The following is a 288,358-nucleotide window of genomic DNA, read 5'->3' on the forward strand; positions in this document are numbered from 1 at the left end:
ATTTTCTTTTCATCATCAATGTGTTGTTCTTCCCAAGACAGGAAACAAACTGAGAAATGACATACTCACAGAAGGATTTTAACTCCACCCAGTCTATGTGAACATGGCATGTTTTGCAACATGTTTCTTCACTGTGATCCCTCCACCCTAACTCTTTGAGCTGCTAAACCAAATAACACTTTTAGCTTTTGGGGCTGGGTATTTTTTTTCTCTCTCTCTCTCTTTTAAACTTTATTTTGACCTTTGGAAAATACCCCACACGCAAAGAGGCACAGCCCTATTTTTTCACACTTGTGTGTGAGTGTGTGTGTGTTTGTACTTATACTTGTGACTCTTGTCTGTCCTTTCCAAAAATGAGATTTTCATGCTGGGGAGGGTAATTGTGAATTTACAGATTAATAAAAATGTATATGTTTAAAATAGTTCATAATTCAAATGTCTTATTATTTTCACCAAGTATGCAACTCTTTTAAACTGTGATCCATTCAATAACAGATTTACTCGTGACACTAGATTTACCGCACAATTTTGATGTTGACTCCTTTTAATAATTCAGTAACAGACTCTGGTGGAAAGGCATGCAAGGGCAGGGGGAACGATTTCTACCAGATGAACATAAAGACCTCTCCTTTCAGGAGAGGTCGCGAGCATGTGCTGTCATTTGAGTTATTTCCATCTTAGGTGGGTGATTCACTGCAACGTGTCCTTAACCCATTGTCTGCCAGTGATGTGTACAGGCTGGAAAACTAAGGTCTTTGGGCTTAATGGGTTTTTCTGACTCATTAACGTTGCATTTCCTTTCGAGACTTATTCTTCATCATTTTTAGTGCTTTTCCAAAATTATGGTTTAAGAGAACACATCAGTGGCAGGATTCTTATGCACATCATCTTTGGTTCCTGTAAGTTTATCCTAACACTGGCTGACAGTTTTCAGGTCAGCTATCTATTTTTCCCACTCCAGATGGAGTATTTTTATCTTATAAAAGATCTGAAATATGTTAACACTAAATACTTATTCTTAACTTTCCCTGTTAATAATAATTCATCTGAAGGATTCCTCTATTTTGCCACATTATTGTACTGCATGATACTCTAATGGAAATACATTCACATGGGCAGTTTGGGAATTTTATTGTTTATTCTGTTAATTTTTCTTATTAAAGTAATGAGTGAGAAATCTATTACAAGATTGTTAATACCATGTTGATTTTCTAGGAGACACTTTGTGAAACCATGGGTATTTTGCTTACTTAAGTACTTTCCTTCATTTTGTAGGACATTTGAAGAAGGGAAGGTATGATGCAGATACTTTGTAAGCAACTGGGAGAGGGTAAAACCACACGGGAATGAATCCTCACACTGACTCCCCTCCTCTACCAGAGGGGGGCTCACCTACAACCCTCATCCCTTCTTCTGGCTGCAATAAGCACTTTTAAACCCCAAATCCACACACAGTCACATGAACATCTCCATTGACCTCCACTGATGATGAGTTCATCCCTCCCTGACCTCTCTGACCTGCACACATAGACCTAGACCTGGGCTGCCTGCCTTACCTGTCACCTCTGTACCTGAGTGCACACCTGCCTACCTTGCTTAGGTGGTCTGACCATGAGCATTCACTGAATGACTTCCTTGGTTTCAAACCTGTCCCATGTGTATGTCACATCTGATTCTTTGAGGTGTGACTGCTACTAAGGAATGTGCTTGTTCCATGGTATCTAGATCTCTCTTGTTTTAACTAAAGTTCCCTTCCCGGCCCCTCCAGACCAACCCAGTTTTGCAACTACCAGTGTTCCTGGAAGACACATCCTCCACCGGAAGGCAGAAAAAGTGTTCTGTAAAATTACCATATCTCATAGCAATTCAAACATCCCTCTTCCAATATAAAACATCCAAAACTTAAAACCTGAAATGACTATTGAAAGTACTCAGTAACGTAGCTCAGAATAGCTTTTGTATTTCACAAGAGAGAGATTCTAGAAGGAGGGCGAAAGAAGAATTATTGTGGCGAGCAGGAAATTCAGGTGGAAAATACTCTCAATCCTGTTCAGTGAGGGTGGTAAATTTGTGTAAGGGGAAAAAATCATTTTTCTTTCTTAAAATTGGGTGAGGGGAAAATATATGATGGAAAAATTAAGCAAGAGGATTTTATTATGTCAGGTTTTCTGAGTAATAAACCCAAGATAACTATCGAGGATAATTTGGGAAAATTAAGCACCAGCTTTGCAGGGTGGATATTTGGAGGATATGCACTGATTCACCCAAAATGGTTTTACAGCCTCATCCCTTCTGACTGCTTGGTGACAATGCTACACTGGGTGCTAAATGATATTAACTCTGGATTATAGAACAGTTTTTGGAACATGGTTAGTGCTAGATAAGCAGTATTGTTATTTTCATCATGACATCACTTTACTTTAAAGAACTGGGACATTTAAAAATTATTTGAGTCATTTTTAAGGAAGAGTTAGAATGAAAAAGGTATTTTATACACATATTTCATAAAGAGAGAGAGACCCTGACTAGCTAAAACTATTAAAAATGAAAATATGTTACCACAAAAGTATTAGTTTGATGTCACATTAAAGGGTGAAGTATAGGTTTTCAAGATAATTTATTCAAAGAAAGATAGATCTGCCTCAACTTGGCCTATTTCAACCAAATTATTTTAAACAAATGCACACACACACACACATGCAAACATAATAATCATATTAAGGTTTTGAAATATCTTTATCTTTCCGAGTTACATACTAAAATATTAATGGAAAAACAGTATTTATCTCAAAATAGTCTAGGAGAGGATATAGGTAGATTTAAATTTAAAAGATCGACCATGAGTTGATAATTGTTAAAGCCAGACAATGGGTACGTAAAAATCATTATATTATTCTCTCTGTTTTTGTATATACTTAAAAGTTTCCATGTAGAAAAACTGAAACACAAACACACATATATACACGCTCAGGCAAATACTGTTTGGCTTAGATGATACATACTGATCCTCTACTCTCCCCAGACATTTTAGTTTGAGCTCTAATTGGCATTAATCTACAGTGTTTTAGAGCATTTAGGACCCTCAGAAATGATCTGCAGCAAATTCTTCATCTTACAGATGAAGCAGTGATTCCCTTTACCAAACTACACACCAATTAATGGCTGCAGGAGGACTAGTCATGTCTCCAAATTTCCTAATCCAGCCTTGCCAAAAATGTGAGGAAAGCAAACAGCTAGTCACGCCTCATGGGGCATCCACCACATATTGTTGCAACATTTTTCCTCTCTTGGACAATTTCTTCATTTGGTTTAGACCAAGAAAGGTTATCCTATAAAAAAAAAATGTTTTTTTCCCTCTCTTTTCACTTGACCACGTGGCCATTTTAGTTCTAAGTGTTTGCCATTCCTCTACTTCCAAATAAAGGTACCAAAAGCTGTTATTTCAGAGATATCTCTGTAAAGCAGGGAATCGTTTGGTAAATAGGTGTGCTCCTGACATATTTTGATGTAAGTTTTTAAGTGGAGGTGAAGTTCTACGTTGCTCTGACACAATCATCTGCGGTATAAGGCTTCCTCCATTTCTAGTAAAGTGTCCTATGAGAGGTGAATTCCTGAAGGATGTCTGCTTTGTCTATTTGGCCCCAAGGAGACTGGTTTAACCTGGAAAAGCAAAGTTCAAGTGTTGCTCTGAGGCAGTTCCCAAGGTTTGGCTCAATCTTGGGCCAAGCAAATTGGATGGAGGGAGGTTGGGCATGAAATTTCTGGCTGAAGGGAACCTTCCTCTCCATGTGATTCTCCTAGCTACTTACCTGTCCATGGATGGGACAGTTGGAGAAGAGACAGAGATGTGAAGATTACCTTAGGATCAGGCTATTACTAGACTGTTAACATTTGGATTTCTTCCTTTTGCAGATGGGTGAGTCAGGGGACGATATAGACCAAATGTTCAGCACGTTATTGGGAGAGATGGATCTTCTGACCCAGGTAAACTCCCTTTCTTAACTTCCAAATAAGAAAAAAATGGGGTTACAGAAATTGATTTTAATGTGACAAGAGGGCTGTCTTTAATAAAACAACTGGAGATTGACAATATTATATATTCCTGATGTAACTGTGACCGTGGTGGGGAAAAAAATAAAGCTTTGTTCTGATTACATCCTTCTGAGTTCAGTTAATTTCATACATTGATCACACATGCATTCTGTCATGGCAATATGCTTGTTCATGGTGTCCAAACATTTACCAATGCAAAAATATTCCCCACGCATAACCCTCTTCAACCACCGCCACTGAGCAATTTCTCCTGTGGGTACTCTATAAGAACAGCTAAGAAAATGACATCATCTTAAGATTTTTACCAGCCTTTAAGGAAATGCTACATTTTAAAGGGCTAAATAGGAGTTATTGTGGTCTATTCATTAGACTGTACGAACTTAGTCCTGTCAAAGGAGAGTGAAAGCCACTCAGCCACAGGCTGCAGGTCTGAGAAAAAAAAAAAGCCACTGGCACCAAGACCAGATTGACTCACAGGTCACCCCACTATTAGAGGTCACCCCGGTGGCTGCTGACCCAAGGACCACTAACCCAGGTTACAAGGTCAGGTAAGCTTTAGTGTGTCTTGCAATGTTCTAATAAGTGTTTCTTTGATTCAGAGGGTAGTCAGCTCGCCACTATCTGCATAAGATATTGAAATAAGAATAACCCAATATTCCTAAATAAGACAGGGATCTTAAAAAGTTTTCTACAAAATAAATGAATAGTGTATGTTTTGAAAGACTATTTATTTTAGGAAAAATAAACCGATTTTAATTAGCATCTACTTTATATTCCCAATAAAATTCAAGTAAGTTTGAATTCGATGAAAGAAGGGACAAAATATGAGACAATAGGCTTGCATGAAAGGGTGCTGGTTTAAAATGTGAGTGTTAGGATAGTAACCACATTTCTGTAGATGAGGACTTTGTTCTTTCCTCCTGGGACAGGGGAGAGTTTGAGTGAACATTCGTGGTCTCTCTCTGCCCATGTCCCTCACTTCTGCAGCCAGGGGAGAAGTAACTGCCTCAGATTGACCAGAGTCTGGGATTTTCATGGGACCACTGTTAAGTGTTATCACTGTGACTCACCAAGAGGCAGGGTCCCCCTCACCCCCACCCTGAGTCTCTTGGATTTGCCTTCACTGAAGGTCCTTTTGGTTTTTGCTCTTTCTTTGTTGTGCCCAGGTGGGTGTAGTCACAGGGTGTGCTTGGCTAATACAGCACTCCTGACAGGTAGGTCCCAAGATCTCAGGGTAAGGAAAAGACCCTGCCTTGTCCTTAAGTCTAAAATCTGTTCTTCAATTTGGCCATTACTGCTCTTTGAGATTATTGGGTATTTTCCCAGCCATTAGAAAAGCTGCTGTTTTAATATCCATTTGTGAATTTTGTGCCTTTTCTATTTTTTAAAATTGGGGTGTGGTTTAGACAGCCAGATAGGCCTTCCTAGTTTCCCAAAATAAGCAAAAATTAAAGGGACCTAGAATGTAATCATCTGATTTTAATTTTTTTCTTTTGAAATAATTTTAAGCTTATGAAAAGTTCAAAGAATAGTACAAAGAACTCCCATTTATTTTTCTCCCAAATTTCCCATAAGTTAACATGTTGTCTTATTTGCATTATTATTTTCCCTCTCTCTATATATATATATGTGTGTATATATATATGCATATATATAAAACTTACTTTATCTCCTGATAAAGGAGGCATTCTAAATAAAAAGAAAAAATAGAATTATTTAATAAATGTGTTGGAATAACACATCTGGGAAGTTAAAAGCTGCATTTCTGCCTCACACCTTATACCCAAATGAGTTCCATGAATCAAAGATTGCAATATATATAGAAAAGAACATGGGAGAAATCCTTATATAATCTTAAGATATAGGCTTTCCTAAGCAAGATATAACACCCAGAAGCTGTAAATGAAATATTTAAAACTATAAAAATTTTAAATTTCTACATGGCAAAAAAATAAGCTATGAGTTTATAATGATACCAAAAATGAACAAAAACAAAGTTTCTTTATTGGTCACCATTGGAAATTGCCAGAGCATTAACTTACTCTGAAAATTGATAAAGAGAAAGAATCAAGCATTTACTTAGTTTTTCTACAGTTCTATCTATTTTTAATACAGTCCTACTGTATTTCAGTCTAAACAAATAATTGGTGAGAGATAGTTCTTTTTTGTAGAAGAATTTCAGTTAATACATTGAAAAGGAATGAAGAATTAGAAAATCACTCCTATACGCTGTATTGTTTCATTTCTGTTGCTTATAACAGAATACCTGAAACTGGGTGATTTATAAGGAAACAATATTTATTTCTTACTGTTTTGGAGGCTGGGAAGTCCAAAGACCAGGGAATACATCCGGAGAGGGCCTTCGTCCTAGTGGGGTGACTCTATGGCGATACCGAGTATCCCATGATGAGAATGGGCTGAGCAAGACAGCTAACCTGCTCACTTGTTCTCCTTAGAAAGCCATCAGAACCACACCCATGACAACCCATTAAACCATCAATGAATTAATTTTTTCATGTGGGAACAGTCCTCAGGATCTGATCACCTCTCAAAGTCCCCACCTTTCAATTACCATAATAGGATTTCCCACCCTCTTAATACTGTTACAATGGAGGTTGAGTTTCTAATACATCAACTTTTGGGGGACACATTTAACCCATAGCATGCAACTTCTAATGAAATACATTTAAAACATGGTTTTTAAGAAGGCGAGTATAAAGCGGTGTTCCCAAATTTCAGTCATTCACCATTCATGGTTTTTGGCGTATCTGAAACCCACCTGTCTTATTTTCTTAATATTTGTCTTTAATTGATTTTTTTTTAATTAAACTTCATCTCAAGCAGTTGCTTAGATGTTCTAACTTAATTTTTTCTTTTTAAGCATCCAAATTGGTACATAATAATTTACATTTTAAATATTTGTGTTTTTGTATACCACATAAAATCATTTCACAGACCACACCAGATATAGAGAAATGCTACATACATGACTTCATCTTGGGCTTTGAATGACTTTCCTAAGATTAAACGGCCTCCTTCCTAAAATCAGTTTCCTCTCTCTTTTTTTCCTCTCTATTTTACTAGATTTCTGTTGTGTTGCAAATTTATGTATTAATATTTTGATAGAAAACTAGTTCCAATGTCATTAAATAGCAGAGTAAATTATATTCCCGAGAAAAATCCGTTGGCTACACTAATTGTGATGTAGAATTTTTAGTTATAACATTAAAAAACAAACTCAGTTAATGTCTTTGTACTTTCACTGAATTTTTTGTTCTGGTGTCTGCCTCATAATTCAGCCATCAAATACCCCTTTTCTGGTCAATTTTTTGCATGTTCATTCTATTTTTAAAAATGAATTCTGGGGTTGTAGTCACTTTTCCCTACACTTATTTTTATCCTTGATTCTAACTTGATTGAGTCATTTTTTAACATCTTCTTGATTAATGGTCTTTTTTTAAAAATTGAAAACTGGCTATATTTTATTAATTTATTTCCCATTGTACAATATTGGTTTTCTTCAAATTTTGAGAAATGAATAAGGATATTATTTACCAAATAGAATTAATATCAAAGGATGCACTCACTGTCATAAAAACATTATATATACGAACAGGTGAAATCACTTCTCAAATTATAGATAGAAAAAAAATTTTTTTGGTGGCTGGCCAGTATGCGGATCCATATAAAAATATTTTTGAAAATTTAAATTATGAATGTAATATAACTTTTAAATCGTAAGTCACTTAATTTCCAAATAAATAAATTATGTCATTTACAAAATTAGTAACTTCTGTGTCTTAGTTTCTTCTTAACAAAAGTATTATTAGGTAAGAGCAACTGTATAACATTTTACTGTGTAATGGCAGATTGCACCCTGGTACAGCTTTTCTCCTCTAAGTGACTAGATGTTTCTTTCTCTGATGTCATTACTTATAGAAATATGTATATGGTATGTGTTCGTCATTACAAGAAATTTTTTCCATTGTTCATAAAAATTTACTCAACCATCTCTTTCTCAGTCTTCTCAATTGACATGTTCTGTTTCAAGATGTTTCTTCTAGAGTAATATTTAAGTTGTAATTTTCTGTAGGGAAAAGCAATTGCATAAAACATTTTAAAGTAAGGATGTGGTTCTTAAAGGACATACTTAGAGAGAAAATGTGTAAATAAAACTAGGTTTTACTTGCTGATTTAAATGTGCTGCAGAATTGTTTGTGTCATGAATAAGTTGACATTGGGGCTGTGATCTGTTTTCACAGAGTTTAGGAGTTGACACTCTTCCTCCTCCTGAACCTAAACCACCCAGAAATGAATTCAACTACAGTGTGGGTTTTAAAGATTTAAATGGTAAGCACGGCAATGTCTTTTCTCAAGTCATTTGAAATCAGAAAAATGACTAAAATCTGTATGGAACTATAATTTGAAAACAAAATTAAAGGAACATAACTGGACATCATGATAATAAATATCATTGTTAAAGTCTTGAATTTCAGTTTGTGTTTTATTGTGTCTGGATTGACAGAGCCAAGAAGATATTTTTGCCTTTAATGAAAAGTGTCAAAATTATCTTATTTTTTGAAGTAAGGGGAGTTTCTTCTTATTACTAAGCCCATAGAGTAACATGGAGTAGCATAATAAAACATTAATAAGGGTCAAGTTAAAGGATAAAAATGAACTGTCCAGTTCATATTGATAATATATGAATGGATACTTCAAAGTATAAAATCTTTTATTTAAAATGTAATATATTTAAATTTATATATAATTTACTCTTTTCAACATGTTTTAATTCTCCCTGAGATTGTCACTTTATTTTATTAACAAAAATCTCTCCTTATGTAGTGCAGGGACAATCTATAGCTCATGCGCTATTCAAATTTACAATAAATCTCGAATAATCACTTCCAAATTAATGTGAATTCATGGCAACTCTTGCAAAAGGTTTGACAAAGACTTGCAGGTCCTACCAAAAGTATGAGCCAAAATAAGAGAGAAGTCTAGTTACAGAAATCTAGTTCCAAGATTTATTTCCATCCCTCACTGGGTTTCTTTGTTTCTATAATTTTCATTAGTTTTTTGATATACCATTAGGTGCCAATGACTGTTTTTTGGCAAATTATAATATACCTCTTCTGATTTTCTCCTTTTCTACACTCTTTTCTATTTGCCACATAAACTTATTATTCTGCCAGTCATTTCCATCGTGATGGTAACATTCACAAAGTTTCAAAAAGGCAATACACTTGTAAAATTACAACAGCAATAGATATCATGTACTTGTGTGTATTAGTCCATTTGTGTTGCTATAACAGAAATACCTGAGACTGGGTAATTTATGAAGAACAGATTTATTTGGCTTATGATTCTGGGACAGCTGCATCTGGCACGGGCCTCAGGCTGCTTCTACTCATGATGGAAAACTGGCAGCAGCCAGTGGGTACAAGCAGATCACATGGTGAGAGGAAGCAAGAGAGACAGAGGAGGTGCCAGGGTATTTTAAACAACCAGCTCTCACGAGAAACTGATAGAGCGAGACCTCACTCATTACTCCCCCACCTAGGGAAAGCACTAATCCATTCATGAAGGATCTGCCCCGTGACTCAAACTGCCACACTGGGAATCAGATTTCCATGAGTTCTGGGAGGACAGCACATCCAAACTCCACCACTGTGCATGTGAATGTTGCAGATTCAGCCTCGCCACACTTGTTACAGCTGAGGGCTTTAAAATCAGTTTGATTAAAATTAATATTTAATTAATATTTCAGTTTAGTTGCAGTCAACTCAACAAATGCTTTCTAAGCACTAACTCAGTGCCTGCTATCAAAAAAGTACTGAAAATGATAGGAAAAAAGAAACCCAGCAATATATAAACATAGTAATATTGCAGTACAGTAATAAGAAACTCATCTCATTAAGGAAGTACCATGTAAACATGTGACCTGATTTGAGTATTAGACAAGACAAAAAGTACCAGTGTGTATGAAAAATTAAATTTCTTGGGAATTAAATTAGGAATAGATTTTTATAATGTCTTCCCTTTCAAACATTGCTAAAATGACTTAAAAATATTTTGCCCCAAGTCATTCAGAGAGTTGGTGATAAACTTCAGAATCAAATCCATTTCTGTCTCATTCCCCAATTCCATATTACCTGATTCTATATTAATAAATTTAATCTATATTAATAAATGTAGGGGTCTTTATTAATATATTAATAAATAATATAATAATTTAATATATTAAATTTACTTTGGAAATTGTTAATATAAGTAGCGTTGTGGGGATTTTGTCCCTAAAACGTTTATAATGAGTTAAAAGGCTTATATGTCAGTAATCACAATGTGATTGATTACATTACCTTAGGAAATTATGAATAGGCTTCATTAATTCTATATATATTTTCTCTGAAAACATTTTTAATTAATTAACTTAATTTTATAAAGAAGAGTTTATTACAATATAATAAACTCATTTGACACATTTAGGACATCCAAACTTTTTAGTCTGACTGCTGTGCACTAGAACTAGTAGTATTAATGTAATATGCTACATGCTACATGGTGTTTATGATGATGATGTTTGGCAATAAATTATTCATTTCCACTGCTCCCATTTCCTCATTCCCGTTCATCCTACGCAGCTAGAATTCTCTTCCTCACGGATCACTGTCATCCTGCCCGTCCTTCATTCATTACACTCAGCACGTAATGTGTGCCTGCCCATCACAGTGCCCTGCTAACACCAGTCATCAACCCCACTCCCACTACACCATGCAATCTAATCAGCTTTCAGGATCACGCATCTAAAGTCTGATCTACTACGGTGATCTCACACTTGGAAGAAATTGTGAGGTGAACGCGGCTCACTCCCCCTTGCTCTGAAAATCCATGTCTGCCCTTTCTTTTAGGTTAACTCCCAGCCTACTGTCTTCATAAAGTCTTTACCGTTTAATTCCCTGAAAAAACTTTTGTACTTCTTAACACCTTTAGTGCTTTAATTCCTGCTGTTTATCACTCATTGCTCTTTCTTTGAATGTGAGATTGGGAGGTGAGCCTACAGAAGCTCCATCTTCACCTCAAACTCTCAAGGCATATTAGACCCCAGCTGGTTAAAACACACTTTCTTCCAAATATTTTTATCAGCCATACTCTGTCCGCCCTGTAAACACTTGGGGAGAACTCCCCTTCCATCTCTTTCCAATATCCTCCCTGCCCTACTTTTCTAAAACTCTAAGATCTTGCACTAGAATTTACGTGAATTCCCTACTTATGCATCTAGTCCTGTGTTTCGACTTTATAACTGGTATGTGAGGTGCCCCAGTGTAGAGAACACATTTTCTCCTTTTCTTTTCTTGGAGTTAGAACTCATTCACATTAAGTGCTCAGTAAATGCAGCAACAATCATTTTAGGAATTCCTATACTTGTATGTGTGCTAATGAATAAAAATATTCTCAACCTTTCTCCTTATAACAAATCAAAATAATGATTCCCCCTACACAAATATTATTCTCAAAAGTTTTTTGGTTTGTTTTTTTTTTTTTTTTTTCAGTTTTTCCAGGTGCAAATAGTTGTTTTTATCATTAATGTGATTTTCCCTATCAGAGTCCTTAAATGCCCTGGAAGACCAAGATTTAGATGCTCTCATGGCAGATCTGGTAGCAGACATAAGCGAAGCTGAGCAGAGGACAATCCAGGCACAGAAAGAGTCCTCTCAGAACCAACGTCATTCGGCATCTCTGGAGGCATCAAACGTATGTGGGGCAGCCTCTCTTGGTTACGGAGGAAATGTTGCTGCAATGAGTGTCAGCCAGTATGAGGACAATTTGCCACCTCCACCAGCTGATCCTATGTTAGACCTTCCACTGCCACCACCCCCTCCTGAACCTCTCTCTCAGGTAAATTCGTGGGGCCACAGATGACAGGACCGGTCACTGTCTTTGACTTTCTTTGAAGTGATCATTACATTCATAGGTCTGTATGCCCAAAGCTCTGAGATACCAAATACAGGGACAGCTAGAGTGCGTTCATTGCAAAGCCGGAGCCCTCCATAAACAAGACCCATAGGTGTGTGTAAAGAACATATTAGGACCATATTCAGGATTTATTATAGCTTGATGAAAAACTATATTTGTATGCAGAAAATCCCTGATAATACCCAGCCTTTGGGGGAACTGTTTTATTAACGTTGTATGAACTGTGGAACTGATTTATGTATTTCCATGTTTTTGAATTTGGCAGCTCTGATACATCTAAGTACCACTTGTAATGTCATGGTTGGGGAGGGGGTGTTATAAAGCAGACGGGTGATGAGTGCTCGATATTAATAAGCTTCTGAATATTGAAAAACAAACAATTGGAAAGTCCATATTGTCATTATTTGGGATATTAACTCGTAATATGTCTCTCATGAAAGCAAAAAGAGCACTTTTAAGAATTTTTCTTAGAGTAAGCTGTTTAAAAATATTTTAGAGTAAGAACCCAGTTCCATTTCCTGTGGCTTCCACCTTTGTTGTACTGTGTGATAATGATCAGTGTTTATAAATGTGACCCTAGTGACCCTGACAATTGCTACAATGTCTTTTGAATGAACAAATATTAAATATAAATCAAATATTAAGTTATACTCTATCACACTCATTGCTCTATTGTGTATTTGTTATAGAAAATTACTTGAAAATTGTAATAAATACAGAGCCGAGGCTCTTCATGTAGGGTCATGAAGATTTCAAGGGGGGTATGAATCCCCTGAACGTAAGTGCAAAGTTGAATGCATATGGGAAGTTTTACAGGCGTCCTCACTTTCAACGCTTTCTTAAAAGGGCTTGTGGCTCAAAGAAAAATTTAAGAAGCACTGTTATAAAAAGATATATATCTACTTTCAAGTAATTAGAATGTAATTAGAACAGCTCGTTTCCTCATCATTATAAATAGGTAGGAGAGGCTTAATTATCCTATTCTCGGAATATTAACTTGCAAAAATCAAAGGGCTTTGGGCTCATAAAATACTCACTTTTCTGCCGGCTCCATGTGTGTTTGTCAGTGCTTTTTTGCTGAATTATAAGTGTAATTTTGAGTTTAAGTCTTAACTTTTGGGGAATTAAGGACCCCTGTAAGGATCTAATCCAAACCAAGAATCCCAAAAAAGACATCCTGATCCAAAAGTGTGTATATTATTTCAGGGAGTGCTTAAATCCCTTGAGATGGAAACATCTATAGACTCCTTAGGTTAGATGCCAGTTTGCGAGCCAAACAGAGATTTCTGTGATCTCAATATGTGAAGCACTCTTAAGGTCATCTTTTTATCTTTTAGGTTACTGTTCCCAAGCTATAAAGGGTGACTGCCTTCTATATCTTTGGGTTGAAGATTTTTTTAAATTCTGAAACTTGAGCATGGGAAATTTGGTACCTTTTGTTTACATAAAGTAACGAAGACAGGAGTAATTCCTTACTGGTATTATTCAATGGACTGTGTTGATTATCTTGCTATTTCACAGGAAGATGAAGAAGCCCAAGCCAAGGCTGATAAAATTAAGATGGCTTTGGAAAAACTGAAGGAGGCCAAGGTTAAGAAGGTAAACTATGAACCCCTTTTGCATGGGGGAAATTAAATGAATGACAACTTATTGTATTTAATGATAAAAATAAAATAAAAAACTTTAGTGGTACTTTCCAAATAGTTGTTGGTACTCTCCAAATAGTTGTAACTTTAAAAAAATTTTTCAAAAGAAAGATAAATTATACAGTTCTTCTTTCTATAATCTGTTAGCTCATTTGTGATTGATAAATAGAGGACCTTTGTTAGTATATATGTGCAAGTTTCCTTGGCCTGTACATCATTTTTTGTTGGCTTATGCATAGTTTTTCCTGGGAGCTGGAATAATGGGAGTAGAATCACACCTTCAACAAGAAAGGAAACGCCCCTTGGCTTGGCTGCTGCACAGGCAGGGGGGGCCGTTCAGTCCTATCTTAGAAACTTCGAAAACAAGCTTGTACATTCAGGGCTCCCTCGCCTGAAGGGCGCTCCCTGGAGCTTTGCACAGCTCTCGGCTTCCAGTAGGTGGAGCCACCTTCTGTGCCCGCCTTAACTGGGTCAGAGCTCAGCTTCTACTAGCCGCCTGTCCTCATTTTCACAGTTCCTTCTGTGCATTTTCCATATCTCCTGGGGCAGACGCTAGCCCCACTGCCTGCCCTGGATGTCAGGTTATCTCTCGGGGTATCAAATGTTTTTGCTGGTGCTCTGTTTTCAAAGTTGCATAGGTTTTGAGTGATCTGCTCCTGACCCTGCTTTCCCAATATGCCTACAATTTGTGCATCTTTTGCAGAGCATGGGTTTTTCAGGAATGGATGTATTGTGTTATAACAGAAACACCTGTATTTAACCTGATAATAAAGTATACACCCAATAATAAAGTGTTAATAATAGTTAATTTGGCAAATTAAGGGAAAGAAGAAATGGTCTTCATCTTATTTAAACTGCGGAAGCATGTAACAGCTCTGAGACTCATTACAAACTTTTTACTTAACAGTTGGGTGAATTGTCCTTTTTGTATAGGGCTTTGCACTTTATATTCCCATGGCCCTTTTACAGTTCTTTGAATGAACTTGTTGATTGATAGTCAATAAACATGCCTTGACAATCCCTGATTCAGACTTTCAAAGTTCTTCTAGAAGCTTCCTTTCAGATCAGTCTGGCTCCATTCATTCCAAACATGCCTAAACATCTTTACCGTTTTTCTCCCCTGCTCTCTACATGTAATTAGACTCCCTGGTCAATCACTGGAATTATACGTCCTCCCTGCCTGTCCCTTCTCTCAAACCCTGGTTAAATCCACCCCTCCTCCTCAGTCCTGAGCCCTCAGGGCTGCCTGAGCTTCTCTGGTCCAATGCTCTTCCACTAACTTACAAAATCATTTGTACCTTGTCCTTGATTTTAAAACTTCCAAAACCTCTTTTCTCATCCACCTTCTCAGTCAATGATTTTGCTGCCCATTTCCCTGAGAAAACAGAAGCAATCAAAAGGAAAGTTCAACAAGTTGCTCTCACCATCAGGTTTACCTGCTTACCTTCCTACATCTGTGCGCACATATCCCATATTCTTTCCTGAAACTATGGATGAATCGTCAACTGCTGCCTAAGACCAGCCTCTCCTCTGTGCTCCAGTTTCCATTCTCCTTGTCCTCCTTTGCTCAGAAGTCTCCAATGGCTGCCCATCTGGCACGGTGAAGCCAAATCCTCATGGTGGTCTACAGCCCCTGGGTGATCTGACTGCCCGCCATCTGCCTGCCTCCTCTCCCAGCCCTCTCTCCCTTGTTCACCCCATTCTAGCTACCTGGTCTCATGGCTGCTCCTCAAACCTTCCTCCATGCACTTAGCCTGGGGACCTTTGCACTTGGTGGTCTCCCTGCCTCTTCCCCAGATTCTCAGCAAGTTCACTCTGTCCCTCTTTTCAGTCTTTGGTCACCTTCTCAGTGAGGCTCTCCCTATGTAGCAATGCACACACGTCCCCAATACTCCTTATCGTACTACTTTGTTGTTCTCCTCAATGCTGATCTCCATCCTACATACTATCTACTTATTTATCATATTTATTGCCTATATCCCCTCCCCAAGCCCACAGAAGCGCCTCCAGGGGGTTTGTCCCTTTTCTCCACCGATGCCTCCCCATGTCTCAGAACAGGTGCCAGGGATACACAGAGGTGGGCACAGCAAAGGTAGAGTTCAATTCTAGTGGGGAGGTGAGTGCTACAAAGAAAGTAAAACAGGAGGAAGTGATGGAGTGTCCAGGCGACTCTCTTAGATGGGTTTGGTGATGAGCAGGAGGACGTAACCCTGGAGCAGAGACCTCCAGCCAGAAGCAGCTGCTCCATGTGGCTGTGCAGGGGCAGCCCCAGCAGAAGGAATGTGAAAGACACTCAGGAAAGAATGAGTTTGGCAAGATGGAAAAAACAAACTGCTGTGTGGCCCTTGCTCATTGAGCTGTTGGTTGAAAGCAAAGGAAGGAATCAAGGTCAGAGCAGCTGATGGGAGCCACAGAGATTCACAGGCCAGAGAAGGAGTTTGGATTGTATTATAAGTGCAGTGGGAAGACATCTGAGGATTTAAACAGGGGAGAATGAGACGAATAAATGTTTTTCAAAGATCATGTTGGCTGCTAAGTGGAAAATGGATTGTAGGGGTAAAGGATGAGGGTAGGTAGTCTGTTCTGTAGCCCTCTCTAGCACAAAAGCTGACACATAGATAAACGTGTTGAATGGAGCTACAGACGGACAGTAGGTGAGGCTGGGCTGTAGCAAGTCACTGACTCTGCCTTTGGAGATAAAAAGACAAAAGAAAATGAGTAAAAATAAAATCCATAATTAGACTATTTCAAAGCACTAGATTATTTATAAAATGAGGGCCACCTCGTATATGTTTTCAGAGGGAAATGAAAAGAGAAGTTGTTTCTTAGATAAAAAGATAGAACTGGGAGATTCAGTCTGTGCATTCAGCTGGGGATTAAGAAAATGGGAGGAGGTGGCAGCTGTGTCCTGCCATGTAGCAGAAAGTGAGAGAACTTTGCCATAATTTAGTTTAGATGAATTATAACAGTGAACACAAAGCACGCCTTGCCTTGATTCCACCAAGACGATGTAAAACAGAAGCCACGCTGATGGGTGGGAAAGGAAAGAAAATTATGAAGATGAGTTGTATATTCGTTCTGATTTCAGACACTCCAAATGTATTTCTTAAAACAGAAGGCTGTCTGTGGCACAGAGTTTTACAAAAATAACTGAGACATACTCGTACATCAAGAAAGCAATTGAGATGAACTCACACATAATCTGCAACATGTTTTTAAAGGATAGAAATCAAGTCTATCTGAAGTACTTTGCCCTCAAGTATTCTGTGAGGTGTTGACATCATTTTGAATTATGAATAATGTACACAGCTTGTGGTACAAAGCTTTTGGAACTAGAAAGAGAATCAGACTCATTCATTACTTTTATTTATTTGTTTGTTTTAAAGCTCTGTGACACAGGAGAACAGTTCCATTTGTAAATCTTATTGTACAAGAAAAAAAATATGCTGTTAATGATTTAGGGCTAGGATATTTTTGTGTTACAGCTTGTGAAAGAAAAAATAAGAAACTCTAAAAACTGCAAAATATTTAATGGATTAGAAAGGTGAAATTTTTTCATTCTTGAATATTTTGCCCCATATCATATAGTGTAAATATGAAAAGGACTTAGCTTGTTAAATCACATTACTGTAATTTAGTTGCTAAGTCACATAACATGACTATGATTTGGTGTTGTTATGTGTTGGTATAGAGCTACTCTTCAGCTTTCAAATGTGGTGGAAGCTGTGCAGAAGAGTAAATATAATTTCTTCTTTTTAAAAGTCACCAGCTTTCTCTTGGTTTTTTGTTTGTTTTCTAAATTCTATAATTGTGGACATTCGCAAGTACATCTGGATTAAATCTAGTTGGCAATCTCTGCAAAAAAAAAAAAAAAACTTGCATCATTGTCAAATTATGTGGTTTAGTATTTTTTTCCTATATATATAAAAAAAGAAAATACTAACATATGTTTTATTTTCCCAAGAATTCCTAAGCAGAACTGAAATATGGTCCAACATCATTCATGTTTTTATCAGGAAGTTTAAGTTTTCTAAGCCCTAACATTGGTAGTGTTTCTTAGTACAAGTAGCTGTTTTACAGTAATAATTCTCAGCAGACAGCAGGAAGTATGCCTTCCACAGAAAATAAATCATAGTGAGGACTGCTGTTTGAGGAATTTCTGTCGTTCCATGCAACCCTCCCCAACTCATTTCTAAGGTCAGATGAATACATCTTTGACACTGTGGTACTTGGGCCTGTCGTTCTAAATACATCAAAAAACAAACAAAAAAAGCGACTATCCAACTACAGGTTTCTAGGCTACAGGTTTTCAAGGGAAAAGAGTATTCTTCAGGCAAGCCTTGGAGAAGGGTCTGATTTGAATGGTCTCCAGAGGAAAAAGTGCACTCTTAACAAGTCTACATTTTTGATTCTTAGGGGTGGTGGGTGTTGGGAGGAGGAGGCGTAGTGTGGGTGTTTCAACTTGTGGTCTGGCCTTCTCCTCACCCAGATGTTTATCACCATGCACAACCTTCCGTTGCTAGCAGTAACTGCATAACAATCTACAGGAACTGTACTCTTCACTCTGTTAACTACACAGTGTTTTCAAGGTCAGGTTTGGTAGGAAGGGGACAGAAAGGACATGTTCCCAGCTGCTCAGAACCTAACCCAAACTTTTGGAGAGGAAGAAATGCTACCAATTTTATGGCCTCTCTTTCCTTTCCGGGTCATCTAATCACTTTTTAAATAATTATAAGTCTCATTGGTAAATAACCAGGTCCAGTCCTAGGCAAATGCACTACAAATATACAGGTATCAAAGAAATCCAGACCCTAGCTGCATTACTTCATGAATTAATTCTGTTATATTACAACAAAAGCGTGGTCTTTCTGGGGGATCAGGAGTTTTAGTAACTGACAAGTTGCCTAGAAAGAGCCAGTGATACCCTGCGTCCTTATAAGAAGTAAATTCTGTTCCCACCAAACCTCCAGATTTGGAATGAAATCCCAATCAAACTACCAATTTGACTGTGAATTCAATTCAAAAGATTTTTTTTTAATGGAATTAAAAGGAAACAAAATCAATCATTTGCCCACACGCCTCCAGAGCCGCTCGTTTCTCTGTCTACATTCATTTCACTCAATCCACCTCTGATCTCAAACGTGCTCTGCTGTAACACAATCCACCTCTCAGTAAGGTCTCTCAGTGACACTGCATCACAGTGTGTTCTGTGGACCTTCAAAGACTTGTAGATTAACTAACTGGGTCTTACCTGGTGTCTTCAGACTCTTGGGTTGCATGAAATGGGACCCAGCTCCAGCTGAGCAAAAGGGAAGAATTTATTATAAAGATTCAGGCATGACTTTCAATCGAGAAATGCTGTTGGGCCCCAGGATGAAACCAGAACAAATAACAGAAAAATGTTGGGAAAGCAAGAAGTCAGAACTTCTTTGGTTCTGTTTATTTTCTGTCTCTCCGACCAGAATGCAAAGTCTCCAAAGGCTGGGCAAGGACTGTGTCTCTTGTTTGCTTTCTGTTTTTGTGAAGTGGTTCTCACCACTTCTCCACCTCTGTATTCCTAGCACCTAAAACCAGTGTCACACAAGTCAGGTTATATTGAGTGAGTTCTCAGAATACATTCTTACTTAAATTTGCAGAAACAATAGCAACTTTGAAACCTTAATCTTAGTGGCCTGCTCCAGTTTCTTAAGCTTACTGGCTGCTCCGTGGCTTTATCCTCAGCTCATCATCAAGGTGCACATGAATGACAACAGCACAAAGTCACTGATGGTGGATGAGCGGCAGTTGGCCCGAGATGTTCTGGATAACCTTTTTGAGAAAACTCACTGCGACTGCAATGTAGACTGGTGTCTTTATGAAATATACCCAGAGCTACAAATTGGTAAGTCCCAGCCCCAGCAATGAACTGCAAAAACCTTGTGGGTTTGCTTTATGATGGGCTTTGGTCTATTCTTAAGAAGAGCTTAGTTCAGGGCTCTCAAGATATCCCATTTGTCACTTCCTTTGTGGCAGATTTAGTGCTTGTCTCATTTCTTTGTGCTGAAGAGACTCGGATTGCAGCAGGTGGCCCGACCTTGGGGGATGTAAGCATTATTTATTATTGTCACCTCTCCAGTGGTTCCATAAGGGAAAGAAAGTGGCAGGATGGTGCTTCTTACTGCGTGCTTAGGAAGCTGAGCAGATTGTGGGAGAGCCCGGGTATCTGTCAGCTAATGTCTCTTTAGAGGTCGCTCCTCAAACTACGGTGTGACTCTGCCTCAGGCCCCACGTTCGTGCTCATCTCCCCTTCCTCCTTCCACACTTGCCTAATCTCTGACACTGTCTAGAGGAAGAGGCTCAGCCCCGGAGAGCAAGGGACAGTTGGTAGAAACTGATGGAGTAAAAAAAACACAAGGCAATTAAAGAAATACTCTGTTAATGCTCATACACAATAGCACTCACAGGACAGTTGTCTCCCAGAAGAGCTGAGTGGAACACACAATCACCTGTTTTAGAAGCTTTGGGTGAAAGTTTTTTTCTGGAAGAAATGGTCCCCCATTATCCCCAGGGCATGTGTTCCAAGACCCCCAGTGGATCCCTGAAACCACACATAGTGCAAACCTGGTTGCCATCAATCAAAACACATTTCTGTTCGTGTCCTCCACCCACAAATTTAGTGCCTTTTCCATCTTAACTAAGCACTTATCACGCACCGTGGCTGTAGCGTTTGCAGTTCGTGGTGCATCAGCAAAACTAGCACGAATTTCTTTCTCCTTCACAGTATCATGGATAGAAAATTCATTCTTGCTGTAGGTCTTAGGCAGCCTCAGCATTTTTTTTTTCTATCTTTTTAGTTGAGAACTTTCACCTTTTCACTTAAAGGAAGCACATTACAGCTTCTCTTTGGCACATCCCAATTGCCACTACTCTTGCACTTTGGGGCCATGATGAAGTAACATAAGAGTGACTTGAACACAAGCTCTGTGATCTTGTGGCAGTCTGTCTGATCACCAAGACAGCTACTAAATGACTACAGGGCAGGTGGCGTAGACAGAGTGGATCTGCTGGACCAAAGAATGATTCACATCCCGGTGGGACAGAGCGGGACAGCACAAATTTTCCTCATGCTTCTCAGAATGGTGCACAATTTAAAATGTATGAGTTGTTTGTTTCTGGAATTTTCTATTTAAGATTTTCAGACCAAGGTTGGCCAAGGGTCACTGAAACTGCAGATAGCAGAGCCACAGATAAGGGGGAACTACTTTTGACTAAGACAGTCCCTTGAAGTTTTCTTCAAGTCTATGAGGCAAGGAGAAAAATGAAAGCCTGCCTTCAGGTTTCAGTTTGGTTCAGGTATTTGTGCATTGTTTTTAGAGTCTTAGGGAGTAATGTTTTTAGGGTACACATTGGAGATCTTGCAATTTCCTGCCTTATTGTCCTCTTCACAGATGGGATGTTTGCCTCCACTTGGGACAATTTAGAGCAAAAAAATGCTGACATGAAAAAAAGTGTGATTGCTGAGCGTTGTCACTGTGTGTTACGGGTTTTTTTATGCAAGATAAATTGAAGATCTGACACTGAAAGATACACGTAATAGGGATATGACAATGTGACATTATGTAAGAATTAAGAATTTTAGAAGCCTTTGTGAAAATTATGAAGCATTGTGTTTAATTCAATAATAGCTTGTATCGCAGCTGGAAACCATGATGTCTTGGATCTGAAAGAATAGCTTTTCTTATTTTATCAGAGAGGTTTTTTGAAGACCATGAAAATGTTGTTGAAGTCTTATCAGACTGGACAAGAGACACAGAAAATAAAGTGCTATTTGTGGAGAAGGAAGAAAAATATGCTGTATTTAAAAACCCCCAGGTAAGATGACCTGTATTCTCATATTGTTAAACTCTATAAGGTATGGAAGATCTTTTTTTAATGTCACCTGTGTACTAACCACACCATTTATTATCTCAGAACTATGGCAAATGTATTCCTTTGAAATAAACACAAACTCTTAGGCCATATGTAAACTAAGAGCCCTATGCAGGGTACAGAAAGAAAAGAATCCACTTTGTTTCTTTTCATTTAAAATCCCAAACGTATCTATCTGTCGTTTAATCTTCCTCTTCTGTCCCTGTTTCTGTTTGGCTCCATTACTCCAATATACCTTAATGCACTATTAGTCATTAATGCTTCCCGTTTCAAAGATGCTCTTCTCTTTGTTATTCATATTTGGTGCTTATTGATGCTGGAATAACTAAAGGGAGCTATGGATGAGGAAAAATATTGCTTTTTCTCCCCTACAGGGTCTTCATGCCCAGCTGGTACTACCTCTTTTGGAGAAAGTGGGGTGGAGCAGTAGAATGTTACTATCCTAATAAAAGCAACTTTATTTAAAAAGCCCACTGTGCAAAAATCAGTGATGTTGCCTGTGAAGGAGAGAAAAGATTTCTTTTCTCACCCGTCACTAGGTTCATGGCTGAGGCCCCTATAACAAAAGACAGATTAACATGAGAAAAGCATGCAAATCTATTTAATGTAAGTTTTACATGACTCGGGAGCCTTCAGAAATGAAGGCCCATAAAAATGTGGAAAACTGTGTATTTGTGTGGACAGTCATGCAGAAGTATGATTGGAGGACAAAAGGGTATGATCTAATAGGAATAAACTGGGGAAGACAGCAAGGCCTGTTTGTTCAGATTCTTCTTTGTGTGCCTGTGTCTTCGGAGTTAAGGACATTCCTTTCCTTTGGGTATAGGGCGCATCTCTCATGAAGGTCTTATGACCTGCTTTAGAGGAAGGTCAGAGAATTCTTTTATGGCCTGCTGTAGGGGAGAAGAGTGGGAGAAAGCCAGAGACACCCTCTTGCTTCTGCTGTTTGCTCAAATGCCAAGGTGCCATATATTGGGGTACCGTGTCCTGAACCCCATCACCTGAATCAAAAAGAGAGATCTGAGGACTGAGGACTGGGTCTGGAGATGGCAAATTCTTCCTGTATTAACATTAGCCATTCTTACTGCTAGGAGCCTTAAGAGTCTGTTTCTCAGAGAAGGTGTTGGTCAAGTCAATTCATGTAAGATTGCGAGCTTACTGTCCTGCTTTTTATTTCTTTTAATAACTTCTCTTTTCTGACTTCAAAAATACTATCAATTTTTTTTAAGTTGGAAAATTCAGGAACATGTAAGAAAGAAACTTTACATCACCCATAATCCCACTCTCTAACAATGTAATCACTATGGATATTTTATGCAATTTTTATTCCATAGATTGTTCTGTTTCTTAACTGAAATTTGGTGGTAGGTCTGGTTTACTGTTGGCTGCGTGAATAAGGAGCAGAAAGGAATGCTGCTTCTTCTTCCTCCCAGGTGCAGAAGGGTCCCAGCCACAGCCTGCCAGCCACTGCAGGAGAAAATTACCTCTTGGCATCTATATCAGTCCATTTCTGTTACTTAAAACAGAAATACCAAAAACTGAGTAATTTACAAAGAAACCATACTTATTGCTTACAGTTTCAGAGACTGGGAAGTCCAAAGTCCAGAGAACACATCTGGTGAGAGCCTTGTTGGTGGGAACTGACTCTTCACGGCAAAGCAGCATGTCACATGGCTGATGGAGAAACAGAGGGAGCTTCTCATGTGTTCTCCTCTTAAAGCCATCAGAACCGTGCCCATGACCACCACTGAACCATCAATGGATTAATCCATTGACTAGGGCATGGTTCTCACAATCCAATCACCTCTTCAAGGCCCTGCCTTTCATTATCATAATAGGATTTCCCACACTCTTAACACTGTTGCAGTGGGGATTAGGTTTTTAGTACATGGACTTTGGGGAACACAATTCAATCTATAGCAGCATCTTTCCTCCATTTACTTCCAACCTCCCTCTACCCACCAAGGACAATCTTTAACCACCCAGGAAAGTCATGCAGTAACCACCTTTATGGTCCCCAGTATGAGCTACTCTGTTAAAGGAAGGTCTGCCCATGGCTTTGGTGCCCTGGTCCTCTCACTAGCCAGTGTGGGCATGTGTGTGAGTATCAGTCAGTGTTTGATGCATAAAAAACAACCTCAGAATCCCAGTGGCTTATAGCAACCAACTCTCCTGAGTCTGCAAGTCATCTGTCCTTGGATCCAGAATGCGAGTCGTATTCAGATAGTTCCACATGTCTTTTATTGTCCTTGGACAACATATACCTGTGACATGTTCTCCTCATGGTGAATGGCAAGAATGTGGACAAATGAGGGGAAACACATATGCCTCTCGAGTCCTGTGCTCAGAATTGGTGTATTGTCCTTCCACGCACATGCTATTGGCCCAAGCAAGTCCCATGGCCAAACCCACCACAAGCAAAGCGAGGATATAACTCTATCCGTTCTAGGGGAAGCTACTGCACAGTCACCTGGCGACAGGCATGGTCACGTACCGATGCAGGAAAGCAGAGAATTGGGAGAAACGGTCTCATCTTCATTCAAGTGGACTGCATTAGTCCCATAGCTCTAGCCAGACTGTTCGCTCACTGGTGCTCCAAAGACACCTAATATTTAACAATCCCTGTGCCTCTCTGCATGCTTTTCTCTTGCCTGCAATGCTATCCTTATTCTTTTTTCTCAATCTGAATATTGAACATCTTTCAAGGCCTAGCTCAAACTTTGACCTCCTCTGTAAAGTTTTCTTTGACCATCTTGGCCCATAGTAACTTCTTCCTCTCTGAAATTCACAGAACTCGGCTCATTTTGAATTTATGTAGTGTCACATATCTATGGATACATAGTCATCTGTCTATCGTATCTACCGTCTATCTATACTTACCTCCTCAATGTGATAGCAAGCTTCCTAAGAAAAGGGATATTTTATACTTGTAAAGGGTCTTCACAAATATTTATGCATGGACTGATAACTGTTTGCTTGATTAATATTCCAAGAAGGTGATATTTAAAAAGTAATGTATTTTGCTGTTTCTTTCTAATCCAGCTGTCCCCAAATCTTGCACTCTCAGAAACTGTGAGAAAAGGGAGCAAGCTGTGACCAAAAAGTCTCATTTCCCATTTTAAAGTTCCTTCATTATTCATGTCGGGTTTGTCCAGTTTCCATTTGCAGCAAATCATGATTAAATTTTGAGTTCTGCTGCTGGCTACAGAGAAGCCCAAACTGAGCGAGCTGACCCCACCACCGGTGACATCTCTGATCCAAGAACAATCAGCCCTAGTCTAAGGATAGTCCTCCGCCAGCACAGATTGTGTTTTTGCTTTTTCATTAAAACCAAAACCAAAACACAGGGTAGCATTGTCACTTAGAAGGCCGAACGTTATGCAGAAGCTGAAAAAGAAGAGAAGCATGTCAGCGAGAAAGACGCAGCTGCAGATCCCGGCTCATTAGGGTGCAGTTTAGACAAATACGCTCTTGCCTTAACTGTCCCCGAGGAAGGTGACACATGCCCTCCTTGGCCCAGATGATGAGGAAAAAGACACGCTATGGAGTCTTCATCATGTTCTCTGTTCATTCTTTCAGTTAATCGTACATGACTCCAGTATTGAGGACTCTAAATCAAGGACTGCTTTCTAGCAGCTCTCCCCATATCCTTCTTATGAACAGGCCATCTCTTGTTGGGTCACAGTGTGTTTTTATTGGGGGAATTCATACATAACATAGAATTTATCATTTTAACTCTTTTCAAGTGTGCCTTTCACTGGTATTAATTACATTCACATTGTTGTGCTGGGTTCTCTCCTTCAGTATTTAGAACATTTTAATACTTAGAAAAAATTATGACAAACTCGAAGCTCTGCCACTAATTGGCCTTTGGCAAATCGCCTAGTCCTCTGTTTCCTTACCTGTAAGGCAGCAATAGCAACAGCAGTTACGGTAGGGGATTCTTGTAAGGATGGAATGAAAGGCATACCAGTAAGGCCTTAGTATTGAGTTCTGTCAGGTAGTATATGTTATCTGTCAAGCCAAACCAGTAAAATTAAAATAGTTTTCTGAATTCTATACAATAATCACGCCAATTCACAATATACTGTTTGTTCAAATAACAAGTAAAAGTAAAAACGTCTGAAAAAACCCTATTAAAAGTAAACTTCTTTTCTGTAAGAATTAGCAAAGGAATTGTACTTGAATTATTTCCCCTATTTAAGTTAGCAAATCACCATTTTATGCATTCTAAGAGATGTCCTCATGCTGTACTTTTTTTTTTTTTTTTTTTGGCCTGTAGTTTGCTTCCTAACTCTCTGTCCAGTACACTTGGTTCTCAAACTTCAGTCTGCATAAAAATCATCTGTGAAGCAATTGGAATACAGATTTCCAGGCCTCACCCCCGAGATACAAGTTCAGTAGGTTGGGAGCCCAGGAATATGCATTTTATTGAAGATCAAGGTAGTCTGGGGATCACACTTGGAGAAATACTTCTGTGGTGTAAACAAACATTTGTGTCTACATTTAGGAGGGTCACTTAACTTAGTCACCGTACTCCTGAAGTATATTTTCTACTTTTAATACATTTTTTCACATATTATTTTATAAAAGTCTACATTTGGAAGCTGGCAGGTTAGCTCATTGGTTAGAGCATGGTGCTGATAACACCAAGGTCATGGGTTCAGATCCCCGGTAATAGCCAGCTGACAAAACAAAACAAAACAAAACAGAACAACTCTACATTTTCACATAAAAATCCTCAACACTCTCATAATATCCACTGTGTGCATGCACACATCTGCTGCACTGATCACATAAAAATGAGTCCCTGAGTGCTAATGATTTTTTGGAAACTCACACTGCTTATTTTTAGCCATCCCACTGATATTCAGTATTAACAAGGTATGATACAGGGATTAGTATGAACCATGCTCAGAGGCTCCACACCCATTTTTGAGTGCCTTTAACCCATGGACATCCCACTTTTGTTTAGTAGCAAACCCTGTGATATAGTTGACCCATGCAGTCTTTAAAAAATAAAAGTAATTGCCAACATTTACAAAAATCCAGATTTCAAGCTTTTCTTGATAAGCCAGAATGTCTAGTCTACAAGGCCTTGGGCCCCTGCATGATGTCTGCCAGCCAGAGCGGTTCCCCTCTTGGACATGAGACATGGGCTTGACCTCACTCCAGTCCCAGGCTCTTCCGGGTACATCAGGGTCCCCCAGCTTGCAGCATGTGACATGTATGTTGTAGACCATGGAATTTAACAATTAAATGATGTCATATCCTTTGCTGGTGTTTTCTATCTTATGTGTCCTCATTAATAGTGCACGGTGGGAGAGAGGGAAGGTTTCCTTTCTCGATGATGTGGTGGTAGTCAACACTTGGTAAAGCCCTGTTGCTTGACTGGTACCGTGTGCCGTGGTTACCTGTTTATTTCACACAGTTACAGCTCTCTCCAGCAAGACGGGGCAGTGTCTAGCATGGTAATGAACACTTACTAACCTGATCTTTTAACATTGTATTTAGAATTTCTACTTCAATAACAAAGGAAAAAAAGAAGGCAAGGAAACCAATGAGAAAATGAATGCCAAGAACAAGGAATCCTTACTTGAGGTAACCTTAATTTTGCAGAGTGGAAGAAAAGAGAAGGACAGTCTCTGTATCTATTTGTAAATTATTTGCTTCCTAAAACAATGGGAAATTCTGAAACACGCACTGAAATTTTAACTTGGGGTTTTAAAATCAAATCACTAGTAAATTCTAGCTATTTAGATCATCAGCTATCTCTGAGTCAGTTGTCAAAGAGTATGGCTTTAGACAATGTATTTTGCTTTTCATGAAGTTGGATTAGCAATTCTTGATTCCAGAATCCTCATAAAACTCATCTTCTAACATCCCATGTGGTTCATTACTTAAGTGCTCCATGGAAGTCAGACTTAAGGACTTGAAATCTTCTTTAAAGTGAATTCTAAGATGCTCTTCCAGCAACCAGGTGTGGTGGGAAGTGTGAGATTTGCAGTTAGAGACCTGATAGAGGACGTGGCTCTGTCAGGAGCTGTTCACGTGCTCCTGGGCAAGTCCCGGCTCCTCTGTGAACCTCAGTTTCTGAATGATATGGGATCATTACAGAGATTCAGGGAAACAGTGAAAGCACAGTGTTCAGATGTCTGTGATGATCACTGTCGCACGTTCCAGACATCCATTGGCAATTGGTTTTTGGGGAACTCCTAAAAGTATCTGTGTGAAAATGAAGCTCTGTTCCTAGCAGTAGAGGTGGATGAATGAGTGCCCGATCACAGGGCACAAGTGGGCCTGCCAGAGCCAGCCACGTTGTACTTGTCCTAGACGGTGTGTTGCCCTTTTCTTGAGTTAGTAGATTTTGGTCTTCTCTTGAAAAATCAGAAGACCTGGTCATGCCTGGACTCATGTTGCCACCTGGACCCAGGACCATGAGCACAATGGGCACTTCCCAGGGGGGCCCAGCAGTGGCCACAGAGACATCCTCTCCACATTTACCGAGCAAGACTCTAGGTTGGGTTGGGGAAGGAAAGGCACCAGGTGTCCCCAGCACTGAGGAGATCCAGGATTCTGAGTCTACTTTGCAGAGATGGAGACTGGCAGACATGGAAGGGGAATGAATATTTTCCCAATAGTCATTTGTTTTTAATCAGTGCTTAGAAATCAGCTGTCTGTAAATCGAGGACTGGTTATGTGTTGATTTATGCAATTGCCTGAATAGTCCTTGTTATAGGACTACGGCTATGTTTTATAGCTGGTTGTGAAAGAAAGTGCAAAGCATGTTATCCTGTGAAAACTCAGCATTATCCTGCCATCTAATTTGGGCCAAAATCTGATTAAATTTAAGAGATTATTGTCAGGGCAACTCATCCAAGCTAAATTTGGGAAAAATGTAAACAGAAATGTATTTCAGCTCTACTACATATAAATTTACCTGGAGGGTACAGAATTTAAAGTTATTTTACATTTATGAAACTAAATGAAAGTAGATTGAGAGTTAAAAAAAGAAAGCCAGACATAAGTTTGAGTATTTGAACTGAAAGATACATAAACTAATATGCATTTTATCCTACCCCATTTTTGAAGAAGTGTATTAAGAATTATATAATTCTATGCAAATTTTGAGATTTGAAAATCTATACCTGAAAAATGTGCTTTATTATTTTTTCTGATATATAATATCAGATATTATATAATATCAGATATCAATAATAACTGCGGTCTTCATTCTTTGAAAAGACAACTATCCCAAGAACAAAATATTAATTTATTTAAGTGTAGAATTATGTTATAATTTTTCTATTTACCAGCAGTGAAATACTAGCTTTTGACTTGCCAAGAACTAATTTTTCTATTTTCCAATTTATAACAGTAATAGCCTTTATTAAGTGCTTACTTTTACGATATATCAAGATCGCACTCTCGACCTACTTTATGAAGTTGGACTATTATTATTCCATTTTTGCAAGTAAGAGAACAGAGCTTTAATGTCCCAACGTCACAGAGCTATGTGGTCAGGAAGCCTTAAGGTCTAACTCAGGAGCCAAGACTCTTGACCGCTGTATTAGTCTTCCTTTCTTTTGGCAAATAGCATATAATGTAAACATATGCATTGAACCAGAGTTGTAAACAAAATTGACTTAGCTTAAAGGCCATTTTGCCCGTGTGTTTAAATGTGAATAAGAATGTGTATTTTATCTTACGTGTGTTTTATGTCATTGAAATCTCACTTTCAGGAAAGTTTCTGTGGGACATCTGTCATTGTACCAGAACTAGAAGGAGCTCTTTATTTGAAAGAAGATGGAAAGAAATCCTGGAAAAGGCGCTATTTTCTTTTACGGGCTTCTGGAATTTATTATGTACCCAAAGGAAAGACTAAGGTCAGAAAGAAAACAAAACAAAACAAAAGTGCATTAGCAATAAAGCATTTCATGAAAGTGAAAACTAAAGAAATCCTAGGTGATGATTTAAATACATTCTGTTGTGTTGTGGAATCCATGTCTACAACATTTATGTAAGTATGTTCTCTATTAGGACGGAATTCCTGAAAGCCTTTTGAGTTTTTCCATAGCTCTTCCTTGAAGGTAAAAGAATTTTATCTATTTCAGTCAGGTTTCAAAAATTCTGGCAGCAGTGCTTTGCTAGAGTTTTTTTGTTCTTGCTTTACATGTCTATTTCTGATGGCTTTTTTTCCCTCCTGTATTTACTCTCTTGTTCTGTAGTCACTGTAGTAAAACTTCTTTTATCTGGACTCAGAGAGAGATTAGAAGCCTTGAGAAGATTTTCATTGAGATTTTAGCCCTTATTCTTTAAATATTTAAATTGTTTTCTGAAGTATACTATATTCATTTCCCTGCCTAATTTAGCACAGCCTTTTAGACATCATTTAACTTCTACAGCGATTTGGGATTATTACTTCAAATCTATAAGCATATAGTAAGCTCTGTGAAATGCAGTTTTAACTTACATTCTGACCATTAGCTTTTTCTAAGACCTTTCTTTCAGGTTTAGGATACTTCAGTCTTTTGTTCACCTTTAAAGAGCTTTAGGATCTCTCTCTTATCTGTATCTGGCCTTCACTTTCAAATCCAAGGTGCCAACAAATGGCATATTTATGGATTGCAAGCTTCCTCAGATAAGCCTTAACCCACATTTCCAAGCAGGTGAAGTGATGGTGAATGCCCAGTCCTGCTCCCTCTAGGAAGGAGACTGGATTCTCACGGTGGCGATGCAGGAGGGGCGTTACGGGAAACTGCTGGTCCAGGGCAGCCACTGCTCTGCTGAGCCTCTTTTACTCTGGTCTCCAACTTAGAACTGAAACTTCCCCACCTGTGCCATCTCCATTCCAGTCCCATATTGGGGAACTGTATTAGTCCATTTCCATTGCTTATAACAAAATACTTGAAACTGGGTGATTTATAAAGAAAATGAAATTTATTGCTTACAGTTTCTGAGGCTGGGAAGTCCAAAGTCCATCTGGTGGTGGCGACCGTGGCCCAGGGGTCTCACATTGCAAGATGGTGGAAGCAGAGAGAGCAAGAGAGAGCAAGAGAAAGACTCTCTTCTTTTCAAGCCCTCAGAACCACGCCCCTGGTCACCATTTTTAATCCATTTACTACTGCATGGTCCTAAAATCCAATCACCTCTTCAAGGCTCCACCTTTCAATCACCATAATAGGATTTCCCACCCTCTTAACAGTCACAGTGGGGGCTAAGTTTCTCATACGTAAAACTTGGGGGACACAATTCAAGCTTCAATGAGTTTTAGGGGGACATAATTCAGTCCACTACAGGACTTCACAGTTGACCCACATAATTTGTTTTATTTTAGAAATGTTATGTCTTGGGCATTTAAATATAAGTGAGACATATACATAAACTTATAACAAACAATACATTAAATGATGAAAATTAAAAGTATTCACGTTCAAGTTAGACAAAGATGCCTTCTCTCACTGCTACCATTAACGTTGGGATGGAGGAATTAGCCAGCAAGGGAATGGAAAGAATAAGAAGTATAATTATTGGAAAAGAAGAAGCACAGACTCTCATTATTCATAGTTCCCAGGATTGTCTACCCAGCAGTATAAGACATTCAACTGAAAGACTGTTAGGACCCAAGAAATGTACCAAATAAGAAACAGTTTTCCTTTATGCAAACAATATGCAAATTAAAATATAATGCCATAGATTCCATACATAGTAGGAACAAAAAACACAAAATACCTAACAATAAATTTAACAAGATGTTTAAGACCTATATGGCATAAAATATAAAATTTAACAAAAGAAATGAACAAAACAAATAGAAATGTGCTATGTTGCTAGATGAAAAGATATTAGTTCCTCCCAAATTTTTCTATAAATTGAATGCAATCTCAATAAAAATTTTAATAGGATTTTTTTTTTTACTTGACGTTCACAGACTGATTCTAAAATCTATCCGAAAGAGACTCTGTTCCAAAATAGATCCCCCTAAAATTGTAAAGAACATTGAGGTAGAATTCTTCCTCCCAGTTGTCAAAACGTTAGATAAAAACAGTACAGAGGGCTGGCCTGTTACTCAGTCGGTTAAAGTGGGCAGTACTAAAACACCAAGGTCAAGGGTTCAGATCTCTGCACTGGCCAGATGCCAAAAAAAGAGAAAAAAAGAAAGAAAAAAATATAGTACAGGTAAGGACAGACCAGCAGAGAGCCATCGAATATAAGTAAAATTAAAGTTAGCATTTTATAGCAGGGGGAAAGAATGTGGTATTGGATAAATAGCATTAAAATAATTGTATAGGCATTTGGAAAAAATAGTTTATTGCCTCATTCTATGTACCAAATAAAACTCTAGATTGATTAAAATATCTTTAGGAAAAAAAAGTATAAAATCATAGTAGAAAATGTAGGTTAATATTTTCATAATTTGGGGGGTGGGAAAAACCTCCTTAAGCAAGAATTAAAACTCAAAATTATAAAGGAGAAAATTGACAGATTTGACTGGTTAAAGTTGTTTTTATTGCCTTATGGCCAAAGATACCAAACAGGATATTAAAGGCTAGCTACAGAGTCAGAGAGTACACTTAAAACATGTATAATTAAGTATGAGTATCCTTGGGCTGGCCGGTTAGCTTAGTTGGTTAGAGTACAGCCTTATAGCACCAAGGTCACAGGTTTGGATCCCTACCAAGCAGCTGCCAATAAATAAATAAATAAATAAGTACGAGTATTCACAGAATATAAACACTCCAACAAATCAATAAGAAAAAAATAAACATGCTCATAGAAATAGAATTCACAGAAAAAAACAAAAAGCCAGTGGCCACTGAATAAAAGTTGTTCTGTCTTACTAGTAATCAGGGAAATGTGAATTAAACAGTGAAATATTTTCTCTGTGAAACTGATGAAATACACAACTTTGACAATATCCACATTCTGGCAGAAGTGGATAAGAAGAACGGGCACTCTCCTGCATGGAAGTTTGGAATGTAAACTGGCATAGCCAAATTGGAGGACAGTTGAGTGAGATCTATGCAAATATAAAAAGGAATGCCCTTTCAGATGGCAGCTCCACATTTGGCAATTTGTCCCACAGAAATATTCGCTCATGCACACAGTAGTTTTTGTCACTGCAAAATATGGAAATAACCTCTAATCATCTATAGTAAAGTAGTTAAATAAATTGTTCCACCTGTACAGTGGTTTGCTGTGCAGCCGTAAAGTGAATATCATGTATTCATTCATGTGTCCTGACATACAAAGATCCCAAGATATAATGTTAAGAAAAAGAACAAGTCATGGAACAATATTTATAGTAAAATCTCATTCATGTTTTAAAAATTGTGTATGTCTTAAGTATACGTATGTGTGTAAGTAGGTATGTCTACTCATACATATGTAATAAATGTTTACCTAAAAACATTTGGAAGAATGCCACCAAACTATTAACTATGGCACCTCTGGAGAGAAGAGTGGAATTGTTTAAAAAGGGGGTGATAAGGGAAGATGTGCATTTTATTTTGTATATATTTTTAATTATGCCAAATATGCATTATTTTTTGCAATTAAAAAATAAAACTTTAAAAATCCAAAAGAAAATGTCTTATAAGAAAAAAATGTACAACCATATATAAAAGGGAAGAATGGCGCATTAGAAGTTCTGCCTTTTATTCTTTACTCCTTAATGCAAAAGAAAAAGAATAATGGAACAAATTTGTAATGAAGTGTAAGCACATATGTAGATTAGAGGCTGCAGTCTTCAGGAGGCATGTCATCCATGGAGGAGCGGTCTCTGTTTCCAAGGCAACACCGCCAGCAGTAAAGAGAAAACATGAAAGACATCCTTTTTCTCAGGAAGAAGTGCATGAAATGTGTGCTAATTTACCGAGCCTCAAATTGACCTCTCGTTGTGCATCCTTGAAGGGGGCTTTGTTTTTCATGCTCCATCACAAAATCCATCACTGACTTAGAATGACAAAAGGCAGAATGAAATTTGCGACTAGGTGGTCACCTTGTCTTGACTGCCTCGATCACGACGTCTCAAGGTCGGTCCACTCTTAACTCTGGGAGTCCACGGGCAGGCCCGAGATCAACAGCGTCGTCTTTAATCTTTTGCCCCGTTTCTGGGCCTGCGATGTGCTGTTGTGCCTCGACTGCACTCTTTCCTTCACCCCTTGACATGCAGGCATGGCTTTGAGAAAACTACATATGGTCGATGTTTACATAAATTACCTAAAATCCAATATTTTCTCGACTAATGTAATCCTTAGATGTACCATCAAGAACTACCTTGGAAAATTACTGTCACCTCAGTTGTTACTTTTTTCCCTCTCTTTCAGACATCTCGAGACCTGGCGTGTTTTATACAGTTTGAGAATGTCAACATTTACTACGGGACTCAGTGCAGAATGAAATATAAGGCACCCACAGACCACTGCTTTGTTTTAAAGGTACGTTGTCAGGAGTCCTTGATTTAGATTTGTAAGGAGTGTGAGTTAATATTTTCTTTTAAGGGGAGAAAAAAATGTTAAAATGTTATATATTTAACCAGAGTGTGACATAATGAAATTTTTATTTTTAAACCAAAATAGGAAAAGGGAAACATTTCTACCAGTTTGGGTCATTTCCTGAAATGCCTCCTATCTGAGCATAAAACTTGAACGTAAATCTGTCTGGAGTTCATCACCACTTCTGAAAAATAAAAGTTCCACACTTTGAACAAAGTAGTTTACAGTGTTATTGATACAACTGAGAAAAATTTTCATTTCTTAACTGGACTCATTCCATTGTAAGAAGTTTTGAGAAATGAGGCACTTACCAAGATTTTCTGGAAAAGAGATAGAAAGTAGCAAAAAAACCTTTTAAAAAATTACTAGGTCATGAAACTTTTTAAGGTGTGTATTGTAAAAAGGCACTATATAGTATCAGGTGCTTGATATGGTTTACATTTTTTTAAATTAAAATTTCTGATCAGTCAGATCAATTGATGAGTTAGTCTTATAACCATCCATGTGATGTGTTGACGATCTTTCTACTTGTCTGCAGAGCTCTGGGTTCAGGACTATGACTTCCGTTTGTTCTTAGTCAAATGCAATACTTAAGCCAAATCATATTTAATAATTTGGAATCCCTGCACAGTTACTATTACATGTTGCAATCATCAAGTAATAATTGGTTAAAATTATTGGCTTCATTGAGGACTCAGGATATTGCATGGTTTTTATTTATATATCCTAGTACTCTTTTTGATTACAGAGTATCCACTTTTAGTTATTTACAAATATTAATAATAATAACCACTATATTAGCTCAGTCAGCCTGACACTCTTTCAGTGGTTCTCAACCAGGGATATTTTGCCCCCCAAGGGACATTTGGCAATGGCTAGAGACATTTTTGTGTTTGTTTGTTTTAAGTTTATTTATTAATATATATTTTTTCATTCTATGATGTTGTTGCAGAGCAGTTGGGGGGAGGGGGAGCGAGAAGGGGAAGGAAATGGGATTGAAGAAGGAGGAAGGAAGAGGGGCAGGGTTGAAACCTGTAGCACCCCCCTCATTCCTGCAGGGGAGACCAGGGGACTTCCAGCAGTGGCTTGGTCATTGCTGGGCTGGGCACAGATGTCAGGGGTGTGTGGCTGAAGCCCTTGCCCCCACACCATCCCAGCTCAGGAGCCTGGAGCGCTTCTTGCTGCAGCTTGATGGTCGTTGCTGGGCTAGTTGCAAGTATTGGGGGGGCATGGCCAAGGCCCGAGGCCCTCCACCACTGCAGCTTCTAGAGACATTTTTGATTGTCTTAACTTGGGGCAGGGAGCAAGGACTACTGGCATCTAGTAGGTAGAGGCCGGATCTGCTGCTAAATATCCTGCAATGCACAAGACATCTCCCACAACAGGGAGTCATCTGGCTCCAGATGTCAACAGTGCTGCTGTCAAGAAACCCGGCCCTAGACAAAAAAAACCCAGAATAATGGCTGGGAAGGGACTGAAGGAAGGAGAGGACTGGATTTAGTCACTCATTCATTCACTCATGCATTTCATATTTGTGGAATGACACCTATCTGCTAGGCATTGTGCCAAGTGCTGGCAATACAGAAGTGAACGAAACATAGAATAATCCCTGTCCTCATGTGATGTCAGGTAATAATAAGACTGTGGATCAGTGTGAGGCAGGGTAGGGGCGGAGCATGCCAGGGCTGGGACCAGGCCTTCTTTGGATGAGGCAGTCAGAGAGAGGCTCTGCAAGGGAGTGACATTTGTCAAAAGACGTGAATGAAGTGAGGGAGTGAGAATTACCTAGAGGAAGAGCATTCCAGAAATAAGAGCAGGAAGTGCAAAGGTCCTGAGATGGGGGTCTGTTTGGGTCAGAAGGAAGAGAGAGACAAGAAGAATGGCCTGCCTGCTTCTGGTTCCTGTACCCCTTTTCTGTTCCTGGTATTGGAAGGATGATAAAAATAATGGCAAACCTGCACACAGAGACTCCCCAGCCAGGAAATGGCCAAGGCAGGGTGACAACCCAGGCAGAGTGGCTCAGAGGCCATCCCCCTCAGACACTGGTTGCAAGGCCACCATAGATGTGGACACAAAGCCTCTTCTACCACCCTGTCCCTCCCCCACTGCCACCCGCCCTTGAACCGTGTCTTCCCTGTGGCCCTTGTTTGGAATCCTAAGACCCTGAGAAATGACCAGAATGGAGGTCCTGATTTCCACACGGTCCTTCCAACACACTTCATCACTGAAGTTTTGTCCACATTTCTTAAATAAGGAGAAGATTTTGGAGAACATTTCTGAAATGCTGCCCAGTAAACTGGCTGAATCACAATCACTGGGGGCTGGTTAAAAATCCAGGTTCCCAGATCCTGAACCCACTGAATCAAAACGTTTATGGATGGAGCCAAGGAATCTTTATTTTTCCCAAGCACAGTCATGGTTTGCACTGAGTATTAGAATGTATCCGAACTCTAAACATCAATAGTCAGAGCTTAGCTGGTGATGAAATACCTTTCAGAGTGAGCAGATAGAATGAAAATCTATGAGAAGGGAGCGAGGGCCAGACCCCAAGGCAAGGGTCCAGAGGCCGGAGCAGGGATGTCTGGGAGGAGAGAGAGAGGGTCTCAGACTAGAGGTTCCCAGGATAGGGATGTAAACACAGTGAACAGGGCAGGGACTCCCTTTCTCAGGCTGAGGTCCTTGAATCATGGCAGGAATTGAATTCTCTGACCTGGGACACGAGGTTATCCTGGGCTGCACCAAGAACGGCAATGCTGAGTTCCAGGGTCTTGAACTAGAACTTTAAAATCCACCCTATCCAAAGCCCAAGTATGCAGGAGAAAGGCGGGGACCCCTCCGGAGAGGGGGCTAGAGGTGGGGAGCCGGCAGAGCCCGTGGATCAGAGAACAAGAGTCACGAGCAACACTAGCAGAAACTGCATTTCCTTTACTCACAGGACGACACTCAGTTCTGTTCTCAAACCAATGTTTTTAATGCAGTCGCTCTACTCATTTCTTTACCTTTTTTTATTGACAAATTATAGATGCATATATTTATGGGGTACGAAGTGGTATTATGATTTTTGAACACTATGTGGAATGGTTAAATCAAGCTAATTAACCTATCCATTACCTCAAATATTTAACAATGTTGTGATAAAAACATTTGAAATTTACTCTCTTTGAAAAATTTATTTTTTTTAGCTTTTTAAGAAATCACCAGTTTATGGAGTAAAACAAAAAATCCAACATCAACCCAGTTCCTCCCACCGCATCTTGCCCCTGCAGCTGACCACAGAGCGGCAGCATCCTAGCAAAATTTAAATGTACGGTGCTCAATTATTAGCTATCTCCACCATGCTGTGTAACTGATCTCAAAGGAAAAAAAGGAAAAAAAATCAAACTTATTCCTCCTAATTGAGATTTTTTTACCCTTTAACTATCACCTCCCCATTTCTCCACTCCCTGCCTCTGTAACTACCTGTCTACTCTGCTTCCATGAGTTCAATTGTTATATATTCCAATTATAAGTGAGAACATGTGGTATTTGTCTTTATGTGTTTGGCTTATTTCACTTAGCATCATGTTCTCCAATTCTATCCAAGCCACGTTGTCGCAAATGACAGCATTTCTTCCTTTTTCTAAGGCTGAATAGCGTGCCTTTGTGTGTACATGCCACATTTTCTTTATCCATTCATCTCTTGATGGACACTCAGGTTGAGTCCATAACTTCGCTATTGTGAATAGTGCTGCAATGAACATGGGGGTGCAGATATCTTTTCCACATACTGATTTCAAATCTTTTGGGTAAATACTCAGAAGTGAGATTGCTGGGGCTTATGGTAATTCTATTTTAGGTTTGTTTTAGGAACCTCCATACTGTTTTCCCGCAATGGTTGTACTAATTTGCATTTTCACTACATTCTTGTAGTTCCCTTTTCTCTACATTCTTGTCAGCACTAGTTATCTTTTGTCTTTTTGGTAATAGCTATTCTCACAGGCATGAGATGATATCTCATTGTGGTTTTGATTTGCATTTCCCTAATGATTAATAATGTTTTTTCATTATCTGTTAGCCATTGTATGTCTTCTTTTGACAAATGTCTGTTCAGGTCCCTTAATCAGATTATTTGTTTGCTTTTTATAGAGTTGTTTGTGTTCCTTATATATTTTGAATATTAATCCCTATCAGAAGTATGGTTTGAAAATATTTTTTCCTAATCCATAGGTTTTTTCTTCACTCCGTTAATCATTTCCTTGATGTTCAGAAGCTTTTTATTTTGATGTAATCCCATGTTTATCTTTGCCTTTGTTACCTGTGCTTCTGGGGTCAAAGCTAAAAAAAATCATTGCTCAGACCAATGTCACATAGATTTTCCCCCATGTTTGCTTCTAGTAGTTTTACAGTTCATTTTGCACTTTAGCGTCTTCTCAGTTCCTTCCCATGTAGTTAGTGTAAGGGAATTGGTGAGACTGGCCCCAGGAATGCTGGAGGGAATGAAGCAAGGTCTAACATCTACCTCATTGACTTAGGAGGAGGAGCCACTGTTAGAACTCAAGTTCAAGAGTTCTTTCCTCTGTTTTATGTTCAAAAGCCATTTTATGTAAGGGAATGACCACATTTTGCTATTTTTGAATGAAATTGTTCATTGTGCTGCTTAAATGGATACCTCTATACAAACAGTTGCTTTGCGCATTTTGTTGCAAGCACAGTGAGATTTATAGTCTGCTCCAGGAAACTTGGCTGTCATGTGACATGCACCACAAAACAAAAGCAAACAAACAAAAAATTTAACATATGAAGCCCAAGTAATGATGTCAACTTTTTTGATGTCTCAGAAAAAAAAAAAAAAAATGCTGCTTTCTAAGAACAATTATAAACATTAAATCGCTGAAGAGACCAATGCATGCCCTGCTTCTGGTACTGAAAGACAAGGGCTTTGGTTTGGCGTTGCAAATTTGATTGCTGAAGGGACTGCTGCAGGCACATGTGGAATTCACATTCCATCCAATAAGTGCTTGGCTTAGTGTATTTTTCATCAATATGATCTTCAGGTTAATTAATGCAACAAATCCTTTTTGCTATTGGGGTCACATTACTTGAATTGATAGAGATTTACAATTTTAAGGGCCTCCAAAGAGGCCCTTAAAATCTAACAAAAATTTTAAAATCTTGCAAAAATAAAATCTAACATTCAGAATTAATGCATAAGCATCAGACTGCAGTAACAATGAAATGTGCAGCAGCCATTCAAAAGTGTTTGCTGTCACCTGCCGGCCATTCAGGAAAACTACAGCAACATGCAGGAGCCCGATGTGGCAAATAAGAACTGAACTGACCCTTCCTCAAGCAATGCAGATGCAAGTTCTGAGTGCTGAAGGACGTAAATAAAGGAAGCAGTCTATTTAAAGATAACAGTATAAGAGTAGACTTTCCTCAATTGGCTCAAAAGCCCCCAAAGAGGAATTCTTTGTAATTTCTGATTTTTTTCTCTGGTTATCTTTAAAATCTGGGATTTGGGCTCAACAGCTTAATATAAATACGGAAATTCTAGGTGGTAAGTGAAGAGACCCTAAGATTCTATCTATTAGGTTATAGAGTAGAATATATAGTAACCTCTCTGAGCCTCACTTTTCTGATTTGCAAAACCAAAAACTTACACTAAACTTTCACCAGGCTCTTAGAGTGTATAAGTGTCTTGTTATCCTTTCCGGGCAAAGACAATGATACCATTGACTCTTGCTGGCTGGGTCATTAGAAAGACCAGCAGGGTGACTAGTCCAGACACTACCTCTCGGATTCCACCTGAAGTTTAAAGACACGACACTCTTTGCTTAGATCAGCTTTAGAAAGAGCCATTCCCTTGAAGGTCAGTGAGTCAACTGAAAGCAACAGTGGAGTAGAGAGATCCATGCAGTACCCTAAGAGAGGAACTGGACAGCTTCACCCCTGTCCTGCCCACTGAAGAGTAGATGGCTCCTTTCAGCTCTCTTCACCTTCCATTTCATTTCAGTACCACCACCAAGTTATGCTTATCCCAGCAGGATTAATGAACTCCTCTGGGGAATGGAGGAAGAAGAAAAAGGGGGTACACACACACACACGATGGTTGTGGTTATTTTCCTATAAAGTTTATTAAAAGTTGTAATGATCCATGAAAATTCACATGCACATATCTTAGAACCTGGGTTTGGTTGCCTGCCCCTCACCTCATGGCTGCAAGACTAAAAACTAAACAGGAAATGTTGCGCTTGTTTATTTCCTTCAACAATGATTTTGACACCTGGACTGGAACACTTACCATGCTCTTGGCCAGGCACTAAGCACTGGGAGTCTTCAATAGGGAATAAGACAGACATAGTTCCCAGCCTCATGGAAGACACAATCTATCAGAGACAGAAACATAAAACAAATTACAAGAGCAACGAGGATTAAGAAAGAGGAGTACAGAGTGTCTCCGTTTGTCCTTTGCACCTGTGCATATCCTTTTTCTCTCCGTGAGCTCTCCAAAGGCCCTTTTCAGCACCCCAAGCCACTGAGAATAGACAAAAATATTTTTTCTCCAGGCCATTCACCCCAAGGCCATTGGCCCATTTAGATAAGAGCAGTTAAGAAAGAGAGATCATCGTGAAACTCTGAATTCCTCGTAGCAGAAATAACCCTAAGTGTAGGTTTTGGGGTTACAAAATCACAATTCTTGTAGGCATTAATTCTGTGACATAAGAATTATAATAGGTAAATTCCCTTATCTGACAAATGGAGGCACAACTAAGATTTCTTTGGGGGTAGAGACATGACAGAGGTGAAGGTTTTCAAAATTAAAAATGCAGAAATGAAAATTATTATTGATAATATGCTAAGAAGTACTTATGATAAATTATATTACAGATTTCCTTAAATCCTTTCAAAATTTAGCCATTTTAAAAAGTATCCTTCTTGCTAATCCTAAATTTTTTTTATTGAAACAATTGATTATACATATTCGTGGGGTACAGAGTTGACTGTCAATACTTGTACACAATATGTGATGATCAAATCAGGATAATTAGTATATTCATCATTACAAAACGTAATCATTCTTTGTGTCCACTGACCAATGTCTTACTATCCCCCATCCCACTTTCGCACCTGTAGTAATGACAGTTCCGTTCTCTCCTGAAAGTTCAACGTATTATTGTGATTGTTGTTTCTTTCTCTTTATTTACTTTTTAGCTTCCACTTACAAGTGAGGATATGCAGTATTTCTCTTTCTGTACCTGGCTTATTTGACTTAACATGATTTTCTCCAAGCTCATCCGTGTTGCTGCAAATGGCAGAATTTCATTCTTTTTTATGACTGAGTAGTATTCCATTGTATGTGTACATCACATTTTCCTTATCCAGTCATCCATCAATGCTAATCCTAAAATTGCTACCAGTAATTTTTGCCACCACATTGGTAAATCACATATATGGTTAGAGTTTGGGGTTTTTTTATTATTATTATTTTGAAAGGTGCTTTGAGCTCCTAATAAATGAAGAGTTCATAAATTGTCTTCACAACTGCTTCTTCGTAGCATCCCCAAATTCAGAAGGAGTCCCAGTACATCAAGTATCTCTGCTGTGATGACGCAAGAACTCTCAACCAGTGGGTCATGGGTATAAGGATCGCCAAGGTAGGAGAGAATTTGCACTTCGCCCCACCTTGAACTTGCCAACCAGCTTCCAGACCTGGGTCCAGCTTTTGTGCTACCGTGAAAAGCTGACCCACTGTTGGGTACAGCCACAGGCATTATTTTGTTTATTTGCCCTTTGGGAGTTTTAAAATAGATGGGAGTGATAGAAACATGTACCTCTCTAGTGACCTGAGAATCAAGGGTGGACTTTCACATAGACTTCTCATGTATTTACTCCTGCAGAGTTTTGCAAGCTTAGCATGTGCATTTAAGAAACACAATATATCCCCTGTGCTCAGATGCTGAAAGCAAAAAAGAAAAAAAGAAAGAAATACAAGATGGCATCTACAGTAGAAAACGTAAAGGCACATGGAATCAGAATTGGGTGGCTAACATGCTCTCCTCTAAGATGTAGGCGAAAGTATTAACTGCGTCTGCTAATCTGGAAAATTATTTAACTAGTGAAAAAACAGCTTATGACATTATTATTGAAATACTACACAAAAAAACACCTTGGGCAAACAGTGAAAAGAGTAGTCACAGGGTTACTTTTTTTCCTCATGGTATATATTGCAACTGAGTTCAGAATTTGGGATAAATGGATTCCTTTCTTTCTTCCTTTGTACTCTCTAGTATGGAAAGACTCTCTATGAGAACTACCAGCGGGCCATGGCAAGGGCTGGGCTTGCCTCTCGGTGGACAAACTTGGGGACGGCCGGCGCAGCCACTCCAGTTCAGCCTTCTGCAGGTACTAAGCACAGGAGAAATGCAGACACGTGTTCAAAGCTTGGAGCTCATGTTCCAAACTTATCCAACACATTCTACAGAAACAGAACTTTTAGATTTAGGATTGGGTGCGCACGTCATCCATCCAGTTGAGAGCTTACTTGGCCCAGAGTAAAAGGATATTCATTGTCACATAGACACAGTTTCATGTCCAGCGGGGGAAAAACTCAGAATCATATTTAAGTTTGATTCATGTTTTGTTACCTTGACAACCTACTTTTCAGGGACATCTATGTCAACTGATTGCCACTGACAGACACTGTCTCACCCAGTCAAGAACTGTAAGGTTCTAAGTTCTTTGATTTGGGGGGGAGCTCCAAATCATAAGTTTAGTGCTTTCATGAGTTCGGTAGGTCATTCTAGCAAATTATTGAACCTGAGGGGTCATAGGAACCCCTGAATTTGTAGAGGGCTGGTCAGAAGTGTGGGAGGCCTGGGGACCCTGTTTGTGGCTGGCGTCTGAAGGGGAGTCTGTCTCATATAGATTGAGCCCTTAAACCTGTGAAGTCTGACGCTAACTCTGAGAGGTTAGTGTCAGAATTGAATTGTGGGCCACCCACTTGGGGTGGAAACGGAGCACCTTTCTTGCCAGGGCCTCAGCTCCGTTAGAGGTCATCTCAGATTTGGGAATGCTGTGAGATACTGCTATGATAGGGCACACATGGATCCCATATCCCGCCACATGTGAATTTCCCAAGAGAAACATTCATATGCAAGGAACCCTTCTTGTGAATCTCCCAAGAGAAAGAGGTATATCCACAAGGAACCATGGCCAATGGAGTTCTAGATTATGATCAGCTGAGTTAGTGTCCCTAACTCCCATGTCAAGGCTCTCTGGTAGAGTGAGCTAGAGCATGCAGCTTAACTTAAAGACTGAAATGAACATCTCTCTCCCCTAAGTCTTAACACCAGCCCCAGCCAGATGCAACTATAGCTCTTAGTGATTTAAAGAAAAAGAGGAAGAAAACAAGGAAGGGGGGGTGGGGAGATGGAAGAAAGGAGAGGAAGAGAAGCAAATGGCTGGGCCTGCCTTTGGCCCACAGTGACTCTGCTCACTGCTGATCTAGGAAGTCTGGAGGGTGGGAGAAGGAGAAGGTGGAAGGAGCAAGGCTTCTTTAGGGTGGGGAGAGGGTTTGAGAAATCCTTTCCTCTTGGAAGGTTCTACGTACAGTAGACACATTGATTCTACCACAAATTTGTGCGCATCGACCCTAAGTGGGACCTTAATGCTGCCCATCAGTCTTACTACGTTTCTCTCTAGTCCAGTGGTTCTCAAGCACGGGTGACTTTGATCCCCAGGAGACATCTGGCAATGTCTGAAGACATATTTGGTTGTCACACCCCTCAGGGGGTCCTAGTGTCATCTAATGGGCTAGGGATCCTGGCTACCTACAACGAAGAATTTTCCAGGCCCAAATATCAATAATGGTAAGAAAGCCTGTTCCAATCAATATAATCTCCCAGTTTCCCTAATAATGGTTTCAGAGATACTTCACCCTCCTCAGACTTCCAACCCCCACCCCTTTTACTCTCAGCAGAGAAAATGGAATTCCTTGAACTTCCCATCACTAAACCGAACAACTTACCTGCACCTGCACCTCTCCTAGCCTGCATCACTTACGTTACTTCCTCACAAGGCCTATTCTTGCACGCATGCTCTGGTCCCCTGTCCTGACACCCGCCGGTGCACTGCAGTACAGCTCTGATGCTGATCATCTGGAGTTAGCATCAGACTCCACAAGTTAAAGGCACAACAAGGCTGCCATTACTCTGATGCCAGCACACTTTGGAGGTCCCCAGGCCATTCACACTCTGAGCTACCGACTACAAATTTGGGAGTTCCCACCACCCCCCTCAGCTTCAGCAATTCACTAGAATGACTCACAGGACTCAGGAAAGTGCCATAGGTATGATTAGTTTTATTATAAAGGATACAACTCAGGACCAGCCAAATGAAGAGACTCACAGGGTGAAATCTAGGAGGCTCCCAGAAGCAGAGCTTCCGCATCCTCTCCCTTGGAATTAGGAGTTTTACCCTCCTGGCACATCACTGTGTTCACCAACCAGGAAGCTCCAAGCTTCAGTGTCTAGAGTTTTTATCGGGATTTCATTTCATAGGTGTGATTGATTGAATCATTGGCCATGTGATTGAATTCAATCTCCAGCCCCCCATCTTTCCCCAGAGGTAGGGTTGGCTCAAAGCCCTAGCCCTTGGGTCTTTCTGGTAACCAACCCCCATCTCAAGCCATCTTATGACCATAAACTCAGGTGTGATCCAAGGAGTTCATGAATAACAAAGATGTTCATATAACATGGAAAATGCCAAAGGTTTTGGAAGTTCTGTGCCAGGAGCCCAGGACAAAATCCAGACAGATTTGCTCTACTAGACACTTCCAATCAACATTGCTCCCTTCTATGAATAAATAAATTTCAAAAACCCTCCTAGGACCCCACATCTCCCTCCATCTATTGCCCCATCTCAAAACCAAACTATTCTAAATGGTAAAAAAAATTTGCTGTCCTGTGCCTCTGTTACCCCATGGTGAATGCTCTTGCTGATCTCACCGATGGCCTCTATGTTGCTAAGTCCAGCTATTATAAACCCCACTTCCTATATGACCTTTTAGCAACATTAACACAATCAACAACTCCCTCCTTGAAACAATTTCCAGTACTGGCTTTCAAGACAGCACACATTCCAGGTCCCCCATCTCACCATCAACGTCTCAGGCCACTCTTTCTGAGCCTCCACTACTAACCCTTCTTCTACGCCACTTTACACTACCCAGGGCCCAGTCAACCCTAACCCTTTTCTCATTTTATACTGTCTGCCTAAGTGGTGGAATCCACTCCCAGCACCATCTGTGTGCTGACCGCCTAGAAACATATCCATTGGATCCAGGCTTCTTTGCCCACCTCCACACCCGTGTATCCAGCTGTCCACTCTGCAGCTTCACTTGGGTGTACACTCACACCGCACACTCAGTGTCTGTAAAACTCATCTTCTTACCCTCCAGACTTGCTCCACCATGTTGATCTTTGTCTCCACAATAATATCACCATCTGCCCAACTGCTCATGCAGAAAACACGCAAGAGAAGCTCACTCACCCCTCAAATCCAGTCACTCCCAATTTGTGTTGATTCTGCCTCTAAATACCGGTCAGATCTGTCATGCTCGTCTCCATTGCCCTAGAGTCCAAGCCTCCACGCCTCTTCACTTGGCCTGATGTGCTATTGTTCCCATTCAGCTCCCTGCATTTGCAGGCATCTCGCCCTCCACGAGTCACCTTTTTTTTAAAAAAAAAAAAAAAAAGATGTCTGGTAAGGGGATCTTAACCCTTAACTTGGTGTTGTCAGCACCACGCTCTCCCAAGTGAACCAAGGCCTGCCCTCATGAGTCACCTTTTTAAATGTAAATCTGACTTCTCTCTCCTACCTAAAGGCTTCCCAACACCCTCAGATAAAGTCCCAAATCTCAGCAAGGCCTACAAAGCCTGCATAGTATGAGCTTTGCTCATTTCTCCTGCCTCTTTCCCCACCCCAGCCCTCCTGCTCCTGCCATATGGGCCTGTAGTTTTGCCCTAGTTCTCAAAGCTCCAGGCATCGTCCTTCCTCAGGGACTCCACAGATGCCCTTCTTTCTTTTCATGATGTCCCCTCTTTCATGTGGCTAATTTCTACCTATCTTCAGGTCTCAAATTAATTGTCCTCAGTAGGCCAGTTGTCATTAATAACCTGTGTGACCATAAGTTTAGTGTCTGTTTCCTCCTCAAGACTTACATGATACATCATGAGGTCAGGGACAGTGTCTTGTGAATCATGTTCTCCCCAGCACTGAGAACAATGTCTGGCAGATAACAGTGCTCGGTTAGAATTCAGAGACAGTAAGTCTCTGGGACAATAAGTAAAAAAATGAATTACCATCTTGCAGAACAGCTCTGAGGATGAACTAAAATAATATATGCGAATGCCCTGACTACTAAGTGCTAAGTGAATGTTAGTTCATTCCTCCTAAGTGAATTGCTTAAAATCAATTTTTGGAGAGCACCATTTATTTATTTTATTTTGGAAAAACCATTGCAGCAGACTGATGAGATTCCCATCAATGAAAAAGGGGGATCTTGAACATGATGGAATATCTTTTAGTAGATAGTAAACCAACATGTTGATGCTAATGTAGAGTCTTATTTATCAAAAATTCTTGGGTCCTGTCACAACTGTCAGCGCTATGGAGAACAAATGTGCAATTTTAAAATAAACATACTGGGAGCTTTCCCAGCTTATTAATAAAATGCTTCAGTGAACATCTAAAGGGGAAAAATCCTCAATTTAAGCTTTTTTTCCATTTACGCCTTAGAATTTATTGCCACAAGCACCTGCTGTGTGGGATTTTTAAACTTTAAAGAGCTACCTCAGTGACTAGCTTGGAAAGAACTGAAGGTGAGCTTAGAAGGAACTGAAGCTTATTCTTTTCAGTCATACACGCATATACACACACAATGATGTGACTGCATCTTAGCGACAAAGACCTGCTTCACATGACACCATCTTTTAAAACTCAATTTTTGCCAAATGTCATTATTGAAGTTCCTCTCTCCTCCCAAACTCATCACACAAAATCAGTAGGGGTCTTGGAAAGTGTTTAAGAGGACTCTGTCCATCCAAGGGGCCCAGGTAATTCATTCTATATAAATGGTAATTTTTTTCTCTGACAATCTAGAGAATCCCTTTCTGCCCATCCATCCCCTTCCTCGTCTCCTACCTTTTCCTTCTTTACACAGTTGTGCCATAGTCATGGAGAAACACGCAGAAGCTGTGCAAGGTCACTGGCTGGGACCAGTGTGTTTCTGCTATGATGACAAATGGAAAACACCTGGATGCATTGCTCAATATCCAAAGTGTTTAACAACAAGTAATTCATTCTAAATAAATAGTAATTTTTTCTTTCATATTAGGGAACAGCCATGGAGGCTTTTTTATTACTTATAAAATAATTGTTTGACTTTAGCAAATGTTTCTAGTCAGGACTCTTTCAAAGTTATAAATGGAGACTAAGATCTTTTTTCTTATTATTCTGAAATAATTTCAAACTTACAGAAAAGTTGCAAAAGTAGTACAAAGAGCTTTCATGTACCCTTTACTCCGATCACCAAAACTGAATATTTTCTTACACTCACCATGTCATTCTCTCTCTCACCACAACCCCTTCAACATGTTATTCCTGTACACATTTTGGGAATAAATGTTATATATCATGCCCCTTTGTCTCTTAAGTCTTCAGTTTGTATTTCCTAAAACAAGGCGATTCTCTTACCAGAGTACAGTTCTCAAATTCCAGAAATTTAATATTTAATATTGATAGAATACTTTTAACCAATCTACAGTCCATATTCTAGTTTTGCCAAGTGTCCCCAATAATGTCCTCTATGGCAATGCATTTTTCCTGGCCTACCTTCAGTCTGGGAACATGCACTGCATTTAGTCATCTTGTGTCTGTAGTCCCCTTTAATTTACAGCTCACTTTGGATGTGTCTGGTGTTTCCTCATAATTCATTTCAGGTTACGCATTTTGGGCAGGAATGTGACATGAATGCTGCTGTTTCCTTCTCGGGACATCACAGTCAGTGGCAAGCCATGTCTATCTGCCCCTTACTGCAAACATCAGGGGGTTTTGTGTGTGTGTGTGTGTGTGTGTGTGTGTGTGTGTGTGTGTGTGTGTGTGTGTGTGTGTGTGTGTGACCGGTAAGGGAATCGCAACCCTTGGCTTGGTGTCGCCCACACTGCGCTCAGCCAGTGAGCGCCCCGGCCATCCCTATATAGGATCCGAACCCGCGGTGGGAGCGCCACTGTGCTGCCAGCACCGCACTCTCCCGAGTGAGCCACGGGGTCGGCCCCAAACATCAGTTTTGACCACTGGGTTAAGATATTGTCCAATTTCTCTCCTGTAAAAATTTTTCATTATGGACTTACTAGTTTGTAGAAAGATACTTTGAGACTATGTCTAACCGTCCTATTCCTCAACAGACTTTCCCTTCTTTCCAATTTCCTGAAGTTCTTAACGGTCTTCTTTGAGTTGTTATGTAGATGAATGGGTTTCTCAAATGATAGAAAAACTATTTGAAGGTGTGGAGAGCTGGCCACACTCTCCAAAATGCTTTCTAAGGAGCCAGAGAAATCAACATACAGCTTCTTCTATCTGATTCTCTCAAAAGTGTAAACCCTGAATAAGTCATACTTTTGTGGCAAAAGGACAAATAAAGAGGCAGAAAAATAAAATAAATGCATATCAATACTTTTGGGGGAAAAAATCTAATTCCAGGGTATATCAAGGATCAACCCATTTTACCCAATCCCCCATTTACTGTTTCTGTGTCCAAAGTACTTTTTGTTAAGGATAATGTTCAAAAGTTGTTTCTGTATCCAGCATAGTATGAAACTGGACAAATACATTTGAGAAAAATCTTCAACAATGGGATTTTTTTATAAAAAAAAAAAATAGGTTTTCAAGGTTTATTCTCCAATTACCAAAAAGTTTTTGAAAGCATTTAAATAATTGCAGGGCTGGCCAGTTGGCTCAGTTGGTTAGAGCACAGTGTCATAATACCAAGGTCAAGGGTTCAGATCCCCATACCAGCCAGTTTCCATAACAACAAGATAAAATAATTGCAGGGGCTTTATGTTCACCTTTCGTTTGTATCTTAGCTTGATGTCAAAAGTAATGACTCAAGAACCAGTAAGTAGGTATTGCCTTATAATAAATGTACGAAGAGGGTTTTTTGGTTTTTTTTTTTAAAAAAAAACGGTTTTTAAAAGCAGAACATACTATTCTCTGGGGTTCCTGTTAATCCAGATTTTTCTTTGCAGGCTTTATCAAATATTCACTTTCCCAAAACTCTTGGTGAATCTCATATAAAGCATCGCCATAGAACCTCAGATTTTTCATAAGTCCTTATGTACCGTACCATGACTGTGAATCCCTTTCTTTGGCTGTAGAGATATAAAGTGCATTGTATTTCCAGATTAACTTTCAAGAATGTTGAAAATGCCTTATTTTCTCTCTTCTTCCCTCTCCGGACTTAAAGCAGGCACCGCCCAGCCCAATGGTCAGATTCCCCAGGCTGTGCATTCTGTCGGCTCCGTTCTGGAAGAGGCCCAGAGACATGTTGAAACAACTAAGGTAAGGCCAGAGAGTGACACAAATGCTATCGTACTGTCACCTGTAAACCCATGGGCTAAACCAGTAGCGGTGTTCTAATAACTGCCTCTTTTAAAAAGAGAAAATACAGTTCCAACAACTGAGAGGTCATTATAATTTCATTTAGGTAATTGCTTTACATTTTTTATCTGAAAGTTACAAAGGCTAGAATTGAAAGTTAAAACCTACTTATCAAACTTAGGGAAATTGTAAGAATTTGTTTTAAATGCTGGAGGTATTTAGTTACATTTATTTTAACCGAACTGATTTTCTTGATTTAGTCAAGTGATTTTAGCACTCTCCAAAAGTGGCTCACAAGAGTTTAAGCCCTTGGGATTTATACTTATTTTTGATGTATGCATATGTCCTATATGAAGTAACTGGGCCCTAAAACCAGATTAGAAAACTACTAAAAGGGTTACACTATAAAACGTGCATTCCTTATTAAAGTCCCACATACATCCTCAGGGTGATGGAGAAGAAAATAAATTATAAAATAACAGCCAGAAAAAAAAAAAAAAAGCACAAAAGAAAAATAAGAACAAAGCAAAAAACAAAAACCAAAAAAAAAAAAAGAAAGAAAAAAGAAAAGAAAAAGTAAAATAACAGCCAGATTGGTATAAGTCTCCATAACTTTTTTCAATAGAATAGATTAATGGAGATTAATTTAAATCTAGTTTTAAAATATTGCTAATAATTATAATTTAGTTACTAATCCAATCCATAACAACTCCATATACTATATAAGTTCTGTTGAATATTTCCCATGTGCGATTCAAAACAAACTTAAATAATTGTGACAATGGCATACCACCCAGCTTTTTTTTTCTTTTTTTTTGGTGGCTGGTGGGTGTGGGGAACTGAACCCTTGACCTTGGTGTTACAAGGTTGTGCTCTAACCAGCTGAGCTCACCAGCCGCCACCCACCTAGCTTTTACAGTGGGTTTACTTATGGGCTTCTATAATTTTTCACTTCATTCACTCCATTCACTCTTCCATTTTGTCCCTCAGCCAGTGGTGGAAACAATTAGATCTTGGTATTCATTGAACTTCTTATAATTTTTGAAAACCACTTTAGGCTTTTAAAAGCTGTGTTTCTCTCACATTCTTAACTTTTCGAGCCTGATAATCTCATCATGCAATGCACTTTCAGCTCTTACTATTTTCATTATTTCTATAATGACAACTTGAAGGGAAGCATTTAAAAATGCTGAAAGAAATCAAAGAAACCCAGAATAGAAATCACTTAACTATGTGTGAACACCCATTCCCAAGCTGCCTGTTCAGAAATTTTTTTTAAACACACAAAAATTTCACCAGTTAATTAGCTTATCATGCTAAGTAAATAAACTAAGTAGAATAGAAACTCAATCACAAGGCACTTTGTTAGGAAAAATACTTCTAAATTTAATCTTCAGTGGTAAGACGTTATTAAGCAGAGAAAGCAATAAAATGGAATTCTGATAAAATGTAAATTTGAATGATAATTATCACCAAAACAGAGGGATTCAATTCAACTGCCTGAAATTCCTGGGGAAGTTGCATTATGTAAGTGTAAATTATCATCATCTATTCCACTGTTGACAGATGAAGTGCCATGCCCCTGTTAGATTTTAACCAAATTTGGTGTTCTGGATTCTGCCAATAGCACATGCATCATGATTTTACTTTTCAGAACTCACTCATATATTTATTTCATTTGATCTCACTTGAGATTTAGATAATAATAAGGATTATTGTGTTCCTTTTATATCTGATTAACCAGCCAACTTTTGCACAGTTAAGAATAGGTAAACTAAGGCCATACACCAGATGTCCTGATTCTCTGCTCACACTGCCTCCCCTGAAGCTGTTATGCCAGAGCGAGCAAAGCTTATAACCAGCTCCTCCCTAGAAGTCCACAGTCCTGACAAAAGGCACCTCTGTTCTCACTAATGCAAGGAAAAATTGACCCAAGAACAGATGGAACCGTTTTTTACCAGGAAAGGTGTGCTTTGTGCCTAGGTTTGCACAAAGCTTACCTGTACCCCAGCAAGAACTTCCGTTCACTTCTTCCCTTGAGTGGTCTTCATCCTCACCAAAGTAGGGCCTTAAAGCTGGGAGATGTTGTGAAGCTTTGGGGAAGCCCCTTAACCACTTCTCTGCCACCAAGGGTACCATACAGGAAAAAATAATTTTACAGACACCTGTTCCTGACAACCGAGCTTCACAACCAGCTCAACTCAGACCAACAAAAAATGTATCCCTGCATATGCCTAGGACCTTGGTGGCTGTCTTGGGAACCAAGGAGTTAGTGGGAAGCTCAGGAGAGCCCTTTGGCTCCTATTTTGAGTTGCCTTGGGCTGAAGGTAGCTGGTAGATAAAGACTGAGGCACCCCCACAAGGAGCTAAGATCTCTACCACTAAAGCCCTTAAGAGACACAGGGTAACTCCTTACAAGACGGGTCCTATGGGGATACACATGTAATCTAAATACAATAAACGCCTCATTGAGGATGGCCGAGTCTTCCATTTGCAGAAGACATGGTAGATGAGCACCCATTAAACAGTAAAGGCCATTTGGAGTCATTCCTCTATCCCAGAGCAAAGACGAGCTCATGAACAACCCTGTAGTCTCACTGACTGAGGGACTGAGGCTCCCCGGGGGCAGACAGAGACCTCACAGAGTAATGACACTGTCACCTCCATGGTGGCTGCTTTGCAAAGAATGATGAATGCTGTTGTCGTTTTGTTGAAGGCCAAGAAGCCAGCCCTTGGTAACCACGACCCAGGAGCGCCCAGGGCCCTTCACCCGCCCAGGTCCAGCCTCCCCCCGCCCCCTCCCGTGCGACGGTCGTCAGACACCTGCGGCAGCCCTGCCACGCCCTGCACGGCCAAGGGCTGGGGCGGCGGCTTCCCCGCCCCGCCCGACGACTTTCTGCCGCCGCCCCCGCCGCCGCCACCCGTGGGGGACGACGAGCTGCCGCCGCCGCCCCCGGATTTTCAAGAAGCGCCCCCGGACTTCGTGCCGCCGCCCCCGCCGTCTTTGGCGGGGGACTCGGGCTCTGATTTGCCGCCGCCGCCGCCGCCGCCGCCTCCTGCCGCGCTGACCCCCAAGTCCGCCAGGCCGCCCCCCACGGTCGCCAAAAGGCCTCCCGTCCCCCCAAAGAGGCAAGAGAACCCGGGACCCCCGAGCGGGGCGGGCGGCGGGGAGCAAGATTTCATGTCAGACCTGATGAAAGCTTTGCAGAAGAAGAGGGGCAACGTGGCCTAGGGGGCCCGGGAAGTGGCTGTGTGTGACGGGGACGTCATTTCTAACCTCACGTGCGTGTTTTGCTACTTCGCTGTCGTGACATCATGTTCATTTTAGATAAAGTGTTGAAATGTTCCGACTAGAAATGATGTAAAACTTTTCACTGTCGTTCAAGTGCATTCATAACCATTAACCTAAGACAGGAGTTAGAATATCTGCCTAAGTGTACATAGCGCGCCTATGTATTTTCACCTAAATAGAATTTATCTTATCTTCCAAGCCTACTAAAATGTTGTTTTCGGTTCATTTATTTTATTATGTTCAGAAGCATCAAATTAATAAAAGTTTCTCTTGAAGATGGTATTTCTAGAAATATTGTATAAATCTAGTGCACTATCAACACTATAGTATACTGAACTTTTTAAAAATCCCTTTAAAAACTACTATGTCTTCTTAAGTCTTGTTGATTTTAGACATCTTCTCCATCTCTACCTCTGTGACCTTCAGGATTTTCAGAAAAATCAAAAGGGGGGCGGGGAAGTGACAGGCAGAGTATATTCACTTTGTGACTCATCACTTGACTGATGGGGGTTCTAGACACACACTGTTTCGTTTGGCCTTTTTAATGATCGAATAACACAGTAACTGAAAAAATAGTTATTTAGATAGTTTTCGGATTCTATTAATACAATGCCATAAATATCCTATAAATGAAAATGTAGAAACAGGAAAAGGCAGTCTTAAATATATTCTTCAAACTGGAATGTTTTCCCGCAAAGATAAATTTAATGCCTTATTTTATTTTTTTGGTAGCTGGACAGTATGGGGATCAGAACCCTTGACCTTGGTGCTATCAACATGGCATTCTAACCAACTGAGCTAACCGGCCATCCTCAAATGCCCAGTTTTAATAACCAATTTATGCTAGGTTCCTGTTACCCCCATCTCTCCTCTTTCTAATTGGCTTCTGATAGGCCTTTTAAGATTTTTCTTAGTTTCACTTTCCTGACTGTTTTTTTTTGGGGGGGGGGGGGGTTGGTTTGTTTTTGTTTTTTATTGTAAAACTCCTCAAAAATCTCCTTGGGTAGAAAATAATAAATAATGCATTATTTGTTTAATTAAATAGATTAATTTTATGTTTTAATCTTTGGGAAAAATAAGGTCTAAATTGACACTCAAAACAAAACATTCAGGTTTTGGTTTCTTTTTTTCTTTTTGGCAGCTGGCCAGTATGGGGAAACGGAACCCATGACTAATCAGCCAGCCCCAGTTTTGCTTTGTTTTGTTTTGTTTTTTATTGCAGCCCCAATTTTAAGACCAAACTATTTAAGTCGTTAAAACTGAGAAGGTGCTCTTTAATTTTTCTTGAGCATGTGCTTGAAATAGGATAGAAGATAAATGCCTTACATTAAATTTCATCTCATGTATAATAACTCATTTGTTTTCGTTTTATGATGTTCTTTTGGTGTCAGATGCAGTAAAAAGACAGCTTTTCTGATACATGACTAAAGCCTGGTAATCATGCAGATCTCTGGGAAAATACAGAAGTATTAATGGCATAATTTTGTTAGAGACTGATTTGGAGAGTTAGAGGTAAGCATAAATAGGTAAAATAGATGTCTGTAACCACACAAAGTTGCCCAGGTTCCTTTAACCTGATGTAGATTAATGAACCAATCACGTGAGGCTCAGGACAAAAGATCCTTCATAAGGACTGTTACTGATCTGTATCAAAATTACGGCCTGGTTTGCAGATCAGGAAAAGATCCAGCCCACTTTATTAGTTAGGATTGTGACTTTATGTAACAAAACCAACTGGAGCAATGTCAAGGAAAAAGTAGGAGTTTATTACACAGTTCAGAGGCAGAGTCCCAGGAACCCGAGGTTCAGTGTGTGCCTAGACTCCCAGGCAGGCCTAGAACTGGTTCCTAGAAATTCATGTTCTCTTTGTAAACATTGTTACTCTCTTTGCACTATGATACTTTTCAGTTGCTATGATGGAAGACAGTCACTTCACAACTCTCAAATTTCTATCACATCTGTCTAGATGCTGGGACAGACCACCTGTCTGTCTTTCACTCCTCCTGGGAAAACTCTCTGAAAGAGCCTCTCATGGGCCAGGGGTCCATTACCCTCCTTTACTGTGCATCAAGAGGGTTCAGAGAGCAGGACACAGGGAACTGGGGAGGGGGGAGTGATGGTCTTCACAGAAGACTCAGAAATGTCACTTCAAATATATTCCTTACTTCACAAAGAAGAAATCAGGCCTGAAGGGTTGCTTAACACTTCAGGTCCTACAGACCTAGATCACATCCCAGGTCTCCTAACTTCTATCTATATCATACCTCTCCTTTATAAGGGAAAAACTGTAAAAATTCAAACTGATTACAGTGTTTGTAATTTGACAATATATAGTTTAAGAAAGCTACTGAAAATAATTGATTCTGTGGTCAAAATATTGATACTGTCTTAACTAGAGCAATTAGACAAGAGGAAGGAATAAAGGGCATACGAATTGCAAAGGAGGAAGTCAAACTGTCCCTGTTCGCAGATGACATGATCTTACATACAGAAAACCCTAAAAGCTCCACACACACACAAAAAAACTCTTAGAAATGATAAATTCAGTAAAGTTGCAGAATATAAAATCAACATACAAAAATCAGTAGCATTTTTGTACACTAATAACAAGCAAGCTGAAAAAGATATCAAGAAAGCAATCCAATTTACAATAGCTACAAAAAATTACATATTTAGGAATAAATTTAACTGGAGGTGAAAGATCTATACAAGGAAAACTATAAAACACTAATAGATATTGAAGAGAACAGAAAGAATTGGAAGGACATCCTATGTTCATGAGTTGGAAGATTAATATTCTGAAAATGACTATACTGCCAAAAACAATCTACAGATTCAATGCAATCAGTAGGAGAATATCAATCACATTCTTCACAGAAGTATAAAAAAAAAAAATCCTAAAATTTGCATGAAACCACAAAAGACCCCTAATAGCCAAAGCAATCCTGACCAAAAAGAACAAAGCTAGAGGCATCATACTACTTGACTTCAAAATATACCACAAAGCTATAGTAACCAAAAGAGCATGGTACTGGCATAAAAACAGACACCTAGACCAATGGAACAGAATAGAGAACCCAGAAATAAAGCCACAAATTTACAGCCAACTGATTTTCAACAAAGGTGCCAAGAATGTTCATTGAGGAAAGGACAGTCTCTTCAATAAATGGTCCTGGGAAACTGGATATCCACATGCAGGAGAATGAAACTAGATCCCTACCTCTCACCATATATAAAAATAAACTCAAAATGGATTAAAGACTTAAATACAAGACCCAAAACTATGAAACTACTAGAAGAAAACATGGGGAAATGTTTCAGGACAGTAGTTTGGGCAAAGATTTTACAGAGAAGAGCCCCAAAGCACAGGCAACAAAAGCAAAAATAGACAAATGAGATTATATCAAACTAAAAAGCTTCTGCAAAGCAAAGGAAACAATAAAGACACAACTTGCAGAATGGAAGAAAGTATTTGTAAACTATGCATCTGACAAGGGATTAATATCCAGAATATACAAGGAATGCAAACAACTCCATAGCAAAAATAATAATGATAATAATTTTAAAATGGGCAAATGAGCTGAATAGACATTTCACAAAAGAAGACATACAAATGAATAATACAAATGGAAAAAATGCTCAGCATCACTAATCATCAGGGACATGCAAATCAAAACCACAATGAGATGTCATCTCCCAGTTATACTGGCTATTATCAAAAAGACAGAAAATAAATGCTGGCGAGGATTTGGAGAAAGGGGAACTCATACACTGTTGGTGGGAATGAAATTAGTATGGCCACTATGGAAAACAGTGTGAAGTTTCCTCAAAGAACTATAATTAGAACTATCCTAAGATCCAGTAATCCCACTTCTGGGCATATATCCAAAGGAAAAGAAATCAGTGTATCTAAAAGATATCTGCACTCCCATGTTTACTGCAGCACTATTCACAACAGCCAAGATGCAGAATCAACCTAAGTGTCCATTGACAGATGAATCAATAAAGAAAATGTGCAATACATATGCAACACAATACTATTCAGCCCTAAAAAAAAAAATGAAATAAAATCCTGTCATTCACGACAGCATGGATGAGCTTGGAGGACTTATGTTAAGTGAAACAATCCAGGAATAGAAAGAGAAATACCTGGCTAGCTCAGTTGGTTAGAGCACAACCTTACAACACCGAGGCCATGAGTTTGGATCCCTGCACTGGCCAGCTATCAGACAAAAAAAAGAAATACCACATGTTCTCACTCATATGTGGAAGCTAAGAAAGTTAATCTACATAGAAGTAGAGAATAGACTGGTGGTTACCAGAAACTAGGAAGGGTAGCAGGGAGAGTGGACAGTGAGAGATTGGTTAATGGATACAAAATTACAGCTAGATAGGAGAAATAAGGTCTAGTATTCTATAAGCACTAGATGTATAATTAAAAATTTATTGTGTACTTTTCACCTATCTCAAAGAAAGGATTTTGAATGTTCCCAACACAAAGAAATGAAATATTTGGGGTGATGGAAAAAAATTTATCTAAAAACTGAAAATATATAAATTGATACAATTTTAGTGGACCAAAGAGTTGATACACTGTGTCTCTCCATTCCTCCGTTGCCCCTATAGTGGGTCATTTTGATCTCTCTTATATGAGTACAAATCCGATATCAAGGTCTTTATGATCAGAAATCTTAGAAATCTGTGCTGCTTTTGGCTAATCTTGGGGCAGAAGTTTGCTTTTGATAGACCTAGGCAACAGATCATGAACTCTGCATGACTATCACTCAAGGGGAACAGAATCTTTGGTGTCTTGCTGAAAGGTCTTCACAAATATTAATTATACCTGACCGGGATTATTTAGATCAGTCCTGAACGTGCAGCAAAATTTGTAGTTTTTATAAAGCATGATATAGGATTACTGTCTTAATCCCCGCCCTCCTCCCCCCACCCCAACCTCCACCCTGCCTTTTGCACTCCCCACACCTCCAAATAGCTCACTAAACTTTTCACAAAAGGAGAACAAAACTGCAACAAAAAAAATGAAAAGTGATAATGCTGAAAGTGAAATTCAAATAGAACATAAACGAAGTTATAGAAGAAATAGTAGCAGATCATCAAGGCATAGAAAAGATGTTTACTCTGTATTACAAGTTATATGACAAGAAAAAAGGCAAACACTGTTCAAAGTACTCTTGATAAGTTTTTTTTACAAAGAAATATAACACTTTAAACTTCAATATTTCTAATGTTTTAAATTACAGTTTTTAAATAATTAAAAACTAAATAAAATATTAGTTTTACTATTTTTTTCATTTCCCTATCCATTTGTAGCAAACAGTAAGAGTTTTTTAAGCTTGTGACCAAAATTTTTCCCATTGAGTATCAATATCACTTTGCCTGGTGTAGAGCTAGGGCTAGGGTCTGGAGCTCACAGACCCCTCATGCCTGTTCACAAACCCTTCACACGCAGGTCTATGAGCTAGGTAACTGGCAAAAAGGTCCTTGGAGCCTTGGTTAAAGAAGGAATAGTCTTTATTCAGCACACACAGCACTAAGAGCTAAGCAGTCCACAGAGAAATTCAGAAACTCAACTGCTACCGGCAAAGTCCGAAGAAAAACTGAGCAGTTGCCAACAGAGTAAACATGCTCTATTTTTAGACTCGAGCTCTGCCAGCCAGCTCCTGCTTCACAAACTCAAGAACACACAATAACAATTAACTAAAAAGATACATGGGTGCACACGGCACTAACTCCACCCACACACAACTTGTTTACAAAGAATTAAGAATGTGCTGCTGGACCCTCCACCCAGACCTGAGCCAGGGAGCCTGACTAAATTATCCTATTTTCCCCACACCTGGTTTCACCTTGATCCTTTTTATCATCCCACAATACCATGTAAGACAAGAAGTTCCTTTACTATGTTCCTGGATGGGAAGACTCAGTGTGGTAAAGATGTCAATCCTTTCCAAGTCAGTCCATAAATTTAATAAAAACCTAATCAGAATCTCAGCAAAAATTCTTCTGAAACTTAACAAGCAGATAAGAACCTTCATCTAAAATAATTAAATAGCAAAGAAAATATTTTAAAAGAGCAATGATAGCAGAACAACTGTTGAAATACACTTCAGTATAAAGTCAAAATAATAAAAAGAATGCCATTGCTAGAAGAGTAGAAAAGAAAAAAAATAGAATAAAGTCTAATAATGCACTCAAAATATGAAAACTTAGTACATTATAAAAGTTGCAATTCAAATGTGTGAAAAAGAGAAACTAATAAATAGTTATCTATTTTTCCAAATTATCTATCAACTTGGAAGAAATTGTCAACAAATCTCAGAGATTAAAAGTAAACATTCTAAAAATACTAGAAAAAATATCAGAAAAAATTTTTTAGAAATTTTAAGGAATACTAAAAAAGAACATAAAGCCTCAAAATGCCTTTTTTTTTCCCAAAATGCCTATTTTTTAAGTTGCCAGATTTGAATGTATGACAATTAAAAATCTCTGGCAAGACACCATTGAAGAATAGTAGCAGTAGAAAAAAATAGTATTTGCTACATGAATAACAAAAACTATCTGCTACATGAATGACAAAAATTGATATTAAACCAATTTTTATGTATCAGATTGGAAAAATATAAAAAATAATATCTAGTTCTGGTGAAGATGTGGGGAAACTGATACTGTGATACATTGTTGGGAGTATTAACTGTTAAAGCCTTGTTGGAGTTCAATTTGGCAGTATATATAAACATTTTAGATGCATCCACCTTTTAACCCAATTAATTCTTTTTGTAAGACTCCATATACAAAGATATACAGACAAGGATGTTACATTTATAATGGAAAAACCCCACAAATCCTTCACTTTCATCTGGGATGAAACCTAGATGTTCATTAATACATAAATGATTTCAAAAATATAACTACCATATGAAATATTTTTAAACCATTAAAGCAAATTAGGGAGATCTACACATATTGATATTGAACATTAATAAACAAAATTAAATAAAAAGCAGCTTATAAAACAATATGTAGAGTATGTCCCTGGTCATATAAATACATGCATTTACATATGTATGCTTGTATGTAAATATGTAAATACAGAGCAAAAGTCTGACAAAACGCAAGACTTATAAAGGGTATTTACCTCTGAGATACAGAATGGGCATAGGGAAGACGGGAAAGTAAGGGTATGAAGGAAGAGTCCCACATTTATTCAATATGCTTCTTAAAATTTTTTACATGAGCACGCATTCAAGTATTACTTAATAACTGAAAAATTAAAAGGTCACCTCAAAAACCTCAAAACTTTGTAAGGTTAAAATTTTTTTTTAGAGCAAATGTAGTTTTATTAATATTATTTTTTTACATTCTATGATGTTGTTGCAGAACAGTTGGGAGGGAGGGGGAGAGGGGAAAGGGGAAGGAAATGGGATGGAAGGAGGAGGGGTGGGATTGAGGCCTATGGCACCCCCCTCGTTCCCACAGGGGAGACCAGGGGGCTTCCAGTGGTGGCTTGGTCATTGCAAGGCTGGGTGCAGATGGCGGGGGGGGTGGCAAAAGCCCTTGGTCCCCCACCACCCTGACTTGGGAGAGCCCAGGGCACTTCCTTCAGTGGCTCAGTGGTCATCACTGGGCTCACTGTACATCAAGGGGTATGGCCAAGGCCCAAGGCCCCCACCCCCAGGACTGGTTGTGGGTGTTGGGGGTGTGGCCAAGGCCCCTGGCCCTTCCCTCTTTCTGGCTTGGTAGCACAGGGGACTTCCAGTCCTTCTAGGTGTTATAGGTGTTCTTTGGTGAAATGAGACCTTTACTAGTTAATATGAAACTTTGTCTCTGGTTGTGGGTACTTGTTTTTCTGTTTTTTTTAAAAGATGACTGGTAAGGGGATCTTAACCCTTGACTTGGTGTTGTCAGCACCACGCTCTCCCAAGTGAGCCACAGGCCAGCCCCCTTGGGTACTTTGTTTTTTCTTTCAGTTCTCTGTTGGCCTATTTGCTGTGCCCACCACTTAAACTCTGCCCTGGAACTAATTTGTTGTCCTTTGCTTACTTCTAAAATGGGGGACCTTCCTGTGGGGACCAGTACTTGAGCTCTGTGGTTGGGCTAAATTGCTGCTTTACTGCTGATTCCCTAGGGAAGGCTTTTTTGTGAAGCTCAGGTTTTAACGGTTGACTTTATAGGTACTTCCAGGTCTACTGAGATCTGGTGCACCTGGGTTGTGCAGAAACTCTGGTCTAGGCCTGAGTCTTTTCATCAAACTGCACCCCATGCAATTCTATATTCCTGACCAGTCTCCTGTGAGTGGTCCTACACTGATTGTGGGGCAGATCAGCTGTCCTTGCTGTGCCCTAATGTTCCCAGGGTCGGCCTGTCTCCCCCACCACCCATGCTCCAAACACTTCCCATGGGATGGGCTGTGCTCCAGTTCCTTGCAATGACTCACCAGCCTCTGAGTGGCTCCTTTTTTTCAGTTGTTGTGGCTCCTCAGTCCTATGTGGGTCCACGGGAACCTTATTAGTGGTCTTGCTGGCCTGGGGGCCACCAAGGCCCTCTTCTGCCCTGCTGCTTCCAAGCAACTTCATCTGAAGGACACAGTTGTGGCTTTTGCCAGCTCCTGCTCTGTGTGCTCAGCAGCTCCAGCCTGGAAGCAGCTGGGGCTTGAAACAGAATGGTTTTTTCTTTCTTTCATTGTGGCTTCTCCCACCTTCATGCACTCTGTAGGTCTCTCCTCCTCTTCCCCTGAGCTCTTGCGGCCCCAGCTTGGCTGATGTTACATTTTTATAGTTGTAAGTTGGTTGATTTGTGGGAGAGAGTGACACTGGGGACTGTCCATTCCCCCATCTTGACCAGAAGTCTCAAAACTCTTTAAATTATAATTTAACAAGTTTAGTGAAGAGTTTCAAATATGCACAAAGCTTGAGGATTCCAGACTGTGATCTCTAAATACCATTTCCCTAAAAGGTGCATCCTTGGGAAAATGACTGGTTCCAGGACTGAGGCAACAAATATACGTGATAAACCTGAAACATCTTATCACACCAGAAAATAACAAAGTTATTAAAAACTTCTAGAATCATGTCAAAAAGGGGCCAATTTGAATAAAACTTTAATCGCCAAATAAGGAGCAATTTGTACATCATCAAAGATAATAACTGCTATAGTATAAGGCACATAAAATATATTTGAATTTGGCTGGCTGGTTAGCTCAGTCTGTTAGAGCAGTGCTATAACACCAAGGTCAAGGGTTCAGATCCCCATACCATCCAGTCACCAAAATACACACACAGACAAACACACACACACACACACGTTTAAATTCAAGAGTTCATAATTACACTAGCACAAATAAACAAACAGCCCACTGGTCATCTTAGGAAGATGCTTGGAAACCAACTCATTATTTTGCCTTTCTGTATCTCAGAATAACCAAATAATTAATAATAGGAAGTTTTTGTAATAAAGGGATTCGAGTCAATAAATGAATGATAAGATTAGATTATTATCATTCTGTAACCCTTAATGAATCAACGGGTCAAGGCAATGATTGTCAATGGCTGTAGTATGACAAAAAGAGACAAACAAATATTATTTATCTCCTGCTGGAAGTACACAATATTTGCCTTCTGATGGCAAGTATTTTTGCCAAATAAAGCAATCCTAAATCTGATTGAAGCTCTAGATTTACAGAAATACAGGGGACAGAGAAGCACGTTAAATGATACCACAGGATGCAATCAGCAAAATACAGACTGTGTAAAACACTACAGGATAAACTACTTGGTTTCTTCAAACAAAATGAAGTAAACCAAAAAACTGCAGGGAAAAAAAGAGATACAGGTGGTACATATAGGTGATATACCCAAAGATATCAAAAAAAGACTTAAGAAATGTTATCTAATTTTAATGTATAGTCCCTATTTAGATCCCAATTAAAATAAATAAAAAATAATAATAATGATCATAATAATTTATAAAACAATAGGAAAAACATGAAATCTGACTGGATATTTAATTTGATGCATTAGGGAAATATTGCTAATTTGTCTTAAGGTGATAATGGTATCATGGGTCTCTGTGTTTTAATATCTAATCATTAATCATTAATGTTTGGAGATGCATACAGAAATACTTGTAGAGGAAATGAAGCAATGTCTGGATTTTCCTAGAAATAATTGTGAATATGTAAACTATACCTCAATTAAAACAATAACGATGGGATTGTGATATGGGAGAAGAGTGTGGAGGGGAGATGAAGCAAGGCTGATGATGCACTGATAATTAACAAGCTGGTCAAATGGTAAATTGGGTTCACTAAACTATTCTACTTCTGTAAATGTCTGAAAATTCCATAATAGAAAAAAAACTCTAGGAGTACAATTAGACTGTATACTTACTGATGTAACCCAAAATGCTGGAAATACTAGATGAATAATTATAAATCCATTTTGATTAAAAAACTGCCATAAGAATTCTTAGTCATTAAGAATAACTCACATAGTTTACCAAAAACACTTTATTATTCCATTTAAGTTATTAGAACAAAAATGATCACAAAGATGTTTCAAAGAATAAGGCCCAATTTATTTGGCTAAAAAACATTTTTGTATATAATCATTATTACCCAATGTGGGATTTTCATCAAAATGTGGATGATCATTAAGAATTTATTAAACAAATTATTCTATGTTGAGTTCAATGACAGAGGTATTCCTTAATTTGCTTTTCCCAAATTAAGATGAGCAACTAACTCTGAGATCTTCAGCCCAAGAAGGAGTAGGTGCGGAGTAGCCCGCCTTCTCGGCTGCAGAATGCTTCTGGAAGGGATGCTGAAGAACTTCCTGGAGAAGACGGACCTAGTGAACGATTTAAGTAAATATTAATTTTCTTACTCAGGATCCTTACTAATTTTCTAAATTTCTAAAATGACAAGGTAAATTTTAAACTTGCTTGAAAATGCTTATACATTTTATGTTGTATGAACACCTCAACTACATTTGTTACTTAGAATTTCTATTATGCCACAGAAAGTTCCTTAAATACTACTTTCATACTAGAAGAAGAGAGTAAAAATGTACAATGTGATGAAGACTACAAATATATCGTGGTAATTTTAAGATTCCTTCACAGCATTAAGAAAAGAACTGTAATTTTCTAAAATATTTACAAAAATAAGAGGGTATCAATGATTTGTAATCTTTCCAAATAAAGGGCATGAATTCCAACTCATGTTTCTTCCTCATTTGGAATTTTGGCCCATGGCAATAAACCGAGGCATCAAAGGACACACCTCTTCTAATATCTAAGATCAAAATGTATATTTTCAGTGGTTTTGTCACTTCCTCAGGTATTACAAAGGAAATGCCCGGTTCTGACAGAAAAAGGTGGATAATTATCTATACTAGGAAAGTGAAGTCAAGAGATCAAATGGAACATATTACTGTAACACTATTATAAATATGAAGACTACGTCATCATCAATATAGTGCTCTTAGAGCCCCTCTTGGAACTTCTCCCCAGGTACTCTCCATACGTATCCTTTTATTGAAGTTAGTTGTGTAACTATCAATCTCACCTACCAGTTTAAAAGCTCCCTGAACAGATTTTTACACTTCTCCACAGCACCTAGCATAGACTGGATTCTCAAGAAAGGTTTGAGGAAAGAAGGCAAACACCACACCAGCTGTGTGTGTAAAGGGCTGCACGTGCAAATGTTGCACCAAATCCTTTTCCTCTCCTGCATGAGAATTTGACCTTTAGTTAACTTTCTAGATCTGTTCTGTAGGTGGTATGTCACCAATATCACCACACAACATTGCCTATGACTGACAAATAGTTCCTAGACTGGACTGTAAATACCTGATAGGATGCTTTGGGCTTTCCTAAGTCTGGTGCCTCTTGGTATAAGGCAGGTCTCTTGTGGGGACGTTAGAAACTACTCCTTTGGAGCCTGTTACAAGAGGGACTGGTTTCTGTGGAGCATGGAGCTTCTAAGCAGGGCTGCCCCTGGATCCTCCTAGCAAGGCTCCCAGCTCCTTGCACCTGAGCTGTGCTGCTGAGCCTCACTGCGGCGGCGGACTGCTGCAAGGACTCCTGCAGACGAGGAACCTCATGTGGCCCTGTGGGTAAGCTATGTTCCTGTCCTACGTCTCCCTCAGTTGACTGGGGCCAAGTGTGGCCTGTGATAGTCATATGAATCTGAATGTTCACTTGAACCTAAGAAAACACCTCCTCCTACCCCACCCAGTGAGCACTGCATCATTACTCAAATACAATTTTGAGGAAGGGAAGAAATCAGGGATGGAACAAAAGATAAGGAAGGAAGGAGAAATAGGCCAACAAAACAACTTATTAAACGCTGGTTAGTTTCCCCAGCTTGGACAAATTTATCAATGATAAATGCTATTATTTCCCTTCCCTTTGTTTTTCCTTAATACCATAAAAAGATTACCTTTAAAAATAGTCTGTTTTCTAAAATAAAAACCTAGAATTTTCGGAGTAATTAAACTACTGAAATAAAAAGTAAATCCAAGTTCCAAATTAGAAATAGCAAATACAGCTTCCTCTCGTGTCAACTCTGACCGGTTAGCAGTGACTACGCTGTATGCTGTGTGAGAATGATGCTGAGACAGTGACCGGTTTTAGAGAAGAGGCCATGATCGTCAAGGACGTCTGCTCCAGGTGTAGCACAGGAGAGTGGAAGCACAAGTGCCAGAGCCATGCCTGTTCTGAAAAATACTTTATGTGCAATGCATTTTTAAACAATCATGAAATATTTGAGGCAGACAAGGTATGCAGAATAATAAACACCTGTGTATCCTCCATCCAACTTCAGAAAGAAAATACTTCCAATACGATTAAGACCATATTTCATGATATTGATATAATTTTCCATGTTTTTATTTATTTATTTTGGCAGCTGGCTGCTATAGGGATCTGAACCCTTGACCTTGGTGTTGTTAGCACCATGTTCTACTAAGTGAACTAACCAGCCAGCCCCTCGTGGTTTTAAACTATATTTAAGTGGTAATACACTTGTATAAATTCCTTTGCTGCTTGCTTGTTTGGCTTAACATTAAATGTGAGATTTAAAAAAAAAAAAAAGTGAGATGCATCCATGCTGATGCAGGCAGCCCCAGGTTAGTCATTTTCATTGCTGTCTAGATTCAAGTGGACCCAGGTTGCTAGAGGCATGGACACCTTGTAGAAGCAAATGCTAATTCCCTCTGGAGAGATATACCCTCAAATCACTCTTCACGGGATTTCAAACAGAGACTGAAGTCCAAAATGCCAAAACATAAACAATAAACAGCAGACTCAGAGCCTCGGAAATGCAAATAATATGTGTGTATGTGTATACATGTGTGTACTTTCACATATATACACACGCACAAGGGTACTTCAAGAAGTTCACGGAAAGATTTTTATTATCTTTTGATTCCATTTTTCCATGAACTTTTAAAAGTAACCTCATATGCATACATATGTTATAAAATGAACATTTAAAATTTAAATAAATTAAAGAATAAATAGAAAATATGAGAAAATTATTCTCTGATAAACAAGAGACACCAGGCAGAGAGAAATCTGGGAAGTTGGTGTTGGCAATGCTATATATAGTTTAGCACATACATAAACAAAATAAGTGTATTTAAAATATGACACATTTTAAATTAATAAAAATAAACCCAGAAAAGTCAACCATCTTACCTCTGAAAAATCATTCCTTTCTGCTTTCTGCACTGCAGATTCTGCCATCCAGTTCTTCAGCACATATCTAGGGTTGACAGCTTAAACAAGAGGGAAAAGCACATCTTGGGAACAATAAATTACTAAATTGACACAGGCCATATGAAATCACCACTGAAATTAGATAATCTTTAAGAACTTTGCTGGAAGGCTCAAAAGAGAAGATATTATTGATATCAGTCCATTTTAATTGCATATAAACAATGTACAGTATTTATTATCTTATGGTACAGAAAAAAACTTTTTTGAGCTTTATGACCAACACTATATTTTGCTTTTCTTTTCAGTTTCACCATTCATTTGGCTCTTTCACCATTTTGGGTATACTTAGCATTTATAAAGCATGGAGAAAGTAGATAATTCCTCTGAATTAGGCCCTGTGGCCAAAGTGAAGGGGGATAAAAACCAGTTGCTGCTTTTAACATCTTCAAGCACAAACTTACAGTTTAATGCGGATGCTGCTCAAGAGCAAACAGGAAAGGCCATGTGCAGGCAAAACCCTTATAAATTTGTATTTCTGATAGTAATCATGCTTTTATTTCATATTGAAAAGTAGTATAATAATGGCACATTTACAAAAATTCCAGAAACTATGTCTTTATTTGAGATGAGTCTTTTCTAAAATAATTTATCAACTGGGTAGGGTATGCTCTGCCTGTTGGCACAAGAGAAATTCCGAAAGGACTGCAGAAATCACAGTTATGTGATTTTCAACAGCAGTTTCCACGTTACCTGAATGGAGAGAACATAATATTCCATTTCAACTTGGTTTTAAAGATCTACCAATATAATAGATAATCTAAAAAGGTAAGTGCCCTGTGATCCAATAATTCTACTTCTCTAGGAATATTTTAAGAAAAAAAAAATTAAACATAAAAAGCATTATTTATATTAAGGAAAAACTAGAAACAACATCAATATTTAATACTAGGGAAATGGTTGAGTAAAATATTACATATGCTTTCAAAGAAATATTATGCAGCCATTAAGAAGGTTACATTATGGAGAATGAAGTAGCAAAAAAACCACTTAATTTATTTTTAGTGAAAAAAAAGTATCTAAAATTATACCACAGTATGATTACTACTGCCTTTTCTACTAAACAGTACATACAGAAAAAGAGGGAGAGAGGTAAACGCATCAAAAAGTGAACAGTAATTGTGTTTGGGTGATGGGACGATGAGGGTTCTTTTTCTAATCTTTCTACAAGTTTGCACTTTTCAAATTTTAAAAAATATCATACAGAACTCCTTTAAAATAAAAACATACACACAAAAAAACATGTATGCAATCTTCACACAAAAGAGTAACTAACATGCAAAGGAAAATGTGGAAGCACTCAGCTTAGGCAGAGAGGGAGAGTAGAGTCATTCAGTTAAAAGTTTGCCAAATTTGGGCCAGCCCATGGCTCACGTGGGAGAGTGTGGTGCTGACAACACCAAGGCCACGGGTTCGGATCCCTTTATAGGGATGGCCAGTTAGCTCACTTGGGAGAGCGTGGTGCTGACAACACCAAGTCAAGGGTTAAGATCCCCTTAATGGTCATCTTTTAAAAAAAAAAGTTTGACAAATTTGACACTTTATGGAAATCTGGCAATGAAATACTGTTAAAATACATTAGAAATTGCAGCTGCAAGCAGAAATACTTTGCATCAAATTATAAATATACACACTACTTGTAACTCAGCACATTATAGATCTGTATATAAGATACTTTGAGGAGTTACCTAATTCTGTACACTTTTATCTGGTTTGGAACTTTCTTTTTCATAATTATTTCTTTTGGCAATAAAATTTTAAGGAGTGGTTAATGAGGATTATGTCCAAACAAAAGTCCAACCAGTGTTTCACATAATTTGACAATCACTGATTCACTAGACAACAGGCTATTTAAGGATAGGAATCTAATCCATCTTCATGGTTTCAGCTTTAAACAATGTGACTATGCAAAAAAGGCACATAACAAGGGCTTAGTATATGTTTACTGAATAAATCACTTTAGCACTAGGAAAAGAAATACAACCAACCTAATTTAATTGCAGATGCAGGTATTTCAGGGCTTTTCAAAAAAAATCACCCTAGCAATATAAATCCAATCATATCACGCTGCTAGAGCTAACATGCTTTATACAAATGGAAATAACTAAATTTGGGGACATCAGCTGTTTTCTCTTAGAAGCCTGATGATCTTATTCTTTCCATTAGAAACTATAGAAGTGGACCTGGCTGGTTAGCTCACTTGGTTAGAGCATAATGTTGCTAACACCAGGGTCGAGGGTTTGGATCCCCATACTGGCTAGCCAAAAAAAAAAAAAAGAAACTACAGAAATGATTTTTTCCCTGTCCATCTTTATAGTCATACAGTAAACACCATCAAAAACATAGTCATTTTTTAATATAAAAACAATGGCTGACCTGAGTGTCACAGGAATCACAGGAATCAAACACACTGATTAAACACAGTTTTAATAGAAGCCTGGGTTGAATGGGCACTGTGTAGTATGAAAGAGAAACGACCAATGGCCACTGATGGCTTATGATCTTAGTGTTATTTGGAGGCCAAAAAATAATTAATATTGAGTGTCTCTTCAAAATATTTTTCTAAGACCTTTTTAAACACTCATCTATGATCTTCCCATTGCTTACAAATTGGAGCATTTCTAAAAAAATTTTAATAGCAAATCTTCCCCAATCTACAGTTGATTTTTTTAAATGTTTTGAAATTATATAAAATGGCAATATATTTTTAGTCTTCTGGTTTCAAAAAAAATTACATCCACCCAGTGTTCCCACATTCCTGTGACAAGGATATTTAATGCACTCTATAATAATACAATGGCGACATTTATTGAGCACTTATTAGGTGCCAACTGCTACCTTATTGGATTTGTGCAACAACCTGTGATGTAAATGCATTGCATAGACAAGGAAACAAAAGTTAAGACAGGTTAAGTGGCTAGAAATGTTTCAAAACTGAATTGTCATGATGATTGTACAACTTTTTAAATTCAGTAAAAAAAAAAATCATTGTACACTTAAAATGAGTGAATTTTATGGTATGTAAATTATACCTTAATAAAGCTTTTAGAAAATTACACACCAAAGAGAGAGAAGGAAGCAGGGTGTCAAGTGACAGGCTTAATGTCATCTAGGAAGTAAGTGCCTGAACCAGAACTCCAGCTGGCCTAACTCCAGAGCCCATGCTATACTACCCCTCCAAGGAAAAGGGCATACAAAGAAATATCAAGAATCTGGTTAGCTCAGCTGGTTAGAGTGCAGCCTTCTAACACCAAGGCCAAGGGTTCAGATCCCTATACCAGCCAGCTGCCAAAAAAAGAAAAAAATACCAGAAGGAAACTGAAGATTCAGAGTTTACTGAACTGTACACTCTTTGATGTTTATTTCTTCATGCCTGTATAATTCTCTAATTCCACATCCCTGGTACACATTGTTACACAAGTTTGTGCAACCAATTTTTTATACATTTCCATCTGCAGATCAATTAAACACATAATATATAGAAGTTTACCTTTAAAAAAAATAAATGAACTGTCATTATGAACTCTTACTATACTATAGTTCTCTGTGGTATTTTGTTCCCTTCCTTGAGAGCACATTGTTTAGCATTTATTACTTTTCTATAATAACAAAACAAAATAGCAAAGCTGTAGCCTTGAGCTCACTGAATTTCTTTCATTTTTCTATTTCATCCATCTGTCATAACCAAACAAATCCAAATACTAAAGACTGCCACCCCATTTTCTTCTTTCTCTCAACTGCTGAGTCGTCCATATTCTGCACTGGCCTACAATTCTGTATAATTGCCCAAATGGACATGGTGGCTGGCAACTACATCTATGCTGAAACCCAAACAGATTACTCACTTCACTATAAAAATTAAACTTGCTTTTATTTCTACAGTAATATCCTGAATTCAAGAAGCAATCTCATTCCCTAACATAGTGTGGAATGTAGTGTCATCCCTATTTCATAAACATGAACCAGCCACCCTGATGATACATACTAGCTCCCTATACAAGCCCTAACGTGGGAGTACTCAGAGACTTGGGGCCTTCTGTCTTAACTTCTTTGATCATACTAGAACCCCCACTCCAAAAAGAACTTCCACTTTTTTCATTCTCCTAGCCAAGTGTGAAGTCACACAGTAAACTGAAAATCAACACATAAAAGTAATTTATTTTTATGGCTATCATTTATCGGTTATGTATTATGGCCCAGACACTCTAACAAGATTATTAACAAGACATTCTAACATATTATTGCTTATCATTATTACATCCCTGCAAAATATCCCCATTTTACTACACTAAGGGCCCTGAGACTTGGAGAGTTAAATATCTCTCAGACCACACAGCTAAAAAGTGGCAGAGATTCACCTGCCAGATTCCAAAGCCCATGCTCTTTCCACCACATTCTGAACCATCTTCCTTGTCTCTCCACCGTCCTTTAGACAATATTATTTTAAAATTAGTATGAAACTTATCAAAAGCAGAGGTATCATACTTCATACTCTAAGTTAAAAGCCATCTGCTAAAATATGACACTTCAATTCAACTAAAATATAATCACCTTGATTTATTCCAGTTAAAAACAAAACAACTCAGTCCCCTTAAGTAATTGCTTTTGGTTTGCAAAAATCTTGCTTCTGTGTGATAATCCTTAAAAGGTGAGAAAATCAGAAGGATTACTTACATGTCATTCTTCTTCTTCTTTCAGAATCTGAGTCATTCATGTTACTAAAAATGAATAAAACAAAGGACAAAATTAACCACTATCTCCCCAAATTACATTTCTTTTTCCAAACAGGAGAGAATCATTTCACAAGACAAATAGTGTGAAAAAACATTCAAAAATTACATTGAATCAGTGTTTGAAAGGAAGATAGAAAATACAAAGTTTGATTATACAATATATAAAATACCACCTTGTTTAGTTATTTTAGGCAATAGCAAACCTTCTTTAATTTTAACCAATTAAAAAGTCTTTTTGTCTAAAAAAAATCTAAACTGTCATACCGTTTCTTGTCTTAAACATAGTTTTCTGAAAATAATTTTTTCTTGATTACTCGGGGTCCCCTTTATAAACAGCCCCCAGAGGCCACTGAGCTGTGAATGGCTGGGCTACTTGCTCCTGTGCCTCCTGTGGTTTTCTGATTTCTTCCTTCTTCCTTCAGCTGCCACTACCTACAACTTCTTTACGCTTTCCTCTTGGTTGCTCTAATTCAGTGAGTTATGTAACAAAGAAACTTCTTAAAATTGTGTACGATGTGACAATAGACAGTGGACAAAAGCCTAATGAGCTGTCCTCCAGAGCTCCAGGGCTTGGGCTCTGGAAACCTGGGGAGCTCTGTCATCATATAGTCGAGGTGAACAGATGGGTGCTTTCTGCACGGGTGAGGTGTTACCATAGATGCCTCACCAGGGCATAGTACCCAGGACTAAAAATGGAAAGGAAGAGAGGGACCTGATAGGTTGGCAATGATAAAATAATACATCACATGCTTTTTTGGAAGTGATGAGATGACTTTACCTCTTCAATCTCAAAAGGTACTGGGACACCCAGGCAGGAAAGAGTTTGTGCTTTGAAACTGTCTTCAGTGCCCAGAATTGCTAAATAAAAATACAATAATATATTGCTTATTATGTTAATAATTTTTCAAGTTAACTTCATATTCCTTTAAATTGTTTATATTCTTTAATAATAACTTATCCAGATTTTTATAAAGAATGTTATTTCAAGGAGAAGTAGCACAAAAAGGAATATTTTCCTTTTCGTTATATATCATTAAACTCTAAAATTCTAATTTATAGAAATCCGTATTTAATAACTTAAGAGAAAAATATACAAAGTTCTTATAAACAGATTACCTGATGAATACTTATATTATCAAAAAGCTTCTTTTATATAGGGAACTCCTTCAATGTGTAATTTATTTTAAAATAACTTAATTTGCAACTGCATTTTATTTGGTTATCCGTTAATTCATTTAACAAATAGTTATAAAATGAGGACAATGTGCTGGGAACTATGTTTAGGTGGGAAGAACACGAAAATTAAGAAGACATAGTACCTGACTTTAACAAGGGAACTGTGTAAACAAATAATTCAGTGCCGTGTTAGAAGTATTGTAGAAATGCACATAAAGGCTAAGGGAACAAAGGAATAAACAATCAGCTCTACCAAGGAAGTTAGGAAGTTGCAAAGTACTATGAAATTAACTACAGAAATGATTAAAAGTATAATGATCTCTTCTCACTTAATTTTCCCAATTCTTGGTAATTTAAATGTTTATACCTGTCACAAACTTGAACAAGTCAATTTAATATTACTTTGTCTCAGTTTTGCACGCATTAAATGACAATTAGTGGTTACCACTAATTAAATGATAATTAGCAATGACAGAAGAATCACTACATTTCAAAAATTACATCAAAGATACTTATTGGTTAACATTTTTCTGTATTTCTGTATTTCCTACTCAATAGGCAGACATTCTTTTTTTCAAATCACTCCTAAAAATGTAACTTATGGCTATTTTATACCTGCAAGAACAATAATTTTCCTTATAATTAGCATGATCCACACCTCCCTTAGAAATAACAATTGTTATGCTTCTTTTTCATTTATTTGGCAGCTGGCCAGTAAGATGTGAACCCTTGCACCATGCTCTAACCAAGTGAGCTAACCAGCCAGCCCTATGCTTCTTTTTCAAACACTAATTTAACTCCCATTTCCTACACTTGCAATAACCATTTCTGTTTGAAAGTGGTTGTAAAGTAGGTGACAAGAGGCTGACCCCTCTCGCTAATACAGTTTCCATCATGGCACTCCTTCCTTCAAATCCTACATGGACTCTATGCTTGAGAGGACCGAAATTAAGAGAACTACCACTGCTTATCTTGCGTAGGTATTGTTACTGCTGATAGCTAACAACTACTAAGTACCCACGAGGTTGATGTTATTATAAATGCCCCTATTGTACAGATGAGGCAAGAGAGGACTAGAGAAACTGAGTGGCTTACTTGTGGAAGCTCACATAGCCTACTAAAGGGAACCTCAAATCTGAAGCTACCTCACTTTTTCTTGAAATGACTGAAAAAACCACCTTTTCTTGCCTCATCTTCACTATGCATGAAAACAAGGACTGACTTTTCGTACAATAATGGGGCTTTAAATATCAAAGAACCAAGACAGAATTAACAAAGTAAAAATGGGCAGAACTGGCATAATGAAAAGGGTACCGGACAGCAAAAAATTTTGGTTCTGGTTCTGACTTTATAATAACCTCCTATGTGAATTTGATAAGTCATTTAACCTCTCTCGGCCTCGGTCTCCATATTGCAAAATGAATTGCTCTTTAAGGTCCATTCCCAATGTAAAATTTTGTGATTCTATGCCTGAGACTACTTTCTAACAAATGGATCAACAGTGTCAGAGAACTAAACCTGCAAAAATATCACAATATTTTCCTCTCAAGCATTTGTTTTTACCTTTTTCTTTAATAAATTTTTCCCTCTTAAAAAGAAATACATTGCTGATAAAAATACAAAACATCAAAGGCTATGGAAGTTTGGCAAGATCTAGCGAAACTGGAAATGCACAGCATACCCTTTAACCCAGAAATCCATTCTGGGGAATTCTCTATATCTGTACCAAATGGAATAACCTATGTATATTATAATAGCAAAAGCTTGGAAACAAACCAAGTCCCATTGTAGGGCACTGATTAAATAAATATGGTACTCTACAAATGGGATGTTTTAAAGCTGTAAAAATAATGAGGATTCTTTCTAGGTACTAATATGGAAAGATCTTCAGGACATACTATTAAGCAAGGTGCAGTCATTATATAAAATAAACTCTCTTTTATGTAAAAAATTATGCATATATATACATATATCAATCAATATCTGCTTGATCATCAACAACATGGATGAACCTAAAAAATGTGCTAAGTGAAGAAGCCAGATGCAAAAGACCATGTATGTATAATTCCATTTATATCAAATACCTAAAAAAGGAAAACCTTTAGAGACAGAAAGTAGATTAGCAATTGCTTGGGGCTAGAAGTCGAAACAGGGGTTGACTGCAGTGGGCACAAGGGATCTTTTTAGAGAGATGAAATTGTTCTAAAATTGAATTATGATAACTGCACAAATATGTTAATCATTAATAATCATTGAATTGTATACTTAGAATGAGTGAAATATCATGGTACATAAATTATCCACTGATAAACCTGTTAAAGAAAACTGAACTAAGAAAAAAGTCAAATGTCACAAATTAATACCTGAGGAATGTTGAGCTCCAGTAGCTGGCTTTGAGTAATCTCACTGAGCTGCCGAAACGTCATTGTAAAATCAGCTTCTGTCATTTCCATGAGCTAATGAAAGTAATTTTATTTATCAATCTCAATTCTTCAAAAATATGCTGAAAAGTTAGTAATTCAAATGTTGATCAGAAAAAAAAGTAGAATGATAAACTCACATGTAAGAGAAATGCAATTAAATCATCATCCTCCTCCCTTTCTCCAAGTAATCCCAATTTGGCTTTGAACAATTTGCTAAATCTAAAAGGAAAAACATCAATTCAATTTGTTTTTAAAATTCTCACCATTATAAGAATTGCCCTCAAACCAACCAGGATGCTTTAATATCTGTATTCAAAATTGGCAAACCTTGTATAATAAAGAACAGGGTACCCCTCAAGAATCTGAACAGCACTGTGGGAAGGAAAGGAATGACAGTTAAACAATGATATAAAATTAACATTCTTGAATTACATTTTACACGAACTAAGTGAACCTTCTCATATATTAAGTAACATGGAAAGTACATGCTAATGATTCTGGTTTCGTGGTTTAATTATATATAATATCTTACAGAAAATCCTCAATATAAATTTGTCTCAAAGATTTGGATACAGTACAGGTCAAATCATGTCACCTCTGCAGCATGACTATAAACAATTAGCTTACAAGTTAAATATTGATATGTCTCTATAATACCAAGAGAGTTATATGAATGGGTTTTTTGGTGCATTTCAAAAATCATCTTAGATCCAAAATAATGCATTACAAATATCTCACCTATATGATAACATTTGATTTTTCGAAAGTATGAAAATATAATGAAACATTTCAGAAAAATTAAAGAGTTCTAATAACCTTAATCCCATCTCTAAACAAATTCAGTGTCTATCTCTTAACATTCTTAAATGTATTTTAAGTTATACAAAACTTAACACCATCTGACGCCTCACTCCCTTTTCCTTTCTGACCTCAGCTCCTCTGAGACTGCCCTTTGCTTATTCTGCTGCAGCTGCACTGGCTATTCCTTAAACACACCACACACACTCCCACCTCAGGGCCTTTGCACAAGCCATTCCCCTCTCAGTGGTGCTCCTCCCCCAGTTATCTGCATGGCTTGCTCCTGCAACTCTTTAAAGACTTTGCTCTGAGGCCAGCCCATGGCTCACTCGGGAGAGTGTGGTGCTGATAACACCAAGGCCAGGGTTCAGGTCCCTATATAGGGATGGCTGGTTGGCTCACTTGGGAGAGCATGGTGCTGACAACACCAAATGACTGGTTAAGATCCCCTTACCAGTCATCTTTAAAAAAAAAAAGACTTTGCCCAAGTGAGGTCTTTGCTTACTATTCTCTTAAAACTCCAAACCCCTCCCTCCCCACCCTCTGCCTTATTTTCCTCCACAGTACTGATCTCTTAATACACTGTATAACTTATTTGTTTTGTTTATTGACTGTCTCTCCCACCAGACTTAAGCACCATGAGGGCATCATGTTTGTTTGTTTTTCTGTTTCAATCACTGCTGTCCCCTTAGGAATTAGAATGGTGTCTAGCACATGTTGAGCACTGAAGTATTCAATAAATATTTGTTGAAGGAATAAACTCTGCATGGCAAAACAGGTATAAAATTGATGGAGACAAGGATGGGAACAAGATAGCTTAATGAAAATCATTTTATATGCTTTGATTTTGAACTATGTGACTGTATTACTAATATAGTTTAAATTAGATTAATTAAGGAAATCATAGATGGCATGTAAAACTTTTTTTTACTTTTTTTTTTTTTTTTTACCGAGCCTGGATGACCTGAACATGTAAAACTTTTATCGTTATTGTAATAATACTTTTGCTACCTGCAGTTAATAAAATCACTATATGCCTTGATTTCTTTCTCAGATCTTGTTGTAGTGGAAACAGGGTAAATTTTAGACTTTTTTGGGCACGGGAGGGTGAATGGGATGAAAAATATATTTTATCTCCAACAAATACACTGGAGACACAGAAATTATTAAATTTGGTCACTGCCCTCAGGGAGCTCAATGTTCAGTGGTTGGATCAATAAATATCGTGACATTCTCTACAATTATTAACGTGATCACATTACCATCCATGCATATTCATATACATACATTTCAATTTGAGTAATTATAAACATTGCAAATGTGTCTATTTATTATTTGCTCTGTTGTTTAAAACCATGTTTCCTTTTCTCTTCAGCCTAAATTCAGAATGAAAGACCACACAGTTGATAGACAGAAATTAAAATTTCAGCTTTATTACTGAAAAAGCCTGTCTGGAGAATATGGCTTAGGTCTGCAGATAAACAGGCATGACAATATCCTGTTACACACAACTGAATCCACACACTAACTAACACCCTGATATCAATCATCTGTCAGAGTAAAATTAAAATACTAATGTTTATGCAAGAATTCAGAAATGTATCACCTACATAACTCCATATGAGTGAAATACCTAGAGATTTTAAGATGGAACCATGAAAAAAGAATGGTAGGAAGAAGGAAATGATTAGAAGTGTGGAGATGGGGGGAGGGCTGCAGGCACAGACTCTTAAAGAGATATACTTCCAGTGAAAACCTAATAATCTCAAATTCAAAACATTAAACTATCTTAGCAAAACCTAGCAGGTTGGTAACTAGAGGTAAAACATAAAAGCATTCTTAAGGTCTCATCTTATTAGGATGGAGAGAAAGGCAATGGGCAAATAGAATCTTATTGAGGAAAAGTATTTGGAAACCCATTTTCATATAACAGTAGAGAAAGTGGCAGAAAAAAGAAGGTGACCACCAGCAGAATAAAAAAAAATAACAATGATTTTTTTCAGCAGAGTTTACAAATCAACAGAGGGAGAAAAGGAATGAATAGCTCAAATCTTAAAAAGATAAGGAAAGGGGCTGGGGGTTATGGGGGGACCAACAGTAAAATAAAGAAGCACAATGTAAGGCAGAAGAAATAAAATAAAACATCAATTGTTATGATAAATGTGAACAGGCTACATACTTCTATCAGGACAGAAACCATTACATTCAATTAAAATCTGGCTATATGTTTTGTTAGTTTTCACAAGAAACACCATTTAAAACAATGTGATAAAGTGAAAAACAAAACAAAAAGAAAGCATGAGTGGCAATATTAACATCAGATAAGTTGAAATCGATAGTTAAAAGTACTAATCACACCAGCCAGCTGCCAGAAAAAAAAGTACTAATCAGAATAAAGAGGGTCACTGTTAGGATAAAAGGTACATCTTCTTAAAGAAAATATAAGTAAACGACCTGTATGTACCAATAATATGATATTAAAATATGTAAATTTCAAACAATTGGAAAATATAATTTGATAAAAATATAATTAAAGTAGTAGCTTTTACTAAGCATCTCTTCAGAATCAAATTTACCTAATAGATAAAAACAGGGTCATAAAGGACTTGAATAATATACTTAATATACTCAATTTTATATACTGTATTAAAACTTTTGATCATAGAATATACATTTTTATGTACGATCATCAAACATGTCCAAAAATATTTTACTCTCAGCCACAAAGAAACCTGAACACATTTTGAATAGCAGAGATTTTACTAAACACATTCTTTGATCCTAAAAATATGAACAAAATAATTCCAACTACTTAGAAATTAAGAAACACAGTGATAAATAACCTTTGGATCAAACAGGAAATAAAACAGATTTCACAACACCTAAAAAGCGTTTAAGAAAAACTTCATCCTAATAACTATGGAAAAAAGCCCAAACTGTACTAGAGAAATACATAGTTTGAAATGCCTTCATTAGTAAAGATTAAATAATAAGATGGCTTTTAAAATGTACGTCTCTTGCTAACAACAATGTTATACAAATATATTTCACACAGATTAATTAGTAGATTTCAGATTTACTCACAGCTGCTTTTGCCTAGAATCCAGTAATGGGTTTAGAGCTTGTAACAACTTGTTTAAATTAAACATCCCAATATTGGCCTGATTTCCTATTTTATATCTTCTTTCATCATCAGATATATTTGGTACAAAATCTGTTTAAAACAAAATACTATAGCTTTACAGTGGGGATAATTATAATAAATAGCTTTATTATTAAGTATATATTTAAATTTAATAAACTTACATGTATTAGATAAAAATCCTTCTGACATTAAATATTTAACTCAAAAGTAATATAAACACTTAATACCCATATACACTAAAAGCTTTTAAAATATGAACATTTGCCTAATAGAGGAATACATTTCTAATCTACAAGAGTTTCTAATTTATCACACATACTTCAGACTCCAACTCAGGCAGCGTGTCCTCCACAAACCTTCTCTGATCCCTTCAGTGGTAAGTATTGTATTATTATTACTTCCATTTTATAAATTAGTGGAGTGAGAGGTTAAGTGACTTTTCCAAAGGCACGGAGCCATTAAGGGTCAGATGCCAGAACTCAAACACACGTCTGTCTGACAACACATTCCCCGATATACTTCCTGCCATCCTCTCTCACGTGTAATTTCTGAGAGCAAACACCATGCAGGATTCGTTGTTGTATCACTTATGGCACCAGCAAGATCTAGTAACCACATAAAAATGACCATTTCATAAATGAACCCAATTGTTTCTACTGCCCCATTACTATATTATCTATAAGAGTTTATCTAAAATAAACCTGTGGTAATTTTTTAGTGAAACAGGGTGTGTGTGTATATAAATCACACGTATATAAATCATACATACCTGGATTATAGGCCTCCATAAAACCAAATGGACCATAGTCAATTGTAATGGATAACAAACTGAAGTTATCAGTATTACAAACACCTAAAGTAACAACAAAAAATTCCAAAAACATGATAATAATCAAATATTTGAATTTTAACTCTATTAAATTATCCAGAATACAAAAGGTCATGGAAATGCCTAATTAGTGATATCAAATAGCTTAATATATGTTAAAATTATATTTAAAAATATATTTTAAAATTAAATTTAGCCTTTTGTTTTATAATCTCCCACCAAAGATTTCAAATATTACAGGAACAAAATCCCCAAAAACTGAACTTCCTCTTTTATTTATCCTCAATTTCTAGCATTTATTAAAAAACATACATTATTTGCAATGGAGTTGAGGCTAGTAAAGGAATAAGATTCATTAATTTTCAAAGATTGTGAATAGGGGAAAATATAAAAATATGGACATGCACCCCTTGACAGTCATTAGCTGCAGAACACTAACAGCATTAGGGAGCCCTGCTGGTTTTTTTTTTTGGCTGGAGACATCTGTATATCATAGAAGAAAAGTCTAGAAGAACTGATATGAAATGGTTAACAGGGATTACCTTGGAGAATGGAACTCCCACTCACTTCTGTATATTGTAAATTATTTGCTGTAAGTACTTTTATTTTTTTTTCATGACTTGTGGCTTTATTTATAACATTCCCATACTCATTATTCATAATTATTACCGTGCTTATTAGCAGAGCAATTTTTCCCCTGACTTGCTCATAAATTCAAACAGTTTTGTTCAGCATAAAGGTAAGCTGAACACAGTTAAACTGCATTATGTAATCTTCTCATTAGCAATGTAGTACTTCTATAATTAAAATTTTTGAAACAGCTTTAGAGAGATCTAAACACAATACGAGGGGTCCTCAAAAAGTTCATGGAAGGATTTGTATTACCTTTTAATGCAATTTTTCTACAAACTCTTTGAATTACTCTCATATATACTCATGCAAGTAATCCTAAGGTTAAAAAGCTTTACAGGTTATCATCCTATTTTCGATTACTATTCCATTCAAAGCCACTTTCTTTTTCTTTATTTCTTTTCTTTTCTTTTCCTTTTCTTTTTTTGGCAGCTGGCTGGTACAGGGATCTCAAAGCCATTTTAAATATATTTTAAAAATTTCTCTGTTGCTAAAAACAAATTTGTATATTAAAATGTTAAGAAGCTCATTAGTAGGAATATTTTTAAACACTGAAAAAAAAAGTCTTCTGCTTCAACAAATTAATTCTACTTTCTCATCAGAAGAATGAAATACCAGTAGATAACTTACCATGAGCAAAACCAACAGACATCCACAAGGCAATCAGTTGTGCTGTCTCAGATACCACAATAGAAAAAAAATCCTAAAATAAAATTCAGAAAATTTTCAGGTTTTCAGTAATGTATACTCTTCCAGGATCCTCTGATAAGTCACAAGGAGACTACTGGAAGAATTCAAAGGTGCATCAAAAGATGACTTAAAGAAAAAGAAATAAGTACATGTAAGAAAAATAGAAGAAAATAAATTATTCATCCAGAAATAATATATAAAGGCTCAGACAAAGTATGATCAAGCTTCTCCATGTCCAATGAGAAAAGTAAAAGCAACAGAATTCAGCACAAGGGAGTTAAATTTAAGCAATGTGAGTTATTAAACTTTGAAATGTGTCACCAAAAAAAATGGAATTCCCTTCTCTATGACTGTTTAAAGAATGAAAAAGGGTTATGAAGATGACAAGATTTCCACAAGAACAGAAAATCACATTTTCCTATTATGTATCATGGTTATTTCAGAACTGCTACTATAGAAATATCCATATACCTAATGTGTGAGCAAAGAATATACGTGACCAAGTTATAAATGTTGCTTGAAAAACAGCACATAACAGTTAGGATGTGAAACACCTGTTCTTTTTTTTTTTTAGGCATCTTTCAAATAAAACAACTGTCTTGTCTATGTCTTGTTTATAGCGTGGTTCATCTTATCTTCGCCTAACAAAATGTTCAAAGCGCTCCACACTTCGTTTCCTGACTCTCATTTTTTAAGGTTGCAGCTGTAATCTCTAATGTTGGCAGGCCAGTGAGAGAAAACAGAGTATTGCCTATTCTTTTTAAAAACTTACCATGTATCTATTAGGTTCTTTGACATCTACAGAGGGAAAATGCTCCTGTATGATGAAGTCTAATAATGTCCTGGAGATAAAAAGGAGATAGCATCAGTGTTCTCCAGTACATAGTCCCGAATATCCAAGCACCTACATCCACCATTGACATTTACGAATTCCTTAGATCAGGCTTAACACTTAAAACTTTAAGATTTTACTTCTGAAACAGCCAAAGAAAAATATTTCCTCAATACCAATCGAAAAAAGAAATATGGGGCCGAGCCCGTGGCGCACTCGGGAGAGTGCGGCGCTGGGAGCGCAGCAACGCTCCCGCCGCGGGTTCAGATCCTATAAAGGAATGGCCAGTGTGCTCACTGGCTGAGTGCCAGTCACGAAAAAGACAAAAAAAAAAAAAAAAGAAGAAGAAAAAAGAAATATGTTTCTAAGATCATATTAGATTCCACCTAATTATGTTATAAATTCAGATTAATTCAATAAACATCCATTCAGTGACTACTGCACCTACTGTATGCCAAGCTCTGAGCAAGTGCTAGGAAAAAGAATGACAAGACCCAGACCTAGACCTCAAAGAGTACATAGTCTACTAGGGAAGAAGAACATATAAAGAAATCACGGCATCACAGTATCATATGTCCAATAACAGAAATATAGAAAGTGTATAGCGGTAACACAGCAGGGAATGATTATTTATGTGTGGAGGGTCATTTACAAATGAGGTCACTGGGCCAGCCCATGGCTCACTTGGGAGAGTGTGGTACTGACAACACCAAGTCAAGGGTTAAGATCCCCTTACCAGTCATCTTTAAATCAATCAATCAATCAATCAATAAAAATGAGGTCACAAAAAATTGGCAAATGTCTGAAGTTAAAATATTTAAAGTGCATATGTATTATATTTTTTATTACTATTTTAACCACGTATTCTACTTAACTAACTAACTACTAGTGTTGATTGCATTAGATAAGAAGAAATCTGGAAGAAGATTTGGGCTGTAGATATGATTTGGAAACTACTAAAACCCAGTCAAAACAATAGGAGTAAATTAGAGCTTGTCTAATATCTATTTATGTCTCATATGTACATATGAGAGTAATGTCATGTGAGCCAGTGGAGGCATTTCAAGGATGAAGTAATGGACGATATGTCAGAAGGATAAGTGAAATGCAGCCGAAATATGAGCACTAGATGGAACGGTTTCAGCGGTATGGTGAATCCAAGCAGAAGTGACCCAAAAAGCAAATGGGTAGTTAGAAATAATGTCCAGGGAGAGCAGACAACCAGGACGACCATGACCCCAGCCAGGATGACCATGAGCTCAGCAAACATTTGCTCAAGTAAGAGACTCAGAGAACAGTAGTGACAAATGTGAGTACTTCTCTGCTTATTCATCTCCTTCCTTCTTTTCTTCTCCCCTTATTCTTCGTGGACCAAATCTGGATTTACTATGCCGATAACTACAACATAGAATCCATACTCCATATGTTTCTAGTTTGTCCAGGAGAATTTTTCTTAAATATTTCTAATGACTTTTAAAGACTGTATTATCTTAACAAATGGAAACAGAATTCCTCTTAGAAAAGGAGATGTTTTTATTAGAACAAACTTCTTGCTAAGTCTGCTTGGGGAAGGCAGAATTCCAGGAGCACAGATGCCAGCAGGCACCAGGACATCAGAGAACGATGGAAACAGTACTGCAAGACCCGAGGGGAAGACTTCACTGCTTTTGCTCTTTTGAAGCAACCCTCCTCCGTCTTCCCCATAGGAATCTTCAGTAAGACGCACTGTGGTTAAAGGCTTTGTGTAAATTTGCTCTGTTTGTTTGTTTTTGTCCTGTGGAAGGGGCTAAGTTTCACCTCTGGGTCAGCCCAGTGTGAAACAGGCATCGTCGCACATGTCAAAGCTGAAGTCCTAGGAAAGAAGAGACAGGAGACAGAGGACACACTTGGGGAATCCTTGAAATTGGGAGGAAAGCTTCAGGAACCTTGAGGCTGCAGAACTGGGGCGTCTGAATCCCTTGCCCCTGAATCTCTGAGTGGCAATGAAGGCCCTCAGCTGTAACCAGGTTGCATACTACGTAATAAATTCCTTGAGAACAGGGACTACTGGGTCTTACACCCCTTTTTTTAATGGTATTAGGCACATGGCAAGTCTTAAAAATACTTATTAATTTAAATTCTTAGTTTTACTTATAAGAACACAAAATATTTAACACCATAGCACACAGGATTTTTCCAATGGTTTTGTACCATTTTTTTAATGTAATTTTTTGTACAGCTTTAAAAAGAAGGAAATCCTGTCATTTGCAAGAACATGAATGGACCTGGAGGACATTATGCTCAGTGAAATAAACCAGGCACAGAAGGACAAATGCAGCATGATCTCACTTATTTGCAGAATCTAAAAAAAGTCAAACTCAAAGAAATAGAGAGTAGAATGGTGGTTACCAGGGGTCTGAGGGTTATGGAAATGGGGAGATATAGGTCACACAGTACAAAGTTTCAGTCACAAGATGAATAAGCTCTAGAGACCTAATGCACAGACTATAGTTAATAATAATGTATTGTACACTTGAAATTTGCTAAGAGAGTAGATCTTAAGTATTCTCACTAAAAAAAAAGGTAACTGTGAGGATATGGATATGCTAATTACCTTGATTGTGATGAACATTTCACAATGTATACATATATCAAAATATCACATTGTATACCTTAAATATATACAATTTTTATGTCAATTATATCCCAATAAAGCTCAGATAGATACTCACTTTCATAGCTAAAAAAAAAAAAAAAGTAATTTTCTAACCTCAGTAAATCCAGTTCACCATAATGAGCCAAAATTTCCAGTGATCCAATTCTAAACCATGATTTTGCAGCACGCAGCACTACTGCACCTTAAAAAGAAATTTTATTTTAGCATAAAACTATTTTAGCTATGTGAATATAGCAAAATGTATTTCTTTAAAATAAAATGACTTTCATAAAAAAGAAAGTAGCCACTGATTATGAGAAAAACAACTAATTTACACCCTATAAAGATCAAAGGTTTTTCTCTATTGCCTTCAAGCCTGAATCAGTATGTTAGGAACCACAAGACTTTTAGAAACAGCAAGACTCCAATCCAGCTAAATGGTGAGGGGTATGTTCGGCTCCAAATTTCAGATGCTCCACTGTCTCATCAATTGTGAACCTTCCCTGTAGCTCACCCTAAAATAGGGAATTAATGAATTATTTATTTTGCATAGGCCCTTATAACTGCCTTCCATTCCTGTAACCCATCGAAAATTAACTCCAATAAATAAATGTTTGCATATGTTATAAACTATGAATATATACTGAAGAAATCAAATGAATCCATGCATTTTGTATTTGTAACCTTCTATTGCCTTCCGCTTTGATTATAGACATCAGTAATACAATTAATAAGTAGATTTCATGGTTCTTATAAGGAATGCTGCACTTACATGTGTTGAGAAGGCAAGATGAAAGTCTACAGCAGGGTGACAAGAGTTCCTGCTCTGCTGGTGCTGTCCCTCAACAGACAACCACTCTCATCATGACTGCTACCTCTGGACCTTTGTTTGCGCTGTTCTTCCCTCTTCCACATATCCTCCTCTTCTCCCCTCACTGAAATTCAACCTAACCTTATGCTCAAGATCAACTGCCACTTCCTCCATAAAGCCAAACTGATCTCCCTTTTACTTACCTCTGATTTTTAATTGTTCTTTTGTTCCATGTGTTTAAATCTTTTTACTACAAAGACTGTGAGTTTCTTAAGACCAGGGACTATGACATACTTATTACTCCTTGGCCCCCAAGAGTTTAGTGCAATGGTAGGCACAGAAATGGGCCAATTAATAATTTCTGGTTTGACTGAATTACCCATACAGTCAGGACTTATTCACCATACTCATCTAGATATTTATTTTCATCTGTGTGGGGGTTTTTTGTTTTGTTTAGTTTTGTTTGAGCAATAAAAATGTAGTCACTCAGAAAAAAAAAAAAATAGACGCTCAATAAATCATTCTAAATATTTACTTAAATGTTAGCACTGGAAGACATAGAATTATCATCTAGTCTAACTTCCTTATTTTATTTTATTTTATTATTTTTTACCTCCTAACTTGGAGACAGATAGGATACAGTTTTGTTTTGTTTTGTTTTGTTTTGTTGGCAGCTGGCCTGTATGGACCTCCTCATTTCAGATGAAAAAACTGAGGGCCAGAATGTTTAAGTGATGTGCCCAAGTCACAAAGCTAGTTCCTGCAGAGTCAGTTCTAGGTTTCACATGTTCTTTTTTCCTGCCTGGCTCTATTCTCACTGTATGGTAATGGCTCCTATGCAAATATGTCACCAACCAGTACCCCAAGAGGAGACGGTAAGAAATGAAGAGACACGCTTTATGGGATCAGGAGGACCTTTCAGGCTGCTGACCTGTAAGGCATCCTAGTTTATTTGAGATTCCTTTTTATAAGCCAGTGAAAATAAGAAATCATACTGATTAAATCAGTTATGTCTGGTACCAAGCTATTTATAGAACATTTTCAGCTGCCACAGCACTTAAAGATTCATAGCTAACTATTTATCAACAAAATAAGAACATAAGTTTCTCATTTACAAAGCTCTCAGGGTCCTGGGTTCAATCAAAGGTCAGACCTCAAGAGGAGGGAGAAGGGGGAAGTAGGCAAAAGGGATGCCAGTCTTCCTGGCTCCCCTAGAATAGCAAGGACTTTGTCAGCTTGTTATTTAGTACCTCACACAAATATTAGGTTAAAAGTACAAATGAAATATCTGCATTTACGTGAAAACTTAGGTACGGACATTCTCTGAATGGCCTAACAGAAGTAATACTCTGGACCATTTGAAACCATGAAGACTGTAACTCAGAATTCAGATAAACAGTATATACTCATATATATAAGTCATAGCCACAAAAGTTAGTAGTGTTGTACCAGTCATACTAACAGTCTGTGACTGGAATCTCAAATCCAATTGCCATAAACAAAAAGACCTAAATGTTGTTATAGGCCCATGTGCAACAGTATCATTTTACCCAGATAAAATTAAAGGGGAGAGAGATGCCATAAAGAAAAATAACCCTTAATTCCTTAAGTATACTTTTGGGGGACTGTTTTTTATGAAAATCTTATAAAAATGTACTGCTATTATCTGAAAGTTTGCATCCTCCCAAAATCCATATGTTGTAACCTAATCACCAAGGTGACGGTGTTAGAAGGTGGAGGTCTTTGGGAGGTGATTAAGGATTAGTACCTTATGAAAGAGGCCCCAGAGAGCAGCCTTCCCCTCCCACCATGTGAGGACACAGCAAAAAGGCACTATCCATGAAGCAGAGGGCCCTCACCAGAAACCTAATCTGCTGTTGTTTTGATCTTGGACTTCCCAGCCTCCAGAACTTTGAGAAATAAACTTCCATTGTTTATAGATTACCCAGTCTAAGGTATTTTGTTGTAACAGTCCAGATGGACTAAGACATCTATTATGCACTAAGTATAAGGAACATAGAATGTGCTCTCAGTGAATCACTGTGAACATCATCAGTAAGAATGCTATCCCATGACATAGAGATGTCCATAGGACCCAATAAGCATGTAGGGCTGTCAGCAGTTCTCAACATCTCCACTTTTTAGGCTCCTAAATATGTTTATTATTGATATTCCGGTCTCTTCCCTTTCCCGAAGATTCAGAGTCAAGTCTCTCTTTTGCCGCTGGAAGTGTGCCTGTACAGCACACTTTCTCATCCCCTTCCTAGTTTTTTATTTCTAAACTACTAAAGGCCAAGGAAAAAGTTGACTGAGCTTATTGGAAGTCAACATAAAGTAAGAGCAGTCAGGCTCTGAGGAAAGGTCTGAGGGTCACTATTGGGAGGAAAGTGCGTGAAATTTCCTGTACTAGCTTTGTAACATTTTTGCCAGCTGTTCATAAACATTTTTGTTCTCGTCCCATATATTTGCTGTTTGAAATGAATGGATTAGTTATGTAAGGATGTGGGAATGGATATTCAATAATAATACAGAAATGCTGAAATGACATCTTGAAGAACCATGGATTACTTTTTAAGAAGACTGCAAAAATGTCCAGTATCTGTTGCTCTTTAAGAACTCAGTCCAATTTTATGCAAGTATTCTAAAAATTGTTGTTACCTCGTTCTTTCATAATATTTCCATTGTAAAACTGGTCTCGCCATACTTCATCATCACTTACAACCAGACTGAAACAAAGGAGAATCAAAGTTACAATTTAACTACTATAAAGCTATCCAGAAGTACCTGAAACAACAAGAAACTGTAAGAAATCGTACTATCAGAGATTCATCTGCTCAATTTACTGACACGTTTTTGGAGAGAACATGACGCAGTCCTGAAAGTTAGTTTCAAGGAAAGACGGATTACCTTGCAGCTCTGCTAGTTGGAATTCCAAGATAATACATAGCCTCACTACACAAGAATTCTCTCACTGAGGATCGAAGTACAGCTCTACCATCACCATGTCTACAGGAAATAAAATTTAAAAGATTTTCATTTGTAATTAAGACAACATCTACTTTATTTAGATGACTTTAAAGATTGCTGAAATGTACCGGGAGTATGGAGTCTTCCCTGAGCCTTTTAATTGGAGCTCCCACTTTTCACCCTGCCTTCAAAAAAAAAATTCTACGTATTACAAGACTCTAATATGTAGAGTAATAACTAATATTAATATTAATATGTTAATATTTAGCAGAAAAGCTGTCATACAAGGAAACATGTGATACCTGTTCATATAAATTCCAATAAGGTGGGCTCTTCCATCCCCAAGCTGATCTGCCCATATTCCAAACTAAAGGGAAAAAAGAAAAATTATTAATGTTTATTAATCTTTATAGCTTTCCTAATAATTTTTATAGGCAAGATCATTTTGTCAAAATTGAGAATGAGGTATTGCAATTTTAGGATTATAATAATCAACAACTGGAATAAAGGTGAAAATACAATTGAATCAATAAAACATAAGGGAAATTCGCTTAAAAATATATAAATTTAAAACATAATTCATTGCTTCACCATCTTATAGGTGAGCTCAAATTTATTAGCTGTGGAACACCTAGAACTGATCTATTTAATTAAAGAATATGAACTAGGGACAATTTATTAATAGAAAATTTGCCTATATTATGCATAGCCAATATAAAATCATAAACATACTTATACCTGAAAACATTGCTTTTGAACTTGCGTGATTGTTTCCAAACTTTTCTGTTAAAATTTACTTATGGTTGTTCAATGCCACTTACTAGCTGTAGAAATTTGTATGAGTTACTTAACATAAGACTGACCTTTCATCTCTGTAAAATGGGATAACCCTTCCAGGTTGTTGTAAGAATTAATGCTAATAGATGCAGAGTGCCTTGTATTATGTCCAACATATGCAAGTGTCCAAACGATGGTAATTATTATTATTGCCAATAATCATTTGCTAACTTAGACATCACTCCATTCTCAACATAGATGTTACTTCTACCACGAAGTCTTCTCTGACCTTCCAGGACTAGAAGGGTGGCCCTGTAAGTTCTCATAACTCCTCTTATACTTATCCTTATCCAATCTTGATGTTTTTGGAATTCATTTATTCACCTATCACTTCCCGTAGGGTAATACTACTTTGAGGGAAGGGAGCTGGTCTGATTCACCACTCATTATAGCTCCTGGCACATAAAAGGAGTTCTATAAACAGCTGTGGAATATTTATATGATGCTCAATTTCTCGAAAAAAAACCATGAAATTGAGAAAAATCTATCCAATATTTTAATTTTTCACCTTAACCAGGAATTAAAAGCCACTAATTAATTTTAGCAATGAAACACCTGTAAGAGCACAAATCTGAGACAAGCTCTCAGCACACTCTAGAAAAGTTCTATAGTCCACAATACACTAAGCATACCCCACACCATGAAAGGAAAGTAGAAAGAATGATAAATCCAGAGCTAGGAGTGAAATCAGAGGAATCAGGAAGCTAGTTTTCCATCAGTAAAAGAAAATTCATTTACAGCACTGTAAGTACAAAATGGCAAAGTCATACTTATAAATAAATATTTACAATTTCAGATCAAGGAGAAGCAAGAGATGAATGTGAAATTGACAAAAGCTTTAGTCTCATTTACTATACTACCAAAAAAAAAACCTACAGAAAAGAATGGTTTAATGAAACTCTGCGGGTTTAAGGTTTGTATTTGTACTTTAACAGTATGTGTGACACTGACATAAAATGCTTTCAAATAAATTTAACCCATATGCGAGCTGGCTTTTTGAACCATGGAATTCCTGCGTTTGGGTGCTAGAAGAAACCATAAGGATAATTTAGTCCAGAAGTTTCAAAACTGAGCAACAGAATTCAGCAAAATGTTAACAGTTATTCCTTATAAACAAAACTCTGCAAATATTTTTGGAAAATAGTATGTTAAATAAAATTAACCAGATTTCTTTGCTGTAGCACTTTTCAGAACTGCTGGAATAATCTGCATCAACTCTCACATTACAGATCAAGAAATTAAGGATTAACTTTGTCACAGATGATCCTTAAAGTCCTTCTAATGGTCTATATTATTTTGCTTCTCAGCCTACTAGACTTTGAAGAAAGGAATTAACAAGCCCAACAAACCAGACCCTGAGGTAATAATAATCATTCTAATAGCTGACACGTAAGCACTTTTCATATATTTCCTAATTTAAGCCTTACACCAACCCTATTACACTTTATTACTTGTCTTAAAAATTATTCCTTAGTAAACTAGCAACACCAAAACAGCCCCCAAACCACAGAGTGTCAAATTAATTGTATCTAGCTTAAAGGAAAGTCACAGAAATTTTGACAATTGGTCCTATGTTCTGATTTCCTTTTTTTTTTTTTGGTGGCTGGCCAGTACAGAGATCGAACTCTGGACTTTGGTGTTATTGGCACCACTTTCTAAGCACCTGAGCAAACCGGCCAGCCCTCCTTTACTTTTTATAAATCAGATATCACACCCCGAACTTGTTTCAACATCTTGCTTTATTTCTACAATATGCCCAATTGTTTCTGATTGCTACAGCATATAGTGTATCACCCTCTATAAATCTCGATTTATTGGCTTTCTAACAGTTCTATAACTTTGCTTTACAGCTATCCTGGCTAAATTACAATCTACCTAACCTTTTGAGATTTTTATACTTACACATTGTCCTACTTGATTTTGCCTAAATCTCTCACCAAAACTGCACTGAATGAGTTGCCTAGCAATAATTCACAGAAATTTTATATTTGTGCTGCCCCAGTTTTCTCAACTCCATTAAAAAAAAACTTAGGAGAGCCAGTCAAGATGTCAGAATAGATGGTCCCCAGCGTCACTCTCTCCCATAAATCAACCAAATTTACAACTATAAAAATGTAACATCAGCCAAGTCGGGGCCCCTGGAGCTCAGGGGAAGAGGAGGAGAGACCTACGGAGTTCACGAAGGGGGGAGAAACTATGATGAGAGAAAGAAAAAGCTGCTCTGAGCATTTCGGGCCGCAGCTGCTTTAAGGCTCGAGCTGCTGAGCGCGTGGAGCAGGAGCCCGCAGAAGCTGCAGCTGCGCCCTTCAGATGGAGTTACTTGGAGGCAGCAGGGGAGAAAGGGCCTTGGTGGCCCCCATGACAGCAAGACCACTAATAGGGTTCCCGTGGACCCACGCAGGAGCAAGGAGCCAGAACAACTGAAAAAAGGGAGCCGTTAAGAGGCCAGTGAGTCATCGCAAGGGACCGGCGCAGGGCCCGTCCCATGGGAAGTGTTTGGAGCACGGACGGCAGGGGAGACAGGCCCACCAGGGGAACACTGGGCACAGCAAGGACAGCTGATCTGCCCCCCAATGAGCACAGGACCACTCAGAGGAGACTGGTAGGGAATGCAGAATTGCATGGGGCGCAGTCTGATGAAAAAACTCAGGCCCAGATCAGAGATTCTACAGAACACAGATCCACCAGGTCTCTGCAGAGCCGGAAGTACCTACAAGGTCAACCATTAAACCCTGAGCTGCACAAAAAGCCTTCCCTAGGGAAACAGCAGCAAAGTAGCAATTTAAACAACCACACACTCAAGTACTGGTTCCCACAGGAAGTTCCCCCATGTTAGAAGCAAAGGACAATTAATTAATTCCGGCCCAGGCACACCACCAGCACCTTGGGGCCTGCCTGGGAACTGGAGGCTTGGATCTGGGGACCAGACCTCACTCCCACAACCAGGCACACTGAGCCAGCGCCTTGGGGCTCACCCAGGGACCTGGGCTATGGAGTTGGGGACCAGACCACCCTCCCACAACCAGGCACAACATGCCAGCACCTCGAAGTCCACCCAGGGACACAGGGCATGGAGAAGGGGACTGGACCTCGCTCCCACAACCAGGCACAACATGCCAGCACCTCAGAGCCCACCCAGAGACCTGGGGCAAGGAGAAGGGGAACAGTACTCTCTCCCACAACCAGGCACACTGAGCCAGCACTTCAGGGCCAACCCAAGGACCTGAGGCATGGAAAAGGGGACTGGACCTCTCTCCCACAACCAGACACACCGCACCAGCACCTTGGGCCCCACCCAGGGACCCAGGGCATGGATAAGGGGACCAGACCACCCTCCCACAACCAGGCACACCGAGCCAGCACCTTGGGGCCCATCCAGGGACCCGGGGTATGGAGAAGAGGAACGGTCCTCTCTCCCACAACCAGGCACACCGTGCCAGAGCTTCAGGGCCCACCCAGGGACCCAAGGCAGGGAGAAGGGGTACAGACCTCTCCCCCACAACCAGGCACATTAAGCCAGCACCTTGGGCCCCACCCAGTGACCCAGGGCATGGAGAAGGGGACAGGACCAACCTCCCACAACCAGGCACACTGAGCCCGCGCCTTGGGGCCCACCCAGGGACCCGGGATATTGAGAAGGGGAACAGTCCTCTCTCCCACACCAGGCACACCGTGCTAGAGCATCAGGACCCACCCAGGGACCCGAGTCATGGAGAAGAGGACTGGACACCCTCCCACAACCAGGCACACACCAGCACCTTGGGGCCTGCCCAGGGAGCCAAGGCAAGGAGAAGGTGAATGGACCTCTCTCCCACAACCAGGCACACTGAGCCAGCACTTTAGGGCCAACCGGAGGACCTGAGGCATGGAGAAGGGGACTGGACCTCTCTCCCACAACTAGGCACACCACACCAGCACCTTGGGGCCAGCCCAGGGACCCAGGGCATGGAGAAGGGGACTGGACTTCTCTCCCACAACCAGGCACACTGAGCCAGTGCCTCGGGGCCCACCCGGTGACCTGAGGCATGGAGCCAGGAACCACACCCTTCTCCCACAACAAGGCACACCACGACAGTACCTCGGGGCCCACCCAGGGACCTGAGGTAAGGAGAAGGGGACTAGACCTCTCTCCCACAACCATGGAGGTACCAGCACTTCGGGGCCCGCCCGGCCCAGAGGCTTGCAGAAGGGGACTGGCCCTCTCTCCCACAACCAGGTTCACCAAGCCAGTGCCTCAGGTCCCACCCAGTGACCTGAGATATGGAGCCAGGGACTGGACCCTTCTCTCACAGCAGGCACAAAACACTAGCACCTCGGGGCTCACCTGGGTACCCAAGGCATGGAGAAGGGGACCGGACCCTCCTCCCACAACCAGGCACATGGCGCCAGCACCTTGGGGCCTGCCCAGGGACCAGAGGCATGGAGAAGGGGACCAAACACACCCCACAACCAGGCATACCACCAGTGCCAAGGAGCATACCAAAAACAGCACCTCCACATGGGTGGCCCACCACAGCCACCACAATAAGCAAGGCTGCTGCAAAAGCGGCTAGACACCACAACCACCACACAGATGGTCCGCCAACCACTGGAGTGCATTCACACAAGAAAAGTCACCAGCAGAGACAAAGAAAAGAACAGGATGTCTCTCTCTACAAAACCCATTTCAGAGTGACAGAAGAAGCATCTGCTTTATGATAATATTGGGGACCTGATCACTTCTCTCAGCATTGGACATATCATCTAGGCAACAAATTAACAGAGTAACCATTATTCTTTCAGAAGGAGAGAAGAAAACTAGGGCAATTAGAGGGAGGAGGTGAAGGGAATGGGGGAAGGGAAGAGGTTGGACAAGGGGCATAAAGAGTAATTACAATTTGTAACAATATATATGCTAGTAATATTGATTTAATCAACATATCTCCATGTTCAACCCCAAAAATATGTATAATTGATTTTGATTCAATAAATAAATTTTAAAAATAAAGAAATAAATAAATAAAAATAAAAATTTAATAAGTTTGATGGCACTTAAAAAAAAAAAACACTCAGGCTCCAGCTTTATCACAGCAAGAAATCACATCAGCTAACCTATAAACATCTTATGATTAACACATTCTTCTAGAAATACCTTGTTGAAGTCTCAATATGCTAGTATTAGAGTAATTAATGCCAAATAATTTCTTTAATAGGATAGCATTTCCACCAAATGTTTATATTTGTATAGGGGAAGTGAAGTGTTGCTGTTGCCACTCTTACCTGATGCCCACCATATCGGTGAGCCAACGGAACGGATCCAGACACTATCTTTTCACCACTTACAAGCTGGATAAAATCATCTGTTTCTGAGACAGATAAATCAAGGTCCAAAATATCTTCTAGAACTTCCTGGGGCAGGAAAAAAAAAAAATCTTACACATCTAAATAATCATTTAATAATTTTTCAGGAAAAGAAACTTGAAAGAAAATTTTTTTAAAAATCTCTTCCAAAAATACATTATTAATATTTTTTTATAAGAGATGTGTCATACTTTCTATGATTATTTATGCTATTTGGGAAAAATTAGTTCTATCAGATGGTTCTAAAAGTTTTATGAGTTTCTTGTGATGCATGGCAAAATAATATTTTTCTGAGTACATATTCTTTTAAGGAAATAGAAAAAAGGAAATGTCTTATTTTTTATCCCAAACTCATTCATGATATGACGGAACAATTTAGAATTTGTTAGTAGAGGCCAATTCTAAAGGTTATCTAAGATAAGAATTCAACTCGTTTCCCTCTTTTTTCACAAAAGTGTATTTTCCTTGTAAGATAACTTTAAGATGAAGCTAAGTACTAAACTCCAGGAATAAGTATCAAAGTGATTTCTAAGAATGACAGTCAACAAGTATCTGAATTTTAAACACAAAGACAGTCATTTACCAATAGACTATAACATTAACACTGAAAAAAAAGTTATATCGTTTTAGACAAATGTTTTAGTAAGTTAAGAATTTGTGTTGTGAAAAAATAAAGCCTAACCTTTGAAACTGCTACAAGACGTACTCTTGATTTGAAAGCAGTTGGGAAGGCAACTGAAAAAATACAGTTTTTCACTTTACGAACATAATTTTCTTTAACAGGATCAACTGGCAACACAGCTGATAAAAAAAAAAAAATACTCTTCTTAATGTTCTCATTTGTTGCATATACAGCGTTAATATTCCTTAGAAAAGATATAAGCCACTATTTTCTTCATACTTTGTTATTTAAAGGCTATTTTAACATTTTCAACATTTTCTATCCAGCACTCATGTAATATAGGATACGAGACTGTCCAAGAGGATGGAAGATGGAAAAACTTTAAAACAGCAAAACATATACCCTGTCTTCAAATATTTTCACTCATGGGAGACAAATAGGACCTGCAACATATTTATAAATAAGAAGACATAAATAAAATGGAGGTGAGCTGCATTACAGTATTAGTATTTTAGTACTAGTCAATTCAATGGAACCAAAATATATCATGAACTTAATCACACACACTTTGCCCTTTAGAAACTCACAATTAACTGAAGAAAACAGATATATACATAAATAACTCAAAGACCAGGAACATATGGTTTACCAGATGTACAAAACTGCTCTGGCTCCCATGAGAAACTTCAAAATATTTGATATGTGCCTGTTCACAAGACTAGAAGTTTAAAATTTCCTCTAAGAAACTAACAGGGTTTCATAAAGCCCATGCACTAAAGCACATGTACTGTGTTAAAAAGCTATAAAGGAAAAGAGCATCTAAACATGCTTTAGAACCTCAGAACATATTTACTCTTATTTTACATACAATTCTTAAACTCTTAATCTGCTTTCCTAATCCAGAACAATTAAGCAAACAAAACAAATAGAACAATTAAAAAAACAAATAGAACACAGTAAGTGTATTAATTAAACTACAAGTGTAAGAGACACAAAAACCTATGTTTATGGACAGAGATGATTTGTTAAAATGTGTCAATGAATTATTTAACAAACATAATGGGAATCCAATCAAAATCCTAGTAGGAGTTTTTAAAGAATCAATCTTAAAGTGCAAATCTGGACAAACAAACAAATTAATTTTTTTTACATAAGAGAAATGAGAGAGTTTGCTTATATTAAAAATTATAAGAAACAATAGCTAACAATATTTTTATCCTCCAAATAGATGTAAAGATCTATGTAACAATAAAAAGCACAAGAGTGCTGGCTGGTTAGCTCAGCTGGTTAGAGCCCGGTGTTATATAACACCAAGGTCAAGGGTTTGGATCTCTGAAAATGATATTTCAAATCAGTGGAGAAAGGTAGCATAAGGACAATTTGCACAACTGGCTATAAGACCTGGTCCTATCATAGATAATGCATTTTGTATAGTATTATCAATATAGCAAGAAAATGTCTTGAAGTGTAGCCAACATGTCAACATTGAAATGACAACTTTGAAAATACTTTCAGTTACTGACCTAGTGCATTTTTATCCATCAGCACTGGTTGTTTCATTTGTATAGGTGCAGTAAAAAAGACCGAAGTTGTTTTTAGACTGCACACAAGAGAAGTCTGTTCTTTAGCTGTTACCTGCACAGCTCAGATGACGTTTTTAACTTCCTAGATGCATGATTGGCATACTTGGGTCAAAAGAACTACTTTTGAATTTTGCATCCTATTGACAAGTTATTGTTGTTCCTCAAAAGTTTAGCTGCACAATAATGTTGGAAGCCTTAATGAACTTCATCTGCTTTCCCCCCTTACCTTGCCATACTATCACTAAGAGCCAGGTTCTTTGTTTAAATCTGGCTAGGCAATCTCTTAAATGAAAATGGTCTGACAGAATTGCATAGTGCTATACTTAACAACTGTGTGAGCTTGGGAAAGATACTTAAAATACTTACTGTTGGGAAAACAAAATAATTTAATCAGGCCCCCTCACCTTAGGCGCGGTGGCGGGTGGTGCCGCACATTCTTTGTAAGCAACTTTTGTGGGGGTGGAGTTAGTGGGAATGCTCCGTGCTGCCATTTGGCTGACGTTTTACTGCCTCGGGCAACCACCTCGTGCAGCCCATTGCTCTCGAACCTACGGCTCCAAGGACCTTTTCGCTGGTTACCTAGCTCGGAGACCTGCGTGTGAAGGGTTTGTGACCCAGTGTGGACAATGGGCTTGAAGGGTCTGTGAGCTCCAGACTCATCCCTAGCCCGCCACTTACCTTAAGGTCTTAAGATAATTTAATCATAAGATTGCCAAGTACAATACCAGTGTTAATTGCTGAACTCTTCTTTGGCACATTCGGTTGGACGTTTCTTAATGTGTAAACCTAATCTAAATCAAGATTATCCACAGAAGCATATTATCAACCTTTACTTGTAAAGCACGTTTTATGTTTTTAAATACTATTCTTCAAGATGGAAAAAAGCCATAAACTGGCTTATTTTAATAGACTTCTTCATATATCCTATGATGCTTTTGTTCAATAAAAAACTACACGTTGAAAATCAATGAGAGTAATGTCAGCTATAGGGATAATTTGTATCCTTTACTGCGAGAAGCGTGGTTCACAAGAACCCGAAAAACTATGTATCACAGAATTGCAGTTACCTATTTGCTGGTCTATTTCGTCATAGGAGTGAATTTTTTTGAGGACTAAGTGTCTTTTATTTCTGCATCCCTAATGCGTACACACTCTCATTGGCTCTGTGTCTGTGTGTGTGTGTTAAATGCTTAATTATATCGCAGGTTTGTTATAAATAGGTTGTCTCTCAGAATCGGAAGAGTAGACCTGGCAAGACTGCCAAACTATACCTATAAGGTCTGCAGAGGAGAGAGTCCAAAAGTCGAGAGATGAGGCTAATTTAGCTTCTGTTTCGCAATAGTCCTGATCGTGGTTTGACCCGTTACTGGCAAGATGCGGAAGGTTGGCACTTCCTTCAAGAACAGATTGTAAAAAGCCGCAGACGACAGAGTGGCAGGCCACACCCAAGAGAAGCAGCCGCGGCAAGTGCAGTCTCCGGATTAGGCCGCAGCACGGGAACCCGATCCTTCGCGTCATAGTTCTGCCTAAATCCGCAGAGCAAAAGAATTAGTGGCTGCAAGTCGGGCACACTGTGCTACTTCCTGCTAACAGCCGGCCCCTCAAAGGTGCATTTCTGCTATGACTGTCGCAGTGACCGCTCCCCCCAGCAGTTCCAGGGAAGGACTGGGGACAGAGGGCTCGCCCGTGGAAGGTCACGCTCGGTGTCCCGCGGGCCTGGCCGCTTCCGCGCGCTTTCTCCTCCGCCTCCCCGCAGCGGCCGGCCGTCCCCACGGGCTCCCGGGCCGGGAGTCGACCAGTCAGGCTCCGAGTAGGTGTCCACGAGCGCGCCAGCCGCGTGGCCGCAGGGCGAAGCGCTTCCTGTGCCAGGTTTCCGGCTCCGGGTCCAGGGAGGAGGGCCTCCGGGCCAGAGGCGGAGCTGCCGCGCCGCCGCGACTTTCGGACTCGGACCATGGCCTCGCGCTGGTGGCGGTGGCGGCGCGGCTGCTCCTGGAGGCCGACCGCGCCAAGTCCCGGGCCCGGATCCCGCGGCCAAGCGGAACCCCCCGGATCGCGCGCCGCCGCCGCCGCCGCCGCCAACGCCAGCGCGCAGGTGAGGCTGGGACGCGCGCCCACGCCGGGCGCAGAGGTCACGGCGCCAATGACAGCGGCGCGGCGGAATGAATGGAAGCGAGGAGCACGTGCGCAGGGGCCCGGGGAGCTCTGCGAGGGAGAGGGGCGCCCGCGGTGGGACGGAGCCGCGCGCTCACCTGAAGTAAGGGACCCGCGCACGGGAGGGGAGGGCGCGGGCGGCGGCCTGGGGACCAAGGGGGCTTCTGGGTCTGGGGGAGAAAGCGATGAGGAGCCCGGTCCCTGGGGAAACGCAGGAGGGATCACCTTGCGCCCTGGGGTATGTGTGGGCGAAGGGGAAGCCTGGAGACTCTCTGCCCTGCTTCCTTGGAGTTGGAGCTCCTACATGGAGTTTCTGACCTCTCCGAGATACGGAGGAGCTAGGTGGCCCCGGAAAGGTGTTGTGGAGAAGGCAGGGCCGATGCTTGGAGGGACCGGAGTTGGGTCGCACCGCAGTTGCTTCGGAGGGAGAGCACATCTGAATGGAGCTGGAAGGGCACTAGAAGGAGAAACGGCTGAGGACGTTGGGAGCAGAGACCCCTTGACCTGCGACTTCAGGAAGTCAAGTCAGCATCTCAGCATGATTCCTTGAGGCTCTCCCCTGCTGCCTGTAGACTCAATTTCATTTTTCTCCCTTTCCGTTCAGTTTAACTGCTGCAAAGGCCACGTTTTTGTGGCGCTGAGTCCTTCTGCACTTGGTAATGGTTAATTCTCAGTGTGCCATAGGGAGGCCCATACTGTTAGCATAACTGAGCGAAATCTGTGGACTCACGGTGGTTTTTTAGAAACTTTTCCGGCCTCATAGTATTGTGTTAGTGTTCGCCTCCCATCTGCGAAGCCCTGAATTTTAGAGTTTATTTAAATTGGAATCTCTTCAGTTTCAATCAGATTTGGTACTGTTCGTAGGTCCATGTACTCGTCAACACCACTTACCAGTATGAAGTATGTAGCATTTATAAATGTCTACTTTCTACCAAAGTGGATGCATATCCCTAACTGTCATCCAAAAAAAGGCTTTTGGAGAGAGAATGGTAGCTGGGTTAGTAGAGAGACTAGGCAGTAAAGAGCGAATAGAGAAAAGAAGGGAAGAGAGTCTTAGAAGACGGTAGGCTTTGCTGGGATCCACTTCAGTGCCGCCCTCATCAGACCTCAGATATTTCTAGGTCCACAGAGGGAGACGTTATTTGAAGAGATGGATGCAGCCACCATCAGATGCCACTAGTTGCTTCTTGCCTTTGACGCTCCTGTTTTTGATTTCATACCCACGAAACAACCTTAGCCAAGCACAGGGTGCTTTTCTGGAGAGAATGTGCCACATCTGCCCTAATGACCTCAAGGAGGGACTGTGCAGATGATGGCAATGCTATATTTCTGATGAGGGTGTCAGTGATATTTTCCCCTGTAAATTCATGCATTAGCATTCTGGTGTCTGCTTCAGGTATGTGTTTTGGTTACTTCAAGTCTCTCAGGGCCTAATGGTCCTTGGGGACAAAGATCAACAATAAGTAGGCAGCGTCTGGCGCGCCAGCAGGGCTCTGCCGCTCCCCGATGTTTATACACCCTCCCGACTTCTCCATTAGTGTTAACAGTTCTTGTAACAGGATAGAAACCAGTGTGCATTTGATTGTTCCAAATCACTGGGCAGTATGTCTTTGATTCTAACCCAGCATTTTCTCTTATTTTATTTTTTATTCTGGTAAAACATATGTAACAAAAAAATTTCCCTCTCAAGCATTTTTAAGCATATAATTGCATGGAATTAATTACGTTCACAATGCTGTGTAACCACTACCTCTATCTATTTCCGAAACTTTTTGGTCATCCTAAACATAAACTCTGTACCCATTAAGCAATAATTTCTCATTATTCCTACCCCCACCCCTTTTCTGGTAACCTCTAGTCTGCTCTCTCTGAAATTTTTTTTTCTTTTTTAATTTATTTTTTCTTAATTGACCCATGCTAATTGTATATATTTATGGAGTACCATGTGATATTTGGGTACACTTACACTGTGCGTAATGATCACATCAGGATAATTAGCATATCCATCTTCTCACACATTTGTCACCTCTTTCTGTTGGAAACATGCAACATCCTCTGGACTAGCTGCTTGAAGTTATACAGTAATTTGCTGTTGGCTTTAGTCTCCCTATAGTGCTGTAGAACACTAGCTCTTATGCTTCCTATTTCTCTACAATTTTGTATCCACCGATCACCATCTCCCCATCTCCCATCTCCCATCTCCCTCCCCTTACCAGTCTCTAGCAACCACTATTCTTTGTGCTTCTGGGAGATCAACTTTTTTAGCTTCTACATATGAGTGAGAACGTGTGGTATTTCTCTTTCTGTGCCTGGTTTCTTTCACTTAATTTTCTCCAAGCTCATTTATGTTGCTGCAAATGGCAGGATTTCATTCTTTTTTATGGCTGAGTAGTATTCCATTTCCAGTCATCTGTCGATGGGTGTTTAGGTTGGTTCCAACTCTTGGCTATTGTGAATAAAGCTGCAATAAACATGGAGGTGCAGCTATTCCTTCGACATGATGATTTCCATTTCTTTGGATATATACCCAGTGTTGGGATTTCTGGATCAAATGGTAGTTCTATCTGTAGTTCTTTGAGAAATCTCCATATTGTTTTCCACAATGGCTGCATTAATTTACATTCCCACCAACAATGTATAAGAGTTCCCCTTTCTCTGCATCCTTGCCAGCATTTATTTTCTGTCTTTTTGATAACTGCCATTCTAACTGGGGTCAAATTTTATTTCATGATTTTGATTTGCATTTCTCTGATGATTAGTGATGTTGAGCATTTTTTCATATACCCAATGGCCATTTGTATGTCTTCTTTTGAGAAATGACTAGTCAGCTCATTTGCCCATTTTTTAATTGGATTGTTTTTTTACTGTTGAGTTTTTTGAGTTCTTTGTATATTCTGGATATTAATCCCTTGTTTGATGCATAGTTTGCAGATATTTTCTCCCATTCTGCAGGTTGTCTTTTCACTCTGTTAATTGTTTCCTTTGCTGTGCAGAAGCTTTTTAGTTCAATATAATCCTGTTTATTTTTTCTTTTGTTGCCCTGTGCTTCAGAAGTATTATTCATAAAATTATTTGCCCCATCCTGTGTCCTAAAGTGTTTCCCCTGTGTTTTCCACTGGAAGTTTTATAGTCTTACATTTAAGTTTTTAATCCATTTTGAGTTGATTTTGGTATATGTTGAGAGATAGAAGTCTAGTTTCATTCTTCTGCATATAGATCTCCAATTTCCCCAGCACCATTTATTGAAGAGACTGTCCTTTCCCCAGCATATGTTCTTGGCTCCTTTGTCGAAAATCAGTTGGCTGTAGGTATGTGGATTTATTTCTGAATTCTGTGTTCTTTTCCATTGGTCTATGGGTCTGCTTTTGTGCCTGTACCATGCTATTTTGATTACAATATCTTTGTAGTATATTTTGAAATCAGGTAGTGTGATGCCTCTAGCTTTGTTCTTTTTGCTCAGAATTGCTTTGGCTATTCAGGGTCTCTTGTTCCATATATATTTTTGAATTATTTTTTCTATTTCTGTGAAGTATGTCATTGGTAGTTTGATGGGGATTGCATTGAATCTGTGGATTGCTTTGGGTAGTAGGGTCTTTTTGATGATATTGATTCTTCAATCCATGATCATGGGATGCTTTCCATTTTGTGTGTGTCTTTAATTTCTTTGATTAGTATTTTATAGTTTTCCTTGTAGAGATCTTTCACTTCCCTAGTTAAATTTAGTCCTAGGCATTTTTGTTGTTGTTGTTGCTATTGTAAATGGGATAGCTTTATTGATTTCTTTTTCTGCAAGTTCACTGTTGGTGTATAGAAATGCTTATTTTTGTATGTTGATTTTGTGTCCTGCAACTTTACTGAATTTGTTTATCAGGTCTATGAGTTTTTGGTAAAAGTTTTTAGGTTTCTCTCCATATAAAATGTCATCTGCAAACAGGGACAGTTTGACTTCCTTCTTTCCAATTTGGTTGCCCTTTATTTCTTTCTCTTGACTAATCGTTCTGGCTAGGATTTCCAGTTCTATGTTGAATAAAAGTGGTGAAAGTAGGCATCCTTGTCCTATTCCAGTTCTTTATTGTGTTAAGATATTTTCCATCTATACCTAATTTGTTGAGAATTTTTAATGATGAATGGTGTTGAACTTTATCAAATGCATTTTCTGTATCAATCTAGATAATCATATGGTTTTTTCTTTCATTCTGTTGATATGATGTATTATGTTTATTTGTTTGCATATGTCGAACTATCCTTGCGTCCCTGGGATAAATCCTACTTGATTGTGGTATATAATCTTTTTAGTGTACTGTTGGAATCTCTTTGCTAGTATTTTACTGAAGATTGTTTGCCTGTTTTCAGTAGGGATATCAGCCTGTGGTTTTCTTTTTTTTTTTTTTTTTTTGTCATGTTTCTTGACTGTTTTTGCTATCAGTGTAATGCTGGCCTCATAGTACGAGTTTGGAAGAATTCTGTCCACTTCAATTTTTTTAAATAGTTTAAGAAGTGTTGGTATTAATTCTTCTTTAAATGTTTGGTAGAATTCAGTAATAAAGCCTACTGGTCCTGTGCTTTCCTTTGTTGGGAAACTTTTTTATTACTGATGCAATCTAGTTTCTTATTATTGGTCTATTTAGGTTTTCTATTTCTTTTTTATTCAGTCTTGGTAGGTCATGTGTGTCTAGGACTTTATTCATTTCCTCTAGGTTTTCATATTTATTGGTTTATAGTTATTCATAATAGTCTCTGATGATCTTTTGTATTTCAGTAGTATAAGTTGTAATGTCTCCTTTTTTCTTAGTTAGTCTGGCTACTGGTTTGTCAATTTTGTTTATCTTTTCAAAAAACCAACTTTTCATTTGATCTTTTGAATTTTTAGTCTCAATTTCATTTACTTCTGCTCTGATATATATATATATATGTATTTTTTAAAGATGACCAGTAAGGGGATCTTAACCCTTGACTTGGTGTTGTCAGCACCACACTCTCCCAAGTGAGCCATGGGCTGGCCCTCTTCTGCTCTGATTTTTATTTTTATTTTAGTCTTCTCTTCTACTTATTTTGGGTTTGGTTTGTTCTTGCTTTGCCAATTCCTTCAGGTGCATTGTTAGGTTGTTTATTTGAAATCATTCTCTTTTTTTTTTTTTTGATGCAGGCATTTATTGCTATAAACTTCCCTGGTAATACTGCCTTGACTGTATCCTATAGGTTTTGGTATTTTTTGTTCTCACTTCTTTCAAGAAATGTTTTGATTTTCTTCTTAATCTCTTCTTTGACCATTGGTCGTTCAGTAGCATGTTGTTAATTTCCATGTACTTGTGTAGTTTCTAAAATTCTTGTTACTAATTTCTAGTTTTATTCCATTATGGTCAGAAAAGATACTTGATATGATTTCGATTTTTTTTTAAAACTTGTTGAGAATAGTTTTGTGGCCCAGAATATGGTCAATCCTGGAGAATGTTCCATGTGCTGATGAGAAGAATGTGTATTCTGCAGCTGTTGGATGAAATGTTCTGTAAATGTCTGTCTTTGGAGCCATCTAAATCCAGTATTTCTTTGTTGAGACTCTGTCTCAATCATCTGTCCAGTGCTGACAGTGGGATATTAAAGTCCCCAACAGTCCAATACTATAATTGTACTGGCATCATATTATTGTATTAGCATCTCATAATATACTGTATTAAATGTATGCCGTCTGCTAGGCTCTGAGCTAAGAGCTTTACGTATAGTCTCTAAGTTAATCTCAGCATATCTCTATGAGTAGGTATCATCAGAGAGATGTCCCAAGGTAACACAGCCAGACAATGTTGAGATTTGAACCGTGGTCTTCTAAAGACCATGCTACTAAAACTGTTAGGCTGCCTAGTGGTAAAGAGCACCCTGTATTAATTAGCTCTGCGTCTGTGGATTCAACCAACTAAAGACTGAAAATATTCAAAAGATAAAATTATCTGGCTGTGTTACCTTGGGATATCTATCTGATGATTCCTATTCATAGAAAGATTAATTTAGAGGGTATATGTAAAGGTGTACGAGTACTGAACACGTGCAAACTTTTTTTTTTTTGTCGCCATTCCCTTAACAATACAGTAACAACTATTTACATAGTATTTACATTGTATTAGGTATTAGAAGTTATCTAGAGATGATTTAAAGTATATAGGAAGATGTGCATAGGTTACATGTAAATATTGTGCCATTTTTTATCAGGGACTTGAATATACCAAAATCCCTGGAGGTCCTGGTACCAATCCCCCATGGATACCAAGAGATGACTACAACTTTAACTGTTGACTCCAGGTTAGAGGACTATCATAAGGTCTCAAACTGAATAACTGTTACTCTTCCACTAAGATGTCCTAATTTATAAATATTATAATAAAACACTCAATTCATATGGATTAATTACCCACAAAGACTGAAAGAAGTGGGTTGTCATAATGGTAAAATCAAAGGCAGGATTATCACTTTGTTTTCTTGGGACATTGTAATTGCCTGAGATGTCCTAGATGTTCTTGTTGGTTTATGTGATGCTGTGGTAGAAAGAATGGAATTCTGACCAATTTCCTTGGCCACTGCCTAGCAAAGTCAACCTTTATTGTCATTTAAATATATCTAATGTAATATGTGTTCATTAGAGAAAAATAAGAAATTTTTATACCCCCAAAAAGAAATAAAACAAAACCCCCCCACAATCCTATTTATTCTAGAATAACTACTTTTAACACCGTGGTTTATGTGCTTCCAAACCCTAGTGTGTGTGTGTGTGTGTGTGTGTGTGTGTTATTTTTGTGTGTGTATATACAAGGGTACTTCAAAGAGTTCATGGAAAGATTAGTACTATCTTTCAGTCCTATTTTTCTATGAGCTTTTTGTAGTACCCTCATTTAAATTTTTAGTAGAATCATAATGCACACAGTTCTGTAAGTACTTTTTTCCTTTGATGCATTGTAAATATATCTGCATAGCAGTTTTTCAAACTTAACTTTTCTGGACTTCAGTTTCCCCAGCTGTATAAAAGCAAGTAGTTGTGAGGATCAAATGAAATAATGGTGTAAAGACATGTAATGGTTGTAAGACTTTATTACTAATAGAGCTGATTAGTTGTATTTTTATTGTGCGAAATTTGCCCTCTTCATCAAAATCCTTCAAATAAGAAAGGGTTCTATATAAGAACGCTTACCACGTTAGATTGGTAAATTAGTAATTTTTGAAACGCTTGTTATCTCTAAATTCTTTAAGATTGGCAGTCTGTGTCTTTGGGTCCCCTGTGCTGTCACAATTCTTGGCCCACAACAGTGCTCAGTAATTATTGGAATTTATATTTGTTACCGTGTCTGAATCTTTTAGAAGTGGTCTACTGTGGTTCTTTGACCTCTGATTAAGTTAATACTATCAAAATATGCTGCTGAGGTTGGTTGTTTTTTTAATACTACTTATTAAGCAATATCATTTCCAAAGTATGTTTAGGAATAGTGACTTAAAATAGGCAGTGTTTGTATAAATGTAAATTCCTTCCCCAATATTGAAATTTTTTTTTCTTTTCACCATCTGGTAGAGTGCTTTTGGGATTTTTATTATTTGTTTTAAACTGATTTAAGAATTTTAAAGCATGTAAATAATACTAATCTTTACTATTCTTTGGCCAATCTTAGTTAAATGGAAATAAATTGTTTTAAAACTACTCAGGTCTGGAAGGAAAGATATCTGTATGGAAACTGGCTTTGGGGAAAGGAATGGATTATAGATGTTTTCTATTTTCTGCTTTTTTCATATTTATATTTTCTGTAATGACAAGTAATGCTTTTATAATAAGGAAAGGAAGCTTTAAATTATCCTATTTCTAAAGTTTGTGATCTACGTATAAATAGGTGATTAAAAGATAAAGATTATATTTGGTATGAATTCTGTGAGCTTTTATTATCCAATGTTATGAATAAGTCTTTAAGGAATATTCTTAAAGTTTCTTGATATTTTTATTTTATAGATGCCGTATTTTAATCTTGTGAAGAGTTTAACATCCGCTTTTCCAAATGTATATAGTATATCACGGTAAGTTTATAACCCATAGTTCAGTTACTAAATTATTAATCATATTGCCAGTAAATTTCTTCTAAATTGTGGTGAACTCGGCCAACAAATTTAATATGTTGTTTAACTAAGTGTCAAAGTATTTGCTGTATGTGATCTCTGCCTTTTCAAACAACAGGAATATAATAAAATTTGAACTCAATACAGAACACAATGAATATAGTTTAGTCTTTCTTTGATTTTGTGAGTTCTCCAGGTCCTGTTTATAAAAATGATCTATTAATGTATCATTACACAAAAACAAAATTCTGTATGTTTTACTAAACTATAATGACCTTTTTGGATTTATGCTTAATTTCTAGTATTTAGGCTTAATTTTCCATCATCTGACTCCACTACACATTTATGTATATGTGTATAATATTTACTTAAAAATGAAGTCATGTACATTTCTGCTTATCCCAGGTTTCATCACACAACCCCGGCAGTGTGCTGTTGTAGCAAAACACAGAGCGGTGAGAAATACACCGATCCTTTTAAACTCGGGAGGAGAGATTTGAAAGGTCTGTATGAGGACATTAGAAAGGTATGTTTTTTTAATTCTGCTGTGAAGTAATGATTTAGTTTACTAAAACCTAGTAAAGTGTTAGAATTATGAAAAAACTGTGCAGGTCTTCAGATACGTACAATGCCATTGCAAACTTGACTTGTGTTGGTCCGTTTCCAAATGTGTCTCGAGCAGCAATCACGTGCAGCCTGGTGCTGGACAGTAATGGAGAGCGCCACACAGGTTACTGTCCAGAAGGAGGTCATGGCAGAGTTGGGAAATGGGGGACATATGTTTGTCCAGTGAGTTATCTAGCCTTTCCTGTTCATATCCATCCCATCTCATTCTGAATGGCATTGCCACACTGCCCCAAATGTGGGTTCCTTTATTCAACTCTTTTCCCAAAACTTGCAGTGGCTCCCAGCCTCATGTGGATTCTGAAATGCTGCCCGGAAATGTTCACATGCCCCTGGTCTGCCTCTTCCTCCATCAATTTCGCTGATTCATGTCCTCACGGCAACACCACTCCTGTGTAATAGGCACCGTAGAGACTTTGGTGGGAGAAGTCGCTCGGCCCCTGCACTGTCGCCATTGACAGGCCTGTCTGCACCTTCTGCCATGCCTACCTCCTTTCCGCCCACCTCAGTGACATAATGTCCCCTTCCTTTCTAGGGGTAGCCCCTTTACCTCTGTTTAAGTCCCTTCCCTTTGCCACCTCCCCAGTTCCTCAGGAACTGCTCAGCAGTTGGCCACTCCCTGTCCCTTATCTGCAAGCCCTCCCCCATCCTTGTATCCCTCGTGTCCATTCCAGGGCTCCAGCTCTTCATCTCCAGTTCCTTGACTTTCTGAACAGTGGACACTGTTGACCATTCCCCCTCCTTGAAACTCAGTTCCCATGGCTTCCACACTTTTCCTTCTCCTTCTCCTTCTTTGGCTCTTCAGCTTATCACCTCCACCCCACCCCGTTTAATTTTGATTTTGCTATTCCCTGCAGTTTTGTCGATCCCCCCTCTCTGTGTCCTCTCTACACCCAGTTCCAAAGACTCCAAATAATATCTCTGCCCCAGATTGAATTGTCTCTCCTAAGCCCATCTAGCTAACTGCTTACCCAGCAACTCTATGGAGTGTCCGTGTCTATTTCAAACCTAGCATATCTAAAACTCTGCTTTTCCCCCATGAATTGTTTTTGCTCCTGCTTTCCCTGTTGATTAAAGGTACCACTCAGGAAACTGGAATGATCCTTGACTTGCCTCTTTCCTTCGCCATCCGTGTTCTTCTAGTCGGTCCCCACAGACCTAAGTTAGGCCACTCCCCTGTCCCTTGTCCTTTCATTCTTGCTTTTCTCCACCCATCTCAGCCTGAGCCACAGCATCCCCCTTTGGGCTCCCAGGGCACTCTGGTCACCTCGGGGACAGCAACCATCACACTGTGTTGTGTTAACTGCAATTCTTGCTTTCCTTCTCCCCATCTAGTCGCTGCGCTCCTTGCAGGCAAGGGGTTGTGTTGTTCTCTGTGTTTCTTACAGTGCTTGGCACCAACTCAGTAAGGTAGTGAATTAATGAAGGCCCACTGTGCGTGTTCATTTGAGCCCAGCTGAGGGTCCGTTCCTGGCTCCTACTCCTTCTAGGGGAGAAGCTTGGCTTGGGTCAAGCACGTCCCCAAGTGCACATGGACAAACACACACCCATCACCTAGAAGGCTCCCCTTCCTCTTCATGAATCAAAATCCTACTCATCCTTCTGAGCCCAGCTCAGAGCATTTCTTTCACAAAATAGTCAGTTTTTCTAGCTTGCACTGATCTCTTCCTCCTCTGAACTTTCGATGTATTTCACACACATCATTGTTCAGGCCACCAGTGTATTATTCATCAGCTGTTTCACGCTTTTTAAAAAATGTTTGCCTCCCCAGCTCGGTTGTAAGCTCCTTGCAGTCAGGCCAGCCATGACTTACACTTCCTCTGTCAACCTTTGCAGTGTCTTTCTCTATATAAAGGCCAAACCAGACTTACCGGCCCCTGCGTCTTCTCACCAGCTGCCATCTTGTCTGTCTTTCTGCCCCTAATACACAGCTTTCTTCCCTACCCAGGACAGCCACTGGCTTGGCCACACTCCCCATCCTTCTCCTCTGCCCTCCACAGTCCAAGCTGGTAACCAGCCCTTTCCTTTCTCTCTCCAGCCGTCACTAGCACAGGGACACCTAGTGCGTCCTTCCCCTCCTGCTATCTCTTGGAGCCATCTGCCATCTGATGCTGCCAGGGGGAGGGGCAGGTGGTAGTACCTGCCCTACGACTTAGGCCACTCAGGGAGTCGAGTCAGGCACTGTTTGTGTTCTAGCCTGTGGGGCAGCCAGCATTGTAGCCCTGCAGTGTTTGGAGGCTTGAGTGTTGAATTTCTCAGTTGAAATGAATACACTGAAATCAAACCAAAGTTTTGTAAAAGAAATACTGTTGACTTACAGGATGATGCCATTTTGACACAGAGAAACTTTGTTTCAGGAACTGCTCATATCTACAACAGAACTTAAGGAAATGTCTGAGTACTACTTTGATGGAAAAGGAAAAGCCTTTCGACCAGTTATTGTGGTACTAATGGCCCGAGCATGTAATATTCATCATAATAATTCCCGGTGAGTTATTTCTTTCATTCCTCTGTCGTTTTTGTATTTGGGATATTTTTCTTCCCAGGGTTATCATTTTGTTTCCCATTTAAGATGTAGCATATATCTAAGAATTTGCTTTATGATGTGTAGATTCTGACTGAGTCACTAAAGTCACTCTGGAATCTAGGTTGGCATCTTCCTTTTCCAGACTTTTTAATGTCCATTCAAGAACAACTTCAGTTGCAAATTAACATTTTAGAAAAATTTTAAAAGCTCAATTTAGTTTTCTTGTTAGGAAGTAAAGAGTGCCAGGATTTGTAAATACATTTAGTCATCATGCACAGGGGGTGGCTGGTCCAAAGGTTGGTTGTTCTCAAACGGTGAGCTGCTCCATCCTTCGGGGCAGCACACGCACACGCCCTTGCGCACCTGCCTTCCCGTGACCTTCTGAATCGTGCACAAGACATTGTCACTGTTGGTCCTCAACTGGTATGTTTGGAATATATTTAAAATTTAGAAGTATTAAAACAACTGCAGCATTTTACTATTAACAGAAATCTTTTTTTTTTTTTTTTTTTTTTTTTTTTTTAATTTTATTTTGTCGATATACATTGTAGCTGATTAATGCTCCCCATCACCAAAACCTCCCTCCCTTCTCCCTCCCCCCCTCCCCCCAACAATGTCCTTTCTGTTTGTTTGTTGTATCAACTTCAAATAATTGTGGTTGTTTAACAGAAATCTTAAAAGGAGGAAGAGTTCCCCCGTTACTGCATGCCGCCGTCTTCCTCATTCCCACTTGGCCTCCATCCTGGGACTCGGTCGTTCAGTGTATATAATTTTGTCTTCTGCTTTGTTTACTTGCCATTGTTTTATAAACTCTTTACCAGGTTGCTGAAATATCTTCCTAATTACATCATCTAATCTCATGATGAGGATTCCAATAGACTATAATGTACTAATACATTTCCCTAGTGTTGAATGTTTATATTTCCTTTTCCCAGTAGATACTACTTAAAAGAGTGCCTAACATTTGTCAGCACTGAATTGCACGATGCTGTAAAAACAAGCATCAGATATTGCTTCTCAGAAGATATCCTCAGCCTGCTGTGCCCCTCCGTGTCCAGCATGTTAAACGTGCTCGGGGTTGCCTTTCACTTAACCTGGGGCTTTCAATGTATTGAAAGCTCACAGTGTATTTCGAGCAAGCAGTAAAATCTCTGGCAGTGGCTTTTTAACCATCATCAAGACGATTTTCACTTTACTGGAAGGCAGAGCAGCAGGAATGCTTCTTCTGTACCAGGCTTGAAGTACATCCCATGTGGTCTAGAGTAATTTCTCAGCCTCAGCACTACTGACATTTGGGTCCAGATCATTCTTGGTTGCGGGGCAAGTAGGGTGCTGTCCTGTGCACTGTAGGATGTTTAGCAGCATCCCCCTCCTGTACCCACTAGATGTCCCCAGTTGGTAACAACCAAAAATGTCCCCAGACATTGCCAAATGTCTCCTAGGGCGCAAAATCAGTACACCAACAATAGTACCTTCCAATCCCCAGCTTCTAGAGAAGACTTGCTTCCTAAGGACCGCCCCCCCTTTTTTGTGTGTGTGTGGCTGGCGACTGGCCTGTACGGGATCCAAACCTTTGACGTTGGTGTTATCAACAACGTGCTTTAAGCAACTGAGCTAACTGACCCCTAAGGACCCTTTTGGATCTGGCTCTACGTGGGCTAAATATCCAGCTGTTAGAGCAAGAAGGGGTGGGAGGCTTCTGGCAAGCTGGGCCATTTGTGATCTTGCTTGCTGAGAAAGGCTTAGAGCGATATGAGAAAATGGTAGCTAAGGGTTCAGGAGCAGGACCACATAGCCCCTGCTTTTCAGCCATTGCCACAAGAAGTGTCCTCCAGCCCCAGTGGCACCAGAACCTGTTCCTGTACTTGACATGTTGCTGGGTGGTGACAGCATAATTGAGAGAGGCCACTTTATCATGTGATAATCAAAGCTGAACGGCTGATGTGGGGCTTATTAGACATCATCATCTTGCTTCCGGGCTTCGTGTTAAATAGGCTAATTGCTATCTTGGAGGGGATTTTAGACAACAGAATAGAACAAATATCTTAAGAAGTAGAGGAGGGAGAAACTACTTTTTGTTGATTTTTCTTTTTTTCCCTTATCAAGCTTTTCAGGTGTTCATTAAATGGTCCCTGCTAGATTACTTTACTGGGAGTTCTTAACCTGAGGTCCATGGGAGTTGTGGGAGTCTGTGAACCCCTTGAAACCATATGTAAAATTTTTTGTGTATTTGCATTTTTCTGGGGAAGGGCTTACAATATATTCTCAATGGGTAATATGGCCCTGAGAAGCTTGAGATCCAGTCTTTATGCTTCCTCTCTGTATCCTGATAGCCACAGCCCCTGGGTGAGTAGAGTAAGAATGCTTGCTCAAAATGACTTAGACTTGAAGTGGCCAGAAAACAGAGTTGGGGTAGGTTCTGAGATGTGCCGGTGCCCCCAGATCCCCCTCCAATGAAGGACTTTGCCCCGGCTGCGGTACCAGGTACCGATGGTACCTGTTAGCCTTCAGTTCTCAGCCCCTTCAAGGATTGCCTCAACTGCAAAGAATCCTCTCACCTTAGGCTGTGCCCCTTCTCGAGCCAGCCACATCCAGAGCACCCTGGAGGGTGTCTGAGGCTTTCCATGGGTCTGCGTTGCAGACCAACTTCTCTACCCAGTCCTGTTTGCTCCTTCCCTCCCTCTCTCAGGTTTTGGTCCCAAGGCCACTCCTGAGCCAACATCCTGTATGTTAAACTTTATCTCAGAGTCTGCTTCCCGGAGAACCTAACTTGCAACAGTGTAGCCAAACCCAAACTAACTATCCACAAGGACTTATTTTGTTAAAGAATCCAGATCAAAAAAGAGCTTTCAAATAAATAGATTTCTATAAATTTGCTCTCCTCATGAATACAGCACAGCAATGGTGTCTACATCTTTCTCAGACAAGCCACACCTATCCTGCTCAACAACCTCATTGAAGGGACCTACTGTCATTGACCTTGGCACCATCCATTCCTGTGTGAAACCCTTCCAGCACCGGAAGGTGAATGTCATTGCCACCCATCAGGATAATGGGACTGCCCCAGTGATGTTGTGCACAGATCTATTGATCTTGATTGTGCAGATAGCCAAGTGACATTGAATCCCACTAATCTGGTTTTCAAAGCTGGACTAGATGATTAGATGGTCAGATCAGAAGACACAGTTGTCATATTAGTTAGGTCCACGTGTGATAAAAATCTTATATTCAGAGGAGATGACTTTTAGTGTTCCTGGAGACAAAGGAGATTACAAAAGCCTATTCTGGGAAGGCTGTAACAAAACAGTCATTACAGCACCCACTCACTTGAATGATTCCCAGAGTCAGGCTGCTGGCGATTCTGGAAACATTCCTGCCTTCTGGGTGTTCGAGTCATTGAGCCAGCTACTACCGCTGTTTCATTGGTGAATTCAAGTTCAAGCTTAAGAACATCAGTGAGAGCCAGAGGGCTGGGGGGCCTGTGAACATGGCATGTTCTTCCATCATCCACAACACCAGGATGAGGCTGATTCTGTTTGAGAAGGGATCAATAATGCTTTCATAACCCATGACCATGATTTCATTACCCATGCCCCTAATGAAAGCATGCTGTAACTATGCTTTCATTACCCATGACCTGGATCCCATGGAGAAAGCCCTGCACAGAGCCACCCTGAATAAGTTGCAGATCCAGGATATGTCATGGGGGCTCACTGTCCACATATCCCATGATTTAGAAGCTTCTGTAGTGCTTCTTTGGTGGCAAGAAAATAAATAATAATGTGAACCCTGCATCATTTATGATGCAGGTTTGTAGGCATCCGTTTTATCTGGAGAATAATCTGAAAATATACAGGAGTTACTGCTTTTGGACGTCAGTTCCTTTCTCTTGATATTAAACTGCTAATGAATCTATGACTGTTACGATCAAGCTTAAAAAAAAAAATGCCGTTCTCACCAAAGAGAGAAAGACTTCACTGAGCCTGGGGTGCTCGTTTAGGTTGATGAAGGTGAGTGGGTAGGGACCAGGGATCATGGCCTGAAAGTTTGAGCCCACGGGGGTCTCTCCTGCACTCTGCTACTCCTTAGATTGAGGAACCTTTGATGTTGATGCCGATAGCATCTTCCCAAACTGAGGTTTTACTTGTAATTTGTTTAAGACTTCACACTACACATTAATATGAATGGAGAAAAAATATTTTTTTAAAATCACATAGGCTAGGTGAAGCGTATGTGGGGGAAGTCATTATATTATTCCATCTATTTTTATGTATGTTTGGAATTCTTCATTATAAAACATAAATTTTTTTAATCTAATAAGGGGGAGGGATGTCCTGAGGGGCTTGCTGAATAATAGCACACTCTTGCAGATGTGAAGTACAGAGGACCTAGCCACCTTTCAAGATTAAGGGCTTCTCTTTCTCATGCCACCTTGCCTGTCACCTCTCCCAGTAACTGGGAACGTGTGGCAGCTATTTCACAGTAGGAAGTAGAAATGTGCCCAGCTTTTTGAAAGCATGACTCAGCTTGGCACTTTGAAGATTTTTATCTTAAAAATAGTGTGGGATTTTTCTGTCATCTGTAAATTTTGGTCATCTCTCCCACCATTGTGCTGTTATGGAGAAGCAGTGGCTGAATTTTCTAGATAGAATGACGCACATAATGCCTAAATGTGTAGGAAAAAAATACATAGGTAAAATTATAAAGTATCTAAACAGTGATGTTTATTCTATGTATCCCAGTGCCAAATAACATTCTTAGCAAGAATACTGATTTTCATCAGTCAATAATTTAGCCATGCAAAATGACACTTTTATATGCGTATGTAGTAGTCTATGAAATTTCAAAATATTTGAAGAAATCTTTGTTTTAATATCTTCAAATTACAAAAAAACTCTAGTGTCTCAGTGAGCACTGCCATTTTACTGCAGCTCCAGCAGGAGCCCCTGTCTGCTGACATAATTTGTGATAATGGAAGTGGTGCCCAGCTTCTGAATGCTTGTGAAAGGCTAGGGGCCTTAACAGTTGTTTTAAGGTAAGTTCTGCTACTAACTAGTTGACAGTGTGTATTTTATTAGACTGAAATTCAGTTGAAAATATTCTAAAATGGCCTTTACATTAAAAAACCAACTGTAAAAGTCTACATCTTTTCCTGTGCATTCAACTCAAAGAAGACAGGGCCTAGTCAAGTTCCCTGGAAAAATATTTAAGCTTCCTACTATAAGGTCCAAGTGTCTCACTGAGGGATTCAGAGCAAGTTCTTAAAAGCCATCTGAAGCTCTATTTTCTTTATTGAAGTGGTTTTATGTGGTGGTTTCTCCCTACCCTTTATTGCTTTTGCTTTACTTCTTACCCCTTGGAAGAATCTGTTGTGATCTGGAAGTCAAGAACTGTTATAATTGTAAAATATTAATAAATAATGAGCAGCACTTTACAATTGATTTCTGGGCTGAAAGCTGTTGGAAGGTTCTGAGATTTAGTTAGGCAAGAGGAGCCGGCAAGGCATCATATCTTAAAATGGTATTTAAAGCAACATGGGAAGATATTCTCATGCTGATTTAGTGTCTGTAGTTAACTTTCGGCATCTTTTATGGTTATACTTCAATTTTCGTTACATTCTACTGGGTCTGAGGAATTAGAATGAGACTACTTTGTGCAGGGGTGCAGATTAGATTTTTAAAGAAAAAGTCATATTTTAATATACCTCTCCTTTTTCTCCCCTCTGAAGATATAACTCAATGATATTTGAAAAGTGAGCTATTGGTATAAGTGAAGCATTTGGTTAGTGTGTGTTTAAGTCAGGCATATGTTTTAGGTTCCAAAAATTCAGTTGGTTATCTCCCCAATTTGATTTTCTTGAAATTTAGTTTTTAAAAATTCCAGTTGATGATGGTGATAATGATGATGATTAAAAAGGAATTGGGGCCATTCCCTTTTAACTGTAAAATTAACATCTGTATATCTTCTTAAGAGTGCTTATCCTGTAGTTTGTTAAACTTGGGAATTAGTTAAAATTTCTAATGCAAAGGTTAAATATGAATTGGAAGAAAGTTTTTACAAACATTCTATCTGGTTATGATTTTGTCATACTAAATATTTAATTTAAGACAGTATTAAAAACTTTGAACAGAGTGACAGTTGGTTCTTTAATATGCTCTTTAAAATGCTGCTCACCTCTCTTCCCTATCCACACCTGAAGTTTAATTGTAACCTGATTATAAACTTGAACAACTGACCAAGACCACCACTATAAGACATAACAATGATTCTGCGGCCCAATAGCCAGACTTCTGAAATGTTTACCGTTTTTTGCTTATTATACAAATTCTACGTCTTAATGTGGAATCCTTAAAATACAATCTTGGCAGGGTCTTGTGCATTTTTAAAATGTTCTCTAAATGATAGAAATGGCTCTGTAGGGAAGCCAAAGTTTTTATACAGTTTCTCTTAGAGAAATAAAATTCTTTATCCTAGATCCGATGTCCAGTTTTCACAAGGTGATTGCTGAGAAGGTTCTAGGCGGCGTCTCTGTTAAAAAGCATTGCTTTCTGTTAATTAGAGATGTGCAAGCCAACCAGCGCTCCATAGCCTTAATTGCAGAAATGATCCACACTGCTAGTCTGGTTCACGATGACGTTATTGATGATGCAAGTTCTCGAAGAGGAAAACACACAGTTAATAAGATCTGGGGTGAAAAGAAGGTATGGTTTTTTTGGTTTTTTAAAATCTTTCTTACCAAATCACATGCTTTTTGGATCGCTTTTGTTTTTCAGATTGGTCTCATTAAAAAGTAAATAATGCTTGCTCAATTGTGATCTTCTAAATTTCAAAAAAAGTACTCATGTCTATATACAGATATTTGATAGATAACAGAAAATACCATAGAAAAATAAACTCAGTATTTCTGGTTGTTCACAATTTCATATAGAATTCCTTTTGGTTATAAGGAGAGGAACTTCATGGGTATCCAAAAAGTGTATTTCATAAGAAATACACATTTTAATTTTGGGCTCAGATTACCAAGATTCAGTTTAATTCCTTAAACATTTATTGATTGACTACCATGTGTAAGAGTATAAAGGGCAAATAAATAAAAAACAAGAAAAAGAAAAAAAAACACAGATATACTACTGGTCTGCCATGAAAATTTTACCTTTTTAAATAGAGGATCTATAATTGGGTTTGGTTCATATATGGATATGAGGGTATTTCAACAAGTTCATGGAAAAATAGAATAAAAGATAATACAAATCTTTCCATGAACTTGTTGAAGTACCCTCCTATTTAAAACCATATTTCCATACTATTTTATTAGCATTCCTTGAACAGAGTGTGCAAGATAGGGACTTTGGTTTGAGGATGTATAAATGACGGGTGGAAGACTGAGAATAAACTGGAACAAAGGAAAATGCACATGTACAGGCGTTTTGAGAGCAGGCATCCACCACCACACACGTGCTCCAGTGACCGACGACGTGGCCAGTCGAAGAGCAGACAGAAAGTTTATACAGACATAACTCACCCCCTCGCACCTTCCCCTCCTCACATAGTTATAGGGCCTGGTTCCCTCCGGTTTAATTGTCCTATGGAAATACATGTCCATTGGTATTCTCGCATGCTGATTTTACTTTCACATAAACGACTTTGTTGTGAAGTCGAATTCTGCAATTTCATTTATATGTCTTTTATTTCAAATTTTAGACTAAAAGGTTTTATGTCCTACTGATAGAATTCTGTACATCAGAATGTTGGCAAAAGAGGATGGTGTTTTTTGGGGGAGAGGACATGGGTAACTTTAAGACACGTCCCTGCAATCAACTGTTTTCAGGCAGGGCTAGACCTAAAGCCTCACTTGTAGCCCTTGGGCAGGGGAGGAGGATCAAGAGAACCAATTATGGTTTTCTCCTTGCCTAGTCCCCTTGGGTGTCTGCCCCTGCTGTTGGGGGCCACTTTCTGAGTGCAGGTAAAAGGCCACATTTGCCGCGGTCACCTGCCGCTTTCAGCTAGGAGAGTGGTCTCAGTTCAAGTCCACCTGCCAGTCTGCTCCCTTTTTCTGCCTCTGAACCACAACTGCTACGTTACAAATTCAAAAATCCCTTCACACAGTGCTCTCTCCATGACCCCTTGTTCCCACTGGCCTGGGTTTCCCTGGCCATCCAGTCTTGTGGCTTCAGATTCATATGCTGGAACCTTTTGGCCTGAGATTAAAGAGGTGAAGGCCTAGGGGTTCTGAGCCCTGAGCTGCCGATGATGTGGGGGGTGGATGAGTGGGTATAAGTGTGTACATATGTATCACAATGTGTGTAATGACTTCATAAGTGCACACCTATATCAGGATATCTTATATAATAGGTATATTACATAAAATGATTAATTGGTAAACATAAACTGAACATCATTATTTTAGATACTAGAGAACTAACAGACAATAAATACCTAAAATGGTTGTTGAAAATTCGGTGAAATAAAATTTCCATCAACTCTATCTAGCATTTGTGACTAATTACTGTAGAACATAATGACACGTGCATATCTTTAAATATGCAAATTAACATGGATGTATAGTGTATTTGATTATAACATATAATTCAACCATGTGTAATTTATAATTAGTTGCTAATACAGTATGTACATCTGCTCACAATCTAAAGACTAGGAAAATATTGATTACCTAGTGTTCAGTGAAAAAAAATGTTTTGTCTGGAAATGAGGGGCAATGTGCAAAGAGCATTGAACTTGGAGCCAAGATTCCTTGGTTTAGTTCTTATGGAGAAAAATATGTGTCGTGCTGTGCGCTTAAGTACCAGTCAGTCCGTGTCTTGCAGGAGTATGGTGAATAGGACGTCACTGATTGGGACACAAAAAGTGCCATGTCAGCAGTGTGCACAGCGTCTGGCGCTCACACAGGAGGGAGGCATCTGATCAAACCAAGGGATCAGGGGAGACTTCCTGGAGGTGGCATCTGAGCTAATTATGCAAATGAGTCCACTAAGTGAAAAAGGGGAAGGACCTTTTGAGCAGAAGGAACAGTAATCGGAAAGGCACAACAGCATGGTTTGAGGGAAAAGCTAACGGGCCAGTGTAGCTAAACCGAATGAAGGCTGCTACATTTTGTGGGGTCTGGGGGTGAAGCCAGAGGGTAGGCTGCTCTCCTCCAGGCATGTGTTTCTTCCGCTGTGAACTGGGGAGATGGACAAGGTAGTATCTGAGAGCCAGTTTGGCCCTACAGCGTCGCACTTCTGTAACTGATGATTACCTAATCCTGCTGAGGAAGAGGACAGGAAGAAACTTACAGCAACGGTGACCCCTCTGTCGCCTTCTGTATTTACCGTCTGACAAGTCAGCTTCGTCCTTGGCTCCATTGCTCTGATTCTTTTCTCTGGACATTTGTTTTCTTTCTTTTTCTAGGCTGTTCTTGCTGGAGATTTAATTCTTTCTGCAGCATCTATAGCTCTGGCACGAATCGGAAATACAACTGTTATATCTATTTTAACCCAAGTTATTGAAGATTTGGTGCGTGGTAGGTTGATTCTGACTTTTCTTCTTTTTTATTCAATTCTGGTATTTAGCCAGGTAATAAAACTATCTCAAATGACCCTTTTCCTTTACAGGTGAATTTCTTCAGCTAGGGTCAAAAGAAAATGAGAACGAAAGATTTGCACACTACCTTGAAAAGACCTTTAAGAAGACTGCAAGTCTGATAGCCAACAGTTGTAAAGCAGTATGTACGTTCTGTCTTTTTTCAAGTTAAAAAAAAAAAGCCTTATAGCTCTTTGTTGGGAGCTAATTCTCCTAGAAAATATTTCACTGGAGAACCTTAAAGTAGTATCTAAAATCCCAAGAGGTCAATGAGGAAAGAATTACATCCCCAAACAACAGAGAACTTCTGTGGTTTTCCTTTTTGCTGTCTCCTTTTGGTATGCAGACATTAACTTTTCATCTTTTCCTCCTAAGAATTAAATCAGAATAAGGTTTATAATGTATTCCCCAGTCTATTTTCCAAACTGTAACACTTTTAACAATTTATCATAAATTTCCCTTGTGATTGTTGTCACACTATTTCTGACATTTTACATTTTAAAACTTATGAAGTTCTGTGTTCTTAAATATATTTACCTGGGGAAAATAGCTACTTATTAGAATGTACTAGTATTCTATATACTTTTCTAGGAGTGGTAGATCTTCCCAATACTTTTACATGAAATATAAACAACCCATATTTCTTCAGAGTATAAATTGGAGTGTGAACTATAACTTTTTTCTCTTGCTTTCTCCCTGGCCTTCCCTGTGTTCTCTACATATATATATTTTTTAAATCAGTTGGTGTTACTTTTAATCTGTAGACTAAAATGTGTGGTATTCATTGTTAGCCTGCAAATGAGAAATAATCTCTCCATAGATTTGTTCATCTGACCATCTCTCAGCCCAACAGATACACAGAGACGAAACCTGGGCGAGTAATAGGCCCATCTAATTAAAGCAACAACAGGGGAAGACCACTAAAGTCAAATGTAAATTGCTGCCGTGGTACACTCGTAACATAATTACAGTTAAAGAGAACTTTTTCTCAGAACTCTCAGGTGAAAAAGTCCCTTACTGCTGGTGTCTCTGTCTTGAAAAGTGTCAAAAAATGTATAATTGTGAGCCGGAAAAAGAATGAGGACATTTTCTCCCTAAAAAGACCTAATTGAAGCCCTAAGGAATGTGAATTATGTAGAACGTGCTGGCCACAATCTCAGCTATTTTTGTCTTTTTTATTTCCAAGAAATTACAAGTGTAAAGAGACAGATGAAAACATGCTAGACACTGAATGCTAAATAAGAGAATGACCTATTTAAAATGGGTGCCATAAAGCTGTTACATTAATCCTTCATTGATTATCATACCTTGATGCCAAAATCTCCATGAAGGTCAAGATCCATCCTTTAAGGCACAGTAGTGTGTTCAGTGAAGCTTACTGATAATTTCACAAGTTTGAGACTACAGTTTAGAAGCACTAGCAGGTAGTGGGACTGTTGGAATTAGAAACTCTGAGAGTCACTGTCTATGCAAAGTGGACATCCCTCAGGGACAGGGTGCAGCACCACATTGGAGCCAGAACAGAAATTCACTCAGTGATGGAATTCATCCAGGTCCGGTGAGATGGACCTGAGTCATCAAAGAAAGGTTTGTGGTCACTATCCTCTGCTTAAGAAGCCAAAGATAATGCACCTTATCTTTTATAAAGAGCACCTGAATCTTCAAAGATTAGCAAGTAAACAGTGGACATGTATATTAACATGGCTAAACCCTTACTAAAAATGGAATGTTTCCTGCCATCCACTAGGAGGCATGCTGGTGTCATCCCAGAACTACCTACTTTTTATGTGATTTATTCTTAAACTCTAGAGCTGTTAGAATAATAAAGCAAAATCATAGTGTGAGCTCCCTGAATAAAAACTTCTATATTTAAGTACCTATGGGTGGAAATATTCCAGAGGTGTTATGTATTCAAAATTGCTATTTTTATATACTCTTGGTATTTAAAATGCAAAGACATGTGAGCTCCAAAGGAATGCATGCAAAGCAAACTAGACATGCCAAAAAGAGGAGATGAGAATTTAAAGATCAGAGTGATTACAGAAGAATTAATGGGATTCCAAACTGATTTGGGAATTTGAAGGAAATTTACCAGCTTATAATTCATATTACTAAAGATACCATTTCCCCTCCCCTCCCCTTTTTTTGACCTTCCATTTGTATTTATAGTGGAAATAATATTAAAATCTAAGAGATGGATGTCCAGAGGAATTTCTTTGTGATTCTGATTGGTATTAAAATAGAATAAGTTTTATTATCAAAAGATGATTGGCTATTTATTTATATACAAAGTCATTTAAAATACATTCTGTAGCTTACCAATGAAGGATATGACTTGTTCCCAGAAAATCTGATGGGAATGAGACCTAGAAGTCAGGTGACCTGTCCAGTGTTATTCAGCTAGACAGTGGCTGAGCTGGGACTTGAACCCAGAACTGGGTATGGTAATCCCACCTTGTTTTTCTCATGTCTTTTTTTCTGAGTTTTTATTCTCTCTAGGTGAATCAACGGGCTCTCTTCCAGAAGAGAGCGCAGAATTTTGTTTTGTGGGTCATATTAGCAGAACACTATTTTTTTGTTACGATATCCTTATCAATCTACAGGCCTTATTCAAATTTTGCCAGTTGTCCTAAAACTGTTATATCAAAATGGAAAAAACTTTTCTGGTCCAGGATCCAATCGGATCTTGTGTTGCATCTAGTCGTCATGAGCCTTTAGTTCCCCAGTCTTTGTTTTATGTTACCTTGATATCTCGAAGAGTGCAAGCTGGTTATGTTGCTGAGCCTCCCAAGCTGGGTTTGTCTGATATTTCTCAAGATTAGGTTCAGGTTATTTTTGGCAGGAATACAACAAAAGAGATGCTGTCTTCTCAGTTTATCACATCAGGGGGCGTAATTTTTCCCTGTTTGGGCAGAGGTATTTTCAGTTATGTAAACTATTCTGTTTCTCATCAAACTCTTACCCTCTGGTTTTATTATCTATTTATGATTCTTTCCCACATCAGTTATTACTATGATGATTACAAATGGCAACTTTTCTAATTCCATCATTTCCTCTACTTCACTGTTCCACCGTAGGGTTGGTATTCTAGTGGAAGGAAGCTCTTATCTGTGTGGACTCTTGGATTGTTATTTTATTCTATAGATTATACCCCTTTGTCATTATTATCATTATTTTAATAATTTTAACAATTATCATTATTTTAATGCTCACTTGTCCCATATTTGGCCAGTGGAGGAGGCCCTTAAAGCTGGCTCCTGCATCCTTTCAGCATGTCCCCATTATTCTTTTAGCACTTCTTTAATTTCTGGCAGGAGATATTCCAGGTTCATCTTGTGCTTCCCAGTCCTGAGATTCACCATTTCTTCAAGGAGCCCGAGTTCCTTTGGGTGGAGAATGGTATTTAGCAACTAAAATTTGGGCACTGGGTGTCATTGTTTCCAGGCCCTCTCAATGGACAGAGCTAGGAAATACATGTATGTATTAGATATATGTGTGGATATGTGTATGTCTGTATCTTTCTGTGTATGCATCCCTATTTATTTAAAACCATGAGGTATATACTGCTAGCTCCAAATCCATTTACACTACAGTGTTCATGATTTATTCTAGCATTCCATCTTTCCATATTTGTAACTCCCTTCCCCAACAGTGAGAGACCTGGCTCCCATTCTCCACAATATATTTATTTGCTAAATCCTGGAGTATACCATAGGAGTTTCAAAATTGTTACCCATATTTCTGTGAAAAACTAAGCCAGAGCTATAGCTAGAGTTCAATATCTGTTTACAGTTCCTTTTGTCTTTAGCCTGTAGGTAATATAATCAAGACAGTGTTGAAAAGTTACCTTTCTCTATGTTTCAGTGTGGTTAGGTTGTTATTTGAAATATAGTCTGGTTAATTTTTCTTCCATTTTAGGGGTTCCCTCCCATTCTGATTTTGTTTTTTTGGTTTTAGGGGAGGGTCTAGTTGTTGTTGTTTTAAGTGTATGAAACATTAATATTTCAAAAGCCAGAACTATACAACAAGGTAACTACCCTTCATCCCCCTTTTACCCTGTTCTCACGCCCGCTTCCTTTCTACCCACACTGTAGGTAACCAGTCTCATTAGTTTCTGGTTCCTCCTGTGCTCCTTTTTTTGGTGGCTGGCAGGTACAGGGATCAAACCCTGGACCTTGGTGTTACCAGCTCCATGCTCTCACCAACTGAGCTAACTGGCCAGCCCCTTTGTGTGTTTCTTCTTGCATAAATGAGCAGACACGTGTGTTATTTCCCCCTTCTTTCTTTCTTTCTTTTTGTTTCAGTTGCTTTTGCACATTGCTTTCTTCAATTAACAATACGTTATGAAAATGATTCCATGTTGGTTTGCAGAATCTTCATCACTTTTGAAACATCTGTACTATATCTCATTGTGTGGATGTAGCATGGTTTATTCAGCCACTTCTCTATGGGAATTTAGGTTTCCAATATTTTACAATTACAAATACTAGTACAGCGACTAACCTTGTGTAAATGTATTTTTGTATTGTGAGAGAGATGCCTTCAGGGGTAAATTTAGGGGTGATTTCATATGTGGTTTTGTTGGACATTATTTCCCTCTGTAAGGGCTGTACCACTATGCATTTCCACTAGCAGTTTATGACAGTGTCTTGCCTCTTTCCCCACAGCCTAATTAAATGGATGTAGCATTAGGCTTTTTACATTTTACTTATTTTTGGCAGCTGTCAAGTACAGGGATCCAAACCCATGACCTTGGTTATAAGGCCGTGCTCTGACCAGCTGAGCTAATTAATCAGTGTTTAGGCTTTTTAATTTTTGCCAATCTTCTAGAGGAGAAATGGTATTGCAGCGGAATTTTAATTTACATCTCTACTTTTTCAGTGAGGTTGAACGTTTTTTCATAAGCTTCAGGGCCACGTTTATATCTTTAATTTTTGTGAATTATTTGTTCAGATCTTCAGCCCATTTTTCTAGTGGGTGTTTGGTCTTTTTCCCTTCAGTTTTCTGTGGGGTTTTGGGGGGCTGGCCAGTATTGGGATCAGAACGCTTGACCTTGGTGTTGTAACACCAGCTCTATCCAACTGAGCTAACCGGCCAGCCCTTTCCCTTCAATTTTTAAGAGCTCCTTATATATTAAGAATATGAGCTCTTTATCTGTGATATTATGTTGCATATATTTTCTCCCAATGTTTTCCATTGGTTTTCTGTTGGTTTGTTTGGTGGCTGGCTGGTACAGGTATCCTGAACCCTTGACTTTGGTGTCTTAACACCATGCTTTAATCAGCTGAGCTAACTGGCCAGCTTACATTGGTTTTGACAACACCCTGTTTTGATATGATTTTCTATAATGGTGGAGCTCCAATACTCTCCATTATTTGTAATAACTGAGACCAGAATACATATATGTACCTATCAGAATATATCATATCTCTTGATTTATGGTGGCACAAACATACACTTCAGAGCTAGATATGCTTGACAAATATCAAGTGCTTTGCCTCCACAATGCAAACAATTCTTGCCAATCTCTTTGAGACAAGGCTTGTGAGAATCTGATGTGAGGTATGGATGCTCCCCAGAAAGCAGCACAGATGCACAACACGGCCTGGCTGTGGCATCTGCTTCAACAGAACGATTAGCTGAGCTCCAGTTTTTTTGACTTAATCATTCTTCATACTCCACCCACTTCCAGAAAGATGTGAGGCGTCTCTCTGATGCTTAGCACAAGCTGCGTTCCTTTCACATCAGTGCACCTCCTTGCCATTTTGCATGTGGTGCTGTGTTGTGTCTGATTTTCCTAGTTGTGGTGGTGGTTTTCTGTTTCCTTGCCACAAATCCGGACAGTCCATTACCTTGGTTCCAAGAGCAGGATTCTCTGGGGTGGTCTTTAGGCTGAGGTAGTTGAATTCTGAGCAGAAATGTTGCTTTCACTGTGTGTGAGGCAGAAGCTGCCCACTAAGGAGCTCCTTTCTCTGCTGGCGTCTGTGAGCAGGGAGTGGACAGTACAGACAACTCACGGCTTTGTGCTTCCTCGGGCACATTCCTTGACCTCTTTGAGCTTCCATTTAGTGGCTTATTAGAAGCAGCACAGCAGAGTGATCCAGAGAACCGCCTCCAGAGCCATACCATTTGGATTCAAGTTCTGAGGCCAGCATGTCTTAGCTGTGTAACACCTGGTACCTTTCATGCCTCATTTCCTCAAAACTCATAAGTGACTTAATATGTGAGAAATTTTTGCATAGTGCCTGGCACATAGTGCGTGCTCAGGAATTGTTAGCTTTTATCACCATCAACCACATAATAAGGATTTATGGGATATTGTGAGGTTTAACTAAATGCAGAGTGCTAATCATGTGCTCCATAAACTTTAATTTATTAAGTTTAGAAATACAACAGATTGTTTAAAAATCCTTTACAGGAAGAAAGTTTGTATTTCTGTGTGGCTTTGTGTTGAGAAATCAGTATTAATCTTGCTACAGGAGATTGTATCACTATCAGTTATTTCTGTCTAGGAAAAGGAGTATCATTCTGTTCTGAGCTCAGCATATCCCAGGCTGCCCAAATCTTGCCACACTCTCATTCTTTGAGCCAAGTTGATGGGAATCTTGGCTTCTTTCAAAGTTTCTAAATTGTCCCCCATGTGGTCTCACAGACCTGTTAGTTGAAAAGAGGAGCCCCTCCCTACAGCCCATGGGTCAGTGCCTACTAGTGGTAAGGTCACTGCTGTTGAAAGCAGTTATGAGCTTATTATTCACTCAAGTAAGTGGCCACCTGACCTTTTACATGTGTGCAGTTGGAACTTGCACTTATGGTCAAGCATTACTGTCACAGACTTCATTAAATTGTCAAAAACATCCTCAGGGCTGAGGAAGTTATGTGATCTGGCTTTAATTAGCAGAGGCTCATGGACACTGCCAGGCTCCTGTTTCTAGATCCAATGGATGAGGAAGAGGAAGATTATTACTAATAATAGCAAACATATATTGAGTTCTAGCCAGATGCCAGACTCTATACTGAGGGTTTAGATGTAGCATCACGTTTTATTTCTCATAGCAACCCTATGAGGTAGTGCTTTTGATTGCTACATTTTACAGATGAGGAAACGGAAGCACGTAAGGATTCAGAAACATGCCAAGGTCATGTGGCAATTGTAAGGGGCATAAATCCAACACTGGCAGGTTAACTGCAGAGCCTGCATCACTGTCCCAGACTGATGTCCAAGCACAGTACGGTCCCTGACCATAGAACCACGGAGGTAGGGATTGAAGGTCGGGGCCAGGGTACTTTACCATCAGTGAGCCATTACAGAAAGAAGACTGTGAAGAGCTCCATCTGCTTTTCTCATCAACAGCCAACATAGACATTTCCTCCCCAGTAAAGCTGAATGGCTACCCCCCCACACCCCCTGCCACCGCTTTTGGTTTTACCCAGTCTTTGTTTTCTGAAAATGTGGCTGAGGCTGCTTAGCATGCTTAGCAGTGGGAAATGCACTCAAGTGGCTGGTGCCAGCTAGATTTTTTGAGTTTTAAAAAAGACTTTTAGAAGTTCTATTTCTTCCACACTGAAAAGGAAAAAAAAAGTTTTTAAGCAGTTACATAACTTCTTGTGAGAGAAATATGGAAACATAAGGACCAATGAAGATCCTTCTGTATCAGAAAGAACACATTCCCTGTGTCAGAAACATGAGGCTTGAGGCTATTACAGACATTTCAAGAACTGCATTCAGAAATAAGTGAAATCACCAAAAATTATTAAAAAAAGAACTGCATATGCAGAAATATATGGCAATATCATGTGTATGATTAGATTAGATATCTAGCCCTAAAATGGGATAAATCAATAGAAGTTATTAAAACCAACAACAGGGCTAACCAGTTAGGTCACTCGGCATGGTGCCAATAACACCAAGGTTCAAGGGTTTGGATGCCCAGACTGGCCAGCCACCAAACACAAAACAAAAAATAAAACCAGCAACAATTGCCAGTTTGCCAAGTGCTGGAAACCAGTATTTCACATATTAGGGCCTGTTTCTTTTGCATGTCAGAAAGCCATACCTGACGTATTACCAGCAGAACTAGTCTAGAAGGAAGGAAGGAAAGGAAAAGGACTCAAGTTTACAGATGTAAAGAACCTACCAAGTGCCCAGGACAGTGGGTGAGATACCATAAAATTTTAGAACATTGATTACAGTATTCTAAAAAAAAAAATCCTACAAGCTTACAAACATCAGAAAGGCTTTGGACTTTGTTTAATAGCACTGCTGGAAGGATGTGTGCCCCCAGAGCCAGGAGATAATCCAATAATAAGGAAGGCATGGGAAGCAGGAGATCCAACATGAAAGAGATTTGCTGATGAAGGAAGGGCCCAGACACAGGTGTGCACCGGCCATGGAAGCTTCCAGTCAACACTGGAGCACATCAGAAATCTCCAGGAGAGATTTCTCACAAGATGAGGGGGGATACCTTATGATTGTGAAGGGAAGAATGAGAAAATTGGTGAAGGCTTTGGGATTGAATTAGATATGTGTAAACAGAAAACCAAGCAAACAAAAACACAAGATAATTATCTCCTGGAGATACAAAAACTTGAGTGGAAAAGAAAAGTTATCATGGTTCACTACGTGGTTTGGCTGTAAACAGGGCTTTTACATAGTCATGTTAATACTAAACCCAAATATTGATCTAACAAAAATTATGACACGGCCAGATTGGGAGGATGGGGGTAGGAAAGGGTGCATATGGGAGAAAGGGGCAGAGAAATCCTCAGAAGACTAATGTTTAAAACTTAATGAGTAAAATTGAGAAATCAAGAGGTAGCAATGCAAATTTAGTCATATTCAGAGAGATAAAAATAAATACCAAAACAGAGTTGAAAATGGTTGCCCCGGGAAGGGAGAGGTGGAGGGGAAGGGACAGGACTGCTATTTTCCATAACAAAGCTTGTAAAATGACCTGACTTTTTAAACTATGCACACGTATAACTTTGATTAAAATATAAACTTTTAACATAAAATTGAAAAATAATTTAGTGGCAATAAAAAAAATCTAGTTGTAGCTCAGTGTTTCTCCTGATAACTGGGAAAGACTGCTTATCCTTTCTGAATGGGTGGGGAGTTTTCTTAGAATAAAAGAAAATAATCTGAAACTGAAGTTCTCTCATTGAAAACACTGTTTTGTACATGTTTGGTCTCCTGGTATCAGTATCCTGATTATGCATAATCTAGCCTCACTGCCTCCTTTATTTAAGGGAATAGATGTATAAATCCTTCCTCCTGGCGTTGGCTGCTGCGTTTCTGCCTGCCAGCAGCTTATCTCAGGATACTCTTTCTGTTTCAGGTCTCTGTCCTAGGATGCCCTGACCCAGTGGTGCATGAAATTGCCTATCAATATGGAAAAAATGTGGGAATAGCTTTTCAGGTTGGTGTGCTCCTTATTTATAAGAATGGTCATATATTGGTACAGCCAACATTCTCTCCATGTAAAATCCTCAAAATAGAACGGGTGCAGTGAAGTTGGCATGGTGGTGGTTTTTTAAATTCCTTTTTTACCTTTTTCTAGCTAATAGATGATGTATTGGACTTCACTTCATGTTCTGACCAGATGGGCAAACCAACAGCAGCTGACCTGAAGCTCGGTTTAGCCACTGGCCCTGTCTTATTTGCTTGTCAGCAGGTAGGTTTTACAAACTCCCTTTGACACCCCTGGGTAGCCCTACAGAATGTCTCCAGGCATAGCTGATGGCAAGGCATTTAGATAATTGATCACAGATCTAGATTTGATCCTGGCTCTGTTACTGAGGTGTGGGAGCCAATCATTTCACCTCTTTAAGCCTGTTTCCTTATCTGTAAAACAGAAGATTACGACCTTCCTCCCAGGGTTGTTGGGAGGATTAACTGAGAAAATATTAATTATCTTTGTAAACTGTGAAGTTTTGTATGCATTTGGGGTAGTAGTATGATTAATTCCACATAGTTTAGGCACTGGCAAGGTGAATGATTTCCACACCTTGATTATACAACTAGACACTGGGTGTGCCTCAAAGCCCCTTAAAAAGGCACAGAAAGCATCAAGGGCCTCCAAGCATAAGAAATTCTGAGAAATTTCCCAGTTCTAAAAGTTTAACAGGACTGTTTGCTGCTCTGACAGAGGCCTTAGAGCCTCAGCCTTTACCTCAAAATGTCAAGTCAGTGGAATGCACTAGAACTATACACTTCCCTCTTTATACAGATTGGGGACTGTCAAGTATGGAAATAAGTAAAACTGCCTTCATATTTTCTTTAAAATGGATGAAAGGGTTAAGGAAGCTTCAAAGATGCTGCAGTGACTTACAAAGCAGATATTTTCACAGCCTGTTCTGGACCCTGGCCACATTGTTTTCGGCTATGCCAAATGTTATTTGAAATAAGTGAGGCATTAGCCGGTGCTTGGACATCTTTTTATTAGATTTTCATCTTAGGAGTATTTAATTTTTTAGAAAAGTCATTTTTACTCTTTCAGAGATTTTGCCTCTATTCCTTCTTAAAATTTACAATGATAGGGCCGAGCCTGTGGCGCACTCGGGAGGGTGCTGCGCTGGGAGCGCGGCGACGCTCCCAGCGGCCGCAGGTTCGGATCCTATATAGGAATGGCCGGTACACTCACTGGCTGAGTGCCGGTCACGAAAAAGAAAAAAAAAAAAAAAAAAAAAAAATACAAAATTTACAATGATAAATCATGTCTTCCATAGAACTCAGTGATTCCATTTTGATATTTCCATATTTCCATACCAGTGACCTTGCTTTTGATCAGTTTCTGATCAAGAAAGGAGAAATCATCTTTCATCCACTATATGACAGAGCCACTGTGAGGCTGGCTTCCCAGGGGAGGCTGATGTCTTAGGTGGCCACCAGATCGCCTTGGGCAACATGCTAGCGACAGCAGTCAGTTGAAGAATAAGGGCTGTGAAGAGGAGATCAAGGCACTCTGTAGAAACATCTGTCCTCATTATTAACAGGCTCCATTCTCTTGAGGATGAGGCCTGGTAATAATAAAAATTTTGAGGCCAAGGTGAGAAGTGAAAGGTGTGCCCTTAATGTGTATTAAGGCATGAGTGAAAAACATTTTGTTTTATCATAAACCCACACACACAAAAAGGTATTCATTAGTCAAGTAAATGTAAAGGTATGCCTAAGCATGAGTAGAAAACTTAGTCACTGGCTACCACCCGTACAACCACAGACATTAATCTACTCCTCAGACACTGGTTAGTAAACGTGAGTAATGAACAGTGAGATGGACCTGCTAGCTCGATAAAGATACATTTAGCTAGGCCCTGAGATTATCAAGATAACTAAGGACCAAGCCTTTTCCTGAAGAAGTTTACAGTCTACTAAAAAGTTTCAGTTGCTGTACTTTTAGAAATCTTAGCAATTATAAATACTTGTCATGAGCCTCACAATACTAAGTTAACAGTTGAGTCCAATTTAAACTTTAACATAACTGGTTGAGAATGCAATGGTCTCTTTTGTATTTCACTGTGAACATATTTCAAAAGGAAACTAATTTACTTTCCTCTACACAAAGGAGTAATGGCTAATTCTGCCTTCACATATAATATGGCAAAGCTGTGGGGGAGGGGAGGGAGAGGGAACGGACTCCTCCTAGATCTGTTAATCATCTACAAGAAATTAAAAAATGCTGTTTTTTTAAAAAAGGCAAGGAAAAGGAACCAAAAAAAGGTTACAGTGTCCCCAAATTATGGTGTATGTGTACTTCACTGGGAAATCCCAGTCACAAGGCACCCACTCATGCTCATCAGACAGCACTTTTCTCATCTGCCCATAAGGCAGTGGGGAAATGAGTTAAAAAGGCACATTGCAGCCTCAGAAAAGGGAACAGGATGACGCCAAGCAGGAAGTGGTTCTGGACAGGAATTATCTTACAAGTAGGCTGGTTTTTCTGCCTTGTGGCGCCTGGGCCAGAAGTTAGTCAAATATGTGTTTGTAAGTTGTTTTTAAGTAAAACGGCAAGTTTAGGCTCTCCTACGGATTACACTGTCAAAATTAGGATTTTTAGCAAGAAATTTGTTAAAAGATTTATGGGACTAAAATTAACTTTGGGTAAAACAAGTTACAAAAGTAAGACAGGAATGTGCAGTATCTTCATTGAATGAAAAATGCATTATTAGTTTACAAAGGATTTTTTCATACATTATCTCTAATCTCACAACTCCTCTTTATGGTAGATATAGTGATGTCTATTCTCCAAATAAGGAGCTGATGCTCAAATCTGGCCAAAATTAAACATCTGGTAAATGGCACAGCAGTATTCATTTTACTTCACTATGTATTATTTTTGCCACTGGTAATATTGGTAAAAGTTAGTACCTGATAAGCTTGTAAGATACAAAGTAGGTCTTCCCACAGAACAGATAACCAAGCGATACCCTGGCACTGAAAGTATGCTGATGACACTCAAATAAGAATCTCTGTGTCTGCTCTTCATTGTTTGTGACTAACATACCTATTTAGTGGAGTAGTTCTAACATGTTTGTAATCCTTTCCCATAGATAGGTGAGTTTTGTTTGCAAATTAGATAGTCTATGAACTTTTCCATTTGTGAGCATTGACAAACAATCTTGGGAAACTGCCTTTTTCTTTTTAACCTGGCATGGTGGATTGTGTTGAAACTGGAATTTGCTGGTCTCAGCGCTTGACAGAAACTCCCTCTTTGGAATTCCACTATTTTTAACATCTCTCTGAAGGGCGTTCCTGTTAACAGTGGGTACAGCTGAAACTTTTTAAGAAAAGTTTCAGGGTTTCTGGAGAGGTCCCAGTGATGACAGCATCCTTCCATGTATATGTGTATATACATTTTCTTTAAGAACAAAAACTTCAATGTTAAATCTTTAAAGAGTATATTGATTCTGAAGTCTTCAGAAACAGAAGTGTTTTCCTTTCTTTTTTGAGCCTACATTCGTTTTCAAGTATCTTTTTAAAAAATCTTTCCTTCCACTTCTTTTCCTTATTTGATAAGTCACTAGACCTAAATGTCAGCCTGTAGCCATATTTCCAATTGCCATCATCAGCCCCTTCACCAGCTGCACAGGCTTATGCTACTGTGGTGACTAGTTGGCACCTTGGAATTACCCAAGTTTTGTTTGGGTAAACTGACTCTAATTTACTGATCACCTTTGTAGTTTAATTTATGGACAGATTTCACAGAGTTAGAATCTGATTCATCCACAGGTGGTTTTCCTATTCTTAAAAACAGCCTGAGCAAAAATTTTATTTCTCACTAAATTTGCAGACAGGCAACTGTTCTTCCTGTTAAGTTTCTCATTTCTTCTCCACATACACATTAAGGGGATGGGAGAGTGAGGAAGGGAGAAGTTTGATATTTGCATATTAAAACTGCATGTTTCAAAAGAAGGATGTAGTCACACTCGATGTAAACATTTTTTTCAAATAACTGCTTTCTCAAGGCTTTTTATATTAAAAACCATCAGAGAAACCACCCCATCAGCACATTTTACTACACTTGATGGTACTGCAGAAGAAGCTTATCCACTATAAATAAGGTAATTTTACCAGACACCCAGGACAGGATCCATCAACTTTAAGGATATAGCTTTCTAGATACCCAATTTTGGAATGTGGTATTAAAAAACTAAAGCAAATGCTTACTTGACTTGGCTTTTTACCACTAAAATTGATTGATCTGGGCTTTCCTGATTTATTTCCTGTAAAGCTTAAATTATTTTATTCTTAATAGACCAGTAACTAGAGTAAATTACTGATTTTCATTTAAGAACTAACCAGTTGCTGGCTCTTTAAATTCTTTACACGTTAGCAGCCTCTACATTATTTAAGACTTTGTTCTGACAAATACTTTGCTGTGAAAGGAATATTCTTACTTCCTCATCTGCCTTCATTTGGTTGGGGTTTTTCTGTGTGCCCTATTTTTTCTTCTAGGATTACTAATACCATGATGATGGTTACAGGACAAAATAACTTATTTCATCCGATGGGCTCACTGCCAGGGAAAAACTGGCAACTGCTGTAAGCACTGATGTGTCCAAGACCAAACACATTTTCCCTCTTATTCTATGGAACCACAGACTGTTAGAACTTAAGGATTTCAGATCATGGGACAGATGAGGAGGTCAAGACCCAAGAGATTAAGGAACTCACTCAGCTGTGGCAGCTGGTGGCAGAACCAGGACTAGAGCTCGGATCTAGAAGTGAAGTGATTTAGTGTCCTGGCTCCCTTATTCTGTTAATGGTAGCAATTCTCCTAAATAGTTTCTAAGTATTGTAGAATAAGATTTTATTTTCAATGCCTTTTGTACCTGTTTTTTTCCTTTTATTGCTATCAGCTTAATTCAGGTCTTTTTTGTAACTTTCTACAGTAACCCAATTGGTATCTCTCTCCCTATTTCCTCTAATTAAATGGTTCTCAGCCTTGTCTGCACATTAAAAATACCAGGGGAGTTTTGAAAATCCTGGTGCCCAGGCTAAACCTCAAGCCAATGTAATCAAAATCTTTGGGAGCAGGATCCAGGTAACTGTACTTAAATGTCCCCAGATGATTTCAGTATGCAGTCAGTGTCAAGCACCGCTGCTCAGATCCACTTTATGCACCTCTTCAGGCAAAGCTCTGCTCCTAATACCCTCTGCTTAGAAACTGCACAGCTTTAAAATGCCACTCAATTTCGTAAAGTAGAATGCCTAATTTCCACTCGCATCCTAGCCCAGTGGCTCTCAAAATGTTGGCAGAGACCAGCAGTATCAGCATCACCTGGGAATGTTAGAAATAGAGTACCCAATCCCTACTGAATTAGAAACTGGGGGAGAGGCCCAACAGGCAGTATAGTAAATATTTTCAGATTTTCTGATGTAATCTAAAATTTATGAGCCATAAGAGAAGCCAATACGGAGATTTTAGAGATGTACTTTGTTCCTCCTGCCTCTCTTACTCAATATTGGACTAAAGATAGAACAGAACATCAGAATCAACAAGAACCAATGGCTGCTTTTTCTGTGTACCACTGAAATCCTTGGGCATAGACAACAATGTCTCCTAACTCAGCTTCTTTAATTGCTGCAGTTTACTGCTTCCCCCACGTCATCTAGACATTTAATCACCTTTTTGTTTTTTCTTATTGTTCTTTCCTATTATTACAAAGTAGTTTGAGAACACTTGATTCTTCCTAGAGCAATAAACAGATGTTCTTTCTTTATGGTTAGTTCCCAGAAATGAATGCTATGATAATGAGACGGTTCAGTTTGCCAGGAGATGTGGACAGAGCTCGACAGTATGTACTACAGGTAAGACTATTTTTAAAAGAAAAACGGCAGCAGCAGGTACAATGTGGCAAAGTCCTCTAACCAAACAAATAATATAACTAAAAGTTAAATGTTAGGTTTATATATAAGACTAAGTTTGACCAACTCTTCTTGATTTGACAAAAGCTGAGAAGGAAAAACTCATTTTTCTTATTTTTAATTAATTTCATTTTTCATCTACAATACTCCCCAAAGATTTTAGTTTAATTGGTCTTGGGTAAGACTTGGACATTAAAGTTTGTTAAAGGTTACCCATGTGATTCTAACATGCAGTCAGGGTTGAGACTCGTTGGTTGAACAGTCTTCCCTGTGTCCATCACTAGCATAACTGTACTACCAGTCACCCAGGCTTGCCTCCAACCTAGTCCAAGACCTCACCCTTGCTACAGCCAATTACAATAGTTTACTCATAATTGGTCTTTCTTAGCCCATCCTATGCAACTATTATAAAGGTGTGACTAAATAATTGGTCAAAAAAAATTTAAACCAAGATAGGCAAACTGTACATTTATATGAATGTTTTTCTATTAAAGAGAGAACTGTTTAACCCTGTCCTGTTCAGTAGCTAGAGGCTTGTTTCAAATATTGCCACATATCTTGAGAACTTTTCATAGAAGCCAGATCTTTTTCAGTTTGGTGATTATCTTTTGAGAATGAGCTATTTCCAAATTCAAAGTCGTTTGGAGCCAAAAATCTAGTGAATGAGATGGAGTGAGCAAACAATTGTTAGTAATCAAATGTGGTCTAATATCTATACTTATTGCAATACTTGAAAGAACTCCAAATAATTACCTTTCAGATTTTTAGAATTTCCAAAGAGCAAAACCCCTCCGAAGGATGTATTTCTCTTTTAACTGACCATACCGTTAAGCATCATAATTTGCTGTGGGTTACCACCTTTTTGGTGGGTGATTTGGCAATTCTATAAAAACTCAACATAAGTGGTGGCTGTAGCTGATGAAGAAGTCAATATCCCTGGGAGAGGTTCTGGCTTCAGAAATAATAGTATTATTTAAAGCTGGAGTGAGAAGTGGGACTGAAAAGAGGGAAATTAATTGTAACTCTTTTGTAAAATAGTGAGGTTCCAGCAAGCATAGCCAGAAATACACTTAGAAAAAAAAATTAGAGGAATGTTGTCTAAACATTCTCTAAAGGACTCTGAATTTTAGCTCCCTGTTGACCCTCAGAGCTTCTAGACCCTATTCCCTCATTAAATATGAATGGACAACTCAGGATTACTGAACAGTTCATTAAACTTTCTGAACAAAAGAGTGACACCAAGATAAACAGAAATAAAGATTCAGGAAAAATATAAATAGGAGGATCCAAAAAAATACTGCACTTACAAAACAAGAACAGAAAAATATTTTAAAAATCAGTAAGAGTAAGCTCTAAGAAATTTTAAATGATTGTGAAAAGCTAACTCCAAAGAAAGGTTGCAGTGTACAATTGAGAAAATCTTCCAAAATAAACAGAAAGGGACAAAAATGAAAAATGAGAAAGCTAAGAGGATCAGTACAATCATGTAACACATATTTCAGGAAGAGAATCAAAAAACAAAGAAAGTGGTCACCTAAAAATAGAAAAGGTATCACAACTGGCATGTTGTATAAGCAAAAACACTGGATGCTGGAAAGCAGTGGAACAAATGCCTTCCAAATGATGAGGAAACACTTTTAAACCTGGAGTTCTATACTCAAACCAACCATTAAATCTGAAGGCAAAAAAAAGTCATCACACATAAGGACTAAAAAGCTGACTTCCCATATCACTTTCTGGATAGGTTATTCGCTGATGTACTTCAGCAAAATGTGTGCAAACACCAAGAAAGAGAGGGCAGGCTTCTGTACAGAAAGGCACAGCAAACTAAACTGTCATGTTTTGCGGGCAACTGTTAGAGTATAGAAAATCAGAGAGGGGCCTTTCAACCATGATGTTAGGAATATTCTACTCCAAATGATAAGAGGGACCATGAACCACAGAGAAGCAAACAAATATGACTTGATTCCACAGTAAACATCTTTACATCATAGAAGTAATGAATACTTTATTAATGTTCAGCTTTAGAAAAAAACATTAAAAACATGGTTACAGAATAGAATATAAATATCTATAATGTAACAGTATAGTTAGAGGAAAGGACAGGAGCACTGGCATCCTTATCTTAAACAAGATAAAATCAGAAGTTGATGCTACGTGATCAACAGAAGAACTAAAGACAGCAATATATAATGTTCAAATTAGGAGGCACAGTATGGGTGGGCTAAATCCTCATCTTGCTGCCTTTGGGAGAAAGGAACTTCATTTTCATTATAAGCCCTTCTGTACTTTCATTTTATTATGTATATGTTCTTTTTTATTTTTTCATTTCTACTTTAGGTTTTTTTATTTAAAAATTTGTATATACATACTTTATGTAGAATTTTTTAAAAACTCTAATACTTAAGTAAAAAAATAGGGGGATATAGGTGGATACTTGATATTTAATGAGTTAGTTGCTAATAGAATAAAAATTTACTTTGATCTGAGAAAAGAGCCTAAAAGAAGTAGGGAAAGGATGCTAGAATTATGAGTTGGAAAGAGAACATTAGAATTGTAGTGTAGCTGTTAACTGTGCAACTCACCCTCACCTCATCTGATCTCAAAAATATGTTTTAATCCATAATAGCAGGAATTCAAGAACTGATCCAGTCAGTGACAATCTGTTCTGTTTTGTTCTATATCCCATAGAGTGACGGTGTGCAACAGACAACCTACCTCGCCCAGCAGTACTGCCATGAAGCAGTAAGAGAGATCAGTAAACTTCGACCATCCCCAGAAAGAGATGCCCTCATTCAACTTTCTGAAATTGTACTCACAAGAGATAAATGACAACTCTTTCTGTTCTTTCTGGCAGCTATTTTACCAGACTGTGCCTACAGAATTTTGTGGAATACACTTGGTTTGCTTCATGTGCGGATAACCAAAAATCATTTTAAAAAAGAATTTCAATCTTATTGATGGGCAGTTTTTTTTATTGGCAAAGTTTTTCAGAAAACTTTTAAAATGTAATTAAATCATCTGAATCTGTCATTCTGGTCCTATAAATTCTAATCAAGGTATCTTGATGGTTATATGTGGTATTGTTTACACTGTTAATATATCCACATGTAAAGCCATTACACAAATAAATAATCAATGTTAAAATTCAAATGGTTTGTCTTGTTTCACAAAAGTAAAGGTCAGAAAATTATTAAGTCTGCATTTAAGACTACATTAGTTATATGTTAACAGTATTCAAAATTTCAGATAGGAGAATGGTTTATTATAAAAGACTGTACATAAAATATAGACAACAGGTTATATACAAATTAAGAGAACATTCCACTTGAAAAACGAAAAGTAGAAGGTAGCTAGCTGATCACTAATGATACTTTGTTTAAAATTAACAAAGGCAAAATGCATATGAAACAGTCACATTGATTTGGTAGCAATAATGGTCTTTAATTTTCAGAAATAAATGTTTTGCACTAGTCTTACCATTCACTATGCTGTTATGTCTGTAACGCCCAGTACATAACTATAATTTGAAATCCAAACAAATCCTCAATACACAGAAACTCACACTTGAGTGCTCTATTTTAACATCCTAAGCAATATAGAATTTACACAAGATAAGAAGAGAAAACATCCCTCTAACCCTCCCTTAAATTAAGAGGAGACACACAAAGTGCATGTATTGCATTTCAATTATGTCAAAAGACAGTACAAATCTGTTGGTTAGGTATATCTCTGTTCACTGATTAATACATAACCCACCTTCTTTCCCAATTATTTTATTTTAAAATCTTAGGCTGCTAGTGCCAGATAATGGATTAGATAGTGCCTACTCACAAATTAACTGCATCCACTTTTATGATATGTAAAAGATACTTATAATGTCCTTTCATTGAACCAGTGTGCAGCAGTCCACTGTAAAACTGAAGGACTGATTATCAATCCTTAAGAATTTTACCTACAGAATGAATGTGCACACTTTTTGACACATTTTCTTAGCTTCAAAAGTCACTTTAAAAAGGAGTTCAGTAGACTGACTTGTAAATAACTATCTCAGATTTTAAATCTGCAAAAATCTGTCACATTGATTGCTGTTGGGACAGAGTGAGATAAGGCTAAAATTTTTTCCAAGTTAATATATTGAGAAAATAGAACCATAATTCTACAATAAATCAGTATCTTTTATTTCTTTTTTTTTAAAGCAAACCAATGAAGGACAAAAACCTTTGGTTCACTTATGTATTTATGAATGGAAAAAATTTATAATGCAAATTTCACTCATTAAAAAACTTAGGTACAAATTACAACATTACAGATAACCCTCTTTTTGTTTGTTTTCTTTCACATGGAGACCTTAGAGACTCAATTCAAGAGACCTAAGTATGAGTACTCTAGGTAAATATACAAATTGGAAGTATCTTGGAATTTTTAAGTATATTTCAATACATAAAATTTTATGCATGCTTTAAACAAACAATATTTTTTTAAAATGAGAAGAATCTAAACACGAAGTATGACCAGCACCAGCATTTAAGTTTTTTGATTTTAATATTAGTCTGACATAGCGTTAGTAACCATGCTGCACTGAAACATGTAATGGTACAATCTGAATCATGATTCATTAAATATTATACCCCACTTCCCCAGAATATTTAGGCTGGTCATAACATTAATAATGTGTAAGTAAGTACGTAAGCATAATCAGTTATAGACAGCCTCTTGTATAAATTGCTGAACAGCAATACATAAACTGCCTCAAAGATTTATGCTTACAGGTAGACATTCAATTTACCAATAAAACAGCATGTCCTGAAAATATGGGCACATTTTAAAACATATTAAGACAATTCTGTTAACCATAATAGTCCCACAGTATGACTGAGTAATAATAAGAACCTACTTTAAAAGCAAAAAAAATTTAATCAGTATAGTGCATGATTGATTCAACATAGTTCCCAGGGAACAGACCAGTCACTCGATTGCAGACTCCTTCATACCAGCCATCATCATTCTTCTTTATAACATAAATGATTGCACCCTCCATAAATGACAGCTCATCATCCTTGTCTTTTGTATAATCATATATTGCAACAACTATGGAGAAAACAGTTGAAATATCACATGAGTACACTATATACAACATTTACTTGCACTTTAAAATTTAATACCAATTAAATCTACAATGTGGTAAAAGCAACTTCTTATGAAGATAATCTTAATTCTTATCTATTAGAATAGGTAAGGTGAGTAGCCAACCATGTGCCAAATCACTGGACTTACTATTACAAATAAATTGACAATGAGGTAAGACTAAAGAAGTCAACAAGTTCTATCAATCTCTTTAAGAAAGAGCTCTGAATTTTAGAATTTATTGTATGTTTCAATTCATTTGTTCAAATATCTACTAAGTGCCTACCATATGCAAAGCACTATTTCCAAAATAACGATTGGGCAAAGCTGCATAGGCATTTGGTACACCAGGTAAACAACCCAAGCTATCAAATTTGAAAAAATACATTTATTGGGAGGTAAATCTCATCTTACTCATCTGAGGATACATGCTAATTTATTGAGCTATACCCAGACTTTTTAAAAAGAATACTTAGAAGGCAAAAAGGATTTTTTTAAAAAACTGGAAATAAGTGAGTACAGACCCATTAATTAAGACTTAGAAAACTCAGCAATTCTTTTATCTATGATTCTTTTGAGTTTGAAATATTCACTACCTTTGCAAACAATGTTGTGAAAAAGGAAAGCAATCTAAAACATACTAGTTTTCCATACTATTAGTTCATGAATTTATTCATTTCCGTCACTCCACTTTTACAGCATAACAATTCTGAAATTATATGTAATTTTCCAGTATATGTGAAATGGTATGATACACATGTTTTTTCATTGACATACCTCATTCATTCTTGGCAGTCTTTTTTTCTCCTCAAAATAGGGAGTCTTTAAGATAGTTAAGATATTTAAATTCATTTTTCCCCTAAGAAAGACGGCCATTCCCCATAATTATTCTGAATCAGTGACTTACAATAAGGGAGAGATTTGCAGTACTAATCCATAGCCATCATTGCTAAATTAGAATAGGCAGTCTTTCCCCCCTTTACAAAACACTATATTAAGTAGACTCAACAAGTCCATTCTCTATTTTAATTCTGCAATGGAATCACGGTATTGTGAAATGAGCTCAATGCACATCAACTTTTAAAAATAGGCAGAATAAGTAATATGAAGTCATCTTAGTGTTATTTTTTGCTAAATAACCACCTTAAAGGATCAGGTGATTCCTAGAGATAAACCATTAATAAAGTTGTGCAGTAATAAGTCAATTAACCATTATTAATATTACCAATTATTAATATAACTATTGTTTAACTTTGGTCACATTAATTTCTTGGTACTAAGAGTCACAGTGGGTTAGATTTTGAGTGGTGTAGATCACTTCTGTTCTAAATGTAACAAATGCCTCACACTCTCAAGTCTCTCAGCGAACAAAATTTTATTTCCTCATGTTTTCTTTCCACTTATGCAGAGATGGTGAAAGTACTGAACAAAATTAATTATGTTTCTATCTTCCAGGTCTCCCCTTGTAAATGAAACTTAGTCCTACCCAACTCCTCTCACCAATGCAATATTTCCTCATATAATTCCTCTTACTCCTAAATATTTAACCATTAACAATGTGATGCCCATTCAACTCTCCAGGACCCTGATCTATACAAAGAGACAAGTTCTCCCTTCCTTATGTCCTGTAGAATTCGTTGGAACTCGAAGTCTAATTCTGTAATCCTACTTTTACATGATAAATACTTGCAGATTGCTACCTAGTCCCTCTGAAATCTTTTTTACCCAACTTTAAGAGCTTGAAAAAACTTTTAAAATCTTTACTAATTATACATGACTTCAGTAAATCATCTAATTCCTTTTTATGCCTTAGTTGTCTCATCTATAAAATGCAGAAAGGCAAGTTAATCTCCAGCTGGTAGCACAGGCAGTTTGAAAATGCACATCAAACATTATAACTTTAATTTCAGAAATAAAGGATTCTCCTTTTATATTGGAGAATAATACAAAGTATAGGAAGTAAGGTTTAAGTAAATCATTTTGGTTGGTAGGACAGTTCAAAAGGATGAGAAACACTGGACTAGATTGTTCTCCATAGTTCTAAAATTCTACAAGCACGTTATTTTCCTTCTTATCAGTTCAACAGTGTCTATACCTTACCTTTCTCAATATAATTCTTGGGGGCCCAGGCAGGATCCCCATCTGCATATGGATCATTATACTGAACTACTGCAGCCTCTTCGTCTTCATAATCCACTGGAGGAGGTGGAGGTGGAGGTGGAGAGTCATCAAACATGGGAATGTCATCTGGTGGAGGTGGTGGTGGTGGAGTTGGACTATCAGCAACTAAAAAGATTCATATAATTCATGTGAATCAGAAATTAGTCTAAACGGAAATTTATAAGTTAGTAAAATTTAAGAAAGCTCTAACTCATATACAGCATGCACTATAATAAAACATGCAATGATTAGAAATAAAAGCTTGATATGTTAAAGTTTATGTTACTCTTAAGATTAATTTTGCAATAATAAAATGAAATAAAAATACAGGTGTCAGGAAATACTACAAATTAATGAATGCAGGAGATTAGGAGACAATGTCTTTTTATAAAGATTACAGAAGTAAAGCAGTTTCCTTATTCAAAGGCTCAAGTTGGAACAAATTTCACTCTTTGTTAACCTAGCTGCCACAGACACTTTATGTCATATTTGTCATCTGGACTGCAGTAAATTTTATAAATAACATTACATTAATGGTTTGATAAGTTTTCATTGTGCTCATTCATTCCCCAAATTTTGGCTTTCAATAAATAGCTTTAGTGCCTACAAATTAAGTCTCCAGTGGGCAGATTTTTATTTGTTGATTATTATTTGTTTAATGGAAAGAAAAGTAAAGTTGGTGGTATTAGGTCTGCTTCTGTGTGTAGGTTTTCTATTCTTTTATTTAAATTTTAACAAGATAAAAATTTTTTTTTAATTTCCAAATAGAAAATCTCACTGAATATTTGCAAAAATGTTTTATTCATAAACAATTTTTTAATGTAGAAAGGAAGCTAAGAAAGCATGGGATGAGGGAAAGACTAGATCCTAATTTTCTAAGAATATGTGACAATTAAGGTTTAAACATAATGTGCTGAGGGAAGATATAATAAAAAAACAAACAAAAAGGAACTTGTATCAAACAAAACGATAAAAATGACTCATACCTCACATTCAGCTGGTCATGATTATGTATATGTGCGTGTGCTTTAAATAACCAAAGGTGTAAACAAACTGGGAAAAATGTCAGTCTAGAACTGTGTTCACTGATTATGATGATGATACCAGGTAACAGATGCTTCCAATATCAAGGAATACGAAGCTGGAACACAACTAATGCTTAACTTAAATTTCTGATCCACAAATTTCTTTAAAAGTTCAAAAGATATATGAAAAAGTTTTCATACAAATTGATACAAGAATTATATAATACCTGCGGTGGAGAACTTTATAATACAAACATCGTAACTCAAATGCCAATTTCTGGGGCTTTTTGTAATCAAAGAAAAGAGCCATAATCTATTTGTCTTACAGGTTTTCAAGTGTTTTACTCCACCCTACTTGGAATAATGTGCTAAAAACATAACCAAGGGGTCCAGATTTAAAACACTTGCAGATAATAGCCTTACTTTCATAACCACATCAATTCTGTGATCTCTATTTTATCCTCTTGGGGGAATGAAAAAGGCTATTAAAAAACAAATCCTGTGTGGTGATGCTCACTCTAGTAACTATCAAACAAGTTAACAATTTATTTTTCCACTGCACGCCTGGATCCATTTTATCTCTGCCCATAACCCCCCTTCAGTAAAGCTTTATACAATTTAGTGTTATTCAGAGAAGAGGAAAACAGCTATGAACTCATCCTGACATCAAATATCCTTAGCTCATATTCTTAATTTGACTTAATGTGTAAATTAGATAAGTTTGCCTAAAGCCCTAAACTGCATTCACTCTTGATTTTTATACACAACTTACTACTTTAATGTTTTCACTCAATTGTCTTTATGCCCAACTGCTGTAAATCTACACTGGCTTATCTTCAAATTATGGCAGGAGTCTGGTCAATCTAATTCTATGCATAATACTTTGTCTAGCACCATGCATAATTAGTTCAAAAATGCTTTCTGATGTTAATCATAAACATATGTCAATAGACTGCTGACTTTTTTAGAAGCTCATATCTTAAACCGAAACACATTAATAGGTTAACTGCTACACACATTCATTATCACCCACTTTGAGTGACGTAAGAAACCAGATATTTAAGAGAAAAACAGAAAATTTGTACTTCATAAAACATTTACAGTACTGATACACAGTTTATCACCAATCTTCCTAACAAGCTTTTTAAAAAAAAATAGATGCTAAATAAAGTTGGGGAATCTATAGCACAAGGAGAACAACTAACTCAAGTTCATATATTTGGTAAAAAGAACTAAAATAGTATCAAGTGTCTCTTTAGTAAAGATCATGATGCCTATAATAATATACATTAAAACTGGATTTCTCTTTTTTTTTTTTTTTTAAAGTTGTCAAAAAGCTGGTCAATAACCTTTGGACCCACAAAAGTGGTGTTCATTATGGCTATTTTAAATTATTTTCTAATAAATCCTAGTGATATGGCAGTTCAAAAGGTTGAACTGGTTTAGTTTTTAAACTCTTGAAACATTAGGACCAGCCACTTACTCTTATTCACTTATTTTTAAAAAAAGATTCACTTAACTTTAAATGTTTGAGCACATTAGAATTTTCAAACAGACGTTAACAGTAAAAATTGTTTACACTCAGAAATCTCAAAATTTTGAAACTACAATGTTTTATGATAAGCCCATTAGGGCATACGTTTCTTGAAAGAAAGGGCTTTGTCTTTATATGTATTCTTTCCAGAGCCTAGTATATAACATTGAATAAACAAATATTTGACTGGCAAAAGTGAGGTGATGAGGAAAATAACACATCAGGATCAGCAAAAGCTGAGGAATAGAATTTGCCACAGTATATTATGCTGGAAGAAGGGCTGATTAAATGAGTTACTCATTTGTTCAAACCACTCTGAGATTTACTTTCATGGTGATGGCCTCAAATGAAGGAAATTAGAACTAGACCACCATACCATGTTAATTTCAACATCTTTTTGGCGTAATATAATTCAGTATTACTTGTATTACGTATTTGCCATACAACAATCACTATGATCATGTGTTGTAGTGATTATACATGTTCTGGAACCTCAAAAGTAATCAGTAATATAAACTAGTCTTTCTTTTTTGGCAGCTGGCAGGTACAGGGATCTGAACCCTTGACCTTGGTGTTATAACACCGCACTCTAAACAACTGAGCTAACCTGCAAGCCCGAAACTAGTCCATCTTGATTAAAGCCATATGTTCAAAACATTTTCCCAAAATCATTAAACCTGATCTTCATTCAAAGAAGACGAAAAAAGTCAACAGATTTATGCATTCAGAAATAATCGTCATGGACTTACATGTAGCCAAAATGTGAAGAGGGCTGGATACATGGCTTATCACTCACCCTTAAATGGATAGATAGCATAGACGTAATTTATCCATTCTTGGAAATTCATCCTTATCCTAACAATGAACCTTTATAGAAGTTCAAAAGCATTTATCTGAAGCTACAAAAATTTCTCTAAATTTTTTTTTAAATTAAAGATGGGGGGGACCCTGTCCCAATTTCATAATGAATTTAATCTTAGGGTATAACTCACTATATCTTGATAATTTGAATTTTTATGTTTGATTATTCTTTCCTTAAGAATATGCAAAGATCAGATCTCATGTTTTAGATCACATAAACACATAAGAAAGTTGTAGTTTTGAAATTCATATGGGTCAGTAATCATGCACACAAGAGGAAAAACTGAAGACCGTGCTCTTCAGTTTCAATAACATATCTGTACCTATTTTTAAGATAAGATTAGCTTCTCAATAAAAGTAAGGAAAATGATGACTCATCAGCCATGCATGCTATAAGGAGACAGCCTCTACTCTTTCATAGCTCAGTTTTTCCAAACTTACTGTTTTCCTGCACCCTGGCCACGAAGCCTGTGAGAGGTATCTGTGGAGTCAACTGAGGCATAGGGGGAGGGGGTGGAGCAATAGAAACTGGTAGCAACAACACAGTATGGGGGAAGTAAAACAGATAAAGGAAAGAAAAGGAAACAAACAAAAAGCAGAAGTCAGTTACAAGGACCACAAACATAAGTATGCAAAGAACAGTTTGCAAATGAAACAAAACAAAACAAAAATAAAACAAAAACCTGCAGAACCTTCTTCAAATTCATTTCCCACAAGCAAACAAACCTAAAGCCAAGTTGTGCTTAGCCAATTAGTTAATTTTAAAAAGAACTTACAAACTTAATTTAATCCTAATGTTATATTGTTTGGGGAATATTTAAATTTATCATCACATTCACTTTAGTCCAATGAAATTTTCAAATTCTACAGAAAGACTTCTAAAATAGATAACATGAAATACTTAGAGGTTTCCAGAATATTGTGTCTTTGCCATAACTCTTTATCTAACAGCTTTGTCTAGCTTTAAGGTAATATTGTAAAATAGAAACCAAATAAGTAAAACAAATATATTACATAATAGCTATTTATTTCGTGTGTGTGTGTGTGTGTGTGTGTGTGTGTGTGTGTGTGTGTATACATATACACACACACACATATACACATTAACCACAGGTTTCCTTTAAAGACAGTTCTTATTATATATCTAAATTTACACACAGCTCTCCAGGAAAAAACCTTGTTACTGTAAAACAAGGTTGTTATTTTTTAAGCTGGCATTTTATTTTTAAAGACATCACTCCTAGAGGCCGGCCCGTGGCTCACTTGGGAGAGCGTGGTGCTGACAACACCAAGTCAACAGTTGAGATCCCCTTACCAGTCATCTTAAAAAAAAAAAAAAAAAAAAAAAAAATCACACCCAAATTTACTAGGGAATAATAGTGCTCCATATAGCATGTCAATTATTCAGTTTCAAGGGATAAGATATCTCAAAAGTGAACTTCCTTTTATCCCTGTTCTGAAAAAGGAAACCTGATCTCCAATAAGTTAAGATATGCAATTATCTGCATTAAAGTAATTTCTAAGAAATCATTGGATAGCTTGAAACATATTCGAACTTCTTTCTGGAGAGGACATAATTTATAGGAATTTGATTTCAAATGCTCATGTGGGCAGCAAATATATTAAGAATTGTACTATAAACTAGAAGTAAGCATTCATACGTTTACTACTTTGTCTCATTTAACAAGACAGTAACTGCCAAAGACTGCTCAGAAAAAGTCAATAGGTCTGAATAGTAAAATTCAGTTTACTGGTAGTCACCAAGAAGTGACACTAAATTGATACAGAAAAACAATTCACTGGTTCCCAAGGATCATATAATCAAAAGGTCGTTTTAATTAATCCAATGTACAAATTTTGTTGGTAAACATAAAAATTTGAAAGAGGTTTTAGTGTTCAAAGCAGCAGCAACTTAAAGCAAATGTGTGCATTAATATTCAATTTATGTTTAAAAATAACATTCAGTTCACTATGAAATTGGTCCTCTTTCATTCTGATACTTTGTATATAGAAGGATCTTAAATAAATAAAAGGTTAGATAGAGGTTTCCATTTTAAAATAAACAAACAAAAACTCCCACAAACCTAAAAAAAGTTTTGAGACAACCCTTGGTAACTAGACATGCTGGTTAGTATGGAAAGAAAAAAAAAGCTGTGCTGTGCAGACACTAATCATTACCACCACATTTAGACAGAAGGGAAAATATGCACATCAAAACACTAAAAACATTTACATACTTCTACAACACAACAGTAAATCAGATTGAAGGATAATTAATATGACAAAACATAATTATATATTTAAAACTTGAGGCCAGAATTGCTGTCAAATATTCGAAAGAATGTAGACGCTCAGTAATGAAAATGTCTTGTTTGAAAATAATGCACCCAAGTATTGCTAAAATAAAACTACACAAATATATATTAGGTGAAGAATCACTCAAAATCCTACTTGCAGAGTAAATTAAATGTCTAAGTGGGGGGGAAAATAATGAACATAAGGATAGGATCTAAACTAAGCAGAATATGAAAAAAAGTTAAAAGTTCATAAAACTAGTGAGGTGAATTATCAGATAATCTGTAGACTATTCAGATGCTGGCTACCTTTCAATACCAAAAGGAGACCAGGGAAAATGTGAGATAAAAATCCTAATTAATACTATGAATTCTAAATCAATACTTCTTAGTAGCTTGAATGAAAATTTTAGTCTGGAAAAAGGTTGTATTTTGGGATTAACTTTGAATTTTGACGTGTCTGCTAAAATGGTTTTCAATTCTTAGGAGGTTTTGCTACAACATAATTAATTTTTAAAATTTAAACAAAAAACAAATAAGGGAACTTCCCCCGAGTTCTGCTTTAAAATATATACTCAGGACATGCATTACAAATAAAAATAACCCATTCTCTTCATGAAAGTTCTCTCTCAAACACACCAATAAAAAAAAACTTAACTGGTAACCACAACTTCAAGCCAATAACAAATCCTGGACAACAGGTTCATTTTGGATTTTGTTTTCTTTTTTTCCTTTTTGTGTTAAGCATCTTAATAAAGAAAGTGAAATTAATGACTACCCTAAGCTACTCAAACTTCCTAACATTCTATGCTAAAACAATTTTTTAATATTATCAGCTTTTAAACATTGAATGAAATTAGTGTTGAGATGTGCAATTTGAGGTGAACAGAAAGAAATAAAAAGAATGTCCTTCCCACTGTTAATAACTAGCCATGCTTGTTAGTACAGAAAGAAAAAGAAAAGCTATGCTGTGAAGACACTAACCATTACCACCATCTGATTATTCAGAGAAAGAGTAATTAAGCAGGCATCAAAAATATTTTTAATTGGTTTTGAATTCATTTCGGTATAGTTAATGACCTTAAAAGTGATAGCCAGCAATTTTGTTACACTATTTTAAAGGAAAACTTTCACAATGTTTGTGTCTTTAATTTTGCCATTACTCTCTCAAACATGCCAATAAAAATAATTTTAATTTATTAAAACAGTTTAATTTATTTCAGAGATGTTTTTGTTCTCTAGCTCTACTTACAGTAATAAAAATGGCATATTAAAGCATTACTTAAATTTTAGTATACTAAGTATACTTAATAAGTCTGAATTTAGAAGAGAATGATAATCAATTACTCTTCAAATGCTATGATTCAAGTACTAACATCCTAAAGCAAAAATAAACACGAAATAGCATGGTTTCAATTGCTGTCTATCACTGGTAAAAAAAAGTTTCAAATAATTTCTTTCCAAAGGAGCTCCACTGTTGCTTTATGCCTTCAAAGCACAAGCTTACTTGAATTTTGAGAATAAAGTGGACCTCCATTAACATGAGGCTGAGCGGAAAACTGAGCAGTCACAGAGGGAGTTCGTCTGTATCCACCAGAAGATGTTGAAGAAGTAGTAGAGTTGTGCCGAGAAATCTGCCTGGTCATTGTGCCATACTGGGAACCAGGAGCTGAGCCCGGGGCTGCTGAAAAGCATTAGTCAAAGGCAACCAACAAAGAGATTTAAGCATTGTAATCACCTCAGATGGCAGAATAAAGAGGGAGGACTCTCAGTAAGAGATATTTGTTACTTTTCAAGTCTGTGGCACAAAATAAAGAGAAAAGTAAAAATAAAAATGAAATAACTCTATCCCTGAAGTTAAAAACAGAAGGAAAAACAGCTATGATGCAGAAAGCTGCAAAAGTAAATAAGTAACATTCTTAAGCCTTTTAAATAAGCATAATCCCAAATGGTATTTTGCTAATATTTAAATTTTTTCTGCACCTCATAATATATGGCTTTTATATGTAAACTGTCTCTCTAACACAATAAGTTCCAAAAGACAGTGTGAGGTGGAAAACATCAGTCATTAGATATGAATACATCCATATATGGTTTACAAACTTCTTCCTCTTCATTGCCACGTTTTCAGATTTTGATTCACAGTATAAGAATCTATCTAGCCAAATCCATGTTAAATGATGAAATTTAAACTGTTAAGTATATTTTCCACATCTACTACTATTTTTAATATGAATTTTTATTGCATTAGCAGTTATTAGTATCAATACATATTAGAGTAGAATCATTTTTAAAAGAAATACGATTTCTAATTTCAAAGCACTTACATATAATGTCAGATTTATTACATATCTCCAAATTTTTAAGATTAACATACTCTTCCATATTACTTAAATTTTTATACCTGACAAAACTGGAAAAATTTTTAGACTCTATAAAATATAGCATATTAAGGCAGCTTTGTTTAGAAAATCTATTATTTTTCTCCATACTTGGAGGGCTTTTTTTCCATACTACACCCAAAGCAATCTCCTTTTCTTTTTTAAATCATGCTTATATGTCTAATAACTCAATACCTAAACTAAGCAAAGTATTAATACTTAAAATTTTATTCGATGTCATCTTTACCAACATTTCAAAAGTTTAATACGTGAAAAGTTAATAGAGCTCCAAGACTCTAAAGTTATCTATACTTTCCAAAGTTAACCAGAAATAATATTATCCTCCTTGGCCCACCCAAACACCAAATCATGACAGAGAAAGTAAAAAGACGGCATTCTAGTTTATCTTCATTCTATGGTCTAACTTAATCTCTCTTAGGTGTCATACACAGTATTAAATAAAACCATACAGCAGAGGTTGTTCATTAAAAGAAGTGCTCGTATTTAACATCTTGGAACTCCCAAGCCATAGGCAATCACTAATTACTTAAATCATCCACATGCTCATTTTCTAAATAGAAACATTTTTAAAATAATAGTCTATTCAAAAGCCTTTGGGAATGATTAATTTTGGAAAGCTAATTTCTCCAAGAGCTAAGAAGTAAGCCTTTAACCATTTTTAATAGAAATTTCCATTAAATGATTTTTACATTTCTCTCTGACTTGTATAAAAAGTGTACAGAATCCAAGTTATTTTTCTTGCTGATTCAAAACCAAAAACCACTTGTTTAGCACTACTAACCTATGCCTATTTTAGAATTTATTTTTATATATTATTAAATAAATCATAATGCCAAAGGTATATATAACTGATATAAATGCAATTATATGTTATGTGTGTGTGTGTGTATATATAAATTATGTGTGTATATAAAATTTAAAGAAAAATAAAATACCCAGCTCAAGATATATAATATTAACATCTCACTGAATGAAGCTTCCTATATGCCCTTTCCTGGATTCCTAATCCTACAAAGTATGTGTTACATTCTCTTTCCTTTCTATATGGTTTTTAACACAGATACATATAACCTTAAACAATACACATAGAATTTTTACAAATTTATAAACTTTTATAATCGAGTCAATCCATATGTGTTCTATTGAACTGCTTGCTCTTTTCCCCCTTGATATTATTTTTCAAAATTCACCCATGTGGATAAGTATATATCAATATGTATTTCATTTTTGCTGGGTTTTTGTGGTTTTGCTTTTGGGTTTTTTTGGTGGCTGGCTGGAATGGGGATCCGAACTCTTGACCTTGGGGTTATAACACCATGCTCTAACCAACTGAAATAACTGGCCAGTCCCACTGCTTATTTGTATGTGAATATACCACAATTTATTTATCCAACCTACTGTCATTAGACATTTGGGCTGCATCAAGATTTGTGCTATTATTAATACTACTACTATGAACATTCCTAAATATGGTTCCTGAATTTCTCCAGAATAGCGGTTCAAACCAGATTATGATTATTTCTACACCACATGGGTTTTATACTGAGTACATATCTGGAATTCCTCACATGTTCAATCTAGTCACCCCAAATTGGGATCAATTTAAATGTGTTTTACTGAGAAAACCATTTCATGCATCCTCAGATAATCCTCATAAGCCTGGGGAATATCAGTTTTTCAAACTGCGATACACAAATAAGCCTCAGAACGAGCACCCCATACCACACATTACTTTCCTTTCCTTTTTTCTCCTCCTGACCTCAACTTCACCCTAATCTTCTGACTGTTGTATATACCAGGGAGTTTCAAATGAAGTTTCACCTGGCAGGGGGGATTATTACACTGCTAATTTTTTTTTTTTTTTTTTTTTAGGGCCAGCCCATGGCTCACTTGGGAGAGTGTGGTGCTGATAACACCAAGGCCATGGGTTTGGATCCCTATATAGGGATGGCCAGTTAGCTCACTTGGGAGAGCGTGGTGCTGACAACAAGCCAAGAGTTACGATCCCCTTACCTGTCATCTTAAAAAAAAAAATTTTTTTTTTTTGAACAATCACTGCTATAACTCTCCTAGAAAAACCTAAACAAATAACAAATAAAAATCACATTAAATTGGTTGTAAACCAAGCAGAGAAACATTCCATATTGCAAGAAGAGTTATTTTATATTTGTTTACTGTGTAAGTTCAGAAGCCTTTCATCAGAAATTAGTGTATATTAGATTTAATACTTTAACCTTTGTATTATCACCTACAACCTAATAACTATAAAAGTTAGCAGTCCATTAGCTACAGAGAAGTTTATTATGAATTATGCAAAGTAAGCTCAATGGCTCCAATGGTCATGTGATCTCACCTATCACAGTGATCACTGGGAGAAGTGATGGCAGAGGTGGTGCTGGTGGAGCTCCAGAAGGAGAAGGGACAGAAATATTTTCTAATAAAATAGTTTATAATTCAGGTCAGAGTGCAAGAAAAGAGAACTAAACATTCTAAAACAGCAAGGAAGTACAATGTATTGGCAAGAAGGAAAAAAAAAAGAGAGACACCCATTATATAAAGCATGTTCAAGAATTTTACTAGGTAAAAAGGTCATTGAGTTTATACCTGCATTAACTATGAAAATGCCCTTTTTTTGTTGTTGTTGTTGTTTTCGTGACCGGCACTTAGCCAGTGAGTGCACCGGCCACTCCTATATAGAATCCGAACCCGCGGCGGACCGTCGCCGCGCTCCCAGCGCCGCATTCTACTGAGTGCGCCACGGGCTTGGCCCAGAAAATGCCCGTTTTTATAAGCAGTTTTTTCTCCTTTTTCAACAATATGCTTGAGAAGAAAGGAATTTTTCCCCTAACATTTTTCATTATCATACTTACTTTTTAAATGTGCAGTTTTAACACTATAAAAAGTATCCATTTCATTCACTAAAAATTATGGGGCTAATTTAATGCTCTTCAAGGATTTCTCACATTTTTATACTTTCTAAAAAGTAAAAGAATTTTCCTATTTTAATCTCATTTTATATTCATTACACATCACTGAAATATGTATTGAATATAAAGATTGTAAAGTCACAAAACAAACACCAAGTGGAGATATAGCCTACAAGACAACAGCAAAACTCTTTGAAACATAATTCATCCTTACAGACACTGATGCTTTGGTTGGAGTACCACACAATATCGGTTTGCTCTTGAAATAATAAAGGTCACACTTGACTAGTACCCCAAGGCAAGTAAAGCAAAATGGCAAAAAAGTTATTTAACAAAGCCATTTAATATGTGCTATATGTAAGTAGAAACAGCTGGTAAAATCCTAAAGACTTTGTGAAAACCAATCTAAATATATTGTTAAATTTGTTATTAGCCTTTATACTAGCAACAATCACCAATTTAATAAATAATTTTATACAGTATGAATACATTATTTAGCCTTCCATAATAAAGCTCATGAATATCAGCAAATATTGATCACAGATTAATAAATAACATACCTGGTCCAATAGTGGGTGGTGAAGGTGTAGGCACAGCAATGGGAATGCCAATACTACTGCTTCCACTGTTTTCTCGACTTCCACTTCCTCCACTACTTCCACTGCAAAGAAAAGAAAAATAAATGTGAAAAAAACAATTCTAGAGATTGGAAAAAAAAATTGTAATAATAAACACAAGGCTACTAACTACTCCCTTTATGATGTACACATATATATATAAAAAAAGACATTTTAAACTGTTTATTACAAATCTTAACCCTAATACTTGAAGTGGTTCTTGTCTTTCACTCTACTTCTCAACCCATCTGAAACTGATAGAATGATAACATAGTACAGTTGGCCCTCTGTTTCTGTGGGTTCTGCATCAGTGAATTCAACCAATCTCAGATTTAAAACATTCAGGAAAAAAAACAGTACATGTCCTGAACATGTATAAACTTTTTTTTCTTGTCATTATTCCCTAAACAATACAGTATAACAACTATTTGCATAGCATTTACATTGTATTACACATTATAAGTGATCTAGAGATGATTTAAAGTACAAGGAGGATGTGCACAGGTTATACACAAATACTACACCATTTTATATCAGAGACTTGAACATCCATGGATTTTGGTATTCAAGGGAGGTCCTGGAACCAATTCCCCACAATGCCAAGGGACAACTCTATTCAGAACCATCTCTACTGAGAAATTTATGACCAATAAAATCTTACGGTACAATGAGTCAACAAGTGTTTAATTAAAATCTGCTAAGAAGAGAAGTGAACAATGCAGACATGAACCACATTATCAGGGAACTGATAGTTAAGCATGGAAAAACAGACATTAAAAAACAGTGTGAAGGATACTACAAAAGAAAATGTAAAAGTGGCTATGGAAGTAAATATGAAGGGTAACCAATTCTAGTCTGAAATTAATATAAAAACTTCTACTCATCTCAAAGAAAGGTGATAAAACAGGGAGACTTTCTGGAAAATAGGCATAACAAAAAAAAAGACAATACTGAAGTTTTAGTGTTGGCATTCCAGAATAGCTGATACTGATAAACTCTAACCAATTCCTCTAGTATTGGTCTTCCTATGGATCTACTGTCCTTTTAACCATAAGACCTGGCACTATCTAGTTGTTCTGAGTGAGGTATAAGATCAGCTACCATCCAATTATTTTCAGTAATTTGTGCACGCCCATGTACATGTGTGAAATCATACACATCTGTATGTGTAGCCTTAAGCTCCATATTATATTTCAAAATGAACATCATTTATTCAATAATCCAAGAAATTCAACAGGGCAGAGATCTGCAATGCCTGGATAGGATTTTAATTTTCTTTTCCAATATGATCATTCTATAATTAGATTATCACATTAATGGGAAAAAAAGAAAAAAGCCAACTATATGACAAAAACAGCTTAGACGTGAAGGCCTCCTTAACTATCTCAAGCCAGGTGATCAATACTCAGCTTTGTGCCACAAATGTATCACAGACATATGAATATTTTTGCACTTATTACGCACTTCTACAATTACTGGCTTACACGCCTTTTTTCTAACATAGAGATCGGCAATTTATGACTTGTGGGCTGAAACTGGCCCACTGCCTGATTTTTACGACCTGTGAAGTATTTTTGTATTTTTAAATAGTTGGGGGAAAAAATCAAAAAAGGAATAATATTTTGTAACACATTAAAATTACATGAAATTCAAATTTCAGTGCCATAAATAAAGTTTTTCTGGAACACAGACATGCTCATTCATTTCTATACTGTCTCTGACTGCTTTTGTGCTACAATGACAGAATTGAGTAATTTTAACAGAGACCATATGGCCCACAAATCCTAAAATATTGACAGTCTGGCCCTTTAATGAGCTCCTGAAAAAAAGAACTATATTTTATTGGTATATACCCACTATGTAATAAAGCACCTCTTAATAATTGGTTGATGTATATGATTAAACTATTACTAATTCCACTATAGCAGAAAACCATACTTTGATCTAATAACTCAAAACATAAAAAGTGAATAATTTGGGTCCTCACTGGACTAGACTTGATATAGTATCTACAGATGCCAACATAATCTATTTACTAACAGTAGCAATAGCAACACCAATTTCCTAGCATCTAACAGCTACATCCTATTTAGTTGAATCCTCAAAAATAATTTTGCTAAGTTATCTCTAATTTACCAACCAAAAAGGCAAGGCAAAGAGAGGTTTCTTGACCAAGTTTTAAAATGAGAGATAAAACTGAAGAATATAGCAAGTTAAGTTACAAAATAAATTTGTCTGGCTTTTACAAAAAGTACTCAAAAATTGAAACGGCTACTGTTAAGGTTTGGAAGAAGGTAGAAGCAACAATTGGGAAAGAGCACTGAAGGGGACTTCAGAGTTGCTGTTAATGTCCCAGTCGGGATTGATGGTTACATGCATGTGTTCAATTTGTATTAATCCATCAAGGTGTATACTTAATAAAGTGTATACTTACATGAACGTATGTTATGCTCCATGGGTTTTTAAACCCCACTGGGTAGTTTGATTTCTAAAACATTTAAAAATAATATATACAATAACACATTCTAGTATACTGACTCTCTTAAGAAATTCTTCCTCAGGACCGACCCCGTGGCGCACTCGGGAGAGTGCGGCGCTGGGAGCGCAGCAGTGCTCCCGCCGCAGGTTCGGATCCTATGTGGGGATGGCCGGTGCGCTCACTGGCTGAGCGAGGTACCCCGGTCACAAAAAGACAAAAAACAAAACAAAACAAAAGAAATTCTTCCTCAGATCTAAGATAAATCTCCTTTCCTCTACGTTGTATAATTTCTATGGTATTTAACCTTTTCTCTAAAAAGTAATTGAGTGGTTGTCTCGTGATTTTTTAAAAGACTATTTAAAAAACATTCTTTAGCTTTGATCCAGATATACATCTGTACCTCTGTCAAAAGGAGGAAATACTAACAATCTGTTAATAGTATAAATAGATATAAAAAAATCTAAAAGCAGAAGTTATGATGCAAATTTACAGGAACATATACAATGCTAATACTCCTAACTTTTATATTCAATATTAGCATTACAGTAATGCTTCACCCTCACTCAGCACCTTTATAGGAGTTTGTAACCAACCAATAACATGCATTCTCAGATGTTCAGCTGCTCAACCTGAGGGCTTACCTGTGTGTCCTTGGTCTCTGATTTAAAGAAGCTGTTCTGCCTGGACTATGCTGACTTCCAAGCCGAGCAGGACTCGTCATGTAGTCATTAGGAACTGTTGGGGGTTTAACAGGTTCCAGGGTTTTATAAGGTGTATTCCGTCTAAAGAAGCACAACAGAGAAAGGAATAATGAATAAAAAAGATAAAATGGTATACTCCCCACAAATTTGTGATTGTCCCTTTGTGACCAAGTTTAAAAGACTTTTTTTTTTTTCCCCCTGACTGGTAAGGGGATTGTAACCCCTGGCTTGGTGTCAGCCGCACCATGTTCAGCCAGTGAGCACACCGGCCATCCCTATATAGGATCCGAACCCGTGGCCTCGGCGCTCCCAGCGCCACTGCACTCCCAGCACCACATTCTCCCGAGTAAGCCACAGGGTCAGCCCTAAAAGACTTTTTTAAAAATGTTTAATAAATAAAGTTTGTAATTTTAAAATATATTCTTAAACTGGAGTATACGAATTTTGGTACTTTAACACAAATGCTAAAATTTCTTGCCTTTTCTTAGAAAAAACAGATAAAAGGGTAAAGTTCTAACCTTATTTCTAAAAATAATGGTTATAATTTTTTTAAATGCTCAAAAATGTCAAACTTTGAAATGTACATTATTCCCAGCTCAGTCACCCATAAGCCACTGGTTCTTCACATAGGAAGCTAATTATCTCCTCTGTAATTTATTCCTACTTCAATATAGTAATATATGGAGAACTACAATCTGATGCTAGATGTAATGCCATTACTTTCTCAATAAATAATTTTTACTTTTTTTTTTTGTAGCTGGCCAGTACAGGGATCAAAACCTAGACATTGGTACTACCAGCAAAATAGTTTTTACTTTTCTGTTTAATAACTTCATTTTTTTTTCAGGGGCAGAGTGTTTAAAGAATGAAAACGGGAACTAAGATTCTCTTAAAAAGTTGATTGTTGATCAATCTCTCCACCAAAACCAAGAAATCTCATATAACATTTCCTGTGTTAAGGTGAACAGTCTTTCAAAAATGTCTCGGCAGGTATTCAATATATTTAATACAGTGAGAAATGGGAAGGAAAAAGCCACCAAAGGTTATCTTTTATACTTCTCCAACTGGCCTTCTCATAAAACTACTCTAGTATGAAGATGCCTAAGATTACCAGCCGAAGCACAGTTACAAGTACTTCAGTAATGAATCCCTAAGTCTCAGGTACCACATAATAGAGGAAACAGAAGAATTGCAGACTACTAAGCCAAAATATACAAAGTAGATCACTTATTCAAAGTTCTGCAGAAAAAGAAATCAAGAAAGCAAGCCCACTTACAAAAAATTAAATAAAACACCTAGGAATAAATTTGACAAAGGGGAAAAAGATCTACAACAAGAACAAATCACTGCTAAAAGAAATTAAAGACACAAAAAGATGGAAAGACATTCCATGCTCTTGGATTGGAAGAATTAACATTATAAAAATGTCCATACTACCCAAAGCTGTCTACAGATTCAATGCAATCCCCAACAAAATACCAATGACATTCTTCACAGAAACAGAAAAACCTATCCTAACATTCACATGGAACAAAAGACCCCAAATAGCCAAAGCAATCCTGAGCAAAAAAACTAAAGCCAGAGGTATTACCCTACCTGACTTCTAATTATACTACAAAGCTATAGTAACCAAAACAGCATGGTACTAGCATAAAAACAAACACTGAGACCTGAGAGAGAACCCAGACATCAACCCACATACTTACAACTGATCTTTGACAAAGGTACCCATAACATACATTGGGGAAAAGACTGACCCTTCAATAAATGAAGCTGGGAAAACTGGACATCCATATACAGAAGAATGAAACTAGACCTGTACCTCTCACCATATACCAAAAGCAACTCAAAATGGATTAAAGTCTTAAAAATGAGACCTGAAACTATAAAACTCCTAAAAGAAAACATAGCGGAAACACTTCAGGATGTAGGACTGGGCAAAGACTTTAAGACCCCAAAAGCACAGGCAACAAAAAATAAACAAATGGGATTATATCAAACTAAAAAGCTTCTGCACAGCAAAAGAAACAAGAGAGTGAAAAGACAACCTACAAAACAGGAGAAAATATTTGTAAACTTTGCATCTGACAAGGGATTAATATCCAGAATACATAAGGAACTCAAACAACTTAACAGAAAAAAAACAAGTAACCCAATTAAAAAATGGGCAAAGGAGCTGAATAGGCACTTCTCAAAGGAAGATATGCAAACGGCTGAGAGACACATGAAAAAATGCTCAACATCACTAAGCATTAGGTAAATGCAAATCAAAAAATAAAGCCAGATTGAGATAGCATCTCACCCCAGCTGGACTGGCTATTACCAAAAAGAACAACAAAATGCTGGGGAGAACATGGATAAAAGGGAACCCACCTACACTGTTGGGACTGCAAATTAGTGTAGCCATTATGGAAAACAGTATGGACATTTCTCAGACAACTACAGATACAACTGCCATAAAATCCAGCAATCCCACTGCTGGGTATACACCCAAAGGAATGGAAATCATCATGTCAAAGGGATACCTGCACTCCCACGTTTACAGCAGCTCTATTTACAATAGCCAAGAGTTGGAACCAACCTAAATATTCACTAATGGACAACTGGATAAGGAAGATGTGGTATATATACACAATGGAATATTACTCTGCCCCCCAAAAAAGAATGAAATACTGCCATTTGCAGCAACATGGATGAACTTAGAGAAAATTATGTTAAGTGAAATAAGCTGGGCACAGAAGGAGAAATATCTTGTGTTGTCACTCATAAGTGGGAGTTAAAAAAATAAACAAATAAATTTTTTTAAAAAGACACAACAATCACAATAATTCATTGAACTTTCAAAAGAAATCAGAACTGAGTCCACCAAAGTTCGGAAAGGAAGACGGGGAGGAGGAGTTAGCAAGAAATTGGTAAAGGGCCACAAAAAATTATATTGTTTAATGTTGAACATACTAACTATCCTGATTTGAGCATCACATATTGCACACAGGTATTGATATTCAACCCTGTACCCCACAGATATGTACAATCAATTATGTTGCAATTTTTTTAAAAAAAATTTTTAATAAATTAAGAAAAAAAAAGTTCTGCAATATACACGTGAATACATGTGAATGCACCATATAGAATCCTCTGGTCATTTCAACTGAAATAAAGTTAGATTTGTGTTTTTAAAAAATAATTAGAAGATAAAAAATAAGTAATGCTCATTTACACATATACAATAGAATTTTTCTAGTACAGACCTATAAAAATTATTATAAAGTAGGCATATTCATTGTGGAGTCTGTTCAGGGAAATCCCAAGTAAAATGAATTTGTAAAATGTAGTGTGACATTGCAAAATATACATTTGGTTTTTGTCTCTGTATCCCGGCATACAACTCCTGAAACCGTGAAATCTCCAAGGTTATAAATTCTTTTTGTATGCTAATGAGTTAACCAATGGCTGGCAGCCCCTAAGTAGCTTCAGGATGGAAATTGATCACTGGAAAGACCAAGGCAGGATTAGAGGCTTGGGATTCTCAGCCCCAGCCTCCAATCTCCAGGGAGGGAAGAGAGGATTGAAGGTTAAGCTGATCACCAGTGGACAATGATTTAACCAATTAGGCCTGTGTAATGAAGCCTCCATAAAAGCTCAAAAGATCAAAGTTTGGAGAGCTTCTGGACAGCTGAACACATGGAGGTTTGTAGAAGATGGTGTGCCCAAGGAGGCATGCAAGCTCTGCACTCCTTTCCCCATTATTTCAGCCCTATGCATCTCTTCATCTGTATCCTTTGTAATATCCTTTATAATAAACCAGTAACTGTGTTTCCATTAGTTCAGTGTGCCACTCTAGCAAATTAATCAAACCCAAGGAGGGGTCGTGGGAACCAAGATGCACACACAGCTTCTCGGTCAGAAGCACAGGCAAAACCTGGGGCTTGCAACTGGCATTAGAAGGGAGGCTCGGGCTTATGGGACTGAGTCCTCCACCTGTGTGATCTAACCCTATCTCCAGGTAGACAGTGTCAGAACTGTATTGAATTAGAGGACATTTAGCTGGTATCACAGCAGAATTGCTTCCTTGCTTGATATGTGGTCAACTGCCCCCACCTCCACCCCCACGCCCCCACACATACACATTTGGTCATAGAAGTCTTCTGTGTTGATCGTTATGGGGTTAGAGAAAAGGAAAAACAGTCTGTTTTTTCCTCACAGGTAGTATCACATAGAGAATGTCCATGTCAAGGATCCATACATTTACTTAAGTCACAGGAACACCTTTTCCTTTAGCATATGAATTCTTTTGTAAAATATAATTGAATTCTTACCCCAATGTTCCCCGGCCTGACATGGGAGGACTTGGTGGTTTCTGAGTAGGAGGATTTGTTCTCGACAGTGTGCCAGTTCTTGCAGGCTGGTTATTTCCATGCTAAAATGTGGAAAGAAAAGCTTTTATTTTTATATCAAACTGTTCTCTTGGTGTTTTAACACCATGTATTATTTTTTTTTTTAATATCAGAATGTGAAGTAAGGATTCCCAGACAGTTTTAATAACGACTTTGGTACTACACTTTAAAATGTCAAGGAACCACTTGCACTCCACTTTTCCTACTATTTTGTGCCATTCTTACCAATTTATGGCAAAACACAGGTGAGATTATTGACTTTTATATAACATTTTATTGCTAAACATGTTCACTGAGATTAAACTTACTTGCATTCAAATACTGAGTTTCCTAAAATTTTTGAAAGTGTGCATAAACATAAACTGCAGATCTCAATGTCAATTTGTTAACATACCCATCCAAAAAAACATTTTTATCTTGACAATTCAGTAACAAAGTCACATATGATGTCTGGGAAACCTCCTAATTGTAAGTCAATGAAAGCAAGGCAACTATCAAAAAATGAGCAAAGCAATAAATGTTAGCAAAATTAATGTTCCTATATAAATGCAGATGTCAATATATCTTTGATATATTAACACAGCCAAGTTAAATGTTGCTGATTGGAACTGAGTTTGAGTAATTTTATCTATATAAATCCTACAGGAAAGCAGACAGACATAAGAATTTTCAAATTTTAGTGGCTCTGCAGCCTCTATCAATATAGAGGGAATACTGTGGATCAAATGATAAGTAACATCTCTTACCTTGGCTTTTAGCCACTTTACGTTGGCAAAAAAAGAGGGGGAAAAAGTAGAAATTAATTCTGATAAGTTATATCTGATAGGACAGGTTTACATTTACAGTTATTCAATTCATGTTAATAAGCTTTTATACAGCCACATTTCAAATACTTTGTAAAAAAAAAAAAATATCCATAAGTAATGGGGAAATATAGTACTTCACGTATTTTTCAAAAGAAATATATATTCATAAGGAAACCACCACTTAATTATGCCAATCTCATGCAGTCCCAATAATATCTTAGGTCAGTATTTTATCTTATGAAACTAATCCAACTGAATCACAGATAATTTAAAAAGTTACTCTGACTTAAACATAAACACCATAACACTTTAGATGTAAAGCTATTTTAACACATCAGCATACAAGACCTAATACTTTACTAGATAATGAATGCCCAAATATAAGTATTCGTTGTTTGAATGGTAATACAATATTTTAATAATTGATAAACTGCAAATGTTTAAATTCAAAATCACAGGTTGCTTACACATTCAGAAAAGGACCTAGCGCTTCAATGTTTAAAAATGAAATCATGACGCACAAGAATAGAAATAAACACACAGGGTCTTGAAAACCCTCTCATTGCTACCTTATGAACCCAAATCCCAAGCAGGCCCACACTAGTAGGTAGTTATAGGCTGTTTTAGTTCTAAATTTTCTTTTGAATCAGTTTAGTCAAAATTCAAAACTGAAAAGCTGTTTTGATCCTAAAGCTTCCTTCTGTGAAAGATGACTAGCCTACCTACATGAAACACTGCATACAATCCTAAAGCATCATTACTTGTACTATGACATTACAAAGAAAAAAAAACTTCACGTTCCAGAGTCTAAATTTTTATAGATTTTTTTGGTTTCAAGTTCCTTCCACAACATCCACTGTTCTCAGTAGGTATCTACAATTTTTCTGGTGACCATAGAGGTAATATTATAGAAAATCATCCAAAGAAGGAATTTAGCTTCTCTTGAACACATTCTCATTTAGAAACTATGTCAGAAATTTGGTATTCTTTAATGTTTGTTTAAAATTATATTGCTGACTTTTATCTAGAAACAATGTCTGGAATCCTACCTAACCACTACATTTCACATCTGAATTAAGAAAACTAAATTTTAATAATATTATTAGAGTCCTTGAAGATAAGATATACTTATGCACATCTTATTATATGTATTATAGTACACATTTATGCTTATTACAGCATATATATACTACAATGTATATCTTGTAATGTATATACATTACAATAAACAATATCCTAAAATAACTGAGAAAATATTCTGAATATGCCCACACATCTTTCCTCATTTGCTGTTTCAAGTGAAAAAGAAAGAAAACAAATTAGCATTCAAGTACAAGCTGGTTCCCAATGAAAGAATAAAAGGAGCACTAGATTGAGAATGAAAATTCTAGTTGAACTCTGCTACTATCATATGGTATAACCTTTAACCTCTTACCGAGCTCAGCCTCATCTATTAAGTGCATTTAAGTATGCAGATGTGTTGGGGTTGGGGAGTGTTTGTAGAAAATAATTTCTATATCTTACAGCTCAAAATATAACCGTTAGCAACCTACAAAACTTTTCCACTTAAATGTGTCCAAAATACATCCAAAACAAGGCTGCTTTTTATTTCCTTAAGATCTCACTTCACGTCCTTACCATTTACATTTATGGATGAGTAATTTTACCATTTTCCTGGAATTTAGGTTGAAAACAATGATTCCTCCTTATCTTCTATCCCTAAGTAGATCATACCTTTTCATACTATACATACTATAAATGTCTGTAAGGCTAATTCTTTGAAATGATTCAATAGCTCATTCCTCTGCTTAATAAAATTGAAACTTTAAAAAAAAAATCATTCCTGTGTAAATATTAAAGGTTTAAAAAAATTAATTGGCAGGCCATTAAGCTGAGATAGCCCTGGCTCCAGCGTTGTGGGTTCCTACCTAAGCAAACCAAATCCCAACTCAGAGTAAATTAACCAATCAGAAACTGCCAACTAAGGGGCCAGCCTGTGGCTCACTTGGGAGGGTATGGTACTGATAACGCCAAAGCCACAGGTTTGGATCCCTATATAGGTATGGCCGGTTAGCTCACTTGGAAGAGCATGGTGCTGACAACACCAAGGGCTAAGATCCCCTTACCAGACATCTTTAAAAAAAAAAAGAAAGAAAGAAAGAAACTGCCAACTAATCTACAACCAATCAATTTTCTTTGTTTGCTACTTTGAACTTCCCCCTCATCCCACCTGTGGCCTGGAGCTGTTGGATTCATGAATCACTGTCTGCTCAAATAAACTCCTTAAAATTTTAAAGTGCCTAAGTTTATCTTTAATACCACTAATAAAATGTAATAACTCCTAGATCACCTGGCCTTTCTGAAGCTTAAAAACAAGCAAACAAAAATTTATAAATTTTTGTTTTATATATATATATATATATATATATATATATATATATATATATATATATATATATGTAAAGTCCTTTGTAAATTACAAACCAGGCTATAAAGCTGTTAATTATTATTACTATTTATCAAAAATAATTTAAACTTCCCAGCTAGGTATTCAAGCCTTTCCTACTCTAGCTTACTCTGAAACCTTGTGCTCACTTACAAAGATCATCATCACCTCCTTTTCATCCTCCTTTATGCTATGTTCTAGTAGTTTCTCTACACTGGGATTTTCTTACTCATACCTTACACTGTTTCCAAACATCACACCAGACTTACTGTAGGATATTTTTTCCACATTTTTAACTCCTACTAAGCTTATATGTACCATTTATTTCATAGCACAAAATACATTAGCACAGTAAATACTATTTAAATGAAACCCACTTATACCAAATACAAATACCAAAACACTAAAATTTACATCACAAAATAAGAAAATATGATGGAATATTAATGTTGGAGTGTGAAAACCTTAAGCATAAAACCTGGTAGCTATAAGAAGAATACTAACTTATTTAGATATAATTTTTCTTAACTCTATATGTTTTTAAACACCAAAACATCAAAATCAAAAGCCAAACAGCAATCAGAGGAAATATATGAGCTAATTTCCTTAACAGAAAAAAGGATTCTTAAAAGTCAGTAAGAAAACAAACCTCTAAATAGAAAAGTAGACAAAGATTAAAAAAAAAATTCTAGAGCTATAAGTAGTATCTCCCTACACTAAAACAATAATTTTAGAATTAAACTTTTCCTTCTCATAATTTTGCCCCTGGCATTTGTTCATTAACTACTACCCAAATCTCTAACCTTCATGCACCTCTAATAATCCTCTAAAAATATTTAAGCCAACAATGAACTTTTAGAGAAATCATAAAACTAGGGAGGTAAAACAGCAATAAGACTACTGGAAAACAAAAATACTTGTGTGTCTGTGTGTGTGTTTGTACAAGGGTACTTCAAAAAGTTCATGGAAAGATTCATATTATCTTTTAATTCCATTTTTTCACAAGCTTTTTGAAGTACCTTCATATATCACAGAAACAAAATAATGGACAAATATGCCACATACCAGATTCGAAGATATATTGTTCTGACAGACCATCCACCCTACTTCTCACCAAAAATATATTAATAGTTCACACAACAACGTGAATGTACTTAATGCCATAGAACTTTACATTTAAAAAGTTAAATGGTAAATTTTATGTTATGTATATCTCGCCACAATAAAAAATTTTTAAACTAAAAAAAAAAAGAAAAAAACCATGTCTAATGCACCCATAATATGCTTGGAAAGCAGAGTGCCAAAAATCACATCCATCTACTTTCAGCATATATTATACTATGTTTACACTTTCCACTTATACATATAGAATGAAATGGTTCAATTTTCTCACCCAAAACTTCCTTGTAAAATTTGGATGCATCTTATACTCTGCTAAGTACTACGTCTTAAACTGTTAAACACAATTATTTGTGGAGGGATGAGACAATGGAGGATATTCACTTCTAAGACAATGACAGCTTTTCTAACGAATATGTATTGCTTTGGTAGGAAAAAAATGAAGATGAGGCAAAAGAGGGAAAAGCTACTGAGTGTGTCTTATATACAAGTAAATGTATATGAGGGTACATCAAAAAGTTCACAGAAAAATAGAATTAAAAGATAACACATATCTTTCCATGAACTTTTTGAAGACCCATTGTGTGTACGTGTGTGCGCGTGTGTATATATATATATATGTACACACACATTAAATCTCAAGGCAGGTAATAATACAAAAGAAGTTTTTCCCAGACTCTCAAAATTGAAACCCCATAGATTTAGTCTAAAATATCTTAAATTAAAATTAAATTTACACCCTAGCCACACCCCTTGACAAAAATACAGGAACAAACAAGTAGTCTCCTCTACATGTGCAAAGTGTTCTAACTTTACATATAACCTCCAAGCAAGAACGTGAAGGGGAGATTCAAATGGTCTCAGAAAAGAGGAGAATAAAGATAAACATTGTCAGCTATACTCCTCTCTCGTCTAGGCACCCCAGAAAATTCATACTACAACAGATCCAGAAGCAGCACTAGTCAGGTCAACCAGCTACGAAAGCCTCAGGGCTCTAGCTCACTCCTTTAAAATTACCATAAAATATTCTGAAGACCAAAAACAAAATCAAATAATGTCCTCTAAGAAAGGGACCATAGTACCACATCTCAGAGGAATAGTTTAGTCCGAGCAGAGAGGGGTAAAGAATTTAGGGCATTCCAGATGCTTGCAAAATGACCCACGAATACCAAAAAAACTGACAGACTACAGGTATCCTTAAAGATCAGTTACTTCAGCTATGCTTAGAAATGGACATGGACAACAAATAATCTCTCTCCTAAAAGCATGCGTACACGTGTGCAATGTTGGGGGGGGGGCAGAGGGTGGGGTGGGTGGTTACACAGAACAAAATTACATACCATTTTAATTTTTTTATAAGTTGCTGGAATTACATCCACATACACACAGGTGCACAAATATATATACATATTCAGGAATAAAAGGATAAAAATATTTTTAAATTACTTTCTAAACCAATTTTGGGAAGCATATAAATTCTTTATTTTAAAATATTTATTTAGTAGAAAAAGCAAGACATGACTTTCACAACACAAACTTATAATACCAGTCTAAGATTAAAATGGTTTATTTAATAAACAGCCAGTTCAAGTTTTAACATCTTTTGAATATAGCCTATTTGACAGGTAAAATTCTGTCCCAAGCTTAGTAAAATACATAATTAATGTTAAATATTCTATGAAAAGAATAATGCTAGTTACTAGCTAAAGAGACTATTAATTAAGAAAATTATCTTTACCACCATATTTCCTTTCCAAAATATTTGCTGGATATGCAAATTAGTTTGTTAATGTAATATTAAATGCTTACCTTGACACCATGGCCCACATCATCCAGAACTGTGTAGTCGATAGGTTTCCGAATATACCTTACAGGGCGTTCCATGTTTGCAGGTGCTATTATTTTGTGAGTTCTTGATGTATTCTTATTTGTTGTCAAAATACCAATCTCTCTTCGAGCCACTTTCTCTTTATGAATATCCACGGTCTGTATTATTAATTTGAACAAAGCAAGAAAATATTATTTGGCATTGTAAATAATATATATGATGTCCATAAATATTGGACTATAATAAGTTGAACTATAGGGACTGCACGTCATGTCTATTTTCCAATGAATACCATATCTTTCCCTTCAAAATTAAGCTAATTAATATCCTGAAGACTCAAAGCAGGGAATATCTAAAGGCGATTAAAAGCACCAACTAATTTAATGAATTTGATTCTAAAACAATTCTAAGGAAAGCAATTTTCTTTCCTAAAGACTTAGTGCATGTGGAAGGGCACAGGAGTTTTGTTCTGAGTAACTTAAACTTTCTGTGGTGGTAAGAGAGACCAAAAAGAAAATGAGTAATTACAACACAATGAGTGCCACAGTGACACATGCAGTTTATCTGAAATTACTATAAAGGTGTTCAAAGCAAGGAATCTAACTAAGTTGAAAAGGGTTCACTTAAAGGCTTTACTGAGTAGGTAAGTTTTAAAGGACAAATATGAGTATAAGAGGCAGATATGGAAATTATTAAAGGCAGAAAGAACTGCACACTACAGACAAAGCATGAAAGAAAAAATAAGAGCAGAGGTTACAAACTGGCAACAAGCAGCCTATACACCTATTTGGTGAGCCTACCTAATAGTGGTCTACAAGGCTTTTTTAAAAAAATTTTTTTTAATTTAATTGCCAACATCTAAAAGTTGCATAGTAGTCAGTACATGAGAAATAATTACACACAACTGCTCAACAATTTAAACTTTGTCCTAATAGTAATGGGGAACCAATGACAAATTTAAATTGAGTGACATGATCATATCTGCATTTTAAGAAGATCTCTCTGTCAGAAGTATTGAAGATAGAAGGAATAAGACTACAGACAGTGAGACCTGTTAGGAGACAATTATGGTAGTCTATGTGAGAAAAGGCCAGGATCTGAACAAAACTGAAGCAAGAAAAAGGGGGAAACAGGTATTGTCAGAGAAAATAACAGCTTAACATTTGCTTCAAACAGACGTATTAAGATTCTATCATTTCACCAGAAGTTTTAAATTGATTGGGAAAGAATATGTAATCAAAAATGCTATCCCAACTCCAAAACAAGGTGGAAGGAAGCACCTCTCCATGGGAGACTAGAATTTCTGTACATCTTGCAGGAAGATGCACTAACTCCTTTGTTCTGGATTTTTATATAGTAGACAGCTTTAGAAAATATAGTGTGTCACTGGAAAATAAAAAGGCAGGTTTGTTTATTGTCCAGTATAAAGATAATATAGTCCTCCAAGGCAAAAGTCAAAAAGGCCCATTATAAAAGATCTGGTCCCCTAAGCTAGGAGTCCCTTTCCTGTAATACACCCAACTGTGTATGCAGGCATCACCTGGCTCTCTTTGCAGTACCCTGTGGAAACTGGGGCTCAGTTATCTACCACAAATGTTGACACTCTGGCTACTGCTATTGCCATGAGTAATGATGTCCTTTGTCTCTGACCAAGGAGTCTGATGTCTTCCATCAGAATTTATGAAATTATGGTAGGCTAACTTGTTAGCGCGCGAGGATAAAAATCTCAGACCCTTCACAATTTTTGACAGTTTTGGCAAGGGAATGCCGGAAGAGACAAAGCTTTCTAGAAATGGAAGAAAAGATCGGATACCAGGAATTCAGAAAAGTCCATGAGAATCCTTAGTGAACATGTTAACCAAATTGCATGGTCAACCAGGCAATGAATGGTTCTCTACTTCATTATCTGTTAATAAGGCTGAAATGAAAAGGTAGTTTCAGGCTAAGAACTAGTAACTAGGTAGATTCAAAGGCAACAGCCTGAATGATGTCCTGGTTATTGCCAACTATGCTCCATATGGGAGGACTTACTCCCTATGCTGTCATCATCAGCAGGTTTGCCCCATGAACAACTAGTACTAAGATTTGCCTGGAAGAGGGACAGGAAAGCACATAAGATTCTGACCCCTTCTGAATAACAGTTACAGAGACATGCATCTACACTGAGTGTTAAAGCAGAAAAGTTTGCAACCACTGTGGGCAGAACAAGACAAATATTTAGAAATTTGGATGGTTTGCTTGGAAAATGAAGGGGCAGTGTGGCATGTAATGCTTTTTAAATAAGAAGAATGGCAACAGCTGGCTATCTTGGTGCTCAGCTTCTCCTGCAGCCAATCTTGTCAACAGTAAATCCTTTTGAGATGACAGTAAAGGGCCTCAGCACTTTTTGGGAATGGGTCATGTCTGCTATAAGAGAGCTTTGGCCCTCTTGGGGAAATTTCCCTGAGACAAACTACCTTGGGCACTAACCAGTCTATAGGCTCCTACTACACAGGACTGGGTTTAAAAAGCTGATGAAGGTGATTCACAGGAGAATGAGAAATGAACTCAAAGACTCTAGATAATTGTTGCTGTCACCCCTGGAGCCTTAGAAAACTTCCTAGCCCTAGCACTGAAATTAAGAATTTAAGAGACATTTTCTTGACAATGGAGCAGCAAATAGCCCACATTAAGGTGGACCCCTAGCTGGCTAGTTAACTCAATTGGTTTGAACACAGGCTTATAACACCAAGGTCAAGGGTTGGGATCTCCGTACCATCTCCGTACCAGCCAGCCGCCAAAAGAAGGTAGACTCTTTAAAAAAAAAATAACACCACTGTGCAGATAAAGCCCAAGCTAGCTAAAGAGTACAAAACCTAATGCCCCCACTAGAAAGCAATGTGGCTACAGCTGTTGAACCAAGGTGTTCCCAAAGGGAAATGGATGCTGTCAGTAATGATGACCTTGGCACAAAATATAGGGATGGCTTTGGGTGGACCAGCAACATTGTAGGTTTATTAGGCTGATCAGCATTCAGCTACAGCACCCCTCAAAACTGAAAGTAAATGTCCCTTCTTGACCGGTGCAGAACTGCTCTTTTCCAACCTCCCCCATACCTCGACATCAGCTGTTTTAAAGAGAAAGATGATAAGGGATGGGACCAAGTTCTCCAAGTTCCCAAAGGAGAATGAAGACCACTAACATATCTGGGTATGTGAGATAACTTTGGGGAGGAGGTGGACTCAAAACTTTATGGCTCTGTTGGATACAGGAGCCCAAGTCACCTTCATACCCATCTTATGGAAAGATAAGTCATCTGCTTTCAAATGCTGAGGTATGCGTAGTGTTCACAGTGGGGAAGGGAAGCTAATATGATCTTGTGGGTGGGGCTTTTTGGACCCACTCAATGTACTACTGTTGTGGCTTCCATAGCTGATTATACAGTTATGCATCACATAACACAGGGATGCCGTCTGAAAAATGAGTCATGAGGCAATTTCATCATTGGGTGAACATCACACAGTACACTTACACAAACCTAGATGGTATGCCTACTATACACCTAGGCTATATGGTATAGCCATTATAATTTTATGGAACCACCACTGTGTATGTGGGTTCATTGTTAACAGAACCATTGTTATGCCTCACATGACTGTAATTGGTGTAGATATTTCACATCTGTACTATGAGTGCTCATAAGCTCCAGAGAATATGTCCACTGGGAAAAGACTACGTAGAAAAGCACTGGTAGCTTTAGGGTCCCACTATTCTTATGACCTCTTTGAATTAAACAGAAATCCATAACTCCATAGAAGGGAAAATATTAAGATTTCATTTGAAGGTGAAAAAGATAGACCAACACTCACCCTGGTTTGCTTCTACCTTCCCTGAACATTCATTCTGTCCCCTCTGCAAGGTTATCTTACAGATACAGTACCTCCAGGTTTAGTTTTAGGTGCTTTCCTCTTTATAACCTCTCGTTGGCAAACTCGCCCACATTCAGGCTTAAATTACTATTTATACACACATAAACTTTTCTATATCTATTCAAGACTTCTCCTCCAAGCTGCAGATTCATATATACAACTGACATTCCTCTAGGATATTTCAATGATACCTGAAATTGAATGTGACCAAAATCAAATACATAGTCTACTCAACCCTATTTTAATGTGTCTACTTCAGTTCCCTATTAAGTCAGATATCTAGCATTTACTTTCTATCCAATATCATTAAATTTTGTCACATTTACCTTTAAATAAAGAAATCTGTTTCCTTCTATTTCCAACGCTTTAATCCTAGTCACTCTACTATGATCTCTCACCCTGGCTATTGCAATAGCCTTCCAACACTTGCATCCAATATGTTCTCTACGGTATAAGTCATGGTGATCTTTACAAAAAAAAAAAAAAAGTAAACTTGAGAAAACAAAAGCCAAAAATCCAGAATACAAAATAAGAATTTAACAAAAAAGAGTTGTATGTCTCACCTGCTTAAACTCTATTAAAGAGCATCCCACATGGGTTCCCAGTCTTGAAGAGAAACAAATTCAAAACGGCTTAAGTTCTTTCCCTATTTTTCTCAAACATCATGGAGTCCACAACTCTCCTTCTTAAAATCATCTTTTTTCCACCTTTCTTACTGCCCACACACACTGTAGAACTACTCAGGACACTACTTCAAATTACTTGAAAAATTCTCGTCTGGGTCTACTACCTCCCCATTTCCCCAATTCTGAATCATGAAAGTCCAAATCACAACCCGTCCAGCAATGCACAACCCTCCATATGGCAGGGTGAGCAAATAAAGTGGGTAGGAGAAGGGGGACGGTTTGGAACATTTGTGTAACAGCATGCATATGTTCACCAAGCAAGAGTTAGCTTTTTCAGGGAGGCTAATTCTTTCTCATACTTCAATTTCCTTACTTCCACACATTTTTCTTCATCTTTAGATACCAAAAGTAGCAGTTTCATATAAAGAAAATTAGTTTTTAATCTTAATAGAGACAAAATCAGAATTTCCCTAACTGGGAGGGACTAGAAGGCCCAGGTGGCTCCCCTACAGCAATCCTTAGGCCCACTGGATTTAAAGAAAAAAAAAAAAAAAAAAAAAGCAGCGGGCTAGCCAGTTAGCTCAGTTGGTTAGAGAACAGTGTTATAACAACAAAGTCAAGGATTCAGATCCCTGTACTGACCAGCTGCCCCCCCAAAACAAACAGCATGCAAACTTGAAATCAGAAACCCTAGGATTGAATACTGGCTCTTTCACTTAATACCTGTGAAATTTTATACAAGCTTTAACTCACTACGATTCAATTTTGCTTATATAAAATGGAGACGGGATAATATGAGAACCTATAACACTGCTTGATACAAAAAGGTACTAAAAAAATTTTAACCAAATCTGAATCTTGTTTATCAAACTATCCAATCTACAACCCTGCAATTAAGATAAAGTATTTCTATGAAAACATGGACATATATGTATTCAAAATATAAGTGTGAATTATTTTTTATTTTCTGTCAATCAAGTTCAAATCTCCAGTTTTGCCACTAGCAATAGGATTTTGTAGGACTCCTACAGAGACAATTGAATAAGTACTAAGGTCCTGGCAAGTTGAAAATTCAATGATTCCAAGGTAAACAAGTCCTAAAGATCAAAATTCATTTTTAAAAAAGTGGATCTTACAGCTGTAGATATCAGAAGTACCAACTAAAGAGAAGACAGAAACCAAAATTTCTCATAAATGAAGACCATGCTTGATGAGTCAGCTCCTGAGGGAGAAGTGATAAAATCAAAACAGAACACACTTGACCCTTGAACAACACAGATTTGAATTGGGTATATCTGCTTATATACAAATTTTTTTCAATAAATATACTGGAAAATTTTTTGGAGATTTTATGATTTTCTTGGTAACATTTTCTTTTCTCTAGCTTACTTTATTGTAATAATACAGTATATAATACATATAACATACAAAATATGTGTTAATCAACTGTTTATGTTATTGGTAAGGCTTCTGGTCAACAGTAGTCTATTAGTTAAGTTTTGGAGGAGTTATAAGTTATTCACAGATTTTCTAACGCAGGAGGCAGGTGGTTGGTGCCCCTAGCACCCGTATTGTTCAAGGGTCAACTGTACATATGATACAAATTTTGAAATAATAGATAAAATGAACATGTACAGGGGGATCATTCTTTAAGGCATGAGTACATTCCTGAAGACATTATATAATTCAAAGCTCACAAAATTCAAGAACTAAGTTTAACAAAGAACAATGTTTTTGTTTACTGGCTAAACATCAAATAACAATAAAATAAACGGTTTAACAACTCCCTTGTCCAGTTCTGAAATGATGTAATGGCTCGCAAAATTTTTTAAGTTAAAGGAAGTCTTCACATTTTAAAGATAATTTTCTGAATTTTATTATTTTATACTGTATTTTCAGCACATAAAATGAACTTGCACTGCAATGGGCTGGTAACAGACATAGCTGCAGTAGTCTAATACAAAGGCAACAAAAATCTCTGAATTTAGGTAACATAAGAGGCATAATCTTGAGCCAATATAATACAACTAGAAAACTCTTCTGACAGACTCAACATAACAAGTAAAAATAATATCAAGAGTTGTGAGAGAGAATAATGGCAACAGGAAACATAAAATAATCAACAGAAATAATTTTATCTGTAAAAATTACTGGAACAGCCTGAATAAAACTCAAAAAAACTCTCTCCTCTATCCAATTATATATTTTACTTCTAGTTATAAAAAACAAAAAATAAAATAGAAGTTTAAATGAGAAATCTGGAAAAAAAAATTATATGGCCTTCAAAGCCAGGTAGAACACACTCTCATCTATTCACAACCACATATACCCAACTGTCCCACTTCCTTCTAGTGTGGTATTGATGCCAAGTCTTCCCAAATAGATATAGAGCTTCAATGCATCCCAATAAAAATCCCAATGAGAGTTTTTCATGGTTTAAAAACACGTATGAGAGGTCCAGGGTTCAATCCCTGTGCCAGCCAACTGCCAAAAAAACACCCCAAAACAAAAAAATGTATATGAGGGGCTGGCCAGTTAGCTCACATGATTAGAGCATGGTGCTGCTCTACACCAAGGCACCACGGGCAATGGTTCAGATCCCCACACCAGCAAACTGCCAAAAAAATGTATATTGTATATGGAAGTGCAAAGATGAAAAAATGCTAAAACATGGTTTTAAAAAAAAAATGGAATGGAGGTAGGTAACTTGCCTATTGAGATTTATTATAAAGCAATAGCAAATAAGACAGTAGAGTTCTTACACAGAGTTAAGTAAATGGACCAATATAACAGAAAAAGAACTCAGAAACAAATTCACACTTTTAAGAAACTTGGTATCTTACAGTGATGGCACAGTGGTAAAGACCATATTACTTGACTAGAGCTACTGATTTGCCATACAGAAACACAGAAACACTGAAAATGTTTCCTACCTCACACCACAGGGAAGAAAACAACTTCAGATCCATTAAATGTAAATGGCATATTTATACTTGAAATATTATATATTAATGAGAATGAACAAACTACTATGAATTATCTATATGCAATATAGATAAATCTTTAAATTATAATGCTGAATAAAAAACGCAAGCCATGCTAGAGTACATACAGCATGAATCCATTTTTATAAAACTCAAATACAAGCAAGAGCAAGCAATAACTGTTTAAGAATACACATATGTGACAAAAATTTTTAAAGGGCAAGAGAATAATAAACATTCTCATCAGGGCATGAAGAGAAGAACACAGGTAAAAAAAAAATCAGAATTGATCATTTTCTAGATCTCAGTTTTGGTGGTGGATTCAGAGGTATTTGATTTATTATTACATATGCTATAATATATATTACATTTATTTATTCTTTTGAATGTATTAGATAAATTTTTTAGAAGTCTTTATTTGTATGCAAAGTACAAACAGAGCACAGAGAAAAGAATGATTAATATTCCTGGAACTGAATCAAAAGACTTCACAAAAGGAAATCTCATTTTAGCCAGCCATATATGGCAGGTCAAAGAGAAGAAAAAAGAATGGTGAGAAGAGAAAAATTCAAGCACAGGGAACAGCATAAGCAAACGCAAAGAGGTATGAAAATATAACATCTGCTCAGAGATTAGCGAAAAGCTAAAATAGCATGAATAAAAATAAGTTAACTCTGCTCATTAAGCATTAAAGAAAAGACTATGAAATTAGAAAACCAAACGACAATTTCTTTTTAAAGGGTCATGCAGGGCATTTATAATATGAGCGGATTGGGAGCTGAATAATTCAAATAAATTTCATAGTAAGCAAAAATTCTAAAGTAATAATTAAAATACTACAAAAGCAATCCTCTAAACTTCCTCTTAAATATATAAGAAAGCATTATTTTCTAAAACAAATGTGGACATAAAATAATAAATTTCATAAGTAGACAATATTTTTAAATTATCTTTTAAGATATGCTTATTTAAAACCCCTGTATAGAAATGTTGTTTTAATTGTGTTCTCCTTCCTCTCCCTTGTCACTTTGGGGAAACCCTTCCTAATGATCAAAAGACAGAAAGGCAGACAGGAAAGAAGTATGACATAGCAACGTCACTTAATGTTTCACATATTTTCTACACTATCATATATGAAGACCTATTCTCCTTACTTCCACTACATTAAGATTAAGGGTTTCAAGCAAAGAACCTTGTATATAAGTAAAAACACAAAAAAAGTTTGCTAAAAAAAAAGCCCCAAAAAACTATCGAATGAAAATAGAAATACTTTTGACCTGAATAGAAAAACGAAAGGGGCAGAAAAAGCATAAAAGAGTCCTGAGACAAGCTACACAGAGAAAGCCTTCAGCCAAAAGAGACAATCTTCGTCTGTTACTGCTTATTTGGACCAGACTCTGGAAATGGCCCTATGCCCAAAATTCTGTGTTACAGAGCTTTGTTAAACAAGCTTGAAACAAAGTCCCAATCAACTTCGAAGTTAATTTGATTCAGAATGACCTATATATACACACTATAAAATAGATCTATTTAGAAAAGACGAGCTGCAAAATCAGATTCTAGTGGGAAAGCATAATATAAAATACTTGGGTCAGAATTATTCTGAAATATTTTATCCTGGGAAAAATTGGATCTGTCACTAACACTTTGGCCCATACCTAATGTTTTAGTACCATCCAATGATGTTTTTCTGTCTCCTCCCGGCCTGCTTAAAAATATATGACAAACTATCACACACTCCACATAGTAATTATACTTACACCTCAAGAAGACAGATTTTGTGCTAATTTAGTGATAATCATTTTTGAACCAAACTAAGATCTAAGCTAAAAATGAATTTTTAAGAGAACAGTAGATCACAGTTTATCTTTTAAACATCAAGTAGTAAATTTGTACTTATTCTTCAACCTACTACTCCTTACCTAAGAATTAACATTTGTTTTAATATTTCATGAGTGCATCTCCCTTCTTAAAAACATAATATATTTAATTTCTCTAGAAATATAAGGCAGTATAGTCTAATTACTAAGAATACAGGCTCAGGAACCAAACTGTAAGAATTTAAAAGTTGACTCTCAGGGGCTGGCCATTTAGTTCAGTTGGTTTGAGCATGGTGTTATAACACTAAGGTCAAGGGTTTGCTGCCAGAAATAAAAATAAAAATAAACAAAAGTTGACTCTACCATTTACTAACTGTGTGAACCTGAGTAAGTTATTTAACCACCCTAACGCCTCAGTTTCGTTACCATACAGATGAGATTTAAAAGCTTACAATCAATAGTAAGTATAATTCTTATTAGCAATCTTATAAATAGAAATTCTTAGTTCATTTAAGATGCCCCACCTATATTACAATACATAACAAAAAGTGCAAATCAGTATCATCAAAAAAGAAGATTCAAATCCAATACTTTGAAAGGGTTTGGATTAAACTCAATAGAAGCTCTTTCTGAGCTTATTTTCTTCATCTAGAAGTATTTTTAGTCCTATAAGTCTTCTCACAAGTAATGGCCACATTTGGGGATATTCATACTGAGAGGATATTTAAAAGTACAAGTTGGTACTCTGGATTAAATTTTGAGGATTGATTACACACTGATGTCTCTCCCCCTCGAGACTTCACCAAAATGACTGCCAAAGAATTTATATATACGTGTGTGGGTATATATGTGTACATATATAATTACCACATGAAGTGTTCTGTAGTTTGTCTTATATTCTTGCACAGGCCAGGAGGAGAGAAAAAAATGTCACTGGGGGTACTAAAACATTAGCCAAAGTGTTAGTGACAGGTCCAGTACATACATACACACACATACATATACAGTTTTTTTTCCCCTCAGATAAGGAAAAGAATCAGTGGACAAGAACTTTCAATAAATCTTTGGATATCAGAAAGCAAATGAAGGCAAGGTAGCTAAATGATCAGAATAGAAGATGCTAGAACCTAAAACAGGGCTTGGCCAGTTTGCTCAGTTTGTTAGAGCACAGGTTTACAATCAAGGTCAAGGATTCAGTTTCCTGTACCAGCCACCCTGGGAAAAAAACAAACAACAAAAAAGAAAAAACCACATATGGGCTGGCAAGTTAGCTCACTCATTTAGAGCAAGGTGCTGATAACACCAAAGTCAAGGGTTTGGATCCCTCCCTGGCTAGCTGCCAAAAAAAAAAAAATTAGAACTTAAAACACCTGCACAAAGCAAGACAATTTATCCTAAAAGGAAAGGGCTCAGAGGAGAGGCTCAGAATTTGAAATCACCAGGTTCTATAGACTACAAAAGTGAGGAACCACGATGAGGTATCACTTTACACTCGATAGGATGGCTATTATTTAAAAAAAAGATATAAAAAGTGTTTGTAAGAATGTAGAGAAACAGCAACCCACATACACTGCTGGTGGAAAGTAAAATGGTACAGCCACTTTGAAAAACAGTCAGCAGTTCCTTAAATGGTTAAACACAGAATTACCATATGATTCAACAATTCTACTCCTAGGTGTATAACCATCACAACTGAAAACACATGTCCACATAAAACTTGTACACAAATGTTCATATCAAAACTAGTCATAATAGCCAAAAAGCGGAAAAAAACCAAATTTCTATCAACTGATGAATGGATAAAAAAACATGTTCTATCTATATAATAGAATATTATTTGGCATTAAAAAGGATTGAAGTTCTAATACATGCTACACCATGGATGAATCTTGAAAACATCACGCAAAGTAAAAGAAGCCATCACAAAGGACCACATATTTTATGATTCCATTAACATAAAACGTCCAGAACAGGCTAATCTATAGAGACAAAAAACAGATTACCAGTTGCTTAAGGCTGGGTGGAAAGTGGATGTAGACATTCAGGAGTGATAGCCAAGGCGTTAAGTTTCTTTTGGAGGTAATGAAAAGGTTCTAAAAATGATTGTGGTGATGGATACATAACTTTGTAAATATACCAAAAGCCAATGAGTTGTACACTTTAAATGGATGAATTATACGACAGTTTAATTATATCTCAATATAACTGTATTTAAAAAGTAAGGAAAATAGCTAAAAGCTAGAGAATTGAATGTCTATACACGAAACTGGAGTTCCCAGTTCTTCCACTCACTATGTTCTCAGAATGCCAGCTCCCCTCATGAATGCAACTGTCATAAAGAAAATTAAAAGATTCACCACTGCAGATACAGAATGGCACCAGAGAAAAGACTTCCATATATTGAAAACTGGAGGCACCCCTGGCTCACAGCTGTATCACCCCACCAACTGATAGTCTCTATCACATACTTGAAGAGTTTCTACTTAAGCATTTAAGTCTCTCATTCTTAAATACAAACAGACAGCCAAGGATTACCTCACTATTTCAGGTAAGAGGTGGAAAAAAAACCTCATAAGAGGTGGAGAAAAAAAAACCTTAAAACATTTAAGTCCAGAAAAAAAAACTTGGAAAAAAAACATTTTGCAGGGAATAGAGGAATACTCAAAAAAATAAAAATAAGAAAACATATTTATATGCAAAAAAAACCCCACAACAAATCCATTAATAAAATAAGAATTTTTATTAAAAAGGAACTAAGGACAAGAACACTCTTGAAAATTAAAAAGAAAAGTAAAAATTAAAATAAACATGGAGGCATCACGCTACCTGACTTCAAATTATACTACAAACCTATGGTAACCAAAACTGCATTATATGGCATAAAAACAGACACACAGACCAATGGAATAGAATATTAAGCCCAGAAATAAATTCACATGCCTCCAACCAACTAATCTTAGACAAAGATGCCAAGAATACATATTGGGGAAAAGACAGTCCTCTTCAATAAATGGTGGTGGGAAAACTGCATATCCACATGCAGAAGAATGGGACTAGACCCCTACCTTTCATCATATGCGAAAATCAACTCGAAATGAATTACAGACTTCAATGTAAAACCTGAAATTACGGAAATACTAGAAGAAAACAAAGAGGAAACACTCCACAACATGGGGCTGAGCAAGGATTTTTAAAATAAGACCTCAAAAGCACAAGCAACCAAAGCAAAAGTAGACAAGAGGGATTATATCAAACTAAAAAGTTTTTGTATATCATAGGAAACTGTTAACAGAGTGAACAGACAACCTACAGAATGGGAGAAAATATTTGCAAATTATACATCTGACAAGGGGTCAATATGAAGAATATATAAGGAACTTAAAAAATTCAACAGCAAAAAAAACCCCCAAAACCCAATTAAGAAACAGGCAAAGGATCTTAATACACATTTCTCAAAAGAAGACATACAGGTATATGAAAAATGTTCAACATCACTAATCATCAGGCAAATACAAATCAAAACAACAATGACATACCATCTCACCCTAGTTAGAATGGCTATTATCAAAAAGACAGAAAACAAGCATTGGTGAGAATACAGAAAAAAAGGAACACCTGCACACTGTTGGTGGGAGTGTAAAGTAGTACAGCCATTATGGAAAACTGTATGGATGATCCTCAAAAAATTAAAAATAGAAGAACCACATGATCCAGCAATCCCACTACTAGTTATATATACAAAAGAAAGGAAATAAGTATGTCAAAATCAGGTGTTCCCATGTTTATTGCAGCACAATTTATAATAGCCAAGATATGGAATCAACCTACAACAAAGGGATTAAAAAGAAAATGTGGTATATGTACATAATGGAATACTATTCATCCATAAAAAGAATGAAATCCTGTCATTTGCAGCAACATGAATGAACCCGGATGACATTAAGTAAAATAAGCCAGGCACAGAAAGACAAATACCACTGGATCTCATTCATCTGCGGAACTTTAAAAAAAAAAAAAAAAAGTTGGTATTACAGGGGCAGAGAGTAGAACGGGGCAGGGGAAGGAAAAATAGGGAAAGATTAGCTAAGAGGTACAAAATTCAGTTAGACAGAAGGAATAAGTTCTGGTGTTCTACTGCACAGTAGGGTGACTATCATTAACAGTTAAGTTTTGTAAATTACATAATAGCTAGAAGAAAGGCTTTTGAATGTTCTTACTACAAAGAAATGATAAATGCATGAGTTGATGAATACAATAACTACCCTGACTCGACTATTATACAACATATATATATCAAAACATTGAATATGTACAATTCAATGTGTCAATTACAATATGTACAATTAGAATGTGTCAGTTAAAATAATTAATTTTAAAAATAAACACAAACAATAGACACACTGAAATTTAAAATTGCAGAAGTCTCCCAGAGATGAAAACTAGGGAGGAAAAGAGTACTAAAATATTATTTAAAAAGTCTAATATCTAAATGAAATATCTAGAAAAAGAGAACAGAGAATATATAGTAGCATACCTCCAATTAAAAGGGCCCACCAAGTGCCTGCACAATGTAATTTTAAAAGACCAATACCAAGTTATATCCATGTAAAACTTCAAAACATGACAGCTAAAAAGAATAAGTATTCTAAAAGTTTCCAGAGAGAAAGACAAATTACATACAACTGATCTGTTATCAGAGACACATCAAGACATCTCAATGACAATACTACAAGTTAAAAGAAATAGACTACTGCCTTTAAAAGTCTAAGGGAAAATAATTTTCAGTCTGAAAGTAAGGGTACTACAGCATAGTGATAACAAGCAGATTCTAAAACCAGACTGGCTCAAATAATGCCATTTAATAGCTGTATAATCCTAAACAAGTCACATAACCTCTTTGTGTATCAGTTTCATCTGTAAAATGAGACTGTTGTTGAGGATGAATTAATTCATAGGTGTTTACACGTGTAAAAAGCCTGGTACACAATAAGCAAGACTAGGGATATAAAGGGGTGGGATAGAATTTGGCTTTTCATTATAATCTCTTGGGTAGTATCTGACTGGTTTTTAACCACATTCACATATTTTCAAAAGGAGGGACGGTAGGAGTTGTAAAATGAAGCCCAATGATAAAAGCTGAGTACAGAATAATATCTACATGCCTTTAGTTCAAATGAGACAGGCAGAAAAACAGAAAATTAAAAAACGAGAGAGAACAACCTCAGCAGACAGTCAAGAAGGGAGGCAAGGCTTGAAGAGAGATTCTTGGTCTGGTTGAGTAGTAAGGTCAGAGAGTAAAGCAGGACAGTCCGGGTCAGATTAAAGAAAAAAGGCACAGTTTGTTGATATCATAGTAAAACAGTGTTCCAATAGAGAAACTGAGTTTTAATCACAGTTAACCAGCAAGTCTTTTTTTTTTTTTTAATTTTATTTTGTCACTATACAATGTGGTTGATTATTGTGGCCCATTACCGAAACCTCCCTCCCTCCTCCCTCTCCCCCCTCCCACCCAACAATGTCCTTTCTGTATGCTTGTCATGTCAACTTCAAGGAATTGTAATTGTTATGTCTTCTTCTCCCCCCCAGTTTTTTTTTTCTTTTGTGTCTGTGTGAGTTTATTTATTTATTTTTTATCTCCCACCAATAAGTGAGAACATGTGGTATTTCTCTTTCTCTGCCTGACTTGTTTCACTTAATATAATTCTCTCTAGGTCCATCCATGTTGTTGCAAATGGCAGTATTTCATTCTTTTTTACAGCTGAGTAGTATTCCATTGTGTAGATATACTACATTTTCCGTATCCACTCATCCGATGATGGACATTTGGGCTGGTTCCAACTCTTGGCTATTGTAAAGAGTGCTGCGATGAACATTGGGGAACAGGTATACCTTCGACTTGATGATTTCCATTCCTCTGGATATATTCCCAGCAGTGGGATAGCTGGGTCATATGGTAGATCTATCTGCAATTGTTTGAGGAACCTCCATACCATTTTCCATAGAGGCTGCACCATTTTGCAGTCCCACCAACAATGTATGAGAGTTCCTTTTTCTCTGCAACCTCGCCAGCATTTATCGTTCAGGGTCTTTTGGATTTTAGCCATCCTAACTGGGGTGAGATGGTATCTCAGTGTAGTTTTGATTTGCATTTCCCGGATGCTGAGTGATGTTGAGCATTTTTTCATATGACTGTTGGCCATTTGTATATCTTCCTTAGAGAAATGCCTACTTAGCTCTTTTGCCCATTTTTTAATTGGGCTGCTTGTTTTTTTCTTGTAAAGTTGTTTGAGTTCCTTGTATATTCTGGATATTAATCCTTTGTCAGATGTATATTTTGCAAATATTTTCTCCCACTCTGTTGGTTGTCTTTTAACTCTGTTAATTGTTTCTTTTAACCAGCAAGTCTTTTCAAAGATGAAATTCACTGAGGTATTTTGATTAAGTTTTCAAATTAAAAGAAATTTAAATTAAAAGATAATAGGAAAACAAAGATAACAGACTTTATCTTATTAAATGCATCACCACCTTGCTAACATAAGGAATGCCAACTGGGACAATATGGCACACTAGATAACCTGAAAACTCTTCCACTATATACTACCTAAAAATGCTTAATAAAAAATGTTGTGACAACAACTTTTTAAAATTCATAGTCTAATGCTAAAGAGAATAAAGAAAATCCAGAAAGAAGGGAGTACAACTCAGAGCAGAAAACATGAACGAGGCTGCAGCTACTCTCTAGGCTGTTGGCCACTAATAAATAGGACTTGAACCTTCATGCCACGTGAAGACAAAATAAACATACCTTTGGGCTTGCTGAAGGTGGGAAGTTAGAACTGATATGTCAAATGGGACTTTGCAGATGTGATTAAATTAAGGATCTTGAGATGGAAAGATTACCTGGGATTACTGGGGTGGGCCAAATAAAATTATAAGAGTCCTTATAAATCAAAGAGGGAGGCAAGAGGGTCAGTACTGATATCAGAGTGGTTCAATGAGAGAAAGACTCAACTGGCCATTGCTGACTCAAATATGGAGGAAGGGGCCATAAGCTAAAAAATGCAGGACGCTTCTACAAGCTGAAAAAAGGCAAGAGAAGAGATTCTCCCCCAAAACCTCCAGAAGGAACACAGCCCTACCTACATATTAATTTTGACCCAGTAAATCCCATTTCAGACTTCTGTCCTCCAGACCTGTAAGACAATAATGTTGTGGTGTTTTTGAAGCCAGTAAATTTGTGGTAATTTGTTACAGCAGCTACAGGAAACTAATGCACACACATTGGGGAAAGGGGACAATTATCTTAGAAACTGTAACATATTTCCATGAAGTTTGCAGGTTCAAAAACTATAAATAGTCCTGGAATGACAGTATCCCTAGAACACTTGGCAAAACTGGAATATATTCATACCTTCAATCTAGCTTATCAATGGCATATCCCTTAGGCTGCACAGAGATCTCAAAGATGAGATCTTAAAAAGAGTTCACAACTAAAATTTATAAAATACATAAGGAAACAATTCATCACAAGCAAGAGTCAGCATACATACACATGCACGTATATGACACATATGCATGCACACACATAATAAAGACGCTAAAGAATGTTAATCCAAAAGAAAGTACAAAAGAGAAAAGAAACAGAATAGATGACATGAAGAGAAAACACAAAATAATAGTGGTTCATCTGAATTCAAATATATCAATAACTACATTAAATGTAAATGCAATAAATGTCCCATTAAAATAAATATCACACTGTATTGTCTTGAAGTTATATGCTTAGAAGAGACAAATCTTTTTTTAAAAGTTGCAAGTAGAAGAATGGAAAAAATATATTCTATACACTAATATAGAATATATTAATATAATAATATTGAGATAATCAAAAAAATTCCTAGAGGCAGGGGATCCTTTATTCTGTAATAATGCTGTGTTTTATCAAAAATACTTTTTAATGCATTTAAATATAAAGCCTCCAATGAAGGTTTTATAATTTACACTTTGCTCTTCAAAAAGAATGAACCAAAAGTATCTGAGAAGTTGCTTACATGCCAAGCTTAGGAAACAGGGGGAACATTAGAAAAATGAACACATGCAATTGTACATAAAACTGCAGGTGGTTAGAAAGGAAACCAGCTAAAGAGAAAAAAACAGAAATCTAAGAATAGGCTTAGAACAGTGAGCCTGACTGCCTTCATTTGGCTTTCTAAATTATTCCAGATCTAAAACTGAGAGAAGAAATGTGTACCATTTGTTTTTAACCAAGAGGGCTACCTTAGAGATAAGTTCTGCTATAATTAAATATACTTATTTTTGCCTTAATTCTCAAGTACCACTTACAATTCAGGAGCAAAAGAATTTTTCAATCGAAAATGATCTAAAAGACAAATTCTAGCAAAATAAATTATTCCTTATTAGCTGAAAAAATTCCTATGACAATAAGCTCTGGTAGACTCTTCTAAAGTATATTTGGGGATGTTATTACCTTGATGTGTGTGCCAGTTCTTTAATAGGTTTTCTCTAGCTTTAAAGATTATAGATTCACAAGCCCCAAACTAAAATCACTTAGAAAAAGATTTAGAATATAAACAGTGAAAAAAAATTTTTTTTAAAATTAGGAATGAACCAAGGTCCAGGATTTGAGCCCTGTACTGGCAACTGTCAAAAACAAAAAATTAGAATGGGAGTCATTTTTAAATAGGAAGGGCCGGCCCGTGGCTCACTCAGGAGAGTGTGGTACTGATAACACCAAGGCCACGGGTTCGGATCCCTATATAGGGATGGCCAGTTAGCTCACTTGGGAGAGTGTGGTGCTGACAACAAGTTGAGAGTTATGATCCCCTTACCTGTCATCTTTAAAAAAATAAATAAAAATAATAAATAAATAAATAAATAAATAATAAATAGGAAGCTATTGCCTTCAAAAAGTCATCTTTTTAAAAAAAGTCATCTTTAGTGTATTACCTGAATCTAATCATGAGGAAACATTAAACATACCCATCTTGAGAGAAATTCTTCAAAATAACTTTATTATCTTAAAAAGTAACAAGGCCAAGTAAAGTCATGGGAAGACTGAGGAACTGCTCCAGACTGAAGAAGGCTAAGGAGACATGATATCTAAATGTTTCTGAACTGGTTCCTTTTCCTAAAAAGCTATTGGAATAACTGGCAAACTTGAATTTGAGGAATAGATGCTAGCAACATATCAATGCTAACTTTGATGATTATGTTGTTACACAGCAGAATGTACTTGTTTCTAGAAAATATAAATCACAGTATTTAGGGGCAACCGAGCACCATACTAACAAGCTATTCTCGAACCACTCAAAACAAAAAGCTCTTTGTCCTGTACTTGTAACTTTTCTGTGAGTTTAAAATTGTTCCCCAAAAAATGTTTTAAGTAATCTTTATTATGCAGTCACAAAAATGAGTATAGCACTTTTTATTTTTTTTGAGTACACTAATTCAAGGGTATTTAACAATCAATGTTCCATTAAATTTGAGGAGGAGCATAACCAAATAAGATTTCTCTAAAAAGAGGATACATTGGTTTTTCATCAACTGAAATTAAAAGGGGCTGGCCCCACTCAAAACTGTAAAGAATTCTAATAGCCCTAAAATCTGTATCACGCTCCTCCAAACAGATTTTCCAATCCTTCTCCCTTCCCTTTTATTTGTTGAATAAATGTACGCATGCATGCTAGATACTGAGAATATAGCAATGACAGTTACCCCTTACAGATGGCAGATATTGAATAATTGGACAAATAACTACACAATTTAAGTCATAAATGCTATGAACAGAAAGTAAAGGATGCTATAAAAACCGTTAAGAGGGAATTTCAATAATATGTGTACAGGTAGGAGGCAGGTCAGAAAGGGGAATAAAGAAAAAACTACCTTTAAATAAAAATTAGGTTAAGGCCTAAAGGATGAGTGGAGTTAGTTAGGTGAAATATGTCTGTTAAAATACATGCTAAGACACTGACATGGGAGAGAGCATTTATGATCCCAGAAAGTTAAAAGCCCAAGAAGGCTTAGGATGAGGGCTGAAAATAAAGGCAGTTGCCAGACCTTTAAAAAGCCTTAAACACTATTAAAAAGAGTTCAAGACTTTCTAATTTTTTTTAAATTTTTTTCCTTGCAGTTACTGATTTTCACTTTTTTTATTGTTCAACCCTAATTTCAAATCAACTCTTATACAGAATCTCAGCACACAAAAACAAAAAAAGGGGACTGCCCTGTCAAAGGTGGAAAGAGAGTGCTTTAGAATTTCACATTGAGCCTCCTGATTTACTTAGGTAAATCAGGAGGTTCAATGTTTACCTCAAACTGAGCCTCCTGTTTACCTAAGTGAGGGCAAAGGCAAAAACAGGCAACTGTGTAAGAGAGAGAAGGCATTAACAAAAATAATATACAGTGGGATATATTAGCCAGACTTCCAATCAGAAACTGTTTAAATATTCCAATTAGGATCATTCATAAAGCATTTATGTACAAAGGAACTAATAAACACACAGAAGTGGTAAGTGGTAGGCTATCAAACCTAGCCTTCTAGGACCAAGGAAAAAGTTTTCATGATGCACAGACAATTAAGATGAAGCATAAGAATGAGCAGGAATTAGGCAAAGGAAAGAGGGGAGATAAACATTTCAAGCAAAGGGACTCACCACTACAAAGGTACACTGCTGGAATGGTAAATCAATTAGGACGTTTGAAGTATAAAGTACAAGGAGAGAGGAATGAAGCTAGAGAGGCAAGGGGAAATAAGATGCTTGCATCAATACCACGTTTACAACACAGCCTTTACCCTGAAGGCAACGTTTAAGGACTGACATGACATCATCTGATAGGAGTGTGAGTTCTTAATAAAATTAATAGGCACAGAGTTTTGTTTTGTCTTTAAACAGAAATCAATTCACTCTCCTATTCTTGGGTGAATAGCTCTTGCCTAGTCATTTCACAAGAATTACAAGGAAGAGTAGTAGTGTGGAAAACAATGCAAATGTTGGTAATATTTAGTGACAGATTGTAATCTATTGCATCTGTTTTTTTAATTCCCCACATTTTTACTTTTTCAGAAAACAGGCAGGCAAAAATATCTGTAGTGACCACATTAAGTAATCTATTTAAGATTCTGAACCAAATAATTGACAATTTAAATTTTACATTATGAGGGGCCGGCCCGTGGCTCACTTGGGAGAGTGTGGTGCTGATAACACCAAGGCCAAAGGTTTGGATCCCTTTATAGGGATGACCGGTTATCTCACTTCGGTGAGCGTGGTACTGACGACACCAAGTCAGGGGCTAAGATCCCCTTACCGGTCATCTTTGAAAAAAAAAAATTTTTTTTTACACCATGGTGCATCCATTTTGCTTTGTAATGGAGAATGTTCTAAAACAAAATTGGTGCCTATGCCCTATTTTCAAAGAACCACAGATTTTCTAAAATGCCATATTGATAACTCAAAGGCTGAGGATCTACTCCTTGCCAGGCCCTATGGAAGACACTATGGATAGAGTGACTCACAAAACAGATGAGGTTCCTGTCATCATTAAACTTATCTCTAAAGAAAAAACAGGAATTAAATGAGCAAGCATACAAATAAATATATTTACACTTTTGTTATGTGCTACAAATAAGAGCATCAAGTATGAGGTTAAAAAATAAATGCTAATGGATTTAAAGCAAAGATATCTTTGATGATCTCTGCACTCTCCTTCCAGGCAGTGGAAGGAAACAAAGTCAAATCACAATGGCTGAGGCATACATATGTCTGAGGAAGAAGATGCCATGAGATAACAGATTCAATAACTTGGGCTGTGAACTATCAAGAAAGTAAAGGTAATATCTCAAAAGGCACAGTTAGGAAAGCCTATTTTAAGACGGGAAACATAAACATGCTTAAATGTTGTTTGGAAGCAAAAGCACAAGAGACCGTGAATATAAGGAAAGTAAAAGATGACATACACGACGACTAATAATGCCATCACTTTATATCCAAGTGACAGGCTAAATGCTTTATGTGCAATTCCTTATTTAATCTCTAAGATCAGCACTATTATCCCAATTTTGCATATGAGAAAACTAAACTCAGAAATTAGGTAATCTGAACAAATCACATGGTGGCAGAACTAAGATTCAAACATAGGTCTTTATGACTCCAAAACTCACTATACCATACTGCCTTATTCATTCAACAAACACTTACCAAACTACTTCTTAAGTGCCAGTTACTGTGTACTGAGGATGCAGAGATGAATAAAATACACTCCTTAACTTTAAAGAGTTAGGTAGGGAAGACAGATAAACACCCAAAATCAAAAATAGAAATAGGAACAAGTTAGATGGTATAGCACAACGAGAGAGCCAGTAACTCTACCCTGAGCTGATCAGTGAAGACTTCACATAGCACTTGTGTTAAGCAGAACAGGGATAGTATAAAGTGAACTCCAGATAAGACAAATAGGTTATGGAAAAGCAAAGATGCACATTTTCATGCTACGTTTATAACACTTCAAGAAGTTGACCACAGCAGCAGTACGATGAGAGTTGGAAGGGACCAGATCAAAGAGCCTTTTATGCCATGCCAAGGAACCTGAACTTCAAACTACAGGGACTGAAAAACCATTTCCAGACTTTAAAACAAGATTAGACTACTGTTAAAGACTCGGAAACCAATAAGGAGATTTGAGCTGTAGCCTAGTGAATGGCTTACAGACAACCAAAAGAATAGGAGATTCAGGAGACTCCCAAACTAGCTGTTTATAATCAGGCTGTAAGAATGATGGTTCCAAAGTCCTTTTTTGAAAAAAGGTAGTTTTTACTCTAAGTGAGAGGAGAACGTCCCTTGTTACACTATTAACTAGTATACAACAAAGAAATGGTTTCACCCAAACTCTGTAATCAACATGAAGGGGATTGAGGCTTGCTTCCTCAATGCCACAAACAGATTACTAGAGGCAGAATGGAGGCTCGGGTGATTCATTTCCCCAAAAAGCATATTGAACAGAAGCAGAATAGCCCGCTGTTTATCTTGGAAGCAAAGAACAGAGTCTCCAATTTCTAAAAGATACTGTCTTTCCTTTGCTTCAGAGCTTAATCAATCAGTCTGCCATCTGATGGTTCAAGAAGACTGCTATTTGCTTTATTTCTGCTAAGCATGTTGCTCTGACTCAGGAGCTATACAGTTCCAGCATTAAGCAGATATGAAAAGCAGAGAAGTAAAAGGGTACATACCATCTGTTCCTCAAACATAAGCCATCATTCAGCCTCATCAATGAAACCAAATCAAAAGGAAATGAATTGTAATTTAGAACTTTGGATTTTTTCCCCCCAAACTAATTCCCAGGTATATTTTCTCATTTCAGACATTATACCCTATATACTAGTCACCCTGAAAAAACCACGCATGTCTTTGTCTAATGCCATTACCTCACACTGGAATGCATTTATACTCCGGGTCAACACAAGGATGCACAGGCTTCCTACAAGACCCAATTTAAATGTCACTCCTTCAGTGCTACCCAAACTGTATGCTCACAACATTTTTTCTCTATCACAATGTTTACTAAATAATTATCTGTGTTGTATTTAATAGTATACCTACCAGCACCTCCCAAATGAAATTTTTTTTAACACTACTGAACACTTAAGCTATGCCAGGTATAGTACTAGGTTCTAGAGTTTTAAAAATTGAAATATACAATCTGCTGCCTTTCAAAAGCTCCCCAATTACAAGAAAAAAAAAAAAAGAATGCCACATAATAAATGCATTTGGTATGTGTTTAAAGTGCTAGGGAAGCATAGATAACTTCAATGCATGTTGTAAAACCAGCTCCATCTTAATTCCACTCTCCCCTCTCCTATCCTAAGAGTACCTTCCTGCTCTGCAGAAGTTAAAAAGCTAAAATCAACATTGTCCACTTGTTCTCACCACTAGACTTCTGGATACAATTTCTGATCTGACTTTCATGGGATATGGAAATTGAAAGTGAGATGGAGATCTCTTACTACCCCCCTTCACATCATTTTCTATTGGCAAGCAAATCGAGAAATAAGTTTTTTCAAAGTGATGCTCTTGAGTCCACTCTCCAATTCTTTGCGTGTTGGGAAGCAAATTGCACAGGAGGCAACAGCTGGACTCCAAGCTCCAATGCCCAGTCATGAGCTTTGTGGGTGTCAAGAAGCAATTCAGGTAGCAACAGTGGTAGAAGCTTTCTAAGCCTTGGCTTGAAATCCCTGAATCAGGTTCTTAAATTCAGTAATTCCAGTGGCACCATTAGTGGTTACAGCTTCTCCAGTGGGTCAGTTATTAAGAGTTCTGGGACTCACTCATGGAGACCTAATTTATATTTAAAACAGCTAGAATGGTTTCTGTTTCCTGGTCCTTGACTCATACATTAACTGAACAAATAACACTTTACAGGGGAAGCACACTGAGAAGGAGAGCAAATTTGTGATACCAGGGTAAGAGACCAGCAAACTGTTAAGCGTAAGTTAGACCTTAGATACATTAAGAAAAATACTGAACAATGAGACTAGAACCAGAACCTTGAAATTCCCTTTGACCATAAACAGTTTTATGTCTCTGAATCCAGGATTGGTCAAACAAATAGTTATTTGTCCAACATGGATATCATCTCAAGTTTGATCTCCATTGATTACCTATCCTCTGGAGTATTGGTCATATTTTCCTGTTTCTTCATAGGTCTAGTAATTTTAGATTACATCCTGTATGTGGTAAATAATACCTTATAGAAATACTAGTCACTATATGACATTGGGAATACATATCTATAGGGAGCAAAGTGTAATAACCACATATAACAATGGTTCTCCAACTGTAGTCTAAAGACCCCTGGAGTTCCCAAGATTCTGCCTTTTCTAATTACATACCTGTGTGAAGCCAGACTTTCTTCACATACTTCAACCAAAACAACAAATCATAACAGACTGATACAGAAGCAGACATGAGACTCCAATCATCTTCCATTAAACATACAGAGATTTACAAAATATAAAACAATGCCACTCTTCTCACAAATTTTTTTTGTTTTGGATAAGTTTTTTTCATTAAGATATTATTTGTAGTAACTTAAAATAGGTTTATTTTATTGTTAAATGAGTTATTTTTTTAATTTCTATTTTAATTTCTGATATGATAAATATTGGAAGCCCCTCAATAATTCAAAGCCCTTTTGGATCCTTAATAATTTAAGATATAAAAGGATCCTAGAACAAAACATTTGAGAAACCAGTGAACTGATTCAGTTAGAGCGTTCATTCCAGGAATCCACCCTAACTCCCCAGTGCCTCTTACTAATTAGGTTTGCCTATATAAAACTAAAAGGTACCCTAAGTTGCAGTTACTTTGAGGGTTTGTTACATAAGGTTTCACTAGCCCAATGCAAAAACAGACAGGGGATGGGGCAATTTATTCAATTCCTAAATTCTGGAGACCTCAATTATAAATAAGAGTATTGTGGTAGAGAAAAGATAAACCAATGGATCATCTATGAGTCAAGATGCCCAGTTATGGTTTCTAATGGTATCCTAGCTATCTACATCTTCAGGCAGATCATTATTTCCCTGGGTATCAGTATCATGAACTATAAAATCAGAGGCTAAACAAAATGACCTAATGTCCCTTCTAGTTCTAATTCCATGATTTGGGGAAAGCTCAAAATTGCCACTGGAAAAGAAAATCATAATGGACATTGCTAAGCACTCCACAAAGCAAGGACTTTAACAGATAAAAAGTTCAGAAAGTGGGTGATTTGTAAGATTTTAACAGTTGCAGTCTTTCTCCTATTACTACTTTCTATATTTTCAAAAAAAAGTGATTGGAATCTTTAGATGACTACTGTGTCACAAGAAACATCAGTATAAAAATTTTTTAAAAACTACGAAATAAGAAGTGAATACTTGTTGCAGAAATGACTTATCAGTAAGTACTTTACCAAAGAAAGCTATTAATATTTGGTAACTATTAATCCAAAACAGGAAAAAAAGAGGTTACGGTTGTTAAGGTAGAAAATTTTATAAATTTTATAAAATATGCCAACACACAAACAAAAGTTAAAAAGCTCCACACTGAAAGGAAACTGAATCTTTCCCGCAATAATTAAAGATTTATTTTATACAACTACTGACAGAATTGGAGATGATTTTTTTAAGTTTAAAAATTTTTGAAACAGAAAACTCAAAACAAACTCTAAATTCCAAATTATGAGATTATATCCTCACTGGCACACTTTAAGTGAGATTTTAAAGCAGAATTTTAACTAAAAACATACCACCCAGCAGGCAAGGTAAGACAGAAGTGAATCCATCCTATTTCAATAGAAATTTCTTTTACTACATTGAGTTTACTCAAGTAATGGCTGAAAAATAACAATTTGGAATAGCAAGGAAATATTATTCTTACTTCCCCAATTACGAACATATGCCCCTCCCCATACCCACCAGCTGCAAGAAAAAAAGAATATATGCCCCAAAAAAGCCTATTTCTAAGTGAATTTAGGCAATTAGATTTGTTTAAATTATGTTTCAGAGTTCTAAGCAATTAAATGTAATTTACAAATGAAAAGCTTCATTTTATTTAGTCACTTTAAACTTTTTTTCCATGATTCTCAGTAAATCAATTGATAGGAGCTTTATTTTTAAATCTATTGAAATAACTACATCTGTATGAATTAAAATACCTTTCAAAGAACGAGAACTAAATTTGGTAAGCTTTAATAGACACAGCAGAACACAAGGAACATTCATAATTAAATAAAAGGGGGAAATAATGTTTAGATATTTTAGTATTGGAGAAGCCTAAATGCAGGCAGTCCATGCTTTGCACAGTTGATATGTACAAATTTCAGTTACTATATTTTAGTTACACCAGTCCCTCAACAACATTGTTCAAATTTCAGTTACCACAAGAACTGCAAGTGACTACATAAAAAACAAACTTTGTTGCTAGCTCTTCAGTCCACAAAGCACTACATAATAACAGATAAGCATCACGACTGGTGACCAATCATGTCACTGTTTCAAAGTTTATTAGTGAATGGTCACCACATATCTGTTTTCGGTTCATCCACAGACTGCAAAGAATATAGCCATGTTGTGCCTCCCTGCCTGCCAGTAATAAGCCATTGTGACATTTTACAAAAATTAATTACTGAAAAGGAGAACTGGCCAACAAAGTGAAAGTCCAGCAAAGACATGAAAAGTGATAACAATAGAAGTGAAATTCAAATTGAATGTAAACAGGCTGAACAGAAGAAATGGCTGAATGTTGACGCTGCTGCCATTTCAGAGACTCCAACTACGCAGCCAGAGGAACACTGTGAAGGCAAACTTATTAACATAAGTGAACAAAGTGGTTGAGATGACAAGGAAGATGTTGTAGTTAAAGTGATGCCCACAAAAACTTACGTTAAAGAAACTCTCGGAGCTATTTTACAACACTGAACGCCCAAAGGATAAAATGTGGAGAACTAATCCACACCTAGAAAGGAGTGGGGCAATTCACCAAGACATAGAAAAGATGTTTGCTTTATAACACAACTTAAACAATGAGAAGATGACAAACGCTATTCAAACTATATTTTTAACAAAGAAATAAAAACCTTTTATTCTCAATGTCTCTAATGTGCTACATTATGATGTACTAAATATTAGCTTTATTATTTTATTTCTCTATTCATTTATAACAAAGTTTTTAATGTTTTGACAAAAAATTTCAAAGATCACGGAACAATCATAATTTTACCCATTGATTAGTAAGATTGCTTTGTATATCTTCAGCCTGCACAGTCATTTTTTATAGTCTCCAAAAACCACAAAAAGTAATGACTGCCTATACACTAAATATACAGTGATCCTCTGGTGATATAATCCAGGTATAATCATCAACTAAAAACTAAGTTCTTGTACTTTTCCTAAATATAAATTCTTATCTTTTGTAGAAGAGATTTATTTTAAGTCAGTAAATCTTTATAGGAAACCAATCATTTGCCAGGCATTGTGTAAGTCCTACTGATCCAGGATGGATCACTCTATACTAGATTCTGTTCTATAGGGAATATTGTTTTAGCAAAGTTCCAGTCTTTATCAATTTGGTTCTAAAATCCAAAAAGGCAATAAGATACCACAAAACATGAAAACAGTACGGTGGCTCCTCAAAAAATTAAACAGAATTACCATATGGATCCAGCAATTCCATTTCTGGGTATATACCCCAAAGAATTAAAAACAGGGTCTCCAGGAGATATTTGTGTACCCAGGTTTGTAACAGCATTATTCACAATAGCCAAAAGGTGGAAGCAACTGAAGTGTCTGTCCTTCGACACATGAATGGATAAACAAATGTTTATATATATATATATATATATACACACACACACACAATGGGATATTATTTATACTTAAAAAGAAATTCTGATACATACTACAACATGGATAAACCTTCAGGACATTCTGCTGAATAAAATAAGCCAGTCACGAAAGGAAAAATACTGTATGATTCCACTTATATGATGTACCTAGAGTAGTCTAATTCATAGAATTGTGGTTGGGGCAGGCAGCGGATGCAGAGTTAGTGTTTAACAGGTACAGAGTTTTAGTTTGGAAAGATGAAAAAAGTTCTAAAGATGGATGGTGGTGATGGTTATACAACAATGTAATGCCACTGAACTGTACACTTAAAAATGGCTAAAATGGGGGCCGAGCCTGTGGCGCACTCGGTAGAGTGCGGCGCTGGGAGCGCCGCGACGCTCCCGCCGCGGGTTCGGATCCTATATAGGAATGACCGGTGCACTCACTGGCTGAGTGCCTGTCACGAAAAACCAACAACAACAACAACAACAACAACAACAACAACAACAACAACAAAAAAAAAAAAAAATGGCTAAAATGGTAAATTTTATGTTATGTCTACTTTATCACAATAATAAGAGGGAAAAAATGGCAAAAGTCTTTTTCAAACATACAAAAGCTGAAAGAATTCACCACCAGTAGACTAGCACAACACTTTATGTTAAAGGATATCAGAGGAATAAAGACCACCAGAACTTTGGGCTATAAAATGGTTCCAAATAAATTTGAAAGGACTCAAATCATAAAAAGTATATTTTCTGATCAGAAATGGTAACCATGAATGAATAGAAAGGAATTATTTTCCTAATATTTAATCTCTTTTAAAGCTTGTTGCTTTTAAAAATAAAAATGAGGGGGGCCGGCCCGTGGCTCACTCGGGAGAGTGCGGTGCTGATAACACCAAGGCCCCGGGTTCGGATCCCATATAGGGATGGCCGGTTCACTCACTGGCTGAGCGTGGTGCTGACAACACCAAGGCAAGGGTTAAGATCCCCTTACTGGTCATCTTTTTAAAGAAAATAAATAAATAAATAAATAAAAATAAAAATAAAAATGAGGGCTGGCCTGTGGCTCACTTGGGAGACTGTGGTGTTGATAACACAGAGGCCGCGGGTTCAGATCCCTATACAGGGATGGCTGGTTAGCTCACTTGGGAGAGTGTGGTACTGACAACACCAAATCAAGGGTTAAGATCCCCTTACCAGGGCCGAGCCCATGGTGCACTGGGGAGAGTGCGGCGCTGGGAGCGTGGCGACGTTCCCACAGCGGGTTCGGATCCTATATTGGAATGGCCGGTGCACTCACTGGCTGAGTGCCGGTCACGAAAAAGACAAAAAAAAAAAAGATCCCCTTACCAGTCATCTTTATTAAATAGATAAATAAATAAATAATAAAAATAAGAACAAGGCACTGTGGGGTTTAAAACATAGTAGAAAGAAAATGCATGACACCAACAATACAAAGGCAGAAGAGAGAAGGTCCTAACACACATGTGAAGTAATATCATAGTCTACCTTCAAGGGATAAGTTAAAGATGTTTACCAGAAGCCCCAAGGCAAACACGAATGAACGAACAAGAGAATGACAGACAGACAGAGAGGGAAGGAGGGAGGCAGGCAGGCAGAACAAAGAGTTATAGCTAATGAGCCCAAAATAGGAGATAGAAAGAAATCATAAGAAAACCACTCAACTAATCCACAAGGAGGCAGAAAAAGAGAATGAAGGGAAAGCTAGTATGGCTACTTTCATATTAGACAAAGTAGATTTCAGAAAAAAGAATATTACCCAAGATAAAGAGTCTATTAATAATGATAAAGGGGTCAATTCATCAAGAGGGCATAACAGGCCTAAGCACTTATGTACATAACAACATCACTTCAACATACCTAAAACAAAAAAATGATAAAAATGCAAAGAGAAACAGACTAATCCAAAATTATAGTTGGAGATTTCAATATAACTTCCTCAGTAATTGACAAAATAAGTAGACAGAATCAGTAAAGATACAGAAGAACTGAAAAATATCAGCTTTACCTAATGAGATATTCCACCCAACCACAGCATGTACACATTCTTCTCAAACACACACAAAACATATACCAAGATAGATCATATCCTGGGCTATACAACAATTCTTAATAAACTTGAAAGGACTCAACTCATACAAAGTATTCTTCACAACAGCCAGAATACAGAATCAACGTAAGTGTCCCTCAATGGATGAATGGAAAAAGAAAATCTATTTTCACACACACATCCATATACATACAGGTTGAGCATCCCCAATATAAAAATCCGAAATGCTCCAAAATCCAAAACTTTTTGAGAACTGCCATGACACTCAAAGGAAATGCTCATTGCAGCGTTTCAGATTTGGGGTTTTCAGATTTGGAACGTTCAACCAATCAACAGAATGGAAATATTTCAAAATCCAAAACATTTCTGGTCCCAAGCATTTTGGATAAGGGATACTCAACCTGTATACATATATATGTGCTGTGCATACACATATATAAATACATATATGAGTAAATATATATATGAACTATTATTCAAACTTAAAAAGGAAGGAAATCCTGTTATCTGCAATCCTGTTATCATCACAATGGATGAGCCTAGAGGACACTATCTTAAGTGAAATAAGCCAGGCAGAGAAAGACAAATACTGAATGATCTCACTTTTTTAGATGTGGAATCTAAGAAAGTCAAGCTGACAGAAGCAGAGAGTAAAATGGTGACTGTCAGGACTGGAGGTTAGGGGAAATGGGGAGCTGTTGGTCAAAAGGTACACAGTTTCAGTTATGCAGGATAAGTAAATTCTGAAGATCTCACATACTGCACAATGACTATAGTTAATAAAATAGTACTGCATACTTAAAATTTGCTAAGAGAGTAGATCTTAAATGTTCTCACTACAAAAAAAAAGTAACTATATGAGGTGATGGATATGTTAGTTAGTTTGGTAGAGGTGATAACCATTTCACAATGTATATGTGTATCAAAACATCATACCACATATCTTAAATATATACAATTTTTATTTGTCAACTGTATCCCAACAAGGCAAGATATTCAACATTAAAAAAAAATCACATGAAGTATATTTTTCTGGCCACTACAGAATTAAATTAGAATTCAATAGCAAAAATATCCTTGCAAAACCCCAATATATTTGGAAACTAACATATTTCCAAATAACTGCTGGGTCAGAGAGAAATTAAAAAGGAGAATGAGAGGGTCAGCCCATGGCTCACTTGGGCGAGTGTGGTGCTGATAACACCAAGGCCACGGGTTTGGAACCCTATATAGGGATGGCCGGTTAGCTCATGTGGGAGAGCATGGTGCTGACAACACCAAGTCAATGGTTAAGATCCCTTTACCTGTCATCTTTAAAAAAAAAAAAAGGAGAATTAGAAATTATTTTGAGTTGAATGAAAATTAAAACACAACATATTTAAATTTATGAAAGACAGCTAATGCACTATTTAAAAGGAAATTTATAGACCTAAACACTTATGTTAGAAAAGACAAAGGGGTCAAGAAAAAGAGAGAGAGAAAAGACAAAGGTCTCAAGTCAATGACCTTGTCTTTCGCCTTAACTATAAATAAGAGCAAATTAATCCCAAGGTAACAACAGAAAAAGAAATAATGAAGATCAGAATGAAAACCAAAGCAAGAGAAAACAGAAAAACAATATAGAAAATTGATAAAACCAAAAGCTGGGGGTTTTTTTAGATCAATAAAACTGACAAACAGCTATATTGGTTATTTAAAAAAGGTAGAAGACACCAATTACCAATACCAAGAATGAGTAATATGAAATCATTGCAGATTCCACAGATATTAAAAGGATAAGGGATTGTTAAGAACAGCTTTATGCAAATAAATCTGACAACTTGGGTGAGATGGTTAAATTCCTGAGAAGACAAAAAGTTCACTCAAGAAGAAATAGATAAATGGAATAGGCCTATATCTACTATAGTAATTCAATATGTAATTAAAAATCTCATCATCAAGAAAACTCTAGGTCTACATGGAATACTGCCAAACATATTACATAAAACCAGCATTAGACTGACACCAAAACCAGACATTAAAAGAAAATTACAAAAGATAACCTTCAAGAGCAGAAGAGCAAAAATAATTAATAAAATTCTAGCAAATCAAGTATAACAATCTATGAATTTGATAATACATCACAGTCAAATGAGGTTTATCCCAGGAAAGCAAGGTCAGTTTATCATTTAAAAAAACCAATAAATCAAAAAAAAAAAAAAAAACCAACAATACAATTTACCATATTAACAGACTTTTTTTAAAGTGTAATCATTTCAACAGATGCAGAAAAGGCATCTAACAAAATCCATCATCCATTCCTAACAAGAACTCTTAGCTAACTAAGAGCTAACTCAAACTGAGACTAGATAATATAACCACTTTGGAAAAAAACTTGGCAGTTTCTTATAAAGTTAAACAGCCACCTACCATGTGACCTATCTATTCTACTCAGGTATTTACACAAAAGAAATAAAAGCATTTGAACATACAAAATTTATACACAAATATTCAATAGAAGTTTTATTTGTAATGGCCAAAACCTGAAAACAATCCAGATTTCCATTAACATGTGAACATATAAACAAATGTGTAACAATGGCAACTACTCAGCAATAAAAAGGAGTAAACTATTTTTACATGCCACATGTATAAATCTCAAAAGAACTGCACTGTGTGAAAGAAGACAAACCCCCAAAAAAGTATGTTCTGTATAATCTCATTTATATAAAATTCTAGAAAATGTGAACTAAATTTTATAGTGACAAAGTCTGAGGAAAGGGGATGGGAGAAGCATGAGAAAATTTGGGGAGCATTCATTATTTTGAATGTGTTGATGGTCTCATGGTTATATATATGGGTCAGAGTTTATAAAAATTGTATGCTTTAATTACGTGCAATTTATTTTGCCTCAAAAAAGCTCTTAAGGGCCGAGCCCGTGGCGCACTTGGGAGAGTGCGGCGCTGAGAGCGCAGCGACGCTCCGGCAGCGGGTTCGGATCCTATATAGGAATGGCCGGTGCACTCACTGGCTGAGTGCCGGTCACGAAAAAGACAAAAAAAAAAAAAAAAAGGCTCTTAAAAGTAGGATAGTGGTGACAGTTGCACAACATGAATATACTTAATGCCACTGACTATACACTTAAAAATGGCTAAAATGGTCAATTTTATGTTATGTTTATTTCACCACAATAAAAAAAGGGACTTAAAAAAACAGTAGGTTTACTAAACCCAAAACTGAAGCTAAAAGTGACAATGACTACAAATAAGTAAGAACACGAGAAAGGAATCCATACTCATATTCCCAGGCTATCTACTTCTTTGACATATGCTACCATCTGATTAACGTGCACTTAAAGCTTTCTACAAGCTGTTACCTGTGAGATATGATTGATGGAAGACTCCATTCTCCGAAGCTGAGAGGCCTGGATGTCCAGCAACTGGAGTACATTGTTGGCCAATGCATTTATTTGATAAGCAACACTAGCTAGAGATTGAGTTGTGTAGGCTTTGGTCTCTTCTAAAGCTTTTCTCTTGTCTGTAGCCTGAAATAAGAACAAAAACAACCAAAACTTAGGTTAACATTCATTAATTATATATTCTATAGAAAGGCAAAGTTATCATTGTATTTTTTAATAGAAAATCCCAATTCAATCACAAAACCTTATTGCACCAATCTGACGATATTCTCAAAACACTGGTTTAAGCCATGGCAGAAATCTCTATCTGCCAGCTAGGAACCACTCCCTCTTGAGTACCGCACATACAAAGATCAACTAATGGAGCCATCAGGTAGAGGCACACTGTAACAGTTCGTTCTCCTTGCCTAAACTCTCTCCACAACTAATTCATTGCATTACATCTTTAGGACCTATGGTCACTATCAGTAACATGAACTAAATAAATCCATTCTATCTCATATTCCTATTTCCATTTATCACCATGAGAAATCCAACCTCCTTATTATCTGTTATGATCAAGCCTCTCATCCTCACAAAAACTACTGTGAATCTTATGCCGCAATCCTTTACCTACCCGTTCCTTCCCCAACTTCTATACATAATTGAGTTATGTGGTAAGAATTCCTCAAAGAGAAGCAAAGTTAAAAGACATGTGATAAACTGTATGTGGGGAAGAGGAGGAATCAGCAATTTATATCACAGATGGTAAATATCAGTAATATATAATCTGAAAATGAAGAAAAAGGCCAAGACTACACAGAAAAAATGGAAGAGATCTAACAGCTCACAAAAAAAGCAATGCAATCACTCTTAACCAACTGAAAAGATGTTCAAACCTCGCTCTTACAGAAAAGTACAAATGCAAACCAATATGAGATAACATTTCTCACCTACGCAAGTAGCAAATACACAAAAGTCTAATAGGGTACTCAGCAAAGCTGCGGGGAAAGACTCTCTGACACACTGCTAGTGATATCCAGCAAAATTACATATGGATTTACTTTCTGACCCAGTAAGCTCACCTTCAGGAGTCTATCTCAAAGAATCATTGACAAAAATACAAAAAAAGATTATACACAGTTGTACACTGCAGCACTACTTGTAACAGCAGAACACTGGAAACAACCCATACAACCATTAATAGTGAACTTGTTGAATTAATTATGGTATCTCCACACAATGAGATACTATACTGTTGTAATAAGTAATATTCAAGGAATATCTCTATTACCACTATGCCATAATGTCCAGAATACTGCTAAAGTGATGCTACAGATCATCTCATTTTTTCTTGGATGGGGAAGTCAGCATTATTAAAGTATGTAATATATACAATAAAATTCAAAAAATATCAGTATACAATTCAATGTGTTTTGAAAAATGGTTACAGTAATGTAACCACCAACACAATCACAAAAAAGAACATTCCCTCATGCCCTTTACAGTCAACTCCCTTCCCATTCTCTGGACCCTGGAAACTACTGACTTACTTTGTCACTACAGTTTTGCATTTTCTAGAGTTTCATAAAAATGGAATCCAAAGTATACAGTCTTTTATATCTGGCTTCTTTCACTTAGCATAATGCCTTTGAGATGCATCCTTGTTATTGCTAAATAGTATTCCATTGTATGGCTATACCACAATCTGTTTATCCATTCATCAGCCAATGAACACTTAGGTTGTTTCTAGTTCTCAGCTACTATGAATATTTGAGTACAAGTCTTTGTGTGGACATATGTTTTCACTTCTCTTAGGTAATACCTAGGTAAATACCTAAGAGTATAAATGCTAAGTCATATGGTAAATGTATGTTTATCATTATAAGAAACTGACAAACTATTTTCCAAAGTGATGGACAGAATTATCTGACATTTCCATTAGTAATGTATGAGAGTTCTAGATGCTCCACCTACTTGCTAACACTTGGTATGGTCAGTCTTTAATTTTAACCATTCGAGTAGGTATATAGCAATATCTCATTATGGTTTTAATTTCATTTTGCTATCAAATCATGACATTTTCAAGTGCTTATGTGCCATCCACTTCTTCCTTGATAAAGCATCTGTTCAAATCTTTTGCTCATATTTTAACTGGGTTGTTTGCCTTCTTGAGTTGTTTTTTATATATTCTGAATACAACTCTTTTGTCAGAAATGTTTTGCAAATACTTGTACTAGTCTGTAGCTTGCCTTTTCACCATTTTAAGTGTCTTCTGAGGAGATGTTTTTATTTTGATGAAGTACAATTTACCAATTTTTCTTTTATATTTGGTGTTTTTTGGTGTCCTGTTTTAAAAATCTTTGCTAAACACAAGGTTAAGATTTTGTCCCACGTTTTCTTCTAGAAGCTTTATAATCTTTGCTCTTATATTTACACGTATGATCTATCTCATATTAATATTTTGCATATGGTTTAAGGTAGGATAATGGTCAAAATTGTATTCTTACGTATAGATATCCAATTGTTTCAGCATCATTTGTTGGAAAAATGACCCTTTATTCATTGAACTGTCTTGGCATTTTGGTTCCATTAATCTATCTGTTGATCCTTGTGCCAGTACACTACACTGTATTGATTACTATAGTTTTTACAAGTTTTGAAGTCAGGTACTGTAAGCCCCCAGATTCATTTTTCTTTTTCGAGGGGGTTTGGATATTCTAAATCATTTATACTTTCATATAAATTTTCAAATCACTTGTCAATTTCTACAAAGGAGCCTGATGAAATTTTGACTGGGATTGTGTTGAATCTATAGATCAATTGGGGGAAACTGCCATCTTAACAATATTAAGTCTTCTTTAAATTCCCTCAGCTAAGTTTCTTCATTTTTATAGATCAGTGCAGACGTTTTGTTGAATTTATCCCTAAGTATTTCATACTTTTGGATGCTATTACAAAGGGTATTGTTTTTATAATTTTAATTCCCAATTATTCACTGCAAGCTTATAGACATGCAACTGCTTTTTAAATAATGACCTTGTGATCCTGTAATAGTGCTAAATTCACTTATTAGCTTTAGTCACTTTTTTATAGGTTCCTTAGGATATTCTACATAGACAATCATGCTGTCTGTAAAATAAAGATGATTTTACTTTTTCCTTTCCAAGCTGTATCATCTGCCTGTTTTTCTTTCTCTATTGCACTGGCTAGGAATTCTAATACAAGGTTGAACAGAAGCAGTTGTTCCCAACAGTAAACTAGGAAAAGCATTCAATGTTTTATCATTAAAACACTGTTTCTTCCACGATGCCTGTGGAAGTACCCTTCTACTCTTAATTTTGAGTGAGACTTGGTTATTTTCAGTTACCCACTGTATTCTAGAATTTCATCTGGCCTATTTTTTTGTTTTCAGTGTACAGGTTACACATTTGTTTTTTCACAATAGTAGGAGTGAATGCTAGCTTTCTACTAAAATTTATTTCTCCTTTCCTCTGAGGCTTAAAGTTACATTTTGTTTCCCAGCTTCCCTTATTGTATGATCATTGTATTAGTCCATTTTGTGCTGCTATAACAGAATTACCTGAGACTAGGTAATTTATAAGGAAAAGAGGTTAATTTGGCTTACAATTCTGGGACAGCTGCATCTGGCATGGGCCTCAGGCTGCTTCTACTCATGGCAGAAAGTGGCAGGCAGCTGGTGGGTGTAGAGTATGCATAAAGCAAATGTACTTCAGGCCTTGCAAAGGGCCTGGCTTTCCAAAGCCTTGCAGTTTCAAATATTGACCTTGCAAAGGACAGAAAATTTTCCCCAGGCTATATAGTCTCTGTTGGAAGATAAATTGTAACACAGCAAGGTTGCTGGCTCAAAGACAGACAGGTTATTGATTGATATGTAAAGATACTGGGAAACTGCTGTAAGAAGAGAATGTTTGCTAAGATCAAGCTTTTGTTAGGGGATCACTTAATTGCATGTTACCAGCATCTATTGTAAACTTGTTAAAGGATACTTAGCAAAAACCCCACCTGTGTTCTCTTCCTGTAACTTCCTGGTCTGAAGAATAAATGCGGGAAGAGAACCCCAATTTGTGGTTAATTTCTCAAATGGAAGGAATGCCTCTATCTTGAGGGTTCTGGGAGATTAACCCCTTTTGGGGGCTTCTCACTGCTCAGAAGAGATGAGCTTTGAGTAATCTTTGGCAGCTCCATTACCCAGGGGAAAAGGGGTGACAAATCCGTGGGAGGCAAAGCAACAGGTGGGTACAAGCAGATCACATAGCGAGAGGAAGCAAAAGAGAGGAAGCAAGAGGGGGGGGCCGGAGTCTATTAAACAACCAGCTCTCACAGAACTAATAGAGTGAGAACTCACTCATTAATTCTCCCTCCCCCAGGGAGAGCATGAATCCATTCATGAGCAATCCACCCTCGCAACTCAATCAAATTTCCACATGAGTTTTGGAGGGGACAACACATCCAAACTCCATCAATCATGTAATTAAGTATTGTCAGTGGAATGTTAGAAAACATGGGTGCCACTTCCAGGCCTAGACACCAAAAACATCCCATCCATGTTCCAATGCAATAAATTATAGTCCTACCAAAACAACATGCTTGTGTTTAACAGAAAACAGTATTTTACACTGATTCCATTTTTAAATTTTAAATAATTAAATAAAAAAATTAAATTCATTTTCTCAGTCATATTAGCCATATTTCATATTCTCAATAGCAACACGTGACTTGTTGCTACCTTACTGGAATGCCTAGTTCTAAGCATAGCTAATTTTCTCTAAGAACTATGAATTTAAAAGTTAAATCTGCATCAATATTACTGTTGCCACTTATTTCAGGTTTGTAAGTTTCGTATCCAAGGGTTGGCCTCCCTCCCTTAGACACATTTTTTTAAAAAAAGATGACCAGTAAGGGGATCTTAACCTTGACTTGGTGTTGTCAGCACCACGCTCTCCCAAGTGAGCTAACTGGCCATCCCCATATATGGATCTGAACCCATGGCTTTGGCACTATCAGCACCACACTCTCCCAAGTGAGCCATGGGCCAGCCCTGACACTATTACTATATAACCAACAAGCAGACTTAGAAATGTTCCATGTGTCACATAAAATGGGTTATAAAGTAGAAGACAAACAGCCACTATTTCTCCAACGGACTAAAATGACATCATTAATCAATTACAGCATTCTTCCCTGCAAAGTCTAAATATGCTTAACTAATCACCCTAGGAGTTGACATGTGGTATGAAACCTATTTGCCATTCCTGTCTTATGGCATTGATGAGCTTAGCTTAAAATGGAAACTAGCACATTCAGCCTTAAAAGAAAAGTTAATTATTTAAAGTAGCTACACTTAAACAATGTAGCCAATAATTAAACAGGAAATTCCTTAGATAACTGAACTTTATGAACATCCCATACATAAAAACAGCTGTCTTCTACCTCCCTATTCACCTGCATAAACCAAGCTTTACTAAGTCAGGTTCTACTAGCTGGAGTAGAGAATCTTTTCACATAATATCTACTTCTGTAAGTCCTTTTCTTGCCTCTCAAGGTTACTACATGCTGGCAAAGTAATCTCTTTTTCACTGCCTGAAGTGGGAATTACTGCCATAAGCAACACCTCTCTCATATCTATACATTTATCTTTAAGTACCTTTCCTCTCCCTGACTCTCTCAACCTTCATCTATTACCAGAGGAGAAATCTTTCTCCCTCTCTATATAACATGTAAATACTTGAATCCCAAAAGAAAAAGGACATCCCTGTTATGATTATGCTTAACATTCTAAACAAAAACAAATGCTATATTTCTTTGAATTTTTTTCCTGTTTCTGACTTTGAATGTACTAATTGTAGAAAAACTGGAAATAGAAAAAAATATAAAGGCAAACAAGAATATGTATCATTGTCCTATCATTCAAATAGACCATGTTAACATTTTAATGTATTTTCTTCAGATCATTCCAGTACTTATATGTATACATGAAAGTAAAAAATATCATACAATATAATTACATATTCTGCTTTTTTCCCTTAATAATGTACCATAATAATTTTTTAATGTATTATTCTTCCCTAGCATCTTTTTTAAAAAATTATTTCATAGCTTGATTATAGCAGTATCTATTAGTTGTGTACTCTCCTCATTTTAATTCCTCCTTAATATCAAGACCTCGATTTTAATCAAGGCATCAATTAAAAACAACTTGTTCCCTGTTAACAACAAGTTCAAATACAATACCCTCTAAATTACTAAACAGGAGATGGCAATATCTCAAGTTGTAGAAATTCAGAATGAAACATGTAGAATTAACCCTAAGTATCTTCTACTGTTCTCTGGATTGTTGTAGAGTGTAATACATATATAAATATAAAGAATAGGGCTGGCCAATTAGCTCAGTTGGTTAGAGTACAGTGTTATAACACCAAGGTCAAAAGTACAGATCCCCGTACCAGCCAGCCACCCCCCCCCAAAAAAAAAATAAATCAAAAAAATAAATCAATCTGGATGTGTTGTCTTTTTATAGATCTGGAATGCCAATGGTTTGTTCCAAAACCTTAGAATGTTTTTGAATTTAGGACATGAAAAACAGAGAATATATATGCTTCTGTGAAGAATAAGATCTCTATTTTATAGATGTCTAGAGGAGCCCTAACTTGCCAGTAATGTGGCCCTAGAATTTAGCAGAACCTGAAAACGTGAGTGTGATAGAAAGTGGCTTACATATATCATATTAAAATTTACAAAATAAATTAACACAGTGTTAACTTTCCAATAAGCAGTATGCTTTGAAAGTATCCTGTTTACAGACTAAACATAATAAAGTTTCAAAGATGAGCAAATTAACTTTTCAGCAAAAGCTTTACTTGAGTTTATTTGGCTTCCTTTTAGACAGTTGTAAACAATATTAAAGTAATGTTTTCTCTTTTCGGAAATCAGATAATCTTGTATTTGGAAAAGTTTTTTGGTGAACATTTTATTTGAACATTTATTTAATGGCAACTTGTATTTTGTTATATGCAAGTGTTCAAAAAATTTATAAGAACTATCACCATCCACATATAATGGAAAATTCTTCCCTTCCTGTACAATTTTATATGTGAGCCAAAGTGGATGGTAGACTCTAGCACTTATAATGATGTAGGGTTTTGAAACAACATTTCTAAATAAAAATAATATCAAATAGAAAAAATTTCACATTTTACTTGGTTTTATACTGCCTGCAAAGGTTTATATCTAAAACTCATTAAAAATTTAGTTTCACTGATCTTTTTAATGAACTCAGAAAGCTTTTCTTAAAAATCTTAAAAATATCAAAAAAAAAAAAAATCCAGGTTCAGATCCCCATCCCAGCCGGCGCCAAAAAAAATCAATTTTTAACATAGATATTTTGATATTATAGGAAATAAATACCAAAAAACCAATAATGCCATTTTGCTATAGTCTACTTTAAATCTAATTTCTTCAAACACTAGCACTGATTTACTAAAAGTACTTACTTATTCATTTTACAAGTTAAATAAAACTAACCATTTTCTTCCAATTCTTCAGTGTAATATTTTAGCTGCATAATTAAGTTCCAAACACTAATCTATAAGATAACTTTAAGAGTACAGTTATTCCTGTGAGAACAAAGTTCTTGCCTTTCCATTAAGTGGTCCAATGCATGCAATCTGCCACCAGGTGTCTGGCTGGTCCCTCCAGAGGAATAATATATCTCAGGGGGTCACTTTTGGCTCTCTGCTATTGGCTAGTTGGTCATTCAACCTCAGCAGTAGTTAGGTCAGTCTTACTGAGTGGAAATACATGTTGCTAAGCACATGCATAACCTCCATGATTGCTGTCATCTTGTCTTCTTCACAAACCCACTGGGCAAGGATAAGGGTGAACTACAGAAGTGTATAAATATTAGGTAATAAAAGCAGGTTATAAAATTATTATGTACCTTTTTAAAAAAACAAATCTGTATACATACACACAGACAGAAAAGGTCTAAAAGTAAATATATCAATATATATTAATGGTTATGATATGGTGGTGAGATATGGGTGATTTTTAATATTCTTTATATTATTCTGTATCCAATTTTTTCAATGGCCATTGCTTCAATATCAGAAAAAATTTATTTTTATTAAGAATTTTTTTTTTTTTAAGATGACCAGTAAAGATGATCTTAACCCTTGACTTGGTGTTTTCAGCACCACACTCACCAAACTGAGCCAACCAGCCATCCCTATATAGGGATCCAAACTCGTAGCCTTGGTGTTATCAGCACCACACTCTCCCAAGTGAGCCACAGGCTGGCACAGCTTTTACTAAGAATTTTTAATGACATGGAAAATTCTCTTGATACACCTTAATGGGGAAAAAAACAGAATATATTTGTGTGTATATAGTGTGACCTAATTTTTGGGGGGTATAATTAATACCTACACAAACTAATACACCAAATAATGAGAGGAGCTACATTAGTATTTTAATAGTTGGACTATGAGTGACATTTTTCATCCTTTTCCTTTTGTGACATTTCCAAATGTTCTACAACCACATATTTTTACTGCAACCATCTTGCAAACACCAGGAGACTAAGAATAAGGCTAATATTACCTCACTACCACCCCACCAAGGATGAGGGGGGAAATGTAAAGAACTCAAATCCTTGATGACACTGAGCTAAAGAATTAACCAATCCATGGAAAATCCTACTTTGGAATTTCTTATATAAAATAATAAATGTTCCTTACTGTTCAAGCCTTTTATTACTTACAGCCAAATACATCCTAAATGCTTTAACTTTTATACGGTGTGGGGTACAGCAGATTGAATTATGTCCCCCCAAAACTCACTGAAGTTTGAATTGTGTCCCCCAAGTTTTATGTATTAGAAACTTAGCCCCCACTGTGACTGTAAAGAGGGTGGGAAATCCTCTTATCGTAACTGTAATGCGGGGCCTTGAAGAGGTGATTAGATTACAGGGCCATGCAACAGTGAATGGATTAAAAATGGTGGTCAGGGCATGATTCTGAGGACTTTAAAAGAAGAGGGAGGAGAAGCGCTCTGTCTCTCTGCTCCTTCTGCTTCTACCATCTTGCAGTTTGAGTCCCCTGGGTCACTGCTGCGACCACCAGATGGACTTTGGACTTCCCAGCCTCAAAAAATGTAAGCAATAAATTTCATCTTCTTTATAAATCACCCAGTTCAGTGTATTATGTTATAAGCAACCAAAATGGATTAATACAGGGGGGTTGGAGGTAGGTTTCAAAAAAAAGGTCTTGTCACACAGACAAAAAGAATCTATGAAGGTAATTCAAATTACTGAGGCTGTTTTCTAAAATAGTCCACTAAGTTACAGATGATTATGTTATTCATTAAAATGTTATCTGATAGATCACTCTAGTTTGCCATCCTACAGGGTGGTTATACTTTAATCTATGTTCATCTGCTTGGGCTGCCATTAACAAAATACCATAGACTAGGTAGCTTAAACATCAGATTTATTTTCTCACAGTTCTGGAGGCTGGGAAGGCCAAAATCAAGGATCCAGCAGGGTTCTGCTTCTGGTAAGGGATCTCTTCACTTGCAGACAAGCCACCTTCTCACTCTGTTCTCACATGTCAAGGAAAGACCAGTCTCTGATGTCTCTTCCTCTTTCATAAGGACACCAGTTCTACTGGATCGCGGCTTCATTCTAATGACCTCACTTAACCTTAATCACCCCCTTAAAGGCATTATCTCCAATACAGTCGCATGGGGGGTTAGGGCTTCAATGTATGAATCTGGGTGATGGGACAAAATTCAATCTACAGCATAATCTTTCTCTTCAAACATTAGGAAATGCTGCCTTCTTATAAATACCCAAGAAAACAATTGGCTCAGTTGGTTAGAGCACAGGATCCTTGTATCGGCCAGCCACCAAAAAAAAAAAAAAAAAAAAAACCCACCAAAAAACAATACCCAAAATATACACTTGATAGTAATGTTTTTAACAGTTATGTATAATTATTTAGTTTTCTAAGCATTTCCACAAAATAAACTACACAGATATCCTGGTTTGACAGGTGAAGGTATTAAATAAAGCTCAGAGATACTATTTGTCCAAGGATTCCCTAATTAGTAAATGGAGGAGCTAGGACTAGAACCCAGATCTGAATCACAGCCCAGTGGTCTTTACATAGCTCTTAATCTTATCATACACACATGAAGGATGGGAATTCTCTCTCTCTCTCCTAATATTCTGAACAGCAAAAGGAGCTTGGGGGCAGGGAAGGGGAATGTAAGGAGAAGATAGGGTTTCAAGCAAAATGAAATGAACAAGAACATTAGTTTGGAGGTCTGTGAGCCTAAGGAGTCAGCAGGCCCAATGGAGGAATAAACCACAAGGCTGCAGAAATCCTGTAGGCCCTCAAGAGCATGCTCAGGCTAATGGGGAAACAATGAAGGATTTTAAGGAAGAAAAGACATGACTACTTTTAGGCTTTAGAAAGATCACCTCAGCTGCAGTTTTGTAAACTGGATTGGGAAAATGCAGGGAGACACAAGAATGAAGACAGGGATTCTGTTACAAAATGCACTCTGTGCCACACATAAGAAAGACATCTTTATGTTAACTATCCCACTTAGCCTAACTAACAAGAGGAAAAAGAAATTTGGAGAGGGTAAGTAATTTGCCCAAGGTAGCACTGCTAGGAAGGAATAGAGCCACTATATCTCCAAAGGCCATGGTCTTCCACTATGCAACACTGCCTCCCATTCTATAATTCTAAGAGTGAGCAAAGTATAGTTTTTTTGGTTCGGGGGGTTGGGGGGAGGTTTAGCAGCTGAATGGTACAGGAATCAAACCCTGGACCCTGGTGTTATCCACACCACTGTCTAACCAACTAACTAACTGGCCAGCCCTTGAAAAAGTGGCAGGGTGAAACTACTAAAGTATTGCCTCTAAGATGAACTACTCCAAGTCATAATTAATTTGTGTGCCACATCAATTTTAATTCACTAGAAGGGTAAAGAGAGGACAGTGAGAAAGTTGACTTTCTCAGGATAACTGAGAATGTTTTTGATCTAGAAACAACTGATGTTCTACTATAGGGGTTCTATAAATGGAAGAAACAAAAATCAAACAACACTTTTCTGAGTTATTTCTCACTGAAGTGAAAAATTCACATCTTTAATTCATACCAAATAAATGTAACTTTGCCGAGAAATTAACTAATATAATGCATCTTTTTACAAACTATTAGGTAGGGTGGTAGTTAACAATGTCACAATGAACATCACTCTTAATTAACTGACTTAAGAAAAACAAAGTACTTCTGCTTCAAAGCAAACAAACAAAAAATTCAAGGTTCTATAAATACCAGCAAAGTATCTTGTCCTACCATTGATTCTGCCTATTTCCTCACTTAAACCAGCTTACAATACAGTTCCACAGACTCCAACCTAGTGATTCGTTAATCACTTTCCAAACCTAAATAAGGACAAGTATAACACTATCTGACAAACTATTTTTATCCTAATTTCTTAACCTGTTTACAAAAATATAAGAATTATAAAACTATAAGAATCTTAAATCTTTAATGCGATCAACTGAATTTTCTAAGTTACAGCTATTCCAAAAAATCTGAGACATGAGCTGGCCCGTGACTCACTTGGGAGAGTGTGATGCTGATAACACCAAGGCCACGGATTCAGATCCCTATAGGGATGGCCAGTTACCTCACTTGGGAGAGTGTGGTGCTGACAACACCAAGTCAAGGGTTAAGATCACCTTACTGGTCATCTTTAATTAAAAAAAAAAAAAAAAATCTGAGACGTGACCAGAGGGATATTCTGTTCACACAAGTACATTATAAAATAGAAAGAGGAAGATACCAAAGAGAGAAAAATATTTAATTAATAAATTATCACATATTGAATTGCAAGCAAATAGATAACTTAATAAATTAGAAATCTAAATACAATTAAGGGGACAAAATAGCATTAAAAACAAAGTCATTCATCTCAGTAAGTTAGCTCAAACACAGTTTTGGTTCATCACCAACCACTACCATTACATTATAGCACAGTTAATTAAAAGTTCAGGCTGTATAACAAAGGCATCAAACTATGATCCTCAGGCCAAATACTTTCCCCTCATTTTTGCAAATAAAGTTTTATTGAAACACAGCCACACCCATTTATTTACATATTGTCTAAGGCTTTCTTACTACAGTGGAAGAGTTGACTAGTTGTGAGTAGTTGTGACAGACCATATGGCACTCAAAGCCTAAGATATTTACTATCTAGTCCTTTACAGAAAACATCTGCCCACTCCTGCTCTAAAACAGTGATTCTCAATTCTAGGTGGAGCTTTTACTTATTTTACATCAACTATATATTTATTTTTTAAATATATTTTATTGTGTATATTTAAGGTATATAACATATTATGGGATGCATATAAACAATAAAATGGTTACTATGGTGAAGCAAATTAATATATCCATCACCTGACAGAGTTACCCATTTTTTTTTTGTTTGGTTTTCTGTGGCAAGAACAGTTAAAATCTACTCATTTAGCAGGAATCCCAAATACAGTACAATTTTAACTCATGTTGTACATTATACACCTCTAGACTTTTTCATCTTACATAACTGCCACTTTGTAATCTCTGACCTATATCTCCCCATTTCCTACTCCCAACGCACCTGTCTCTGGTAACCACTGTTTTATTCTCTTATCTCTGTATGTCTGACTCTTTCTTTTTTTTAGATTCCACATATAAGTAAGATCATGCAATAGTTTTCTTTCAGTGTCTGCCTTATTACACTTAGTATAACATCCTCCTGGTTCATCCATGTTGTGGCAAATGGCATGATCTCCTTTTTTAGGGCTGAATAACATTCCATTGTATACATTTACCACAGTTTATCTGTTGGCCCATCAATAAGGAAAAACCAAGCTGTTTTTGGACAACCAACACATGGTTGTTTCCATATCTTGCCTATTGTGAATAATGTTGCAACAAATATGAGTGCAGATATCTTTAAGACGTGGTGATTTCATTTCCTTTGAGTATATGCCCAGAAGAGTGATTGCTGGATGATACAGCAGTTCTACTTTTAATTTCTTTAGAAACCTCCATCAGAACCCTGAGGCGTGGAGCTGGGGGAAGCTGAACCCGCTGCAACCAGGTAAAGAGCCTACCAAAAACACCACTTTCACACGGGTAGCCCTCCATAGCCACCGCGATTGCCTTGGCTGCCACAAAAGCGGTTGTTAGTCTCCATAGCGGCAGTCACAGACACCATGCAGATGGCACGCCAGACTCTCAACTTCATTGACACAAGGAGAGACACCAAGCAGAGGCCAAAAAAAAGGAAAAAAAAAAAAAGAGGTCCTCTCTTTCCACAAAGTACACTCCACAGTAATATGATAGGGAAGGACTTCATCAGAACTTGTCTCAGTACTAGACAGATCATCTAGGCAACAAACCAACAGAGGAGCAGCTAATCAGTCAGATGGAGAGAACAAATCTATGGTTATGGTGCTGGGTGGGGAGGAAGAGGAGAAGGAGAGAGATTGGATAAAGGACATAAAGAAGAAGTACGATTTGTAACAATGAATATGCTAATAAAAAGGGAAAAAAAAGAAAAGAAACCTCCGAACTGTTTTCCATAATGGGTGCTTCAATCTATATTCCCAACAGCATAAACCCTCGCCAACATTTATCTCTTGAGTTTTTGTTTTTGTTTTTTTTTTATTTTAGGAATTAAAAGAAAAATTATTTATTAAATTATAACATATACACAGAAAAGGGCAAAAATTATAAACTTAAAGCTTAATTAAGCTTCACAAAATGAATACCCCCATGTAGCCAGCGTCCAGATCAGGAAATAAAACATGACCAATCTCTTTTAGAATCTCCTCTCATGGCCCTTCCCAGTCACTATCCCCCTGCAAAGGAAAGCATTATCCTGCCTGACTTTTAAAATAATGTATTAGTTTTGCCTGTTTTTAAGTTTTATAGAAATATAATTTTAATGTATATAGTTTTTTGTGTCTACCTTATTTCACTCAACATTCTGCTTGTGAGATGCAGCTTCATCTACACTGTTGTAGATTGTCATAGTTTGTTTATTGTATAAATGTACTGCAATCTATTTATCCATTCCTCTGTTGATGAACATTTGAGTTGTTATCTCTTGAGTTTTTGATAACAGCCATCCTAATGGGTGTGAGGTAATATCTCACAGTGGGTTTTTCTTATCCTTTTTTTTTTGGCAGCTGGCTGGTACGGATCCAAACCCTTGACCTTGGTGTTATAACAAAGAGCTCTAACCAACTGAGCTAACAGGCTGCCCTACATAGTGGTTTTGATTTGCATTTTCCTGATGATTAATAATTTTGAGCACCTTTTCATATTCCTGTTGGCCATTCTTTTTTTTTTTTTTTTTTTTTTTTTTTTTTTACAAGATGACTGGTAAGGGAATCTTAACCCCTGACTTGATGGTGTCAGCACCACGCTCTCCCAAGTGAGCTAATCAGCCATCCCTATACAGGGATGCGAACCCGTGGCCTTGGTGTTATCAGCACCACACTCTCCCAAGTGAGCCACGGGCCGGCCCTCCTGTTGGCCATTCTTATGTCTCCTCTGGAGAAATGTCTATTCAGGTCCTTTGCCCATTTTTTATTAGGGTTATTTATTTTTCCACTATTGAGTTGTAAAAGTTCTTTATAAATTTTGGATATTACCCCCTTATCATGTATATGGCTTGCAAATATTTTTCCCAGTCCATAGGCTGCCATTTCATTTTGTTGATTGTTTCCTTTGCTGTTGCTCTGCAGAGCTTTTTAGTTTGATGTAGTTACATTTAATTATTTTTGCTTTTGTAGTGGTACCTCTCCCCCACCCCCTCATCCCACAAAAAACCCACAAAACTCTAGGTGGACATCAGCACCACCTGGTGAGCTTTTAAAAAAGTTACAGATCCTAGGACCCAAACCCTCTCCTCCTATAAAGATGCCAACTTCACTGGTGTGGAACAGGGCCATCAGCTATTAGTATACAAAAATATGTACAAAAAAACAGGAAAATACACAAGATAAAAACCAGGATATCCAATACCATAAAAGATAAAGGCAGGAAGTTAATACCCAAACCACAGAGACCACAGAGTACTACATAATAAATTACAGCCATAAGTTTGGCTTTAAACTCTATGACTTAACAAAGATAAAGCAAAAATATTATATGATTTATAGTATCCAAGAGGTCAAAATATCTTGGTAAAAGTAAACCTTTTCCTAAGACTTCCATCTGACAGAAATGGAATGTTGGACTGCAGTTCTTCTCAGTTGTATAAATACATCATATATTCTTCCCACCTTACAACATTGTACTTCTTCATCAAAAAACAAAAACAAAGGCCAGCCCATGGCTCACTCGGGAGAGTGCAGTGCTAATAATACCAAGGCCATGGGTTCGGATCCTACATAAGGATGGCCGGTTGGCTCACTGGCTGAGAGTGGTGCTCACAACACCAAGCCAAGGGTTGAGATCCCCTTATCGGTCATCTTTTTAAAAAAACAAAACTAAACCAAAACCCAAGAGTGGCAGGATTTTCATAGAGATAGTACCATGCTACCTTTCTTCTTCTTTTTCTTTGGGCGGGGGTGGGGGGGAGCAATAGGGGGTGTTAGGAGAGTAAGGATGGGTAGAAGAAATACACAGTTGAATTGGAGATAAGAGGTTCTATATAACATAAGATATTAATAAACACTAATAAACACTAACAATAAGTCCCCAAGTTATATTACTGCTTGTAACAATACAAGCAGTCCCCAAGTTATGACAATTAGCTCATACAAAAGCGATTTATTCGGACCTAATACTCATTTCTCTTGCATATACCCACTTATCCAATAGTTTCTGTTGATTATGCCAAATATGTCTAGACAAAGGAAAAGAATAGTCAGGACATAGCAAAAGCACAATTTCATCTTACCAGTGTTAAATTTAAAACATTTTCTATTTTTAAATGTGGGAAACATGAAACTGGATTTCTACAGTTTAGTGACAGCAGTTCAGGTACAATTTTGACTGAGATCCCATCTCCTCCACTACCCTCCCTTGCATCTGATACTACTCTTACATAGCTCTCTCAAAGATGCCTTGCTATCATGCAGTTCCTACTACCTATATCCCTTGCCTCCAAACCTCTCCTTCCTCTGAACCCTTTAAATTCATGACTCAGCTAAACTCACTCTTTACAAGAAGCTTTCCCTGAGACCTCCCCCCAACATTGCACTGTTTCTTAGAATTCTCTCTAAAAGTTCCTTTCAAAGAGGGATAGTTTTCAATCCACGTATAAGTCATATATATTTTGAAATTATTTATAAAAAGTCTATGTTTATAAAAACACCAACAATCTATATAACACAGGTTATGACAGAACATCAAAATTAATTAGAAGGAGAAATTTGCAACTCAACCTCATGTCCCAATAGCATATAGCCAGAGACCCTGGAGTCCCTTTCCTTTCCTTTCTTCCTACCCTCTTCTGCCCACACAGCCAGCTAATAGTCAAGCCTTATTCCTATTCTCCAACCCACTGCTCTGCCAATCAATTCAATTGTGGAGGAGTAAAAGCTGGAAAGTGTCAGGAACCAACTGTGTACTAATGGCTGAAAAAGAGAGGGTCTATAGACTCACTTCTATGACTGCAAATTACCTTCTGTAGGCATATTAGCTTTATGCTGGAGAATGGATACACGTAAAATAAGCCATCTTTGAGTTCTCCCTTTCCCTGACTACCTCTATCTACTTCACCAAGGCTTCCTTATTCTTATTTTCCTTTTCAATCCTACTATAGCTATCTCAATTCAAGAAATACTCTTTACATCTGGACAAATGCAGCAGTCCTCTAACTGATCACTCTGCATCCTGTCTTTCCCTTCTTGAATCCATCCTGCACCAATACAAGATGACTCTTCCTAAATCACCTCATCCATTGTACAAAATCTGGAAGGATATAAAACAAACTTGATAACAGTTTGCGGGGAGAGGATGAATAGGATATGGAGAGAAGACAAAAGGAGTATTTTAGGTTTGGCTTTTAATACAACTGTACTATTTGAATCTTTTACAGGAACATATTAATTACCTAGACACTCTTTTAAAAAAGTGCTGCTTGACATTTTCCCTTTCTATAAGCAAAATTCTAACTGCCAAAACTAAAATTAAAAACCTTTCAAAAATAACAATTATTTTTTTCTATACAAAATATTTCCTCATTTAACTATAAATACTATAGACCAATTTTCTTTTTCTTATATTTAAAGCTTTATAATCTATCATTCGATGATTTCTACATAGCTATATTATATATAATACAGACATCACAACCACATCACAATACCTAGCATAGTCTCCCACAGAGTAGGCAATTAATTTGTTGAATGAATCTCCTTCTAACTACTTCAGTTTAACATATCCCGATAGCCCCAAACACTCCTCTTTTTAGAAAAGAAAAATGAGAGGGCCGAGCCCGCGGCGCACTTGTCGCTGGCAGCGCGGCGACGCTCCCGCCGCGGGTTCGGATCCTATATAGGACTGACCGGTGCACCCACTGGCTGAGTGCCGGTCACGAAAAAACGACAAAAAAAAGAAAAGAAAAATGAGAGTCACAGCCTACCTACCAAAATGATTCCAGGCAACGGACATTTTAGATAATCCACCATCACTTGCTACCATCACCTCTAGACTAGCCTCCCATCAATCTCTTCTTGAGCTCCTTCCAATCCATACTCAAGCCACCTTCCAATCTGTTCTACATTCTAAACAATAGTAACATTTTTAAAAAATAAAAATGATGTCATCCCATTGCTTAAAACTGTCAATGCCTTCTCATGAGCCTCAGAAAAAAAGACCAAAATCCTTAACACAGCCGATAAGCCTTGCTTGATCTGGTCCCTACCTAACTCCACACAGAGCACTCGCTCCTCTTTGTTCACTCTAAAGTACACAGGTCTGTAACTTGTCCAAAATCACTGCGCTTTCACTCACATGCTGTTCCCCCTAGTAGAAACACTGCTTTCCCTTCTCCCAAATTTTCTGGGTTAACATAATATTCACCCTTCAGATTTCAAATCCAACATTACGTTTTTGACGCAACAGGTTAGGGGAGAGCACCGGATATATATTCTCACGTCAACATGTACCTCCCTTAGGTAAAGTTTATTCTAGTTTGTGATTTATGTGATTAGTGGAGGATGCAGGCTATAAATCCTGTAAGGATAGAGATTATACCTGATTGACAAAACAAACTCTGGCACATAACAGGCAGTAAAAGTTGTCACCTGAATAAGTGACAAACTAATACATTCTGTTATACTGTGAAGCACATTACATACAATTTTACATATATTTCATTTTACTGAGCATTTCTTTTGGAACTCCTGTGGTTCCAACTTGGGATCCTCTAAAATTGTGCCAGTTTTCTTTGGGATCTTTCTGGCATTCTCTGATTATTCTAAAAGAATAAGAGAATCACCAGTTTGTCTTCCTACCATTCAAAACAAAATTTGAATATTATTAATTTTAATAAAACATGGAGGTAAAACAGATTTTTCAAACCTTTTGGAAGATGTATGGTTTGAAAGAGAAATGAATTAATCTGAAGCCTTTTTTCATGGAAAGCATTAAATATATGAAACAGAAGGGAAAAAAATGCCAGAGAAACCATTAAAACAAAGGTGTACCCTTCAGTTTTTTATCCTTTTCTCTTAGTTAGGTTACTTTAATTTTTTTAAGATGTAAATATATAAATAGGAATAATTCTGGTGTTCTATTGCGCTTATCAGTCAAGCTTTGTACATTACATAATAGCTAGAGAAGAGACTTTCGAATCTTTTCAACACAAAGAAATGATAAATGTATGAGGTGATGGTTACATTAGCAACACTGACCCAATTATTATACAACATATATATGTAACAAAACATCAGCTTGTATACCCCAAGAGGATGTACAATTACAATGTGTCAATTAAAATAAATAAAAGATGTAAATATATTAATACAGAAAAGGAAGGTATGTACCATGGATAATAGCAACAACAGATTTCTTCAAATCGAATTTGGAACATACTCAAATTAGAAATAAATGATTACTACATCATTTTAAAATTAAAATTAGTTTTTCTTACTGCTTCCTACAGATCATATAATTGGAATAACAGCCTATGAATCAAATAAATTTATACCAAACTTATTACTAAATTTTTGGTATAGGGGAAATTCGGAGAAAACAAATATATGAAACATTTTTTTTTAAACACATCAGTTTCAAAATTAGTGCTACTACAGGGTGAAATATCCAGAGCAATAATTAGACCAAGAATATAAAAAACTATCCAAAATAAGTAGCATAGTATATATTATGCTAAGAAAATTCCTACACAAGGAACTTTAAATTTTTTATGAGGTATTACTCAACCTACTGTAGTCCGAGATGTTCAATATACACAGAGGTCGACAATGATATTTTAAATTCAGACTCCCATTACCACAAAAGGAAGGCATTAAGTCTTTTTTTTTTTTTTTTTGTCGTTTTTTCGTGACCGGCACTCAGCCAGTGAGTGCACTGGTCAGTCCTATATAGGATCCGAACCCGCGGCGGGAGCGTTGCCGCGCTCCCAGCGCAGCACTCTACCAAGTGCGCCACGGGCTCGGCCCGGAAGGCATTAAGTCTGTGAACAAATCATCTATCCTAAAGGTTCCCTAGCATGATCTGCAGACCCCAGGGAACCCCTAAGATCCTTTCAGGGGGTTCACAAGATCAAAACCGTTTTCGTAGTAATACTAATGTTTTGCCTTCTCTCCTATGTTGACATTTGCACTTGTGGTGCAAAAAGAAAAGGTGAGTATGGGCCAAGTCCGTGGCGCACTTGGGAGAGTGCGGCGCTCGGAGCGCAGCGACACTCCTGCCGCGGGTTCGGATCCTATATAGGAATAGCCGGTGCACTCACTAGTCCATTAGCATGAATCAAGGCAGTGTCACCAACTGTACTACTCATAGTGTTCTTCACTGCTAACCACCCATGGTGGTGGAGGGTGGGGGTGGGGGAGAGAGCTAGTCTCACTTAAAAATGTTCTTGATGAAGCAGGAAAAACTATTAATTTTATTAAATCTTGACCTTTAAGAAAATGTCTTTTAATATTCTGTGTGACAAAATGGGATGTACACATGAAGCACTTTTGCCACATACTAAGTATGATGGATACCTTTAGGAAAAAGCACTTATGCAAATTACTTACAAACTAAATAAGCCAATTTTTCATGAAACACCATTATTACTTCAAAAACAACTGACAGACAAACTATGGTTATTCAGACTTAGGTCCTGAAAATGAATGAAGTGCGCCTATCATTTCAAGGAAAATAACCAGCAACATTAGTTGCCAATAATAAAATTCCAGCTTTCAAGCAAAAACTAGAATTTTAGAAAACTTGTACTTATCAACATGAGCTTGAAAGCTTTTCAACACTTAAAGATTCTTCTGATGAGATCTGTAGTAATATTAGTGAATGTGATTTTTTCATATCGTATAATGCAATGTGTCATCATTCAGAAGATCTGCATAACTCAGTGAACAAATATTTTCCAAATGACCCATGCAATGAATTTTAATGTAACGGAGTATAAAATGTTCACTGATAGGACTTCAGAGTCCACACAGCAACTAGCCTTCAAGAAACTACCACCTGCCAAGTTTTGATGTAGTATCAAAGAAAATTATCCACAATGATATGAAGAGGCTATTAAAATACTCTTCCCTTTTCCAACTACATAACTCTGTGAGGCCGGATTTTCCTCATATACTTCAACCAAAATAAAATACTTCAACAGGTAAAATGCAGAAGCAGATACGAGAATTTTGCTGTCTTCTATCAGCCAGTCACAGAGATTTGGAATAATATAAGACAATGCTACTCTTCTCACTGAACTTTTTTTGTTTTGGAAAACTATGGTTATTTTTCATAAAAATATTTATGATAATAATAAACCCATTAGATGTTATTTTAAAGAATTAATAAATGCTTTAAACTTTGCAGTTTTTGATTTTAATGCAGTAAATATTGAGATATAACCCACCTAAAAAAAACATTTCCCTGGCATCCTCAGTAATTTTTAAAAGTATAAAGAGGTATTGAGACCATAAGTTTAAGTACTACTGATCTATACTGAAGAAAACTACAAGAGATAAAGACAAAGATATTCTAATTTAAATACATGCTCACCTATATTTTCCTTCTTCAGTAAGACTTAGAAAAACTGACTTTAACAAAAGGATTTAAGATCATTTAAGAGGAATCACAGTTCATAAACAATTTGAATTAAATCATTCCTGAACTTCTACTTATTCAGTGTCTTGATATCCTAATTACAACACAGTAAACATTTAAACATAACATTTGCTAACAAAACAGAGGGAATAGGTATAACTAAATCAGACTTATTTTTAGAGGAAATTGAAGAACTAACTCAGGAACAAACTCTAATGAAAAACATCATAATTGTAGACCTAGAAGTCATGAAAACAAACTCTACTAAAAACCATCAGAATTGTCACTTTGGGCATAATCTGGTTCAAAATCATTCTTTACAGAAGATAGAAGAAAGTTAAAGTCTGATTAAGATACAATTAATTTGTGATAGAATGAGGACTATAATCAAACTGCCAGACTCCTTGCACAGTTCATGTAAACTTTTTTTTTTTATTGGAATGTATTGATTATACATATTTGTGGGGTACAGAGCTATACTTCAATACATGTATACAATGTGTGACGATCAAGGCATAATTAGGATATTCATCATTACAAAACTTAATCTTCTCTTTGTGATGAGGACGTTTGATCTCTTCTAGCCATTGGATAACATGCAGTAAATTATTGTTAATTAGAGATGCCTAGCTTGACTGTACACCAATAGAACTTATTTTTCCTATTGAGCTGTTTTGTGTCTATTAACCAACCTCACACTATCCCCCCCCACAATCCCCCCCCCCCACGTTCCCCTTTCCTGCCTCTAGTAACCACTCTATGAACTTTTAAGAGCTTATGTGCCAGGCACTGGGCAGGCATTGGCAATATGAGAATAAACAAGACAAACTTGGTCCTGCTTTCTTGACTAACATCAAGTAAGTGTCAAACAACTGTAATGAGTGCTACAGAGGAAATATATAGGATTCTACGGAAGCATTTAACAGAGTACAAACTGACCAGGTAAGACAGGGAAGAGGTCTTTAAGGAAGTAAACTCCTTTTTACCATTATTTTCCTTCCATTTTTACTTCAGCACAGTCAAAAACTCCCATAGTCATTACACCATTTCCAAAAATGTAGATTTCAAAAATCCCGCATTCTAAAAACCCAACTTCTATCTATGCAGTTTACTTACTCTAGTACCTTAATTCCAACTATCCTTTGATACCACAGGACTTTCCACCCATTAATACTACCAGTTTTTCACTATCTATGTCCCAATTAAGACGTGCTGTTAAGACACACATCAGATTCCAAAGAGTACAAAAAAATGTAAAATATCCCATCAATAAACTATTCATATTGATTGCTTAATGAAATAATTATATTTTAGACACACTGGGTTAAATAAAATATATTAAAATTAATTTCAACCTGTTTCTTTTTACTTTTTTTTAAATGTTGTCATTAGAGAAACTTTTAATTACAATATGTGGCTCACATTATATTTCTATTGGACAGTACTGATCTATTCTATGATGACTCCCAAATGTTGATCTCCAACTCTGACTCTTCCCTTAGCTCCAAAATGGCTACCTGGCCTATCCACCTGGTTGTCTGACAGGTATAAACAGAACTCTTGATATCCTCCCTCAAACCCACCCCTGTCAGACCATCTGCCACCAACCATCCACTCACATGCTTAGGAAAAAAATTTAAACTAGGAGTCATCCTTAGGTTCCTCTTTCCCTCAATCCCCACATCCAATCCACCAACATGTCCTATTCAGTTCTACCTTAAAAACATCCAACTGATTTCAGATTAGAGATGATCAAAAGAAAATAATATTATTTTTTAAAAAATACCCGGCTGATCTAATTCCTCATTACAATTCCCACTATTACTACACTCCCTGCTTGTTGATTCTGCTCTTCTGTCTGTCCTTTAAAAAAGTAAATCACGTCTTCCAATAATACCCACATTTGGAATAAAATTCAACCTACTTCCATGGCCTACAAGGCCCCACATAACCTGGCCCCTGATAATCTCTCCAATCTTTATCTTACCAGTTTCCCTCTCATTAACTACTCTCCAGCCACATTAACCTTAGAGAGATTTTTCACATCTCAGAGCCTTTGTGCTTCCTTTTCCTTAGATCTTCAAATGGAAGACACCCTCTTTACCCTCCAGATATCAGCTCAAAAGTCACCTCCCACTGAGTACCACCTCCCAACCCCTCTTGCTAAAGAAGTCCTCCTTTCCAATCCCAATTCTCTGCATCCCATCTCATCCATTTAATTTTCTAAACAGAAATTCTCCCTATATGAAATAGTTTTATTCTCTGGTGTTTACTGTCTGTGCCAGTCTCTCTATATTCAAAACTTCCTAATGGTAGAGATTTGATTTGTTCACTACTGTATCTCTGGGACCTACAATAGTACCTAACATATAAGAAGAATGAATGTATAAATAAATATCATAACCTTTTATCTGAACTATAAAGAGAGACCTTACCAATGAGTAATATTCATACTGATAAGAGCGAGTTTTCTATTCAGAGAGAACAATATTTGCAAAGTAGAAAAGAATGAGATTTCAAAAACTGAAAGAAGGCCAATATGGCTGGCAAGATGAGGTGAATGGGATGAATGCAGCAAGACTAGAAAGACAGAAGCTACACTATATAGGCCCTCTTATGCCTCAGTGAGAGACTACAGGTATGTGTTAGTCCATTTGTGCTACTATAACAGATACCACAAACTTGGTAATTTATAAACAACAGAAATTTATTTCTCACAATTTTGGAAAGTCCAAGATCACGGCACCAGCATTTGATATGTAGTGAGGGCTTTCTTGATGAGTCCTCGCATGGCAGAAGACAGAAGGGCAAGAGGGCCAAAGTCACTCCCTCAAGCCCTTTAATAAGGGTACCTAATCCCATTCATGACTAATCACATCCCAAAAGGTCCCACCTCTCAATATCACCACCATAAGGATCAAGTCTGACATGACTTTTGGAGAGAAAACCATCATTCAAACCACAGCAGCATATTTATGGGGAATCACTAAGGAATTTTTAAATTTTTAAGCAGGAGAGTGACATGATCAGTTGTCAATTTTAAAAGTAACATAGTCCTACACAGGAGCTACAGTGTGGCTAATGGATCAGAGGGGGATATGTGGTGATGTGCAAAGGACAGTTAGGAAGCTATAGCAGTTGCCTAAGCAACAGATAATGCTTGGCAATGGGGTGGTACAGTGGAGGTGAAATAGACAAATTTAAGAGTCATTTAAGAAGAATGAATGAGACCTTTTACAGATGAATTAGTGGGGGCGGCCAGAAGCTGGGAAGAATAATGAAGGAGTCAAGAATGATCCCAAGTTTGTAGTAAATGAGTGGCTAGTAGTAAAAGATTTGAGGGAAGATGAGTTCAGTTTCTAACATCTTACGTCTGGCATACCTGCGATTAAAACAAGCAGAGGTGTCAAGTAGGTAGATATATGGATCTAAACCTCAGTGGAAGAGAGATCTAATCTGGAGATTCAGATGGGAACAAATAAAACAGACTGAAGTGACATGTGTAGAAAGGAGCCCATACAAAGCCACTTTATTACTTACCGGTAAGGGAAAATAAGGGGCCGGATAGTATAGGAAAAGCAGGAAAGAAAGGTATCACAGAAGCCAAAAGATAACTTCGCAAAAAAAAGAGGGAATGGTCGACTGTGTGAAATGATGCTGAGAAGACAAGCAAGATGAGAACTAAAAAGCATTCAATGAATTTTGCAACACGGAGGTTACTGAGCATAATTTTGTAGAGCAGTGGAGATGACAAGCTAGATAGAACAGATCAAAGAGTGAATGCTAAGTAAGGGATGGAGGAAGATGTCAAGAATGGTTTTAACAAAAATAGTTAAGCCATAAAGGAAAGATAAGTAGTTACTAGATGGGTATGTGAAGTCAAAGGAAAGTTTTCTAATATGGGAGAGATTTGAAATGTTTCAGTTCTGACTGAACAAATTCAGTAAAGACAGAAGGAATAAAGATATAAGACACATAAGGTTTCTGAAAAAGCAAGAGAGGATGGGACACGGCAAAGAAGAAAGGACTAACCTTAGTGAGGAAGAAGGGCACCTCTCCTCCATAATAACAAGGAAGTAGAATAGTATGAGTGAGGATGTCAGCACTTTTTTAGATGTAGTGGTAAGAAATTATAGGTCTTATATAATGAAGTCTATTTTCTCTATGAAATAAAATACAAGAAAGGAAAGAATCAGATTTCAAGAGTGAAGAGAAAATTTAAAATAGTTTATGGTGAGTGAAAGAATAAATTGATGAGAACACAGACGGATTGCTGGGCTATGTTAAAGGTTCACTTTTGAGTGGTAATCATGATTCTAAAATGGCACCCATGTACACTTTCCACTACACTGCCTTCTTAAAATAAGCATTTATAAGTCTTAGGTTGCTAATATTTGAACTAAGAAGCACCTTTTTCTATATGATGCTATGTATATATTTCTGGTGTTTAAGTGGAGGGCATTAATCCCCCCCCCCATGGTCTAACAGAATAGATTATAAAAAAGTTTCACACTTGCTTTTCTACAGAAAGGAAAAATAAAATTTACAAAATGAAATATGATCATGCGTGTAGAAATTATTAATAGGAATTAATTATAAAGCATTCAAGGAGTGAATTAAAAGGTAAATTGAAGTTTTCCAATAACATACTTTTTCATTAACATAGCATTTTGTTCCCTTTAAGATTCAAGTAGATAAATAATAAAAATTTACTCCAATTAAAAGCCAGTGAGACTGTCCAACTATAAATCTTGCATGCTGTTTTATTTAAGCTCTAAATAATATAATTCGCTTTTGATTTAATAATGAGATAATCTCTTAAAACTACTAGAATTTTTTGTAGTTTTTAAAATATACTATGGCTGAAATGCTTTCTGCCTTAGTCTAAACAGTATCAGTATATCAGTCGCGATATGGTGAAATACATACAGTCGGCCCTCCATATCTACAAGTTCTTCATCCATGGGTTCAACCGAGGATCAAAATTCTTTTTTTAAAAAAACCCACAATTTTTTTATTACAGTGTAATAGTTGTTACACCATATTGTTTAGAGAATAATGACAAGAAAATCTATACTGTTCAGATTTTTTCTCCTTGTCATCATTCCCTAAACAATACAGTGTAACAACTATTTACATTGCATTTGCACTATGATTAGGTATTGTAAGTAACCTAGAGATGATTTAAAGTATACCGGAGAAGTAGGTTAAATGCAAATACTACACCATTCTATAAAAGGGACTTCATTCAGTACCTGTGGATTTTCATATGGGGGAGGAGGCAGTTCTAGAACCAATTGCCCAGGAACAGAATCCAAACAGAGACTATATTCCGTCTTCTTCAGCCTGGTCTCCTGGCATACAAAGTGTCTTTTTGTATGCTAATGAGTTTACTGATGGCTGATAGACCCTAGCTAACTTCAGGAGGGGACTGGTCACCAGAATTACCACAAGCATGATTGAGGGTTGGAACTTTCAGCCACATCCCCCAACCTCCTTGGAGGGGAGAGGGGCTGAAAGTTAAGTTGATCATCAATGACCAGTGATTTAATCAATCAAGCCTATGTAAAAGCCTCCATAAAAACCGAAAAGGACAAGGTTCCAAGAGCTTCAAGATAGCTGAACACATGGAGTCTCCTGGAGGGTGGCGGGCCCTGTGAGGACATGGAAGCAGCGTGCCCCTTTTCACGTGCCTTGCCTATGCATCTCTTCCATCTGGCTGTTTATCTGTATCCTTTGTAACATCCTATATAATAAATGGATAAACGTTAAGTAAAGTGTTTCCCTGACTTCCATGAGCCCCTCCAGCAAATTAATCAAACCCAAGGAGGGTATTGTGGGAATCCCAATTTACAGCCAGTTGGTCAGAAGCACAGGTAAAATAACCTGGGGCTTGCAATCAGCATCAGAAGTAGAGCTGAGTTTTATGGGACTGAGTCCTCAATCTGTGTGATCTGACACACTACGTCCACTGCAGAAATGGAAAGAAACCCCCACACACATTTGGGGGCCAAAGAAGCAATCTGTGGTATTAAAGTAGAGGAAAAACAGCTTTTTCTCTACACCAATGTACAGCATAAAGAATAGACACATTCTTTAAAGGCTGTTCATAAAAGTGATATTACAAGGGACTGTACCATCTAAGGCACATATTTCTAAAAGTTTTAAATGTGTGCAATTACCATATTTAATATTACTTAGGTAATGGGGGGGAATTATACTTATAAATAAAGAGAAAAATTAGGCTGTAAGGTTTAATTTCTATCAATTCACACTGATTTCCTAAATCCATGTCTGGGATTTCCTCATTACACTGCAGTACAGTGGTAGAAATTCAAAATTATCTAAATACAAACTTAGACATTAATATTTCACCACAAAATAACATTATGAACCACTCCTAGGTATATACTCAAAAGAACTGAAAACAGGTATTCAAACAAATAGTTGTACATGAATGTTCACAACAGTCTTATTCAGACTGGCCAAAAGGTAGAAACAACCCAAAGGTCCATTAACAGATGAAAAGACAAACAAAATGTAGTATACACATACATACAACGTAATATTTTTCAGCCCGAAAAAGGAAAGAAGTACTGCTACATGTTACAAGGTAAATGAACCTCAAAAACATTATGCTTGATGTAAGTGAAAGAAGCCAGACACAAAAAGCCACGTATAGTATGATTTATTTATATGAAGTACATAGAATAGGTAAATCCATAGAGACAGAAAACAAATTAGTAGATACCAGGTGCTAAAGAACAAGAAAAGGATGGAATGGGAACTACTTAATGGGTTCTTTGGGGGTCATGAAAATGTTTTCCAACTAGATCAAGGTGGTAGTTGCACAACACTGTAAATGTACTAAATACCACTGAATTGTACACTTTAAAATGATTAACTTTTTATTGTATTAATTACACCTCAATTTTTTTAAAAATTCCATTATGAAGCAAATAATATAGCTATATTCTAATCAATATGTGGCAAGATTCACTACCAAACTTAACTGCAAATTTAGAATACAGTAACTATTGTAAAGCTCTCTACTCCTTTTTGTCACAAATAAATTGTAATAACATTCACTAACTTTTTTCCCCACATATAAAAGATATGCAACAGATTTAAGAAGTCTTTATCTTTTAGAGATATATACTAAAATATTTATGGATGAAATGACATGTCAAAGATATGTTTTACACTAATGGTGAGAAGGTATGAGAGGAATACGATGAAAGGAAACTGGCCATGGGTTGATAATTGTTAAAGCTGGTAATGAACACATGCGGTTCATTTTTATTACTCTCTCCACTCCTGAAAATGCTTGAAATTTTCCTTAATGAGCTTTTAATTACTCACTATGCTAATAACGAGTAAAACAAGACTTAAAATTAGTTTCCTTATACTTTAACCTATACTTGTGATGTTTCCACTGATATTCTTTAATCAACACAAAACTCAATTCCATAAACATTTGCTGAACATCTACGTGTAATGAACTTAAGTACAGATGCATACCAAAATTAGATACATTTGACAACAAATACACATTATCTTCCTTAGGATGTTTTCTTTGTTTTTCTTTCAGATTTTCTTCACAAACATTGGTTCACTACCAACTACTATATTTCTAAAGGTTTTATTTTGTAAATGGAGAAAATTATTAGATCCAAAGTTAAGAGCACTAATTGGTTGACAGAATGGTAGTACTAAAAAACAAACTCCAAGTCTCCTTTCTAAGGAATGGATGTTTACTGTTAAAATGATCAAGTCAGCTATTTCCTTTTTTTTTTTAAAGATGACCAGTAAGGGGATCTTAACCCTTGACTTGGTGTTGTCAGCACCACACTCAGCCAGTGAGCCAACCGGCCATCCTTACATAGGATCCAAACCCAGGGTCGGCCCTGTCAGCTATTTCCTTTAAAACCAAAATTCAACAATTACTATTTTCCTAGTGTCTTATCTTCTCAATTATGCACTTTTAAAAACCGCTTATTTTCTAGCATGTTGTCTTGTTATATACTAAAATCTAAAAAGTTGGCAGTTCTGGGGTCTGATTATTACTTTTTCTAAAATCAAACCATAACTTCAATAAAAGTTACAATCAACACAAGAAGACATTAGAAGAAATATACAGCCCCCCCAATCAAAACTTTTTAAATGCCCCAAAATTAGCATTTAACTATTATTTTTACCTTACTCTTCATACAACACTAATTTCATGGATTTTATAGAATTACATCTGCATAATCTTCTCATATCTGATTCAACCTTTTGTCCCAATATTAGCACTCTTCCTTTCTGGCTAATATACTCTTGTCTGTTAATTCACAAATGTCTAATTCTTAGGACATAATTTCATTGAAGATAAATAGGGTTACTGCAAGCAGCCACATACCAGATCCCCAAATGCGCAAATAACTCTTTTCCACACAAGAAGTATTACCATTCCTCAACAATCAGAATCAACTGGAGAAAGCAGAAACAAGTAAGAGAAATTAGAAAAGTGTCCTAAGGGATTATTTCAAGAATTTTCTAAAAACTCTCCAAAAGACAGAAACATGCTAAAACTGAGGATCTAAACAGACCAAGACTAGACTGAAGTAACCACACGTAAAGCTCTTGTTAGTATTTAAGTAACAAAAGAAAAAAAAAGAGGACGTTAGTTTTAATACAAACTTTCAAATAATATATAGCCCCAACAAAAGTGGATGATATTCCATGATATCAACATTCATAAGAACTAATATGCTAGGTCTGACCTGAGCCCCAGTACAGTGCTTAACAGCAGCATTAATAAACAAATTGTGACACGGTATGGGGCTATTTAACAATTAACTGAGTATTTTCCATAAAATTATCTAACCCATGTTTAATTCACTTATATTTCTAACCTGTATCTCTAATTTTGCTAGCCACTGTTTTACTCAAACTTCAAAGTGCAATTCTAAGAATTGTAACCTTTCCAGTCTGTCCTAATCTCATTTTGACTGTCCCCAAATCTGGTTTGTATGGAATCAGATCTACCCAAAATATTTAAAGACATTTTTGTTAACCTCCACTAATTTTTCTACAAATTTTCTTATCACAATTGCAGTGCTGAATCAGAACAGAAAAAAAGCAAGGATGCACTGAAAGGAAAACGGTCTATTAAGTTCAGGGAAAAAATAGCCCATGATTCCTATAGTTCAACACTTCAAGTGTCAAAGCTATCATCTTTTGATCTTATAGGAAAGTCCCCAAATTACAAACACACCTGTTCTTATATTTGCAACTAAGAACTCGAAACGCATTTTTTTTTTTGGCAGCTGGCCAGTACAGGGATCGAACCCTGGACCACGTTCTAAACAACTGAGCAACCAGCTAGCCCTCAGAATGCATTTTCAAATGAAACAATGGTAAACAGCTGGTAAGTTCCCAGACTTGTCCAACAAGAGCCCATTTATCCCATGACATTCCTGAACTAGTCTGAGTTCTAGATTCATTAGAGTGGAAACAGTGTGACATAGAAAGAGCATAGACTGTGGAGTTTGCCAGAGTAAAACAGAAATCCTGACTTCCAATTACTAAATGTATGACCAAACAAAATGTATTTAATTTTTCTGAGTCCTAATTTCCACATATATAAGAGAGCACTGCCTATCACGGAGAGTTTGTAAGGTTTAAAGATAATACAAATCAGCCAGCAGAAACTGAGAAAGAGTAGGTACGCAATAAATAGAAGCAATTATATTACCCTGTACCCTTCTCTGTCATCCTCTTCACAGATTCTCTATGTTGCAGTAAACATACCACTCAGGATTTATTAAAAGGAATTTAGGATCTGGAATCAGAAAATCTGGGTTTGATGTCAGGCATTACCTCATACAAGTTACTGAACTTTTAGGCTAGATATTTAATGTGTTTGAATCTGATTGTTCATCTGTTACAAAAAAAGGTGGGGAAATCATATAACTATTATAATAATTGTGAGTTTATAACATGGCATAAACTGTATAGTACCAGAAATGTTGGCTTTTATCTCCTCCAAAGTGCTGCTCACAAATTACCTGCCTTCCAAGATCAAATGTGCATAACTGAGCAAATGTCCTGGGAGGTGTAAAGCAAGCTAAACTAAGCTCACAGTAACATACAACCAATGACATCCACTTTGTCCTCCCAGAGCTTGGAACAAACTTCTTAACCAAAACGACTCTCAGTGGAATTCCAAACAGAAAAATAAAAGTAAGTTAAAAAGTTAAGCTGTATAGAAGACTTTTTGTCCTTACCCAGTTTAGCAATTTGCATCCTGAGAAATCTTTCGTTAAGCCCTTTCTACTCCTTTTCACTTAGCTTTCCTTCCTATTCCCCAAAATAGTTCTTATAATAAAGGCAGTATAGACCTTAGGTTAGAGCAAAGAGAATTGGCTAGATGAGTAAGTGTGCACAAGTTAAGAAATATCCTTGACATAATTCACCAGAAAAATTGAATCTGGTCATATCAAACAAAAGTAGAGAAAGCAAAGACTTTTCTTTTTTCTTTTTGGGTTTTTTTTTTTTGGTGGTTGGCCAGTATGGAGATCAGCAAAGACTTTTTTCTACATGCCTAAAATGTCTCTATAAAAACGCTTTCTAATTTTAATATTAGTTCCCCCATAACAACTTTTAAAACCTTGTCCTTTTTAAGATAATGGAATCTTTTGAGAATCTTGTGCTTAATAATACAATTTAACAGTTAAAGTCAACAGGACCCAATGAACTAATAAACTGCTACAAGGACTCAACTGCACTACGGCCAAAAGAACTTCTCAGCTAAACATCTTAGCTCAACTGGACTGCACTTTGAAACTGTTGGAAAACAACAAAGTGAAAACGAATAATCAGGATAAAAATCACCCAAAGCAATAACTTAACCCACCTTGGGTATAAAAAAAGAATTTCTCCAAACACAAATGAACTGCATTCTTTCCGTAAAAGGAGCATATTTATGTACGGTATTAGTTATAACCCAATCAGAGTCACAGAATGGATATAGAAAGATCTCAATAGACAGCCAAATGGATATTTCTAGTAACATTTGTTCACATTCATAGCACCAAAGTCAGCAGCACCACATACCACAACAACTTTCACATCATTTTCTGAGTTTGTCTGAGCACCCTAGGAAGGCAAACTACTGGCCTGGATTGTGCAGACCAAAGTTTAAAGGCTATTGAGGTATTGAGATAATCATTGCTATGTGTGAACTTCATGTGTGTGGGGGCCGGGGGGGGGGGTTGCTGCTGCTGTTTTTTCCAATAAGACTTAGGACCACCAAAAAAACCCTGACATTGGCTCTTGGCGCCATGGTACTAAAACTGGTCAAAATGAGAGACTGTGAGAAATAACATGACTTATCTTAATTAGGGATATCACCAACGAAGTTTTAAAGCGCTTCAAAGTTATTACATGATGGTTGCAGGAGGAGGAAAGGAAAGGGATCAGGGAGGGGGAAAAAGCATTAGAGCATACAACTACCTGAAAAAGAAATAGTCAACAGACTGGTTAAAACACGTTTACAGTTGCCAACAGTTGCCAACACGTAGCAGTTACCACACCACATACGTGTCAGATTTCCCAACATGCAAAACAAACAGGAACCACTCCTTTATGAAGCACTTATCTGCTAACTTCTACAGAGAAGAAATGACTTTTCTAGAATGGGGGCAACTTAACTTCTTGTGCACTCCCTTTGATTTTCAAAATCTTTAAAACTTTTCAGCAAATTAAACTCCCTTTGATTTTCAAAATCTTTAAAACTTTTCACCTCAATTTTCAGGCTTTTCACATTAAGTTGAATAAAAGTTGCATATTTCTTTTTTTTTTTTTTAAAGTTGCATATTTCTAATATCGATAAACTACAAGGTCATTTTCTATTTGCAAACTATATCCACATTTCTACTAGATTTTTAAATGTTATTTAAAATACTAAATATAAAGTTTGCAAAAACAAGCAATACAGTAAACATGGCAAACATTCAACAAGTTAACTTATCAGAATTCTTAAAGTAAAAGCTTGGAAAAATTATGAAGATAAATTCCTAATAGTGCTACTGAAGACACAATGTTACTAATATGGAAATGGAGAAATATTCCAAATATTCTGAAAACAGTATCTCCCTCTAAAAATAAAGAGGAAGAGCATTTGCCAAAACAGAAATAATTGGTTCTTAAAAATGATAATCACATGGGACTCACTTTTATAAACACTTTAGTTCTGAATTGCAATAACCCTAGCCCTTCAAAGCACGCTTTGGTTTGCCATACCAATAACAAGAGAATTTCTGGTGCCATTAGATTCTGCTACTTCATTTACTTCTACTGTAAACTGTTGGTTTATGCAGTTAAAGATCCAGAAACCAAACTGCCACACACCTAATTCACTTCCAACATTAAAATAAAAACAAGCAAGCATCTGTCATAAATAAGGTCCCAAGAATTTCCTAAGAAATTTACAGTAACAGATATTTTACGTTGTGGTTCAAAGACTAAATATATTCGATAATCAATTTTGATTCGTATTCTATAGAGTTACTTATATTGGAAAGAAAGAAACTTCAGAATATAAGCAACAGGCGATGACACCATTCTATTTTAAGTTACTCATGAAGCCAACAGTTCAAGAGCTTTTGGGGGAAGAGTGAGTATTTAAGATATTTTTCCAAGTAGTTAAGAATAATTCGTGTAATAACGATAGCCCTAGAATACATTATGGTGGGACGGAAGTGAAAATGAGAAGAGGAAAAACGAAAAACAAACCAAAAAAAACAACCCGACTTGAAAACGGATAAGCAGGCAGATTTACAAACCTTCAATTAAAAGAATTTTTTAACATTAACTTCTCTCAAACGCCCTCCCTCACTCCCCACACCCGCTTCCTCCTCTCCTCGGGGAGGTCTGTGTAATGTGACTCATGACAAATTTTTTAAAAAATAAATAAATAAAAGACACACCCTCTGGGCTGAAACTGACAGAATCGCCCCCACCCCACCCTCCGCCGACACACACCCCGCTTTTCCTCTCCCCTCTGCTGCTCCTCCCTGCCCTTTCCTCTGCCTTGTCCCCTCTCCCTGTCCCAGACTCCTCTCCGGGCGGAGAGACAGCGGGGCGGCAGCTGGGGTGTCCGGGACAGAAGCCCGGCGAATGGGGAGGCTGCCGGGGGGCAGCGCGAGTCCGGGGGCCGAGCCCGCGGGGAAGCGGACGCCAGGGGGGCTCCGGGCGGCGGCGGTGGCGGCGGCGGCGGGCTCCCGGCTCCCTCGCCCATTTTCTCTCTCCCCTTCTATCGGTTTCAACTGCCACAGCCACTTCCTGTATCGCACCCGACTCCCTCAGCCCGGCCACTTGCTCTCTCCCCGGCTGGGGCTGGGCTTGGGGTTTGGGGTTGGGGTTGGGGTTGAGGCAGAGGTTAGGGCAGTTTCCCACCCCGCCCAAGGGGCCGGTCACTTGGGCGGCCGGCGGCGGCTCCTTGGCCCGGCCAGCGCCCGCCGGCCGCCCGCGCGCCTCACCTGTATGTAGTTGTTTTCACAGTAGTCCGCCACCCGGGTCAGGTTCTGGTAACTCTCTATCAGCGCCCTCTTGCCAGACGGGATCTCCTCCTCTAGTAACATCTGCAGCTCTGCCATTTTCCACCCCTCCGCATCGCTTCCTTTCGCGTTAAAGAGACAGAGGCAGCAAGGTCCGCTGAGGCTCCCAACACCTCACAGCCCGGATACAAACCGCCTACCCGCCCTCCCGCCTGGTATTGTGGGACGGCACCTCCTCCTCTTCCTCCTCACTCTCCCCACCCCCCTCCACCCACTTCGCGCTGCTGCCTGAACCTCGTTCTCTCGCGAGCCTTCATTTCTAACCTCGGGGTTGTTTTTTTTTTTCCTATGGCACGGACTTCTGGGAATTGTAGTCTCTCATAAGCTAGGCTGCCCATCAAAAGCGCATGCGTCCAGGGAACCTTCGACAAACGACGGGGAGGAGCGTAAAGAACGTCGACTGAGGGTGGTGGTTTTAAGTCCCGAGTATCCTCACAGCGCCGGAAGATGGCGCCATACGGTGATTCTGGAGAATGTTATTCTTTACCCGAGAAGGTTGTGAAACTTGGCAGGACTGGGTCAATTAGGAAACGTCCGTGAATCGGATATCCATTCAGATAAGCATTAAAAAGGGATAGAACATGGAAACCTCCAAATCTTTACTTCCTCTCTCTTCTTAGAGGAAAATAACGTGACTCAGTCTTTACTTTCTAAATTTCCACCCCCATCAATTCATTTAAAATTTAGCAAACATGTATTGATTGCCGCTGTGTACCATGCAGTGTACTACACATTCGGGGTACCAGTTGAGTAAGGATACTCTGTAGCCTCAAAGACTCACAATTTAAAAATAAACACAATTTTTAGTGCTTTCCTGACCTGATCTTTTTTCTCTGACTCTCCTTTGCATATATCTTCCTACACTTTTTAAGTCACGTGCACGTTATTTCTCTAGGTTGTGCATACCTGTTTTTGGTTTTGTCTTTTGTCATCAACTGCTTTGGAAGAGTCTCGGAAGGCCACATACACATATTTATGTAAAACTGTAACCTGCCAGCCCCAAGACCTTTTATGTCAAGCATTTCACTTAAATGCTTTGGATATAATGGCCTGTGGAGAGTGTTGCCTAAAGGCCAAAAAGGAAACCGACTTAAGGTTTCATTTAAAAATTCATATTTTCTGGTTGGCAAGTTAGCTCAGTTGGTTAGAGTGGGGTTCTGAGGTCCTCGGAGGATGGCTAAAGTCTAAAAGATTCATAATACTGTTGTTGTGGAGCAACAGCAACTCTCACACTGCTAGTGAGAACTCAAAACGTTAAGGCCGCTTTGGAAAGGTAGTTATGCAGTTTTCTATAAAGGTAAATACACTTATGTTATGATCCTGCTATTCCACTCCTAGGTACTTACCCCCCCAAAAATGAAAACATATGTCCATACAAAACTTATAAGCGAATGTTCATAGCAGCATTATTCAAAATAACCAAAACCTGAAAAAAAAATATGTCCATTTGGATAAACTAATTGTAATACATTCATTCAGTGAATTATCACTGAGCATTAAAAAGAAATAAACTGATAACACACAACAATATGGATGCATCTCAAAAGCATTATGCTAAGTGAAAGAAGCCAGGCACACAAAAGACCACATACTGTATGATTCCATTTATATGAAATTTTAGAAAAGGCAAAATTACAGTGATAAAAATCAGATCAGACTTTGTCAGAGGCCAGAAGTGGCAGTGGGGGATAACCCCAAAGGGACACAAGTGAACTTTTAAAGATGATGGAGGGCCGGCCCGTGGCTCACTTGGGAGAGTGTGGTGCTGATAACACCAAGGCCGTGGGTTCGGATCCCATATAGGGATGGCCGGTGAGCTCACTCGGGAGACCGTGGTGCGGACAACACCAAGTCAAGGGTTAAGATCCCCTTACCGCTCATCTTTTAAAAAAAAAAAAAAGAGATGATGGAAATGTTCTAGATCATGACTGTAGTAGGGGTTACATAATTATGTATATATCTGTCAATCTACACTGAATTGCACACTTAAAATCTGTAAGTTTTATTGTTACTAAATCATATCTTAGTGAAGCTGACCAAAGAAAGTGCAGGCAAGGGAAAAATCTCTTGCTTCAAATATTAAATAATAGGAAAAATTATATACTTTTGTTGCCAATGAAATATGATGAAAAATCACATAATCCAAAAGGACAGGTGACAATTTGCTTTTCCAAGTAATAAAGGTGAATACTCAGTCAAGAGCTAACATTAAGAATCGCAGGCAACTGGCCAGCTTCGCCCGCCAAAAAAAGGAATTGCAGGTAGACATTGTGATACTAAATTAAAAGCATCACGCTAACTTTTTAAAAACCCAACTTCTTTTCCATAATGTATACTTTTATACTTTTTATTGAATTAGTGTTTTTCTTTGGATTTTCTTCAAATAAGTTATAATGAAGTGCCTTTCTAAGAAATCCCAACAGAATAAAGAATAACAGTGTTTGTATTATACTTAATGATATATTCCTAAGGCTCAAACTGTAAATTGGACCTTGTACATCTCATTTTATGGATGTCTAGTCAGGCCAATCAATTTGGTCATGAAAAGTAGTTTGTCACTGCAACGTCTGCACATATACATGGGGAGAAATTGAAATTTCATGTATTTCTCTCTGAAATAGCAGATTGCTGACAATCATAAAGACCTTACTTCAGAGGGATTAAGAGACAGGCCAAGGAAAATCATAATTTGGACTATCTTGATACGTAATTGCTGATCCTATCATATGGTACACAAGGTGTGAGACGGCATACTTAGAGAACCTTATACTTCTGCAAAGTTAATTCACAATATTGCATTCCAGGACACTAAATTGGAGGTGAGTGGTCAACAAACCAAAATGTAGAGTAGCAATGTGATGTAGTGGAAGAAAATCAGGAGTCAAGTAACCAGAATTTTCCCCCCAACCCCTGCTCTTCCACGACCACCACCACCATCACTACATGACATGATCAACTTCTCCCCTACAAAAAAATGAGAGGGAGGGTAGTATATTAGTCTGCTAGGGCTGCCATAACAAAATGCCACAGACTAGGTGGCTTAAATAACAGAAATTTATTTTTCACAGTTCTGGAGGCTGGAAGTCCAAGATCAAGTTGTTGGCAGGTTTGGTTTTAATGTCAGAGACACAGGTTCTTGGATTTCCCCAGGGAGGAATCCCATCAGGAACCCACAATAACTCCAAGTCCATACAGCACTGTCACATTTACACTCAAAATTTATTGGAAAGCGAAAGTACATGCAGAAATGTGTGTGGGCATCCTGGCGATTGAGGAACACTGTAGTTTTTCAGGGAGAGGTTATATATCTTGATTTCTATGAGAGAGAGGATCTCCAACTTAATTAGGGGTGTAATATTCAAGGAAAGTGGGGAAGAAAGAGGTGTTTGGTGCTTTTTGCAGATGCAAGCTCTTTCTGCTTCCTTGCATGTGCAGAGAGGGGCTCTGAAGGAAAAGCTCATGCACAGTAGGGTCAATTTTCCCTTAAGTTTTCCCTTTTTGGTCTAGCACCACATGTGGAAGATCTATTCTTGGTCATTTGCACCTAGGTTCCTTTTTAGTGCACGTGTGTTGTGGTCTTTGTGGTTCTAATGTATTGGGGGTTAGGACTTCTAACTGATACAACATATGAATTTGGGGAACACAATTCAGTCCCTAACAGAGAGTCAAATGACATTCTCGGATTCTATAACCTTCAGTTATTTCCTCTCCATGCTTCTTTTCAAATTAACATTACCATCCAGGAATCCCCAGAAAGGGAAGGAAGATTAATGGAGCAAAGCCCACACAAGACAGGAGGATTTCAGGAAACAGATGAATTTTGAAGCCTCTGCCAAATTGTATTATAACTGATGGTAGAAATCCTTTTATGCAGAGTCATTATATTTGTAGCAGAAAAGACCCACAGGCCAGTTTTCAGGCAGATCGAATAATTACTTTAACTTAGACGAAAAGATCTTCTTAGATACCTTGAGCTAAACCATTGCAAGATGCCAGTATAATTTTGGTATGGAGCAAGCTGTTATAAAATAATTCAAATTAGCAATGGGCTAAAAGGGCAATGTGCCTAGGGTTCTTTTTTTTTATTTGACCAGTAAGGGGATCACAACACTCGGCAAGGTGTGGTCAGCACCACGCTAAGCCAATATGTGCACCAGCCATCTCCATGTAGGATCCGAACCCAAGGCCTCGGCGCTCCCAGCGCCTCACTCTCCTGAGTGAGCCATGGGGCTGGCCCATGCCTAGGGTTCTAAGAGATAAAATATATAGCCTTTAAGTGAAATTTCACGTTTTTTTCTTCTTTTTCAGTAGCTACAATATTTGCAGTATGCTTTGAATGAATTAATCTCTTGTTAATTTTGGAAGCTGCTGAATCAAAATATCATCCTCCACCTTTCTTTTTCAACTTCACTAAGATACTGCAAGCATGTGTAACAATCAAAGCAGTTTCTGGAGTAGCTGACCTGGCCAGAAGTAACAAGTACTTCATTCTCTGAACCTAGTGGTCAACTGGGAGCTGGCAATGGCCTTCCCTGAACTTTGTCCCTCCAGTCCTTCCAACAGTTTTATTATAAATCCCTTTCTGTTTAAAATATCTGGAATAATTTCCCTTTTCCTCACTGAACTCTGACTAATACAACTGAATAAAACACATTTAAAGGTTCTAAAGACAAATGACAATCCATGTAAAGTTATTCTTTGGTTGGAAGTTATAGAAAACAACTCAAGCTAGCATAAGGGGGGAAAAGGAAAAAGAAAAAAAAGGATTTTATTATTCAGGCTTACTCACAGAACCCCAAAATAGAAATGCAATTAGTCCTAAGAAAGTACTAGAACAAATCACTTGGAAAGCCAGTGAGAACTCAGACAGTATTCTCAATTAATGTTTTGTTTTGCTGCCAAAAGATTTCCTTTGCTACTCTTTCTAAATGGTGGAGAACATGGCAAATTTGGTTCCTGAGTTTTTCGTCTACGCCTTTCAAGAAGCCCAACCCTAAACTGAAATCCCTCTGTTCCAAACCCATATTCCTCAAAAAGAAAATCTGATTAGTCCAACTTTAATTTTATCTTCTTTCAAACTCATCGCCTTTGGCAGTAGAGTCATGTTTAAACAGCAGTAGCAGAGCTATTTGAACCACCCTGAGGTTGGCGTGGGAAGTTCTCAGAAAGTAGATAATCAAAGAAAACAAGTGTCAGGTGTCCACCGCAACTAGGGAAAATTTTGCAACACATGTGCATGTTACCTGGGTACGATCCAAGACTACTATGTACAATTGCGCAGGTTACTCACACACAGGGTACCTGGCTGAGGGTTAAGTACGATCTGAGCTTGTTGCTCCAATCTGAAAGCCCTGGTGTGGTCTTCATTCACTCAGAGGAAAAGATGCCTTTTTAAAATTAGCACAAAAGTGCTTTATGGGCTTTAGCAATCTTTTTAAAATATATTAATGTTATTAAAAAGCAGGCAAAAGACCTGAAAAGACACTTCACAAAAGAAGACATACAAATGGCCAAGAGGTATAAGAAAAAATGCTAAACATCACTAATCATCAGGGAAATGCAAATCAAAACCACAATGAGATATCACCTCACTCCAGTTACAATGGCTATTATCAAAAAGACAAAAGATAAGTGTTGACAAGTATGTGGAGAAAAGAGAACACTTGAACATTATTTGTGGGAATATAAATTAAATATAGCCATTATGGAAAACAGTATGGAGGATCCTCAAAACATAAAAAAAAAGAACTATGATTATGATCCAATAATCCCACTACTGGGTATATACCCAAAGGACCTGAAATCAGTATGTTGAAAAGACATCTGCACACCTGTGTTTATCACAGCACTGTTCACAATAGCCAAGACATGGAATCAACCTAAGTGTCCATCAATGGATGAATGAATAAAGAAAATATGGTGTATATAAACAGAATGGAATACTAGTTAACCGTTAAAAAGAAGGACATTCTGGCACTTGCAACAACATGGATGAACTTAGAGAACATTACGTTAAGTGAAATAAGCTAGGCACAGAAAGACAAATACCACAGGATCTCACTCACGTGTGGAGTCTAAACAAGCTGATCTTATAGTAGGAGAGAGAATGGTAGTTGCCAAAGGCTTGGATAGTTAGAGGGGAGGAGGTGGGGAGATGTTGGTCATAGAATATACGATCGCAGTTAAATAGGAGTTTTTTTTAATTGTCCAGAATAGGCAAATACACAGAAACAGAAACTAGGCAAGTGATTGCCTGGGGCCGGGGGTGGGATGGGAGGAGAAAATAAAAGGAAATGGGAAAAAGAAATGGGGAATGACTACTAATGGTCAAAGAGTTTCTTTACTAGATGATTAAAATGTTATAAAATTATTTGTGGTGATAGCTGCACAGCTCTGTATAGAAAAAAACCATTGGACTGTATATTTTAAATGGGTAGATTGTATAATATGTGAATTATAGCTCAATAAAGTTGTTAAAATATATATATCTATATTAATATGCTTTCTTTTTTCCTACTGCAAGGGATGAGATTTAATTTTTTTTTTTTTTTTAATTCTGAGGCACCAATTTAATCTGGAGAGAATGTAGACTGTTATGTCAAGAAAGAAAAGAGGAAAAAAGAGTCAATTTTCAAATTTTACATAGCAAAATAGGATTTTAAAGCCTGTGGTGAGACAATAGTCTGGAAAACCAGACTTTATTGTAAGAAAAGAATGCAGAATTTTATTTATTTATTATTATTATTTTATTTTATTATTTTATTTTATTTATTTATTTTTTTTTTTGGTGGCTGGCCAGTACAGGGACCCAAACTCCTCACAGATGTTAGAATTTTAAAAAGCATTCTTTCATGTACCAAAAGCAGAGTTTAGATATTAAATTTTACTAAAAGCCACGAATAGAGAAGACCCAAGTCATGAAGAGGAACTAGGGAGCAATTCTGAAACTCAGGGAAAGAAGAGAAAGAAAAGCAAGAGAAGAAAAAGGGCAGACTTTGAGGGTTTAGGTTCATGTTCTGAGAAGAAACATCCAAATAAGTTTTTGGAATTTTCAGTCTAGGGGTGCTTTCTCCTGACTTCTCAGTGCAAAATCTAAGAAATTAAAGCTCCTTAAAAGACACTCTGCATTCAGCAAAAGCCAGAGTAACTTGATTGCACCATGTGCTAGTTTAGAAATGGTTGAGGAGGTTTCTAGGCAAATGGACCCCAAATAGAGCCTGACTCCCTAAAGGATGCAGAGCTTTGTAAAAAAAATCAAAAGTTCACACAAGCCTCAGTTGGGTATGTGGAAATGCTAAGAGAACTGAAGGTCCAAAGGACTTGTGGTCAGAATAGAAAAACTGCATGTTACGGGGACCTTACAACTAGAGACCAAGGCAGAAACCGTAGAATTTAGCAGCAAACGTTGACATAGTGCCTAAAACAATCATGCCAGCCAAGCCACACATTCATGGCCTCCAGCACTGTTGTGAAGGCCCAGAATAGCCAAACCACATTTTGCTGTGTCTTTTCCTTGACACAGCAGACAGCACAAGAATGAGAGCTTCTCTCCCACCCTGATTTGAAGATGCACGAACTTCCACTCAACCAATGCCCTTTGGGAAAGAGGATTGGGAAAGGGGAAATTTTCAAAGTAGAAAGGCAGCATGGTAGAAGTTTGGACTCTAAATAGGTTCACTGTCTACCAAAAAGAAACCTATATGGACTGAAAGAGACTGTGTTTAAATTGGAGCAGACTGATTTACTTTCCCAGGCAATGTAAAGTTTTTTCTTGCACTCTCACCCGATTGGGTCTTGAGAAAAGATGAGTAATAAATAATACAATTTTTTGCATCTGAAATAAGTTTTGACCTCACTACATATGACAGCAAAAGGATTACTATTCCTTTGGGGAAGCTGTATATTATAATGGTCAAAATACTGCACTATTATGGTAGTCACTAGTCACATGCAGCTATTTAAATTTAAATTAATTAAAGTCAAATAAAATTAAAATTCCTATTCTCACCAGCATTTAATATAGTCAGATGCATTTGGTTAGAGCGTGATGTTAACAACACCAAGGTCAAGGGTTTGGATCCCTTTATTGGCCAGCTGCCTATATATATACATAGTCAGACATAAAACTACTTGTAGGACTAGTGAATAAAAAATGGTATTTCATTATTATTTTAATTTGCATTTCCTTGATTACTACTATAACAGAGAATTTTCTCATTTGTTTGTTGGTTACTTGTTTTTCCTGTTCTGTTACATGCCAGTCCTTTAAACTTACTCATTTTTCTATTGAGTTTTTTTCTTTTGTTTTTAATTAATTGTAATAATTCTTTATTTCTTCTATGTGAAAATCTTTTGCCTGTTATATTCTTTATTTCTTCTATGTGAAAATCTTTTGTCTGTTATACATTGTTTTGGTTAGAAATTCAGATTTGCTTCAAGCAACAGAAAACCTTACAAAAAGACAGGTGTTTATATTTTTCTTGGATCAGGAGATTTGGACTAGAGCATGCAGGGTTGGTGCATCTGTTCAAGGATGTCATCAAGGACCCAGGCTCCTCTTCTCTTTCAGTTTTGGTCTCCCTGGTGCATGACTTTTGCCATTATAGGGGCAAGATAGCTGCTATATCTCTATCCACTTGAACAATTTTTCAGAAATAAGGATGACAGGAAAAGTCAAAGGGACAGAAAAGGGCAAAGGGGTGTGTGCCAACCAAACCTTTACCTGTAAAAAAACCTTTGCAGAAGGAATATCTAGCAACTTCCATTACATTCATAAACAAGAACAGTACTGTGTATGTGTGAGAGATAAACTTTATTTGTTAAGCCTCTGAGATAATGCAGTTGCTGATTATAGCAGTTAGCCCACCCTGACTAATACATCATTCTGTTGTGTTTTTTTTAGAAACATCTTGCCTATTCTGGGAGTTTCTGTAGGATTTTTAGAGTCCTACGGGGATTTTAATTGGATTTATACTGTATTTAGGATTAATTTGGGAAGAATTTACATCTTTTATAACACTGGATACAACTATCATAATATAGCTTCATTTATTCAGGTCTTTCATGTCTATTGATAATGATTTATAATTTTTCTCCACAAAAGTCTTACACATCTTTTGTTTCTAGTATTTTGGAATTTATTGCTACTGTGAATATGATTTTTTTCTATTATATTTTCTAATCTATTACTGTTGGCTTAAAGAATCACTATTAGTTGATTTTATGTTCAGCAACTTTGCTAAATTCTACCTTTAATGATAATAATTATAGCTTCCCTTGAATTCTCCATGTGGACAACATACCATTTGGAAATAATGAAGTGTTTGCCTATTTTTTTTCCTGCTTCTTATATTTCATTCATACTTTTTTGTCTTGGTTCATTGGCTAAGACTATTATCCTCTAAAAATTTGTAGTTTTACTTTTTATCTCTCTGGAGTTAATTCTTATATTTCAGTATTCTAATGGGAAACCATAGATTCTGTATATTTATCTTAACTTTTTTATCTTCTTGAAGTCTTACATTAATTTCACTAGCATTTTAGTTCATTCAATGTTATTTTTCTACATAGGCCATCTATTATCTAAAAATAATAATTTTGTCTCTTCTTTTCTTATATTTATGCATTTTTTTTCTTGTTTTATTGCATTGGCTATAGAAGTGTTGACGGTATCTTAGACCACTAAGTCTTAAATTTGTTTTGCCATAACAAAATATCATAGACTGGGTTACTTAAACAACAGGAGTTTATTTCTCACAGTGCTGGAAGTTTGGAAGTCCAAGATCAAGGTGTTGGTCAATTCAATTTCTGTTGAGGGCTCTATTCCTGGCTTGTAGACTGCTGCCTTCTGCCTGTGTCTTCATATGATAGATAGAGAGAGCGCTGGTGTCTCTTCTTTTTCTTAAATGGGCACCAGCTCTATTAGATTAGGGCCCCACCCTTTTGGCCTCATGTGTGAGGAGGGAGTTAAAGTATAATGCCCTCCAAACTGAGAAGGAACTTAGAGACCTAAAAAAGAAGCAGGCAAATCCATATGGTATACAAAGATTGATATGGGTTGAGTATGTCTCCCGAAGTTTTATGTATTAGAAACTTAATTCCCACTGGACAGTATTATGAGGGTGGGAAATCCTATTATGGTAACTGAAAAGTGAGGCCATTAAGAGGTGATTAGATTATGAGGACTGTACCCTTGAGAATGGATTGATCCATTCATAGAGTAATGAGTGTGCTTCTGATGGCTTCATAAGGAGAGCAAGTGAGAAGCTTATCTTTTTCTCTTGCTCAGCCATTTCACCATGTGATACCCTCTATCAGTACAGAGCCACCACAAAGATCAAGGCCCTCACCAGATGTGTTCTCTGGACTTTGGATTTCCCAGCCTCTGAAACAGTAAGAAATAAATTCTATTTCTTTATAAATTGCTGAGTTTTAGGTATTCTGTTATAAGCAACAGAAACGGACTTATACAAAGATATTTATTAAAGGGGTAACTTACATACAGGAATGTCACACACAGTGAAGAACTGGATGTCTACAGCAGATGAGAGCTCTAGCCCTCTGGGTTTAGGCGAAGTTTATAAAGCAAAAGCTGTGTTACTAAAAATAACTTCAAGGAAACAGTATCATTCATCAGGTGTCTTGTGAATGGTGAGACAAGGGGTCTTGTGATATTACTGTGCAAACTGCTGATACCATAAGTCATTTACTCCCTGAAACCTATGTTCCCTTTACACTTGCCCTAAGGTTAATCTATAATAGGTCAGTGAAACAAAGGAATGAAGTTAAACAGGAGTCAACATGGTGAGTGGGGCATAGATGGCATTAGTTTTTTTTACCCTCTGATATTGCATTTAACCATCATCACCTCCTCACAGACTCCATCTTCACATACAGTAACACTGGGGATCAGGGCTTCAACATCTGAATTTTAGGGGGACACATTCTGTCCAATTAACTGCCAAGGGTGGTTGTTGAGGTTTTTTTGTTTTTTTCTCTTTTTATCTACATTATTAGATTTTCTAATGGTTACCTTTCTATATATTTCTGAAATAAACTTTATTTGACCACTATAAAAACAACAATGTCAATAACTATGGCAAATTTTAACTGGGTCAGCATTCTTAGCTAAGTTAGAATTACATCTCCCCAGATTCCTCTCTCTCTATTGTTCTAACATCGGGTTGGCCATAAGAATTTGTGTGAGATTTGGCAGACAGAAAAAAAAGCAACTCTGAAGGGTACCAGGCATGGAGCAACAGCTTGGCCCATAGCTCCTCTGAGTCCTAGGTCAGGCATAGGTTCAGCTCCATAGCAATGAGCACCATTTTATTCCGAAGGTCATCCACGTCTGTATTAGTCTATTTCTGTTGCTTATAACAAAATACCTGAAACTGGGTAATTTATTTTTTAAAAAATTATTGCTTATAGCTCCAGAGGCTGTCCGGAGTCCAGGGAACATATCTGGTTAGAGCTTTCTTTGGTGATGACTTCAGTGACATAGGTATCATATTGCAAAATGGTAGAGCAGAGGGAGACTAACCTTTCATGTGCTATGTGCTCTTCTTTCTCTTCTCTATTTTTTTTTTTTTTTTTTTGCTTCTCATTCTCCGTGTCTTTTTCTTTTAAAACCTTCAGAACCACACCCCTGACCACCGTTTTTAATCCATTCGCTAGGCATGGTCCTACAATCTAGTCACCTCTTCAAGGCCCCACCTTTCAGTTACTGTAGTAGGATTTCCCACTTTCTTAACAATAACAGTGAGGAGTCAAGCTTCTAATACATAAAACTCGGGGGACACAATTCAATCTGTATCAATGTCATTGGGTTTAGAGGTGGTGAGAGAGAATGCAGGATTCAATTTGTCCTCACTGGTTCCGATTTTTCCTTAGGGGTGTCCGTTTGTCCTCACTCTTCCCTGCTTCACCCCAGTTCCTGAGGACTAGACATGCTGACCTATAGCAACTTTAGGCCCACCCACAGACACAGAAACAATAGCCTTCTGCAGACCTCTTCATCAGCTCCTACAATTATATAAAGTCTAATTCATATAATAAATCTCTTATACCATGTCAATCATAGTGGTTCTGCTTTCCTGATCAAACCCTACCTGATATAAAAATGTATAGTCTCAGTGTATGCTAACACAGACCATATCACTGCTATCAAAGAAGGAGCTTAAGGGCCAGCCTGTGGCTCACTCGGGAGAGTGTGGTGCTGATAACACCAAGGCCACGGGTTCGGATCCTATATAGGGATGGCTGGTTAGCTCACTGGCTGAGCATGGTGCTGACAACACCAAGTCAAGGGTTAAGATCCCCTTACCGGTCATCTTTTAAAGAAAAAAAAAAAAAAAAAGAAGGAGCTTAATAAATGTTAATCTTCCTTCCCTTCTATTGGTCTAGAATCTCTTGTTTGTTACAACATTTTTATATACATCATGTCATTTGATTCACAAAAGTCTTGACTCACTGGCAATCGTATGGTTTCTGTGATATTGAATTACATGATAATTTAATAAGATATGATGATGATATAATGGGCATTAAATAAACAAAAGCATACAAATACAGTCTTTATGGGTTTATAAATAATATCACATGACTGAGCTTTCTGCTTATCACACGTGGTGTATACTTTTAGCTTTTATACCTCTCCCTAGAATGGCTCTCTTCCCATCTTCTCTCTTGTAAACATTGTCTCATTCCAGAAGAAACTGTTCAAATGTTGCTGCATCTGTGATATCTTCCTCACCTGTGTCAAGTATATTTACTCATTCTCTATTGTTCCCATTGCACTTTTTTGAAAAAACAAAATCAATGTCAATTTTAATTGAAGTATAACATACACAAAGAAAAGTGAACAAATATTAAACAGTTCAATAGAATTTCACAAAGTGAACATTCATGTAACAGACACCTAATTTAAAAAATACAGCATTATCAGAAGCCCAGAAGTTCTCTTACCCCTTTTCCAAATACTACACTTCCAGCCTGAATTCTAACCTAATATGTTGCTTTTGCTTGTTTTTGAGTTTTCTATCAGTGTTGACATACTCAACATTATGTCTGTGAGATTCATAGCAGATGTTGAATAGTTGTAGTTCATTTGTTCTCATGGCTCTTCAGTAGTCCATATTTAACTATTCTACTGCTGATAGTCACTGAGCTGTTTCCAGGTTTGGGCTGTTATCAAATAGTGCTGTTATGAATATTTTTCTATGTGTCTGTTGGTGCACATAATATAGCACTTTTTTTTCTTTTTTTTTTTTTTTTTGGCATCTGGCTGGTATAGGGATCAGACCTGGAACCCTGGTGTTATCAGCACCATGCTCTCACAGGTGAGCTACTGGCCAGCCCAATATAGCACTTTTTATATTCCTCAATTTTAACACTTTTACACTGTGTTTTATTTATTATTTTACATGTCCATTTACCACAGTAAACTGAGTTCCTTGAGGAGGTTTGTAACCTGTGTCAAGTACATCACTTGGGATATAGTAGGAGTTTAAGGAATGTTTGTAAAGGAAGGAGCATCTAAAAGAATTCTTTTTCAGTTATTTCCATGTTTATTCTTTTATGTTTCTTAATCTATAAATCTATTGTTTCACCTCCTTATGGTCATGTTTAAGTGGAGGGTCCATTTTAAGTTGAAACATCTGTAGAAATACATGATCAAGAAGGCTTTGTATTAGGCATTGTACTGAAAATACTGAAAGATTTAAGTCCTGCAGCATCTGCCAGGGCTGAGAAGAGGGTCCTGTGCACACCAGATGCCCAAAACTGTATTTTTATACAGTATGTGAGCAAACCACCAAACACTTCCAGAGTCAGGAGACAAGGACATCGGGTGACTCTGGCGTTGGTTGGGGTCAAGCTGCTCTCATCTTCGGCCTTTGCCACAGAACCCCTCTTCCCTTCTCTCCTCAGGCAACTTGTGAACCCCCACCCATGCCAGATGAAGACTTGAAAACTCCATCTCATCCAGCACCAGAGAGTGGAGAGGGGAAGGGAGGAACATGGGGGCTCAATGCCCCACCCACCACACACTTGCATGCACACACGCACATGCACACACACACACACATACTCACCCTAATGTATTTCCACATGCACACACTCACATGCACGCACACTCACCCCCCCACATGCATCCACACACTCTCACAGTAATACATTCACATATGCACACATGCACACACACACACACACTAACATGCATGCATTGACTACTTACTTGGGTGATGGTTTGAACGAGAGGTAGGGCAGGCCAGTCAGCTGGAGACAAATAGACACGGCAACAAGGTGCTGTCTGGCCATCCCCAGGGTGAGATCAGGAGGTCCATGAGGAGGAAGGGCCCAGGGCTGTGAGCAGCTTCAATGCCAGGATGTTCCCCCAAACTCACATGGCAAAGGTGTCTCCATTATTGCCCTGGGCCAAAGTGGAAAGAGTTTATGATGGGCCTTGGAGGTTTGTGTCATGCCTGCTGAATCACACCTTTGGGTCTCACTCTTCTCATCTGCCATATGGCTGTTTGTCAGGTCCCTGAGCCTTGCCAGCACCTCTGTGTGCAAGCGTCGGCCTAGCCCTCATTAAGGAGACTCAGGTCATATCCAGCCTCCAGACAGAAGCACCGGCTCTGGTGTGTAGACCCGGGCCACACTCGCTTCTAACGATAGACACTAATTACAGGTTCCTAGGAAGCCAAAGAGTTAGCAGGTGTTTGTTCTTTCTTACACATATCAGACCTCCAGAGCAGGAGCATTTGTGTCTCTGACACTATGTCAGGGCCTTTTTGTGTGTCCACTCCCAAGGTGAGGACTCCACGATGTGAACTCATGGAAAGGTCCTTGCCTGTGCCCCACCAGCACAAACAGAATATCAGGTTTTCTGTGAAATATGGTCACTTTAATGATATTGTGTCAGGAGTGTGTGAGGCCTCCATCCCTCGAAGTCATGCAGGAATAGTCCTTGCTAAATGCTCTCTAAGGGCTTGATTCTTCCCATTTCTTGCTCATTCATAATGGGAACTAGCATTATTTTTTCCTGCAGTTCACCAAATTATGTGGATCAGAACTCTGATTAAACAGTTACTATTTCAAGATTTCTTTTTGGGAAGGAAGTGATATAGGGCTTAGCAAACCACCTCTGCCTCTGTGAGTGCTGTAGGATGAATGAGTGAGATAATTTTTCCAAGTACTAAAATCTATGTGTACGCATGGCCAGAGGAACTCAGCACAGGAAACGTGCACTTAGCACCATGGCTGTCCTGTTCATGCTAGATCTTTTTTGACAGCTGCAGAGTCCCTATAGTATTTAATGAATTTGCAGCTCCCACCATTTCTATTTAACTTTATTTCCCATCCTCCCTCTGTCTCCTCATTTCCCTTTCCATGGATCTCAATGTCTCTTTATATGTTCATTCCTCTGGCTGGCTATTCTTTATGTTTAATCAAGAATTAGCTACATTACAGAAAGAATTGTATGTTCAGACATTTCTGTATATTCAAGATTTCAAAGGGGCAGCAGGATTTGGGAGAGAATTAGTGGGGATCTCTGTCCTCATGGGAAACAGGACATGGAAGGATTATCTTGTGTGTTACACAAGGCAGCAGCAGGAGAAGGACAAAATCACCATCAGCTAGTGGCACAATCTCAAAGCCTAAAGACGTTGCACTTTCCCTTTAAACCCAGTTGTTTTAATTGGTTGTTCTAGCTTGAGGAACATTATTCTTTTTATTTATTTTATAAGAGGCCAAGTCTTGGCTCATTTATATTTCTCTTTAGTTATTCATATAACTTTTCACTTCAAACACATTAACTTAAGTAAATTTCCATTTCAGTTACATACAAACTCTTTACCTTGTTAATCCTTCTAGATATTATACATTGACAGGCCATAATTTATCTGCAATTTCTCTAGTGCTAGACATTTAAATCCACATGTTCATATTATGATCAACAGCCTCTGATTAGGATGATTTCTGGGAATGCAATTGTTGGACAAAGGCTTTGCACATCCCTAGGCTTTGGTAACTATTCATAACAGCCTTCCAGAAAAGCTGAAGCAATTTAAATTTGTACAAAACATGCATATGTTTTGCAAAGTGAGAAATATCTTTGCATATTTTGGAGAAGTGAAAAATAACTTTGCATGGTTAAATGTTGATTTCCTTGGATATCCGTTAGATTGATTTTATTTTTTATCCATCTAGTACTTAGAAGTTTGTGAAAGACTCTATTTCCTATTTGTCCTTTATTAGAGTGCTAGATAGACAGTATTTTTCCAAAATATTAACATGTTTAATGTTTTGAACAGGGGTTAAAAATATACCTCTGGGCTTTGTCTTATTTAATGTAAGTGGATTTTAACTTTAAATGTGTACAACATCTCCCTGAATGTCTGTGGGCAAGACCTGATGGCCATGGGGAACCAGAACTCACTATTAACGCTGATCTGGCTCTGTCTTTTCTTTATATGAGTAAAGCATTATTCCACCCAGTGCCTGTGGGAGTTGTGTCTTCCTTGGCAACCCTGACACCTGCAAACCATGAAGTGGGTTCACATCCAAAGCTCTTTGAGGTCTTCCCCTCAGTGGGACTTCCCCCACCCCAGATGATAAAGATGTCACTTGTTGGACACTGGTTTAAACAAAACAAAACATAAAAGTTATCATTTTAACCATTTTTAAGACTGCAGGCCAGCAATGTTAATTATATTCACATTGTTGTGAATAGTTATTGAATAACAACTCTTCATTTTCCCCTCCTTCTAGCCTCTAACAACCACCATTCTACTTTCTATGAATTTGATTACCTTAAATACCTCATATAAGTGGAACCGTGCAGAATTTGTCCTTTTGTGACTGGCTTATTTCACTTTGAAAGTTGTCCTCAAGGTTCATCCCTGATATTGCATCTGGCAGAATTTCTTTCTTTTTTAAAGGCTGAATAATATTGTAGTGTATGTATATACCACATTTTCCTTATCCATTCATCTGTCAATGAACATTTGGGTTGCTTCTATCTCTTGGCTACTGCGAATAATGCTGCAATGACCACAGGTCTCTTTAAGATACTGCTTTCATTTTTTCTTGGATATCCACTCAGAAGTGGGATAGTTGGATCATATGATAGTTCTCTTCTTAATTTTGTGATGAATCTCCATAATGTTTTCCATAGCAGCTGCATCATTTTACATTTCCACCAAGAGTGAGCAAGGGTTCCAATTTCTCCCCATCCTTGCCAACACTTGCTATATTCTGTTTGGGTTTTTTTTTTTTTATAGTGGCCATCCTAATGGGTATAAGGTGGTATCTCACTGTGGTTTGAATTGGCATTTCTCTAATGATTAGTGATGTTGAGCATCTTTTCATATGCCTGTTGGCCATTTATGTATCTTCTTTGGAGAAATGTCTACTCAAGTCCTTTACTCATTTTTAAAGGTGACCAGTAAGGGGAACTTAACCCTTGATTTGGTGTCATCAGCACCAAGCTCTCCTAAGTGAGCTAACCAGCCATTCCTATATAGGGATCTGAATCTGTGGCCTTGGTGTTATCAGCACCACACTCTCCCAAGTGAGCCATGCGCCAGCCCTCTTTAAGCATTTTATAAGTAAGTTGTTTTTTGTGTGCTGTTGAGTTGTAGGAGTTCTTTATGAATTCTAAATATTAACTCTTTATCAGACATATGATTTGCAAATATTTTGTTCTATTCCCTAGGTCACCTTTTCACTCTGTTAACTTTTTCCTTTGCTGCACAGAAGTTTTTAAGTTTGAGGTAGTGCCATTTGTCTATTTTTACTTTTGTTGCTTATGCTTTTGGTGTCATATCCAAGAAATCATAGCCAAATCCAGTGTCATGAAGCTTTCCCCCTGTTTTCTTCTTGGAGTTTCAAGCCTTTAGTCTATTTTGATTTACATAGTATAACTTTTATACAGTATCATTTTTGTATTTAGTATTTTTGTATATAGTGTAAGATAAAGGTCAATATCCACTCTTTTACATATGGATATTTAGTTTTCCCAACCCCATTTCCTGAAAAGATTATCTTTTCCCCCATTGTGTTGTCTTGGCACTCTCATCAAAGACCATTAGACCATATATGCAAGGGTTTATTCCTGATCTCTCTATTTTGTTCCATTGGTATATATGTCTGTCTTTATTCCAGTACCACACTGTTTTGATTACTGTAGTTTCATAATATGTTTTGAAATCAGGACCTGTGAGGACTCCATTTTTTCTGTTCTTTTTCAAGGTTGTTTTGGCTATTCTGGGTCTTGAGATTACAAATGAATTTTTGGACTTTTTTCTATTTCTGCAAAAAGTGGCATTGGCATTTTGATGGAAATTGCTTTAAATACATAGGTCAATATGGGCATTATGAACATTTTAACAATATTAAGTCTTACAATCCATAAACATGGGATGTGTTTTCAATAATTTGTTTCTTCAATTTATTTCAGCAATGTTTTGTAGTTTTCAGTGTTAAAGTCTTTTGCCTCCTTGGTTAAGTTTATTCCAAAATATTTATTCTTTTCAATGCTATTATAGCTGGAATTATTTTCTTAATTTTCTTTTTAGATTGTTCATGGTTAGCATACAGAAACACAACTGATTTTTGAGTGTTGATTATACATCCTGCAGAAATTTTGCTGAATTCATTTATTAGTTCTAACAGTTTTTTAACTTAAAAAATCTTACGGGTTTCCACATATACAATCATGTCATCTGCAGACAGAGATAACTTTACTTCTTCCTATCCAACTTAGATTCCTTTTATTTCTTTTTCTTGCCTAACTGGTATGACTGAGACTTTCAGAACTATATTGAATAGAAGAGGGATTGGGGAGAGGTGGGCATCCTTATCTTAGAGGAAAAGCTTTCAGTTTTTCACCACTTCGTATGATGTTAGCTGTGGGCTTTTCTTATATGACTTTTATTATGTATAAATAATTTCCTTCTGTTGTTAAGTGGGTTTTTTTAATCAAAAAATGATACTGAAATTGTCAAATACTTTTTCTACATCAATTGAGGTGTTCATGTTGTTTTTCTCCTTTATTCTGTTAATGTGGTGTATTATATTAATTGAAATTCACATGTTGAATCACCCTTGCATAAATCTTTTTTTTTTTTTTTTTTTCCGGCCAGTACAGAGACCAAACCTGGACTTTGGTATTATTGATACCATGCTCTAACAAACTGAGCAAATGGCCAGCCCTGTAGTTTTATTTTCTTGTAGTATCTTTGCTATCAGGGTAATTCTGGCCTCAAAATGAGTTTGGAAGTGTTCCCCTATCTTCAATATTTTTGGATAAGTTTGAAGATTAGTGTTGATTCTTCCTGAAATGTGTGGATTCTTCTGAGAAGCCATCTGGTCCTGGGCAAATCTTTATTAAGAAATTGGATGAGGGCACACCCTAACTGCCTCATTTAAAAGGCCCTATCTCCAAACACAGTCACATTTTGAGGCATTTGGAGTCAAAGCTTCAACATATAAATTTTGGAGTACACAATTCAATCTATAACACTCTGCCTTCTGGACCCCACAAATTCGTGTCCTTCTCACTTTGTGAACTGACAAATTTATAACATTTGAGTCTTTCTATCTGAGAACACATTATGCCTTTCCATTTTCCTTATTTCTTTCTCTCTTTAATCTTTTAATTTTTTCTTATTTGTTTCTAAGTCTTTTATCTTGGTTTTGGGAAGTTTTTTGTCAGTTTCACTTGTTCTGGTTTTGCTACTTTATTTTATTTTTTATTTTTTTATTTTTTTTAAAAGCTGACCAGTAAGGGAATCTTAACCCTTGACTTGGTATTGTCAGCACCACACTCTCCCAAGTGAGCCATGGGCCAGCCCTGGTTTGCTATTTTAAATAGATTATTTTATTCTGTTGTATCTTATTCCATTTTTTCAACCCTTAATCTTGGGTTGAAACCCTTTTTAAAAGCTATGCCTCTTAAAAATTATTCTCTTAGTGGTTATTCTCTTAGTGGTTATCTAGCGATTACAACGTGCAGCCTTGATTTATCAAAACTTAATGTTACCTGATATTTTCCTTCATTGTGGACAATGGAGTTAGAGCACAACTTTGTTTATACTCCTCACAATTTACTTGCTACTGTTTTTATCATAATTCCAAATGTATTTTAAGACAAATTATTATTTTATGGAATCAATATTTATTTATATTTATAATTTGATATTTAAAAATTTGTCTAGCATGTAGTTTCTACCTGGGATAATTTTCTCTCTGCCTGAAAAATACCCTCCAGTGTGAGTCTACTATTGACACATTTTCACAGTCTTTTTTTTTTTTGGTCTGAAAAATATCTTTATTTCACCTTCACTCTTGAGTGACATATTGCTGTGTATAGAATCCTAGATTGGAAATTATTTTCTTTCATTGTTTTCTGGCCTTCTGTGGTTTTTAAAAAAAATTTTTTAAGTCATTGTTAAGTCTAATGGTTGCCCCCTTTGAAGGTAATCTGTTTGTTACTGCTCTTAAGATTTTCTCTTTGCCCTAGGTGTTTAGCAGTTTTACTATGCTCCGTCTTGGATATCTCACTTAGAACTGCTAGGCCGTCTTACATTTAGATTTCTCTTTGTGTGTGTGTGTGTGTGTGTGTGGCTGGCTGGCTGGTTCAGGGATCTGAACCCTTGACCTTAGTGTTATCCACACCAGGCTCTAACCAACTGAGCTAACTGGCTAGCCTAGCTTTCTAATATTTAGAGTAGCAGGAACAATCCAGACAGCAGGGTTCCTGGTACTACCACAGGCCAGCTCTCCCTGAGCACCAGGATGAAAGAAAGCAAGTCAAAACACTGGGTACTGTTCAGGCTTTATTAAAGGAGGAAAGACCTGCTGGGCTGTGCTCAAAATAGCAGGGGGCAGGTGGCTAGGAGGAGTACATATGCTTATGTGGGTTGGTGGGCATGAAAAACACAGGTGGGGAGGGGGAGGGAGTGTTGGTGTGTGGGATCAGGTCAACTATTGGTGCAGGTGTAGTGGGTAGGGGTGGCATTATCAAGATGGGAGGTATTTCTAGGCAGGAGGGGAAGGGTCCTTTGTCTGGGAAACCACAAGGTAGAGGTTTTTCTTTGTTTTGAAGAAACCAGGAGGTAGGTAAAAGACTGTTGGCCATTTTGTACCAAATATGGCACCAGTCACGTCCATGATGATGTCAGTCATATCCAAGGTGATGTGACTGCATCCAAGATGGCACCAGCCATGTCCAAGATCTATCACAGGAGAAGAAGCTTTTGCCTTTTTTAAATTTCATGTTTCTTTGAGTAGTGACATTAACAAGTCAGCAGAACAGGGACCAGGTGGATAGTTCTCTGCAAGATCTACCAGCTACTCTGGGTTGACCAGAAACAAGTCTGCAACACCCACGATGTTCACAAGTACACAGATTGTTTCACATTTTCTACAAATTCCCTCCTCTTTTGTTCTCCAGACTCCTGCCCAGCACATTTCTCTCGTGGATCTGAGGGATATTAACCTGTGCACCAGGTAAGTCAGTTCTACCTGTTTCTTTGTGATGGCATGGGGAAGAGTTCACTTGGCTAGGCAATCTTGCCTGGTTTCTTGTGGTCCTTCTTTGGTAATAATTCTAATTAGTTGTTTTATGTCCAGTACATGGAAATCGTGTTATGGTTCTGTGGCCCTTACCTAGTATATCTTGTGAAAGCCAGTAGGTCTTAAACTGACCTACCTCTCTCAACAACCATCCTTATATGTCTTATTTTTATGCAAAATGTTCAGTTTGGTTTCACATATGTCTTCCTATCTCTGAAGCCACTTCAGACCTACATGACTTAAACATGCCTATTACTCATAAATTCCACTTCTACTTTGAGACTAAAAAGTCTCCCTGTGGTTTTTCCATATACTTATTATTCTGTTTGTTGTGTTTGATTCTTTAAACAATATGGAATTAATTTTGTGATTACAAATTATCTTATCAGAATTTACTGAATTACATAGCTTTCCCCTAAATGTAATGCAATATGCACCATATACGAAATGGTCTAAGTTTATTTCTAGACTTTATATATATTTCCACTTACCTAACCTACTAATCCTGCACAAGTCCAAAGTTTTCCATTAATGTTAGCTTTAAAAGTTATTGTTATCAATCAGGGTTCAGTCAGGAGACAGAAACCACATGGTAATTTGAACGGGTAAAGTTTAATATAAAGAGTTATTATGAACTACTTCCTAAGAATTAATTACTAAGAGGGAACTAAAGAGAACTCTGAAGAATATCTTAGGGCTGAGAGACAGGACCCAAGGAATGAATAAAATTGGAAAGGGAGGGGTTTCTCTAAGAATAGGGTTCAGACCTCATTAGAGAAGGTATTCTCTTATTACCTCTCTACTCTGTGTTTGGCTCTAAGTACCTTAATCACCTGCAATTCCCTGCATTAAATTACCTCTGCTGTAAATAAATTGTTTAGCTTTTCCTGGTACCAGTACTGGTCCTAGGAAATAGATCCTCCCATGGGATTCTAGGATTTGGCTGACTAGTTCATGCACAAATAGAAATGCCCATTTTCCAGGTGCAACACCAAATACTAGCTGTACCTGACATGGTCAGTGCCCATTTCTGTACATGCCTGGCTGGCCTCCAACTGCCAGCACATGAACTCCTTTGCCTAAGGGCTTTCTCTGGCTGCTGAAATATGCCTTGCCTACAGATGTAGGAAAGGAATGGATGCCCTCCAGGAACAGACTAATGGAAGTTGGGGCAGAAATATCCCAGCCTCTTGTCTATGGCAGAGACAAGAGCTGTGTTTGTTATACTGGCTCCAAGAGCTTCCTCAGTGGTTTGAAGCCACTGTCACCCACTGCAGTAATTGGCTTGATAAGGAATCCCTTGCTGGCCACCTATCCTCTCTCCTGGGGATGGGGGAGTGCGTCTTTCACCTCACAAACTACTTGCAAATAAATCCTTGCCTTAGGGTCTTATTCTGAAGACACTAAATAAACTAAGGCCCTTAGCATTCATTGCATTCTAATTAGTTAGTCATCCTTTGAGTTGCTTGGATGAAGTGCTTATTGTTTTCTCCTGCAGAACCCATGGCTAGAATCATCCTGAAAGCAGAGGCAGGGGAATTCTCACAAGAGAGTGCCCCAAATTGTCCCCAGATGGGGCTGGATGGGATTCCAAAGAAAGAAGCACTAAATGCCAGGGTGATCAGTTCAAAGCATTTATTGGGGGAATTTACTTACTGCAACATATCCTCACTATGAACAGTGAGAGAAAAGAGACATTCTGCTTAGGTATTTCCGCAGCGAGGGGTCACAGTATGGAGTTCATATAAATGTTGAAGGAATTTGGCTCAGGGCTGGGGCCAGTCTCTTGCAGTGTTTTGGGCAACAACCCATATACCTTTATCAGTGCCTAGGAATGTCCAAGGCCCTGATTTTGTTTCAAGACTGCTGGTAGGAACCTGCAGCTGGTTGGGTTACAGAGGGGTCAAGGCACTCTGATTTTTGGTCAGGACACAGAAAGAAAGCAGGAAGAACTGGAGACCCTACAATAATCCACCCCACAATAATCTCAGTAGCTTTGGGAGTCTTCTCAGAAAGGCTGTACCAGACCTTCCATCCCAGTGTGGGAGGAGCTGCAGACTCCACGGTAGTAGGGCTGGGTGAAATCCACCGTGCTAGTGTTACTTTGGTGCCCACTGGTATGGGGGCCCCACCTGCACACTGCCAGTGTGTCTACTCAGGCCCGTCATCAAAAAGAAAAGTGGGGGTGAAGTCCAGGGTGGTGGTGGCCTCCTGCCTCAGGGAAAGGAGGATACTAATCCAGCCCAACAGCAATTTCCACTCCAGATGCCATTTCAGGCTTCTCTGCCCAGGTATTATGGAACAAAGAAAGAGCAAAATCAGGGCATTCCGTGTCTAACTGAGCTTTGGGCTTAAGGCAGTGTCTGATTTTTTTCCATACCTGCGTGGCTTGCACTGGGCTTTTTATGTCTACCAGTCATTCATAAGCCGTCTTTCCTCCCCTTATGGGGGCCTCATTCAAGGCACATACAGCTTCCATTGAAACCTTAGCCCAATTTTTCCATAAGGAGAGTTCTGTCAAGAGCTTAATTTGTTCCTTTAAAAGGGCCGTTTTTCCTCTTTATAAGTCCTGCTCCCTGTGGGCTGTAGGGTACATGAGATTGCCACGTAATGTCCTCCTTTTTGCCCAATCTTGGATTAGGGAGCCCATAAAATGTGTTCCTTGATCACAGGTGATGATTCTTGGGGTACCAGCCATTAGTTGTAATGTTTGTATTTATATTAGTTGTAAGCATTGCAGACTTACAAAGGTTTGTATTTGTTTTGACCCAAGTCATACTTGGGTATGACTGTCTTGTCAGTCACTGCTGTCAGCAAAACCCAGGTCTAACCCTAACAGACCACACCCAGGAATTTTTATGGTGGCCCCTGGTCCCTGGACTTTCTGCAAATTGACAGCTCATTCTCTGGATGGCAGATGTTTTATGATCTTCTGGGTAACTTTTTACAAATGATTCAAATCTGTAGAAGTTAGCAAAATATCATCCTTATAAAGTTCCCAGTGAGTGCTGGGTATCACCCAAAACAGCCAGGTCTCTGGCCACCAAACCACGGCAAACAGTGGAACTATGTAAGTACCCTTGGGACAGCACCTGAAAGGTCCATTGTTGGCCCTTACAGGTGGAGGCAAACATGTCCTGGGACTTGGGGTCTGTACTAGTCTGTTTATGTTGTTTATAACAGAATACACAGAACTGGGTGATTTATAAAGAGAATGAAATTTACTGCTTACAGTTTCTGAGGCTAGGAAGTCCAAAGTCCATCTGGTGGTGGCAACAGTGACACAGGGGTCTCACATTGCAAGATGGTGGAAGCAGAGAGAGCAGAGAGAGAGAGAGAGACAGACTCTCCTCTTCTTTGATTTATTCATTTATTTTTATTTTTATTTTTTGTGACACTATAAAAGTTATTTATCCACTATACACAGAACATGTCCCTACAAAATGTACATGTAAATCACTAAAAAGTATGATTTGCTGAACATTTTCTCAATTACAGAACATACTAAATCAGCTGTGATAACAGCTGTCTGTCTCAAAATAATCTAATTATAGCACCCAGAGTCTCCTTTATATCTAATGCAAAACTATTTTGGGAATTATTTACTAATATATGTTTGATGAGGCAGAGTTAACAACTTAATATAATTCTAGAATATTACAGTCACTGCACAATAAATCAGTTTATTACAGATGAAAACAAATCATTTTTTCATTATTTGTATTAATAGGATGCAAACAGAAATACCAGATACTTTTAAATGACAGATAACCACAAAATTACTTATCTTTGATAGTATATTGGGTTTTATAATTACAGTAGGATGTGCTGTATAATATTGTTATCAATAATACACCTCAAACAAAACAATGAGGCCGTACTGTAAGGATTAAGTAGATTGTGCTCAGTAAAGTTATTTAATAATGGAATCATCTATTTTTCTCCCCAGTTATCGAGTACAATGTTTTGCCCACAGTAAGGGATCAATAAATATTTGCTGAATATACTGACTAGGACAGAGTTGAGAAGAGATTGGCCCTCCTAGGTGGATATCAAGTATGATTGGAATTTACCCAGGGAAAGAGAGTGGTTAAGGAAGATGAAAAGTGCATGCAGCATACAAGTAAATAAACTCAGATGCCAACAAAGCAAACAATTAAGCAGAAGACACTGGCACTGGAATAAACAAAGGCAAGATTTGCCAACAATGGCCAAATGGAACTGACCTTTTTTTTTTGTCTTTTCGTGACCAGCACTCAGCCAGTGAGTGCACTGGCCATTCCTATATAGAACCCGAACCCGGGGCAGGAGCGTCGGCTCCCAGCGCCGCACTCTCCCGAGTGCGCCATGGGCTCAGCCCAAAATGGAACTGACTTTTAAGAGATAACTAAGAAAAAGTTTACATTGGACCATGCCTTTTCCACCGAATTCAGTATGAGACAGACCAACAGAGGCACTATTAAGAGACTATAGTTGTCTTCTGTGATATTCAGACATCCTAGTTTCCAATATTTTATTATGGACCTGTTACTTGTGAATCAGTATAAACCTATTTGTTGCTTTGCCTCCCACGGATTTGTCACCCCTTTTTACCCTGGGTGATGGAACCACAAAAGATTACTCAAAGCCCATCTCTTCTGGACAGTGAGAAGCCCTGAAAGGGGTTAATCTTCCAGAACCCTCAAGAGAAGGCATCCTTCCATTTGGGAAATTAACCCTGAATTGGGGTTCTCTTCCCGCATTTATTCTCCAGACCAGGAAGTTACAGAAAGAGAACGTAGGTGGGGTTTTTGCTAAGCATAGTTTAACAAGTTTAACAATAGAAGCTGGTAATATTCAGCAAAACAAGCAAGGTGATGTTCCATAATGCAATTTGCAAGAAGTTAAGTTGATCCACCAACAATAGCTTGATCTCAGCAAACATTCTCTTCTTACAGAAATTTCCCAGTATTTTTACATGTAAATCAGTAGCTTTTCTGTCCTTGAGCCAGTAACCTTGCTGTGCTACAATTCTTTATCTTACAACAGAGACTATACCATGGGGAAATTTTCCTGTCTTTTGCAGGGTCAACATTTTATATGTACTTTTAAGAAGTTAGGCTAAACCTGAAACTACAATGCTTTGGAAAACCAGGCCCTATGAAATACATTTGCTTTATGTATACTCCACACCTATTCATATTTAGGGATTAGTTTCCACAAGTACAAAGTTGAATTTCCTTTTATTTGTCCAAAAATGCTTACTTTCAAACTTGAAGGGACTTCAATTATTCCATGTAGTTTTTGATGATTTTTTTTATCTTTTCAGACCAGAGTCAAAATATTCTTACAGTATTCATTGTGCACGTTCCACCCACCCTTTGGTTGCTTGAACTGCCCTTCCTTGATTCTTTTTCTGCTTTTGGATCTCTGCTGAAGTGTAGTAAGCAGAACTTACTGGGTATTCCTGCTGCAGTTTGATCTATCACTGTTAGAATGACTTATGCTACACTGTGGTCTTCCAGTTGGTCTATTTCAAAAGATCAACTTCTTGATCTCCTTCTTTCATAACTTCAGCTTCTAGAACGTCTATATCTGTCCTAATCATCATAGTGTGAAGAACTGTAAACATTCCTCCCTTCCTTGGCCTTCATCTGATTTGGTGTCCTCCGATCCCCCTGTGCACAATGTATTTCAGTTTGACATGCACAAATCCATTTTCTGTCCAAATTACATAAAGCATCTTCAACATCATGAACATCTTTGAATTGAACATAAGCAAATCCTCTTGGATGGCATGTGTAGAAATCAAGTGGAACATACACATCAACTATAGGACCATACTCTGGTTTCTCTTCAGATTGCATAAATCTTTCGCCTTTTAACTATAGGACCATAACGACCAAATTCGCGCCTTAAATCTTCGGACCTGGTGTCATCGGCCACGTTACTGACGAACAGAGATGTGTTTGGAGGCACAGATAGCGGGACATGACAGCAGCATGGGTCTCAGCCAGGGGCACTAAGGGGCTCAGCAAATCATCCACAGCTCCAGCAGCAGATCCTAAGACACACACAGCCAGAGGGCTCTGCTACAGCAACTGCCTCTTCTCGCCAGACTCTCCTCTTCTTTTAAAGCCCTCAGAATCATGCCCTGACCACCATTTTTAATCCATTCACTACTGCATGATCCTACAATCCAATCACCTCTTCAAGGCTCCACCTTTCAATTACTATAATAGGATTTCCCACCCTGTTAACAGTCACAGTGGGGGCTAAGTTCCTAATACATAAAACTTGGGGGATACAACTCAAGCTTCAGAGAGTTTTGGGGGAATATAATTCAATCAACTACAGGGTCTAGTGGTATGTTAAAGAAAGCATTTGCTAAATCCAAGATAGTATGCCATGTACCTAAACAAGTAGTCAGCCTTTCCAATATCTGAGCCACATTTGGGACAGCAACCATGTATAGCCAGAGTTACCTTATACAGAAAGGAGATTGAAGTAAAGATATATAGTCTGCAAGAAAGAAAGAGACTTAGGTATGAATAGCTGGTTCCCCGAGGAGCAGTCGGGGGGTGGGCAACATCGGAGCTTGGAGGACTGACCACCAGGTGACAAGCCTGACATGGATCTGACAGGTAGTGGGAACTCACTGCCTTTTATTTCCTCTCCTTTTGCCTGCCTCAACCCAGGTATGTGAACTGTGCCCAGGATGACAAGGAGCAGAACCTGGTGGCCTTTCAATACCAAAGGCAGATCTTCTATGGAGCTAGCCAGGTCATCAGGCCAGGCTGTGAACTGCTGGTCTGGTATGGGGACAAATACAGCCAGGAACTGGGCAGTCAGGAGCTGGGCAGCAAGTGGAAGAAACAGCTCATGGCAGGGTGAAGTGGGCATCACTACTGTTCTTTAAAAAGGACAGAAAAGAAAGAATTATCCTTGGGAATTTTCTTCGTTTAACTCTTTTTTTTTTTTTTTTTGTCATTTTTGTGACAGGCTGCACCGCGCTCAGCCAGTGAGCGCACCGGCTGTCCCTGTATAGGATCCGAACCGGTGGCGGGAGCACTGCTGCGCTCCCAGCGCTGCACTCTCCCGAGTGCGCCACGGGGTCAGCCCTAACTCTTTAAGTACAGTAAAATGCAGTCCAAAGTCAGTAAAATTTCAAATCACGTGCATCTGAAGTTAAAGGTTAATTTCATATACCTTTGACTCATAGGAGCAATTTCTATATTTAAAAATTTTTGTTCTTGGGCTGGCCCGTGGCTCACTCGGGAGAGTGCGGTGCTGATAACACCAAGGCCCCAGGTTCAGATCCCATATAGGGATGGCCGGTTAGCTCATTGGGTGAGCATGGTGCTGACAACACCAAGTCAAGGGTTAAGATCCCCTTACTGGTCATCTTTTAAAATAAAAAATAAAATAAATAAATAAAATAAATAAAAATTTTTGTTCTGATTTTATTTTTTAAGTTCTTCATGCATAAAATATATAACAACATATAGTATTAAAAGTCCTAGAGGCAAGAAACAATTTCCAAGCACCTACCAGCTCTCACACCAAGGCAGTTTCTTCTGATTCTTCTAGTTGTTTCTTCTTAATTTCCTCCTTATTTGTAAATAATATGCATCTGTTGTTATTCATTTATTACTTCAACTAGCTGTCATGTGAATTCTTACTCTGTGTCAGACAATGTTCCAGGAACTGGAAATACAGGTTGAACACGATCAGAATAACTGCTCTTGAGCAATTGACTCGTACCTTAGGGAAACATAACATAAACACACAGGCATGTGTGTAATATCAAACAGTTGATTAGTACTTTGAAGAAAATTCATCTAGGAAAAGTGCCTAGGGATCAGTGTGAAGCGAGGTAGGGGTGTGGCAGAGGATGGTCAGGGAAGGTTCCTCTCAGGAGATAACATTTGAAGGGATTCCAGGAAAAGGGAACAGCTTGTGTAAGGACCAAAGGCAGGAAAGAGGCAGGGTGTTTAAAGAAGGGCTGAGAGACTGTAATAACCAGGTAAAAGAAACTTAGGTGTGAGCTTGTTTTCGAGTTGTCTAATCTTTTGTAAATAAGCTTATTCGTGAATAATAGGTGCCCAGAAATGCTGACCACAGTAAGAAGCCAGCAGCTTCCTGCTTCCTCAAGCCAGTACAACCAATTTCAGCCAGCCAAAGGGGTCTTGAGATAATGAACTTTGTTCATTTCAGCACTAAATTCCCCACCCAGGGAGGAGCCGAGACTTCCTTACCATAACATGAGACGTCTGAAGAAGCATATACACAGACTGCGCCTCTGCCAAACTTCCCCTGCCCCTGCATGTAACGATGAGCTTTTCCTTGATGTGCATGTATAATTTTTCAGAATAAGAGCAGACCTTCCATTATCTTCAGGGAAACACTCCTTTGGCAGCTGTCACCAGTGTTCTCCTTACTTGTCACAAGTAATAAACTTCCCTTTTCTCCCCAACTGAACTTGGTTGAGTCTGTTGGCTTTGTGCTTACCAAGAAATGGACCTAGTGCATCTGGTAACAAATTTCTGGAGACTCTAGTGGGACTGGTTGGGTTCCGAAGAGAGTTTTGGGTACTGACTCCCAACAGGGGAAGCAATGGGCAGTGACAACTCATTACAGGCTTACTCGCCTAAGTTGCCAGCCCAATCTTTCCTCAAACAAAACCGAAACCTCTCTCAATGCCTGTTTTGCCAGGTGATGGAGTTTGGATGTGTTGTCCCCTCCAAAACTCATGTGGAAATTTGATCTCCAATGTGGCAGTGTTGGAAACTGATTGAGTCATGGGAGCGAATCCCCCACGAATGGATTAATGGTCTCCCTGGGGGAGGAGGGGTAGCGAGTGAATTCTCGCTCTAATAGTTCCCATGAGAGCTTGTTGTTTAAAAGACCCTGGCACCTCCTCTCTCTCTCTTGCTTCCTCTCTCGCCGTGTGATCTGCTTGTACCCAGCAGCTGCCTGCCACTTTTCCACCATGAGTAGAAACAGCTTGAGGCCTGTGCCAGATGCAGCTGTCCCAGAATCGTAAGCCAAATAAGCCTCTTTTCTTTATAAATTACCCAGTCTCAGGTATTTCTGTTATAGCAACACAAAACGGACTAAAACAGAAAATGGGAGGGGTAGTGAGTGAGTTCTTACTCTATTAGTTCCCCTGAGACCTGATTGTTTAAAGGACCCTGGCACCTCCTCTCTCTCTCTTGCTTCCTCTCGCCATGTGATCAGCTTGTACCTGCCAGCTGCCTGCCACTTTTCCACCATGAGTAGAAACAGCCTGAGGCCCAGGCCAGATGCAACTAACCCAGAATCGTAAGCCAAATAAACCTCTCTTCTTTATAAATCACTCAGTCTCAGGTATTTCTGTTAGAGCAACACAAAATGGACTAAAATACGAGGTCAGAGCATGCCATGGTCTTAGACAGATTTTAGTGGCCACACCAAATCCTTTCTTTGGGAACTCTCCCTGGGATGGTGAGTACCCTGGTCCTGCAAACCGTCTTTCAGAATTAAAAATTTGAGGGTCGGCCCGTTGCTCACTTGAGAGACTGCGGTGCTGATAACACCAAGGCCACGGTTCGGATCCTATATAGGGATGGCCGGTTAGCTCACTGGCTGAGCGTGGTGCTGACAACACCAAGCCAAGGGATAAGATCCCCTTACCGGTCATCTTTAAAAAAAAAAAAAAAAAAAAGAATTAAAAATTTGAGACAAGGTAAGTTTCACAATCTCTGCAGTTAATGGGTTCTAAAGATTTAAATCTGCAGACTGGATCCTGGGTTGATAGGTCTGGGAGGTTGGGAAATACCTCCATCCTAGAAAGCCAGCTAGAGAGGTTGAGAGACAGCTCCATCCTGGAAGGCAGGGAGCCAGGCTGGGGACACCTGGCAGGAGTGGCTCTTACAAATTCACAAAGGAGCTCCTTTGGAAAGAGGCAGAGAATTATCAGGAAGTGTGCCAATTTGAAATCCCTCTTGTCCCTAGCACTATTTTATATGAATATCAACTGAATTTCTCATTGACTGGTTCAAATTAGAAGGAAACTATAATTGGGCTAGAAATATCAGGATTTGTGTGACCACTAACCCAGTCTGGAAGCCCTTATGGGGCTGGAATCAAACACTAAGCAAGGACCCCAAAATATGGGGGTTGGGGAAGAGTTTCTGTCCTGGATGACAACCCATTAGGCTGTCTCCTCCACCACTGGCAATTGTTTGGATATCCCCCATGCCTAAAAAGACCACGGTGTTTTTGTGTAATACAACTTGGTCCCCAAAACTGGCCTCAAATGGGTCTTTAAGTTATAACACCATCCTGCAATTAGACTTGTTTTGCAAAAGAGGGTAAATAGGAACTAATCTTATATGTTCAGTGCTTCATGGCATTATATCAGAATGAGGGAATGCAAAAGAAATGTGAAAAACACAAGCTAAAAGGAAAGCCCTCTGTAAGAAAAGGGAGTGCTTCCCCTGTTTTAGATAGCCCACGAGAGGAGAATGACCTGTAAAATCCAAGAAGGAGGACCATAGATCACCCTTCTGAGGTGGAGTTCCCCCAAGCCTCAGCGGTCCCTTCTGCACCCCAGTCAGAAGGCTCACCCCTGCCTTATTCACCTGACTTGGCAGAGGCTGAGACTCCCACTTCCGAGGACCACCCTTGGCCACCCGTGCCTCAGCCATGTCCTCGCCCTATCTATCCTCCCCTATTGGACAGTACCATCAGGCACGGAACTTCCCAAAAGCCAAGACAAGGAATTTTCCCTCCACGGCAGGTGCCCGATGGGGAAGGAAACCTTTGCAACATCCATGTGTTATTTACCGCCCCTGATCTATATAATAGGAAGGCACACACCCAGGGCCTGAGGGCTGGCCCCAGAGGCCTCGTTACTCTGATAAAAGGAATTTTTACCATGCATAACCCCATACGGGGAGATACATAAATGTTATTATTCACTCTCTTAACAGGGTAAGAGAATGCAGCTGTACTGGTGGAGGCCAGAAAAGAGGCTGACAGAAGTAATAATCAACCTGATAATCTGACCTGGTTGCCTGCTGAAGAATCAGTACCTGAAGTCCCCCCAACTGGGACCCCAACATCATGGGAAGGAGGGCAGCCCTGGAGCACTACAGAAATATCAAAGGAATGCAGGCAGCTAATAGACCCCTTGCTAATTGAAATAAATTAAGAAAAACCCAGCAGGGACCCTATGAGAATCCTTCAGTCAGCTTTTAGCAAAAACTGAGAGAATGCCTTCAGAAATACACCCTCTGGGATCCTGAGGGAGAAAGCAGCAAAATAGTTTTGGGAACCTATTTCATATCTCAGAGTGCTTCAGATATCAGGAGGAAGCTCTAAAAATTGGCTATATACCCTGAGTTGAACCTGTCTCAACTGAGAGAGATTGACTTTAGGATTTTCATTAACAAGAATGTGGCTGAAGATGGAAAAAAAAAAAAAAAAAGGAAGATAAAGAGGCAGGAATGGCCAGTTGGCCCAGTTGGTTAGAGCGTGGTGTTGATAACAAGGGTTCAGATCCCTGTACTGGCCAGCTGCCAAAAAAAGAAAAGAAAAGTAAAACACAGGCAGCTTTACTGGCAGTTGCTGTCCAGTCCACACAAGGTAATCCAGACGGAAAGAAGATGCCACAGGGTGAGTGATGCCAGTCTCCAGCAAGAGACCAGAAGACCACCAGCTCAGCTGGGACCTAACCAGTGTGCCTACTGTGTCCAGGAAGGGCACCAGAAGTGGGATTGCCTGAACTGTCCCTGGAGAGAAAAAGGAGCAGATAAACCCAATTCCTATCGGCAGCCTCTGGCAGAAAAAGATTGACAGGACCACGGGGCTCCCCATCTGGCTTCAGCCAGTAAAATTCCAATCTCCCCTGAGATGCCCCAGGTTACCTTATATATTGTGGGAGAAGAAATTGAATTCTTAATAAATACCGGAGCCACTGACTCTGTATCGACTACTAATAAGGGCAATCTGTCAGAAAGGGAATGTAATATAAAGAGAATATCAGGAAAGGGAGAGACTAGGGCTGGCCCGTGGCTCACTCGGGAGAGTGTGGTGCTGATAACATCAAGGCCACGGGTTCGGATCCCTATATAGGGATGGCCAGTTAGCTCACTTGGGAGAGTGTGGTGCTGAGAACACCAAGCCAAGGGTTAAGATCCCCTTACCGGTCATCTTTAAAAAAAAAAAAAAAGGAAAGGGAGAGACTAAGTGATTTCTGGAGCCTGTGACCTGTGACACAGGGTCAAAACATTAAAGCACTTGTTCCTGTATGTCCTTGAATGCCCTGTCCCACTTCTAGGCAGAGATCTTCTAACTAAACTGGGGGCAACAATTAGCTTGCAACAGGAGAAGGGAGAGATAGGGGTCCATAGGGGCCTAGGGGCAGAGTTGATGGCCCTGTTTCACAGGGAACCTAAAACTCCACTATTCCTGAAAAGTATTTTGACACAAGTTGACCCCCAGATCTGATCCCAGGGGCAGGTGGGGTGAGCAATGAGTGCCAAACCAATAAAAGTGACTTTATTATTATTTTTTTATTGAAACATAATTGATTATACATATTTGTGGTGTATCAGTACTTGTGTATAATATGTGATGACCAAATCAGGATAATTAACATATTCATCATTACTAAATAAAAGTGACTTCAAAACAGGTTATTAAGTGGCTTAGAGTAAAGCAATATCCCTTAAAACCTGAGGCCTTTACCAGAATTAATCCTGTACTTGGCAGACTCCTTAAGTGAGGTTTGATACAGCCTTGCAGGTCTCCATGCAACACCCCTATTTTGCCAGTCAGATGATCAGGGACTGGACAATACAGATTTGATAAGATTTAAGGGCTGTTAATGAAGCAATTCAGGATGCATACCCTGTCATTTCTAACACATATACTTTGTTGGCCAACCTTCCTGAAACAGTACATATTATACTGTTTTATATTTAAAAGATGCTTTCTTTTGTATTCCCTGGGACCCTGAGTCCCAGGAGTTACTTGCCTTTGAATGGGAAAACCCTGGAACCCACCAAAAGCAACAATACTGTTGCACAGTGCTGTGGATTGATGTCTCCCCTAAACTTAGTCTTCACTGTAACACTGTAAAGAGGTTGGGAAATCCTATTATGATAATTGAAAAGTGGGGCCTTAAAGAGGTGATTAGATTGTAAGACCAGGCTGTAGTGAGTGAATGGATTAATAATGGTGGTCAGGTAAATGGATTAATAATGTGGTCAGGGGTATGGTTCTGAGGGCTTTAAAAGGACAACACATGAGAGTATGTCTCTCTCTGTTCCACCATTTTCTGCCATGTGTGACCCCAGCATTGCTGTAAAGCCACCACCAAAGAAGAACCTCACCAGATGTGTTCCCTGGACTTAGGACTTCCCAGCCTCCAAAACTGTAAGCAGTAAATTTTGTTTTCTTACAAATTACTGAGTACCAGATATTTTGTCATAAGCAACAGAAATGGACTAATACAGACAGTGTTGCCACATGGGTTTAAAAATTCCCTGACTCTTTTGGGGGAAATATTGTGTAAGTACTTAAGGGAATTAAGGTTGAAAGATGAAAAGTTAATGCAATATGTGGATGATATCCTGATTACGAGTGTATCTAAGGAGGACTTGGACAACAATACCAGAAAGGCATTAAACTTGCGGGCAAAGAAAGGCTACAAAGTCTTTAAAGAAAAAGCTTAAGTGTCCGAAAAAGGGGTCAGATGCCTGGGGTTTATTATTTCCCGAGGGCAGTATAGCCTCCTTTAAGAATGAAAACTTTCCCTGCCAAATATTGTAAATAATTAAGAGGGTTCTTAGGTATGGCAGGTGTCTGTCACGTTTGGATTCCCCAACTCTGGCTTAATATCAAAACCTCTGTATGACAAATTGAAGGGGGCTGAGACTGATCTTTCTGAATGGGACATGCAATGCAAAAATGCTTTGAATACGCTGAAAATGATATTAATGGAGGTGCCTGCACTGGGCCTCCCTGATTTAAGTAAACCGTTTGATTTCTATGTTCATGAGAAGCAAGAATCACCATGGGGGTGCTAATCCAAATGCTTGGCCCACTGAAGGGGATAGTAGCCTACTTTTACAAGCAACTGAATATAGTGGCACAAGAATGGCCATCATGTCTGTGGGCAGTCACAGCTACCAGCATGCTAATTAAGGAGGCTAAAAAACTGAGCATGGAGCAGCCCCTTACTGTTTGGGCTCCCCACTAAGTATCCAATGTGTTAGAAAAAAAAGGACACCTTTGGCTAACTGATGGCCACATGCTGCAATACCAGGCCCTGCTATTGTATTCCCCACAGTTAACCCTGAAACCTTGTCACACTCTGAATCCTGCAACCCTCTTGCTGGCATCCTCAGAGCCCTTAATACATGACCATCTGGAGGTCATTGACCAGGTATATTCTAGTAGAAACGACTTCAAATGTGAACCTTTATCTAACACAGAGGAGATATGGTTTACAGATGGAAGCAGTTTTGTGACCAGTGGGCAGCAAAAAGCCAGTTATGCAGTAGTGTCCCTACTCCAGACGATAGAGGCTAAGAGCCTCATTCCAGGGACCTCTGCTCAGAAGACAGAAATAATTGCCCTAACTACAGCCCTAGAGCTAGGCAAAGAAATATCATTAACAGTACACATTGACTGTAGATAGTCCTTCTCTATAATGATACATGACCATAGAGCCATCTGGGGGGAAGGGTTCTGCTAAACACTAACAACTGAAAAAATACACACACACACACACACACACACATACATATATAAAAGAGATATTAAGACTTTTACAAGCAGTCGATGAACCTAAAGAGGTAGCAGTTGTATACTTCAGGGGACATCAAAGCAGAGTTTCACAAGTGGTAAAAGGAAATCATGTAGTGAATGCTGCTGCTAAACTGGCAACCCTTTCTGCACAAGTCCTCCAACTACCTCTTATTCCTTCCTTACCCTTCTACAAACATGACCCTTCATACTCTGTGGAAAAAACAGGACAGGCTGAAGAGGCAGGGTTTATATTGACCTGTGTCTCAGTAGGGTAGGGGAGGGTAAATAGTCATGGTAAGGTTTGGGTACCAAGGGCCATGGTGTGGACCTCAATAAGGCATGGCAATACCCCCACCCATTATAAAAGGAAATCATTGTATCATTGAGTCTTTGGAATCATAAGGACTCTAGGGTTAAAAAAAAAAAATAGACAACAGCTCAATATTCACATTGTCAGAAAAATAATCCACAAACTAGACCCCTGGTACCTCCCTTGGTAAAACTGGTACAGGCCTGGGGTACCTTGCCAGGGGAGGCGTGGCAAGTAGCCTTCACAGTCATGCCTACAGCCCTAGGAGGGTTTGCCTATCTCCTGGTGTTTGTGGATACCCTCACTGTGTGGACGGAAGCCTTCCCATGCAGAATGAAAAAAATAACTAAAGTAATAAAAGGGTTGTTAAAATAAATTATTCCAAGGTTCAGTTTGCCTCAGTCAACACAAAGTGATAATGGCCCAGACGTTGAACTGAAGGTTTCTGTTGGGGTTGCCCAGGCACTAAAAATAAATGAAGCTACATGCAGCCTGGAGACTGCAATCATCTGGTAAATCTACAAGGGCTAATGGCACACTAAAATCTCCTTAGCTAAGTCGTAACAAGAAACTCAGGAAAATTGGCTGAAAGTGTTACCTATCACTCTGACTTACATAAGGCTAGCCCCCCAAAGAAAAACTCAAACTCAGCCCATTTAAAATGTTGTATAAAAAGCCCTTCCCTGGTGGCTCTAGAACACATCCTGATAAAGATACAGAGCTGGCTGTAAAACATATTATTAACATGGCATGAATGGTGACAGCCCTTAATAAATATACAGACCTTAGGCTCCCCCCTCTTATTGGGGTCAAACTTCACTTTATGAACTAAGGGACTAAGTATATGTCAAAAGTTGGAAAGCTGGATCCCCAAAAGATCAGCTCCAACCCATCTGGACAGACTCATACCTGGTGTCGCTAACTATACCCTCTTCTCTCAGACTGCAAGGTATAACTCTAAGGGTCCATCACACCAGAGTAAAAGCTGCAAAGGAGTCGGAGGGAGCTGCTGAAACCCACCAGACCTACACTTGCAGGCTCCTAACAGACCTAAAGCTTCTCTTTAAAAAAATTGTGCGGCTGGCCAGTTAGCTCATTTGGTTAGAGCATGGTGTTATAATGCCAAGGTCAAAGAAAAGTTTGGATCCCTATACCGGCTAGCCACCAAAAAAAAAGGGGGGGAAGAAAATGAAGGAAAAGAAGACCTCAACAAATAAGTAAAGGAAAACATGTGCTGAGTTCCCTCTTTTTACCGCTAAACTTCTTGTTATGGGATAACAATGCCATAGTAAACCTCTCCAGGATTATTAGAGAGAGAAATAACCTGTCACAATGTTGTATATGTCACCAACATCCTCAGGCTTGACACTGGTGGCCCATAGCATACCCTGCTTATCTGACTAGTCTAGATCTTGTCTGTAGCCTAAAACCTCAACCATGGAACTATCTCAAGGAACCCACTGTAAACGTGGGGAATTCTGTCCACTGAAGGGACTAAATTGAACCCTCTAAAGCTGTTTCAATGGACCTCAACATTTGCATACTTCGATTGCTCTAACATTACCAATACGTGCTCCTATTTTGCTAGACCTGCAGGAAGAGGGCCAGATGGGACAGATAAAGTGTCAGAAACTGACCCAGTACTAGTAACACAATATTGCACTAGTATAGTTTCCCAATTTACACAGCCCTGCACCAGCAATAAAACTCACTGGCGCCCACTACCGGGTAACCCTGGGTAATGTATGGTATAGAGAAGCACTCTGGTGGGCTCTGAAAGCCATTGGAGAGTTGGATACCAAAAGCCACCAGGCACAATATGTCAATTAAAGAAAAATAAAAGGGCTAGACAGCTTTATCTACATCTTCCCTCACCTAAAACTTCCTTTTTCAGCAGAACCAAGGCCAGAGATCAATCCATGTTGTTCATGCTCTCTGGCTGTTTCCAGTCAGAAATTCCTCAGTCAACATGTGGAATGCAATCACCCCTCTCAGGTCCTCCCAGAAACATCTCTGAGAAAACACCTCCAACCAGAGGATCCCTGTCCAGGGGAGCAGAATCAGGAGCAGTAACATTCTGATCTACACAGCTGAATGACAAGGCTGAAGGTCAAGAGGTTGAAGAAAGGTCCAAACACTTGCATCAAAGGACAAGGCAGAGGGGGATTTCAAGGGCCTTTTCCAGCCCACCCAAGGGACAAATGGGGGGCTCTAGGGAGGGTGAGAGAATGATGGAGGAAGAGCCCAGAACAGGCCAGAATGTGAATTCAGAGGACACAGGCAAATTACTTGTGAGGATAGAAATCTCAAGAATTATAAGCGTCAAGTATGAAAGTGTGGGTGAGACTTCAGGGAACAGTCAAATGTCTTCCTGCACCTGAGACACCAGAGGAGACATACAGGGGAAAAGCCCTGTGTTTGCAGAGAATGTGGGATGCTGACTTGTGGTTCTTTCCACACTGACCCCCTCCCTGTTTTCTGGACCTCTTGTTCTAATAAATTTTGTTTCCACGTAAATCTGAAGCTCAAGCCATGTATCTCATTTATCACTGAAGGCAGAAGAAGCCAGAAGGGCAAGAGAGAACTCATACTCTGAGTTCAGGTATCCACAGGTTTCCACCCCTAGAAAGGTGTAAGCCTGGAGCCAATCTGTTGGAATGATTGGAGAATCAAGTCCTAGGCCCAGGGAGAGAAATACAGGATTTAAGACAGAGTCGGGTCAGGGAAGGGAATTCCCTGGTCTCCTGGGAAGTGTGGCGTCTTCTTTAAATGGTCCACTCCCCTCTGCTGCCTCACTCCTCCCTTGGCTTCTCATGGCTCCTCTCCTGGTTTCCTCCAACTTCTGTAGCCTCATAACCCTAATATCCTGCACAGCACATCATTTGTACACTGCCTGTAACAGTGACGGGAGGACTTGGGAGAGCTCCCTGCTGTGTCTGAGAGGACTGGCACAGACCATCCCAATTTCAACTGTGAGGAGCTGAACGAGGCCATGGTAATCATTGCAGGAACCACACTGGCATTTTCCTTCCAGATGGGGACACTGCTGAAACTCCGCAAATTCCCACAGGTGGGGATGAAGGTAGAACAGAGCAGGGCTCGAAAGGCCTCATCTGGCAGTAAAATAGATTTGGAGAAAGAATGTCCTTATGCATTTCTCAAAGTGAAAAATGAGAATACACAGAACTCTTGGAGTGATGTGTTTTTTATCTGAGGTGGCAATAATAACTAAGGAGAACGAAGGCTTTACTGGCTGAAATGAACCTCCACCTGTCCTAGAAACAGCTTCTGAGCCAGTTTTCCAGGTAGTCTTTGCAGGGAAGCTAAAAATAGAATATAAAATGAAAAAACACTTACCCCTTCACTTCTTATTAAAATTTAAGTTGCTTAATATCCAGAACATTTTTCACTAATGGAAGATATTCATGTGAATATCACAGAAATATTCTCTCTTGGTTGTTCTCTCTGGAAAAAATAAATAAACCATGCTTTTTCCTTCCTATTCAGATCACTTAGGATACCTTGATCTTCTGATGAGTGCCAAGGACCAGTTTCCATCTCTGAGTGAGATGGCCTCCAGGGATGCTTCTCTGGCCTAAGGCATGGTGATGTTACCGCTGCATTCTGGCTGGGCCTCGGTGGGGCTACTTGTGTCAGGTGAAATGGGAGGTGAGCAGTTCCTTTGCAAGCTGAGAGAAGAAATGGACAGGGGACAGATCGTGCAGTCTCTACAGAGTGGATCTGTCACTGAGTGATTCCAGCCTTTTTCTTCCTGGAATTTCCTTACCAGTGTCCCAGATTCACCCACAAATGTTAAGCCTTAGAGCAGCTCAATTGAAAGCTGTCACCATATGGAAGGTACAGATCACACCTCTCAGGGATTCCGCCACACATGGGAATGACTTCTTTCTGGACAGTTCTTATGGAGCTCTTTCTTTTCCACACCAGAGACTTTAAACTCCTGGTTTCAAACAGTTGCAACAAATACTGCCATTTGCAACAACATGGATGGACCTCGAGAGAATTATATTAAGTGAAACAAGTCAGGCACAGAAAGAGAAATACCACATGTTCTCACTTATTGGTGGGAGCTAAAAATTAATATATAAATTCACACACACACACACACACACACACACACACAAAACCGGGGGGGGGGAGGAGATATAACAACCACAATTACTTGAAGTTGATACGACAAGCAAACAGAAAGGACATTGTTGGGGGGGAGGGGGGGAGGGAGAAGGGAGGGAGGTTTTGGTGATAGGGAGCAATAATCAGCCACAATGTATATCAACAAAATAAAATTTAAAATAAATAAATAAATAAATAAATAAACAAACAGTTGCAACAAAACTTCTAATTCCCCAGAAGTTGTTTTACTTAGGAAACTGTGGGGGGGTTTTGTTGTTGTTATTATTTTCAATGCTCTTTTTCTGAATCTGGCTGTGATATTTTGGAGGGATGTTCTCTCACTGTTTCCTTGGAGGCTGTGCCATTGCATCTTGACAGGCCCATGTCCGACTCTAGCAATGCTGTCTACAAAGCTATGTATGATGTGGCCCATGGCCTCCATGAGATGATTCTCATGAGAACAGATTCAGGGTCTGGGGGGATATAGTCCAGCACATCTCCTCTGACAGGTAAATCTTCTAAATTACACTGGCTTCAATGGATGCCTGTTGTACTGAGCCTGTAATTTACTGAGCTTATTAGTCACAAGTGTATCATCCAGTGGAGTTCAGGTGGCAGGCATTGGTTACCTTTCTCCAGAGTTACAGGTGCAACTGTGCTTGTTCCCTAGGAGAAGATATCTTCAAAAACATGAAGTCTTTATTTTGAGTAGTTATAGGGAGTTTGCTCAAATAGAATACAGTGCTAGTGGGAACATTCGGTAGGATAGGGCTCGAGGTCACCTCTTCACTGCACACAGGTATTCAAAGACTAGCCCAGCCCCCTTTCCCATGAGGGTTATTTTGTCGTGTTCCTCCTGGTGGGTGGCACTGAGAAGAGCACAGCAGTTGGCCAGGGTGTTCCTGCCAGGATTGCAGGGTCTGTGTCTGCTCAGGAGGAAACGCTGAGCAGACTCAGCTTGGAGTCATCTCTGCTCTTTAAATCTGCCAAGATTGTGAAAATGAGTGACAGTCTTAGGAACAGTTACACAAAAAGAAACTGGATTCTAATGGAAAAGAAACATTTTTCACCCCGTTGGAGCAGGTGCAAAGTGAAGTGGGTCTGTAGATTAGATTATCGTGTAGAAATTGTTTTGATTCCCTGACCTGGGGCCTATGTAGTAGTTACCTGGGAGAGTAACCACCAAAGCAGAGTCCCTGCTTTGGGTAAAACACACTGGAATACTTTGCATGCAGTGGCAAATGCAGTTAAGCAATAATGCTAGGGAAGCTGACAGAAAGAATAAAGAGTACTTTGTATTGCTATTGCAAGTTTTCTACAAGCATGAAGTAATTGGGAAGTAAATTACTTTTCAAAACAATCATGTCAATACCATGTCAGTAAAGCAAAGACAGTATCAAACTTTGTTACTTACAGAGGCTAAGCCCAATCCAAATCCAATTCACCCGAAGCTGTGAAACCAATCATCCTTGTAAGAATCTGACTGCTATGTTAGTATTAAGAGGACACTGTGTGAACACTGTATTAGTAGCCACTACATCTTGGGTGTTGAGAAGGACCTCAGGGTGTTGTCATGGGTAAACACCCACAGGATCTTTGTCTATTGTGAATGCCAAAAAAAATCTTCACCTGCAGGTGTTCCTAGCATTTAACAGAAAGGAGTTTTATTTGGGTTGTGAAAGCCAAGAGTGAGGTCAATCTCCCCACCCAGACCAAGCTCTCTGCATAGGTATGGATGTTAGACCTTCTAAGGATCTAGCTACAGGAAATTATACATATTCAAGAGGGGCTGGGTTATTCCCATGCATATTCAAGTAGGAATGAGCACACACATGCACATGTATGTTACATGTAACTTATTTTCTCTTGGGAGTAAAGATTTAAGCATTAAAATGAATGTGGGTTGGCCTTGGGTCATCAGAGGGTGAAATTTAGGGCAAAGTTGGGACTACTGTGCAAATTCCCACACCAGCCTGTTTGGGACTAACTGGGAGTTAGGCCTCAGTTGCCATCACAGGGTGGCTTTCTTGCCAGATTAGAATTGTTGAATGAAGGGGAGGAAAGGACAAATACTGATGAGGGACAGAAAGGAATAAAGGGGACAGCTCTTAATCAAAAAGGAGTGGGGGCTGGTGGCTCTCAAGAGAGAGATGGAAACAGCGGGATTTTTTAAAATTAAATTTTATTTATTTTTTGGCAGCTGGCCTGTAGGGGATCTGAACCTATGACCTAGATGTTACAAGGCTGTGCTCTAACCAACTGAGCTAACTGGCCAGTCCCCCAAACAGTAGGATATTTGAGTTCCAGTTTTCCACATGAAGCCCTTCCTCTACTGGGTATGCTGAAGACTGACTGCCCTTCAGCAGCCAGGGCTACAAACAGGAAGGTTTTTATTTGCAGTTGATGCTGCCTCAAGTTGTCCCAATGCTGAGGCAGTGTCCCTTTAGGTTGGCGCTAAGGAAAACAAGTCTTTGTCCTCACCATGTGTCCAGTGCTGATGACCATAGGTGGAACATGGGCACTTCACAGGGTCAGAAAAGTTGAGTTTGCAGGCCCCCTGCTGGCCACTGGGGGAAAGAGGAGAAAGGGAGTGCAGGACCCTTGGGCTCACTGTTCAGCAGTGGCCCTGTGTACCCACCTTGCTGTCCTGTTGAATCAATTAAATTTAGTACTCAGATTATTCAATGCCGTAATTTACGAAATTCAAACTAACATGGAGCTCACTATCCTGTGCCTTTTCCAAAAATGGTGAAGAAATTAATTGGAAATTAATTAATTAGAAACCACATGGAATGAAATGAAATGCAGACACAAACTTTACAGCTTACTCAGAATAGTGCACAGACTTAAATTTAAGTTGCAAAACTATCAAAATTCTAGAAGAAAACAGAAGAAAATCTATGTGGACCTGGATGATTAGCTCAGTTGGTTAGAGTGTGGTGCTGAGCTGATAACACCAAGGTCGAGGGTTCAATTCCTGTACTGGCCAGCTGCGAAAAAACAAAAGGAAATAAATAAAGGAAAATCTACGTCACCTTAGGTTTGGTGATGAGTTTTAACCCACAACACCAAAAGCTGATTCACAAAAGAAAAAATAATTAATCACATGGAATTTATAACACTACAAATTTATACTCTGTGAAAGATCATGTTCAGAGAATAAAAAAGAGAAGCCACAGACTGGAAGAAAATATCTGAGAAAGTATTGGCATTCAAAGTACACAAAAAACTCCTAAAACGCAGCAATAAAAACACAAACAACCTAATTAAAAACAGGTATATGAACATACACCTCACCAAAGAAAATATACAGGTGGAAAAGAATCATACCAAAAAAATGCTCAACATCATATGTCATTAGACAATTTCAAATTAAAACAACTATGATACAACACTGCACACCTATTAGAACTGCTAAACTCAAAAATAACAAACCATTGCTGAAGAATGAGGAAAGACAGTGATGGATCTTGGATATGACCAGTGCCATTTTCCACACAACAAGCACAAAATATTCGCCAGCCCCTCCCTTTGTAAAAAACCTCATGATTTCTGAAAAACAGAAACCCTTTTGCTTCCACAAGGGTGCAATTCTCCACCCTGGTTACATAACTTCTGCATTAGCATAATGCCCCTCCTTTATAGTATCAGCCAGCCCTTGGCACCCTATATAAGTTCTCCTACCCCTACACATGGTGCTGTCCTCCATTTTGAGGGCATCCCCAGGCTGCCCTCCACTTTGAGCACAGCCTGGCAGATTCTTTTCCTTTAACAAAGCTTGATTGTTACCTGGCATTTTGGCTCACTTTCTTTCAGACAGGAAATCTCATTCATTGCTGGTGGAATGCATATAATAGTAGTCACTTAGGAAGACAGTGTAGGAAACCAGAATATACCACCCCAAAATATGACTGTTTCGCATAAGGATTATTTTGAGTTGATTATTTTGAGAAAATGCAGATGCAGGAGGAGCTCTGAAAACAGAGTAGAAGTTACCATTTTATAAGGGAAATTTACATCTCCTTCTCAGTAGCAAAAGGAGGAAGATGACTAAATTATTAGCTCTTATCAATGAAGATGGCATCCACTAAAATCTGCATAACAAAACTTACCCTTGTTTATGGTGCTTTTCCTGGTACCTCTCCGTATTGCCCATCCCCCCACTCCCAACACTTTTCTTTGTTTCAGTTGAAGACAGTATTTAAATCCAATCCTATGCCATCTCTCAGAGATTTACTCCTTTTTCCCTGGGTATCTCCTTGGTATACATAAAGAACAAATTATTCAGTGATAGTTGTTAAAACATGGTAAGGAAGACTTTATTCAGGACTATTACAATAGGCACAGGAACTATTGCATTGGGGTCTTGCTCATGTAAGGTCTGTGCACCGTGCACAAACCCCACATATTGGGATGGCTCACCTCAGAAAGACCATGAGACAGAGACCGCTGCAATCAAGCAAGAGGTTTTTTTTATTTCCAGCATGCTGGGGTCACTCAGCATTCAAGACAAAAGCGACCACGAGCCTTTAACACAAGAGCTTTTTATACAGTTTTTTAGACAGACTTTCACAATAGGATGAGTTGTTTACTGTTTACAGGTTATCAGAGGTGACCTTTGGATTTATTGGTGGGCTTTAGCAGGCTGGCACACCGATAAGGAATAGTGTATTTCCCAATCGTTTATCTTCCAGGTGGCTTTTAGATAAGGAACTGGTCAGTCAGTTCCTGGAACCGGGTGGTGTTTTACTCCCTTCCTGGAATTTAATGTGTCTGGGCCTGCCTTACTTAAAATGGTGTTAGTTATGTTTTCCCATCTTTAGCAAGCATTAAATACAGAAGCAAATTAAGCATGTTAAAGTTATATTTTTTTCTACACACAATCTTGGGGATAGTGAAGGAAGAGGACCATGATCAGATATGGAGGGTGAGGGGGGTTCTTGCTAAACTAACTTAGCAAGGCTCTTTGCTAAAATTGGTTTTACAAGAAAGCATACATCGATGAGCCTTACAAGGTTCAAATGCCCAACTAAAGTTTAGCCAAGCAAACAATCTTTATCAGTATACATATCATTAAGCTTCTGTATGCTTTTCTCTTGTTAGCCTGTCATTTGTTAGAGGGGGTCCCAGCTAATAACTCAGAAAGAGCAGATTGAAAATTATTTTTCTGCCCCTACATCAGTTTGGCAGTTTTTTTCAAAGCTAAACGAGATTTACCTTACAGTCCAAAAATCCTTAAGTATTTAGACAACTGCTTTGAAAAATTATGTCCAAACAAAAACTAGTCTGCAATTATATACAGTAGCTCTTTCCATAATGGCAGAAAATGTAAAAGAAATGTTGTTCTTCCATAGATAAATGTGTGGGGACCCACTCGGACACTAAGAGTTAGTGTAAAGATTATTTTAAAGTAAAAACATTTGAGATACAGAAGATGAAGAAAGAAATCATATCTGAACTTCCATGATATAACTAAAGCAAGCCCTGAAAAAATACAGCTGCCATCAACACCACCCCCCGTCCCCCCAACTAGGAGTTTCCTGCAAATTCGCCTGCCGTGCACACAGACCCCTGTAGCGTCAAAAAGCCAACTAGAACCTTCCATTCTCTCCCACAAAAGCCCTAAAAATACTTTTGTTAAGCTGATATACATAAACTGTCAGGTGGAGGGCCTGGGAATTTATAGCCTGATGAGCAGAAATGTGGGTATCCTGGGTACCTTATTTGCAGCTGTCATCCTACCAGTTCTCAGGGAGTATGTCTAAGTCTAAATCCAAAAGGGTCTCGGCCCATAAGGACACTTGTCTCTCTTCCCACTGCCTTTGCTGACTGCCTCTGGCAACAGGGATCCTTGCTTTATTTCTCCTTGGCTACCTTTGGATATGGGGGCTACATCTTTTGTGCTCTCTTCAGCTAAGCATACCCTATTTAATGTTTTCTTTCTGAATTTTTGGCATAAGACCAGTCAAGAGAAAGTATTAACTCACAATTATCCAATGGAGTATCTTGGAGGGGTCACTCACTAATTCTTATACCACCTCACACAATTGCAGTTTTCACTGTCCTCTAGTAGAGGTAGATGGAGATTAGCAGACAAAAGAAGTTGTTCCTAAGATGTGTGTCCGTTTACCGAAAGATGCCAAGTCCAAGTGGAACTCAACAGACCCTCCAAAGCTCGTGGAACCCACAAGAAAAGTTCATTCCCCAAAACCAACTCAGATAAGAACTCCACCAATTTGGCTGCTGCTGCTACTGCTTTTAAGTAAGTAGCTTATGTTTTAGCTACTGGGTCAATTTGCAGATTATAAATTGAAACTGTTTCAGTCCCTGCAGGAAATACTCCCTATGGCATTTTAAGCTCAGAGCGTTCCACAACAATGTTTCTTAACAAGCTTTGGGATCTGTAACAGGCGCATCCTTTTTTTTTTTTTTATCCTTTCTTTGTCTGCGAGATTATACAATGGACCAATTTTCTGCAGAAAAAAACTTAAGAATCAGAAATTGAATTTAAAACATTTTCAGCAATTCTTACCAAGAAAGAAATTTAAGACAAAGCAAAGATAATGACAACAAGAAAGAGGTGGCAGCAAAATTCTGAAAAGAAGGGTTTCAGTCAACTGAAAGGTTCTCTTGGGGGAAGGAAGTTCAAATAGGAAGAGAGTGGGGGTGGGGGAGAACCCCAAAGAGAGCTAATTAGATTAGTTAATTTTTGTGCCAGGAGCGAAGACTTTGTCAACTTTTTTTAGTGGGGAAGCAGTCCTGGTACAGAAATGAACCATTTCTGGGCCGGTCTGTGGCTCACTTGGGAGAGCGTAGTGCTGACAACACCAAGTCAAGGGTTAAGATCCTCTTACCGGTCATCTTTAAAAAAAAAAGAAAGGAAGAAATGAATCATTTCTTTTTCAAGTCTGGCTGTTTGCAATAAAGGCAAACGTCTCAGAGAAAAGGCTCCTTTAGTTTTGGACTGTGTGGCTTTGGTTTAAACCTGTACAAGGAGGTCCTCTTGGTCCTGGTAGTTGTTGTAGCTGCAAAGACATATGCCTGTTTGATTTTTGTAAGTAGGCAGCTTTTGATTTGTTTAATCTTTTAAGTATTTCTGCATGCCAATTAAAAAATACATCCTATTATTCTTGTGAGATTTTCGATCTTTTCCTTTCTAATTGACCCTGTAAATAAGCAATTTTATCCAAATTAAAACTTCTCCGCTGGAGCTAAGAAAGAAAGAAGGAAGGAAGGAAAGAAAGAAAGAAAGAAAAAGAAAGAAAGAACAATCGCAATAATATGTTGAACTTTCAGGAGGAGAGAACAGAACTGTGGTTTCTAGAGGTGGGAAAAGGGGAGGGAGAAGAGGGTTAGCAAGAAATTGGTTGGGCCAACCCCGTGGCGCACTCGGGAGTTGTTTGGGTTCGGATCCTATGTAGGGATGGCCGGTGCACTCACTGGCTGAGTGCCGGTCACGAAAAGGACAAAAAAAAAAAAAAAAAAATACAATCCCTATTTAGCATACCGCATGGGGCTTGCAGGGGAGCTGATTGGCGTGTGATTTGCGCCGGCGGGAAGGAGAATGCGGAAGAGCAGGGCAACTAGCGCCATGATGGGGTGTGGCCGAGAAGGGCTTATGTGATCAGGGTGTGATCCCTTGGGGCATTTGGGTTCTTACAGTATCAACTAACTGAAAGAAAGTGAGCCAAAGTGCTGGGTACTGATCAAGCTTTATTAAAGGAAGAAAATCTGCCAGGCTGTGCTCAAAGTGGAGGCTAGCCTGGGGCTACCCTCAAAATGGAGGACGATGTGTGGGGAAAGTAGAGTTTATATAGGGCACCAAAGGCTGGCTGATACAATCAATGAGGGGCATTACGCTAATGCAGACGCTATGCGACCAGGATGGAGAACTGTGCTTTTGCAGTAGCAAAAGTGTTTCTGTTTAAGTCACAAGGCTTCTCATAAAGGGAAGGGGGAAGGGGTCTGGTGTTGGAGTGGAAGACAATGCCAACAGCTATTTTGTGCTTATTGTGTGCAGAATGGCACTGGTCATGTCCAAGACCCATCATTCCTGCCTTTTAAGTATAGGGAGAAGGGAAAAGGGGCAAAAGTCTCATTCTTCTGAAGCAACTTCCTGCTTGAGATGGACGAAGATATGGAAAAAATAAAAAAATTTATGTTGGTGGGTAAAACAAGTCAATGGCAGGGTATTGGTTTTGTGTGGGGAAACTGTATTCTTCTGGGGAAGGGTCGCTGATTCTGAGGGGCTGATATCCTCTTTGCAAGAACAATTTGGCAACCTTTTGGTTGGTGAAAGCCTGCACTCATTCCGGCAAGGAATTGGAGAAACAAAAAAAGAGACAGGGACCAAAAAGTAGGATGAGTCCCAGCACAGTTAGGGGTTCTGGTAGGGGCATACGCCACAGTATCCAAGGGTACAGTGACTGGGGCCATCCCCAAGGTGTGTTTGTGTTTTGTAACACTTTGCATCTGCCATCAATGCTTGCCTTTAAATGGTTTAAGTTAGGGCCGGCCCATGGCTCACTCGGGAGAGTGTGGTGCTGATAACACCAAGGCCACGGGTTCAGATCCCATATAGGGATGTCCGGTTAGCTCACTGGGTGAGCATGGTGCTGACAACACCAAGTCAAGGGTTAAGATCCCTTTACCAGTCATCTTTATAAAAAAAAAAAATAATAAAATAAATAAATAAATAAATGGTTTAAGTTGTTTTGGATCACCACCGACTCATTTACATAATAACAGCATTCCTCCCCCAAGAAGAGGCAGGTGCCTCCCTTCTCAGCTGGAAGGAGGTCAAGGGCCTGATGGTTCTGTAAAGCAGCTGTCACAAGTGAGGTGATCTGTCACTGGAGGGAGGGGACGATATCTATGATTAGTTCTTCTGAGAGGTTTTTTTTTTTTTAAAGATGACCAGTAACGGGATCTTAACCCTTGACTTGGTGTTGTCAGCACCACGCTCACCCACGCTAACTGGCCATCGCTATATGGGATCCGAACCTGGGGCCTTGGTGTTATCAGGACCACACTCTCCCAAGTGAGCCACAGGCCAGCCCTTTTGAGAGTTTTTGATAGACTTGAGAGGCAGTAGCAGGGCCAGTCCCAGTTGCAGGAAGGATCCCTGCCCCAATTAAAAAGGTACAATTAGTGCCCTATGGGAGTGGGGGGGCACTTCTTAAGGGGGGGCCAAAGTTAGTCCCAGTCCCGTCTCGATGCCTCCCTGTATCTGGACAGTGATGTGGGGGACAAGCCAAATGCATTATGGGACAGGTAACAGGACAACATAGTTTTACAAAGGAAATATATTCCAGTTTTAGGTCATGGATGAGGAGGGGGTAAGTGAGCGGTAGTGTTTGGTGGTGTTAGTAAGGCAGAGTGTGGGCAGGTCCCACACAATGCTGACAATCCCCACTGAGGTGAGATTAGAGGAAAGTGAAGAGATGTTTATGGAAACATTGCAAGCTGCATTGACAGGGAAGGGGGTGACCACAAAAAGTTTCTCACAAAGTGGGAGACAGATGAGTTGCTCGGGGACCAGTGTGATTCATTGAGAACTGCATCGTCCCCGTGGACCTGGAACCTCCATGTTCCAGGTAAGGGGGAGCACTGAGATAGGAGGAAAAACATGGGAAGGATGCGAAGGGTTAGGGAGCCAAAAGAATTTAAAGGGGACATTGTGACAATGACATTGCTAAGAAGCATCCTACTGATAGGAGGTAAAGGAGAGTCAGGAGAAATCTTCCTATAATGTTACACTCCATTGGGGCAGCACTGGCCAATCCTGTAGCAAGTACTAGAATAGATAGTATAATAAAGGTTAGGGACACTGAGTGGCATATATTTATCATGTGCCACAATGGCAAACCCGCGTTAGCAGGTCGGGACCAGTCTTGGAGTAGCTGTTGTGCGAAGGAGGTGAAGCGGGCCTGCAAGAGTGAGAGGATAATCGCTGGGGGAAAGATCAACCTTCTTCTGGGATTGGGGGGAGAGTAGAGGTCCTGGAGATTTTCAGTTTTGTGGGTCCTAAAATGGATGAAGTGTGAGGAGATGTTGGGTTGGGGGTTGAGCAGGGGGACCCGTCTCACTTGGTGTTAATATATTCTTTGGGTAAAGTAAGTGATACCAAGGAGCCTTTCCTGGTACCTTTACTGCCTTGGGGGTGGCGAGAAGTACTGTATAAGGCCCTTCCCAACATGTGAGAGGGGCTTTGGGAATGGGGTCTTAATGTACACTTGCTGTCCCAGGCTCAGTTTAAAGTCTGAGGGGGTGGTGTGGAAAGGATGAGGTAATAGAAAGTTGGCCTGTTTCCTAAGAAGATCCCTAATGAGTGAAAGAGTAGGAAGATACTGGCCTAAAGGAGATGAGCTTGAAAGGAGGGGTGTGAGAGTGAAGGGTCTGGTGTACATAAGTTTGAAGGGGCTGAGGCCAGTGGGTTTGCGGGGGGCAGCTCCCAAGCAAGTGAGTGCTAAAGGGAGAAGTCGGGTCCAAGGGAGGTGAAGTTCCATGGACAGCTTGGTGAGGTGTGTTTTTAATGATGTGATGGGCTTTTTCTACTTTGCCTGATGACTGAGGCCGATATGGTATATGTAAGTCCCATTTGATATGTAAGGCCTGTGCTGTGAGTTGTGTAATCTTGGAAATGAATGCTGAGCCATTATCAGACTGGAGGCTGGTGGGCAAGCCAAAACAAGGGATGTTGTCTGAGGTGAGAGCATGAGTTACTGCTGTAGTATCCTCTAAAGTTCAGGGAAAAGCCTCAATCCAACCTGAAAAAGTATCTACTAAGGTTAGAAGATAGCATGTTCTTTTGTGGGGAGGCATGTGAGTAAACACAATTTGTTAATCCTGGCCAAGAGTGTACCCTCTGGCCTGGTGGGTGGGAAAGGACTGAACTTGCAGGCCACCTTGATTGGAGCAATGAGTACACAAAGGACAGTTTTGAATGATTTGTTTTAGTAAATTGGCCATGTAGTAAGAGTAATTAATATAAGGGCTGAAGAGGGCATAGTAGGGGTTCATAGCCTATATGAACTAAATTACAGAAATCTAAAAGTATTTGTTCAGCTTGTGTGGTAGGGAGGACGTAGTGACCAGAGAGAGTATACCAGTTGTCTTTCCTCTGTGTTCCCAACCATTGGAGGTGTTGTATTTCTTGGGGTGTGTATTGGGGTAAGGGCATAGGGGCCATGAGAAGGACCTTAGTGGGAGAGGAAGAGTGGGGGCCTGGTGACTGAGTAGACTGTTTTGTGGTTAAATCCGGCAGTTTGTTTCCCTGGACTATGGGGTCATTGGAGGTTTGGTGTCCTCTGCAGTCCTTTGGGAGTTGTACAGCTTCAAGAAGTATCTTGATAGGATGTCCATTTTTATGGGCCCTCCCTGAGTGGTCATGTATCCTCTCTCCTTCCATATGGTCACACAGCAGTGTAGGATGTGGTGAGCATACTTAGAGTCAGTGCATATATGGACTCGTTTGTTACTTGCTAGAGTGAGAGCATGGGTGAGAGCAATGAGCTCTGCCTGTTGGGAA

General features: G+C 37.9%; 4 protein-coding genes and 1 pseudogene across 22 annotated transcripts; 2 read left to right on the plus strand and 3 right to left on the minus strand.

Moving 5' to 3' along the window:
• The first annotated feature begins 3,912 nt into the window (after positions 1-3,912).
• On the plus strand, positions 3,913-53,024 carry APBB1IP (amyloid beta precursor protein binding family B member 1 interacting protein). Its single transcript, XM_063100918.1, has 14 exons — positions 3,913-3,984; positions 8,316-8,403; positions 11,660-11,952; positions 13,552-13,629; positions 19,398-19,557; positions 21,406-21,527; positions 27,099-27,185; positions 29,327-29,470; positions 33,914-34,024; positions 41,617-41,715; positions 42,349-42,470; positions 42,922-42,923; positions 49,584-49,678; positions 52,434-53,024. Exons 1-14 carry the CDS (start codon positions 3,913-3,915, stop codon positions 52,947-52,949), a joined length of 1,989 nt encoding a protein of 662 aa, XP_062956988.1. The 3' UTR covers positions 52,950-53,024.
• Positions 53,025-63,600: 10,576 nt separating this feature from the next.
• Positions 63,601-98,689, minus strand: LOC134380657 (protein adenylyltransferase SelO-like). Of its 3 annotated transcripts, XM_063100720.1 has the most exons (19): positions 98,129-98,689; positions 95,335-95,453; positions 94,572-94,700; positions 88,778-88,842; positions 88,604-88,660; positions 88,416-88,514; positions 88,167-88,234; positions 84,812-84,899; positions 82,003-82,072; positions 81,171-81,243; positions 79,851-79,934; positions 79,021-79,150; positions 75,466-75,510; positions 75,276-75,357; positions 75,079-75,171; positions 72,318-72,397; positions 71,481-71,524; positions 66,729-66,808; positions 63,601-63,874 (listed from the first exon to the last, which is right to left on the minus strand). In XM_063100720.1, exons 1-19 carry the CDS (start codon positions 98,373-98,375, stop codon positions 63,752-63,754), a joined length of 1,776 nt encoding a protein of 591 aa, XP_062956790.1. In that variant the 5' UTR covers positions 98,376-98,689; the 3' UTR covers positions 63,601-63,751. The 3 variants fall into 3 exon arrangements, with proteins under 3 accessions (XP_062956790.1, XP_062956791.1, XP_062956792.1); XM_063100721.1 differs by lacking the exon at positions 75,466-75,510; XM_063100722.1 differs by lacking the exons at positions 88,416-88,514; positions 88,604-88,660.
• Positions 98,690-98,808: 119 nt separating this feature from the next.
• On the plus strand, positions 98,809-138,311 carry PDSS1 (decaprenyl diphosphate synthase subunit 1). 3 transcript variants are annotated; one of them, XM_063099333.1, is made up of 11 exons: positions 98,809-99,111; positions 106,987-107,051; positions 107,496-107,616; positions 110,072-110,202; positions 116,801-116,942; positions 119,650-119,761; positions 119,853-119,962; positions 129,156-129,236; positions 129,378-129,491; positions 135,047-135,127; positions 137,876-138,311. In XM_063099333.1, exons 1-11 carry the CDS (start codon positions 98,809-98,811, stop codon positions 138,014-138,016), a joined length of 1,401 nt encoding a protein of 466 aa, XP_062955403.1. In that variant the 3' UTR covers positions 138,017-138,311. The 3 variants fall into 3 exon arrangements, with proteins under 3 accessions (XP_062955403.1, XP_062955404.1, XP_062955405.1); XM_063099334.1 differs by lacking the exons at positions 129,156-129,236; positions 129,378-129,491; XM_063099335.1 differs by lacking the exons at positions 98,809-99,111; positions 106,987-107,051; positions 107,496-107,616; positions 110,072-110,202 and adding an exon at positions 115,201-115,276.
• Positions 137,210-236,159, minus strand: ABI1 (abl interactor 1). 15 transcript variants are annotated; one of them, XM_063099318.1, is made up of 12 exons: positions 235,941-236,159; positions 201,053-201,220; positions 167,886-168,062; positions 162,452-162,466; positions 161,628-161,728; positions 157,252-157,392; positions 154,075-154,175; positions 152,941-153,021; positions 149,693-149,866; positions 146,333-146,419; positions 142,412-142,597; positions 137,210-140,275 (listed from the first exon to the last, which is right to left on the minus strand). In XM_063099318.1, exons 1-12 carry the CDS (start codon positions 236,055-236,057, stop codon positions 140,100-140,102), a joined length of 1,524 nt encoding a protein of 507 aa, XP_062955388.1. In that variant the 5' UTR covers positions 236,058-236,159; the 3' UTR covers positions 137,210-140,099. The 15 variants fall into 15 exon arrangements, with proteins under 15 accessions (XP_062955388.1, XP_062955386.1, XP_062955389.1 ...); XM_063099316.1 differs by having other exon boundaries at positions 149,693-149,869; XM_063099319.1 differs by lacking the exon at positions 162,452-162,466 and having other exon boundaries at positions 149,693-149,869.
• Positions 236,160-262,938: 26,779 nt separating this feature from the next.
• LOC134381070 (serine/arginine-rich splicing factor 10-like) lies at positions 262,939-263,575 on the minus strand (annotated as a pseudogene).
• Between the last annotated feature and the right edge of the window lie 24,783 nt (positions 263,576-288,358).

This window comes from Cynocephalus volans, chromosome 6, assembly GCF_027409185.1.
Source record: "Cynocephalus volans isolate mCynVol1 chromosome 6, mCynVol1.pri, whole genome shotgun sequence".
Lineage (NCBI taxonomy): Eukaryota > Metazoa > Chordata > Mammalia > Dermoptera > Cynocephalidae > Cynocephalus > Cynocephalus volans.

Coding starts and splice junctions, on each gene's coding strand:
- ABI1 (XM_063099316.1), bottom strand. CDS start 236,057: ATGGCAGAGCTGCAGATGTTACTAGAGGAGGAGATCCCGTCTGGCAAG. Junction 157,393..161,627: donor TCAGGCCGGGGAACATTGGG/GTAAGAATTCAA, acceptor GTGCTTCTTTAG/ACGGAATACACCTTATAAAA. Junction 142,598..146,332: donor GGCCAGGGTGCAGGAAAACA/GTAAGTTTGGAA, acceptor GAATCTTTTTAG/TTGCTGATAGTCCAACTCCA.
- LOC134380657 (XM_063100720.1), bottom strand. CDS start 98,375: ATGACGCGAAGGATCGGGTTCCCGTGCTGCGGCCTAATCCGGAGACTG. Junction 94,701..95,334: donor GTCTTGTAGCAGTTTCAAAG/GTTAGGCTTTAT, acceptor TTCCTGCCCCAG/GAAGTTCTAGAAGATATTTT. Junction 71,525..72,317: donor TACCTTTTGAGATTGAAGAG/GTAAAGTCATCT, acceptor ATTCATTTTTAG/TAACATGAATGACTCAGATT.
- APBB1IP (XM_063100918.1), top strand. CDS start 3,913: ATGGGTGAGTCAGGGGACGATATAGACCAAATGTTCAGCACGTTATTG. Junction 21,528..27,098: donor CTGTATTTAAAAACCCCCAG/GTAAGATGACCT, acceptor CATTGTATTTAG/AATTTCTACTTCAATAACAA. Junction 34,025..41,616: donor ACCACTGCTTTGTTTTAAAG/GTACGTTGTCAG, acceptor GCTTCTTCGTAG/CATCCCCAAATTCAGAAGGA.
- PDSS1 (XM_063099333.1), top strand. CDS start 98,809: ATGGCCTCGCGCTGGTGGCGGTGGCGGCGCGGCTGCTCCTGGAGGCCG. Junction 107,052..107,495: donor AATGTATATAGTATATCACG/GTAAGTTTATAA, acceptor TGCTTATCCCAG/GTTTCATCACACAACCCCGG. Junction 116,943..119,649: donor AGATCTGGGGTGAAAAGAAG/GTATGGTTTTTT, acceptor TTCTTTTTCTAG/GCTGTTCTTGCTGGAGATTT.